Genomic DNA, 242,669 nt, shown 5'->3' with positions numbered 1-242,669 from the left:
ATCGACCAGATAGACACAGTGTATTGTGGGGGAAACAGATAATAAACAAATGATAGGCAAGACTGTTTGAGTTAGTATCAAACAAATGAAATAGATGGTAGAGGTGCTAATTTAATTTGAGTGGTCAAGGAGATCTCTATGACAAAAAGAGAGTATTCTAGGCAGAGGGAATAGCTAGCCAAAAGTCCTAAGGGAACAGTCTTGGTGAGCTCAGAAACAATGGTCCACGTGGCTGCAGCAGAGTGCGCTTTAGGAAGGATGACAAAAGATGACGTCAACAAGATTCAGATCTGTTAGGGCCAATGTAATAACCAAAGGAAAGGGTTTAAGTTTTACTCTATAGTGTGATGAGGACATTCAAAGAGTTTTATTTTAAAGATTTATTTATGCATACACGAAATGGGGTACAGGCCAGAGGTGTGGGGTGAGATGATTCACCAGAGACAGAGTAGGGAGCAGAACAGGTGAATCTACTGAAATACACTGCTGAGGGGAGCAGCAGGTGAAACAGGAGAGGTCTGCTGCACCATGTAGGTTAGCTCCCTGGCAGGGGATCAAACTCGTGCTGCAGTGGCTGCAGATAGCTTCAGAGTGCTGTGTCTTAACCCCTTGCACCCCCAGGGAGACCCCTTCCTCTCAGCTTTGTTTTCTGAGGGAAACCTGATTCATCTAGCTACTCATTGCTGAACCTTTTTTCTCACCCTTGCAAGATGAACCAGGATTCATCCTAGTGCTCAGTTTGGTGGTGTAACATAATGGGTGTTAGAGGGGTGACTGGACCAAGAGTCATGCCAGAAAGGGGCTGAGAACTAGCACTGCATGGCCTCCTCCACCAGAGAGGAATACACTTCTGCTCCCGCAGCCCAAGTTCAGGTGCCTTGGGCTGCTCTCTTCTGTATTTATCTCAATTCTCTTGGTTGCTCAATAACCATTAGCTGACTGGTTGAGACTCCTTGGTTGCCTCTATTTACCTGGGTTTAGAGGGTGACGTCTCTGTGGTTGGGTTGTGCAAATCTAGCAAGAGAATATGTAAACAGGATAAGACTGCATTTCCCCAAGGCCAGAGCCCGGAAATATTTCCTTGTGCTTCTGACCTGTTCTCCCCTCCCTTAATAGAAAGCTACTGTGCATATTAACAATAATAAGATATAAGTAGTTATAGCCAGATGTAGACAAATTTGCTGATGACAACAAAAGGCAAACTGCCACCTAGACAAAAGACAGGACCCACCTCCAGCTATAAGCAGAATGAACTGTACCTTCCATGGAACATTCTTTTTTCCAAGGTAAGTCAGTCCAGCCTTCCAGCACTGAATTGATGGGCTTTATAACATTTGGAAGGTGTACATGCAAAAATGCCCATTTTTTGAGTACCAGTAAATGAACTTTTTTAGGCATATAATCCCCTTTCCCTGCCATATTTTTTTTTTTTTATAATTTTTTTTTTTTAATAGAGGCATGTTTTTATTTTTATTTGTTTGTTTGTTTGTTTGTTTTGTTTATACAAGCACTGGGTACAGTCAGAAGCGCGGGAGGGTGAGAGAATTCACCAGAGCCAGAGCGGGGAGCAGAGCAGGCAGAAGGACCGAAGTACACTGCTGAGGGGAGCAGCGGGCGGCAGGAGAGGTCTGCGCGCCATGTGGGACCCTCCTCCGGTGGCCGGGGAGCAGCCGGGGATCGAACCGGCGCCACAGAGGCTGCGGGCAGCTTCGCAACCCAGCGCTCTACCACTGCGCCACCTGGGAGGCCCTTCCCTGCCATATTTTTTAATGGAAAAGGATGATCAGTGGTGTTGAATAGATCTGAGTTGTACTCCCTTTTCTATGGGCTAGCAATGGTCTTGGACAAGTTTCTTCATCAGTACAGTGAAGTTAGTAAACACATTCCTTGCAGGGCTGGCATGCTGGTGACAAGCAAAACCCTTGGCCCAGCATGCAAAGGAGTACCCATCAGTGCATGTTAGTTTCCCTTCTCCCTAACTTCCACCCTACAGTCATCCTCCTATGGTGCCATTAACATGTTCAAGAAAGGAATCCCCCCACTATCTGCCTGTAGGAATGTGTTTGCCTCTTAGAATGGAGAATAATTCCACAGTATGCAAGGAGCAGAAGAGGCCTCTTAGCTCATAATTAACAAGAGTTGAGGAGCCTCCCTGGTGGCACAAGGGGTTAAGCACAGCACCATGAAGCTGTCTGCAGCCTCTGCAGCAAGAGTTCAAGCCACAGCCAGGGAGGTGACCCACATGGCGCAGCAGGCCTGTCCTGTCTCGCCCGCTGCTCCCCCCGGCAGTGTATTTCAGTCATTCTGCCTGTCCTGTTCCCCGCTCTGTCTCTGGTGAATCTTCTCACCCGCCCCACCTCTGGCCTGTACCCCAGTTCTTGTATGCATAAATAAATAAATATCTACAAAAAAATAAAATAAAATAAACAAGACTTGAGAAATTTCAACAGAGCTACAAAGGAAGACGTCAGAAATCACCCTGACAATCAAGAAGCCGCTGATGACCAGCCTGTTAGCCCAGTTTCAGAGGGCAGTCCATTGGACTTTTTCTCCCCTTCCTCCCACTCCTTGACTTTCCCTGAAAAACAGATCTAATAATTGTCACAAACAAAACCTAGGTGGAAGAGCAGGGTAGCTAGTCTGTGTTGTTTTGCAAATCAATTCTCCCCTGCCAGACTGTTTTTATTAGCGAGTAGACTGAAGTAGATTATATGTCTGTTCTCTACTAATCCCATTCCTCCCTGAACTGTGGTACCAATCAGGTCCCCTTGGATTTTAATAACAAACTACAATAACCAGCACACATTGGGTACTTACTGTGTGCCAGGCTTCCTAGCAAACACTTTGCACAGATTAGCATCTTAAATTTGAACAAGTCTCTGAAGGACATACCATTATTATCATTCCTATTCTTCAGATGAGGAAACTGATAGGTCGCTGCATAGCTTGCTAGTAGTTAAGAGAGTGTGGAAGAGCACCAGAATTTGAGCCAGCCTGTCTGACCCACACCAAAGACACACCCCATTCCTGCTACCAGCCTTCTGTGCCTTCCTTTACCCCCTTCTGCCCTGCCCCCATCCAGCCTGTCCTCTGCAGCAAGATCTTAATTGGAGATCCCCACACTTTCTATGGCCCTGATCATTTCATCTGAACCTGTGTGACTCAAGAGTCTATGCTTTTAATAATCAGTTTGGGAACTTCACTGTAAAATGGGCCAAAAATCTTAACAATGATATATTAGGAGTTTACATAGTGCCTGGCACCATGCTAAATGTTACACAGGAACTTTTCAAATAGCTACTCTGATCATCTGCTCTGTGCTAGCCCTTCCTCACTACCCACAAAAACCTTGGACAGTCCTCATTCTTACCCAGGATCACAGATCCAAATCTAACACAATCTAAATCTAAATCTCATCCTAGAGATCTTGATTTTGTTCTGAGCTCTGTACTACTTTACACCTCTCTTGGGGCCCTTGTCTTTTTCTAATAATAATGCATGTGTGTATAGCACCAGTATTATAAAAGCACTTTCCAATCCACCGAATCCAGCCCTCTCTTCGTAGGCTTCCTGACCATCCTCAGTAACTGAGCTCAAATCCCAGGCTGTATGATTCACTCTGCCAGCATCCCAGTTCCACCACTTGCTAGTTGCATGATGCTGGACATCTGTTTTCTTGTCTGTAAAATGGGACAATAATAGTGCCTGTCTTATCTGGTTGTTGTGCAGGTTGAATGGGATAAACACACACACCCCAAGCATATTCAGGAGGTGTTGGCTTTTGTTATCATTAATTATCTCACTGGATCATCCCCCAAACCCTGTGGGAATAAACAAAGCAAGTCAGTTCTTGTCATCCATAAAAATAAGCTCAAACCAGATAAGTTCAAGCTCTCTTTCAGCTCCAGCAAACTATGACTCTACCATGAATCACAGTTATTAATGGATACATCTTAGCTCTTCTGTGTTGCTGCAACCTCCCAAATTTCCAGCCCTTAACAGAGAGCCTTGTGTACATTGGCTGTCTTGCCAGGTCAATGACAGCAAGTAACAACAGTGCCTGCATCATCAGGCTTTGGGAAGAACAAATGAGCAGTTCCTGTGCAGTATTTAGCACAGTGCCTGGCACTGGGTAATCACCTAATATATCATAGTTACTGTTGCTGATGGGCCTAACAGCAAAGTTCCCAAATTCAGCTGTTAAAAGCATAGACTCTTGTTGCACTGCCCAGATTCATCCTGGTGCTGACCCCTTGAGACCCTAAGTTAATTAACCACGCTGGCCTCCATTTCCTCATCTGTAAAATGGACACGATGATAGCAACACCTGGCTAATAAGGTTGTTATGTGCATCAAATGCGTTAATAATAATAATTAAAAAAAACACTAGGCACCTAAAGCTACATCTGTGCCTGGAATATGCTTGATGTATATGTTTTTGTCATCATTCAGATGAGCCCCAGGCTCAGAGACATCCAGTCTGATATTGACCAGTAGTTGAGTGGGACCCAAATCTAACTAAATCTGATTCCAGTGCCTCAGTCCTAATAATGGGATCTGTTGCTGCCCCAGATGATCCGTGAACGTTTTACCATTTGCCTTCTGTAATGGTGGGATCTCAGGAGTGGAGAAGAGCGAGTTAGCACCAGGGACCCCAGGGGTGAGGCGGAGCACAGGAAGCCCTCAGATCCTATCATATAAGGGGTCTTCCTCGACTACCTCTCCAGAGGGCTGTAGTATTCCTTAGGGCCGCGAACCAGAAGCCCATAAACATGACCTGCCCTCTAGCCTGGAATCTGCAAAGAAACCCTCATTATGCACTTTGCTGTCACACTCCAAGCTGGGCCCCGGACCGGCCCTGGCCTTGAGGCTTTTTCCATTTCTGGGGCATGATTCAGCCAGAGAGACAAGACCAGACAGACTCGTACCAGAGAAAGGAGGGCTGAGTGGAGGATGAAGGTGGAAAGAAACACAAACAGGGTCGGGGCTGGGCGGCAGCCGGCTGCGGGGGAGGGGCGCGGCCCCGCAGAGGCAGTGCGCCTGCTCCGGGATCTGCGCAAAGCTCGGCTGCCCACTGACCAATTTCTCTTCCTTGCAATCAAACATATTGATTTAAACCCGAATCCAACCGCGCTTCTAAAGCCCTAGAAAAATACTAACGGCGTGGCCCAAGTTGATTTTCAAAGCACTTTCACACAAATCACCTGAATTCTGAATTGGTTTTTTAAAAATACGCTTTTCTTATTACAAAGCAACATATGCTTATTGAGGAATACTGGGAATTTTTTAGATGGAAATTAAAATTATGTAAATAATTCCAAAAAGGTTATCATAAGCAATCACATTTTCTTTTTTTTTTTTTTTTAATTTATTTATTCACACAAGAGCTGGGGTACAGGCCAGAGGCGGAATGGGGGGTTGCGGCGAGAGGATCCACCAGCGACAGAGCGACAGAGTCGGGAACAGAACACGCAGACTGATAGAAATACTCTGCTGAGGGGAGCAGCGGCTGAGGCAGGAGAGGTCTGCTGCGGCATGTGGGTCAGCTCCCTGCCCTATCGAGGAATCGAACTTGTGCTGTAGTGGCTGTCCATAGCTTGATAGTGCTGTCTTCAACCCCTGTGCCACCAGGGAGGCCCCAGCAATCACATTTTCAATATATTGCCAACGAGTCACTTTTCTAAGCCTATGTACACATGTAATTAAGCAAAATTTAGAGGCATAGAGAGGTAGATTGGGGGGGGGGGTTCTTTTTTGTTTGTTTGTTTACTTGACATTAAATCATGGGAATTTTCCACTGGTTGCAAACATTCTGCTATGACAATTCATAATGACTGGCTGTCAGTATAATGTGCCATAATTTCTGTAGCTGTGCCCTAAATGTTGGATAGTAAAGATGTTTTTCAAAATGTTATAAGTAATGAACGTAACTTTACTTACATGTTTGTCTCTACATCCGATTTCATCCAAATAACACATTTCTAGATCTGGAGTTTTTAAGTAAGCCTGATTACCCTCCAGAAAATAGATTTAATTTATATATGTGTGAGATGCTCTGGTGACCCCTTTTGCTGCAACAAAGTCTTTTATCTCAATCTAGGAGCTTCATGTCTTCTGTTACTATCCACAAAACTGTGGCAAACTGATTTGTTATCTTCACAGTTCTGATCTTCCAATAATTTTAAAGAAGTGGTGAGCATAAATAGTGTTTTTAGGAGGTCTCCCTGGTAGCCTAGGGGGTTAAGTCTCAGCACTGTCATCCCTATGACCTGAGTTTGATTCCTGGTCAGGGAACTAACTCACATATGGCGCAGCAGACCTCTCCTGTTTCTCACACTGCTCCCCTCAGTAGTGCATTTCAGTAGATCTGCCTATTCTGCTCCCCACTCTGTCTCTGGTGAATCCTTTCATTCCCCCAAACCCCACACCTCTGGCCTACACCCCAGTTCTTCTATGCATAAATAAATAAATAAATAAATAAATAAATAAATAAATAAATAAACCTTTTAAAAAAGTGTTTTGAGAGACAGAAATTCGGCTGTATTTAACAAATTTTAAAATGCACATTTTCTCTGACCCACCAATTTTACTTTTCAGGCATTTATCCTACAGATACACTCACACATGTACAAATATAGAACAAGCTGATGCAGCACTGGCTCTTGGGGAGAGAAAATGAATGCTGGAAGATACAAGTGAGGGAGACTGACCTTCACTGTTTATTCTTGAATATCCTTTTTGGTCCTTTTTTAAAGATTTATTTATTTATGCATACAAGAGCTGGGGTATTAGGCCAAAGGTGTGTGTATGTTGGGGGGAAGGATTCACCAGAGACAGAGTCGGGAGCAGAACAGACAGGTCTACTGAAATATACTGCTGAGGGAAGCAGTGGGTGAGTCAGGAGAGGTCTGCTGTGCCATATGGGTCACCTCCCTGGCCAGGGATCAAACCCGTGCTGCAGTGGTTGCCGATAGTTTCATAGTGCTAAGACTTAAAAACCCTTGTGCCACCAGGGAGGTCCCCATTTTTGGTGCTATTTTGTGGTGAAATACAAATGGATATAACATGAAATTTACCAGTGTAACTATCTTGAAGGGTATAGTTCAGCAGCATTAATTTCATTCGCAATGTTGGACAACCTCATCACTATCAGAACTTTTTCCATAAAACTAAATGGAAACCTCTCACCCATGAAGCACACGCATTTGACTCCACTTGTCCCCTTAGCCACTGGAAAACACTAGCTGTTTTCTGTCTCCATGACTTTCACTACTCCTGGATGTTTCATATAAATGAAATCATATTATGTGTGGTATTTTGTGTTTGGGTTCTTTCATTTACCATAGTATTTCCAAGGTTCGTCCATGTTGCATGGACAGCATGTATCAGTACTTTGCTACTTTTAAAAAAAGATTTTATTTATCTTTATATAGAAGAAATAGGGTGTAAGCCAAAGGTGAGGGGGTGAGAGGATTCACCAGAGACAAGGTGGGGAGCAGAACAAGCAGATCCACTGAAATACACTGCTGAGGGGAGCAGCAGGTGAAACAGGAAAGGTCTGTTGCACCACATGGGGGCTATCTCCCTAGTTGGGGATCAAAGTCAGGCCACCATGGTGGCCATCGTGGGTGATAGCACTGAGACTTAACCCTTAGACCACCAGCAAAGTAGTACTTTGCTATTTTTAACAGCTGAATAATATTCCATTGTGTGGATACATCACCATTTGCATCTGTATTCATTTATTGTTGAGGAACATCTGGGTTGTCTTCATCTTTTTGCTATTGTGAACAAGGTTGGTGTGAACATTCATGTACAGTTTTTGTTTGAAAAGCTGTTTTTAATTACTGCAGGTGTAAACCTAGGAGTGGATTGGTGAGTCATACCATAATTGTGTTTAACTTGTGGAGGAAAACCACCAAGTTGTTTTCCATAGTCACATACCTTTTGAACTGTATGTGTGGACAGTCCTACCTATTCAAAAATAAATTTTAGAATTAATCTTCCTTTGAAATATTTAAAGTAAACTAAACAAATGGTATACAAACGTATGACCTTTTCAATTTAACTCAGCATTTAACATTTCAATGCTGTTTATGGCAGCATTTCTCTCTAGTTTAAAGGAGTTTAATATATAGTTAATCTCACAGTATTTTGTAAAAGAAGTTAAATTAGTGTGTAATCAATACACAATAAAGTTATAGAATGCAAATTTCTAGGGAAAAAAGTAGTTATCAGCCTACTAATATGTTGCCTAAAGTGTCTTCTTTATTTTGGAAAAATCACTCAACCTTGGAGACAGTAGAATATAGTGGTTCCATACTGGGGCTTTAGACAGACTTGAGTTTGAATCTGGATTCTGCCACTTTGTAGCTATGTAGCTATATGTAGATATTTTAACTATTTTGTGCCTCCATTTCCTCACCTATTAAATGGGTTTTATACTCCCTACCTCATTATTTGGTTATAAAAAGCTAGCAAGGCCTCCCTGGTGGCGCAAGGGGTTAAGCACCACACTATGAAGCAATCCACAGCCTCTGCAGCACGAGTTCCATCCCCAGCTGGCCAGGGAGCAACCCACAAGGCCCAGCAGACCTCTCCTGTCTCGCCCGCTGCTCCCTTCAGCAGTGTATTTTGGCCAGTCTGCCTGTTCTGCTCCCCACTCTGTCTCCGGTGAATCCTCTCACCACCACCCCCATCTCTGGCCTGTACCCCAGCTCTTGTATGCATAAATAAATAAATCTTTTTTTTAAAAAAAAGAAGCTAGCAATACATGTAACACATTGTTTAGTTTTGTTTTTGAGTAGTCCCATTCAGTTCTATATGGTCAGATAATCATCATTCTGGAGAATTTCATGATTGGTAAGTCGTCTCTCTTCCAATAAACCTAATAACCCAGGTTGCTAGGGAGAGAGTAGTCAGATTTGCAGAAACTACATTGCCTCCAGAAAAAAAAAAAAAAAAAGAGTAAGATGCACGTCTTATCCTTTTAAGGTTTGTGGTAAATTGGGGGAAATGGTTACAAATTATGGAAGCAGGAGGGTTACAGAATTTGTGGGCCCATTTCTCCCATCTCTGTATAGGAACCCCTTTACCTTGTGGCAATAGCTACTCTATCAGGAGGTAGAGTCTATTTCTCCACCCTTGAGGCTGTGCTTGGCCATGTGACTTGCTCTGGCCAATGGAATTTTAGCAAATAGGACTAAAGCAGAGTCAAGGCAAGTGCTGACACACAGGGGTCTTCCCTTTGTTGTTCTTTGGAGCCCAGAGACTGTCTAGTCAGGAGCCCACGACTGCCTAGCAAGGATTTCACTGGACTTTGCTTCTGTCAGATGAGATTTATGAAGGGAGACAAGGGAGTCAAGGGTGAATTCACAGAAGTGATTATAATAATGTACAATGACACCAATGCTGTGTGAAAAGAAAAGGCAGGACAAGGGCAGGTGAGTAGGACAGAGAAAAAGTCGTAAGATCAATCAACTGTAGGTCCCACTGGAATCAGACTTGTTGGACTTGGGGTGCTGGAGGGAATGAGCTGAACAAGTAGGAGTGGTCAGAGCCTGGGGTACATAACATTGAAATTAGGGACACAGGAGGGCTACATAATTTGTGGGCCCAGTGAACAATGAAGACGTGGATCCCTTATTTGAAAAGGAAGAAAAAGTTTTTCCCTTTCTTCTAGCGATCTCTTGGTTTGTGGCGCTTTCTATTTGCGAGTTAATGTCTAGGTAAAGAAAATTAAAATCTTTAAATATTAGTATGCATTTTACTACTCACCTTCCCAATGGCAGGGTCAGTTTTAAATGCAAATTAGCAGAGCATTTAACGCGCACGTGGAATCATTAAAAATTATAAAAGCAGTGTGTTAGAGCTGGTCTCGGAGGAGGTACCCAGAACGACACAGAAGGAGAGAAAATTCCCCATACCGTTCCTCCAAGCTCGGAGCCAGACTAGGGCGCGCTCTCTCGGGCACGCGGACACGCTCGGGGCGAGCGGGGCCTCCCCTGCGCGCCGGGAGCGCGGATCCCCCCGCGCGGGGCGCGCGCTAGCGTGAGAGCGAGCTCGGACCGCCGGCCGCGGGGTTCCGGCCCCCGCCCGCTGCTGAGCTCCAGGGCGGGGCGAGTCTGGACCCGTCCGGCCAGGTGGCTCTCCTGCCCGAGGCCCGCCGACCCAACCCGGGCAGACTTGCCACCGCCCCGGCTTCGCAGCCTCGGCGCGGCTCCTGGAGAGCGGTGGGCGCGGGGCACTGCTGCCAGCCGAGAGAAGGGATGGCCGCGGCCACACCCCACCCTGACTCTCCCGACCACCCGCCCAGGACCCTGCAGCAGTCGCCCGCTGGAGCAGGGAGGGAGAGGCCGGCCAGCGCCCTAACCAAAGCTTCAAGCCCCTGGCGCATGCTCTATTACCCTAGACTCTTGACTTCCCAAACCCAAAATCAAAGGTAAATGTAAGGATTTCAAGGCGATGACAGCAGAGCATTAAAAGTGCAAGGCCCTTCTGAAGGAGGGCGGGGGGGCTTCACGGAGCACACATCCATGATGCCAGCAGTAGGCAGGCGTCTCACAGATGACTGAGGACATGCAGAGCCGTGCTGGCCAATAGGAATGTGTGCGCCACACACGCGAGCCACGGCTGTCATTTTAAATGTCCCAGAAGCAACATTTAAAAATGTAAAAAGAAACAGGTGGAATTGCTTTAATATATTTAATCTATCTAAAATATTATTTAAACATGATCAATATTAACAATTATTAAAACATCTTTTCACCCCACAATAAGTCTTCAAAATCCAGTGTGCATTTCTCACTTACATCTCATTTTACGTTTTAAGTGTAATATGAATTTTACCCTTCCATCTCTTTCTTAGTACTCGGTTGCTTATGTGTGGCTAATGTAATGGACAGGCGGATTTAGCCAATGAAAAGGGAAGTTAGTGAGTGGCTGGGATACTGTTGGATGCTGTGTTGCCATTGGGGGCCATGCCATTGGCTGCTAACACAGAAAATACCTACCAACGTTTGTCAGTCACACAACATGAACAAGCTGTTTGCTACAGAATTTCAGTGAGTGATTTTGATGACTGTGGTGTCCTTATTTTAACATTGGTTGTTACTAAATTTTAAGTATTCCTTTATAGATTAGGTGTCATCCAGTCATGAAACAGGCCCTAATGGTAGTGCCGAAAGAAAACACAGCCCCAAACCAATAAACATTAGAAGGGGAAGTCAGATGCATTAATTGCTAGGAGGGAGGTCAAGTAGCCAAGCTCACAGCCCATGTTATTATATACTTCAGGAATGAATGCCTTGGGAAGTATTGGCAAATTCTAAGAAATAAAAATCAACATTCAAGCAATTGCACTTTTAAGTTAGCAAAAAATGGCTACATAACCACGAGAAAAGAAAGGAAAAGCCAAAAGCCTGGCCCATAACTACAAGATCCCCACCAGAGTATTAAATGTGCACCTGAGTTACAAACACCCAGAACACAAAGCCCTATTTTCTGTGTTCCTGTGGGGGAACAGAATGCTACATTCCCATTTTCACCAGCCCTTCCCTCTGGGGTTACCTTACTGATGTACTCGCCTGCCATATAGTGGTGAAAGGTGGAAACTACAGGCCACTTTGAAAAAGTTCACTGCTCGTATTTGATACATTAAAAGAATAAATGAAACATAAAATAAACACCTGGAAAACCACTATGGGCTTAAGAATTAGAATATTACCGACTGACACATAAGTAATAGAATATTACCTACTTATACAACCAGTAATAGTTCTTCCTATCTTATCAAGGTAGTACTACCTTGAATTTTATACTGACCATTTTCTCAAATTTTTAAAATATAGTTTTATCATGAGTATGCATCCCTAAACAAAATAATCATTTGAGCTTTATGAAAGTAGCGTCATGACTTTATGTAGTTTTCTACAACCTGCCTTTTTCATGCATTGTATTTGGCCAGTTATGTGTGCAGCTGTAGTTCATTCACTAAGTTTATTTCACTATTTATCCATTCTCCTATCAATGGGCAGGTAGCCCCCACTTTGTTTTATTGTAAACACTACTACAATGAGTGTCTTATGCACGTGCAAGAATTTCTCTGTAATCTACCTAGTTCAATTTTACAAAATATTTCCAAAGGGTCTTGCACAGGGTACTTCTCTTTCATTCTTTCAATTCTCTCCTTCTGAGAATTCTGATTGGATATTTTATTCCTTCTGATTCGAGCTCCTTTTTTTAAAAAAAAAGATTTATTCATTTATGCATACAGGAACTGGGGTACAGGCCAGAGGTGCAAGAGGAGGGGATGAGAGGATTCAACCAGAGACGGAGTGGGGAGCAGACAGGCAGATCCACTGAAAATACACTGCTGAGGGGAGCAGCAGGCGGCGAGACAGGAGCGGTCTGCTACACCATGTGGGTCACCTCCCTGGCCAGGGATCAAACTTGTGCTGCAGTGGCTGTGCCAGCTTGATAGCACTCTTTAACCCCTCCTTCACCAGGGAGGCCCCTGATTTGATCTCCTTTTAAAAATCCCTCATTCATAATTCTCATTTTTTGACTCCCTGTGCTGCATTCATGGTGAATATTTCAGATCTGTCTTGTAATTTCCTAATTAATAATTCAGTTGCATTTGATCTGTTGTTTAGCCTGTCCATTGAGTTTGTTTTTTTTTTAAAGATTTATTTATTTATTTATTTATTTATTTATTTATTTATTTATTTATTTATTTATTTATTTATACAAGCACTGGGTACAGTCAGAAGCGCCGGAGGGTGAGAGAATTCACCAGAGCCAGAGCGGGGAGCAGAGCAGGCAGAAGGACCGAAGTACACTGCTGAGGGGAGCAGCGGGCGGCAGGAGAGGTCTGCGCGCCATGCAGGACCCTCCTCCGGTGGCCAGGGAGCAGCTGGGGATCTAACTGGCGCTGCAGAGACTGCGGGCAGCTTCGCAACCCAGCGCTCAACCGCTGCGCCACCAGGGAGGCCCCCACTGAGTTTTTAATCTCAATGATGAAGTTATTTCTATTTACACATTTTTCAAATATTTAATGTTATCTGCAGTGGTGTCTTTTCCTTGCTTATTTTTAAAGCAGTTTTATTGTAATATGATTCCCATATAAAATTCACCCTATGAAAATGTACAATCCATGGCTTTTTAGTTTATCTACAGAAGTCATGAAACCATTACCACCATCTAATCTAATTCTTTCACCCCAGAAAGAAGCCCCGTGCTGTTAGCAGTCACTAAAAACTTCCTTCTACTCTTTTGCCCCAGAAACCACCAGTGTATTTTCTGACTCTATGGACTTGCCTATTCTGGACACTTCATAAGTGGAATCATACAGTATATGGCCTTTTGTAACTGACTTATTTCACACAGCATAACCTTTCCAAGGCACACCCATGTTGTAGCACGTCCCAGAATTTACAATCCCACTAGTAATGTATATGGGTTCCATTTTCTCCATGTTCTCCCTAATATTTATTATTGTTTGTCTTTTTATTTCTTGCTTATTTTTGTGATCCCCTCTTTTGTTTCTTTAAACATTTCCTTTCCAGTTATCGTATGTTTTCTGTTTGATAGTGGCAATAACTAAAATCCATAGGGTTCTAAATGTGTTAATTTTTTTTGTCTTCTGTTCATGGTGGCTTACTTCCTTTTGTGTCTGATGATACATTTCTGTGAAAATGTAAGGTAGGATTTTTGCTTTATTCAATTCCTTTATTCCCATCATGTAGGACAATGACTGATAGATAATAGATGCTCGACAAATCTTTGTTGGGTGAATACCTGAGTCCTGAGGGCCTAAACAGGAGAGGAGACCTCAGAGCATGTGTTCATTTGCTTGTGCTGGGTGCCAAAATGCCTACAGATAGAGCGCTACCATCCACTGGGTGGTAAAGAAGTTCACAAAATGGGCCAGATGGTTCTCAGTGTCTGAAAAGGCAAGAAGCAACCTTCTGGGGCACAGGTGGGCAGGCACACAGGTATACAGAGGCAGTCTGGGCAGCAGGCAGGGCAGGGACTGTGAGGTCATGGAGACTGTGTGTGGTGGTTGTGGGGATGGGACAGAACACTACCAAAAGGCCTCCACCACACCCCTTTCTAAAGGGGCAGTAAGAGAAGCCCCTCTTCACCCAATACCCTTATTGTCTCTCTACTAAAAAAGCTAACACGATGCGCATAGTAAAGAGATATATTTAAAAGGATGTTCCCCATTATCACAAAACAGGTACTGAAAAGTGAATGTGGAGCTCAGAGGCAATAAGCTGATCATTTGCACACAAACATCTAAGTTCTGGATCCAGGGGAATGGCGGTTTATTCAACCATTGGAACGCTTAGGGGAGTGAGGTAAGAGAGCTCAGCCTCAGTCTGTGGCACCCCTGTGGGTGGTTCTCAAAGCTCGCCTCGAGACCCAGACCTTATTTCAGAGCCTCTGGGAAGCTCCCACTCACCCTCTCAGGCTGCAGCACCGCTGCAGGATATTCTCAAGAAGCACATCCTTAAACTTCTGAGAACTCCCGTCTGCCCTCTGACGGCCTGCTACACCTCAGGAGAAACTTCTCTCCCTTTTGCCCGCCTGCCGCAACTCTAGCAGGGGTCTCCACTGGCGGCTTTGGGGCAGAGGATTCTGGGAAATGTAGTTTCAGCTTCTCCGTGCCACTTCGGGGACCTGGGGGGGATGGGAGGGACAGGGCAGTAAATCTACGTAACCCCTTAGAGTGATCATCTTGGGTCAGATCCCCGACTTTGCTACTGACCCAGGGGGAGTTTTCCAGGAACATTTGTCTTCAGCACAGCTCAACCTTTGCTTTGCAGGCGGGGTTCTTTACACCAGTCTCAGATCCATGATTTTCATTTGTTTTTGTTTTTGTTTTTTTTTAAGGTTTATTCTTTTCTTTTTTTTTTTTAAGATTTATTTACTTATTTATACAAGCACTGGGTACAGTCAGAAGCGTGGGAGGGTGAGAGGATTCACCTGAGACAGAGCGGGGAGCAGAACAGGCAGACTGACCAAGTACACTGCTGAGGGGAGCAGCGGGTGTGGGAGGAGAGGTCTGCGCGCCATGTGAGACCCTCGCTGGTGGCCGGGGATCAAACCGGTGCTGCAGAGGCAGCAGGCAGCTTTGCAGCCCAGTGCTCAACCGCTGTGCCACCAGGGGAGGCCCGCCATGATTTTCATTTGTTTGATTTTAGTGGTAAGAGACCTTGAAGAATCCCCCTAATTGCTGCATACCCAAAAATATATTAAAAGTACTTTTCAGCGGCCCCCCCCTCCCCCGGTAGCGGAGGGGTTAAAATCTCAGCGCTATCAAACTGTCACCAGCCACTGCCATTGCAAGCATAATTTCTATCCCCAGCCAACCAGCTAACCCACCTGACAAGGCAGACCTCTCCTACTTGACCACTGCTTGCCTCAGCAGTGTATTTCAGTAGATCCGCCTACTCTGCTACCCACTCTGTCTCTGGTGAATCCTCTCACCCCCTGCACCTCTGGCCTACACCCCAGTTCTTGTATGCATAAATAAATAAAAATAAATCTTTTTTAAAAAAGTACTTTCCAGGATACAAAAGCCCAAGGTCCAGACTACTCTTTAAAAGGATGATTCTAACTCTGAACACACCCCTACAATCAGTAGAATAATGATGATGCTACAGCTAACAGGAAAAAAAAAAAAAAAAAACTTAAGAAATTGGTGACTTCGGGGCCTCTCTGGTGGCGAAAGGGGTTAAGACCCAGCACTATGAAGCAATCTGCAGCCACTGCAGCACCCAGTTCCATCCCAGGCCAGGGAGTTGACCTACATGGTACAGCAGATCTCTCTTGACTCATCCACTGCTTCCCTCAGCAGAGTATTTCAGTCAGTCTGCCTGTTCTGTTCCCCACTGTCTCTGGTGAATCCTCCCATGCCCCCTACCTCTGGGCATACCCCAGTTCTTGTATGCATAAATAAACAATTTTTTTTTAAAAAAAGAGAAATTGGTGACTCAAACTTGTGACTATATACAGAAGACTTTGAGGATCTGATGAAAGCTAGGAATTCCACAAAATATATATGGCCTCAAAATATGTTGCATATAGGGCCTCCCCGGTGGCGCAGCGGTTGAGCGCTGGGTTGCGAAGCTGCCCGCGGCCTCTGCGGCGCCGGTTCGATCCCCAGCTGCTTCCCGGCCACCGGAGGAGGGTCCCGCATGGCGCGCAGACCTCTCCTGCCGCCCGCTGCTCCCCTCAGCAGTGTACCTCGGTCCTTCTGCCTGCTCTGCTCCCCGCTCTGGCTCTGGTGAATTCTCTCACCCTCCCGCGCTTCTGACTGTACCCAGTGCATGTATAAACAAACAAACAAACAAGCAAACAAATAAATAAATAAGCATGCCTCTATAAAAAAAAAAAAAAAAAATTAAAAAAAAAAAAAAATATGTTGCATATAGGCGTAGCAGACCTCTCCTGTCTTATCCGCTGCTCCCCTCAGCAGTGTTTTCAGTCCTCTGCCTGTTCTGCTCCTTGCTCTGTCTCTGGTGAATTATCTCACCCTCCTGCACCTCTGGCCTGTACCCCAGTTCTTGTATAAATAAATAATATCTTTAAAAAATATATATTATATATAATTTCAGGCTGTTCAAAGACTCCTGACACACATCCAGGGATTCTGTTCATGGACAGTAAGAATCTGATCAGAGAGAAATAAGGTGGCATACAAAATCTCAATCCAGCTTTTAGAAAGAAGCCAATACCACCAAAATTTTTCTTTCAAAGCTTTTCTGAACTTAGGAATGCATTTAAAAAGTTGCAGTGGAACAGGTACCCTGGTGTAATTAATGTCTACAGTATCTTCTTCATGCCTGTCTCATAAAGACTGAGCATAGTTTTACTAGTAAGTTATTGTAAGTGTTTCCATCTGTAGTAATTTTTTACATGAGATTTTCATATAACTAGCATTATATGAATGTCAGTTAATCGGGATAAACTCCCAACTCAAACAATGTTTTATGGGAAAAACACATTTCTTTGGGCCTCCCTGGTGGCGCAAGGGATTAAGCACCGCATTCTGAAGCAATCCGCAGCCTCTGTAGCACAAGTTCAATCCCCGGTTGGCCAGAGAAACCCACATGTCTCAGCAGACCTCTCCTATCTCGCCCGCTACTCTCCTCAGCAGTGTATTTCAGTCAGTCTGCCTGTTCTGCTCCCCACTCTGTCTCTGGTGTATTCTCTCACCACCCTCCCACCCCCTGCATCTCTGGCCTGTACCCCAGCTCTTGTATGCATAAATAAATAAATCTTTAAGAAAAAACACTTTTTTATGTGTTGATTGGTTTTCTCAACTGTTTTGACCAGCCTGACTATAGTGCATGTCCTCCAGAGGAGGGGGACATAGAAGAAAGATCTGGGAGTCCACTGTATGGCTTCTACTGGGGAGCCTTGGGCAGGTTCGTTCACATATCCAAGTTTCCATTCAAACATCTGTCAAGGAATAATGACAATACCCACAGAATGGTTGGGCATGCGCAGTTAAGGCTGCAAGAAACACTGGTTCCATGTGTGCTATCCAGGGGCAGCAGGACAAATGCTTAATGACTGATTAGGTAACTGAGACGTGCCTCTGGTTAATTGTCTTGCTAGGAAAAGGGATCCAGCTTTGTCTGCTGGGTTCATTTAGAATTATGACTTGTCCATTGTTCAGTGGGAGATCCTGGAGCCAAACAAATAAATAATTAATCTAAAGTCAGGCAAGTATTGCTTTTTGCTTTGGGTAGAAACTTAATTCCCAGATAATCCATATATTATGTATAGACTGCCTTGACCTGTTTCTGCACTTGGCACTCAGGCCAGGGTCAGCACAGGAGGATCATGGAAAGGCAAGGGAGAATGAGCAATAGGGTGGGGGTAAATAACAGGGCTGAGATATTCCCTCTCATGTTGCAGGGAGGAGGGAACGCAGGCCAGAGGAGTTAAATGCACAACTTGAATCGTCATCGGGGTGATAGTACTATGGTCATCTCTGCTACTGCCCAGAAAGTAATCTTTCTCAACTTCCTATGTCTAGGTGGAATACCTAAAATTTTTCAAATTAAAGGTCACTTGAGGGCCTCCCCAGTGGCTCAGCGGTTGAGCGCTGGGTTGCGAAGCTGCAGCGCTGGTTTGATCCCCAGCTGCTCCCCGGCCACCGGAGGAGGGTCCCACATGGCGCGCAGACCTCTCCTGCCGCCCGCTGCTCCCCTCAGCAGTGTACTTCGGTCCTTCTGCCTGCTCTGCTCCCCGCTCTGGCTCTGGTGAATTCTCTCGCCCTCCTGCGCTTCTGACTGTACCCAGTGCTTGTTTAAATAAATAAATAAATCTTAAAAAAAAAAAAAAAGATCACTTGAAATAGTACAGTTTCTTTAGAAAACAGTTTGTAGTTTCTGAGCATACATAGAAATGTATATTTATCATATGACCCAGCATTTCCCTTCCTAGGGAATGAGAAAATGAACCATCTGTCCACAGATGGACATGACTATCCCCAGTGCTTTATCATAATAACCCCAGACTGGAAACAACTCAATTGTCCTTCAACTGGTGCACAGATTAACAAATTATATTAATAATCAACAGAATTTTATTTAGTAATAAAAAGAATTGAATTCTTGAACATGAGTGACTCTCAAAAGCATCATAAGTGAAGGAATCCAGACAGAAAAAGCTAGATGACTTATATGAAATGAAGAGAAGATAAAGCTATAAATGCATAAAGAAGATCTGTGGTTGTCAGGAGTTGTGGGGCAGAAGGGAGTGTGTGTAAAGGGGGAAAGAGCTTTTTTTGAGGTGATGGGTTATTCTGTATCATGACTGTGACAGTGCTTACATGAGAATATATATTTGTCAAAACTCCCTGAATCATAGTTACTATTTAAAAAAATCATTATATGTACATTATATCTTAATAAAGATGATTTTTTCAAAAATAGTGTGACTTGAAGCCATCGTATTTATCTCTGCATAAAACCTGAGACTAGCCAAGTTTACTTAGGTTTGATGTTAGACTCACTTTTTCACGCAGTTCAGCAGTCTCAAAAGAATTTCTAAGGGCCTCCCCGGTGGCGCAGCGGTTGAGCGCTGGGTTGCGAAGCTGCCTGCAGCCTCTGCAGCCGGTTCGATCCCCGGCTGCTCCCCGGCCACCGGAGGAGGGTCCCACATGGCGGCAGACCTCTCCTGCCGCCCGCTGCTCCCCTCAGCAGTGTACTTCGGTCCTTCTGCCTGCTCTGCTCCCCGCTCTGGCTCTGGTGAATTCTCTCACCCTCCCACGCTTCTGACTGTACCCAGTGCATGTATAAACCAAACAAACAAACAAATAATAAATAAATAAATAAGACATGCCTCTAGAAAAAAAAAAAAAAATATATATATATAATAAAAAAAAAAAAAAAAAAGAATTTCTAAGGATCTTAGTGGTGAAAGGCAGATACAGGCTTCTAAAACCACAACTTGTGAGTTGTTTTGCTACTTCAGGAGTCCACAGGCGCAAAGCCCAGGAAGTCGTTCAGGGTCACTCCTATGATGTGGAGCAGGATGTCAAACCATCCAGGTAGGATTTGAGGGGACCCAAAATGGCGCCCCCTGCTGGTGATGTAGAGCTCCTCTTACTGCTTCCTCAGGATCAAGCGTTGCCTTCCCAGAACTTCCCACAGAAAACATGTTTCTTATCGCCTGGATAGTGATGGTGAGTTGTCAGGCTTCTGCCATCCTCTCTGAATCTCTCAGTAACCTGGGAAGGGGGCTGTTGCGATCATCCCAGCGTTATAGGTAAAGAAAGAGAGAGAGCTGGGTGACTTTTCAGGACCTCACAGCCCTGAATCTAAATAGAAGGGGCCAGATCCCACCTCAGGCTTCGCTCGCCAACGCCCTTGCTTTCAGCAGCACGGCCATCCCCAAAAGAGTTGTTTCCTGGAGGTTTAGGCCTATGAAGGACTGGGCCTATGAAGATGCTTCCAGGAAAAGCCCTGATTTTCTAAAGACTAACATTTCTGGGTCTCCTGTAACATTTGAATAGAGGACAAAATTTCAAATTCTAATAACAGAGCGTTCAGAATGGACAACTGTTCTGCAGTTTTTAAAAGCAGGTATTATTCATTCTCTTCAAACCTATATATCCCGTGCATTCAGGCCATTTGTGTGAAGAGTGCAGGCCACTGGGGCAGGCTGCAGGGTTCACCGGTGATGACACCACGGTGGGCAGTACAGTCTGGGCAGGTGACAGTCTGCCTGTGCAGGAGTTTCATCATAAGGGAAGTAAAGTTTCTTCTTACCTCTGAGGGCTGCTGTGAGGATTAAAAGAGATCATACACATAAAGCACTGAGACCAGGGCTCATAGCACAAGGACTTGAATTTCTTCCTGGGCTTTGAATCTACAGACTGCAGAAGCAGAGAACACCACAAACCATGTGTACACCCCCTTAAACAGAGGTTCCTAACTCAGGCCTCTCCCAACTGCCTTTTCTCTACATAATTGCCCCTCCCCTTCTCCTGTTCCTCTTTGTCTGCCCTCCTGGTTCCCAGCTTCTGAGTTCAGGGCTCAGTGTGCCATGCCTCCTAGGTGGTAGCTACAGTCTAAGGGGGACTTTTATTTATTTATTTTTAAAGATTTATTTATTTATGCATACAAGAGCTGGGGTACAGGTCAGAGATGCGGGGGGTGACAGGATTCACCAAAGACAGAGTGGGGAACCAACAGGGAGACTGACTGAAATATACTGTTGAGGGGAGCAGTGGGCGAGACAGGAGAGGTCTGCTGCGCCATGTGGGTAGGTCCCTGGCTGGCCAGGGATCGAACTCATGCTGCAGAGGCTGCGGACAGCTTCACAGTGCTGTGCTTAACCCCTTGAGCCACCAGGGAGGCCCTAAGGGGGACAATTAAAGCCAGCTGGGGCCAGCTAGTGCAGAAAGATTATTTTGAAGCAAAAAAAAATTTTTCTAAAGTTCTTACATTGACTTGATAAAAAGGAGCACTGGCTGAGGAGTGAGGAGACTGGATTCTGTACTGGCTTGGCTTTCAACTGGGGCTGTGATTTTCAGCTTCAGTTTCTTCTGCTGCAGGGTGACAGAATTGGATGAGACAAAGGTTTTCAGGGGCCCTGGGGTGATGCCTCCATGATCACCTTGGAAAATGTAGAGGGGAAGGGATGGCATCTGGAGCTCTGCTTCCTTCACTCAGAGGAGGTCCATTTGTATCTCTTTTGGACACTGGGAACACTTCAAGATGTTGTTGTAGCTCAGGCTCCCTAAAAAGCAGCGCATAAAGCAGAAGCAAATGTGCAAGAATTTGATGAGAGGGTGCAGTGCTAGGGCAGCTGGAATGGGGGAAGAGGGGAGACAGAGAAAGAGGAAGAGTATGAAAGATGACTGTGGCGAACTGGCTGCCATGAGCATCAACTGAAGCAGCTACATCATGTGGAAACTTCTTTACAGAGGTTGTGTGAAGCTTAGAACCAGAGTGAGAAAGAGAAAAGAATTTCTCTGCTAACCTCTATTTCTTGTTGGTCAAAGTTTCACCCCATGAAGTGCCTAACATTCTTGCACTTCTGAGGTCAGAAGTTTTGGATGGGACTTAAACAGTTGTGCTGGAGTGAGTGGCAAGGCCCTGAAGACAGGTGTGGCCAAGCAGATCTTGGGTGGTGCATCAAAAAGTATTTGAAACAGGGCCTCCCTGGTGGCACAAGGGGTTAGGATGCAACCTATGAAGCTGTCCGCGGCCACTGAAGCACGAGTTCAATCCTGGGCCAGGGAGCTGCCCACACAGAGCAGCAGTCCTCTCCCCTCAGCAGTGTATTTCAGTCAATCTGCCTGTTCTGCTCTCCACTCTCTCTGGTGAATCTTCTCACACATATACCCACCTCTGGCCTGTACTCCAGTTCTTGTATGCATAAATAAATCTTAAAAAAAAAAAAAGTATTTGAAACATTTGGGGCCAGAGAAGGACTGAGTCCCACCAGGCTGGGAGATTTTTCTTCATGTTCACTAAAGAAAGCCTGCCCCCTGCCAGTCTGGGCACCCTTCAACCCAGGGGGACACTGCTGGCCCCAGACAGTGTTTTATTGGTATTTAAGGTACTGAAAGATTAAATGGGCCAGAGAAGCTCCCTCCACACAGATGCATCCTCTAACAGCTGGCAGCCCATCCATGGATATATAATCAAATTGATGACCTCACAGGCACGTCATCCCCCTTCTGGAGAGCCCAGCAGGCTTGCAAGACCAGCCGAAGATGAGAGACTGGGGTCAGAATGGGCAGCCTCAATCCTTCTTCTCTGGTGTATACATAGATCAATCTGTCGATGGAAGAGTAGAATCACTAAAATTAAATCTGGGCTCCAGTCTGAGTGTTGTCATTGATGACCTTGGGCACCTTTCTTTAGTTCAGGTCATTAGTTTTCTCTGCTGCAAAATAAAGTAAACATGACCTTCGTGGAGGCTGGGTGGACATTGGGTGTGGCTTGTGGGCTCAGGAGCCCAGGACGGGACTGACAGAATTTTATATTGATGCAGGCACCAGTGACAGGCAGGAAAGGAGATATGGGCTCTGATCAAAAGGAGAAGGATAAACCCAATAACCATCTATGAAAAGATAAGGAAGAAAATAGAATGGAGCTAGGTATAACTCAAACCTTGTACATCTTTTGTTTGTTTTCTTTTTTTGAAGATTTATTTTTTATTTATTTATGCACAGAAGAACTGGGGTGAAGGCCAGAGGTGCCAGGGTAGGCTGAGAGGATCCACCAGAGGCAGAGTGGGGAGCAAAACAGGCAGATCCACTGCAATACTCTGCTGAGGGGAGCAGTGGGTGAGACAGGAGAGGTCTGTTGCACCATGTGGGTCAGCTCCCTGGCCAGGGATCGAACTCATGCTGCAGTGGCAGTGGCTGTTGACAGCTTGATAGTACTGAGACTTAACCCCTGAGCCACCAGGGAGGCCCACCTTTCATATCTTAGAGGGATACAGCAGGTCCAGGGACTGACTATTATAATAAACAAATCCACTGAGGCAGCTTCTGTGCAAAGAGCTCCATGTGCCCTACTCTTTTAATTATCACAACCCAAATGTAGCAGATGCAACAGGCTTCTCCTCCTTATTATAGCTGAGTTAACTGAGGGTGGGAGGGGTTAAGGAACTTACCTAAGCAACTTACCTAAGTGACCCAGCTAGTTAGGAATAGTACCAGGACAGACAGCCTGTCCTGCAGATTGTTCTGGAGCTTGCCATTTATTCTCCCGTCTCACAGAAATGCCGTCTCCCCAGGCAGCTTCTTAGGTTTTACTTGTCATCTATATTCCAGAGAGACACAAGTCTGTCTATCCAGCTCCCAGGCCTGGCCTAGACTTCAGATCTAGGTCTAACAGCCTTCTACTAGCTTAACGTGTCCAAGCGTGAACTCTCATTTACCCTAAACCTGCTCCAACCTGCTTCCTAGGGGGTGCCTCCACCTCCCAGCCAGCTGCAGAACTTGACTACTGCCCGGAACTCTTCCTCCTCACTCCACATCCAAGTCATAGTCATGGTCCCTCCCACACCTAGCGCCAACTCTCTCCAACCCCCATCACTGTGAGCAGTCCAGGCCCCTTACTAGAACAACTGCCCCATGCGCGCCCACCTCAGGGCCTCTGGTCCAATTATGGCTCATCCACCCCCATGTGTGGAAGGAGGATTTAAAATGCAAATATGATGGTGCCATCCTCTGCCCAGGCCCCAGACTTGCTTCCCACTTTGCTCAGGACAAAGGCCTTCCTGGTCTGCACTGGTGCCTTCCCGACTCTGCTGCTTTCTTTGAACTTCTTTCCCTTCTTGTGTCAGCCCCTCCTGTCTCTGTGGATGCCAGGCTCCTGGTTAGCTCTTCTTTCCACCTGGAACTCTCTTCCTTACACCCTGTTATTCCCCCAATTCCTGCTCAGACTTTATTGTCAGCTCAGAAGTCCGAAGTCATCCTGGAAGATGTCAGTTCTCCAGAACTGTTTGTCTTTGTCTCCGCCTCTCCTTGTCCTACCCACACAAACTCAGTCCCTTTGCACTTTCCAACGTCCCCTGCCCCCACGTCAGCCCTATCAGAGCAACCTTCAACCGTTTCTGCAGGCATAGGGCGCTGTTCACGAGCAGGGAATTAACCGAGTTAATCCAGTTTGAATGAAACCGGGAAGCGAATTTCACAAAGCCACCAAGTTCGCGAGTGACAAAGCTAGACCTGGAATTCATCACCCCACCTTGGAAAGAATTCGCTGCTCCTCAGCGCCTCCCCAGCTACCCCACCTGTGAATCCCTGGGTCAAGGCCACAGCGTGGACATTCTCAGCAGCGACCCCTTTCATCTGTGGGTTAAGGGGTGTCGCACAGAGGGGAAGAAAAGAACCGCCAAGCCTCCGGGTTCCCAAAGACCAGAGAAATCCTGGCCGCCCCCCAGGGGAGCATCTAGCCTGGCTGGTCTTGCTCCAGGTCTCTATCCCACCCTAGCTCCAAACTCGGGCCTCGCGTAGTCCCGGCCTCACTTCGCGCTGCAAACAGCGGCCGCAGGGCCAGAGCGCAGCGCGCGGGCTCCGCCCCGGCTCCGGGAGCGGCCGGTCTCGCCGCGCGACTCCGCCCCAGGAGCAGCGCGCCCCGCTCCCCGCCCCCCGCCACCCCCGCCCCGGGGGCCCCCGGGCGCGCGCTCCGCCCTTCCTCCCTGCCGGCCCCGCCCCGTCCCTTCCCCTCGGGAGTCGCGCGCTCGGGCCGCCGGCAGCCCCTGGCCCCGCGCTGGGCTTTGCAGCGGCGGCGATCGGACCCGCCGAGCCCCTCTCCCGCTCCGGGGCGCAGGGCGAGGCCCGGCCGGCCGGCGGCTGTCATGGAGGCAGCGGCGCGGAGGCGGCAGCACCCGGGAGCGGCGGGCGGCCCGGGCGCGCAGGCGGGCGCCTCCCTCTCGCAGGCCAGGTGGGTGCGCGGGGCCCGGGCGCAGCGGACCCGTGTTCCCGCCGCCGGGTCCGGCTCGGGGCTGGGGCGGTGCGTGCTGCCACCGTTCTGGGGCCGCGGAAGGGCGCAGCTGGGGCTGGGCAGGTGCAGTTTTCGCCGTCGGGTTCCAGCGCTTGCCCTGCGGCGGCTTCCTCGCAGGTCCCGAACCCCGCCTCTGCATTCCTTTCTCCGCCTTGGGGCGCCCCCCGGGACCCGGCCGGCCTTAGGGGAAACCTCTCCAGGGGCGCCGGCCACTTGGGTTCAGGGCAGCAGCCTCGGAGAACAGGTGCGCTCATGGGGGTTCCCAACTCACCCGCCAGCCCCGGGCGCCTCTTGCAAGTTTTCAGGATCCCTCCAACCCTGAGTTGGACTTGGTTCCGGGGCTGGTCTGGAGACTCGCTCCTTGCCCCGGGGTAGCCGAGGGAGCGAGCATGTAAAGCATGTAAATGGCAGAGACAGCGCAGGAGTGTGGAAGCTCGCCTCGGGGAAGGACTTGGAAGGGCGCGTCTCGGTCTGGCTCCCTTCTTTGCTCTGGCGGAGAAGTTACTGGTTTAAGGGAGGGGAACAGAGGAAGAGGCGCGGACGCTGCCTTCTAAGTTTTCCCTCCGTTCTGCTCCCATCCCGTTTTACCGACCTAAATCATTGCGTTTGGCAGGCATTCATGAAGGGCCTCTGCATGCCCAGCGCTGTGCCAGGCACTAAGGAGGTGGGCAGAGGGAGGCCAGAGGGGCCCACAGTCCAGTTGGGACAGAGCCCGAGTGGGACCGAGAGAGCATCTGGAGAAAGTGACCCTTGAGCTGAGTTTCAGAGGACCCGGCCAGGGACACAGGGAAGAAAAAGGCCGTACTGGCCTAGGGCAGAGTTTGGGGAAAGGCAAGGGATGCAGTTGGTGAGCAAGCTCTTGTGTGCAATGGCAGGAGGACATCCCCTGATTGTGAAGGGCCTCGGATGGCAGCAGAGCTGGGACTGAGTGAAAGCCTAGAGGGCCATATTTAAGGACATGCTCCCTCTCCGTCAGGCCGGGCCTGGAGAGTGAGTGCCTACTGAAATCTCAGATTCTATGTGCCGCACTCTAGGTCCTGCCCTATATGCCAGGTGAAGGATGCAGCTGTTGTTTCTGAGGCACAGCCACAGGAGGTTTTTATTTTATTTATTTAAAAGATTTATTTATGCATATAAGAACTGGGGTACAGGCCAGAGTTGCGGGAGGGGCCTGTGAGAGGACTCACCAGACAGAGTGGGGAGCAGAACAGGCAGATCTACTGAAATACACTCTGAGGGGAGCAGCAGGAAAGACAGGAAAAGTCTGCTGCGCCATGTGGGTCAGCTCCCTAGCCGGGGATCGAACTTGTGCCAGTGGCTGGCAACAGCTTGATAGCGCTGTCTTTAACCCCTGTGCCACCAGGGAGGTCCCCCTGGGAGGTTTTTAGCGCTAGTATGCTCAGAGTCAATTTTAGGAATTATGTGGTATGATTTGGGGTGAAGGGAGACATTGGAGAGACTAGGCTGAAAGTAGCTCTCCTACTACTGGGAGACATCTCTGTTCTGGAGCCCCTTCAAGTTGGGTCTCTGCCTTGAACTGTGGTAACCCAGTTAGAACAGTCTATAGCTGTCAGCGCGGTCATCACTTTATCTCATGTGTACAGCTTCCAGATGCAGCATCTTACTCAGCCTTTTTGAATTTTATATATGGAGAAACAGACCCAGAAAGGTTACATCATTTGCTGGGAAAAACCAGGGCTGAACTCAGTACTTTTGGTTTCTGATCTCTGCTCTTACAACTCCACTTTGGCTGTTGATGAATGATGTCTCTATCTACTCCTTCATGAGCTCCCTGCTAGCCAGGGTGCTCCCAGAGTGCTACCTCCCTCTGTGGTACCTCTAGGCACATTCTCAGTATCATTGTTGGTCAGGACAGTAGGCAGGGTCATCCTGTCCAATTCCTAAAGTACTCAGATGCATCAAGGTAATTCAGTCCAGTTCCATGTTCTGTTGCGGGTTTTTTTTTATATTGTAATCAAAGTAACATATACCGATGACTAAATAAAATAACACAGAAGGGCTTAGAGCTAAAAACAGTAGTCCTCTGTTTCATCTCTTCCTGCACCAGAGACAACCATGTTAGCTTTTTTAGCTGTTTCCTTTTTTAAAAAAATTATTTATGCATGCAAGAACTGGGGTACAGCCCAGAGATGCGGGGGAGAGGGGTGAGAGGGTTCACCAGAGACAGAGTGGGGAGCAGAACAGGCAGACTGACAAATACACCACTGAGGGGAGCAGCAGGCAAGACAGGAGAGGTCTGCTGCACCATGTGGGTAGCTCTCTGGCTGGGGATGGAACTGGTGCTGCAGTGGCTGCAGTCAGCTTCATAGGTTGTGTCTTAACCCCTTGCGCCACCAGGGAGGCCTCTTTCCCCCATTTTTATTTGCCTTCATTTCCTCATTTTTTGTTAAAACTTTCCAAAAGGTTAAGTGTTTCACCATTCTTTATATAAAGCCAAAGCCTATTCATGGGTCCTATTCATGGGTCCTTGCTTGATTCTACAATGGCTGAGATTCTTTCTTTTCAGATGCTGTTGACTGCTTTGCATATTTCAACTAGATGGTATGCGCTTCCCAAATGTCATGGTATCATTTTCCCTATATGGTAGGCTCCTCCTGTAGAGGAGAGAAAAAGCCAGCCTTGCTTCAGGTTACCTGCTGTTGTGCTTCCCCAGTTGTTCTTCGTAGTAGTTTCTGTGATGATTGAATCCTACAGCAGGTACAGGCTAGGGGCCCAGTGTGTGAAATATGTGGCATCAGGAACTTAGAAAAGGCTTGAGATTGCTCATCCCCAGGACAGGGGCTGTTGGAGATGTGCCTCCACCCTCCATGATCTGCCGCCTGTGGTCAGAGTTCCGACAGAAGGAAACCAGATGCTTATCAAGCTTGTTTCCAAGATTGTCCTGTACCTGCCCTGCTAACTGGACTAATGACGAGGTTGACTGAGGTGCCGCCTGAGGTGGGGAGGAAATTGTTACTGAGCTCCCAGTATTTGGTAGGCACCCAGAGACCCATACCTGAGCACTTCCTCAGGCTTTCCAGTTGCCTTTATTCCCTGTAACAAACATCCTACTCTGCCCAGTTCAGAGCTTTTCAGAACAAACCACTAAGGTCTCTTATCATTCTCCATCCAACGTTTTAGGGCCTGGAGATCCTCACCTGCTTTTTGAGGCCTTGCTGTGGTGGTCAGGGATCAGGGTGACCTCTGTTACAGTCACTCCTCTCAGACCCCTGAGCAGTCCTCAGTTTCTGAGCGTCTGCCCAGTCTGAAGACCCATCCAGCCCTCTCTACTGTTCTTCTCTGCCAGGAAGCCAGGCCTCGCAGCTCCAGCAGTGCCTTTCTTACTTCCACTTCTGGGCCTTAGATCCTCCTCTTGGGCTGCTTTTCTGCCTACTTAAAGCCAACCATCCATGCTTGAGGCTCCAATCCTTCCTGCAGGCTTTGCATACTGTTCCAGCTGTGCTGATCCCTTTCTAACCTGATTTAATATGCTTCAATGCTTATCATACTCTGAAATAGAATAGCAAGCTATCAAGAGCACAGGAATTCATACAGACCCAGATTTGAATTCTGTGCAGTTCAGAACTCCTGAGTTGCATATTACTGAAAGCCAGTGTGAACGGCAGCACCCTCAGCGGAAGGGAATGTAGTGGCTCATGTGGCCAAACCACTGACCTCAGGGGCACCTGCAGCTGGGAATGTGGGTACTCTGAGGGCTTTTCCTCCCTAATCCTAACTGCACTGCTGCTTTGTTCTCACCTGGCTGTCCCTTGCAGGCTGCAACTTTGACCATAGGCAGCAATGGACTTGCATCCTTAGTACCTCAGGACCATAAAAGAGGGCACTCTTTCCATCAACTCTATTCTCACTAGGCTGTCCTGGGTCAACATCCCTCCCTGTGGTTAAAGAATGATCTCTTACCAGAAGAGGCAGGAAGTGGGAAACAGACTAACAAAAGGAATTAGTCACTACAACTCCTCACTAGGTAACCTTGGCTAAGCACTCAGCCCCTGTGAGCCTCAGTATCCTTGTTTGTAATACAGGAGGGTAACAGCCCCTGCCTCCAGGGATTGCTGAGGATTAGATGAGATGGTACAGGGGAGGCTTTTAGCATAGCTCATCCCGCAGTACAGGAGACAGAGAGACCTTAGAAAGGTCTACTCTGTCTTATCTGTCACCAGCGGATGATGAGATTCCCCCAAGAGCTTGTCCTCCCAAAACTCTGGGTTACTCTACCAGCCCAGCGTGGAGCATTCTGACAGATGGCTGAATAGCAGCATTGACAGAGGAGAGCCTTCACAGTACCTCTAAACTTTCTGTTTGCCACCAGAAAGAATGAGTGAGTAGTAACTGAGATCGTTTATACCTGAGAATAAACTAGGTACTGAGCTGAGAACTCTGGAGAACACAGATCTGTGTCACACAGCTGTTCTTGATCTAGATGGGATGATAAAACTCTCACTTCTGTCATCTCCAGAAGTAGTGGGCTGCTTGCCACTGGAGGTGTGCAGGAAGTGGCAGGAACACTGAAAAGAGGGTTTGGACTCTGATGGGGGTTAGGTGAGTTGAAGAAACTTAACAGTCACTCCTCTCCTTGACTCTCTAGATAAGGGAGCAAAATCCAGCCTTGTAACATCATGGCCAGAATGGGAGTCAGGGATGACGCCCTCCCTGTAGTGGCACCAGTGGGGCTTTGGGAAAGTCTTCATCCGGGAAGCCTTCCCAGAGGAGGTGGCCTGTGCACTGGCTCTGGAACATCAACCCCTCTCATAGCAGTTAGCTACCTGCTTTGCAGGAGGGACAGTAATTCAAAGATGTGTTATCACATGGTGCTCCACTTCTGGCCATGTCCCTCACATCAGCTGTCCCGTTGGTGTTCCTCTTAGGCTTCACTATGAGTTGGTGAGAAGAAGCACACCAGACCCTACCATCTCATCTCTTCATGGTTCAGGAGATGAAGGAAAGGAAAGCCCTGTCCATCTCAGCCCATCCCAGTCCATCCCAGTCCATGGTCTGATATCAGGCACATCACAGCAGAGGGCTCTGATTGGTCCAGCTCAGGTCACATGTTCATGCCATGGACCAGTCACCATGGACACAGTGATGGGTTAGTACCTAGTCATAAAGCTCTGGCCCCTAATTGCTTAGGTTCAAATATTTAGCTAGGGGGCCTCCCTGGGGTGCAAGGGATTAAGCACCGTGAAGCTATCCACAGCCTCTGCAGCATGAATTTGATCCCCCGCTGGCCAGGGAGCTACCCACATGGCGCAGCAGACCTCTCCTGTCTCGCCTGCTGCTCCCCTCAGCAGTGTATTTTAGTCAGTCTGCCTGTTCTGCTCCCCACTCTGTCTCTGGTGAATCCTCTCACCCCCCCACCTCTGGCCTGTACCCCAGTTCTTGTATGCATAAATAAATAAATCTTAAAAAAAAAATATTTAGCTAGGTAACTTTGGGCTTCAGTTTGTTTCACTTGCAAAATGGGGGTAACATTCTACCTCAAAAAGTTTCTATGAGGATTAAAAGTTAAATGAGAGAATACCTATAAACAGTTACAATAGTGCTGGTATAAATGAGTTCCACAAAAGATTGGCTAACGTCTTCCATCATCACCTTTCGTATTTTCAGCCACACTTGCACCCTTTAGCTCCTTTTATTTCCCCATCATTATAGATGAGAAGGCCCAACAGTTATTGTGGCTGTTTGCCAGTTTCTCTCCTGAATCACAGAGAAGCTGGAGTCCACTCCAGAACATCTTCTCTTTGGCTGCAGGGTCAGACCCTCGTGTTCCCTGCAAGTCATTTTCCTAGAACTTAGTTATGTATATTTCCTCCTATCCCCCAAACCCCCAAGACTCTCTTTGGCTCACCTCAGCTTCCCACAGCAGGAAGGGAAAAGAGCTCACACCTCTCTTGTGCTTCCTTCCCAGGCACAGCTCTGTCAAGGCCGAGGAGGCTACAGGCACTGCTCCCTTCCACCTGGACCTCTGGTTCTACTTCACCCTGCAGAACTGGGTCCTGGACTTTGGCCGCCCCATTGCCATGGTGAGTGTGAAGCTGGGGGCAGAGCCCCACCCAGCGCTGAGGGGACTGACTGTGACTTAGATTAGCCGAGTGACCTTATGTAAGTCACTTCCCCTAAATTGCGAGGACAGACCTGGGTGCTTTCAATCCTTTGGCTCTGTGACTGTGGCCAGTGAGGCGACTGCCAGCAAGTAGAAGGTCTGAGGGACCTGTATAGTCATTGTGCCCCAACTCTTTTATAGGAAACTAGTGGCTTCAACAGTCACACTGTCCCCATATCACACATCCAGGTTTAACCATATCGAACAGAGGAGTGTGGAAAAGGAAGCAGCTCATTCCTGCTGCCTTCCCCACAACCTTCAGATAGTATTATTTTCCTGTAGGTGAAGAATATAGTCTGATTTGACATATTACATGTGACTCTGAATCTCTGGTGAAACCATCTCCTTCCTTCCAAGGCCACTTCAGATATCAGTGTACAGGGGTGGCCTCTCTGGAGGAGATTAATGTGGAAGAGCCCCAACGCCCCTCACTTAGGATAGATAGATGCGTAGGCTGATTGATCGACACATAGATGAATACATACATACATACGTCAGTTGCTGCACAGAGTATATTAATTCTGGAAGGGCAGCCCCTCACTTACAACAAATAGATACATAGGCAATAGAATGTGAAGAAAATTGATTGAGGAACCCCATATACTAGGTTTTTGTTTATGTGTGGCAAAAATAACACTATCCAATGCTGAAACTCATACCTTGTACAACTAGTGATAATGCAAATTAGCAAAGCTCTTTTGGAAAGCAGTTTATAAGTATTAACTAGTACCTGGAATAGTCCCTAGCATGATAACAATAATAACAACAAGGTAAAAATAGCTGTTTAATAATACACATTGAGTGCTTAGTCTGTTCTAAGCTCTTTATGTGTTTTAGTTATTAGTTCAGGTTTATAGATGAGAAGATAGAAGATCAGAGAGGGTAAGTAACTGGCCCAGAGTCAGCTAACTAGCAAGTAGGGGAGCAGCCACTGAACCCAGGCCCTCTCACCCCAGAGCCTACCCTCTTCCATCATCCACACATCCAGATCCCTAATATCTTCCTCCCTCCTGACCCAGTAAGATCCCTTCCAAGAATCTGCCCTGAAGATATAATCAGTAGGAAGACAACAGTTTCTGTACCTGAAGATGTTCATTGCAGTGTTGCTTACAGAAGCCTAAATGTGGGGGACTTCAGAGTCCAGCAGTAAGGACTGGATAAGTCAACTTTGCTGCACGCGGTCCTCTGTAGAGGATGTTGCCTGCGCATTACATGGGATTTATGGATACTACAGAGCACCCCAGAATATTTAGGGAGAAAAAGGTGCCTAAGTTGCAGGCACACTTACTGACGACAAGTCAGTAACAGTCTTAATAATCTTGTGTGAGTGGCATCAAAGACTTGAAGGAATGAAGAAAAGCTGTCCTGGCAATGGTGTCAGTGAGGAGTTAGGACAAGTGCTGGTATTTGCAAATTTTCTGTGAAGTTCACATGCTTTTTAAATGTGGGAGAATGGAAAGGGACAACTGAGCCAGGAGTCATGCACCTGGTCAGGGTTGTGGGTGACCTAGATTACTTGTCTGGCTTCATTTCTCTGAACTGTAAGAAGACTGGTTGGATGAACTATTCTGAGTCCCCTTGCAGCATAAAAGCCCCACATATTGGGGGCAAAGGAGCTGATTATCAAACGGGTGCTCAGGGAGGGGGGATGAGCCTAGAAGCAGGCTGTCCTCATGAGGACTCAGCCTCAACTGCCCAAGTGGGGGTCTCTTGTTGGACAGATTACTTTCCCCATCCTGCCCAGAGTTGCTGCCACTGTAACTGTAAAGTGAACTCTTATTAGACGCTTTTCAGTAGGCCTGCTAGTCCCAAGCTAGTAATGACTAAAAAATAAAAACTTTCACAAGTTAGAGAAGTAACATGTAGTAGGTGCAACAAGTCAGTTCACGCCGGGTATATAAGGAAGTATTAGACTCTCCCTTTTCATCCCACCCCTGCAGTTTGGGGCACATCCTTCCACTCCTTTCTTGCTCATACAAGCAAATATGCTTAATACACACACACACACACACACACATACATACACCCCTTTTCGTTTTAGCCAAAATGAGACTTCATTCCTTATTTATACCTTATTCTACAACTTGCCTATTTTACTATGTCATGGATGCTTCCCCATGTCAGTACATATAGGTGTCATTTCTATTAAATGAAAACTTAACTTTCTGGGCCTTCCTGGTGGCAGGGTTTAAAGACAGCACTTCCAAGCTCTTTGCAGCCACTGCTGCATGAGTTCGATCCCCAGCCAGGGAGCAACCCATATGGTACAGCAGACCTCTCCTGTCTTGCCCGCTGCTCCCCTCAGCAGTATATTTCAGTAGATCCGCCTGTTGGCTCCCTACTCTCTCTGCTGAATCCTCTCAACCCCCACACCTCTAGCCTGTACCCCAGTTCTTGTATGCATAAATAAATCTTTTTAAAAAATGACTACTTAACTTTCAATAGTATAGGTATATTATAATGTATTCAAACTAGTCCTCAGTTGGCCTTATTTCTGGGATTTGCTATCACAGAGTAGTTCAGCCATCATATGTATCTTGCTATGAAGATACAGAGATACACAAACATACTTGAGAAAGAGAGAATAAGAGTGAGAGAGAGATTGAGGTTCCTGTATCCTGGGATTATTATTTCTTCAGGTTAGTTTTATTTAACATGGCAGTTCTGATAAAAGAGGTAAACATTCAAATTTTTATTGAAAAATTGGGTCATTGCATTTGTCCCTAATCAACAGATATTGGAAGTATATATTCAAGTCTGCCCAATCTCCCAACTTGGGGAGATTGTGAAATGTTTTGGCCTCAAATCGGATTCTTCACGCTGATCCTGACAAGGCCAGGATGCGCAGGGGTAGATCAGTAAGCGTGTTCCAGATGGACACAGTGCCCCTGGCCTGCCTCTTCTCCTGAGTACCACAATGAGAAGGACTTGCCCTGGGTCACCTAGAAAGTTGGTGGTAGGACTGGGTTCCAAAGGAGCCTGGCACTCTCAGGCTGGCATCCAAGGACATTTATTTAGTACCCACTGGGTGAGGAGCACAGGATCAGGCTGTGGATTTACAGCTACTACGTGTCCAGGGACAAATCTGTTTACCTTCTCTGGGACTTAGTGTCCCAATCTGAAAACCCCTTCCCAGGACTACTGAGCCGATCCCAAGAGAACCCAGGAAGAATTAGGGTGTGTGAAATGTGAAAGAGGTGGGAGGCCGACTCCCCAGGGCCTCATGGTGGTCTGTGCTGGGCTGATCCCCATGCCTCTCCTTGCTCCCCAGCTGGTGTTCCCTCTTGAATGGTTTCCGCTCAACAAGCCCAGCGTGGGGGACTACTTCCACATGGCCTACAACATCATCACACCCTTTCTTCTGCTTAAGGTACAGTCATAGTCTCCCTGCCCTCCTTTTCGCCCTTGTTCCTTCCTCCACGCAGCAGGGAAGGTGGGGGTGAAGGCTGTGACAGAGGGAAATGTCAAGGGCCCAGGGAGCTGTCAAGGGCCCACCTCCAGCTCTGGCGGGAAGGGTGGCAGGGGCCTCTCTAAGGAGGGGCTTTAGACTGGGCCCTCAGCCCAGTGCACCAGGGGTATGGTGGGAATAGTGTTTGGGCAAAAGGACCTGAAGACAAGGCCATGCTTGGGAAGCCATAATACATTTGTGGAGGCTGAGATGGAAGGAGTGGTTGAGCTGCTCAGTGAGAGGTGAGAGACGAGTTGGAAGGCAGGTAGGGGCCAGGTGCCAGCAACAGAAGGTGAGCTCTATCCTCTGGCCTGGAGATCCCTGACTTTGAGATGTCGCTGGGAGCCCAGAGCTTTGTACTTTGCTAAATAAAAGACTTTTAAAACAACACTGTGCCTTCTGCTATCACCATTATTTTGTTTTCATTCCCAACAATTACTTTGTTTTTGTCATGGACCAGTCACTCAGAAATCAGAGGTTCCCTTCAGCAGGCTAGCCCAGCCCCCCAAGGGCACAACTGGGGGTGGTGGGAGGCCCCTGGGAGGTGGTAGGAGAGCCTGGATGCCCACACTGAAGGCCTGGCTGTCACCTCCAGCATGCGGCTCGTGTGTGTGACCTTGGCCAATGAGCTGGCTCCTTAGTTTCCTCGCTGGAGAAGGGAGTGCTGTTCCCCCCCAGTCCCTGCTGGGTTCACAGGGATCATGTGAGACTCTGGAGGCTTGGCTGACTCGCTAAAGGGGCCCACCAGTTTCTGAGTAACTTTCCATGCCGGTTGTGAGGGAGCGAATCAGGGTCTCGTGTTGTGATGCTGGACTTCCTTTGACCTCAGCTCATCGAGCGGTCCCCCCGCACCCTGCCGCGGTCCATGATCTATGTCAGCATCATCACCTTCATCATGGGTGCCAGCATCCACCTGGTGGGCGACTCCGTAAACCACCGCCTGCTCTTCAGCGGCTACCAGCACCACTTGTCTGTCCGCGAGAACCCCATCATCAAGAATCTCAAACCTGAGACCCTGGTGAGACTGCCTCCCCCCACTGCCCTGTGGATACTGTATGTCCTGGGGGCCAAAAGGATTGTCCCCCATCACTGTGCGTGACCTTCTGCTAAAGGCATCCTGCTAGGTGGGGGCGGCCCACCCTAGGATGCCCATGTTCACTAGGAGGTGTACAACTGGTCCTGCGTGGGCTGCTTGGGAAGAGGGCCAGACCCAGAGGGTAGGAGTGAGGGCAGTTAAGGGGAGGCCTGGGTGTGGGGGGAGATGGCCAGGGGGCTGCTTGGGGCCCCAGCACCTCCCTGAATCATGCCCTTTCTGACCCTGCCATGTCTCTGCCACCCACAGATCGACTCCTTTGAGCTGCTGTACTACTACGATGAGTACCTGGGCCACTCCATGTGGTGAGTGATGGGGCCCGTCCAGAAGGATCAACAGCCAGTCTGTCCACCCAGGGGCCCTGGCCCCCAGCCAAGGCTGTCAGCAGCTGTGAGGACTCTGGACAAGACTCTGGACCTCAAGTCTCCAGGTGTCTGACATGGCCTTCCCTTTCCCTGAGAGGGGAGCTGGCCTCTGTGAGGCTTCCTGACCACCAGGCCCGCCGCCCTCCCAGCCTGCAGTGCCCGAGGCAGCCACCAGAGGGCATGAGTGGCACAAGTGGCTGCCCTGGCACAACCTGGAGCCTGAGGAGTTGGCGGAGAAATCCAGGCTGATAAACAATCCTCCCCGCTCCGTGGTGACATGGGTGTGGGGACCAGAGTGAACCCCCATCGTGGAAGGCTGTGGAGTTGGGGATTGTAGGCAGGGAGGTAGGTGAAGAGGGCCAGCAGGAGCAGACTGGGTGGAGGGGATAGTGCTACATGTGCTCCCCCCTCAAGAATCCCAGGAGATCCCCCCTCGCCCCCCCCCCCGCCGTGCCACAAACGGAGGAATCGTCACAAATGTGGGCTCAATCACACGCGATGCAGGGCCACCACAGGAGCAGTCACCTGTTCCAGCCCCTGCTACAGTGGCTGGCCTCGCACAGTGTGCGAGGACAGTGGTGGACAGCGTGGCACAGTGGGGTCCATGGGAGGCAGAAGCAGGGGCCCCAAGAGGGAGAGGCTCATGGCGGGCAGCTAGTAAGTGACAGGGTAGCCCTGGACCTGGGAGGCCTCCCTCCTGAGTGAGGTGGACGCTCTCGAGTCACGTGTGCCCTACGCTTTGGTTTCTAGGGGCTGTTCGGGGACATTTGGGGTAGTGGATCCTCCTGGCTCAGGGGCACTCACAGGGTTCCTGGACAATCCTCCTGGCCCTTGCCAGAAGCCCCTTCCCATGAAAGGTGAGGGAAGGGAGGAAGAGAGAGGAAATGAAATGCAGGAGAGGAGTGGGAGGGGATGGCGGTGATATGACAGGGAGCGGAACAGGGGGTTGAGGAGACAAGATGGCACAGGAGAGACGAGAGAGAGAGAGAGAGAGAGAGAGAAGAGAGAGAGAGAGAGAGAGAGAGCCAGCACAGGTGTGAGGGAAAAGCAGTCTGTGTGAAGAGGAGAGAGAGTGGTATTTGGGGTGAGATGTGTGTATGAAGGGGTTGAGGGGCTCCACAGTGCTCCTAGGAGGCCCCTGGTAGCTGCTGTTCCCTCTTTTCTTCACCTGGGCCTCAGGCCCCTGACTCCTCAGCGCTGCCGGCACATGGTGGCTGGGGCATCATGGGGTTCGCCTCTCCCCCAGGCTGCTGGGGCTCTGATTGGCATGCTCCTGGCTGCAGCTCCACCTTCCTGCTTCCTGGGCCGCAGCAGCCCCTCGCACAGGGAAGTCTGAGGAGGGACAAGTGCCTCCCCCAAAGAAGGCGTTTTGTATGTCATGAAGTGACACCATGTGGGTTGGTGCACGGAACCATACAGTGGGGAGGAGGGTCTGGGCCGGGGAGGGGGCAGCTGGGTAGCTGGGCAGGCCTCTGAGGCACCACCTCCCTGTTGCAGGTACATCCCCTTCTTCCTCATCCTCTTCATGTACTTCAGTGGCTGTTTTACTCCCCCCAGAGGTGAGAGTGCAATGCCAGGGGTGGCCCTGTTCCTGGTGGTGCCCAGTGGCCTATACTACTGGTAAGTGGACATCGGCGTGAGGGGTGGGGAGGGGAGGGGGCACTTGGTGAGCCAGGCAGTAAAAATGTGCTCCTGACCACAGACATGCCGTGTGGCTCCAGGTGAGATTCTCCCTCTTGGGAACCCTGCTTCCTCCTCCATCTAGCAGGGACTGGGGCGTGCTGTGAGTGGCCTCTCTATTCCAGGAAGACAGCCCCGAGTGTGGCCTCGCCATCCTTTGCTCATCTCCTAGAACCCCTGGGCCTCCCTGGGGCTCACAGAATCCACTCTTGAACCAAACCCTTTAGAGCCCTATGGGCCTCAGTCTCCTCCTCTTGAAGAGGGAATGGTCCTGCCTCCTGCCTTCTCTCACAAGATGCTGAGGGATTATAAAACACCTTGGAGATGACAAGGACAGTTAAAGGGGGGTTTCCATGGTTCTCTGTTCCCCTCAGCTCCCTCTCCCTGTTACAGGGGACCAGGCACTTACACTCCTCTGTCACTGGCCCACAGACACAGGCTGTTCCCAGCAACTATGAGCAGAGAAACCCGAAATACATATTTTCAGGTCATCTGTTATTTAAATAATGCCAACAAATTCAACATTAAAAAAATAGGCGTGACCTTTTGCTCAAAGCCGGACCATATATGTGTGTGTGTGTGTGTGTGTGTGGTGTGTACGTCAGTAGTTTCTAGATACAGAATCTAGGTGTGGATAGACCCTCTAGAGTGGACTCTGAGCCCTGGGGGGGCACTGGAGGTCTAGGAAATAGGCAGAGGATGGAGAGGCCACACTCGGGCTGATGTCCCCACGAAGGTGAACTCTCCTGACAAGTGCTTCTCAGAATGCATCCCTGGCATTAAGCGGCACGTGACTGTAACTCTACAAACCAACCCAATACACTGCATGTGGGCAACCCTGCAAGTCTTGTGGTTCCCAAGCCCTCTCCCTCAGAACTGATCTCTGCCAGGGAGGGCAGTCTGGTGTCGGGGTAGAGGGTGGGGCGCAGGCAGGAGGGGGCTGGTTGTCACCCCCTCACCTCAGTACTGGTCTCTCCAGGTACCTGGTCACTGAGGGCCAGATCTTCATCCTCTTCATCTTCACCTTCTTCGCCATGCTGGCCCTCGTCCTGCACCAGAAGCGCAAGCGCCTCTTCCTGGACAGCAACGGGCGCTTCCTCTTCTACTCTTTTGGCCTCACCCTCCTACTTGTGGCGCTCTGGGTGGCCTGGCTGTGGAATGACCCTGTCCTCAGGAAGAAGTACCCAGGCGTCATCTACGTCCCCGAGCCCTGGGCCTTCTACACCCTCCACGTCAGCAGCGGACACTGAATCCCTGGCACCCACCACTGGTGCTTGGCGAGCAGGGGCTAGGCCACAGAGGGCGTGTGCACATGGAGTGTGCTTGTGTGTGCATGTGTGTGTGTGTGTGTGTGTGTGTGTACACATGGCCACATGTGCCTGCCCATGTCTAACTGAAAACATGGATGAGGATATACATGGACTGGGTTGTATGTGTGCGAGCAGATTGTATCATAATAAGACTCCATTGTTTGGCCAAGTTTCTTGTTGGCTCAGATGGTCTCAGGTGGGATTAGTGTTTGACAGCGTGTCTGGGCCGAGATCTGGGCCCTGCCTCCCCATGCACCTGACTGGAGTCAGGTCCCTCTCACTGTCTCTGCTCAGGGCCATTTTCGGTTCCTGGTGGCTGAGCAGAGGCGGCTTGTGTGGGCCGAAGCAAGGCTGGGATTCAGTAGATCCCTTCCCACACTCCTGTTACACCCCGCAGATCCACTCTGACCCTGCTGGCTAGATCGCATAAGTTACTTGAGCTTCTGAGTATTATTGAACAAAGCGTGTCCACTTCTGGGCCTTATCTGTACTCAGTGGCCCCAAAGTGGGTAAGTGTGCTGGTTGCAGATCCTTTTGGACAGCCCTGGAATGGACAGAAAGTTCTATCCTGCCTTGGATGGAGAGTATGCACTTCAGGCCTTACAGGGTGTTAAGCCTCCCTGACATAGGAGCCCGAGGCCAGCCCACTCTCTTCACCGCCAGCCTGATTTTGGAATCTGGCCATGCCAGCTCTCGACCTTCTCCCCACTGCCCCTGTGGGAGAACTGGGGCACGCCCTTCATGCCAGCCTGACTGAGTTTTTGAGCTGCAGCCAAAAGTTAAATTCTTAAATACTCATTCTATTTCCCGAGCCCCAGAAAAGGGAGGCCCCATCCTAACAACACCCCTACTTCTCCCAGGCATTGGGTGCAGGTCCCCTCACACAGCATCAGCCCCCAGCTTCATTCTCCAGCTGACTCTGGCCCACAGCTGCTTGTGGGGCCCAGGGACCTGTGTTGCCTTCCCTGGACCTGCCTCCTCTCCTATGGTCTCAGGGAGCCCCGGCACTTGGATTCTCCTTTCATGTTGAGGTCCCTCTAGGTTCCCCTAAGAGTCCCCTCTAGTCTGCCAGCAGCTTCAGGTGATGAGAGATGGGAATAAAAGTTGTATAGAGCTACATCTGGCTGGTGGCTGCTGCTTGTTTTGGGGGTGGACTGGGTAGGCAGGAGGGAATTCCCTGGAGCTGGGGAGAGAGTGGCAAGTCTCCCCGCAGCAGAAGCCCTGGGTGGACCCAAAGGGCCCACTCAGCTCCTGTCTGGCCAAGTCAGGTGCTGCCACTACCTACTAGCCTTCCATGCTACTTAAGATCCCAGGGTGTAGTTGCAGGGCAAGATGGGGCTCTCCCCTTTATGCCCAGCTCTCTTCAGAGGACTGACTCTGGAAGCTGGGGCGGGGGTGGGTTGGGCAGGAGGAGCCCAGGATACGGCTTCTCCACACCTGCCAATTTGTCACTTCGTCTCCCAGCTTTACTGCCAGCTCCTCCCGGAGGCTGAAGCAGAGAGGGTGCCCTTTGGGGGCGTGGGGAGGCTGGCTTGTTGGAGGTTGGCACTCAGCATTGGGCAAGTCACTTCATTCCCCCAGGGCCTTGGCTCTTGATCTTCCAAGGTCTCAACCTGACCATGCAGCCACTGGAGACTTCCTGGGACTGGTGACATCGAAAGGCGAGAGGGGGGCCGCCGTGGGCTATCTGCCCCACCTGCCCAGCAGCTCATTTTGTTGCTTCAACCCCTGCCCAGGCCCATTCCACAGATGCACCTAACAGACCTCCGAGGGCAGAGTCAGGCCTGCCTGTGTGGGGCCTGAAGTTTATACAGTTTGGGGGGCCCTTGGTAAGAAAACTACCAAGTAGTTGGTAAAATCACTTAGCAAAAAAGTCCTGCTTTTGGGCTAAGAAAGTGAAAAAAATTAGGCATGAGAGTGAATATGGAGAATGGGAAAACTAATCAGCAAATTATGGGTGCCTTGGGAATGCATGTGCCTCCTGACTCAGATCTCACTGGACAGTTTCCTGGAAACATTTCCCTAGAAATACCTGATGGTATTTCTAGAAATACCTGATGGCAACCTGGCTTTGCTGCACCTGGAAAATGGCCAGTGGCCCTGACCACTGGCGGCAGGCAGAATTAAAATTCTTGCCCCCTTTCACTCTCAGGGTAGAGCCCTGTGGGGTAGTAGAATCTCGGCCCTTCAAGTGACATGGGGGGCTGTTTCTGTTCCCATGTTGGTTTGAGGAATGGCAAACACACAACACAGTGAGGGCTACTAGATAGATTTTTGTAGAAAGAGCCCATTCAAGTGGTCACCACCCCACACGGGCTTTCAATCAACACCTTGGCGCCACCTAATGTAAGGGCTCAACAGCAGGGTGTGTGGGTTGGGATGCCCTTGGGGGCGCTTAGCCCCACACTGACCTAGATCCAAGGAGATACCTGTCTTCCTCAAGAGCCTGGCCCAAACACAGGGTAATTTGGAGTGAGCACCTTGGCCTGACCCCCCAGGCTTCTCTACTAAGCTCAACTCTGTGCCTCTACCCTTGCAAGGCCCCACCCCATTTTCCTCTCCTTCTCCCTCAGGGCTGTTATGGAGAAGCTCCCCTCCTCTCCCACCTCCTACAGCCTGGCAGGCTTCCTCTCAGCCTCAGGAGGAGGGTCACATCCTCCAGCTGAAATTCTCTGGCTTTAGAAACAGGTGTGAAGAGGTGGATCTGGAGACATGTTTTGGGAGCTAAGAGAACTTTCCACAAGAAAGGAGGGAGTGGGGGGGAATGGAGAAAAAGCAGACGCAGGCAGTCCTTAGGCCTTGCGCAAGAGGTCCCTTTTCCTCTGGGCCCTCACAGCTCCTCCCCTGGCCTTGTGTGCCGGTCCTGACAGCAGAGCCCCCAACTGGGGCAGCCAGCAGCTTCACAAAAGGAGAAGGGTGAGAACCCAGCTGTGCCCAGCGCTGCAGCTCCAGGGACACACCCCACCTGCCCTTACTTCTGGAGAGTGGGCAGCACAAACCACCGAGGAAATGGGCAGTGCCAGCAGCTTCTGCCGGAAGGGATGGGCTGCTGGTGAGAGAGGAAGGAAAGGAAGAAAAGGAGGAGGCTTCCTGGCTGGGAAAGGTCACCTCTAAGCCCTCCCTCTGAGCCTGGGCGGTCTGGTCTGCTGTGGGGCCAGAGAGGACCACCCAGTACCTCCTACCCCCCTTTTGGATACTCTCAACAGCTCTGTGATGCAGTCTGGAGAGGAAACAGGCTCAGGACAGCAACATGACCTGCCAAGCTCACTCAGCACTTGGGCATAGGGCCAGCCTGAGAGCCCCCCAGCCTCTGTGTCCGTCTCTACTGTGTCACAGGCTTTGGAGGAAGAGGCCTCTGTTACGGCCCAGCCACCCTGGCAGGTTCTCACTACACGATGGTAGGTGATGAGCTGTAAATAAGACAAATTGCAAAGTGCCCAATGTCTGGTAGGAACTTGGTAGCTCCCAGCTTGGTCCTGGGGGGAGAGAGAGAAGGCCCCCTGAGACAGGCCCAAGGCAGGACCCAGGGCTACACCCCTGTGTGTGTTTCACTGACCTTTTCTCAGTGTCCAGAGGGAGCTCAGGAAGCAACAAGGGTGTTTGTCCATTTGCTACAGAGCATCAGCTGCCCGACACAGGATTGAGTCCTGGGGGAGCCCCTTCTGCAGCCTCATCTTCTCAAGCCTTCCGTGGGGCATCAGCTGTGCACAGGAAGCTGGAATCTGACCCCTGGCATCAGGCCCGGTCTCCATGGCAGCTGAGGATTTATTACTGGAGCCTCCACCCAGCTTGGCGGACTTTCGACTTGAAGCTGAGAGGAAGAGGAACTGGGAAGTTGCTTCTGGGAGCAGGAACCCAGGGGTGGCAGCCAGAGGCCCCGTGATGGTAAGTGGGGGTCTGTGTCACCTAGCCAGGCTGGCCTGGGCTGCGAGGGGTGCTTTCATGAGTCCTTCCTAATGGTTTTCCTCTCTCTGCTGCAGGCCAAGTTTCTTTCCCAGGACCAAATTAATGGTAGGTTGGGTTTGCTCTTTAATTAGCAACTCACAGCAAAATATGGGTCTCATTAGGCAATTTGCTTCGCTCATTCTTGTTGGTGGGAAGGAAGGCGGCTGGTGGGAGAGCAGGCCCACCCACGGGCACGGGCAGGCTGCTGCCCAGGGAGGCCCCAGCCCAGTGGGGTAGGGGGTGAGGCTCAGAGGTAGAAACGTCAAAGATGTTACCTTTGTCGGTGTGATTTACAAGTGCGGGTAGGAGAGAGCTCACTAGGTTTTTCTGCAGGCCCTGAGAGTTGGATTTGGGGCAGTATATGGAAGGACAGATGCAGGGCTAAGTTGGAGGTAGAAAGAATCACCTTTCACTAGCTGTGGCTGAGGGCCGAACAGAAGAGGTGGGGTTTGAAATTGGCAATGATAGAGAGTAGAGCCCGTCGGACAGGATACTTCTATTTTCTGGGCCTCAGTGTCCCATCTGTAAGTGGGAGGTCAGCGTAGGTGGTATCTGAGGCCCTCGCCCTGGTAGCAAGCCTAGTTTTGGTGATGTGGGCACTGGAGTGCCTGCCCCTCCCCACCCCCCCAAGGAGGCTTCAGTTCTGCACAGCACACAGAGCTGTTTCCACAAGGCCAAGGGCAAGGGTCCAGTTACACTGAGCTTGGGGCCCAGATCCAGGCCAGCAGGAGCCCGGCAGAGCCCAGCTAGGGCTCCCGCAGGTGCTGGAGGTGGGCTTAGGGTTGCCTGGGCATGGATTCCAGAGTTCTTGATTCCCGGAGCTTGATCTAGAAGGACGAGTTTGTGGGTGAGTTCCAGATTCCAAGGGGCACTTCCGCATAGACCCTGGATCTCCTTACCCCAACAGGAGGGCCAGAGCAGGGACTTTTAAAACACTAGGCCCAGGGAAGGGCTCCTCTTGTCCAGGTGTAACAGCAAGACTGAGTGGGTCTCAGGGCCAGCAAGGACTGTCAGCCTCAGTGTCCCCTCACCCCTGCCCAACACCTGGCTCTGAGACTCACTGACCCTTCTCTTAGGGCCTCAGGAGGGAAACAGGGAAGCCTCCCTTTGTATTCTGGTGTCTGACACCAAGAAAGTGGCCACTTCATGAATGGATGAAAGTGGCCTGGGGGGTGGGCACAACAGGGCCTTGGAGGTAGCCGACCTGGGGTACAATCACCTCTGAGCCTTAATTTTTTCATCTGTGAAGTGGGGATAATGTCATCGCCTCCCCAGGCTGCTGTGAGTGAGGTGCAAAGGGGATCATGTTGGTCAGACGTCTGATACTAGGCCTGGCACAGCCCTAGTGGCACCAGACAGTCTGAGGAATTTTGCAAGCTGGTTGTTAAAATCAACCATTAGTAAAACATGGAGGATCAAACAACGATCCAGTGCAACAGAGTTGTGTTCATTGGCATAGAGCTTCATTTGCCAAATTGTGGTCAAATCAAAACTCTAGGTTGACAAAGGGTAAGAGAACTCACAGAACCCTTGTGATAATCAACTGGCTAGATGGAATTTATAATGATGAATATTGCACATTTCTAAATTATTTGTAAGATTTATAATGAACTGAGGTATATAGATCAGCAGAGCCACCTGGTACGTGTCCCCAGCACACCACTAGCATTTTCCTAGGAGCCAGGAGGTTCCTTTCCTGTCCTGGGGCCTTTGCATTTTCAAAGGGAAGAGCTCAAGGGGGTGTTTAATTCAATTCATTGAACCCAATTTAGTCTTTCATTCAACAAATATTTGTGAGCCCTGGCATTGGGACTGCCCCGTTCTGGACCTTAAAGATCCTGCAGTGAACACAGAATGCAAATCCTTGTGCTCCTGGTATTCACCTTCGCAGGAGGAGAGGACAGGAAAGGAGTAAACTGGATAGGATGCTGGAGGGCTGAGCCATCATCCCCTGCAGGAGGGAGAGCAAGGGGGTGTGGAAGTAGAGGTAGGGGTAAGAGAACAGCCCTGTTGTCTTGTTCTAACTCCGGAACCCCAAGAGCAGATCTGGCCTTCCAGAGCTTTAGAAGGTGTATTGGCCAAGGCAGAAGACAGACATAGTTTATGGAACAACTTATTAGACCAGCCTCTATTTGCCCCTGGTCCTGCTGAAGTCATGGGCCATGGGTCCCCAATTACTATGCCTGATATGAGGGGCAGGGCAATTTGCCCGTTGTTGAACAAGACTGATTCCAGGCCCCAGGTGTGTCCTGGCTGCCTTCAGGCACTGGTGAGGGCCGGGGGACAGGGAGATGGGGATGACAGTCATAGGATAAGGCCTCAGGAGGGCAGCAAACCCTGGCAGGAGACAAGGTGAGATGGTCCTGAGAGGACACCCACCAGCAGCAGGCTGGCCGCCCTCGGGTCCACTGGTACTGCAAGATGTAGAGTTGTTCCCACTGGCACTGGCCCTCTGGAGGTAATTAGTCCTGGCAGGAACCAAAGAGGTCTTAGGCTAGGCCCTGACCTGCTGCCCCTAGACCACGCTGTTCCCTGCTGCCTGGTCCTGTCTTTGTCTGCCCCTCTGGAAGCTGATGTCTGGGCTCTGGAAAGTTCTGAAAGTGTGTGTGGTGAGGAGGGGGCTTCCCTTTTAACCTCTCCACAAAGGCCATTAATTGTCTCTACCCCCACCCTGAAGGCCAGCTTTTTATTACCTGGCAGAAATTCTAAGCTGCCAAGGGGAGGCCTTCATTAGGGAGCACCAAAGGGCCTTAGGCCAGCCTGAGGGGTGGGGAAGAATTCCTCTGCCTCTCCTCCCCAACTCTGCTGTCCTCTGGTAGCTTCTATCTGGGAATCAAGATCCACGGGCGAGCTGTGTTTCAGGAGCTGTTCCCCAGCTGTCCCTCTGTGGCCCATCTCCACCCGGGAGCAAGGAAGGCCACACCTTGTGGGGTCGCTGCGGGATCACACAGGCCCGGGGATGAAGTGTCTGCCAGTGGGGGCAGTCGTCATTGTTTTTTCATTATTACCATCAGCTCAGGAGCAGTTGATCCCAGGGAGCACCTGGCGGTGAGAGAAGCAGGAGAGATGGGGCTGGAGGCTGGTACAGGGCTAGGCAAACTCCCCTGAGGGACTCCAGCAGTGGCCCCAGTCACCTGGGGAGCTTCTGACCAATTCTGAGGGCAGCCCCACCCCAGTCCCTGAATCAGGCTCTGAAGGGGGCCTAGAGATCTCCCCTGGGCTCACCTGTCCCCTCATGTCTCCTGGGCTGGGAGTCCCAGACAAAGTGCAGGTGGCAGTGCTGTGGGGCTGAGACTAGATCCAGAGGAGCCTGAGCTCAGGCAACCTTTTCATCTTCACCAAGTGCCAGGGGAGAAGGAGCTTGGGAGAGCAGCAGGCCCCAGCTAGACAGAGTGGGGAGCCTAGCAGCGCCCCTGAGGAATGGGGCAGCTTGAGAGTTAGGCCAGGGTTGGAGCAGCCGACACAGAAGTGCCCACAGTTGATATAATAACTGTCACCACATTTAAGGGCCCCTCTCTGCCTGGCCTTCCCAGAGGGAGTTTCTGGTCTTTTCATTAACCCGGTTTCCCAGAAAAGTTGTCTCAGCAAAGGTCTCCTGGGAGCATGGACGCCCTGCTGTGGACTCGTGTCTCACCAGGCTGGCCCTAGAGGATGAGAAGGCTCTCCTGTGACGTTAGTCAGCTGTGGAAGGGAGAATGGAAGGGGCTGGGGGTGAGGAGAAAGGAGGGAAAGGGAGGAAGAAGGAACAGAAAGGGAGAGAGAAGGAGAGACAAAGGGAAGTCAGGAGAGGGAAGGGCTAGGGTTGCGGGATGAAATACAGGACACCAGGTAAACGTGACGTCCAAGCAAATGCTTTTTTTAGTATAAGTACATCCCATGCATGGGTGGGAGGGGAGGGATTGGGGTCAGAATGGGGGGGCTGCAATTGTATGGGGAATATAACAATAAAATTTATTTAAAAAAAAAGAAAAAAAAAAAAAAAAAAAAAAAAAAAAGAAAAAAAAAAAAGAAAAAAAAAAAGTACATCCCATGCACAATTTGGGACATACTTATACTAAAATGGCATTGTTTATCTGAAATTCTGTTTCACATGATGGTGGTGTGGTTTTGTTCGTATATCTGGCAACCCTAGGAGGGGTGGCTGGGAGGGGGAGATAAGGGAGGGGGTGGGGGTGGGGTGAAGAATGGGTGGACGGACTGACTCTCCCTCTGGGCTGTGTGCAGAGTACAAGGAGTGCTTCTCCCTGTATGACAAGCAGCAGCGGGGGAAGATAAAAGCCACCGACCTCTTGGTGGTGATGAGGTCCCTGGGGGCCAGTCCGACACCGGGGGAGGCACAGCGGCACCTGCAGACTCAAGGAATAGGTGAGTGGGCCGGCCAGGCTGGGGCCGCAGCAGAAGCAGCCTGGGCTGGTGGATGGGGCCTGCACTCTGTAGCTGTGGGCCTAGAGGGTGGTGCACTGGGTGGTGCAAAAGGTAGAGTGGCAGCTCAGAAGTTTGAGGGCAGGTGGTCAGAGTTTACAGACAGGGGATGGGAGGGTGTGCGGGTGCCACCAGGCAGTTGGGCTTCCTTGAATCCCTTGACTCTTGAATCCCCAGCACAAGCTGTAACACTCCCATTTCACAGAACCCCAGGATCCACGCATCCCAACGAGGATCACAAACCTCCAGGGATGGCAGTGCCAACCACGATCCTGACGTTGCTTTCATAGGACAATTTCTCTTTATTGAGAATTAGTCCGGTGCTTGGCTCTGGCAACCCTATGAAAAATTTGGGACCTTTTCTCATTGCTCAGGTTCTAAGGCCAATGGTGGAACCCAATTCGGAGTTCAAAGACTGACCTAAAAACTAGGCAACCCGGTGAGAAAGAACCCACCTTAAGTGTTTCCAAGTGGCTTTCTCTGGTGATGGGGTTATGGGTGATTTCCACTCCCATCCTGTATTGTTGCTTCCTGTATTTTTGATATATATATATCCTATATATTTTGTATGGGAATTTGTAACCGCAGACAAACGAATTTTTTTTAAAGATAAAAAAGGGAGGGTGTCAGAGGCTGATGTGGCTGTTTCTGTCAGTAGCTGGACACTCAGGAAGGGAGGGGGTGGCCGGTGAAGAGCACTTGACCCCAGCTGAGAGGTGATTTTTAGTGTCTGGACTTGTTCCTTCACCTTTCTGGTGAGTTCCACTACCTGCCAGGGCTCCGCTGAGGTCCCATCAGCGCTACCCTGCTGTGCTGTAGTGCAGGGCCATCCAAGGGCAGGCCAGGCTGGACAGGGGACTGGGCCTCTGAAGGCCTGGAGCCCAGTGCTGGAGACCCCTTTTTCCAGCTCCAAAGGGGAGGTGGTTTCCTTCGGTTTCTGACTCCTCCAAACAGGAAATTGTGATCAGGGGAAGTTCCAATTTCCTGCAGTGCTAGGCTGGTCAGGGCCTGGACAGAGCTCCCCGGCGTGCTGGGAGGAGTGGCGCGGGCTCGGGAGGCCAGGTGGAGGGCGCATGAGGGGAAGTCAGGGGAACTGCCCCGCGGGGCTGGGGCTTAGACATCCCCCCATCCTTGTGGAGGTGGCCGCCAAGGGGAAAGGGACCTGCAGACATGGCTCTGGTGGTCAGGGCAGGCAGGAAGCATCTGGAAGGGACCAGACGAGGTGATGCTTCTTACTTATCCTGCCACTCCTCTGAGAGGTGACTCCACACTCAGAGTTTTTGTCTCCTTAGTGGGCAAGATGGGATGATGACAGCCATAAAACCTGAGGACAGTGGGAGGAGTGAACAAGGCGTGTCCATGGGGGACCTCAGTGGGAAGGACTGCATCCTCGCGGTGACCACTGTCACCAGCTGCCTGAATTTTGTGGCCCTTGACTTGGCTGTGAAGACTTGGGTTAGTTAGTTGGCTACCCGTCAAAGAGCCTTTTCTTCCCTGCTCACTCTGCTGTGTTGGGGGTTTTCCCAGACAGAAATGGAGAGCTAGACTTCTCCACTTTCCTGAATATTATGCACATACAAATAAAACAAGAAGACCCAAAGAAAGAAATTCTTTTGGCCATGCTGATGACAGACAAGGAGAAGAAAGGCTACATCATGGCTTCTGAACTGCGGTCAAAACTCACAAAACTGGGGGAGAAACTCACCCACAAAGAAGGTAACAGCTGGGTCCCTTTTTTCTTTTTAAGATTTATTTATTTATGCATACAAGAACTGGGGTGCAGACCAGAGGTGAGGGTGGTGAGAGGATTCATCAGAGACCGAGCAGGGAACAGAACAGGTGGATTCACTGAGATACACTGCTGAGGGGAGCAGCGGGTGAGCATGAGAGGTCTGCTGTGCCATGTGGGTTGCTCCTGACCGGCTGGGGATGAAACTCATGCTGCAGTGGCTGGCAACAGCTTGATCGCACTGTCCTAACCCCCGTGCCACCAGGCAGGCCCCTTTCTCAGCAGTGGAAGATTAGGGAGTTGGTGGGAGCCCAATCCATGCCACCAGGACTGTGCAGGCCCTACCTTCAATGCATGTGCGGGAAGACTGCAACTAGGTGTCAAGCCAAGTGAACTCTGGAACTCAGAGGGAACTAGAGGCCTGGGGGTGAAAGGGGATAAGCCTGCCAGGAGGAAAGGATGGTCCAGGGAAATCCAGGTATGCTCCACTCGGGCCTCTCCCTGCCTTTAAGGTTTCACTTTGTGCTTGGACACCTCTGGGAACACCGGTGCCCCCTTTATACTGCCGAAGAGACAGGTGAAGTAAGTGGCTTTTGGGTGGATGAGCTGGGAGTGGGTCTAGTAGACACTCATCACTGCCCTCGCCCAGCTCATCTCAGGCTCTCACTACCGCTGTCCTCAGCGCAGGTGCCGAGTTTCCAAACTGAGATGCCATTTTGCTCCCTTTCCTCATGACTCACAGGCTCTAAGCCCTTCCAGAAAGGGTGTTGGTGGTGGCCTCAGTTGGAACTGCTGGTCACAGAACCCCACGGGGCGGCCTCTGCCTCTACCTCCCAGCAACCAGCACACTCCCTGTCTCAGAGCAGGATGAGGAGGCTGGGTCTTCTAGAAAAGGGCAACCCCAGTCCTGGGTTGTTGCTGGTGTTCTGCCAGCCTGCTGGGCTAGCCCCTCGCTCCTGCCGCAGCAGCCTCCCCTGGTCTGCCGCCAGAGTTTGCATCCACCCACCCCAGGGCCTGGGACTTCTACTTAGACTGCAGGGCTTGCCTGTGGTTGGGACCGGAGGGCCAGGTTTAGGAACAGGCTCCAGTAATGATGGCCCTTCAGCCTTCAGTTAAATCACAACCAGTCCATGGCAGGCTTTGCAGGGTTGTGATTTGAATTACGTCTGAATCCTGGCTCCCCCTCATTCTGGTGAGGCCCAGCCAAGTTTCTTAACCTCTCCCCCCACCACCCCGTCCTCGGTTTCCTCATTGGGAAATGCGGTTACAATAGACAGTCCCTCAGGTCCCCGCGGTAGCTAACATTCTGTAAGCCAGTCTGCTTAGATCTGATCTGCAGTCACAAAGGCACAGTGCAAAGCATTTAAAAATAGCCCCACAGAAGGCAGATGCAGCTTCCCCCGCTTTTTCAGGCTGGCAGCTAACACCATCTCCTCTTTCATTGCGGCTGCTTGGATGGGAACACGGGAAACGTGGGCTCTCCTTCCCTCTCAGGCTCTGAGGACACCGCTCGACCTTTTATGTACCAGGTGGAGTGTTCGCAGCGAGGGGCAGCTGCGGCCTTCTTTCTCGTAGTTGACGATCTCTGTCTAAAGTGATACCACAGGCCCCAGGCCCGCACACCTCCTCATTTGTTTAACCAGTAAGGAAACTGATTCACAGAAACTGTTTATGTGTTCCAGAAGAGCAGGGACATTAATTTTTTCTCCTCTTGCTGTGGGAGGCAGAAAGAGGACACTAGAAGTAGAAATCTTTTGCCCAAGGTGATGGAAAGAAAATCTTCAGTTTTAGCCTCAGAGAAGCCTCAGAGGGCTGCAGGGAGGCCGTGGCCAGCTGATTTCAGCATTCTGGTTTTTTATGGCTTCAACAGAGTGACCCTCCTCCTGTCAGGTACCTCCTGCAGGTGCTGGCACCGGCTCTGAAGCGCTGCTCCTCTCGTGGGCAGGAGGCTGTGGTGGCTGGCTTGGAGCTGGTGTTGGGAAGTCTGTTGAGATGTTTGTGTTTTCTGAAGATTTATTTATGCATACAAGAACTGGGGCACAGGCCAGAGGTACGGGGGGTGAGAGGATTCACCAGAGACAGAGTGGGGAACAAAACAGGCAGAGTGACTGAAATACACTGCTGAGAGGAGCAGCGGGCAAGTCAGGAGAGGTCTGCTGGGCCATGTGAGCAGCTCTCTGGCCGGGGATCGAACTCATGCTGCAGTGGCTGTGGATAGCTTCATAGGTTGCATCTTAACCTCTTGCGCCACCAGGGAGGCCCTCTTGAGATGGTTTCAACCCAGCAGTTCAGGGGTAGAAGCTTCTCCATGAAATGAGATAAATTAGTCTCAACTTTCTAAAAATACTCAACTACTATCTAGAGCACACTAATTACATTTTAGAGAAGGATGGGTAAGCAGAGAATCACTGGCTATTCTCTAACTGCCCAGAATTGGGTCGTGGGGTTGTGTAGGGCAGGGGAGTCGACAGGGCAGTTAGACAATTTTTGCAAGAGGATGAGGATGGAGCCATGAGCCAAACACAGGGTGGCACCCAGAGGTCACTGCAGAGAAGCTGGAATGGCTCTTCTTGCCAGTGCTTGGGACAAGCTAGTATTTTGTCCCAGGAAATCAGAACCAGAAGAAACAAGTAAATGAAATGACTTTTTTTGAGCAACATCTGAGAACAATGACAGTTTTGTATGTTTTAAGCTTTAGACACAGTCGAATTCATTTTCTCTCATGCTACCCCCACCCCTGAAACATACACTTTTTAAAAAAGAGGTGTCGGTGGCAGACACCACTTGTCACTAAGTCCTGTCTTGTAGTGGGGCAGGGCTGGTGGGAAATGCTGACTTGGAAGGAAAGGCAGGCAGGACAGGGGCAGGCCAAAGCCTGGGCTGGAGTGGCCAGGGTGGAGCTGCATAGGGTATCTGCTGTGCTGGGGAAGTCGGGGAGAGAGGGTGGGCCATGGGTGTTGAAGGTAAAATCCTTGGCAAAGGTTCCTCGAACTACGGCACAGGGTCACAAATTTTTCTATTAAAAAGATAAAAATTGGGCCTCCCTGGTGGCTTAAATTGGGCCCAGGTGGCCTCCCTGGTGGTTTAAAACACAACCTATGAAGCTGTCCGCAGTCTCTGCAGCACCAGTTTGAGCCCCTGGCCGGCCAGAGAGAGACCCACATGGCACAGCAGACCTCTCCTGACTTGCCCGCTGCTCCCCTCAGCAGTGTACTTTGGTCAGTCTGCCTGTTTTGCTCCCCACTTTGTCTCTGGTGAATCCTCTCACCCCCCCCCCACACTTTTGGCCTGTACCCCAGCTCTTGTATGCATAAATAAATCTTAAAAAAATAAAAAGACAACAATTAAAAAAAGCAGAAGGTGGCTCCAGCAACTAAATCCTCACCAGAACACCTCTGTCCCTACCCCAGCCCCTGCAGAAAGTCCAATTAACTCAAAATTAATTCCAAGTGGTCTCCAAGGCGTAGGAGGTGGATTCTGTCCTGTTCACTGGTTTACTTCCTGGACTATGGGAATCATCTATTGGACACTCAGGGAAGACCTCTGGGGAGCCCCAGCCTCCAAGAATTCAATGTCCTACAACCTAACACTAAAGCCAAACTGAAAAATTAATGTGATTTATTGCAGTGGATGATCTTTTCAGGGAAGCGAATATCGAACCAAATGGCAAAGTGAAGTATGATGAATTCATCCACAAGATCACCATTCCGGCGCAGGACTACTGAATGGAGAATGTAACACAGCCTCCCCTGGGCCTGAAGACTCAGACTGATTAATTTTTAAAAAGAAAAGTATTCTTTTCACTCTAGGGAGTTGGCAAACAGCAGCAAGATGACATTATCCAATGGTAGAAGATAGCTTAGCAATGAAATGATTTCAGTCATGTTAATAGTATGTCTCTAATAAAAGATTTTTATTGATTTTAATAACACCCATTAGTCTGGTCCTTTACAGCATGGAACAAGCCAATGGTTTGGAGTTGGGCCTGGATTCCAGTCCTGACTCTTGTTTCCCAGCTATGTGACTTCGGGCAAATCATTTTACCCCTCAAAGCCACAGGGTCCTCACTCAAGTTGATTCCCACTTCTTACCTCATGGAGCCTATTGGGAATGGTCTGTGATAATCAGTTAAAAATGCCTTTTGCAAACTGCAGCGCACGATGCAGTCCTGAGTTACCATGGGAGAGCTTCTCCTAAAAAGCACAATCAACCAAAAGACTGTTCTGTATTCTGGCGCTGGAACCACCTCCCAAGTTTCCAAGGTAAAGCCAGTGCTAGTTGAGAAATAGTAACAAAGAACTCAAACGAACGAAAACTATGGCAACGTTTCTGGCAGTGCCACAGGGTCACTTAGAAATTCTTCCCATCTCAACACAAAATGACATGGCTCGGGATATCCACTCACACACAGAGGCTAGGGTGAAAACAATAAAACAAGCAGCTTTGGTTAAAGTGGGCACAGTGATCTGACTTTACAGCCCACATCAAAGGAGACCAGATGTGACCCATGCTCACTGAAGCAGAGCAGTGCTGGGGAGAGGGGGGAGCCCTTTCTGTTGTTTCTGCCAGAACGCTGAGCCCCCTCTCCCATTTTCAGAGATTGGGGAGCCTAGGATGGTCCAGTCAACTGGGCTGAATTGATCAAGCCATTTCCTCAGGACTAATGGAAAGTAGGGATGTAGCAGGCCATGGCCCTGGTAGAGAGCCCTGGCACGATCGTGGGTGTACTGGTCCTGCTGAGTAGCTTTTCTAGCTCAACAGGGTTTTTAAAAGTTAGAGAACCAGGAGGTGCCAGGCTGGTGCTGCCCGTACACTCATGGCCTTTGTGGATCCATCCATGGTAGTGCAGCCCTAAAAAGGGGTGGGATCACACAGCAGTGTATGTGGAGGGGGTGGGGTGGGGAGGCACAGGGCACTAAATACAGAGTTTTATCCTTGTATCAAAATTGGCCCTTGCAGCTTTGTCTGATGGTGCCCGAGTGGCTAAAGCAAAATAAAACCAAATTAAGAGGAAGGTGTACCTTGGAGGTTATACAAAACACAAATCTAAGGGCTGGGCACAGGGGAAACTGCAGGGGACAGTACAGTCTGGGTGCAATGTGTGCCGCATGATGCTGTGTTGCTTCCACCAACCCACAAAGGAGAGGTTGATTTTCCCAAGTTTAACTGTCAGCCGAGTGAGTAGGAAATCCTGAGTTGCAGAGAAGTAATAGGAGGTGTGGGGGTGTTGGTGGTAAATGATCCCAACACCAAGTAAGTGAAGAAGTGAAGTTATAATCATCTAGCTGGGGAGCTTCTCAACATACTGTGGGGGCCGGGTAGGGGGGAAGAGAGGCACACCCAGGTTTTGTTGGGTCTGAGGCTTATGGGACCTGGTGGTCTTCTTTAGGAATACAAAAATAGAAACAATTGCTAGGGCTGCTCCTAGGATCCAGGTAAAGGTTGGAGCTAATGAGGGGCCCTTGTGCCCCAACTTCATTACCTTCATGGAAAATGACCAGCCCCCACCCAAGAGCTAGTTCGACTTTGGTGCCCCAGAGAGAACTGCTCTAGTTCACTTTCAGGCAAGGTTAGAGAGCACGAGAAGTAACTCTTTGTGGATGTTAGGAAGTGCTCCAGCCAATTTGACAGGAGATATTTAGGATTTAGATGGGACAAAAGTTCTGGGTTATGATAATGAAGGTAAACCCCTCGAAGTGATTTTTGTCTCTATATGTCACTGAACGGTCTTAGTTTTAAAGTTTAAAAGTCAGTTTTACTAATCTCATTTGCCTAACAGGAATCTTCAGTATAGCTTGCCAGAAACACAGTGTGGCGTGGACATTAGAACCTTGGCCCACTCCCCTGCCTCAGGGCTCCTAATTAGGCTGCTCCTTGCCGAGGAGTCTAAGCTCCAGTGTGGCATTCGGATTTAAACCTCTACCCCAGGAAAGGCTTTTACACTACCCCATGTCCCAGTTTCATGCTCATTCCTGAAATTCCAGCTGGCTTACCTAGTACCTAGTGTTGTTTACAAAAAAGGCCACAGTACTCTTAGAGCACTCACACGGCAGATAAGCAAACAGATTTAAAACTAAACAGATGCTGTGGTTCATTACAAAGCTAGCCATATTTCAATAAGAAAGGGGAATGATGGTGTATATTCATTACTTACCTCAAAGCATGGTGCAAGAGAATGAGTTACTTAGTCATGCTTTGAAATCTCTGGATGAAAGGTGCTTTGGAAGCACAAAGCATTATCACTTTTCACAGGGACTGTCCCCTTGTATACCCAGCAGTATATTTTACAGAAGACAAATTAACTGAAGGCTTTTCTTTTATTACATCTAAAGAGCTCTACATAAACAGGTAACATTCAATAGGTAAACAATTTTTTTTCAATGCATGTAATAAATATTTTCACTTGGTACTTTTATACAAACTGACATTGGTCTACTATACATTTTTAAAAGCCATTTTACTGGTTTGGCATGCGGTATGGAAATCCTAAGAGAAAGTTTTAAGGCAATGAATCACAGATTTAAGTTCATGGAATTTATGGTAACTTTTATATCTGTTTATATACATTTTCCCCTTTGTTAATTAAACAATTAACAGCAGCGCACTCTGGGACCACCAGCTATTCTCCCTCCCTCGTTCCGAAATCTAAGCTTTGTGTTTTTTAAATAAAAAAGAAAACAAAAACAGAATTCAACATGTATAGATAAAGCAATATTCTTACTGAAATAATTCCAAATGTGCTTAAAGTCTTGAAGATCTTAAAAGTGTTTTATGTATTTAAAGTTGGAGTTGTTTAGAAAACAATGTTCTTCCCAAAATTATTAAAGTTGGGATATAGGATCCAATTCGGACACCTGACTCAAAAGGACCATCTGCCAAGAAATCACATTTTAGTAGCCAAAGCGAATCTTTCCTAAGTCAGTAATGATATTGAACTGTGATGTCTATGTTAAAAGCAGCAGAAAATTTTAATGTTCAAAACATATTAGTCAACCAAGTGTGGCCTGGTTAAGGTTCAGATCATTTTAAAAAGATGTGTCTAATGCCCACAAAGTAACCAGCAGCCACTTCAACTCTGCTAGTCCAAGTTACTTATCAAAGGCGTGTGCATGTATGTTTCTACACACACGCTCACACACAGTTCTGTATAGAAGCACAAACACATGCCACACTATTATGAAAGATCAGGCAAGATGGGCGGTGGCAACTTGCTGAAAGACTCTGAGAATTGCTCTTTGTCCATAGACAGCACGTCAATGTCGGCATGGGAGGGTGACTGAGGGTAGGCTAAAGAAAAAAAAGAGATGAAATGACTATGTGCTTTATTTTTTTTTTTAATATATAAGATAAAGATGCAGTGCTTGACTCTACTAGCATTATTACAGATCATGAAAGTCTGACTGACTGAGATCGATCCCGAGACCAACAGAATGACAGCCGCTACTAACGTAACATTTTGGAAGGTCAACAACTGCAGGTAACAAACACCTTAGTGGAATGAGCTAAAATAAAAAGACAACTGAATGGTTATTTTCTCTTGGAGACATGACCAAAACCACTAGACAGACATTTATTTCTTCCTATTACGTGTTCTTCCCTTAGGTTGGTATAATGCAGGATGCTGAGGGAAATGAACCCTCACTTAAAACTGGGCTGAAGAAAGTAGAGGGATGGGTTTTCAACTGGATCACTCAAAGAGTTTGGAATTAGGTATCAAACATAAAGTGATTGATCAGAATTTTCAGACCACTAACCATGACAGAAAAAAAAAAACAAAACAAACAAGAAATAAAGAAAACTATTCATATTTTATCTTAGGTAGCTGAATTACTAGAAATGTTTCCTATTACAATGTGAAATAAGGAGAAACTCCCCACAATTTATGTAATTTCTATCCCAATCTGAATTTAGACACAAATTATAACACTATTAGTATTAGCCTAAGTTAATATGGCAATAACAGTTCTTAAAGTATTTACCATAACACAAATTCCTTTTAAAACTTAACTATCTCCTGTTTTAACCAACAATGAAGATTTTTATTGCAAATTGTTTAGTGACTATAACTCAGCCATGTATGTGTGGAATACACATGCGTAGGGGAAGACTATAATAACTCACTGTCACTCACACACATTTGTCTATAAATACATATATACACACACACATATACATATCAACACCAACTTGTTTTTCAAAATTCAAGTCAACAATTTAGTGGCAGAGATGCTGTAAAAACAGGTATTATTTTTCGACGCCACATAGTCATGAGAACTGTTAATTTTATCATACAACTGAAGATACAGCCATCTTGAATTCTACCTGGATTAAAGTAGGTCATTTTGTTACCACTGCAAGGTTAAAATGATAATTTTATACACAAAGGTGGTCCTTCATCAACTCTGAGAATAATAACAGCTGTGAAATAAAAATCCAGTCTGGAAAACTGGTAATCATTATGCTCCTTCTTTATCTTTTCTGTTAATTAAACCTGCTAAACCTTTCATTTAACTAAAAAATATCTTCCACACCTTCAAGTATTACCTGAAGAATGGAATAGCTTCTCTGATGAGGATTTTGGAACACAACTAGAACCACTTTTCCTTCTCTTCAATCTTTATTCATGTCCTGAAAAACAGTTTTCAATATATTTACATGTTCCATTATTAGTAAGAATAGATCAGACTGATCCATAAACTCTAAAAACAAAGAACTTTCCTATGTCATGCTTGTCTTTAAAAAGTAAAGAAAAACTAAAACAAGCTATAGCTAGGCTAAGAAAATAAGTATACTCAGAACTAGTGAGTAAAAAAGACTAAGGATCAAGCCCATTTTGAATTTCAACTGTTTATCAGATAGATTTCTACAGATTGATATTTGTGGTGCACTGTATTTTCTAAACAATTTACTTTTAGGACAACTGTCTTTCTTTTTTGAGGTGATGTAACTGTACCTCTGTCAGCTGTACAAGACATCCAACAGGGCTCTCTAAGCTGTTTTTACTGCCTACTTTGGTATGAAGATCTTACAGGAAAACTTGTTACCCTATGGCCAAAAAAGCAGGTCTTCACAGACTTGGTTTAAATACATAATACTGGCAATCCAAATTTAGAATAAGGAACTAAAGTGTATTATTCACAGGCCTGTTAAACCTACTTCTTACCCAGACAGCTTTACTCCAATCTCTAAAACATATTCTCAGGGGGTATCTAGCAAATAAGAGAATATGTGATGGAGAACATGCAATTGGGATAGTCAATAAAGATGCTCATATGTGAATTCAAGACCTTCAAAGCACTTTGAAAGAAGCAAGCAACTGATTTATCAACTGAATGCAAACTTGAGAGAAGAAACAGTAATGACAGAAAAATACACAGACACACACACCGAACACACACACCCACAAGCTATGTTCTGAAAATACATAGGGAATGCAGTTGGACAGATGAGATTTATAACTTAAGGCTGGATAAAATATGCACACACACAAACAGATTCCAAGTCTGTCATTTTTAGAAAATGGAAATTAAAACTATCCCCCCCGAACCCCCTCCCCACAACAAAGAAAAGCCCACAATTTAAAACGTCATACATGCAATTCCTTTCCTGTTATTGCAAATAAAATAATGCCATTGAAGTAAAATTAAACCAAAACCATAGGACAAATGATGAAAAAAAAAAGTCTTCAGAATCCAGAAAAAATGAACTGAAGGTTGTTTGTGGGTACTTGTTTTTTTTTTCTTTTTTTCTTTTCTTTTCTTTTTTTTTGTTTTTTTTTAAACAAGTGTTTTTTCAGACAGGCAGTCTTAGATTTATATACAAAAGTAAAACTGAAAATATAGTTTTGTTCTCTGTACATTTCTTTTAATTTTTTCCCTAAAAAAAGGAAAAAAACACGCTTGTGTACGTTTCTAAACAGTATAAGGTAAAACAGCACAAAGTTCTCTTCTTTCTGCCAAGTTCATTTAATCTGGGGTGGGGTGGGAGCAGCAGGGGCAGGGATCAGTCTAACGAAATAATGTCTGGTATGATGCCGAAGATGGACGCCGTGTCCGTGCTGCTCCTATTTGCGACGGTGTGGCTATGGCTCTCCCTTAGGCTGTTGGAGGACACGAGGCTGCTGTTACTGCCACTACTGCTTCCATTGGTGGTTGGCAGAGAAGTGCTGCCTCCCGCACTTAACTGATCGAGAAACATCTGCGAGGAGGAGGTATATGGGAAAAACCGAGACGGGTGCAAGAGTTCTTGATCATCTGAAACAGCTGCTGCTGCAGCAGCCAGGAGGGAGGTGTTATAATGCTGGGAAGGAGACAAAAGACAAAAAAATGCTAAGTACTACTTATAAATTAATAAATTTTCTTTTCAGCAGAATAAAGTCCTAAATTTAACCAACTCCAAGTAGCTGATGTTTCTGAAATAGTGAATAAGACATTTTTCAAAAGGTCTTGTGTAACTATTGCAATATTGACTTTGAGGGACATTTCTGCATCTGTGAAATTTGGAGGGAAAAAAACCAAACTTACTGCTTTTTAATTTGTATTGGAAGCAATTCTCAAAAGGCAACAGACATTGTGCTAACTATACGCTCAGGCACTGCTGAAACAAAGGGATTTTTATTTGAATTTTAAAAACCTTAACAGTAATGGGTATGACTACTCTGAATTTTCTAAGGGAATTTCTTGGCTTTCCTTGGGTACATATTATACTTTTAACGTACAATTAAAACAGCAGCAATTTTTCAAAAAAAAAAAAAAAAAAAAAAAAGCAGTAATTTTTTCATATAACATACCTGATTGTCTCCTGATAAGAAAGGAAAGAAATCTAATCCTGTGGGAGAAAAATTATTTTAGTTTGGAATAACAAACAAGAAACAAAGAAAACCCCCTCCCAAATGCTCCAGTATTGCAAAAACAAATATAAATCTTAAACGCCAATTCTAAATTCATTTAGAATTTTATTTAAACATGAAGAGTTGAGTTTGGACTTTGCAACCATTTGCCTTCCCCGTGAGCCCTTGTGTGGCAAGTGGACCCTCACTGCCCTGCTTACATCATTCTAACACCCATCCCTTAAATAGGGTCATAGCACTTTTCACAAAAATCTCTCACTGACTTCTCTGAAGTTACCGTTCAGTATATCTAATTTACTCCTCACAGGCACTCATGAAATATATAATTATTTTTGGCCTCATTTTGAAGATGACAGTTTGAAGTTGAAAGAAACAAAGTTGTTAACACAGACTCTCTTTCTCCAATTTGTCCACTTGCTAACAATATCTCTACCAGGTTCTAACTCAGAGATTCTCTGGTATTATTAAAGAGGAGGACAGATCTGAGGGGTGTCAGATTGTTGGGATGGCAGCTATTCTAGAAAATGATTCACAGCAGCCTGGGAGTCACTGCAAACATGCCCCTCCCAATTCACTTTCTTGGCCATATTGCCCAATGTGTAATGTAACCAAGAGCAAGTTAACCAATGTGATTGAATGACTCATTATGACAGCTAACCTTGAGGCAAAGTACAACAAGCAGATGTAGATAAAAATACGATACCAACACAAATATACTGGGATCCACTCACTATCTACATGAGTAAAGATCCTAACGTGAGGATCTGCAAAATGCAGTTCCTGACTGTGACAACTGGCAGTGGCTGAAAAGCAGGACCATAATGTCTAATAGAGCAGTTATTAGTTTCATGATGTGTCTATCTAAATTTACTAAGATTGAGTAAAATGAAAAATTCACTTCTTTGGTCACATTACCCCCCTCTTTCAAATGCTCCACATCTGTATTTGGCTAATGGCTACTGTGTTGGCCAATCTAGATTAGAACACTGTCCTCATTGCAGGAAGTTCTATCAGAGTTGAAATAGGGTTTTCTTAACAATCAATAAGAAGCCACTCAACTATCCCAGTTATATTTTTGTATTAAATTTTCTACAACAAGCACACACACGCACACACACACATATACACACACACATACACACACACACACATCTCTCTTCATAATATAAAAAAGTCCTTAAATCATATGGGTAATATACAAATTAATAAATTATAAATTTATTTAAGTAATAAATTCTTTTTTATAATGTAAATGATTAATACGAACTCAAAATACATTGTACAAATGAGTACACTGACATTTCATACTACTTTTGAAAAGAAGGATCAGGTTCACTAGAACAAAAATTAAGATTTTCCCACATCTTTTTTTAGCATTATCTAAGAGATAGGTAATTATAGTATAATTACCCACAACACCTGCTGTATTATAACTTGGATCAGGTAATAAAAAACTTTTCATAAATATCAAAATTCAAAAAAACATATTGGAAGTTATCCAAAAACAACTTGCAGACTACTTTAAGCTCACGAAACTTTTGTGAGTGTCGCACTAATTTTACCATCAGTGGTAAAATACTGGCTCTTGAAGGTAGAATCAAGGAATTGGATCAATATTATTTATGACCACAGTACATATTTACATAATATAAATATAATATTTGTATATATTATAAATTATATATTTTATATATTATGAGTTAAACATATTTTATATATTATATGTATATAAATATATGTTTATACAGATAGAAATATACTATGTATTTCTCCCAGATCCTGGTTCCAAGCACCTGTTTTCCCAGTCTTTCAATTCTTTTTTAGGTCCACCCAGAAGACTATGTGGATCAAAGGCATTCATAATGCTATGATAGTAAAGAACCAGTGACTCACCTTGTAAGTCATAAGGCATGGGTGTCATGTGGAAAGGATGCCTGTAGTCTTGGATGAGGGAGGTATTAATGTAGCTTGTGTCTACAGCAGGGAGGCTTGGGGTGCGGGACACTGGAGATGCTTGATGTGGAAGACTTAATATGCTAGAAGGAGGAAAGGTGTGCATAATTTTCATACGTCAGTTGAACTTTTATGCTTAACAAAGGGGTTGTATCTCACAATAAGCCCTAGTTCTTGAGCAGGAAATGAAAACAAAGACAAGCAAAGCAATATATAATTTGGACTATCCACAATCATCAGCAAGATAAGAAATGCTCCAAAATGAACAGGTGGTGGAGAGTTTCTAAAGGTAGAATAGTACTACTGAAGAAGAAAAAAGAACAAAAAAAGAGGAACTCTGAAAGAAAAGAGTGAAATGTTTAGCTAAGTAGTCCTATCTTTTTTACCAAAAATTAAGGAAAAAAACAAATAAAAAGAAGAAAGGAAGGAAAAAGAAAAGGAAGAACTGAACTGAAATGATGGAAGAATTCTATACTCCTAAGTGTAAATAAGAGGGTCCTATGTTCCCCTAACCATACAAGAGGTTAATAGGCAAGGAGGTTACAGAAAATAGAGAAAAGAGGCCATATTTTGCTTTTAAAAGTTCTTGCAAACTAGCTGGGGTGTGGAGATGTAATTTCAAAGGTACTGAATATTTTAAAAGATGCCATGGTTGGTTTCCAGGAATAGAGTTCCAGTTAGGACCACCTACCACATTTTTATAAATGGGATATGAAGCATGAAATACACTCTTCCATCTACCTCATAAAAATGTTTCATCTAATGGAAACTTAATTAAACCTCTTACATCTATAAAAAGTACTGTTTTCCATTAGCTATCTCCTCTGACAATGCCTAAGGGATTACAAGAGAGGAAAAAAGCAGTTGGAATGCTTATCTTTGAAAACATCTTGGTATAGAGCAAACAGCAAAGGAAATTTCTGGATGAATACTAAACAGTACTCACTTCAGTGGCTAAAGAGAGCAAAATGTTTTACATTCACTTATGTTTGCCTCCTTCTAATTCCTGGCTGGCTCCTTTTCTTTCAATTTTATAATATTCTGAAATTCATTCCCCCCTTTATACTACACAATTAACACAGACAATCTGTTAGGTTTAGGTTTCTATTTATTTGCTAGTCATCATTACATAAAGGCCCTCAGTACTGAATATGGCATTATCCTTCTTCTAAAAAAGCCATAAACTTTGAGGATACTTGTTTTTATCTGAAAATAGAGAAAGGTTTGGTATTTGCAAATACTGTATCTCGGCTCAATTAGTCACTGGGAAGCTCAGGAAGTAGTTAGTGCATCTAATGTAATTTCCCAAACATAATAAACACAGCTATTTTTGGAGAAACAGCAGAGTAAATATCCAAAGAATTATTAGATTTCTAAACAAAAGTTACTTTTAAGGAAAAATGTACAGTCAGGTAGTAAAATTATTACATAGTTTATATATATGAGGCTATTTTTAATATCCTAAAGAGTAGAGGTAAAAAATATCTTAGAATCAAAATTCTTTTTTTTTTTTTTTTAAAGATTTATTTATTTATTTATACAAGCACCGGGTGGAGTCAGAAGCGCGGGAGGGTGAGAGAATTCACCAGAGCCAGAGCGGGGAGCAGAGCAGGCAGAAGGACTGAGGTACACTGCTGAGGGGAGCAGCGGGCGGCAGGAGAGGTCTGCGCACCATGCGGGACCCTCCTCCGGGGCCGGGGAGTAGCCGGGGATCGAACCGGCACCGCAGAGGCTGCGGGCAGCTTCACAACCCAGCGCTCAACCGCTGCGCCACCGGGGAGGCCCTAGAATCAAAATTCTAATGCCAACTTTTCTCTCACGCAGATTTGTAAAATAATTTGACTTTATGACAAGGTGAGACTTGTTGGGTAACAGCCATCAAGGTGGGCTTTCAACAGAGGTACATGTTCATACAACAGAAATAAAAATAGAATTAGTATTTAAAGGTTCATTTTGTTTACTGCTTTTAACGTCTTTATTTCTGTCTATATGCTGATAAGCTACTCTAGATCGAAAATACCAACCTGTATAACATGTTTAGATTCCTAAAAGAGCTGAAGTGCTCAAACGAGGAGTTACATTTACCATGAGTGTGCTCATTTACTGTTGCAGTTTTATTTTTCAAATAATGACAAATACATTCAAACAGAAGATTTTTTAATCTCCACACTATCAAACTTGAAAATGCTTTGACTCTAAGTAGGGAAAAACCTGTCCCTGGCCTATTGTTAAACTTTTCTCACGAACTTTGGAATCTATTAATAGTGCCTTCTGAGGATTTTACTTCTCTCACTTCAAGTTCTGCTTTTTGGAAGGTGATTTTGTTTGTTTTTTTAAAGATTTATTTTTATTTATGCATATAAGAACTGGGGTATAGGCCAGAGGTGTGGGGGTTCGGGGGGAGTGGGAGAGGATTCACCAGAGACAGAATGGGAAGCCGAACAGGCAAATCTACTGAGATACACTGCTGAAGGAAGCAGAGAGCGAGACAGGGCAGGTCTGCCATGCCATGTGGGTTAGCTCCTGGCTGGGGATCGAATTCATGCTGCAGTGGTTGGTGACAGCTTGCTACTGCTGAGATTTTAAACCCTGTGCCACCAGGGAGGCCCTGGAAGAAGGTCCTGGAAGGAGATTTTTTGAATAACTCCTATTCAATTGTAATAGGCCATGTAATTCTTCTGAAATGTACCCTAAAATGGGTACCTTTAGTGTGCCACAATTATGCTCAGCAAAACATGAAATCTTGCTGAGAATCCTCAATGTGTCCATAAGACTAACAGTCTGTTTAAGGATCCAGCTAGAAATGCAGCAGTTTAAACTTTGGTGGGATCTATCTGAAGCCTATATTTCTTTTGGCTTAAAAGAAAAATGAATGGGAAATCCCAAATGTACCTAGGTGCACCTTTGATTAGTACTACATAAACATAGCTACCGTCAGCTAACCATCTCTATAGTTTTGAACATCCTTTTCTTTCCCTGATAGGCATGAAAGAAAGGAATAATGCAATGGAAAAACTGATATTGACAAACGTAAAAATAAAAATCCAGTGCTCTTTGGTAAAAATAATATAACTTGTAAGTTGTAACAGTTGTGCTTATTTTATAATATTTTTGTTGGTTACTGGATAAATTTCTGCAAACAAACAAAAAGAATCCAGCTAGAGTTAGCTACATGCTACCATCCCCTACAATATATCAAACTCTTTAAGATTAGGACTGTACTCACTCATTTTATTGGCACCATGTTTGCACACTTTTATATCCAGTAGATGACAGTGCTTCATGAACTGAACTGAAGCATAATCAAGGTACATTACTGTTGAGACTAATGTGGAACTTGGGAAACAATTGTGCAAAAATAGAAAGCATTGTGTACAGCAAGTCACAATGACTTAGAAGTCTAAGTCATCTTGAATTCTTTCTTTGCCAGATGCACACATTCTGAGGCAGGTTTAAGCATTCAATTGGTCTTCCTCTGCTTTTCATGTGGAACACTCAATTTAGGGTTAAATTATGGCATACATTTTCCAGTTTGAAAAAATATTCTAAGTCCTATGAATAGCATCAGGATCACCTGTGTATTTATTAGAAATACAAATTCTCTCAGTCTCTACTCCTGAACCAGACATCGGGGGGATAGTGCACAATGTGCACTTCAATAAGCCCTCCACATAATTCTGATGTACATGAAAATTTGAGAACTGTACTAGAATTACCTTTTGGAAAGATGAATACCATACCGAAATGACTCCCTTAAGGCATTATATGAACCCCTCAAGAACAGCACAAACTTGGGGAAAAAGTCAATCTGTTCTTTGACAGTTAAGTTTTATTGTTTTTTTCTGTTTCTTTTTTTAATCTAAGTTTTAAAATCATGCATATTCACTGTATTTGACAGATCTAATCCCATGTAAAGTTAACTTCCACAATTACTTTTTTGTAAGGTCTCAGCGCTTACCCTTTATTATTTAGTGGTGATGTGGGAGACAGAGAAGGACAGGTCCTCTTGGCAGATGGCTCTTCCTCCTCTTCATCAGATGAAGTGTCTATGGTTAGGTCAATCACCTCTACTTTCTTATTTTTATTTGAAGACTGGTGGTGAGAAGTCACCTGATGCTCCAATGTGGAGGTCAAACATCCTGTGAGGGAACGATTAAAAGATAAGACCAAAAAAACCAATGATACCTTTTTGCTTTTCTCAGTGTGCCTATAGATTAATTTATCAGTTTAAGAGTTTAGATTACAATATTGCTGGGCTATAGAGTAGAAGAACAACAGTAGTTTTGTCTCCCTAAGCTTAAAACTATTATTGGTTGCTGAAGGATATTTTGGAAAACAAAAACAAAACTGAGTTAAGTTAACAAAAACAACTGAGTTAAGGCATATGATCAAAATGTATGTCCACTACAGAATAAAAGCAGCCTGAGGGCAGAGACTGTATATATGTTTACGTGCATGGTATCTGATACACTTAGGAAATGTTTTGGTAACATTTAAAAATAGTCAACATCTCCTTCTGGTAAAAACATACCAAAAGCCAAGGAAGAAACATAAATGGAAAAAAATGTTTATAAATAGGTACCAAATTTGTTCAATATCTCAAAGGCTACTATTTCAAATGGATGACTTTACAAATGACTTATTAGGTTATGTTACTTTGAAATCTTATACCACAAAAATTTCAAAATTTTGGCAAAAAAGTGGATTTAAAAGGAGTTTCATTACTTCTGAACATTTAATCAATAATAAATTCTTGAGCTGAGGTTTTTTAAAAAAATTTATGCATCTTAGTATTAAAAAATCAAGGCTTTGAAACATCAAGATTGCCCCACTCTCCAGGAAAACTAACACTCACCATCAACTCCATTGTAAGAGGCAGAAACTTCCTGTACTTCCTTTTTTGATCTCATAGGTGCCCAAGAGCCATCCTCCTTAAACTGTATTTCATCACAGTCTGTACAGTATTTTAGGATTTCCATAAACAAGCTAAAAAAAAAAAATTTGTCCTTTGAGTATCACATTAATGAAGACAGATTATAATTATTAATGTTCAAGAAATATCCAGGCCTTTTGTTTTATACAAGCATAAATGAGAAAGAAGAAAGTAGGACAGGCAAGTTATATTTGTTCTTGAAATATAGTATTCAATAGGAATATAATTACTTAAATTATGATACTTTCTGCAAGGACATATTATGTAACCATAAAAAATGAGGTTTTCAATAACATTTATAAAACATGGGAAGAAACCAAGAAAACCCTACATTTTAAAAATAAAAGTCTGAGTGGAGATATTATGGATATTTACTATTTTTACTCTTTATACTTTATATGCTCCAAATTGATAATAAGCATATCTTATTTTATAAACTAAAGCAATACATACAAAAATATGTACTGAATATTAAGTCTCTGATAAATAAGATGTAGATAAGAAAAATGATATTTGTAAAAAATGTATAAAATTAATGGTTATATCCTTAGTTATAATGCTAAATGAAACCAAAGAATAAAAAGTAGTAATATAGTACAATCACAATTATATGAAAACAAAAATCGGACACACAACAGAGCTTTTTATTTTCCTACATTTTCCAGTTTTCTTTAAGTGTGTATGTATATGGCTTTTATAGTAAGAAAAAGTCACAATTGGCAAAGGTATCTAAAACTATATAATATAAAGTGGTAAAATACTCAATCAACATTTTAGTGATCATTGTCATCTCTGAAATATTAAACATAAAACATGTTTACTTTTCCCTACCATGACTGGATGTGACATCTTTTAAGATGTAGGTTACACTTGTATTCCTTATATTACATTCCCTATGTTAGACCTTTAGACTCCTATATTTTCTCAAATGCACAGCTACATTGCCTTAAATGTTTTGCCAGGGAGTCCAGGAAATATCCTTCTTGTCATAGTTTATCTTTGTTCACTGGCAAAAAGGAAAAACAAGGAGGTGAGAATATAGGAGAAATTTAGAGGGACATTCTAAGATTTCTGCAAGGACAGAAAAGCATGGGAGTGTTAAAAAATAACTTATTGCTATGATGTTGAAGGTGAACAAGAAAGACAAAGACAAGTATCTCAGAGTGAACAGAAAAATAAATTTGCTATTTGTGCGCCGATTAGTTTTAGGACCCTTAGAGTGGAGAACAGATATGAAGGAATGTAGAGTGAGAAAATCTTGAAAAAAAAAAAAAAAAAAAAAAAAAAAAAAAAAAAAACCAGGCTAACTTCTACTAAAAATCCTAACTTAAACCAGAGTTTCACAATTCTTTCCTTCTTTCTCTATCTGGTCTGCATGTCTGGGGATACAGGGACTCATGTTAGGAACATGTGTAAGCATACCTCACTTAGAATCACTAGTTATTTAAAGAGGAGCTGACAATATTTCTAAAATGACATCAAATTAGAATGGAAAATGTTCACAATCTTAATAATAATTTACTTTGAAAAATACAGGTTTCTAGAATCACAAAAATCCTAAAATTAAGTAACTCAGAATTCCAAATCTGATAACAAATACAGATAATAAGTGTTCATTTCAAGGAACAAGGAAAACCTTTAAATTACATACCCGTCAATAATAAGGTGCTCGTATGGGGCCTTCTTATCACAGACAGGACAAACCCATGTTGGTTTTTTCTCATTCATCTGAATATAAAGAGTTGCATCAAAACACTGCAGATGAGAACATGTAAGGGCCCGACATGGAATTGTCAGCCGCATTTTCCCAAGCTTTAAGAGAGGAAGATAAAGTCAATATTAGAAAATGTTAATCAAAATTAAGGTTTTGATAAAAATTTCCTTGAAATACAATGTGTAAGTGTTCTGTATCAAAGCATATTGTGTTTATTTTTCATAAATATGAAATAACATTAAACACATTTTCTGTGAAACAACTACAGGTAAAAAATTATAGCTTTTCTTTGGATATTAGTGACTGCAGAAAATCTATAACAAGTATTATTTACCCCTAATCCACTAGGGTTATGAAAGAATATGCCAAATTTTTAAGTGTGTGCATTTTCCTGGAGTGCTTTTACCAAATTCTTATAGTCCCTGATACAGGAAAGTTATTAAACCACTTTACTAGGGATTTGGGAAAAGAAAAAAAGAGTATTATAGTATAGTATATAGTACATAATATTTATTTTCAACCTGGCCTCTGAATGACAGAAATTCACAGGCCAAATGGAATGAAATGAAAACCAACATCCCCTACAATGTTTAGTATGATTATCAAATGGCACTTCTGAGGAAGAAGCTAGGTGTGAGCACCCTGTATTTCTTCCTCTTTGGGTACCATCCCAGGCAATTCAGCAAACACCCCAGGACCTCTAACATCTCAGCATGTTATGAGAATTTCTTTTTTGCCACACACATGTGGCTGAAGGTGACAAAGGCTCACTGTGCCCAATGAATATCGAAAACTGCTTCACCTGATCCCTGAACTGCTAGCTTTGGCTCAAAGTAGAGAAACTTCCATATAATCCCTAGAGGACACCCTGAATGGTGCAGTGTGATTACCACTCTGCAGTCCCCAGAGGCCACAAGAGTCAAAGTATAGAAGTTATCTACTTTCAACAACATTATTTGCTAAATCCAAGAAAAGACTTTCTACATATTTGTGAGCTTGAAAAATATAAAGGTTTGCAAAGGATATGAGTTAAAGAAAAGAGGAAAAAGATTCTTGGCTTAGATGAATTTCAAGGAAATGTGCAATTTCCTAGTCTCCCAAGGAAATTAACTGTCATTTGATTTGAGGCCCTAAATTATTGTTCTGGTACCAATGATTTACCATGCTTCTAGGAAAGGCACTTAACCTTTTTGGGCTTCTTTTTATATCTGTAAAATAATACCATTTCCTCCTAACTTCAACAGGATGTGGTGATGAAGAATAAAAAAAACAACCCAGAATGTGCTATCAACTGATGAGGAGGGACTCCATCAAAAGTGTGGACAGGAGAGACAGTAAAAACTGATAGGTCCCTTCCCAGTGCTCCCAACTCTGACCTGCACACAAACACATATTTATACGTGTCTTTTCCTACTAGAAATATATCAGACTCCTTTCCTTACCCTCTGCACTTGGCAATGAACCTGCAGGAAGATCTCCTGTATAATGAGCAGGCCTACACGTGATCCTAGAGAGCACTTTAGAAGGCAGCCTGGACTATGAGCTTGAGTTAGATCTTAGCCCCACTATTAACTGTGAATCCTACAAGTTAGTCTTCCTAAGTCCCAGTTTTGAAAAATGGGAATAAAAATAGTGTCTATATCTTAGGATTGTGGGGATTCAATTATACTATGTTTATTGCAAATTGCCTGACACAGAGTAAGTGCTTAATGTCTTCCAATATTAAAGTACAGACACATATTTGCATGAAGTTGCTTTGTAAGCCAGTAGACCTCCCAAACCTTAGCTCAATCATTCTTCTATTCCATGCTCACAGAGTATTAAATAAATTTATTATTCCCTTTTTACAATTCTATTCAATTGCTATGATTTGATTTACATAGCACCTGATGAAAAGACAAAGAACAAACTAGCACTTATACCAGAAAAATGACTATTTACCATTATCCAAAACACGCGGCATTAGTTCAGAAACATTTTCCAAATAGTGATCTGGTGGTGCTAAATTAAATTTTTTTTTTCTATAGTAAATGGGATTATTTTCTTGATTTTTTTTTCTTCTTTTTCTTTTTTTAAAGATTTATTTATTTATTTATACAAGCACTGGGTACAGTCAGAAGTGCGGAAGGACGAGAGAATTCACCAGAGCCAGAGCCAGAGCAGGGAGCAGAGCAGGCAGAAGGACCAAAGCACACTGCTGAGAGGAGCAGCGGGCGGCAGGAGAGGTCTGCACGCCATGTGGGACCCTCACCCGGTGGCCCGGGATCGAACCGGCGCTGCAGAGGCTGCGGGCAGCTTCGCAACCCAGCGCTCAACCACTGCACCACCAGGGATGCCCCGCTAAATTAAATTTTTATATTTTAAGTCAGACCTTAACTTACCTGTGAAGTGCAAATTTCTACTGAGTAGGAAATTTTTTACCACTACCGTAATACTAATTAGAGAAATCATAGACTACAAATCCTAGAGAAATACAGTAAAAGTAGAAAAGGTTCATGTATGAGCACTAGTAGGCTATTTCTGATAGTTGAAAACAATGAATAAGAAGATTAAAAAAATAAAGACTATTTTAGAATCCAAGCCACAGGCCACAGAATTTATACTCTGAATAGAAATTTTTGGCCAAAGGTCTTCATCTCATATACCTTTATCTCTATAATGCCCAGCTGTCAATTCCTCTTTGGTGAAAGAGCAATTCTCAAGTCCTAATGATTAGCCACAAAGACAAGTCTTACAGAGTTTTTAGAAAACTACATAAAACATATAGGAAGGGGGCCTCCCCGGTGGCGCAGCGGTTGAGCGCTGGGTTGTGAAGCTTCCCGCAGCCTCTGCAGCGCCAGTTCAATCCCTGGCTGCTCCCCGGCCACCGGAGGAGGGTCCCACATGGCGCGCAGACCTCTCCTGCCGCCCGCTGCTCCCCTCAGCAGTGTACTTCGGTCCTTCTGCCTGCTCTGCTCCCTGCTCTGCTCCCCGCTCTGGCTCTGGTGAATTCTCTCACCCTCCCGTGCTTCTGACTGTACCCAGTGCTTGTATAAATAAATAAATAAATCTTTGGGAAAAAAATTAAAAAATAAATGAAAGATTATACCTTTAAAAAAACATATAGGAAGGACACTCATAAATGGGAGTAAATAGAGCAGGAGTCTGCTTTCAAATGCACTGTTTATTAGCTGTTACACAAATACCTTGCTTCAAAGAATCACAAGTAGCTTTTACATGATAATTTCTTCATATTGCAAAATTTTAAAAACAATCACTAAATTCTAAATATTTGACAACTGGATACTGATTTCTCTAATTTGGTGTCAGGAGAAAAGCTGTGCTTTGCACATTTTCCTCTTGTGATAACTAATTCCACTTTTCACTTTATAAGACATGGTGAATATGTGCATCATTTGCAAAAAAACATTTTGAAAACAACTCCCACATGAGACTTCTACTGTCACTAACCTTACTATAACATAATACTGCTATTTAGTAACTGATGATACTGCAAGGGAAAATACCTTAGATAGAAGTTTAAACGTATCTAAGCTTATATCAGCAAGATCCAAAATATAGCAATAAAATATGTATATTGTACATATTAAAAAAGAATATTAATAATCTCACTTTTTCATCATCATAAAAAATATTTCACAAATAAACTTCCAAGAAGTATTTTTTTTTTCTTTTATCAATTTCAAGTCATTTGAACTTGAGCTTATAGATCTGAGGAGTATCTAACAAAGCAGGTTCTCAAAAATCCTTCCTGCTCTATTTTTAATAAATCAGAACCTAAAAATTCCCAAAGAGCAAAAAAAAAAAAAAAAAAAAAAAAAAATTTTTTTCCATTGTCTTTAGCTAAAAGGCACACAAACAGAAACTCATTTATTTTGAGCTTTGTATATCACAAGGGCAATTCATATGCACAGTCAGAGATCATATTTACATATTTCAAAGGAAATAAATCTCTTTTACTATTCTATAAATTTGATAGACAAATTTTCATTACTAAGTTTTATTTTTTAGAGTCAAAACATACCTAAATATATGGTCTTACTGTTCCACAATAATTATAAAGGGATTGTTCCTTCTAGAAATTCTTAGAAATTACTGATTATAGTTGTTTTCTGTATAATCCAAATTTTGAAAGCAGATGTCAATTTAAAATGAACTGCTAAAACCACTGACACTAAAAAAGGGGGGAGTATCAGGGCTATACAGAAAGATTACATTTAGAGGTGCAAAGAACAAAATGTGATTAACATTTTCTAGTAAGACATAGAAGAGCCCATGAATTATAAAATTCACAACTAATTCTACAAATAAAAACAACATCATTTGTACTGTAGTGTTTATAGAAATAAAGGGTCTACCTAAATATTAAATGGCATAAATACCTTATTTATTAGCACAACTGCAAATACTTTTAAAATGAAATTGTAGAGAAACCACTTTTCCAGCAATTTAAATGGAAAATGAGGCTTTACAGACTTTTCTGAATTTCTCATATTCTCTGAAGTGATGTTTTACAATGGAATGAGATGACAAGGAACCACATGGAGGGAGAGTATGGGTAAATTGGGATTTGGGGGGAAAAGAATATAAATAAGAATGCTTTTTTATTTTGGTCTTCCTGCCACTCTCTATTTCCCTGGTTTGTGAACCATTTTTCTAAATGTTAAAAAATACCAACTTCCTTTACACCTTAGGCTGTCATAACATTTACCTGGTTACTTAAGAATCCAACCCACGCTGTATAGGTGTGAACCTATACCCCTAAAACATATACAGTGCTATAAACCATTACCTCAACAGACATAATTAGAAAAAAAAAAGAAAGCATGAATGAATCTACCTATGCCTCACCAGTCAACATTGGTGGTAAAAAAAAACCCAAAAAATTTAATTTACTACCTTTACCATTTTTCAGTGTACAATTCAGTATTATTAAGTATATACACACTGTACAACGGATCTCAAAGCATTTTCATCTTGCAAAACTGAAACTCTATACACATTAAACACCAATTCTGTATACCTCCCCAACACCCAGTCCTTTGTGGTCACATTTCTGCTTTCTACTTCTATGATTTTGACTTCCTTATATTTTATGCGAGTAAAACCATACAGTATTTATGTTTTTGTAACTCGCTTATTTTGCTTGTAATCCTAAATTCCTTGAGGTTCAACCATGTTGTAGCATATGACAGGATTTCCTTTTGTAATGTGGCATAATCCATCAGGTGTGTGCACACACAATTTCTTTAACCATTCATGTTGCTGCACATCTCTTAGCTATTATTTATTTGAGGTTCTCCTTTCAATTTTTTTTTTTGCTTTCAATTCTTTTGGATATACACCCAGAAGATCATATGGTAATTCTACTTTCTTTTTTTTTCTTTTTTTTGAGGGAACTTGATATTTTTTTCCATAATCTGCATGTTTTGGAATAGTTTACATCCCCCCACCAACAGTGCACAGGATTCCAAGTTTTCCACATATTTGCAAACACTTGATATTTTCTGTTTTTTTTTTTTTTTTTTTAATAGTGGCCATCCTAATGGGTACAAAGTGATAGCTCATGTGACTTGATGTGCATTTCCTTATGTTAGTGATGCTGAACAATTCTTTTGTGCTTATTGGCCATTTCTATTGTGTCTATACACTTTTTTTGAGAAGTAGCTATTCAAATCCTTTGCCCATTTTTAATCAGGCTGTTTGCTGTTGCTGAGTTGTAGAAGTTCTTTATATTTGGGATATTGACACCTTATCAGATATGATTTTCAATTATGTTCCCTCATTCCATACGTCTTTTCACTGTTGATTATTTCCTTTGACACACAGAAGCTTTTAATTCTGGTATACTAGCATTTTTTTTCTTTTTTTGCTCTTGTTGCCTGCATTGTTGGTGTCATATTCAGGAAATCATTTCCAAATTCGATGTCCAGAAAAGTTTCTCTAACAGTCTAAAGTCTCATGTCAATCCATTTTGAGTTAATTTTTTTTGCATATAGCATAAAGGTCTAATGCCATTATTTTGCATGTGAGCATCAGCTTTCTCATGCCCTTTGAAGAGTTTGTCTCTTCCCCATCATGTAGTGTTGGCACCCATGTCGAAAGTAATTTTGGTCATATATGCAATGCTCTAGCCTGTTCTATGGCTTTATATGATGTTTTTATACTAGTATCACACTATCTTAATCACTATTATTTTGCTTGGGGGACATTTTTGATAACTGATTCAATTTCTTTAGTTATAAGTTTGTTCAGATTTCCTATTTTTTTTTTTTTATGAGTCAGTCATGGTAAGCTGTATATGTTTCTAGGAATTTATCCATTTCTTCTAAGTTATCTAGTTGGTTGGCATGTAATTATTCACAGCAGTGTTTTGAATGCTTTTTCCCCCCTGTTACATCAGTTATAATGTCTCCTCTTACATCTCTAATTTTAGCTATTTGAGTCTCCTCTTTCTTTTTAAATAGTCTAGCTATGGGTTTGTCAATTTTGCTGATCTTCTCAAAAACCAACTCTTGTTATCGCTGAAATTTTTCCTATGATTTTCCATTTATCTCTAATTTTTATTATTTCCTTTCTTTAGCTGCCTTTGGGTTTAGTTTGCTCTTTTTCTAGCTTCTTAAGGTAATGTTGGGTTGTTTATTTAAAATCTTTATCCTTTTTAAATAAAAGCATTTGCTGCTATAAATTCCTCTTTTGCTACTATTTTTGAAACATTTCTTAAGTTTTAGTATACTTTGCTTTCCTTTTCATTTATTTCCATATCTTTTCTAAATTCCCTTGTGATTTCAACGTTGACTCATTGGTTAAGAGTCTGTTGTTTAATTTCTACATTATCTGTTTATTATTTTGTCTTCCTCCTGCTTTTTATTTCTAGTTTCAGCCTGCGGTCAGAGAAAATACTTTGTATTATTTAAATTTCCTTAAAATTTTTAAGACTTATTTTGTGGCCTAATTGTCTGTCTTTGGGGAATGTTCCAAGTGCATTTAAGAAGAATGAGTTATCTGCTGGTGCTAGTATAGTCTGCATGTCCTTTAGGTCCAATCTGTCTATAAGTGTTTAAGTCCTCTGATTTCTTACTTATCTTTTACCTGATTACTATATCCATAACTGAAAATATGCCATTAAAGTATCCTATTATTGTGCTGCTGTCTAGTTCTCCTTTCAGCTCTGTCAAGATTTGTACCATATATTTGGCAAATAACTTTTAGTAATAATGTAAAAAACTTAAAGTCAAAATATTCTCCCTAAGAAAAAGATTAGCTATAGTAAGAATAAGAAGGCAGAAGGAAATATACAAAATGATAGAATTTCATGCTGTTTATGAACTTTATTGTATTTTTCTGAAATTTATAAAACTTTAATAATGAACCGAAATTACCTTAGCAATTACTGTTAAAAAGAAAAAATTTCTTTCTAAAGAGCAATTAGTTTACAAAGTATTATAAATTAATTTGTTAGCTAATGACTTTCTCATGTTGTATTTAAGGTTTTATAAACTATAAGACTAAGATGTAGAACAAGTAACATTTGATTTCTATTTAAATTGCTTAAGAATACAATAATCTCCTTTTAGATTAGTAGGATTTCAGTATTAAAAACTTTCAGCATTAGGCCTGCGTGAGCAATCCAGACAAATCAGGAAACAGCTGTGTCCTCTCATTCTTCATACTTTCTTTCCAGTTTAGATAAGATGAATTTTATTAATTATAGACCAAAAGGGCAATCAAAATGTCGACATAATTTACCCAGTTTTTCACGTTTCTGTATGAAAGCCATATTCAACTACCATTACTGGGGGACTTAACATCAAATTAGTTAGAAATAAACCTCAACAACACATTTTACTGAAACTTTTTGCACTTCAAGTTTAATCATTTGGTATATCTTGGGGTCTTATTTATTTTGTATAGCTTATTGATTCTGACCTCATTGTCTGGTTTAAAAATATTTCAGGTTATTTCTGTGTATACAACCAGATCAATTATTCAAACTAAAGAGGATAGCCCATACTTGCTTGATTTGTTATAATATAGTTGTTGTTGGCTAAATGGTTATTCAGAGGAACCTTTTAAAAAAAAAAATTTTGATAAATACACTATAATAACAAGCATTCCCAATTTTCAGATTTTAAATAACTGAGTCTGAGAGATAGTCATAAGTTACAAGCAATATTTAAATATCTACTACTCAGAGTAGAATAATTTAAAAAACTTCAAGTTTCCAAATCCTATGGCTACTAGGATTTTCCATTTTTCATGAACTATAACAAAGAGGGCATATTTCAAAAAGAAACAGAATTTCTCAAATATTGAAAATACATAATAAAGGCAGAAAATGAATGCTAAATCTTTTGGAAAGCAAGGATTAGTTTATACTTACTGGACAAAGCAGAGAAACCCTTAGGCTGGTTGTAGCTATTTCACTGTCTGGATCGGCAGTCAATTTCTCTTTAACTGATATTCATAGAAGAGAAAACAAACAAATGAATAAGTTCATTACAAACAGATCACCGATGTAACATAAGGAAATTAGCAAAGACTTAAAATGAGGAACCTTAAAATAAAAGGAATTAAAAAATTAATCTCAATGATCTTCCAATCAATTGAATGAAAATATAAAAACAATCACATTTTTTAATTTTTACAATAAGCAAAGGAAGGAAAACAATTGTGTATCTACGGACTAACTATATTTAAGTTTCCTATTTCTCAAACATGGAACAAAAATTGCATTGCAACAACATAAAGGAAATTTCTATAGCAGGCTGACATATTCACCTGATGACAGGCTTGCTTTTATAGATCTAATAATAAACTGGACAGATTTTTTTTTAGACAATAATGACTAGTAATATTTTTTTAATTAATTAATTTATTTATTTATACAAGCACTGGGTACAGTCAGAAGCGCGGGAGGGTGAGAGAATTCACCAGAGCCAGAGCGGGGAGCAGAGCAGGCAGAAAGACCGAGGTACACTGCTGAGGGGAGCAGTGGGCGGCAGGAGAGGTCTGCGCGCCATGTGGGACCCTCCTCTGGTGGCCAGGGAGCAGCCGGGGATCAAACCGGCGCTACAGAGGCCGCGGGCAGCTTCGCAACCCAGCGCTCAACCGCTGCGCCACCGGGGAGTCCCCATGACTAGTAATATTTTAACAAAAGTTAATTAATAGAAATTACAAAGCTAACATTGGGCCTCCCCTGGTGGCGCAGCAGCTGAGTGCTGGGCTGTGGAACTGCCCACAGCCTCTGCAGCGCTGGTTTGATGCCCGGCCACTGGAGAGGGTCCCACATGGCACGATAGACCTCTCTCCTGCGCCGCCCACTGTTCTCCTCAGCAGTGTATTTCATCGGTCTGCCTGTTCTGTTCCCCACGCTGGCTCTGGGGAATTCTCTCACCCTCCCATGCTTCTGACTGTACCCAGTGTGTATAAATAAATGAATAAATCTTAAAAAAAAAAAAACTATTAAAAAAAAGCTAACATTTAAAATTTTTCTAAAGCTCAGTTAAACAAAGTATTTATTGTAAAACACATTAACTCTAATTTCAAATTATGAAAAAAGTTCAAATGTTTTACCCTGTAATTATTTGGGTATTATATTTACTTATCCATAAACTAATTACATCTGTGTATACATATGTACGTACATACACACATACACATATATACATACATGTGTGTACATACACAACTATAAACTAAACTATGCTACCTTGGGCAAGTCAATCTCTGAGCTTTATATTATTTACAGCCAAACAAGAATTCACATTAGATAATCTCTAAGCCTTTTTAATTCAAATTTCCTATGCTTCTTAAGAGAGGAGGCACTAGTAATTTTACTTTTAGTGGCTATTTTGTTATTCTGTCAGTGTAATGTAACAAGGTCCTTTATGTGTCTCATCTGGAAACCTAAGGTATCTGTTATTCCAAAACCCCTCAGTTTAGAACATTAATATTAGTAGACTAGAAATATCTAAATGTAACATTCTAGTAATTTAGAGACTGTTACATAAAAACTTTAAAGTCTATATGCTTAAGGGGGCCCAAAATGGAGTGGTTGTGTACATAATTACAGAATTCCAGTGGGTAGTTTTTTAAAAGCTCCAGATATGATTCTGATGTCAGACTAAATGTTATTTCATGGCCTGGAATTTCCAAAATGTTTAAATCTATGGAATTCACAGTCTGTCTCTCATACTTGAATGCCTTTGCCATTTTGGATCCAATCTTAGTCAAGTATCTTTTCTGCCATACAAAATAAACATGCAAATAGAATTCTTATGGAATTATTGACCATTCTATGTTTTTAACAACCCTGTCGGCACCCACCATACATACAGCAATGGGAAGAATAAATGACTTTGCGTTTTGTCTATCTAAACTTCCATTTAAATCAAGCAAATATCACAGATCATAATATTCACCTTATACAAAACAAAGTTCAATGTTTAGTTTTTTAAAAGGAAAATGAAACACAAATGGCAACCTGAGACTGGTTAAGAACAAAGATGTAGGGGCCTCCCTGGTGGAGCAGGTGGTTGAGCGCAGCGCTGTGAAGCTGTGAATCCGCTGACTGCGAAGCAACCCACATGGTGCGGAGGACCTCTCCTGTCTTGCCTACTGCTCCCCTCTCAGCAGTGGATTTCAGTCAGTAGGCCTGTTCTGTTCCCTGCTCTGTCTCTGGTGAATCCTCTCACCCTCCCACACATCTGGCCTGTACCCTGGTTCTTGTATAAATAAATAAATCTTTGGGGGGAAAAAAAAAGAACAAAGATCTAGAACCAGCTTAGGCTAGAATTTAGCCTTAGGTCATTTCACATCCCTGTGTCTCAGCTGCAAGATCTCATAAATGGAAATAATAAGAGTACCTCATAGCATTGTTTTAAGGATTAAATGTGCTAATATACATAAAATGTTTTAAAATAATATAACATATTCAATATTAGCTATTGTTACTTAAATTAAATATGATTTGTATGTTCACTTTCTCACAGAGGACAATTTTCCAAATTATTTTAGAATCAGCTCATCAATTTCTTTGTTTTTTTTTTTTTTTTAAGACTTTGCCTTACTATTGCCACTAGGGACTCAATCTTACCCAATTTTTCTCGTAAAGGTACTTTAAAAGAATCTACCTTGTATCTTGATTGGATTAAATTGAATCTGTAGATCAACTTAGAATAGCATATTAAAAAAAAAAAGAATAGCATATAAATTTTACACAGACTTTGTCCAATATATCCTGAAGCATTTTACAGTTTTGGATATTACAATAAATAATATTCTTTGAATTTCAATTTCTAATTGTTTATTGCTAATGGGAATACAATTAGCATGTAACTTGCTATACTTACATACTCTAGTAAGTTTTTTGTAGATTATGATTTTTTCCTACGTATACAACAAGGTTACCTTCAAATAAAAGTAAAAATTTTTTCATTTATAATATGTATTATTTTATTTTTCTTGTCTGTGTTGGCTAGCATTTTGAGGTCAATACTGAATAGAAGTGTGAAGAGCAGGTATCCTTGCCCTGTTTTCAATCTTAGGGGTGAAGCATTCAATTTTTCCAACATTAGCTATACCATTTACTAATGGCTTTTTTTTTTTCTTTTTAATTAATTAATTAATTTATTTATACAAGCACCGGGTACAGTCAGAAGCGCGGGAGGGTGAGAGAATTCACCAGAGCCAGAGCGAGGAACAGAACAGGCCGAATGACGAAGTACACTGCTGAGGGAAGCAGCGGGCAGCAGGAGAGGTCTACGCGCCATGTGGGACCCTTGCCCAGTGGCCCGGGATTGAACAAGCACTGCAGAGGCTGCGGGCAGCTTCACAGCCCAGCGCTCAACTGCTGCGCTACCAGGGGAAGCCCATACTAATGGCTTTTTTTAAAAATACCCTTTATTATACTGAGGCAGTTCCTGTCTCTTCCTATTTTTTAAAAGTTTATCAGGAATGCATATTTAATTTGGCCACTTTTTCTGTGTCTATGAAGATGATCATATTATTCTTTTTCTTTTTCAGTTTGTTGAGAAAGTGAGTTGATTTTCAAATACTGTATCAACCAAATAATCATCATGTATTTATGTAGAAGAAAATGAACCTTTAACCTAACCTTCCATCGTAAACAAAATTAATTCAAAATGAACTGCAGACCGAAGTCTAGGGCTGAAACATTGAAAAAATAGTTTGTCACCTTGGGTCAGGCAAAGACTGCATAGTATACAAAAAGCATGAACTATAAAAAGAAATGGGGGAAAAATTAAATATATAGAAAGTAAAAAAAAAGGGGGGGGGAAAAGATTTGACTTGACATTTCATCAAAGGAGTTGTAAGGACACCTATTTTTTTTTTTTTTATAGAGGCATGTTATTTATTTATTTATTTATTTATTTGTTTGTTTTGTTTATACATGCACTGGGTACAGTCAGAAGCGCGGGAGGGTGAGAGAATTCACCAGAGCCAGAGCGGGGAGCAGAGCAGGCAGAAGGACCGAAGTACACTGCTGAGGGGAGCAGCGGGCGGCAGGAGAGGTCTGCGCGCCATGTGGGACCCTCCTCTGGTGGCCGGGGAGCAGCCGGGGATCAAACCGGCGCCTCAGAGGCCGCGGGCAGCTTCGCAACCCAGCGCTCAACCACTGCGCCACCGGGGAGGCCCGTAAGGACACCTATTTAGCACATGAAAAAGATGCTTAACACGTTATTAGGATACTATAACTTAAATTCACAATAAGACTACAACAAAATGACCAGAATAGCTGGAATCAAAGCAGCATGACAGCACCAAGTGCTGGTGAGGATGGGGAACAACTTCAAATCTCATTGTAGTTGGAAATGCAAAAATGGTATGTTCACCTTACAAGAAACTCTCACACTGTTTTCCATTCATTTATGATGTGACTTAAAAATGCTCAGTCCCCGGTGCCTCCCTGGTGGTGCAAGGGTTAAAATAAAAATCTTAGCATTATCAAACTATAGCCAGCCACTGTGGCCAGGGTGCTGACCCACACAGCACAGCAGACCTCTTCTGTCTCGCCTGCTGCTTCCCTCAGCAGTATATTTTTTTTTTAAAGATTTATTTGTGCATACAAGAACTGGGGTATAGGCCAGAGGTGTGGGGGATGAGAGAGGATTCACAGAGAGAGTGGGGAACAGAACAGGCGGATTGACTGAAATACACTGCTGAGGGGTGCAGGGGGTGAGTCAGGAAAGGTCTGCTGCGCTATGTGAGTAGCTCCCAGGCCAGCAGGGGATTGAACTCGTGCTGCACAGGCTGCGGATAGCTTCCTAGGTTGCATCTTAACCCGTTGTATCACCAGGGAGGCGCTCAGCAGTGTATTTTAGTAGGTCCGTCTGTTCTGCTCCCCACTATCTCTGGTGAATCCTCTCACCCCCTGCACCTCTGGCCTACACCCCAGTTCTTGTAGGCATAAATAAAAATAAATCTTAAAAAAAAGTACCCAGTACTAAATACCCAAGCGAAATGAAAACATACGTACACAAAACTGAGATATGCATATGCAAAATAGTGTACATTACTGCTTACTGCAAAACTGGAAACAATTTAAATGTCCATCAATGATAAGTGAATAAACAAACTGTGGTGCAGATAAATGGAATACTTTTCAGTAAAAAAAGATGAACAAACTGGGGCCTCCCGGGTGGCACAGCGGTTAAGCGCTGGGTTGCGAAGGTGCCCGCAGCCTCTGCAGCGCTGGTTTGATCCCTGGCCACCAGGCGAGGGTCCCACGTGGCGTGCAGACCTCTCCTGCCACCTGCTGCTCCCCTCAGCACTGTACTTCGTCACTCTGCCTGTTCTGTTCCCCGCTCTGGCTCTGGTGAATTTTCTCACCCTCCCGCGCCTCTGACTGTGCCCAGTGCTTGTATAAATAAGTGAATAAATCTTTTAAAAGAACAAATTATATGGATGAACCTCAAAAGCACTATACTAAGTGAAAGAAGCCAAACACAAAAGACTACATGTTACGAGGTTTCACTCAGGTGACATTCTGGAAAATACAAAACTAGAGAAACAGAAATCATACCAATAATTATAGAACTGGGAATGAAGAGATGAGATGGAATGCAAAGGGCCACTAGGGAACTTTCTGGGGTGAAGGATTCTCTAGATTTTCACTGCAAAGGTTTATGATTGCATGACTGTCAAAGTCATGAAATTATACCCCTTAAAAGGTGTATTTTTACTACTTGTAACTCCAATAAACATAACCAAAAGAAAGAAAAAAGCGGAGGGGAAAAACTCACTATGCTAATTTTAATCACAAACGCAGGACAAAAACTAAAGTACTTCCTTTGTGGGTAAGAGAGTAAAAAATAAAAATGAGACATAATATTCATTCTGTTGTAATCAGCCAACATGTTGTAATCATTTGAAAATTTAAGATTTCTTTTGTCATTGTGATTTGCAGTGGTAAGAGTATTTTATTAAATGACCAATAATAACATTACAATTAGCCATGTTTATAATTAATCTTGTTTTAAACCCCTGTTGTCGTGAGCTATGAGAGTAAGCCACTAGTCACATGTGGCTATATTTAAATTTAATACCATTTAAAATTCAGTTCCTTGGTTGTACCAGCCACATTTCAAGTGCTCAACAATCATCTATTGCTAATGGCTACCAGATGGGACAAATGCAGATGCAGAACATGACCATCATCACAGTGTCCTCTTACACAGTGCTGTTCTAGGGTGGTTGTTCTTGAAAATAACTTCTATACTTCCTTAGCATCAGATTATTTTATATTCAGCCTTTAAAATTTTAAGGCTGGAAACAACTGAACATGTTAAATCCAATTATTTTATAGGTAAGGAAACAGGCCTGGAAACCTGATTTTTTTTTTAAGATTTATTTATTTATTTATACAAGAACAGGGGTACAGGCCAGATTCACAGGAGGGTGAGAGGATTCACCAGAGATAGAGCAGGGAACAGAACAGGCAGACTGATAAAATACACTGCTGAGGGGAGCAGCAGGTGAGACAGGAGAGGTCTGCCGCACCATGTGGGACCCTTGCCCCGGATAGAGCCGGCGCTGCAGATGATGTGGACAGCTTCACAGCGCTATGCTCAACCGCCTGCGCCACCAGGGGAGGCCCTGGAAACCTGATTTTTACTCTAAATATGTTTTCTTTAGTTTACTTCAACATGTGTCAGGCATAACGCTAAGCAGTAGAAATTCAAAGAAAAGACTAAATTTCTGCCCAAAGGAACACATAGTTCAATAGAGGGTAAAGACACTCAACTCAGTGAGGTCATCTCCACATGGTCTGGTGGAAGTTATGTTCAGAAAGCTAGCTAAAGTTAACTCATCTGTTCTGAGATGTCTCTTAGAAAAAGTGAAATATGCAGGATAACTGGTTAGGTGAAAGGGGCAACAGAGAAATTCTGAGACATAAAGAACTGGCAAAGCAGTGAGGAAAATATATATATATATATATTTTTTTTTTTGGAAAATAAAGTATGAGAAGAGTGAATACAAATGACAATGGGAAATAATAAGCAGGTGCATATAATGGAAAACTATATGCCATGCTAACCAAGTTGGGGTTTTAACTCTAATAGTGTTAAGAAGTCATGGATTACAAGGAAATGTTAAGATGAAATCTGTAAAAATCACTTAGGGTGCTACCAGAAGTGAGATACGAATAGGGGACAAGGAAAAAAGAAGGATGTATTTATTAAAGAGTTTTTAAAAATAAAGGCAGGATATGAGACTTTAAGTGATGGTAGGGCGAGAAGACAGATTTGATAAAGTTTGATAGGATTTGGTGAATTCTGTTTTTTTTTTTAGAATTTGAAGAACCAGTGGAATATTTTGGTGAAGGCAGTTAGCTATACAAATCTATATTTGAAATTCAGGGGCAGGTCAAAGATGAAGATATGTATTCGAGAGTTGTTGTTAGTTTAAACCACATGAATGAATGTGCTCTATTGGGAAAGTATGTAAGAAAGAAACAAGATGAAACCACATGGAACACAAACATTTAGCATGCCTTCTGTAAGAGAATCCATTGAAGTCAAGTAATTGTACTAAGCCAGTCATAGTAACATCAACAAGAGCAGTTGCAGAAAAATGATGGGAGTTGTAGGACTGCAATGGGTTGCAGTGAGGAGATAGAAAGAGAAAGTCCACTCTTTGAAGAGAGTTCAGAACTACCCAGAATAGCTTGTTTTTGTATTTTCTAAAGGACAGAAGATACTTGATAGGTTCACAAGAAAAGTGTAGAGAGGGTGGAAGTGAAAATACAGGACAGAGACCAGATAAACAAGGGAGCCATGTTTCAGAACACTGGTTCTGAGCTTTTCCACTTAGATGCTTCATAAACATCTCCAATACCCAAAAGTCTAAGAGTGCGCTCTGATCTTCCCCTGGAAACAAGTCTTTTCAACACTCTTTTCAGTTCAATAAATGGCACTACCATATAACCTGAGGCTTAAGTAACAAGTCTAGAGCTCCTCCATAACCTCTCCAATTTGTTCACCCCTTTCACGTAATCCATTGCCATTTCTAGCCTTCAACGCTTCTCAAAACATCAACTTCTATCTCCATCATTTAAAACACTGCCACCTTATCTGATCAAACAGATTCCTAACCAGTCTCACTGCATCAGCCTAACCTCTGTTCAATCCAGTCTTCAAAATCATCTTACTGTCCAAATCTGATCAAGTCACTCTGCTTAAAAATCCTTCAATGATTTTCTATCATCCATCTTTATAACACCTATATGAGCTCATCCCACGGCTAGCTCTCTGGTCACTCTCCTTTATTTCTCCACTCCAGCCAGTGCTGCTGGGGTTGTCTCTTAGCATATTTCCATTCCACCTTAGGGCTGTTAATTCCTCCTTATCCTTATAATCTAGTTTTACATATCATGACATGAGAGGTCTATGTTGTACTGTTATCTCCAGAATTACCTGTCTTTCTTTTTTAAGGCACTTTTCACAACTGTTAACACATTAATGCCATGTGCAATCACTTAATTCTGTCTTTCCACCAGACTAGTCTTCTGGGGGCTGCACAGAAGACATGTGTCTTGTTTTATGCTATATTCATGGCTGTGCTTGGACCACAGTAGACTCAATTTAATTTCTTGAATGAGAGGAATAAATGAAAACTAACTTTAACATTTCCTACTGAAACTAAGGAGAATAAAGTAAAGATGAGTAAAAACATAGCTAAGTTGAAAAGTTGTTATAGTGGCACTAAGATTAAGGAAGAAATGGACAGTTTAAAGAAATTCACATTTGTAGCCCCAATTTTTTTGCCATTTGGCAGTGTGCTAAGAAAAGGGTAATAGTATTTGAGTAAAGTATTTCCAAGGTTTAAACACACTACTTAAAGGAGTAGGGAGAGGAGAGAAAAACTTGACTAAAATTAGTAAAGGGCTATTTTGTGATAGCTGTGAGGGGACAACTTTACACAAAGGAGCAAAACACAATATAAAAATCTACTAATTCAAATGAATCAGAGAATGGATTTCTCTGTGCAAAGTTTAAATCCCACTGACTTTATTCTTTTAAGAATATAATAATGCCTGATTTAACTAACAAAACTTTGTCAACAGAATTTATTGAAGGGCCTCCCCAGTGGTGCAGCGGGTTGAGCTCAGCGCTGTGAAGCTGTCTTCAGCCTCTGCAGCACGGGTTCAATTCCCGGCCAGTCAGGGAAGTCCCACATGGCGTGGCAGCCCTCTCCTGTCGCATCCACTGCTCCCATCAGCAGTGTATTTCAGTCATCTGCCTATTCTGCTCCCCACTCTGTCTTTGGTGAATCCTCTCACCCTCCTACACATCTGGCCTGTATCCCAGCTCTTGTATAAAAATAAATCAATCTTAAAAAAAAAAATCTCAGCCAATATGCAATTATTCTCCAACCCCAGCATTGTATCAGAGCTGAAACAAATAGCTTTAAAAGTAAGCAGTATTGCTACTTAAAAGTGGTTAACAGTGGTTCCTTCCAGAAAATAATTCCAGGTTCATCTTCTCACTCCCCCTCCAGATGGTGCTACAGCTACAAGTGGAGAAGAGTTAATAGCCTGCACAAAGACAGCAGGCATCATCATCATCATCAAATGTAATAGTTTTATCTGCCTTATTTTTTGGTACTATGTTTCCCACACAGGCTCACATAATTCTATAATGCTTCCTGACTAGATAAGATTCTAGCACTATGTGGTAAATATGAAGATTCTTTGTAGGATGAGTAGGAATGGATTTAGAAAGAACTGAATAGAGAAAAGTTCTTCTCTTACACTTTCCTTTAAAGTGGATATCCATCCCCTTTCTTCTTTTAGGAAGTTGTACTGCCTCCTTGTACTGCCAAATGATACTTACACCCCCTAGGGCCCAGATCAACACTACCATTCTAGTTTTCCATTGCCTGTCAAGGAATGTCTATAGAGGCATTTGCCAAAAGTATGTTCCACTTGACTCAAGATTATCTGCATTTTTAAAAGGGCCCGTTTAATACAGAAAAATCCTACAATAAACTATTGAGTGTATACTGATCCTCAAAGGAAGGAGGATTTAATTTTCTTAATTTATTTTATTTTTTTAAAGATTTATTTATTTATTTATTTATTTATTTATTTATTTATTTATTTATTTATTTATAGAAGCACTGGGTACAGTCAGAAGCGCGGGAGGGTGAGAGAATTCACCAGAGCCAGAGCAGGGAACAGAACAGGCAGAATGACGAAATACACTGCTGAGGGGAGCAGCAGGCGTGGCAGGAGAGGTCTGCACGCCATGTGGGACACTCTCTGGTGGCTGGGGATCAAACTGGCGCTGTAGAGGCTGCGGACAGCTTTGCAGCCTGGCACTCAACCGCTGCGCCACCAGGGGAGGCCCGGAAGGAGGATATTTTTTTTTTTTTTTAAACTCTGGCATAGAAACAGACAAAAAGTTATGCTATAACTCCAAATTTATTTCACCTTTTGGAATGGCTGCCAACCTCCGGCTCTAACCCTCAAAACTGAGACCTGAATAGTCAATTTGCAGACCTTACTATATCTCAAATTCAACAGGACAAAAAGAGTCATCTAGCTATTCTCATCTCTGAATCCAGACTTTGAAGGGGCTTTAGAAATCATGTGGTGCAAACCTCTGTCACTGATGAGGAATATGGCTCAGATGTAGAATGACTTGTCCAAGGTCACATAACTGATTAATGGCAGAAATACTTCATTGTTATTTCTACCACCTCACTGACTCTTTTTACTTAGTTAATGTAGGGATCTATTTACCAGATAACCTTGCATATTTTTCCTTTTCCCTAAATAAAACATAATTCTCAGGAAATATTAGAAGCCAAATTTCCCTTCCCATTACCTAGAATTTCTTAAACATTTATTTACTTTATGAAGTTCTAGTAAAGTATTTGTTTTATGCACTGATTTTACAAAGATAATTCTGAGATCTAATAAATTATAGATTATAAAGTACAGGTATGGCAGAGATATTAAAACTACTCAAGTCATGATTTATTCTCACTCACAAAACAAGATTCATTTATTAGTGTTTTTAATCCTCTATGACAAGCTATAGTAATAAAACAAACCTTGAATTCCTTGAGTTAAGAAAATACTAGTCTAAGCTTTACAAAATAGTAAAGTTGCATAAATGAAGTAAGTTTATCATACGTACTTAAAGCTCTAGAATGGTCCGGATTCCTTATTCCCTTTGCTCGTAACCTCTGAAGAAGAACCGTTGAAGACAACTGTTTTACAAGATATACTGCCATGGAATAGTTCTGGGGGGGGGAAAGTAGAAAATAAACAACAGAATTTAATCCCACAGTAACAGGGAAAGAAAATTAATACTTGTTAAAACACCTATTGTGTGTCAAAACACCTACTATGTGTACTTTATGAGTTTTTGTAAACAGCACTTCCCTTAATCCTAACCAAAAAGCTGCTGAAGGTGATGATAAATCTACTTTTACAGATGAGGAAAGTAATTGTAGAGAAGTAAAAGAATGTGCCCTAATTTTGCAACTTTCAAGCAACAAAGCCAGATATATTGTGCTCCTATATGCCTGACTAACTATGCTTGAAGTCAATCAACTTAAGGCACTTATAATAAAGAAAACTGTTAAGATTAAATATAAACCAAAGTCAATAAGAGGTCATTCATCATAAATCACATTAGCAGGTAACAGATATATCTGCAACAGTAACTATTTAAAAAAATTACAAATGAGACTGGCTTCCTAATGCATAACATTTAATATCTGTTTATGCTTTTAACTAGTTCTTAAAAAGATCTTACATGGCCCACTGTCACAAGCAGCAACAGGAATATTAAGAGACTTTGAAAGACAAATTACTGGCTTGGCAAATAAACAGGTTAATATCTATTATCAGCAATGGGACTACCCAGAGATCAGAGTAGAAAGGAACAAAGAAAACAGTAGATAAGACAAGGCTGAGCATGAAGAGTACACAAGTGGCAAAGAGGAAGACAAGAGGGCTGAGGCCTATGAGAAGGAAGAAAGAAATCTGAAGGAGAAATTCACTTTCCTTTTGGTATTAGGTTAAAGAAGACTAGCAAGAGATTTGCCAAACAAACAAACAAACAAGAAAACAAGCAAACAAACAAAAAAAAACAAAAGAAATGTAATCACTACTACCTTCTCTCTTGTAACTAAGTTTTCAAAGTACTCTTACATATACTACCTACTTCGTTTAAACATCACAAGGCTTACAATGGATCTGTAGGATAACTGAGGCACAAACAAGAGATAATTTGCTCATAACCGTTTACTTGCTTAGTGACAGAACAGAAAAGAGCAGGACAATGGATTTGATGGCCAATGCCAGGATAGGTCTCTAAAGCTCTTGCTTTTACACATGGTTGCTTTGGATCTCTGTAGACCAATGTGCATTCCAACTTTCAGTTATTTTCACACTTTTGAAAATGCATTCCTCTCTTTGGCAACAAGATAAAATATCCTGTAATACCCTTCGGAAGGTCAAATTTTTACTTAAGAGGGCAGAAACCTATCCATGTTCAAAAAAAAATGAAGTGTCAAAAAAAGCACACTTAGATTCATTAATAATTTTCACAATTTATTAATAAGTAACCCTAAAAGTTTCTTATATGCTAACTCATACAACACACCAATTTAATATAAATATAAAAAGCTTCTTTTATGGAGGGAAAAAACCTTATTCACCTTTATTTACTTATTTGATTGCTTATAAACTCAAAAATGCTAATTAACAATGTTAAATTATGTACTGACAGCTTGAATCTTTAGAACTAGGAATTACCCTAAGGCTTCATATAAATTTTTAAGGAGAGATTAAGTAGAAACCACAATGGCAAATTCAGTGAAAAGGTATGTTCACTCTAGTTGAAACATGTAACCAAATAAGAAAAGACAAAACAAAACAGAAGCAGCAGCAAAAAGAATGTAAGATATTAACAAATACCACTTGCATGGGTAATATGGAATTACATTTTATAACACATGAAATTCAAGAACAAAATCCCTAAAACCTAACAGTGGCAAAGCAGCTCTTCCCACTTTCAAGTATTCCTTAATTCCAACTATATACACACACACACACAGACACAAATGGAGATATATATATACATATATTTATGTATTATTACACTGATGTATTTGTTAAGTGCTGTTTTGAAGGTCTTCAAAATTGTCTATAGAACATTCTTTTCATAATTAAAATATAACTACTCACTAAATGCCAGTATCTAAACAACTTCTTTACAAGGAGTGCATAATAAATGCTAAATGCAGTATTGAACCTGAGATAGGTTATAAGAAGCTACAATAAAGTTCCCTTTACTTATTCCCTTCAAGCACTGACTTAACACTTATTTTGGTATTATTTTTCTTTTAAAATTGAGCTATAATTGACATATAATAATGTGCAAGTTTAAGGTTGTACAAAGTGCTGATATGATACACATATACACTGCAGTATGATTAACCACACAGCTTTAGAATAGTTCTATTTATTTCTAAAGACATTTTTTTCCTATAGCTTCATCATATAGTTTTTATTTTTTATTTTTTTTAGTTACTAGCTTTATTTTTTTTAATTTAAATTTTATTTTTATATTCCCCATACAATTACAACCCCCTTATTTTGACCCCAAGCCCTTCTTTCCCCACCCCCTAGCCCCCATTGAGTGTCTCTGGTTCATAGTTGTTTGTTGATTTTGATATTTTCTTTCTTATAGTTATTCTTTTTCCTGGTCCCTTATTTAAGTTTTCTAGATTCCTGCTATGAGTGAGACTATCTGATATTTTTCTTTTTCTTTCTGGCTTATTTCGCTGAGCATGATCCCTTCCAGCTCCATCCATGTTGCTGCAAATTGCATGTGTTCATCTTTTTTGAATGCTGAGTAATATTCCATGGTGTATATGTACCACATCTTCATGATCCAGTCATCTATTTTTGGGCATTTGGGTTGTTTCCATAGCTTAGCTATTGTAAATAGTGCTGCTATAAACATAGGGGTGCAGGTGCTCTTTGGAATTGATGTTTCTGTGTCCTTTGGGTAAATACCTAGGAGTGGAATTGCTGGATCATATGGAAACTCTATGTTTAGTAGGTCAAGAAATCTCCATAACAGCTCTCCATAGTGGTTGGACCAGTTTGCACTTCCATCAACAGTGCAGGAGAGTTCCTTTTTCTCGACAACCTCGCCAACATTTGTTGTTGCTAGTTTTTTTAATATGTGCCATTCTCACTGGTGTAAGGTGGTGTCTCATTGTAGTTTTGATTTGCATTTCCCTGATTATAAGTGATGCTGAACATTTTTTTCATGTGCCTGTTGGCCATTTGCATTTCCTCTTTGGAGATGTTTCTTTTTAGCTCTTCTGCCCATTTTTTGACTGGGTTATTTACTTTGTTTTTGTTGAGTCTCATCAGCCCTTTGTAGATTTTTGTGACCATTCCTTTATCATCAGTGTTGTGTGCAAAAATTTTCTCCCTATCAGTGGGATGTCTCTTTGTTTTGGTTACTGTCTCCATAGTGGTTGTACAGAAGCTCTTTAATTTGATGTAGTCCCAGTTGTTTATCTTTGCCTTCACTATCACTGCTTTGGGTGATATGTCTGTAAAGATGTCTTTGAGGTGCATATTATGTAGTGTTTCGCCTGTATTTCCTTCTATGTATTTTATGGTTTCAGGTCTTATGTCTAGAGTGCTTTAATCCAGTTTGAGTTGGTTTCTGTGCATAGTGTTAGGTAGTAGTCAAGCTTCATTCTTTTGCATGTAGCGACCCAGTTTTCCCAGCACCATTTACTTAACAAACTTTCTTTGCTCCAATACATATTCTTTGCTCTTTTGTCAAAGATTAGTTGACCATAAATCTGTGGGTTTATTTCTGGATTTTCTTTCGATTCCATTGGTCTGCGTGTCCATTCTTGTTCCAATACCATGCAGTTTTGATGATTATGGCTTTGTAGTATAGTTTGAAGTCTGGGAGTGTGATGCCTCCATTCCCTTCTTTTTTTTTTCAGGAGAGCTTTGGATATTCAGTGTTTTTGGTGATTCCTTATGAATTTCATCAATAATTGTTCTATATCTTTGAAGAATGACATTGAAATTTTTATTGGAATAGCATTGAATCTGTATATTGCTTTTGGTAGGATGGCCATTTTAATAATGTTTATTCTTCCAATCCATGAGCAGGGGATGTCTTTCCATTTCTTTGTGTTTCTAAAGACATATTTTGAGTATTTCTCAATGGCACCTAATAATATAAATTAATCCCCCAAACATTAAGAGATACTACACAAACTATTCAACTTCTACTGAATTAAAAGCAGAGATCTAAAAACAATATAGTTGTTATCCTCTGGAATTTAGAAAATAATTTCCCTTCTCAAAACAAAGGTCACCAATTTATAGATTAGGGTCTACATAGAGATTTTATCTTGTATACCTTAAATCACTGAAGACACTGTCTTCTTTCTGGGGTTTAGCAGGCTTCCCATGGAACCTTCATATTTAGCCCCCACCCCAGGCTCCAGGCTATATATCAATTACATTTCACTTTTCTCCCGCAGTCTCGGAATTCTTTCATAATTCACTATTAACACCCCAGGTTTTAACCACACTTCTTGGGAGAGCTATACTTTACAAACACACACACACACGCACACACACAGCTATACTTCACACATACACACCCCCTAAAACATTTCAATATTCTCTCCAAAAAGGGAGACAAAAAAGGGAGACCCCAAGTTACATTAGAAGTGAAAACATTTAGGGCCTCCCTGGTGGCCTAGGGATTAAGTCTCAGTGCTACTACAATGGCCTGAGTTTGATCCCCAGCCAGGGAGCTAACTCACATGAAGCAGCAGACCTCTTCTGTCTCGCCTGCTGCTCCCCTCAGCATTGTGTTTCAGTAGATCCACCTGTTCTGCTCCCCACTCTGTTTCTGGTGAATCCTCTCACCCCTTGCCCCTTCCCAGGCACCTCTGGCCTAGACTCCAGTTCTTGTATGCATAAATAAATCAAATAAATCTTTAAAAAAAGTAAAACATTTTAAAAGATTTGAAAAAAACCATGGTGACATACTAATTAGGTAATATACTAAGTAGGTGACATATCAATTAGGTAATTGATAGATGTCAAAAAGCAATTCTGATAAAATTCAAAACTCATTTCAACAAAGATATCTAGTAAAAGGCGAATGTAGGAATAAGTTCTTGATGTAATTCCATAAAAAATTAGTGGCCATTACAAGACTTAATGTTGTGACCCTAGTGATATACTCATTAACATAAGAAGTCAAGCACATCCACTAGTACTGATATTATTTAACATTGTTCTGAAAAACACTGTTCTGAAGAGTCTAGCCAGCACAACAGAACAAAACAAAAAATTATAGCATAAGGATTAGGATTATCATTACTGTATAATGATACATCTTAAACTCAAAAGTGTCTACCCGAAAAACCAACTAAAAAGCTATTGGACTCAATATATGAATTTAGATATTAAATAAATATTAAAAATAATAAGCTTTTAAGTAAACCAATAATAAAGCTTTTAGAAAATGTAATAGAAAAAAGATCTATTTATAATAACAGTAATAACAAACACAAGAATTAAAAAATATCAAGAATTTATAAGAAAAATCTGTTAAAGATTTCAGGACAAAAGATTTGAATAGATGGAAAAATACACAGTTCCTGGAATAGGTATGTCAAATATTGTACTTCCTCACTTAATGTATTCATTTCACTCAGAGAAACATGTCTCACCCTCTGTAATTACTTTTCCAACATTTGTATTCTCTTCAATGTCTTTTTCTTACTCTCAGCAAACTTACCTCACATCTCGCTGCCTATATCACAGACCATAAGAGAAGTCATCAGATCAGAACAGTCACCTCTCTAGTAGCAAGCATACACTCACCCAATCCTTTTATTCTCCCATTAAAGAAGCTGTTCTAGCACCAAGAGTTAGTATGCAATCCACTATGATTATCCTTTCTTGTGTATTTAATCTCTTCCTCCCAAGAGTTCCCCAACTTCATCTTTTATACCTGTTAAAGACTCCCCCATTAAAACAAATAACTATCATTTCCCTCCAGTTCACCCTTACCTCTTTCTAAAGCCACATTTCTCTAATTCACTCTACTGCCTCACTTCCAAATGCTCACAATCTGGCTTCTCCTACCATGAAAACAGCTCTTGCTAAAGTCATCTTAATAATCCTAAAATCAACAGGATTTTTTTTTTTTTTTACTTTGTCATATTGTCAACATCTGTTCACTACTGCTTACCATCTCCTTTTTTCTTTTTTTGAAACTCTTTTCTTGGCTTTCTCACACCTACCTTCCATTCTGAAGTTGCCACCCTCTCTGGCACTACTTCCCCATGTCCTCTGCAGGCTCATTCTCTTCTACCCAGTACTAAATTTTGAGAGTTCCTCAAGAATAAGTATTAGGTACTTTCCTCTTCCTACGTGATACATCCCCTTTAAGCAAGATTGGTCTTGTTTGTGTGGCTTCAAAGACTATGTTATACAAGTAACTCAGATGTTTTTCTCTAGACCAAATTTACCTCAGAGCCTATATACCTCAATTGTGTATTCAGAATATCTCAAAGGTATCTGAAATCAAAAGCTTCAAATTGAACTCATGGTTTTCTCTATGAAACACACCTACATTCATTCCTTTCTTAGAGTTTCCTCTATCTCAGCAATATTATCATGTACCTTGTCACTCAAGCCAGAAACCAAGGGGTCATTCTTGACATCTCCCTCTCTCTTGACCTCTACTTCTAATCTCAGACCCACAGATCCACCTGCTAATCCTCACCAGATCATCCACCACTCTAGGCTAATGTACTATGTCTTTTCCACTAATATTTCTGTAGCAGTCTGCTCCTAAGAGGGAATCTCTCTACATAATCCTGCTCTCCATTCAAGCTATTTACCATTTGACTAGTAAACTTTCTGCTTAAAAAGAGAATACCCATAATATTAACATTGCCTCAAAGACCCTTTCTTACCTCTGTAGCCTCAGCCTGATCTTACAGATTGCTTTTCTGTTCTCTGTACTTCGACCACAGTGGCTCCCTGGAAAATTTTCATGAAAATAACCAGGCTCATCCCTGCCACTTGGCAGTTGTGTGTGTTGTTTCTTCTGAACCTTTCGCCTAACAGATTCCTTTTTCCCTTCTCTCAGCTCTTGCCTTGGCTACTATTTCCTCAGGGAAGACCTATTTGGCTTCTCTCTAGTTCAAAGTACTCCTTAATAAACTCTAAAATCACCATCTGTCTTTTATAATAGTTATTACAAGTTCACATTTTTTGTGTGTGAGCATCTGGCCCCTGGATCTCAGGATCCAAAACTGCAAGGACTCTCCTACTCCCATCACTGTTACTGCCAGTTTTCAGTATAATGCATGGCATAGAGTAATGAATTAGTGAAAAGATATGAACTCATATAATTAAAACTGCAATAATAAAAAACATAGAAAAGGAATGTTAGAGTAAGAAACAATATAAGAAAAGTTTAGAAACATAACCAGGATAAATAAAAATCAAACACATAGTAATGGTGCCTTCTGAATCAGCATTTATTTAGTTTAGTTAATGGTGACAGAACCACTAGCTGACTATTTTAAATGTGGAAGTTGGGGCCTCCCTGATGGCCAAGGGGTTAAGTCTCAGTACAATCACAACAGCATGAGTTCTAATCCCAACCAGGAAGCTAACCCACAAGGAGCAGCTGACCTCTCCTGCCTCACCTACTGCTCCCCTTAGCAGTGTATTTCAGTAGATCTGCCTGTTCTGATCCCCACTCTGTCTCTGGTGAATACTTTCACTGCCTGCCCCGCCCCCGACCTCTGGCCTGCACCCTAGTTCTACACAAAAATAAATAAGATCTTTAAAATTATTATAAGGGCCTCCCAGGTGGCACAAGGGGTTAAGCACAGCACTATGAAGCTATCCGAAGCCTTTGTCGCTAGTGAATCCTCTCAAGCCACTGCACCTCTGCCCTGTTATTGTATTCATAAATAAATCTTAAAAAAAAATAAAATAAAAGTGGAAGTACATTTTTACTTCACATATACAAATTTATGATAGGTTTATTTAAAGGTAAAATAAGAAATCTCAAAAGTCTAGTATAAAATATAAACAAATATTTATATAAGCATGGAAAGGGCAGAAAGATTTAGTGTGATAGTGACTGATGGGGAAATAACTGGTTAATATTTGGCTCCATTTTAATTTAAATCTACACATTAAATAATCACTTAAATAAAAGTAGAAGGCAAACAAATATTTGCAACACATGAAAGAGGGTTGTCTTACTAATGAACTCATAAATCAATAAAAATAAGAAAAACAGCAACAGAAGTGGATATGGATACAATTTGAAATGTAAATAACCACAAAATATATCAATGTCACTAATAAAAGGAGTGTTAATTAAAGCAGTGCAGTGCTGTTATTTACCTATTAGAATAAAGATATTAAAGAAGATAAAATTCAATGTTGACAGGTTATGGGCTAAACAGGTACATGAATAAACACTGAAAGTAGAGAAAAATAAATCTGTATATCTTTTGGAAATGTGCATAATCTGTTAATGGGCACAAAATTTTCTAAAATCTTGCATGCTCTTGACTCACAATTCTACTTCCAGGAATTTACCCTAAGAAAATTATCATGGGCATATGCAAAACTATAGCTACAAGGATGCTCTTCAAAAAGTAAAAATAAAAAAAAAAAAATACATAAGCCAAAAAAAACCAAAAAACAACTTAACTACTAATAGCTTGCTGTTGACTGGAAGCTTTACTGAGACCATAAATAGTTGATTAACCAAAAAAAAAAGTTCTTTGAAATAGTACTGAATCAACCAATCAGTAAATCAACTAAGTGCTCAACTATGAGCAATAGGCTAAACTATGGCATAGTTATACTGGGATGTAATGCAGTCATTTAAAACAAAGCAGACAAACATGTAATGATATAGGAAGATGCTTACAATAAATTGCTAAGTGAGAGGATCAGATTATAAAACATTGGATACCGCATGGTCCATTTTTTTTTTAATGGGAACATGTTGAAAATTTACTGAGATAAAAATAAATCGTTTTGCAACTCATTATACAATATCATTTACATAAAAATTCAGGTAGCCATGAAGATTTAACTTTTCTTTATAATACAAAAATCTCACAGAAACAAAACTTTACTTACTCTTCCAATTTCTGCAGTCCATGAAACAACAATGGTGTTTGGTACTGTGGTGGACAATCGGACAAGTGAGGTGATATTAATTGGTCGGCTAGGTCGCTTTGGTTCCACCCCATTTTTAGTAGGTGGAAGATAACCCTAAAAATGAAATACAATTCATTTCTACTTATTATTTCCATAATCATTTTAATTTCCATTCCTAAAAAAACCGCTATAAACTATGTACAAAAAAAAAAAGAATATTTTCATTAAAAAATAGAAGCACATATTTTTAAGAGTTTTTTGTATGTTCCACAGAAACACCCCTATATTTTCATTACAGTTAGCCTGAGAAAAATGCTGGTGACAGAACTTAAAAATCTCTAAAATTTAAGGATCAGAATGAGTTTATAAAACGCTTAAGAAGCAGATAAAGAATATTTTAAAAGTGACCTATAAAAGTTTCCACACTCACCCTCAGTTTAAGAGATAGCACTGTTCAAATCTCTATTTTGTAAGTTTTCAGATTCACATGAATAAAGTTGAGGTTTTGATGAAACAATTTCTTTCTTCTTCCCAAAATCCAGTATAACATAAAAACTACCACACCCAGGTTCAAGCCCTAAGACTTTGTCTCTATAGCTAATGTCACAGCTGTTAACTGCATGTAGTTGGTACAAGTGTTTCGCTCAGTCACACAAATATATATCCAAAATAAAAATGTTTTCTTAGTGAACAACTATGATTAACAACAGCTGTGGTGACTTATTTAATAGTTACGCTAGCAATGCATTTAAAAAAAATAGCTTTTAAGACTTACTGGAAGGCTGCAAGGTTTTGTATTCACTTTCACACAAAGATTGGGTGGGAAGTGGTCTTCTTGTGGACAACTGGTTTCTGATAAACAAAACCTAAACAACAAAGGACAAATTTAATTTCCTTTATTGAAGTAGGACCTCATTAATATTTTTGTTCAGCTATTCTAAAAGATGGTCAAATTTGAAAAAAAAAAAACTATTGAAAAAAAATACTATTCACTACACACAAGAGTTAACATTTACACAGGTTTAAAATAATTTTGTCAATATAGAATTTCAGTGATCATGTCTATCAATAAGTAGTTAGCTAACAAGTCCAATCATTTGTTTAGGCATGTTCTTTTTTTGGAGGGAGAGTTTAAGAAACTCTATATCAAAAAATTGAAGTAAGTTTCCTTTAAAATTTCTTATAAAAATTTTCAAAACTGTTAGTAAATTAACATCTATTTTAACGTTTTAGGAGGAAGCTATACTGTTCAGTATTTATGAAACTTGCTTGCTTATGAAACTTTTTTTTTTTGGATTCTCAGCAGAACATACGGAATATGTGTTCTAAGTCCAGTCCCAGTGCCAGACTCTGTCGATTAAGTTAAGGTACTCCATTATTTCCTAGGAGCTGAAGATGATGAATAATGATATTACTTCTATTATGTACTTAGAAATCTATTTTAAAAACTAATGAAAGCATTTATTTTTAAATGAAGTGCATAATCTTTGGGAAAACCAAGGATATCTATATAATTTGTAAATATTCATTCTATTTATTCTCATATTAGAAAAAGAAATTGTTTTTGGTATTTAAGACATCAATTTTTTTTTTTTTTTTAATAGAGGCATGTTTTATTTATTTATTTGTTTGTTTGTTTTTGTTTATACATGCACTGGGTACAGTCAGAAGCGCGGGAGGGTAAGAGAATTCACCAGAGCCAGAGCGGGGAGCAGAGCAGGCAGAAGGACCGAAGTACACTGCTGAGGGGAGCAGCGGGCGGCAGGAGAGGTCTGCGCGCCATGTGGGACCCTCCTCTGGTGGCCGGGGAGCAGCCGGGGATCGAACCGGCGCCGCAGAGGCCGCGGGCAGCCTCGCAACCCAGCGCTCAACCGCTGCGCCACTGGGGAGGCCCAAGACATCAATTTTTAATGACTCTTTTATTCACATTATATATCTGAAGCTTATGCCACTTTTACAAATGTTCAAAGACCTCTGAATTACATGGTAAGAAGAACCCTATTGCTGAATTCTGCGAAACATTCATCATGTACACATATCTTCCCTCAACACCTGTAGTATAGGGTTTTGCCTTGAGAGTTTTGAAATCTGCGTGCAGTGGGTCAACAATATGAAGTTTTCTATATAAAATATTCACCTTTATCAGAAGACAATCTATAGCTCCCATCAGATTCTCAAAGGAAAATACACTTAGCAAACAGATGTCTGAGCTCACAGGATCATCTCTAACCCCAGCAGTACTTTTTAGTACAGACCAGTCTTTTACAGTGAAACAGTAAGAGGATGCCATAAAGTTTTTAATGAATGATTGCAAAGCAGTGATAAATTTAAGACATGGACTCAGGCTGCCTGAAGCTAGGGGAAAAGAATAATTGACATGCCAAGTTGAAATTCCAAACCACCCTAACAAACCAAAGGGAAAAAAGGGAAGAAGAACAGAAAAGTTTCTGCGAAGGAGTTCATGAGGCAAAAAGGGGAAACAGGTACATAAATGAAACAGTCTAGGAATCACAGAAAACACTGACTAATTCTGATCAAATTATCTCCATGCTTTAGATGAGGATTTATCTCTCCTTGTCCCAAAAACCGAAAAGGAGGAACCTCTTCCAAATTTATTTTATGAAGCTAGCATTACAGAGACACCAAAACCAGACAAGATTTATAATTAGGATGGTAGACAGGTATACAACCCCACCTCACATAATGCACTGAAACTGTGGCTCTAGCTTTGTATTAAAAAACAGAGGGCTATCCAACAATTATCAAGTTTAATTCAAAATTGTTTTTTTAAAAATCAAGTACTAAAGAAATTTTAATTAAAAGTGGAGAAATCATTTTTAACCATCAAGATTCCTTGGAATTGCTGAATAACTTTCGTTGGAATGTAAACTATACTCATTGCTGCTTTAAAGACTGCATGCTCAAAAGGATAGTGGCTAGAGTTTTTGTTCTAGAGCTATGCTTTACAAATGTTATTTTAGTCCTGCGACACTTTTTTTAAAGATTTATTTGTTTGTTTATTTTTTTACAAGCACTGGGTACAGTCAGAAGCGTGGGAGGGTAAGAGAATTCACCAGAGCCAGAGCGGGGAGCAAAGCAGGCAGAAGGACCGAAGTACACTGCTGACAGGAGCAGCGGGTGGCAGGAGAGGTCTGCATGCCATGTGGGACCCTCCTCTGGTGGCCGGGGAGCAGCCAGGGATCGAACCGGCGCTGCAGAGGCTGTGGGCAGCTTCGCAACCCAGCGCTCAACCACTGCACCACTCCTGGGACTCTTTTCAAGTGAAAACTAACCCAGAAGTCAAACATGCAAAATAGGTCAAAGCAGCACTACTTTGGTTCAGAGTGTGTTTACTGTGGGAGGAGGGGAGTAGGGAATGAATGGTACTCTAGTGGGCCTCCTAAGTGTGACTCTGAACAACAGTTTAAAAATCAAGGTTTTAAAGTAAATGTCACATCAGTATGTACAAAATGTGAATTGTTAAAGCAAGAAATAAAATACATTACAACAATATGCAATTATGAAGGTATCATTTTCATTCTTTAATTAATTCAGTCATCATAGTCTGCCCCTGGCAGAGCTGATAAAGTACCTTTTACACAAGAACATTTTTGTCAGTGACTTCCAAAATCAAGACCTTAACCTTGCCTATGCTTTCTCACTGTTCTCATCGTGCTGTTTTAAAGCCTAGATCAGAGGTTTTCACATTGTTCTGTGAAGAACTGAGCAGGTACTTTAATCTCTTTTCTGACCTCCTAACTTGTACATAAAACCTAGAATCTGCTGAGGCTGGGATCTCTGTTGACTTACCCTTCCCACAATATAGGAAAACAGCTCATTATGGAAAATAACTACCTTGTATTTCCCTTTCTATCCCTATTGTAACAAGAAGAGTGTGGGGCACATAAGTTCACATATGGATAGTCACTAAGTAAAATGCAACATAAGATGGTTTATATGAGCAAGACAGAGAGACATTAACATAAAAGACTTTTTAGGTGATTTTAAAGTTAAATAAGGTGCAGTTGTGAAACTATTTTGGAAAATTTTCCATTCATCTTTGCAAAGAGATGTCTCAACTGGAATCTAAATTTGGGAGTATTGGGCCTCCCCGGTGGCGCAGCGGTTGAGCGCTGGGTTGCGAAGCTGCCCACGGCCTCTGCGGCGCCGGTTCGATCCCCAGTTGCTCCCCGGCCACCGGAGGAGGGTCCCACATGGCGCGCAGACCTCTCCTGCCGCCCGCTGCTCCCCTCAGCAGTGTACTTCGGTCCTTCTGCCTGCTCTGCATCCCGCTCTGGCTCTGGTGAATTCTCTCACCCTCCCGCGCTTCTGACTGTACCCAGTGCATGTATAAACACACACACACAAAAAAAACAAACAAACAAGCAAACAAATAAATAAATATATGCCACTTTAAAAAAAAAATAAAAAAAATAAATTTGGGAGTATTTACATAAATGATTTAAAATATAGGACAAAACAAAATGTTTTGATTCTTGTTAGTTCATTTGGTACTATAGGCTTAACCTAAATGTTAGTTCCTTTTCTATAGTAGTTTGTCACTCATGCAGATAATGCCTTTGCTTTCATGAAACTTGGTATTTCTAAAAGCCTAACCACTATGATATTTAAAACATGTCATTAGCTGGCGTTACTCAACCAACTGAGGAGAATCAAAATGGAGAAATATGGTTAGGTATATGGCACACAACTTACTATATTAAAATCTAAACTCGATAAAGTTTGAATATTTCATAAAAGAAGGTTTCCCTCACCCAATATTTTCTATACACTTACTGAACATTATTTTTTTTAATTTTTAAGGAACATCAGCTTTAAAAATTTGAATATATGCTGTGTCAACACTGTACCTTAACTGGACCTGAACTGTGAAGTCACATTTGGTCCCAGATATATCCCTAGAAAAGACAAGAGTAAAAAATATATTTTAAAAATATGCACATGAAATTTGATTCAAAGACACTGTTACTCCAGAAAGCTTTTCACACTACAGAGATACAACTGTTTTTAGGGTAACTTAACTCACTATAATATTACTTTCAATACTAATACTTCTATGACACTAAAACCCAATTACATTGTTTTTAAAAATCACTTACTACAGAGACCAAACAGCAAGTTACACTTGAAGACAACTTACATGGAACTACTGATTTGCTGTACTTGTTGTGGGGTCAATGCAAATGCAAAACAGGTTTCTCGAAAGCGCTGACTGTTGTCTGATGCTAGGGAAGAGAAGGATTATAGGTTTAATTATCTTCAAATTCATCAATAAAGTACATGATAGTCAAAAAGAAGAACAGGTCACTTATGTGCCTTTAAGATATATTTTAGAGTTTAGATAGCAAGGCAACTAAAGCATTGAAAAATAAGAAATAAGCACAGAACGGCTAACTACAAATGATAAAATCAGGGTTCAAATTCTGAAAAAATATAATCAAAGAAATACTAAAAAATTCCATCATACAAATATTTGCATCTGAAAACTTGTATAAAACTATGCTATTAATTTTACTTAAGATAGAATAATATAAATCAACAAACAACTATAAACCAGAGACACACTATGGGGGGGGGCGGGGAAAGGAGGGATTGGGGAAAAAACAAGGGGGAATACAATTGTATGGGGAATATAAAAATTTTAAAAATTTTAAAAAAGAATAATATGAACCCATTTAAAGATATACCATTTCTGAGCTAAGTAACAAACATAACACACCTTGAGCTCTATATGGTTGAAATGAAATGTGGTGTTTAAGGCAAATTAAGACTTTTATCAACTCCCCTCTAACCATTCCACGTAAGTTTTATACAATAAAAATAATTTTTATACAATAAGTTTTCCTATACTTAGATGATTTTTAATCTTTGCCTGTGTCACAACCTCAAAGGAAAAGATTTGAAAGAAGGCAGGGAAGGAAGGGAGGGAAGAAAGAGAAAAAGAGTAAGAAAGTAAGCAAGCAAAGGTCAATATAAACAGGAATTACTAAGGCAAGCTGTTGTAAGCAACAACAGTTCTATTAGGGGCTCCCTGGTGGTACAAGGGGGTTAAACACCACTCTATGAAACAATCCACAGCCTCTGCAGCACGAGTTTGATCCCCGGCCAGGGAAGAACCCACATGGCGAAGCAGACTTCTCCTGTCTCACCCGCTGCTCCCCTCAGCAGTGTATTTCAGTCAGTCTGCCTATTCTGTTCCCCACTCTGTCTCCAGTGAATCCTCTCACCTCCCCTCATCTCTGGCCTGCACCCTAGCTCTTGTATGCATAAATAAATAAATATTTAAAAAAAAAATAGTTCTATTAGCTATAATATATGTTATATATATTTAAAGAAATCAGTGGTCAATATTCCTTCCTCTTGTTCACTAATGTTTCCTCAGTCCTCAGTAAAAACAAACACTGAATGAACAGAAGAACCTAAACTAAGAAATACCAGATTAAACTACTTAAACTGTACATTTCCAGGGAAATTTTCTAGAATAGGATCACTAAAAGTTAGGACCAAGGAACTCCTGGTCTGTGGGCCATGAATCCTGTGCAAAAAAAGTAACTAAACTTGGCCAGCTCTTGCTTAAACTGGGTGTGTACCTCCTTGCAAGTAACACTTCCTCTACAACTATCACCAAGCTCCAGGATGTCATGATGAAAAAAATCTGTACAAATATACCACTCTGAGGAAAAAAAATGGAAAAGAGCATAGTTGATCTATAATTTCATCCCAATTCAGGAGAGTCTTTTAAAGGTTAGGTTTGTGTTTCTGTTTTCCATGATGGGGGAGGATTTTTTTCTTAAAGAATCTATCCCCAGGCCTCCCCTGGTGGCGTAGCAGTTAAGCGCTGGGCTGCAAAGCTGCCCGCAGCCTCTGCAGCACAGGTTCGATCCCCGGCCACTGATGAGGGTCCCACATGGCGCAACAGACCTCTCCTGCCATACCCACTGCTCCTCTCAGCAGTGTATTTCGTCACTCTGCCTGTTCTGTTCCCTGCTCTGGCTCTGGTGAATTCTCTCACCCTCCCATGCTTCTGACTGTACCCAGTGCTTGTATGAATAAATAAATAAATCTTAAAAAAAAAAAAAAAAAAAGGAAGAAGAAATCCCCAGGAAATAATTACTTGCCAGAAAAAGTTATCTTAATTCAAAGTATCAACCTGGCAAATGGCTGATAACCAAGGGCCAGAATATAGGGAACCAGAGCACTTCCTCTATCAGGCAACACAAGTAACTACTTTGCTTCTTAGAGAATATACCTCTATAAAGATTTTAAGTCCATTTGGCTTACTCTAATTTAGATTTCTGATTCTGTTCTAAAATAGTGCTAACATAATTTCCCAAGAACAAAAATGCTATTACTCTCTAGGCAAAATTTCAGATTTATTTTAGAATATATGAGTACAGTATGTTTTGGGAACACACACACACAGATTTAGATAGAGAAGATATTACTAAAATAATGAGGCTGTTTCTTGTACCACACAAGAAACAATATTTAACAATAACTCTATTTCTATCGTCTTTTAGGTATAGATTGCAATGTGCATGGGTTATTACCATTTATCTAAAAAAATGCATTTCATATTTGTGGTTTTTAGGGTTAATTTCTACTATGAATGCCAAAGAAGAATTTATAGTTTTGGTCTTAGATCTAACATGCTATCTAAAACTTTTCTGAAAGTGAATCAGGCTATTAACACTTTCAGAAAAATTCAGGTTAAAGAGAATCTCAGAATCTTCATACTGAAAATGGAGCCTTAAACCACAAAAAAAAAAACCCCTCCTATGTTGAGGGTATGTGTGTGAGTGGGCACACAAGATAATCCACTGGAATACAGGGAAAAATATCCACCTACTTGTAAAAGTGAAGTTTTTTTTTAAAAGTTGAGACTTAAGGTCTCCCCAGTGGCTCAGCGGTTGAGCGCTGGGTTGTGAAGTTGCTGCAGCCTCTGCAGCACCGGTTCAATCCCCAGCTGCTCCCCGGTCACTGGAGGAGGGTCCCACATGGCGCGCAGACCTCTCCTGCCACACCCGCTGCTCCCCTCAGCAGTGTACTTCGGTCCTTCTGCCTGCTCTGCTCCTCGCTCTGGCTCTGGTGAATTCTCTCACCCTCCCGCGCTTCTGACTGTACCCAGTGCTTGTAAAAATAAATAAACAAATAAATAAATCTTAGAAAAAAAAAAAAATAAAAGTTGAGACTTTATACAAATACTAAAATCTAATTTAGAAAACAAAATCTATACTTTATATAAAATCTTAGCTTTTTAACTTCTATTTTTGTATTTTATACCATATACACTATTTGGTTTATTAAATACAAGAGATGTAAACACAGTAATTCAATTATTATGCATGTGATCGCATAAGCTTGTAGACCATTAATACAGAGTCCAATCTTTAATTCTTCCATTCATTTTTTGCTTGAATCCTTTTAGAGATGAGGGATGAGTTTATCAGGTAGAAGATGACCAGGCATCATTTAATTCTAAGGAAGTTCGAAGCCCTATAGAGAGTAGGAAAGCTTGGTGGAAAAGATGAGATCACATAGATCTGGATTCCACACTGGTTTTGCCACTTGCCATGTGACCTGAGGTACTCATCTGCTCTGAGTCTCCATTCCTCCAATACTGAAACATAAACACACACAGACACAAAAATGCTCATAGGTTTATTTCAAAGAATACAAATGAGGTAAGGTATTTAAAACAACCACAATTTTCTTTTCTGTCCCCTGTCCTCTTTATGACCTTATATTGGATCAAAATATTTGTTGCTGTAACCTCCACTCATTGATGTCATACAGCCACATCCAGTGACTGTCATTCTTCAAGTATTTTAGGCAGCACTGATATATACCTTTGCCATCAAATCTCTTCTAACTGTATTTTGGATGAGATTTCAGAATTAACAGTAGTCTCCCCTTTCCTGCAGTTTAGATTTCTAAGTGCTCAGTTACCCTTGAACTCTTGATCAACCACAGTCCAAAAATATTGTGTATGATAAGATATTGACCGACAGAACAAGTGCACATCCACATTAACAGTAAATTGTTACTGTTCTAGTACTAGTTATTATTGCTAATGTGATATTGTGCCTATTTGGCTGCACATCTGTAGTGGCCCAACCCTAAGGGAGGAGGATTGATTGTATCTCCAATGCCACTGACATCAGCCTTGACCAATGAAATCTGAGTGGAAGTATACCACATTCAAGAATTATCCTCTGGTTTCACAACCTTCTTTCCAATCGACCTTGATTCTAGAGTGAAGAGAAATAGTAGAGCCAATCTGCAGGTAATAAACCACACAAGCAAGAAATAAATCTCAGCTGTTGGTCACTAAGATTGATGGTCATTGTAAAAGCTGATGGATATATTTTCCTAGATGTGATGTGATTAGAATAGTAATTTTATCAAAAACTACCACCATGGGCCTCCCCGGTGGCGCAGCGGTTGAGCGCTGGGTTGCGAAGCTGCCCGCAGCCTCTGCGGCGCCGGTTCGATCCCCGGCTGCTCCCCGGCCCCGGAGGAGGATCCCACATGGTGCGCAGACCTCTCCTGCCACCCGCTGCTCCCCTCAGCAGTGTGCTTCGGTCCTTCTGCCTGTTCTGCTCCCCGCTCTGGCTCTGGTGAATTCTCTCACCCTCCCGCGCTTCTGACTGTGCCCAGTGCATGTATAAACAAAACAAACAAACAAATATAATAAATAAATAAATAAAAACATGCCTCTATATAAAAAAAAAAAAAAAAAACTACCACCATCTACTATTGCTATTCCATACAACAATCACAAAGAAAAGTCAACTCCTTTTTCAGATTTAGGAATTGAGGTTGAAACTATCAATGGTTCACATAAGTGAGTAGAACCAGAACTGGAACCTCAGACCTACAAGCCTGCAAAATCCCTGTTCTTCTCAAGATCTAGGGCTATTAGATTCCCTGAGCTAGGTGCCATACTTCTATTATTGTAGCCCAGCATTATAATGGATCACAGAAAATAGGAATATTATCCTCTCATAACATACAACGGAATACAATGAGAACCCAGAAATAAACACTCACATCTATGTATGGTCATTGATTTTCAACAAGCATGCTAATAAGACCATTCAATGGGAAATAAGAGCCTCTTCAATAAAGGTGCTAAGATAAGTAGGTATATATAGGTAAAGAATAAAATTAGACCCCTATACAAAAATTAACTCAGACTAAAATTTTTTTTAAAGATTTATTTATTTTTATTTATACAAGCACTGGGTACAGTCAGAAGCGCGGGAGGGTGAGAGAATTCACCAGAGCTAGAGCAGGGAGCAGAGCAGGCAGAAGGACCAAAGTACACTGCTGAGGGGAGCAGCGGGCGGCAGGAGAGATCTGCGCGCCATGTGGGACCCTCCTCGGTGGCCGGGGAGCAGCCAGGGATTGAACCGGTGCTGCAGAGGCCACGGGCAGCTTCGCAACCCAGCACTCAACTGCTGCGCCACCAGGGAGGCCCAACTCAGACTAAATTTAAGAAATAAAATATAAATTCTTAGGAAAAACCAATCTGCATGACCTTAAATTTGGCAGTGGTTTCTTAAATATGACACACAAGCAGGGACCTAAGAAAAAATAAATTGGACTTCATTAAATTTATTAACGTTTGTGCATCAAAGGACACTAAAAAGAGAATGAAAAGACAACCCACAGAATGGGAAAAAATATTTGCAATTGTATCTAATTGTTTAATATGTAGACTATATAAAGAAAACAATAACAAAAAGACAAACGACCCATTAAAAATAGCCAAAGTACTTGAATAAATTTCTCTCTAAAGAATTTATATAAAAGGTCAATAAGCAGATGAAAAAGTACTCATAGTCATTTGTGATTATGGAAATGCAAATCAAAATCACATAACACATGCACAAAATCAGATACCATTTACTTCACAAAACTAGGATGGCTATAATTTTAAAACAAACAAGAAAACAGAAAATAGTAAGAGCTATGAGAAGATATTGTGAAAGTGAAACCCCTTGTATTTGCTGGTGGGAATATTTAAATAGTGCAGGTGTTATAGAAACCAGGTTTGTGACTCTCCAAGAAAGGTTAATCATAGAATTATAAGACCTAGTAATTTTACACCTAGATTTAAAGGAAATTGAAAGCAGAGATTCAGATACCTGTATGTCAATGTTCATAGCAGTTTTACTCACAATAACTAAAAGGTGAAAGAAATCCAATGTCTATCAACTGATGACTAGATAAACAAAATGGGGTATATCCACTCAATGGAATGTATTATTCAGTCATAAGAAGGAATGACATTCTTATATGTGCCACACAATGGATGAGCCCTGAAAACGTTACTTACGTGAAATAAGACACACAAATGGGCAAATACATGATTCCATTTACTTGAAATATCTAGAAAAAGTAAATTCACAGAGACACAGGGTACGAGGAGCTGGGGGAAGGAAGAATGGGGAGTTATTGCTCAAGGGATACAAAGTTACTGTCTGGATAAGGTAAAAATTTTTGGAAATATTGGTTGGTAATGGTTGCACAACACTGTAGTCAGGTAAAGATTTCTTAAACGACAATACCAAAAGCACAATCCATGTTTTAAAATGATGAACTTATACTTTTAGAAAGACAATGTTAAAAGAATGAAAAGAGAAGCCACAAACTGGTAGAAAAAAACTTATAAATCATACACCAATTAAAGGACCTGTCATCAAAATATAGAAAGAACCTTTACAAGTCACTGTCAAGGAAGCAACAACCTAACAAAATTTAAAATGAACAAAAAATCAGAAAGATACCTTACAAAGGATGATATATGAATGGCCAAAGAACCACATTTAAAGAGGCTCAACACCTTTAGTCGGTGGGAAATGGATTCTAAGGTCACAATGAGACATAGACATATTAGAATGTCTAAAATATTTTAAATGACAATACCAAGTGCTGACAAGGATGCAGAGTAACTGGAAAGCTCACACACTGCTGATGGGATGGTAAAATGGCCCAACATTTTCCAAAACAGTATGGCAATTGCTTAAAAAGCTAAATCTGTAATGATCTCATGAACAATCTTGAGTAAAAGAAGTCAAATCACCCTTCCCCCCAGAATATTATATATTCTATGAGTCCATATGTCAACTTTTAGAAAATGTAAACTAATCCACAGTAATAGACAAGTACATTCAATCTATAGGGACTGCATAAGAATGGGAGGAATTACTAGTAAGATGAAACTTTAGGGAGCGACTGCTATGTTCTTATTTTGATTATAATGATGATTTCACATATTATGAAATTGTACACTTTAAATATGTACAGTTTATGGTATGTCAAGGACATTTTGATAGTGTTGCTTTAAAAAATACTGACTAAAGCAAAATAGCAAGAACATTTAGGAAAAGATGGAGGGGAGAGGGGATGAACAACAGAATTCTAGGGAATTGATACCAACATTTATGACTCAAGAAGAATGAGCCAGAAATTCAGAAGGGAAAACAGGGGGATATGGTGTCCTTGATAGCAAGGGGAGAAAGGATTTCAAAGCAAGAAGTGTTAAATATAAGTTTAACATTGTTATGACAATGCTATATGCTTGTTAAATATTTTTTTTTTTAAGATTTATTTATTTATTTATGTATACAAGCACTGGGTATAGTCAAAAGCGCGGGAGGGTGAGAGAATTCACCAGAGCCAGAGCAGGGAGCAAAGCAGGCAGAAGGACCGAAGTACACTGCTAAGGGTAGCAGCGGGTGGCAGGAGAGGTCTGCGCGCCATGGGGGACCCTCCTCTGGTGGCCGGGGAGCAGCTGGGGATCAAACTGGCGCTGCAGAGGCTGCGGGCAGCTTTGCAACCCAGCACTCAACCGCTGTGCCACCGGGGCGGCCCATATGCTTGTTAAATATTATAGACAATGCTAAATGCTTGGAGGTCAGTTAAGATTAGAAATGGGAACAGAATTTAACAACTAGCAAATCATAGGTGATCCTGACTGTTTCAGAGAAATGGTATGAACAAAAGCCAGGCTGCAACAGGTGTTTGTTTAATCATTGATTTTAACACTTAAATATGAAATCTCTTTTTACCTAGGACAGAAAAACTAATGTCTCAGATTTGTGAATCAGTTACCATACTGTTTTTAATCATTGTAAACAATCCAGAAGGTCTCCAAAGTTCTATAAGGTACAATAATTTGAAATTTTGTTACAATAGGAGTTTGATTGTTTTGGAGCTATGAGATGACTGTTGCTCAGGCAGTGTGACCCTAATTGTTGTATACCTGACAGTAACTCTCACAGAAGGTAAAAGCAAAAGAAACTCAGAATTTCACCTACCCTCCACTTTAGGGAAAAAAGTGCAACATTTTAGTGGTGTTCATAACTAAGGATGCTTACAAAGCTCATGAGATACCACTTGTGATTATTTAGGGTTTATTGTATTAATGGGAGAAGATTTTTAGCAATCATTCCCCATAAGTTTTAATTACTAATGTCTCATCTGTAAGAAATGACCACAATAACCGATATAATTCAAAATACCAAAAATGTATACAAAGTAAGGTATTAGGAATTTCATCTTTTTTAAAAATCATACTTTTTCAGAAATGTGAAGGAGACCAAAAAAACAAGGAATCATGTTGCAATTTACATAAATTCAAGTCACTGGAAGGTAAAACCTGGACATAAAATAAACAAGGTTATTGAGATTCTGATGATAGAAACACTGAGCTAATCTAAGTGGCTGTACTTTCAAGTGCTCTAAAAATATTCACAATTCTACCTAACCAGCAGAAAGAAAAGCTAAAAATAGTCATCTTTCTGTTACAGAATATTTTTTGCTATCTGGGGAAAATGAAACTAAAGTACCTATGTCAGTTTTAAAATCTTTAATGAACTCTCTGGTTTACTCAAACAAACAAAAACCTGGACAAGTACATAATTTTTAAAAACACAAATGATACAGTTTTATCATTAGGGTGCTGACAACCATTATAAGAAAGCTGCAGAAAATTTGCTTCCTCCAATAAGTTATCTACTGAATCATGAACAAATTCACACCGATTTTTTTTTAAAAGATTTATTTTTATTTATTTATGCATACAAGAGCTAGGGTGTAAGCCAGAGAGGTGTGTGTGGGAGCGGGGTGGGAGAGGATTCACCAGAGACAGAGTAGGGACCAGAACAGGTGGAATGACTGAAATATACTGCTGCGGAGAGCAGCAGGCGAGACAGGAGCGGTCTGCCATGAGGGTCAGCTCACTGGCCAGGGATCGAACTCCGCAGTAGCTGCCCATAACTTCAAAGTGCTGAGACTCAACCCCTTGCGCCACCAGGGAGGTCCCTCACACTGCTTTGATGAGCTATTTTATCTTTAAAATGGGAAGTTTTTCCCTAAGCAAACAGTATTTATGACATGAGAACAGTCATAAAATCTAAGTGAAAAGGCAATATATAAACTTGCATAATGTTTAATGTGCAGTATAAGTAAAATTATATAAATGCACTGAAGATCAAAAGAGGCAGAAAAAATTGATCTTTGTTACAACTTTCTAAATTGTTCACATTGATTATATATTGCTTTTACAATATTTTGTTTTACATATCCTACACAAAAATGTACTACCACACACTTATTCACTTAACAAGAAAATTTTGCCTTAACAAGATAATTGGTGCAAAGGTCATGGAGTGTACTTACACTGGATAGTGTAGCCTACCATACACCCAGGCTGCAGAGACCACCGTCGTAAGTGACCAAAAAGCTGTTATGTAGCACATGACTGAATATATACAATATAATATTACTCAGCCATGAAAATGAATGAAATCCTGCCATTGGCAAGAACAAGAACATCAACCCTGAGGGTATTATGCTAAATGAAATAAGTCAAACAAAGGGAGAAATAACTCCGTTAGGTATAGAATCTAAAAAACAAACAAAACTCTAAACTAAAATCATAGACACAGAAAACAGATTGGTGGCAACCAGAAGGGTAGATTGAGTGGTGGGTGTTAAGGGTAAAGGAGAGCATCAAGAAGTCAAGGAGATCTAGAATATGAGAATAAAAATCAATAAAATGGTATTTAAAATTTGAGGATTAAGATGGCAGGCTTATTGTGATTAGTTTGTAATATATGCAAATGTTGAATCATTTTGTTATACTTCTGAAACTAAAATAATGGTGTATGTCAATTATATTTCAACTAAAAAAAGAATTTTTATGGTGGTAAGTATTTCACAATAAAATCTGGATAAAGTTCTTTATGGTACAACAAAAGTTACATGTGAGTTTTCACACTCATACAGAAGAAAAATTACCAATATTAAGAAACGAAACAATTTTAACATGCACTACTGCTATAAATAATATTACTATCGGGCCTCCCCGGTGGCGCAGCGGTTGAGCGCTGGGTTGCAAAGCTGCCCACAGCCTCTGCAGCGCCGGTTCGATCCCCAGCTGCTCGCTGGCCAACAGAGGCGGGTCCCGCATGGCGCGCAGACCTCTCCTGCCGCCCGCTGCTGCCCGCTGCTCCCCTCCTCATCAGTGTACTTCGGTCCTTCTGCCTGCTCTGCTCCCCGCTCTGGTGAATTCTCTCACCCTCCGCGCTTCTGACTGTACCCAGTGCTTGTATAAATAAATAAATAAATCTTTAAAAAATAATATTACTATAAATTTCATTACATTTCATTTTATCATACCATAATTGTAAGTTCCTAATGAATTCATTTTCAGTAAGTTTTCCTATGGTTTTAATTATTTTTCTACCCTGGAATTTAACTCTATCTGTCCTATCTTTCTTTGTTCTCAGATAATTTACTTACTGAGTTAGTAGCTTTGATAATTACTAGATTTGATAGATTTAATCTAATCTAAATAGATGTAATCAAGTGCCTCTATGGACACTGGGGCAACTTTAAAGTCAAAAATAAGGTAAATACTACATCTGACACATCTATTCTCTCACAGGTGGCAGGCTGTAAGGCTGCTTTATTTTAAGTCCAGTGGAGTTAATAAACAGACAAAGCCAGTCAACTATGAACCAATCTAGCTTTGATGATCAATGTTTGCATGCAAAAGTAGAAAAAGGAAGAAGACTACAATTGGGAAGTTAGCTTTCTCTTTCTTTTGCAAAAATTTCTGTTTTTTGCTGTTGGTAATCTAACCATTCCAAGTTAGAAGGAAAAATCTGAAATTCTGCTACTTTCACCTAAAAAACATGTATATTCTTCCATGTATTTTCCTATACATACATATATAAGTGCATTATGTACATCTACAAGTGTAATATACAGTTTCCCACAAAATGGCACTGAGTATTGTTCTCAATTAAAAATGTAATAAAAATATGTAATAAACATCTGTCATCATTTTAAATGGCTACACAGTATTCTATTATATAAACATGATATAACAACTAATCTCCTATTGCTGAATACTTAGAATATTTTCAATCTTCTTCCAGAATCTCTCTCTGGTGTGGGTGTGTGCATTTGTAGGATCTTTATTTCCTTAGGACATCCTCTTAGAAAAGTAATGAGTGAGTCAAAAGACATACGTTTTAAAAGCTTTTGTACAGTTGCCAAATTGCTTCCAGAAGGGTTGTTTACTTGCATAAGCAAGTGGTGTATGAAAGTTCTAGATTTCCTTGCCAACACTGGGCAGTAGAAGAAAAGCATCTTATTGTCTTAAATTTGCATTTCTGACTACTCTATAAATTAACCACTTTCATACCCTTTTTGGCTTTTGTTGTGTTGTGAATCACTCTATTCTGTTATGTCAGTCATCTTTTAATTTTGGCTTTGATGCTTCAAAACAGAAATGACCATTGCCTTTAGTGGCATAATGGTCACTGATGACCTAGGTAACAGCAGTTTCTTTGGCACAGACTAGATGAAAACCTACTTGGAAAAGAGTTTACAAAGAGAAAGGGAGGAAAGAAATTGAAGACAGTGAATCTAGAAACCCCTGGAAAGGAATTTTATGGTAAAGGAAAAGAAAATGGAGGTATAAATTGAGGAAAATGAGGAAAAAGTAGTTTGTTTTCTTTAAGATGGAGAAGTTAGCATAAAGTGGTGTATTAATGGGAATGATCTAGTAAAAAGGCAAAAAAATGATAATGTGGGAAAGAAAGGGAAGAAACACTAGGCAATATTCTGGAATAAGTTAGTGAAGAATGGGAGCTAACACACAAGTATAAGGACTGGCCTCAGGTCAGAGACTATAGAGTTTGTCCATGGTCAAGAAGAAAAAGGAGTTTATGGCAGAGATGTAGGTAGGGGGGAATAAATTAAATGATGAGAACTTTTAGAAAATAACTTTTGAATTTTTCATATTCTTAGTAAAAAAGAAATAAAATGCAAAGTCATGACCAAGGAGAGTGGAAGAAGAGGTATCTTTGAGAGTAGTGTGTCATGAAAAAATATACATGAATTAGTCACCCAGAAAAGTTGGAATGTATGGACAAGGGTAAGACTGTCTGATGGTTGCACAGGATTAAGCACTCATGTTTTTTACACACAAATTATTTTAAGTCTTTCCTCTAGTAAGGTTATGTAATATGCTCATATCTAGTTAGTGTTTTCCCTTAGTTTATTTTGCTGTTTAATGTAATATAGTTATTATCTTTCAGTCCTCACCTTGAAGTCTTGTTTTTGTTCCTTAGAGACTATTCCTTCTCCAACTCAACATTATTTATTTATTTTTGCAAGTTAACCCTCTTTTTTTGAATGGATGTGCATTTTTTTCCTTAATTGTATTATTGAGATGAAGTTGGTTTACGACACAGTATATGATTTAGAGGTGTATGTTCATATCTCTTTAGATATATGCTACCACACCACACCCACCGCCAAAGTAGCCATAATCCTCCACCATAGTCTACTGGGTCACCTCCCCCACCCCTTTTACTCCTCACCCCTCCCCTCTCTGGTAGCCCCAATTCTTACAGTCAGATTTCTAGGGTTTGTTTTGGTTTAGCTTTATCTGTCCCTTTGTTTTGTTTCTCTATATTTCACATGAATGAAATCATCTTGTATTTGTCTTTCTCCTTCCGACTTATAATCCCCTGCAGCTCTATTTATGTCCCAAATGGAAGATTTCATCTTTTCTTCTTTTTGTAACTGAGTAGTATTCCAACATGTATATATACCACATCTTCTTAAATCACTCACCTGTATTGGACATTTAGGTATTTTCCACAACTTGGCTACTGTAAATAGTGCTACCACGAACATAGGAATATATATACTCCTTTGAATTAGTGTGCTCTTCGAGTAGATACTTAAAAGAGGAACTGCTGGATCACATGGCAGATCTATCTGCACAATTTTGAGAAACCTCCATACTGATTTCTATAGCAGCTGGACATCTCCCTGATAATGCTTTACTTCTGTTTTTTGTTTTTTAAAGATTTATTGATTTATTTATTGATTTATTGATTTATTTATTTATTTATTTATTTATTTATACAAGCATTGGGTACAGTCAGAAGTCGGGAGGGTGAGAGAATTCACCAGAGCCAAAGTGGGGAACAGAACAGGCAGACTGACTGAAACACACTGCTGAGGGGAGCAGAGGGCGCAGGGGGAGAGGTCTGCGCACCATGTGGGACCTTTGCCGGCGGCCAGGGATCGAACTGGCGCTGCAGAGGCTGCGGGCAGCTTTGCAGCCCAGCGCTCAACCCTGCTTTACTTTTGTTTGTAAGCATTTAATCCTTTAAACTATTTGATATTATTCTGGTACATTCAGGGTAGAAATCTTACTTTCTAGTGGCTAATTAGGTAGTTTTAAACAATTTAACATCCAATTCATGCCAATTAGAAATTTCACTTTTTGTGTTATTTTTAAATTGTATTTCTACTTCATTAACTGCTTATTCAAGCACTAGCTCCAGTTTCAATTACTATGCCTTTGCCATATATATTGACATTGTATTTTCTATATGATACGATACATCCCTTTTTCAGAATGCCTCTATTTAGTTTATTTAATTAAAAAAATAAGATAACATTAGTTACAACACTGTATGATTCAGAAATACATTATCCCACCTCTTCAGGTGTATGTTACTATACCAAGGCACCCACAGACCTCCACCATAGTCCACTGAGCCCCCTCCCTCCTTTCTTCTCTACTCTCCTGCCTTTCTGGTGGCCTTAGTTTTACAGTCAGATTCCTAGGGTCTGTTTTCCTCTCTAATTTGTTCTAACTGTACCTTTTAGTCACTGTACCTACCACATCCAACTTCCCTTTCAAGCTGAACCTTTCTAGTGCACCCTTACACCAAAGAAGCAGGTCTAGGCTGTTTTCTATAGTGAACAGTTATTGATAAGACAGGATGGCCTATCCACTGACTTCTAAGCAACTCATCAAATGATTAGGAGGGAAGAAAGCCATGCATTAGCAACATATTAACTAAAATCAATTCAAACTAGCTTTTTCCAGGATTTGGGAGTGTGGAACATGGAGGGTTTCCAAGAGCTCTTTGTAGCCAGAGGCAAACAAAATAGATGCCTAGAAAGATAAGAGATGCCTTGGAGGAGGAGAATGCAAAAAAATCAGACAGCATGAGAACATAATTACAACATTCTTTTCCTGGTTTTAATTCCTATGTATTCTTACAATAAACTTCTTCTAGGTGACCGGAAGCATCTTCCTTCCTTGCAATCAAAAAAGCCTACAAGACAACTGAATTTTAGAATCATTTGATAAAACTCTCTTCCCTCTTCATCTCCATTACACTAGATTTTCTTTTTACAACTACACTTAATTTACTGAGAATAGGAAACTTTTGAAGGATTGTGTTGTTCTATATATTAAAGTTTTTTGGGTCTGGATACACTTTTTTCTTCAAATAAGTCCTGTACATTTGACAAGTAATCCTTTTTTAAACACTTATTACTGATGAGATTTTTCTTCTATTTTCTTTTTTGCATAGAAGAACTGGGGAATAGACAAGAGGGGCAGGGGGGTGAAAGGATTCACCAGAGACAGAGTGGGGAGCAGAACAGGCAAGTTTACTGCCCACTGCCAAGGGAAACAGTGGGCGAGACAAGAGAGGTCTGCACCATATGTGGGTTAGCTCCCTGGTGGGGGACTGAACTTTGGCCAGAGCTGTGATACTTCTGAGACTTAACCCCTAGGACACCAGAGAGGCTCTTTCTTCAATTTTCTAACTACTTCTTAGCACACATTATACCTTGAGATGTTCTGAAGGGTAAAGGACTCCATGTTTAAAGAATTTTGGGAGGCTGTTACATAAAACAACTCCCACACAAATTCATGGAACACATTATCATATTTTCAACCACGAGAAATTAACAAAATAGTAACATACTATTTATTAACAGTAACAAACCTTACTTAAATTTAAGGTTCTAAACTTAATGGGACATGGTCAAAATATGTTTATTGATGTTCATGGGTCCAGTCTCCAAAATCACATTTTGCAGAAAGAAAGATATATGGTATATAAACTATGAGACATTTCTTCTATACTTACTCAGCAGCTTCTATTCCCCCTGCAAATACTTTTTTGAAGCTTTACTTCCAGTCTCCGAATGGAGCACATGACTAAAGTCTACCCAAAAAGTGCATTGTATTTCCCCTGCCAGGGCTGACTGGTCAAGGACTGGACATAGCATTTAAGGTAGCTCAGTCACAGTGAACCTCAAGCCTTTTCCTGGAAATGTTGGGACAAAGACTTTTCTTCTTTTTGGATAGATTTGTATATGGAAAAATTCCAGGAAATGCTGAAAACCACACCGGTCTTAAAAAAAAAAAAAAAATGAGATGAACATCAAGGAAGCAAAGCCACAAAATGAAGAACACTGTTTTTTCAAAGAGTATTTACTGAGCACCTTATATATGTAAGATATTAGTCTAAGTGGATGAAAAGGAGATCAAAACCTGTCCTAAAAAGCAAACAACAAAACAAAAACCTCTACCCTATGGCACTTACATTCTAATAGGAAAAGATAATAAACATTATCATAATAAAGCATGTTAGAAAGTGATGTTATGAAAAAATAGGGTGGGGTATTGAGAATAGGAAAGAAATAATATGGAATTTTAAATAGGGTAATCTGGGCTAGGTCTCATCAAAATTATTAAAGTCTTGACTGGTAGGAAGTGCAGTAGATAATCATGTGACATTCTAGGTAAAGGAAACATGCATGGCAAGATCCTAAAACTAGAGTATTTGAGAAACTGCCAGTGTGGTTAGAACCAAGTCAAAAAAGAATACTAGTAGATAATAAAATCAGATAGATAATGAAGGGCTAGATTTTAAGGATATTGGATTTTACTCCAAGTTACCTGGAGGGCCAATGGAGAGTTTTAAATAGAAAGGTAACATGACTAGCTTACATTTAAAAGAATCACTTTGGGGCCTCCCCAGTGGCGCAGCGGTTGAGCGCTGGGCTGCAAAGCTGCCCACAGCCTCTGCAGCGCTGGTTCAATCCCCGGCCACCAGGCGAGGGTCCCACATGGCGAGCAGAACTCTCCTGCCACGCCCGCTGCTCTCCTCAGCAGTGTACTTTGTCAGGCTGCCTGTTCTGCTCCCCACTCTGGCTTTGGTGAATTATCTCACCCTCCCGTGCTTCTGACTGTACCCAGTGTTTGTATATAAATAAATAAAAATAAAAGAAACACTTTGTTTAACAGAGATGAGCTCCTTAGTACATTTTATGCACATGTAAGTGATCTGGAACATATTCTGGGTTTACAAAACTTCAGATGCTCAAGCTTGTTTTATTATGCCTAACCATGCTGTTTGTTCTCCGAATTTTATAAGGATTCAATTAAATCACTAATATAAGTCAGATAATTCTGAAAAAATAAATAAAGAATGACTCTGCTGCTAAGTTGAGAATATTGTAAAGGAGGCAAAGATAGTAGCAGAGGCCTATATGTGATGATCCAGGTGAGAGATGAGGCTCAGATCAAGGCAACAGCAGCAAAGGTTAAGACAAGTGGTCGGCTTGTGGGTACATTTTAAAGGTAGCATCAACAGGATTCCTTAATTTATTAAATTTTGATATAATATGTAGAGAAGAATCCAGAACAACTCTAAAGTAGTTAGATGCCTGAAGATACCCTTAATCAGAAAGAAGACAACTATGCAGACTTTGTTTTGGAAGAAAAAACAAAACTTTACTTTGAGATATTAAGTTTGAGAGGGACCCATGAATGGTGATTTTTTTTTATATAGGGAGTTGGATAAGACTCTAGAATTCATGAGAGTAGTCTTGGCTAAAGATATAAACTTAGGATCTTTGACATTTTGTTACTATTTAAAGTCTTAAGACTAGATAAAACCAAGAAGGAAGTATGTGTAGACAGAAAAGAGGTCTGGAAGAATAAGCAAAGACCAGTAAGAGTAGTGTCCTGGAAGTCAAGTGACAAAGTGCTGCAAGTAAGGATAACCTGTGTAACTGCTAACAGATCAAGCAAGCAGGGTCTTCAGCATCACTGATCTTTGCAGTGAAGTCTCAATGGAATAACTGGAGCAAAAGCCTGATTAGAGGCTTCTATGTAAGGAATAGGAGATAGCAATTTACAGTCTTGTTATGTAGTTTTGCCACACTGAGGAGCAAAGCTATGGGATCAAAGTTTGCAGGGTAACTGGAGAGTCAAGAAAAGGATCCTGGTGATGTTCACTTAGCATACCACACTTACTCATGATTATATATAAACTAATGGATTAGCTTTTATGTCTATGACAGTTTTAGGTAGATTTTCTATCATTTACAATAAAAAGAAAACTAATTTTTTTTTCACATTTACTTTTAATTAGCTTTCATACTGAATTCTTAATTAGTTCTAACTGTTCCTCCCAAGTGACTTTATAGTAGCTTTCTTGTAGAGAAATAGCTAGAATTTTCTGGCTATACTATAACTCTAGGCTAGAAAGAGAAATTATTTTAAATAATATTTCACTACCTACTTGGTAACACAGACTGGAAAAAAATGGTTGGGCACTTAGCTTTTTTCTTCGTTTTTTTCTAATTAAGTATAAGCATGTTTACTATCAACTCTTTTCCTATTTATAAATGTTGGCCACCTTCTCTTCCAACACACATTACTCTTTGTAGAGTAAGCGTTGTATTTCTAGATACAGTTTAATAGCCATTTTCAAATCCATTCTACACTATCCTTAAATGAATAGAATAAAATATTAAAATCAGTCTAGATTCATGAACCCAGAAAAGGCTCCCAAAACTATAATTATCCAGTGTAAATATTAGACATTTCATAACATTTACCCATAACTGATTTTTTGCATTTACAATAGATGGACTAGAAATTCCAGGCATTTGGGTAAATATGGATTTATACTTGTGAAATACACTAAGAGAACTCCATCTTACAAATCATTATGCTTACTTGGAAGAAATGGAATTTCCTTTTGATAAGGATTAAGAGGACTTGTTAATTAAAGGTGGTAGCAGGTGAGCTATACCTAAACATACTTGGTATGAATGCTGATCAGACAGAATAGCTATAAATTAACATGTAATTCCTGAAAAATTCCCTAAACACTTAAGCTACAAATAGCAAACATGTACAAATAGCTCCTGCTATCCTCAACTCCCACCCCCAAGCTGAAAATCTGTTGGCTCAAAAGTAGAAATATTACGAATATCAAGATTAACTTAATGGTGCTGACCCAGAATGCTTACTAAGCAAAGTAGATTTCTTAGATTTACCCTCTGTTTCAAAACCATCTTTTCCATATAGTGCCAAGTAATCACAAATAATGCCAGAGACTCTCTTTGACCAGTCCCCAGGTAAGAAGAGTATGCTTCCCTCAATTTCTTCGTACTTCTCCTAACAAGAGCATCTCTCCATGCTGAATTATAATGGTAGTCTTGTAAAGATTCAGTAATGATTTTTCACACAAGGTGCCCCTAAACTTAAGTCAACTTTATCTGTGTTCAGCCAAAGAAAAAGCAATCTGACCCAAGGCTAGAGGAAAGCTTACTGTGCCATATATCTATAATATGCCACACTATTGTAACTGATGAACAATTTCAGCAAATTTTTTGCAGTCAGGTTAATGAACATACTGGCTTTTAAAACCAACCTCCTTCACTCTATAGGATCACATTGTTTTTCTCTATTTTACAGATATTAGAAGGAAAACTGTACAGGTTTAATAAAAGATACCTCTGCAGACCTGGGGAAAATGGCGCAGTAAGGAGCGAAAGACACTAGACATCTAAGTAGGCACATGAAGAAAAACAACTAGGAAGATGGCAAAGACAATTTTTCCATTGAAACATGACCTGGGCCAGAAGTGCACAAAAGTAAGAGTATTTTCTTCCTGTTCTTAAAGTTTACTTTCCTATAGCAAAAAAATCCTCCATTCAGGAAATATGAAAAGGTCTATCTAGAAGCAAAGGATACTTCTTTCAGGGACACAGAGATGGGTATTTACCATCATATCTTTAATATGTATGTTCACATTTGTTTTTCTTCCTGACTCCAACTGTGTGTGCAAATGAATGCACTGTCTCACACACATATTCATATATGCAAATGCATGTATATACAAACTATAGTATGAAAAAAAATCAACTGGAAAAGTAAATGTTGCCTTTAACTGAACTGATATCTAAAATGTCAGTATCACCGTACAATAGAGGAAATATGTTTTGCGATGACCCTCAGTAGAACTAAAATTATATACTTTTTTTTTTTTAAAGATTTATTTATTTATACAAGAACTGGGGTACTGGCCAGATGAGTGAGAGGGTAAGAGGAATCACCAGAGACAGAGTGGGGAACAGAACAGGCAAAATGACTGAAAAACACTGCTGAGGGGAGCAGCAAGCAAGACAGGAGAGGTCTGCCGTGCCATATGGGTATCTCCCCAGCTGGCTGGGATAGAACCTGTGCTGCAGAGGCTGTGGACTGCTTCACAGCGCTGTGCTCAACCGCCTGCACCATCAGGGAGGCCCTATATACATAATTTTAAAATAGTAAAAAGTTTAATTGTGAATTAATTTTTCTTAAGTATAAAAAATGAATTTGTGCCTATAGTCTAACTTTTATAGAAAATGTAATAATACATGAAAGGCAGTAAGAAGTAGAACAAAACTGTCATTAAAAACTGTAATTCATTTTAGGGCCTCCCTGGTGGCACAGGGGTTAAAGTCTCAGCACTTCTCAAGCTATTGCCAGCCACTGCAGCATGAGTTCAATCCCTAACCAGGAAGCTAACCCACATGGCACAGCAGACTCCTCCTGTCTCAACTGCTGCTCCCCGCAGCAGTATATCTAGGTAGATCCACCTGTTCTGCTCCCTACTCTGTCCCTGGTGAATTCTCTCACACCCAGCACCTCTGGCCTATACCCCAGTTCTTGTATGCATAAATAAATAAACAAACAAACAAATATCTTTTTTTAAAAACTGTAATTCATTTTATATCAATGTAAAACACTACTCAAAGGTTCCATCGAAAGACTAACATGGGTAAAAACAGAGGTGAAAAGCTGGATTGTGGAGCAAAATAAATGGAAGCCCCAAATTTAGAATGGTTAATGATGATTATTCATTAGGTAGTAAAACCATTTTTATTCTATTCACTGTGTCACTCTCCTCCGAATGGTCTTTTGAGTCTGTGAATCTGGATCTTGTGGTGAGAAGATAAAATTCATATGAAAAAAATCATCACATACAAAAATATAATCTTGATTTAAAATTGACTTAGAAAGCTCTTCATTATCTATACAAGCATAAACAAATTAGATGAAAAACAGACATGGACTGATTTACTTTATCTAAAGGTAACCACAGGATAAATTCTAGAGAAACTTCAATCTTAAGTAAAAAATATCAGTTATAGTGCCAAGACTATCTGCTAAACAATAATGAAGTATCTCTACTAATGAGAAAGTTAGCAATGTACACCCTGATTGAAACTGAATTTCCTAATCTGCTAGATGGACAATTACAATTTGACATGTTAACTATTGCTATAGTGCCACTCTCTTGGTTGAACTTTAATTCAAACCTCAATGTATTCATGAGTCTTTCTTCTCCTGATCTGTTTCTTAGTTTTTGGATTCTATAGAGTGCTCTCAAAATAATTTGAAGTAAAATGCTAGAAATAAACACATATTTCTCAATATGACAGCAATTCTTTTAAAATCCTTATAGTATATTAAGATTTTGACTATTTTCATGATATAAGGAAACTGTTTCTTCTGTCAATGACTCCTATGTAAGTTTTCTTAATATAAATGTTTTAATATAAACATTTTTTATAAAATGTATTAATGAATAAAATAATGAAGGGGAAAGAGATTCATTACATTGATTACACTGCAAAATTATTCATGTTGGTAGGAAAAATTTAGGCTTAACTGTATTTTGTAAATTTTAAATAACTATGTAAGAACAGAAACAGAAGGGAGAATTTCCAAACCAACAGAAAATGAAAAGGGAAGAAGGCATATTTCATCTCACAGAGGACAGGAAAGAAAAATAAATGACAAAATGAAACAAAGATAGCAGAATAAACCAAACATAACAGTAATAACATAAAAATGAAAATGTATTATATTTTTAAATTCAGTTTTTTAAAAGCCAGCGACTTGCTTGTTACTGCTGTCACAAGGATAATACCACTCATACCCACTAGGTTACTTACACCCATAAGCTGACAATAAAAAAAAAAAAAAGTATTGGCAAGGATGTGGGGAAAAAGGACCCTCATACATTACTGTTGAGCATGTAAAAATGATGCATTTGTTTTGGAAAACAGCCTAATAGCTCTCAAAGGTTAATCACAGAGTTACCCTATGTCCAGTAAAATTATATATGCACACAAAAACTTGGACCTAAGTACAATATTCATAGCAGCATTATTCATAATAGTGAAAAAGTAGAAACAACCCAAATATGTGAATTGATGAAAAAAAAATGTGGTATATCCATAGAGTGGAAAATTAATTTTCCATAAAAATGAATGTGATAAAATTACAGAGAAATTTATGTACAAAAACCAGTAAAATTTGAATAAACTGTGAATTGTACTAATTTCTGCTTCTGATATGATAATATAATTAGGAAAGATGTTAACAATGGGGGAGGCTGAGTGAAGATTATACAGTACACTTCTGTATACTTCTTTAAGCTTCTTATGACTCTGTAATTATTTCAAAATCAAAAGTTCTGAAAAAAGATACATAGCTAGGGGCCTCCCTGGTGGCCCAAGGGGTTAAGACACAGCCTATGAAGCTATCTGCAGCCACTGCAGCATGAGTTCGATCCCTGGCGAGGGAGCAACCCACATGGCACAGCAGACCTCTCCTGACTCCCCATACTCCCCTCAGCGTGTATATCAGTCAATCTGCCTGTTCTGCTCCCCACTCTGTCTCTGGTGAATCCTCTCACCCCTCACACCTCTGGCCTGTGCCCCAGATCTTGTATGCATAAATAAATAAATCTTTTTAAAAAAAAGATACATAGCTACAGACAGGAAGAAAATATTGACAAAACAGTCTCTAGAAAATATAAAGCAACTCTGAAAATCAACAGTATGAAAGTAATCTAACAAAAAAATGTGAAAGATAAAGAAAACCAAAAAAAAGGTAAAAGGTGAAAGGCACACAGACATTTCACCAAGGAGGATACAGAAAACAAGCACATGGAAAGATGTTCATCATCATTAGTCATTAGGGAAATCAAATTAAGAACACATTAAGGTAGTACCATATACCTATTTAGATACCTAAAATTAGAAAGTGACAATTACAAATACACTGACCAGGAAGCAGAAAAACTGCCAGTGGAAATGTGAAATGGCACATACATTTTAGAAAATAATTAGGTGTTTAAAACTAAACATACACACACACTTATGACCCAGCAACCTCGCTCCTGGGCATATATCCAGAAAAAATGAAACATGTTTATACAAAACCCTGTACATGAATGCTTATAATAACAATATTTAGAATAGACAAACATTGGAAACAACCAAAATGCCCTTCAATTGGTGAAAAGGCAGAGAAACTGTGATTGTTCTATCATGAAATACTAATTTGCAATAAAAAGAATGGGTGGCAAATTTGCAACACCAACCCCAAAGTAAAAAGACATCACACTGGAAGAGTTGGAATTTCTATCAAAGTGCTAAGTTTCTTAGTTCTACAAATTAATGGGGGAAAAAACAATTTTCAAATGAACAAAGTATATGAACAGATCAAAGAAAAATACCATCCCAAATATATATAGTCATGCACCACATAACATTTTGATCAACGATGGACAACACATACAATAATGGTCCCTACTTACAGCCGGGGTGTACAGTAAGACTGAGTTAATGTAAGTAAAAATTATGAGTTACAAATTGGCATCTATTAATTTGATATAATCAAAAGGTTTTATTAACACTGATAATGTTGAAGATACAGGGGAAAAAACACTGGCTATATAATTATGAATCAGCACAAACCTATTATGGAGAATGCATCAATATTTCATTCTTTTTGTATATGTGTGTGAGGAGCATATAATTATTTTTAGTGGGATGTATCTTTTTTATAATTTTTAATTGTAGAAAAAAGTTATCCTAACCAGTTTTAATTGGACAGTTGAGTAGTGTTATATATATATCCACATTGTTGTACAACAGACCTCTAGAACTATTTTCCTCTTGCAAAATTGAAGCACTTCAATCATTGAACAACTCCCCATTTCAGTTCTGCATTTTTGAGTGCGATGTTAGCTGTGCGTTTTTCATATATATGTCTTTACTATATTGAGAAAGCGTCCTTCTACTCCCACTTTATGGAGTGTTTTTATCATAAAAGTGTAACTTTTGCCAAATGCTCTTTCTGCATCAGTTGGGATGATTATGTGTTTATTTTTCTTTAAATCTGTTAATATGGTATATTGATTTTTATATTTTGAATCATCCTTGCATTCTACAAATAAACCCCACTTTTTCATTAACTGTTGAATTAGAAAAATGAATCTTCTTTCCTTGTTCTTTAGACTAAAAACATGTAGTTATTCACCATGGTATTAGTTATGTAGTTTTTCATAGTTGCACTTCCTGTTGAATTTTTTAAAATCATAACTGTTGAAATTTGCTTAGATGCTTTTTCTCCATTTCTGATGATCCTTTGGTTTTTGTTCTTTGTTCTATTAATCTATTACACTGATCCATTAATAGTACATTGATTGCTTTTCAGATGTTGAGCAGTCACTTTTGGATTTTGATTTTTAATGATGTGTATCTTCAAGATGAGTACATTAAAAATCCCCTCCAAGGAAGGAGGTTCAAGAGAGGGGAGGGAAAAACACAAGGGAATATGGTGATGGTTCATGGGTGATAATGGTGGCAGAAGAACTATGGGCACTACAGTGATGTAAGGAAAAAAAAAAAAAAGACAATAAAATAAATAAATAAAAAGTACCGGACATTTTCCATTTCTGGCACTTGTGAGTAAAAAAATTAATTTTGGATTTTATTTTTATAAAACTAAGGTTCTTCCTTTTTCTAAAATTTTTTTAATGAATATTTTTATGGGCTTTGTTCTGTTTCACTGATCTGTTTATATATCTCTTCACTAACATGAGATTATTATATTTAATGTTTTGATCATTAAAGCATTTTAAGTAGGCAATACATTAAGTTGATATAAAAATCAGAAGTTACAAAAGGGATTATAATGAGAAAAAGTCCCTCTTGTACTTTATCTCAAGTACAGGTGTTGCTTTCAGTTCCTTTTATGTCTTCCCATAAGAGTTCTCTCTCTCTCTCTCTCTACCCCCACCCCCAGTAAATATAATTCCTTGAATTTTTATCCCTACTATGTGCCTTTTACTTGCATTCCATTTTCTACAAAATCATGAACTCCTTGAAACCATGTCTTCTTTCTGAGCAATCGCTCAGAATGTTACTTAGCACAAGAAAGCATTTAATACATATTAGTTTAAATAATTAATTTTCTAAAAATCAAAAATAAGTATTTTTATCTTTATGTTGTTTTTGAAAGTCAGAGATCTCTTGGGAAGAAGGGATGGAGATTACATAACCATGGACTATTTACATAAAATGAAAACATGCCTTATTAATAGCCTTTTGTTCTTTTGTGATGCTTTAAAGTGACTTGACAAATATGGAAAAGATAAACATCAATAAAAAGTAAGGATTAAAGAAAATAATAAAATTTATCATGAATCCTCTATAACTCTATATTTCTTTCATTCAAGTAATTTTAAAACTTCAAAGCTTATAATATAAAATTTTTTCCTTCTGTTTTGAGGACCTTTACAATAGCCACCTTGAATTTAAGGTCTATCTACACCCAGACAATATTGTAAATTATTTTCATAAACTTAGGTTATAGGCTTGATATCCCCAAGGCTGTTTGGAGGCTTAAATGGGGTAACAGCTTCTAATTTAGTGCCTGGCAGAGCAGATGCTCAAAAAATTTTAGTTGTATAATTCCATTTCTCTCCCAAGTCTTTTATTAAAGATTTCACGACAATCATTTTAACTGAGCCTCAATTATTCCACATTAATAGGTATGTCACAAATTAATATACTATTAGTAGATATTTAGATATCTAATTTTTACATTAGAAATATTGCAATGAATATCCATACTTTCTCAGGCTATTCTCAGGGTTCCCAAAGATGGAATCAATAGTTCAAAAATTGTATTGTAATTTACATAGATAACAGCAGTGAAAATACATTTTAACAAACCTCATCAATACTTAATAGAAATGCCTTAAGTCTAACACTATAGATAAGATTTGAAACTTTACAGACATTTTAAATTTTAAGAAATAGTGAAACTGTGTATCTTTAAGTTTCCTATTACATTTCCCCTTTAATAATTTACCTATTCATACATTTTGTCTAACAGAGTTTTTGTTCCCTCCCTCATACTAATTTTTGAGTTATTTCCTTTAGTTTTAGGTTTGACTCAAATATTTTTCCTCTTTGGCATTTACTTTTACACTCGGGCTTTTTAAAAACACTGGTGCATAGAGGTTTGATATTTTTATGTAATCAATTCTATCATTTCCTTTGTGATTTCTTAAATTGTATATAAACATAAATTGCTAACTTTACTTTTAAACTTTACATGAGGGTAACGGTAAAAAGAACAAAATGCTATGAGTATACTATAGATAAGTGGTTTTTCTTTTTAGTTCCTATCTTTTGTAATAAAATCAAACTAATTTTTAAAGTAATAACATTTAAAGGTAGAAATAAAATAGTGAAAATATAGCTCTGAAATAATGAAACAAAACTTTACGAACTGCAGAGAACATAGAGCGTTAAATGTATGTGATAAATTCTAAGTGATAAATTGAAATTGTTTTTAAAATATAATTCAGCCTTTTCATTTTTAACCTACTTTAAAGTGATTTAATTCTAATACTACACTCGACAACTAGATTCTTTAGCACTGCAGAATCTCCAAAATCTAAAGGTTATTATCTTGGTCAATAAATTTTATCAGAGGTAGTGTCAAAGAATTAGAATGGTTAATCTTTGCTCAAAACTATTGGGATCAGAAAAAGCAAGGAAAAAAAAAGAAACTATTGGGATCATCTGCAAGCACTGTCAATACTGAAATATCATGGCTCAAGAAAAGGAATGAATTCAAATTGTCTTCCAATCACCCAGTTATCTATCAATAAAGTTTCTTTAAAAGGGGGGAGGGGTGTGGTTAGTCAAAAACAAGTTCTCCCTAAGTGCTCCATGATTACCACAACCAAGTCCTCAAGCTGGCTGGTCTGCAGCTCCCAAGGTAACTCAATTTGTGCTGGAGAGATTGGGCAGAAGTGGTACAGAATGAACTGGTAAATTCTTAAGCACTGCCTTTCAAACAATATATACATACTACATGTTTTATCTTAAATTCCATCCCAGTAAAATCTTGTATGTTGGATTTCTATGTTAAACTATACTTACTTCTGAACCCAAGTGGCTTACTTACCAATCTCACCACCTAAAATTTTTATTTTTACATTTACAATTATACAGAGGGATTCTTTACTGATTCTATTTAAGATTCCTTTCCAACCAAAAGAAAAAAAAAAGTATATCATTCTTAGTCCCCAAGATTAACCCTCAAGAATACAGACATCTGGGCCTCCCCTGGAGGCGCAGTGGTTGAGTGCTGGGCTGCAAAGCTGTGCGCAGCCTCAGCAGTGCCGGTTCGATCCCCGGCCACCGGGCAAGGGTCCCACATGGCACTGTCCCACATGTGCAAGGGTCCCATATGGCGCGCAGACCTCTCCTGCCGCCCGCTGCTCCCCTCAGCAGTGTACTTGGTCACTTTGCCTGTTCTGCTCTCTGCTCTGGCTCTGGTGAATGCTCTCACCCTCCCGCGCTTCTGACTGTACCCAGTACGTGTATGAATAAATAAATAAATCTTAAAAAAAAAAAAAGATTAACATGTAAGAAAATAAAAGTTTAAAAAAAAAAAGAATACAGACACTATTTATTAAAGTTCCTACAAGCTTCCAGGCCACTATAAAGAGAGTAATTAAAACATTAAATTCACTAGATAAAAAGAATATTATCTACAGGGGAATGTTAGATTTAAAAGGTAAAGCCTAGATCTTGTTTTAAAATTCAGAAACCAGTGCTGCCAAATTAGGAAGAAAAGTTTCTAGGGAAGAAACCCGCCTACAGAAAAAAATTAGTGCTTTTGATTTCCCAAAATTCAAGTACAGAAGAGCACAGCTTGTGTTGAATTGTTAGAAGGCAAATTTCTAAAAGCAGAGTAGAGTGAATCATAAAACCTTTGAATGCCCTTTCTAATGACTTATCAGAGCCTGCGTCCTTGAATTTGCATCACCTGATCTCCAGGCTCTGGCTATTAGGCATGTGGAGGAAGGCAAACTCAATTATAAAAAATGAGAGGAGAAGGAAACTGAAATCTAATCCAATGCCAGCAGAGCTCTTGGCAGAAAACACTGGTAACCAATGTTATTAAGATGTAGCAGAAACCTTACCCACACTGCACAAAACAAGATGGATCATTTTAACTATTTAGAAGTGCTGAAGCATCTGCTGCCTTTTTTCATAAGGCAAAACCCAAGCTTATAAATATATTTTTTAAAATTCAGACCTTTTCTATAAATTATACATGTCTTCCCAAGCCTAAAATAATTCTAAGTTTCTACATAACATGCTGAACTTTAAAAAGGAAAGAGATCGACCTAGCTATCTAAAATACTGACATGTCAACCCAGTACACCTAAGGTTGTTGGTCTTCCCAGGAAGTATTGGTATGCTGATCCCACATCAAGTTAGAACAATATGTAACAGAGCTCAGGAAAATCCAAATATATATAATCTGGACAACCAATATTCATGGTGTCTAATGGAAAAGTGGGTTCGATAAACATTAAGATTTAATAAGAAGCCACCTTCCAGAATTAAAAAAGACAAACAAGTGACTCCTTTAATCACAAATTGAAAAACAACATCCATGTGCTCAATTAAAATGTGTCTCAGATTCTTCAGTGTGTAGTAGCCAAATACTTTCCAAACAACACTGAATACTTTCGGAATTTAGGAGGACCAAGAATAGGAGATAGTCTTCCAGACAATTTCCAATATTTTGACAACTTTTAGTAAAAAAAAAAATTTTCAGAGAAAATGACTGCGTATTTTTATCCTATCCTCATTAGTTACTGTAGCTGGGGGGTGGGGGGGGTGTTAGAAAAAAGGATTGAAATGAATTTAAAAAGAAAGACTACAAACAAAATTAAAAGATAAAGAAACAATTTGCTTATTTCATACTTCTCTCCCCACTCCCCACCCACCATTATAATCCACCCAAAAAAGAGGGAGATAAAAGTAAATTTCTAAAATAAAACAAAAACACTCAACCATAATCATGATCCACATAGCTCTTCTACAGAAGAAACCACTTAAAATTATTTTTAAACAAGAGAGCAATTAATCTTCTAATTTCACTGTCTTCAGAGAGTTAAACAAGAATGGTGTAAAAGAAATCAGTAAAAGCTTTAACTCATCTGCTCTCAGTTAGATCAACCTATGTTCTCCATTGTTTCTAGAAAACATCCTGACAAATGCTCTAGTAGCAAGCTGACTGCTTGCGCCTATAGACCACTCTCCAGTGCTTCTGCATACTTCTTTCTGCTCACGAGTACTTCTTTTTGCTCATGCTACTTGGAGCTCTTACCAAGAACCAGAGTTGTTTATGCTCAAATTGCTTATGCCAGTTGCACTTGTAATTATAAAACTTAAATATTAACAAAAAAAGATGAAATATAAAAAAGAAAGAGTTGCTGTTGTTATGAAAACTAAGTTGAATGTTCTGCGAAGACAGGATAAAAGCAAGTTACTTTAAAAAATGCTATGGGATTAGGCAAGTTACATAACTATAAAAGAATTTTTTTTCAGTTATAACAAATTCTGTACTCAAAATGCTTAGTAAAAATCTTTAAATACCCTCACTGCCTTAAAGAATTTAAAACTGGGAAATCAGCAGTCTCAAATAAAACACTTGACTTTTATCAAAAGATTGGCAGGCGAATAATCATTAATATTTTACACTAAAGTTAAGATGCTTAAGTTATGATCAGATCATTTTCATCATCCATTTTATCAATTATCTACAGGCTGAAATTCAATTGGATAAAAGGGGATATTCTTCAGTAATCAACTACAGTACAATGGTTTAGAAATAATGCTCAATCTCTTTAACAAATAGTACTAGTACTAGGAAAACTGGACAGCCACTTGTAATAAAAGAATGACACTGGAACACTCTAACTCCATGCACAAAAATTAACTGAAAATGGATTAAAGATATAGACATGAGGCCTGCAACAATAAATATGAACAAGAAAACATTGGCGATTTCATGGTATCAATGATAAAGATATTTTTGGAGAGTCTATCAACAAGGCTAGGGAAATAAAAGCAAAAAGAAAAAAATTAGGATTATCTCAAATTAAAAAGTGTTTTCACAGCAAATGAAAATATAAGTAGATTAAAAATACGTTTTTTTCAACTTTAATGTATTTTATTTAGCCCTCTATATTCAAAATATGTCAGTATATAATGAATATGTTACTAATGAGCTATCATATACTATTTTTTGTACTTTTTGAGACCCTATATGTAGGGTCTTACTCTTAGAGCACAACTTAGTTTGGACTTGTGTTCCCTGTGCTCAGTGTCAGGGCCACCACAGAGCAGTGCAGACCCAAGGTCAAACTGTGGGCTTGGAGGAACTCAGCCTTCCAATGGGGTATTAAGTTCTGCTCCTCCAGAATCTCTCCCAGAGTGTTTATTAGGATAAAAGTTTAAAACATTAAAACAATGACATATAAGATTCTATGCAGGTATTATAGATACCGCTCTGTGAAGAGGAGGAGTCATTTTCCTCACCCCTACTTACATGTAGTGACCTTACATGTAGTGACCTACAAGTCCCAGTATACTATGACTGGACTTCCTGAGGGGGTTGAAAAGTTATTGGCAACTAGGAAATGAGTGGCCAGTTGAACCTATGTACAAGGCAGGAAGGCCAGCAGGTCACTCACTCTCTTGCTTTTCTAGTTTCAACTTGGACCTAGGGACTTGGAGGACACACGTTGAGGAAAGACATGTAGAGAGACTTGGAAGAGATACTTATAAGAAACATGTGGGTGAGAGATATACAGGGAGGCTGTCCTTGGCAGAGACAATGGCAGCCATTGTCTCGATTGTACTTTGATTTTGATTTGTGCTTTTCTCCTGCCTCAGCTCTCTGGGATCTGGCTAATCCCTTTCCTGTGGTTCCCTGCCAGAAGGTACCTTAGATGTGTGGCAAGCTTTTAGGTCTCAGCAGCCCTGCTTTGGGCCAAATATGTTTGACTGGGCATTCTCCTACAAGGGGATAGGTATTTTTGGAGTTTTATTTGGAACAATCTTTCTTTTCTCTCTATGCACACTAATTCTATTAAAAATCTTTCATACTAAGAGTCTGCTTCCTTTGTCTTTGTATGTACAGATGGCCTTCCAAAGCATGTACCCCTTAACAGTCTGGGGGGTCCCTGGGTGCCCCTCAGTCACATGCTAATGTAGGTATAAAAAGACAGTGCAGACAATTAGAAAGAACATACAGCATATGTGTCCCAACAAAGTTATCTCAGTAAAAGTAATTTAAAATTCTCCTTTTTTTAAAGATTTATTTATTTATGCATACAAGAGCTGAGGTACCGGCCAGAGATGCAAGGCGGGGGTGGGGAGTTTGAGAGGATTAACCAGAGACAGAGTAGGGAACAGAACAGGCAGAATGAAATACACTGAAATACACTGCTGAGGGGAGCAGTGGGCAAGACAGGAGAGGTCTGCTTCGCCCTGTGGGTTTCTCTCTGGCTGGCTGGGGATGGAACTTGTGCTGCAGAGGCTGCAGATCACTTCACAGCATGGTGCTTAACCCCTTGTGCCACCAGGGAGGCTTGAAAATTCTCTTAAGTCTAATTAAATTATCCAATATAACCAAGATGATGTTCAGTTTGAATTTCTACTCTCCATAACAAGATTTAGATACATATGGAAGTATCATCTATTCATACTGTTATTTGGAAGTTATATCAGTGGAAATTAAAACAGCAAAATACATTAATTATTAAGAACAGATGAATATCTGAGAACTGGAAATCAATAAAAGCCACCATTTTTTCCTTTTAAGTTTTAGCTGAAAATTTTGTCTTTTAACAGAGAACATTTACATTGTGGATTGGTATGTAGTCTTTTTTTTTTTTTTCTAAGATTTATTTATTCATGCATACAAGAACTGCGGTATAGGCCAGATGTGCAGGAGGGTGAGAGGATTCACCAGAGACAGAGCGGGGAACAGAACAGGCAGACTGACTGAAGCACACTGCTGACGGGAGCAGCAGGCGAGACAGGAGTCGTCTGCCATGCCATGTGGAATTCTCGGCTGGCCGGTATGTAGTCTTTAATAAGAAATGAGCTAGAAAATATATATATATATATATATATATATATATGTATGGACATATATGTGTACACATACACACCCAACAAACCAAATGTGTGTGTACATATGCATGTGTGTATGTATATATGTAGCTTTTTATTAAATATGGATTTGTATCAACCCCTGTGTGCCTGTACACACACATACCACATAGACACTGAGGTGTCTATAATATAGCAATATGTCGAAAAAGGGAAAGTCATAGAATAGTATATATAATATGATTTCTTGTTAAAAAAACAAGAAACCTAGCTTGCTTGTACACGTAGTGTGCAGATATACTAAGCTGGAAAGGTCTTTAATGCTTTCATTTTTTATAAATATGTATGCTTTATAAGTATGTAGTAGGTTCTCAATAAAAGTTTTCTTACTATGGCTATTTTAAAATGTTATATAAAATCCATGTTGCTTGAAAATAACTTCTATGATCTTCATTTATTCAGGTAAATTTTGCTAAATATAACTAAAAACACTTTCCAATCCAAAAAATTTCAGTAAATGCTCTCAAAATTCACCGTTCACCAATCCCCAAGCTGAAATATTTAATATTTTGTAATAAGGATCAGCAAAATTTTCCTGTAAGACTCAGACAGTAAATATTTCAGTTTTTTCAGACATACATGGTCTCTATTATATATTCTTTTTTATTTATTTAGTTGCAACCCTTTAGGAATATAAAAAAAATTCTTAGTTCAGATCCACACAAAAACAGGTCATAGGCTGCACTGGCTTTGCCAGCCACAGTTTGGCAAACACTGATTTAATAAGAATGAACCAACATCTGGAAGTATGATATTTTAAATACATCATACCAAAGGCATTAGAGATAGGGTCAGTTTTATTCTACGTTAAATAAAGCATCAGTATAGCAACTAAAGTGACAAGCTAATACATTGAATTCTATTAATATGCTAGATGGTAATTAGATGGGAAAACACAACAAATAAAATTTCAAGTGATTTGTTTTACAGACCATGATCATGTGTGTACCTGCAAAGCAGATATATCCACTTGAAAGTCAGTTCAAACTGAAATAATACACATTGAACCTCAAATCTTCTTTTGTAATAATTAAAACTATTTACCCATTTAAATAATCTCAACTTGTTAGTCATTTGTTTTCGATATCATCAACCCCTGAAAATTAAGAACTGAATTCAGAGGTTTAGACTTTTCAATTTAGAAGAGTATTGTAAAATATTGATGAACAATCTAAAATTACTGTACTTTTCTGAAACATTTTAGTATTTACTATGTAAGCAACCAGTACTGGGAACTTGACTAAGTCTTATTTTCCTTTGTCTAAAGATAGCTTTTCTGTATTTGTTTTCATCTAAAATTGAAAGATCCTTTTTGTCATCTAGATGTTACTACCAAAAGCAAATTTCATTACAAACAGCTGTCAAATTCAAAGGCTTAAGTGAAAATTTATTCCCCCCAAATAACCATTATAAAATAATCTTACCTAGACTGGTGGGTTTTATCAGTTCATCCAATAAATCATAAAAAGGTAATTTTTGAAGTTTTATATCCGGATGGACTGGATGAAGAGCTGATGTAAGATGTGGGAGTTCCAGTTCATGTTTAGGTCCCAGAAGAGAAACAGGGAGTAACGGTGATGATGCAGGGTGACCATCGTAAGTGAGTTGTGGAATGGTAGATGGAGACAAAGTTGCTGGCATAGGACTTGTATGTACGTTGGGGATGGACAAGTCCGCGGGTGTCATGATTTTCTGGGGGAACCGCCGCCTATAGAGTTCTTTAATTTTCATTTGTACAGCAGGACTGCAGCCAGCCTTTAGCAAATGCAGGGCTTTTGTGAGAAGTTCGTGTTTGCGTCCGTGCTTGTTTCTCCCAGCGTAGCCCAACAGTACTTGGAGTTCAGAAACTCTAAGGCTCATAACCATTTGCTTAGAGACAAAACAAAATGTAATACATTAGTATTCCAGTAATATAATTTGCAATATTAAGCAATACTTTATTACAACCTTTTCTCCTTGTGGGTTGCTTAAAGATCGCTCATTTACAGTCAATCCTAGTTACTTCAAACTTAAAAGTTAATCATTTAACATAAGTAACTAAAGAAATTAAAAATTAATACCCATAAATTCACTAACTTCTACCCACGGTTATGAAAAATGTAAAACAAAATATGCACCAAGTGGGACCATATCTCATCTCATTCCACTGTTTTGGAAAAAACTGTCAGGTATTTATCAAGCACACTTACTAAGACTCCAGGAGAGTGCTATGTGGATGGTAAAATATAATGAGCTAACTTTGTTTTCTTGGGGAAATTCTATAAGTATATATGAAACACACAAACAGCCCACCTCAAACACCAGATGTGGGCAAAATATAAATAATATATCATGAAGTATTATATTTGATATTTTCATATGAAGCATTGCTTAATCTTAACAGATCCATAAGGCATTAGTCTTCCTCTTTACACATAAATAAACCAGTTCAGAAAGGTTAAATAACATACCTAAGGTCACAGAGTTACTAAATAGCAGTCAGGATTCAAATCCAGATATATGTATTTCTAAAGCCCATGCTTTTTCCACTAACCCATTAGGAAAAGGACAGAGCTATAAATATTATTGACCCCACTCATTCCACACACAAGTTTTGACTTTAAAAAGCCCAGGAATTGGGCCTCCCCGGTGGCGCAGCGGTTGAGCGCTGGGTTGAGAAGCTGCCCGCGGCTTCTGTGGCGCCGGTTCGATCCCCGGCTGCTCCCCGGCCACCGGAGGAGGGTCCCACATGGCGCACAGACCTCTCCTGCCGCCCGCTGCTCCCCTCAGCAGTGTACTTCGGTCCTTCTGCCTGCTCTGCTCCCCGCTCTGGCTCTGGTGAATTCTCTCACCCTCCCGCGCTTCTGACTGTACCCAGTGCATGTATAAACAAAACAAACAAACAAACCAGCAAACAAATAAATAAAGCATGCCTCTATAAAAAAAAAAAAAAAAAAAAAAAAATGTTAAAAAAAAAAAAAAAAAAAAAGCCCAGGAATTTCATCTACTTGCCACTAATATATAAGGCTACAGTAAAGAAATCTACTTAATTGTGTTTAACTCCATGTTCCCAAATTTTTGTCACAGTTTCTCCCTCCCTCCACCCCAACTACCAATAGGAAATGCCCATGGATGGATACCAATCTTCTCTTTTAAAGCAGAGGAAAACGGAATCCAAAAAGAAGAAATGGCTTACCCAGGATCACACAGCTATTAATAGCAGAATTCTGACCTTGCTGTGACTGACACCAGTGTTAGGATGTGAAGACACATGTAAGCCTACCATATACTCTCTATTTCCACAACTGTAAGCTACCTCCCCAAATTCACCACCATGTCCTGTGACAACATGCTCCCAAGCCAATCCACCAAAAGTTATTTGCAAGTTGCAAAAATAATAAATAAAATGACAAAAAAGTATATAAAATGCTTTACATGTAATACAGCTGGCTAAGCAAGGATATATGAACCCTTCCCCTAATTCTCTATCCTGGGAAATGCTTGTTGTAAGCCCAAAGTCCAGCTTTTTGTCAGTCTTGTTCATTACACCTAGCAGAACTAATGACTTCTCCTCAATTACTCTCACTGGACATTTTTCATATTTTTTATTTTAGTACTTAGCCTGTTGTATTGTAATTTTCTGTTTATACAAGTGATTCCATGACCAGATTGAGGTCCTCGAGGGCACAAGACCATGCAACCCTCAGCATCTAATATTAGGGTCTGACAACAGTAATGCCTGGGCCAGTAACCCTGGGTGAATGAAAAAGAAGAAAGTCACACCTAAAAAAGAATGTTGAGCGTGGAATCTCCAGTGATAAGTTAAATATATAGCTATAATATAAATCCACATGAACTCCTAAACTCTGAAGTTCCATAGAAGGTATGCAAAGATATATATAAAATAGACCTTAAAAATAAATTCTACCCCAAATCCTATAAATGTTTTTCTTTTTAAATAAGAGATAAAATAATTACTAACTACAAAGTCTGCAGAATATCAATTTCTCCCTACTCTCCAAAATGCCCTGAGTACAAAATAGTTTTAAATATTTTCATTACTTATTTTAAAAAGAACAGAGAAAATTAGAAAATTTTAAAAAATAAAAAGAACGGGGACTTCAACAGAAAAGCACTATGAATAAGTAAGCTTCTACTTTTAAAGAAAGAGCACAAATTATACTTTAAAGATTAGAAGTTAAAAAACTTAAGTTGGATGTGCCTCCCCTGGTGGCGCAGCAGTTGAGTGCTGGGCTGCGAAGCTGCCCGCAGCCTCTGCAGCGCAGGTTCGATTCCTGGCCGCCAGGGAGGGTCCCACATGGCACGACAGACTTCTCCTGCCACGCCCGCTGCTCCCCTCAGCAATGTATTTTGTCACTCTGCCTGCTCTGTTTCCCGCTCTGGTGAATTCTCTCACCCTCCCGTGCTCCTGACTGTACCCAGTGCTTGTATAAATAAATAAACAAATCTTTAAAAAAAAAATAGAAAGAAAACTTGGCTAACGCAATGAAAGGGGGAGGATAATAAATACAAAAAAAAAAAAAACAAGTTGGATTTGGTCACATGTTCTTTGTTTTACAGAGAAAACAGTACAAATTTCAGAAAGAGAAAATTGTCTTTCCATTTCATTTCAACCCCATTCTCCTTAGTCAAAAACAAACAAAACCAAAAATTCAATGATTACCATAAATTCTTCACTGAAGGAATCTTTTGTCTTTACTTTATGGGCATACAGATTTAAATGCAGAACACATGTATTCTTGTCCTAGTTTTGTGGAAAATACACTGATAATTCACATAAAATAAAATTTCTTGCTTGATCAAAAGAAAAAAGTTAACGTAACAGAATTTTGTTTTTACAGGATGCATAATTAACCATCACAATTAGGAAGTAGGTATTCTCATAACAAGGTGGTCCCCAGGAAAGGGGGAGGTTCCCTGTCCCACCCAAGGGAGGGTGGAGCTGAGCAGGGAGAGGAGAAGCTGCAGAAGAGACTGAGGAAGGAAGCAGGATGGAGCCAGGAGACCTGGAGGAGGCGCATGGAGCCTAGAGACACGTGAAGAAACTGCGCTTGTCTTTTGGTCGTGGACTGGGTGACACAGATGTCGGTGAGACCCATAGGGAGGTGACAATGGCAGCTTTTATCTTAATGTTGATTTTGCTCTTTTCCTTCCGGGCTTGTCTGGTTGTTTCTGACCCTTTTCTGTGGGTCCCCACTGGAAGATGCTTTAGACTTGTGGCAGGCTTTGGGGCCTTGTTCCGGGCCAATCCCATATGGATGGACTTTTACCCACGAGGGGATGGGTAACTTTGGGTGCTTCATTTAGAAACTAGACTCTTTGCCTTTCCTGTATGGTTTCCTAGTTTTATTAAAGTTCCTTCCCATTAAAGTCTCATATGTTTTGTGTTGATGCGGCGGATGGCAGAACCCATTTAGAATAGGCAGGTTTGCGGGGTTTGGGCTGCCCCTCTCCCTGCCCTATAACATTCTCACTTTACAGATGGGAAAAGGAGGCCTAGCATGATTAATTCTTTTGCCTATATGAGGGCAATGTGGCTGCGACATGTCACCCACTGATCATTAGGGCTGACTGTCTGATATGGCTGGCTGAGCAGATGACCCCTCCCTCACCGCTCCTTGAGCCATCCTCCTGAAGCTGCACACAATGAATAGTGAAGAAAGAGGCCCGCCCTTCCTGAGAAGAGACAGCCCATTCAGAGAAGGATATGCGTAGCTGCTCTCCCCTGCTAGGAGCACCAAACAAGCTCTCAAGAAACTTGTTCAATGCTCTGCTTTTAGATTGACACTGTCTTTTACAGAAACAATCCAAGTGCCTTTTAATTAGGAAACAGAAAAACTCTTTCAAAGATTAACTTATTTAATAGTCAATCTCTGTACCAAGTTACAAAATTTGGGCTCTGAAAAAATTCTGCATTTTATATCAGGTATCGTGAAAGACAAGGTGTTATCTATTGCTTTTGGAGCAACTATTGCATACACACTCTTAAGGACTGTAATAAGCATGCTGTATTTTTAAACACTAAATAAGGAGGGACGGGAAACACTAACATCTGAAACATCACTCAACAAAAAGCTTCAGAGAAGCATAGAGCAGTCAATTCACAATATAAAGTGTTGACAACAAAGAGGGAAACTAAACACTTAAATCTGAGATGTTGAAATGCAATATATTTTAATCTGCCATGTGGTTTAAAATCTCCATTTGTTAGCACTACAACAAAATGAATATTTATAACGAAGAATAACAAACCACCACTACTACTAGAAATCATTACCTCCTCAGAGAACATTCTGCTGACTTTACATCCCCAAATTATACAGTTCTCAGAATCCTAGGGAATTTAGAATGCTTGAGAAATAAATATATATATTCTACAAAAGTGCTCTGTGAAGGCTATCTTTTTAAAATTGATTTTTTAACTCTGAAAGACATGTACCTGTTTTTACAAGAAAAAGAGATGACCCTCATCAGACCCCCATTTTGCATATCGCTGAAGCAACTCTTTTCAAGTCTTTTTAGTTATTTCTTCTGGCAGTTTATACTACATTCTCTATAGTAGGTCTATATAACTAAATTTTTTCTTTTTAGAAAAATGGTTTAACTCTGCTACATCTCCTCTCTTGCCCATTTTCCCATAATGATTTTGATTTCATTAATCACTGGTGTTTACATTATTACTACGTCTGTAAATAACTGTCACAGCTGGGCCAAAGTGCATCATGTTTATTCTTCTGTTTTTTGCTCAACATTACTTTCCTTATACTTAGTAATTGCATCATTTTGTGTTTGCTTACTTTTCACCTCAAAAATCTGCTTAAACATGTAACATTCCTCTCAACATAGTCAATCAAACATACTAAACATATCTCTGCTATAATTTCTTTATATATATTTATTTTTTTAAGATTTATTTATTTATTTATGCAAGCACTGGGTACAGTCAGAAGCGCAGGAGGGTGAGAGGATTCACCAGAGCCAGAGCGGGGAACAGAACAGGCAGAGTGACTAAATACACTGCTGAGGGGAGCAGCAGGCTGCAGGAGAGGTCTGCGCCCCATGTGGACCCTTGCTGGTGGCCAGGGATCGAACCGGCACTGCAGAGGCTGCGGGCAGCTTCACAGCCCAGCGCTCAACTGCTGCACCACCAGGGGAGGCCCTGTTGTAATTTCTTTTAAAAAATATACCACCTATAGCCCTTCATCAGGTTCCAGTTTGAACTGCTTGCTTTCTAGGCTTGGTACCAGCTATGATCACAGAATTTCCCTTTAGCTTATACTGTGAATTCCCTTATCTCTCCTTCCCTATTGAACCTCCTGCTTGTTTGCTCCCACTTCATCTTTCTTGCTTCTCTCTTTCCAGTATGGCATTTCTTTTTTTTTTAATTTAAATATTTTATTTTATATAATTCTTACATATTTTTTCATCTTTGCACAATGTATGCATTTTCATTTTGGTTATATTCCCCATACAATTGCAAACCTCCCCCCCTTATTTTAACTCTAGTCCTTCCTTTCCCGGCCCCTCCCTCCCCTCCTCCCCTCCACCTCACCCCCCTAGTGTGTCTCTGGTTTATAGTTGCTTGTTGATTTTGATTTTTACTTTGTATTGATTAGTCTTTTTCCTGGTCTCTTATCTAGGTTTTCTAAATTCCTGCTATGAGTGAGGCCATCCGGTATTTTTCTTTTTCCAGTATGGCATTTCTTTCACTAGCTTCCTGAAAGGGGACATGGCAATTACATTTTTAAATTCCTTGTACTGTCTAAAAATATCTTCATTTACCTGTACTTAATAACTGAGCTAGTCAGGGAGCATGTTCTGTCCAAATTTTGAAGTCTTTTTCTTCTGGCTTGCAGTGTTGCTGTTAAAAAGCCTAGCACCTCTCTGATCCCCAATCTTTCATATGCCCCTTAAGTTTTTTTTCTTCTTTTTTAACTTTACTATATATTTTAAATTTTATATATATTTTTACATCATTTTTCATTTTTGCACAATGTATGCATTTTCATCTTGGTTATAGTCCCCATACAATTTCCAACCCCCTTGTTTTGATCCTACTCCATTCTTTTTTTTTCCCTTTTTTTAATAATTTATTTATTTATATATGACATTATATATATATATTTTATATTATATATATTTTATATATGCTATATATTTTACTTTGTTCATTTTTTAATAATAAATTTTATTTTTATATTCCCCATACAATTGCAACTCCCTTATTTTGACCCCAAGCCCTCCCCTCCCGCCCCCTAACCCCCATAGATTGTCTCTGGTTCATAGTTTTTTGTTGATTTTGATTTTCACTTTCTTATAGTTATTCATTTTCCTGGTCCCTTATTTAAGTTTTCTAGATTCCTGCTATGAGTGAGACCATCTGGTATTTTTCTTTTTCTTTCTGGCTTATTTCGCTGAGCATGATCCCTTCCAGCGCCATCCATGTTGCTGCAAATTGCATGTGTTTATCTTTTTTGAATGCTGAGTAATATTCCAATGGTGTATATGTACCACATCTTCTTGATCCAGTCATCTATTTTTGGGCATTTGGGTTGTTTCCAATGCTTAGCTATTGTAAATAGTGCTGCTATAAACATTGGGGTGCAGGTGCTCTTTGGAATTGATGTTTCTGTGTCCTTTGGAGGCATGCTTTATTTATTTGTTTGCTGGTTTGTTTTGTTTGTTTTGTTTATACATGCACTGGGTACAGTCAGAAGCGCGGGAGGGTGAGAGAATTCACCAGAGCCAGAGCGGGGAGCAGAGCAGGCAGAAGGACCGAAGTACACTGCTGAGGGGAGCAGCGGGCGGCAGGAGAGGTCTGCACGCCATGTGGGACCCTCCTCCGGTGGCCGGGGAGCAGCCAGGGATCGAACCGGCGCCACAGAGGCCGCGGGCAGCTTTGCAACCCAGTGCTCAACCGCTGCGCCACCGGGGAGGCCCGTTTCTGTGTCCTTTGGGTAAATACCTAGGAGTGGAATTGCTGGATCATATGGAAGCTCTATATTTAGTAGGTCCAGAAATCTCCACACAGCTCTCCATAGTGGTTGGACCAGTTTGCACTCCCACCAACAGTGCAGAAGAGTTCCTTTTTCTCCACACCCTCGCCAGGGTGTGTTGTTGCTAGTTTTTTTTAATATGTGCCATTCTCACTGGTGTAACATGGTATCTCATGGTAGTTTTGATTTGCATTTCCCTGATTACAAGTGATGTTGAACATTTTTTCATATGCCTGTTGGCCATTTGCATTTCCTCTTCAGAGAAGTTTCTTTTTAGCTCTTCTGCCCATTTTTTGACTGGATTATTTTCTTTGTTGTTGTTGAGTCTCATCAGCTCTTTGCAGATTTTTGTGATCAGTCCTTTATCATTAGTGTTGTGTGCAAAAATGTTCTCCCAGTTGGTGGGGTTTCTCTTTGTTTTTGTTATTGTCTCTTTGCTGTGCAGAAGCTCTTTAATTTGATGTAGTCCCAGCTGTTTATCTCTGCCTTCACCATCACTGCTTTGGGTGATGTGTCTATAAAGATGTCTTTGATGTGAATATCACGTAGTGTTTCACCTATATTTCCTTCTATGCCCCTTAAGTTTATAGAAGCCTCTCATAAAATGTTGTGAAGGTTCACAATGTCATGTCTTAGGATTGGGTTGGTTTATTTAAATGTATGAATGATAACTGTAGAGACTTCAAATTTTAGAGCTGCATGTTCTTCAGTTACTACTGAAGTTTTCTTACAGTAATCTTTCTTCTACTTTTTCTATCCTCTTTCTTGCATACCTATTATTTAGATACTGATCTTACTATCTGATGCTGATTCTTAAACTGATCTAATTTTCCTTTGCCCCATTTTCTTTTTTGCATTTTACATCCCTTGTCTTTCAGCTTTATTTTCTGGGAAATTTCCTCCAATTTATCTTCTAACCCTTCTAATAAAAATTTTAATTTCCTTGAGATCTTCTTTTTATTGCTTTCCTTTTCTTTTCTCTTTTTCCTAAATCTTGTTCTCATTTTGCATGAATGTAATATCTTCTTTATTCTCTGGGAATATAAATATATTGTGTATTTGGCAGTGTTGTTTTCTTCTGCTCCCTGCACTATCTCTATAACCTGAGTTCTTTTTTGCTATTTGTGTTGGTCTGTCATTCATACTTGATGTTTTTCTTAAATAAGAGGCTGTATATTTATACCTAAGAGTAACACACTAAAAAGATGGTTGGAAGATATGTGAGTGAACAGAGTAGGGTATTTCATTCTAGAATGACCAGAGAAGAACCCGGCTATTTTGAGAACTCCTTTTTTCTGATCACTTTTAATAGAAAGGAATTCTCCAATCTTCAGCTTTGGCAGTGTAAGGTTGCCTTCTAGTGTTCTCAGGGCAGAGTAAGGGAATGGTGAGAGTGGAAGCAGAGGCCCTCACCATTCAATAAAACATTTCCCTTAAAATCCTTTTCATGAATGTAAAACTTTACAAACACATATGTAAACATATATATCTATCTAAATGTGTGTATGCATATATATAAAACATTATTCCAACTACAGAGACAGACAATATTCTGAGAATGATAAACACTCAAACATTATCAACAAGTATTATAGACAGAGTGCTTTTGCAATTAAATTGAAAGTGCCAGTTTTATTGTTTCATTAGCTATGACCTCACATTATTAAAGGTCATATCTAAATCGTGAATAAGAATTAGGCACTTCCTGTTTAACAACATAATTATTCTCATTCACACATCCTACTGCAGTGGTTTGAAGGATTAGTCATACAGCAGACTCCATATTATGAATCTTTATCTGGATTCAATTTATAATCAGCTGTAAATCAGAATGAATTCTGAAGACAGACAAAATAGGGATTTAACAATGTCATAATATTTCATTTATACTTTTTGTTTTCCCTCCACAAAAGCAAAGAAAAAATTTTACAATTGCATACATTAAAGTCTGTACAGTAGGACAAAAAATATTTTTATTTTCAAAGTCAGGTTCTTCATTCAATGGACTGACTTCTGGATCATTCCTAATCCTCTCCATTTGAAATAGTTAATAAGCAGTTGTTAGATTAGCAACTTGTCAACAATGTCCAGTTCAACCAGAAAACCTAGTTAGACAGTTTCTACTACTAAAGCAACACACCAGGCTGGGTACATACTTCTCCATAATCTTGTTCGACCCAATTTCTCATCTTTATTTCTCAATACAAGATAACTGAAAAATGATCAACAGTGCCTCTACTCCTTACACGATCATCTTGCTCCTCTCCGGGTCTCTATTCCACTACATGGATTGCACTGAGCTCCCACAGCATGACGATACAGAGCTCTCGTTTTCTTTTAAGCAAAATATAAAGTTAAACCCTGTTGAAATGGTATGCCATGACTGTTTTTTGATGGGTAATTTAAACATCACCCCCATTTATGTATTACCACATTTCATGAAACATGGGCAATGTTCTTAAAAACACTTTCCAGATGATAACCTGGAGACTAAAAATAGCAATCCCAACTCAGAACATTTTAAAATCTGGATAAAGTACTTAAAATAAAAAAGACAAAGTAACTGAAAAGCTTAGTTTAAAATTCTCACACATAGCCAAGCTTTTTATGCAGACAGGAAAATATGACTAAGTAAAGAGCTGCTATGCACACAAATGTTCAACAAATGCCTTTTGGGTCAATGCACTGCACCTAACCATGCATGTACATAGTGGGAATCTAGGAACAATGAGCACATAGAGAAGGCTGTCTTCAGAGAGAGACACACACATAAACATCCTATTAGTTCACTTCTCAAGTTACTGAAAACCTACTTTGTGCCAGGTAGTGTATTAAAAAATACAGTGGAGTATATATAGAATTTGTGTTCTACTACTGACTTTACTACTAACTTATAGAATCAGAATCTTCTCAGAGTCTGATTCCTCACTTCAAAAAAATGAGAGATTAACTAAAAGTTCCCAAAGAATTCTTTAAAATGTCAAAATTTGATAATGGTCTTGTTATAGGGCAGCCCCGATACAAAACGGGGTGCCTGACTGTGGGCCCTCACCCGCGCAAGGAATGTTACTTTGGGCTGGTCAACCGCAGGTGTAACTTGGAAACCACATTGGGCGCCAAACTGTTATAGGGCAGCCCCAATACAAAACAGGGTGCCTGACTGTGGGTCCTCACCCGCGCGCTTAAAAGGACTTATCAATGCTCTATTGCAGGCACATGCGAAAGGTTAATAAAAGGTTTATTTACAAGGGAAGGGGAAATGAGGAAATGTACAGCTCAGGGAGAAAAGTGGGAGACAAAGTTTGAAATGAGTCCTACCCAATCCGCCGATCTGGAATCCCAAATGGCACTCTGAGAGCTGGCTGCAAGGCAGGAGCCATGAAGCCAGGAGGCAAGCGACAGCGAGCCCACCCAAGGCCTACGTGTTTGGTTTTTATATCCAACCTGGCTGCTTAACTCCACCCTCAGGTTCCAGCCACCTTCCTTTTGGTGGTGATGGGATTTGTCTTTCCCAATGTCTTGATGGCTTTAGTCTGGAGTGGGAGTGGAGTCCACAAAGCCTGTATGGGATTAGCTCAGGACATCATTTCCCGCTAACAGTCTAACTCTAGTAAATGAAATTATTCTTTTTATTCTTCTACTTTTCTATAATCTGTACAGTCAATGAAATCTGTGTTTCTATATTAGCAATGTTTTCAATTAAAATTTTAAGTGGGTTCACAGAATAAAAATGATAAACATAATATATGTTAAGTATTTATAATATTCCAATTACACTAGTTATAGTAAACAAGATTATCTTATTTAACCTTCACATGAACCCAAGAAAAAGACCATTATTATTTCCACTATATGGGAAAGAAAACTGATGCTACACCTGATGCTAATCAGTAAATAAGTAATGGAGACAGGGTTCAAACCTGTCCTCAAACCCCAGTGGCTAAGCTCATAACCTCAAACAATGTATGTGTCTTGTCACAGATCTCAGGGCAGGGTATGTTATTATACTGGGACAGGGGCACTAAATGACAGTTAAAGAATTTAAACTGTACATAGTGATCAAGTCATAGAGTAAACACATAATTGGAAGCAGTAAAATTAGACTAAAATAGTGTTTAAAATTATTCAAGTAGCCACCTATAGGATAGATGAAACAAGAAAAGCCCAAGAGGGGCCTCCCCGGTGGCACAGGGGTTAAAGTTTCAGCACTATCAAGATATCGCCAGCCACTTCAGCTTGAGTGCTATCACCAAGAAGGACTTGTGACAGAGGAAATAAAAATAGGACTAAAGAAAAACTGCAGGTTGCATTCATATTCTAGCTATAGGTGCATCTTTTAAAAGTTAGTATCTATTATGACCATGAAAACAAGCATTATTCACTTTTCAAATAAAATATGGAATGTAAAAAGTTAAGAAGGGCTTTAAGAAACTTAAGAGTCCGTCATATTCCAAAAAGATTTGAATATTCTTTCCCAACTCATCTACCACCCAAAAACAAAGAGAATTATTGCACCTGCACTTGCAGATACCATTTCACCTAATTTAAGTTTCAAACAAGGTAAGAAGTAGGAAAGAAACAGTGTACTCTGAGGGGAAATTAAAAAACCTAAAAGGAGGAAGAAAACAAGTATCAACCCAAAAAAAATGGGGCGGGAAATGTATTCTAAAACTAAACAAAGTCTTTCAATCATAGCCTTCAATCTTGGTCCCAGAAAAGATTAAGGAAAGTAACAGAACTCCTTCAGAGTAACATGTGTAACATACTCAAGGTTACAGAGTGGTGGAGCTCAGACTCAAAAGTCAGATGCCAAAGTTGACAATTAAAGATACTTGAGATAATGTGAAAATGTTTTTGGAAACAGTGAAATCACAGGATATATAACATAAAACTTCAGAGCTCTTCTTGTCCAATTCTCCATCTAATACACATGAAGCTTTACTGTAACTTCTATGCATAATGGTGCCCCAGCCTCTGCTGAAATTGCTAATAGAATTCACAAGCTAACCTTAAAACAGCCTATAATATCTAAAAGCTCTATAAATCAAAATTTTCTTTTCACTCGATCTAAAATTTTGTCCTGTTGGTATACCATAGTTTATTCTTACAATATGTCAAGAGTTCTTGTTCTACATCTGGCTTGGTTCCTAGACCCTTCCCACCATGATCACTCTTCTCTGGGAATTCTGCAGTCTATGGTACTAATTTTGAAAACAGAAGCATTAATAACCTCTCTTATTATGAGCACTATATTCTACTAATGTAGCCTAATAAGGCATTCACATTTTGGGTGATTAGTTTGTTTTCTTTGGGCAAGGGGAAGGATGTGGTATGTGATATAAGCTTTTGTTTCAGCAAGGAGGGGGAGTTGTAAGTTACTGGTATTAAATCTGCAGTTAACTAAAACCTTTACTGATTTTTTTTTTTTTAGGTGGCTGTTTTTTTTTTTTTTTTTGAATGGCTGTTAAGTTAAACCTTACGCTCTAATACAATTATTTTAATTTAAAAGTACAACTTTAGTGCTGTTTTTTTTTTTTCCAGTTTATCATTCCACTCTTTCAAAATCCTTTGAAGAACTGTACCTTACATCCTCTATTGTAGCACTTAGCACAGTGTGGATCAGAGATTTTCTAGTCTGTGTCTTTCCCTGGACTTTGAGCTTTTCAAGGACAAGCACTTATCTCCATATCACCTGTGCTAAGTATAGTACATGACACATAGTAAGTAAGTGCCCAAGAGATGGTGGCGATGAACTAACTTCCTTTGTTTCTGTCATCTAACTTCTCCCCAGTTTTGTGGCATATGCAAAATCTGAGAGTTCTACCTCTTAAATATTCATAGATGACCCTTAAAACTTGGGATATAACATGGGCAAAACTACAGCACCCCAGGGGCACATCATAAGAGACTGCCTCCCAGTAATGATAAGTTTAAGGTTACAAATGAGAATGATTCTTCAATTACTTAGGAGTCAGATGACTGTTTTCCCCCAATTTTAACATAATTACTCAATAAACACTGCCAGGGTATATAGGAAAATAATTAAGGTTATTGTCCAGAATTGATTTATAGACTTCATAAGAAAACAAGCTTAGAAAGAGATATACACAAATGCTCTAAAAGCCCTAGGAATGATCACTCTCAAAATACAGAGAAATATTAAATAGGAAAAAAAAAAAGATAGCAGGAAAAAGCTATACAAGTCTTAAAATGACACCTTGCTTAAGCACTTTTAAATTCCATCAGAAATCTATTAATAATATCCCCACCCTTTTCTATACAGGATACTTTCACCTAGCTATTTTATTTGTTACAGATAAGACAAGTTTACAACAAAAACACGCTTCATTCTGAAAACTGCTAACCTACTACAAAATCTACACAGATCATTATCTTCAAAAGAGATCATTATGACATTTGCATGCATAATTATAATGAAGGCATGTATAAGAAAATATTCATATTCTCTCCTGAGAAATTCTATTAATATACATAAAAATACATTTGAAGATGAGGCCCATGAAAGCAGAAGATCAAAAATGTGGAGACAAGCTCTGTAACAAAGGAGAAAGAAGTCCTATCACTACATCTTAAGTCTAAAATGATAAATAAAGGAAGAAACAAACACAGGCAATTTGTCCTTTGGCAGAAATAACATGGAAAGCCTTAAAAATTCAATATTAATGTTCAATCCTCAAGGTTTCCCTAATAACAAAACTGCAGTATTTTTCAGGAAAATGTAATTGAGGTTCTATCATTTTAAAACTGCAAATTGGGGCCTCCCTGGTGGCGCAGAGGTTGAGCGCAGGGTTGCGAAGCTGCCCGCAGCCATGCAGCACCGGTTCGATCCCCGGCTGCTCCCCGGCCACTGGAGGAGGGTCCCGCATGGCGCGCAGACCTCTCCTGCCGCCCGCTGCTCCCCTCAGCAGTGTACTTCGGTCCTTCTGCCTGCTCTGCTCCCTGCTCTGGCAAACTCTCTCACCCTCCCGCGCGTCTGACTGTACCCAGTGCTTGTATAAATAAATAAATAAATCTTTTAAAAAAAAAAAAACTGCAAATTGTAGTTATTTTAATAATTAGCTGCCTAGACATCATCAATCAAAATCTTAAAATAAAACATTTAACAAAGCAGTCTGACTGGACTTCATGTGTAAAGAGCACAATTTAAAAGACAGTATACGCTAAACCAGTGTTTCCCAAACTAGATTCATAATATTAATAAATATTCAGAGAAATGGGGTTCTGTGGCAAGACAGGTCACAAAATTAAAATTCTGTAATTCCTCACCATGCCCTCCCTTCTCAAATCAGATGAACACATTAAAGGTCCCAAGACCAGGAGAAAGAAATATATTAACTTTGTACCTAACATTTTGCAAATTTACTTGTCCACAAAATCCTTCATTATTATCACGGTTTAATGTTACCATCTCATTTCTTAGTACTTTGCAAAAGAATTTTGGAAAAAATTACAAGATCTTCAAGTTTTCCAGGAGTTCCAATTTATGCCTGTTCTAGCAACGTTATTAAAAGCTCCCTTCTACTCTTAAGTGTGCAGTTTGATTATTAAATTATACATGCTCACCCTAGAATTAATACTCTAAAACTAAACACATTATGAAATATGTCAACTGTTTTTATCAAATGTCAAATTAACATGGACAGCATGTTATTGCATTCAATCAAAATGTTAAATAAATGATTCTTAGTACCCCTTTTCTCAAATTTCTGAAAGAGTTCTTTGCTAACAATCAAATCTATATTTTCAAAATACTCTGGACTACTGAATTCTTACTAACTGAACTCACAAACCAGATTCAGACAGTAAAAGATATCTCTGCATAATTCAAAAAAGAATCTACTATAGAATTTAGTTGTAAGAAAAGGAAGCTCTTTTTTTTTTTTAAAGATTTATTTATTTATACAAGCACTGGGTACAGTCAGAAGTCGGGAGGGTGAGAGAATTCACCGGAGCCAGAGCAGAGAGCAGAACAGGCAGACAGACGAAGTACACTGCTGAGGGGAGCAGCAGGCGGCAGGAGAGGTCTGCGTGCCATGTGGGACCCTCGAACCGGCGCTGCAGAAGCTGCGGGCAGCTTTGCAACCCAGCGCTCAACCGCTGTGCCACCAGGGAGGCCCAGAAAAGGGAGCTCTTAAAAGCACTAAAGCAGTCCATAAACACAAATGTTTTAAGGTTTAAAAAAGATTTTAAGAAATTATTTCTTAAAATTTGGCCTTAATTGTGAGAGTTCCTCAGAATGCGTGTTTCTACCATCACTAGGCAAAGTCTTTCTGGGGGACCTCCTCTAGACTTACAAAATGCCACCTCTAAGTTAATAATTTCTAAATATTTTCAGCCTAGCCTTTATCTTTTGAATTACAAACTCACTTCTGCTAAATATCACTAAGTAATCAACATGTCCAAACCTAACACAATGAATTTCTCTGAAAATTTCCAGCCACCTAACCAATTATCTAAGCGAGAAACTTCTATACCAACTTCCCCTTCACTCGTATTATTTACCAAGTCATGTCAAGTCAGCCACCTTAAAATATTACCACTTTAAAACAGACTACCATTAACTCTTCCCTAGATAATCTGAAGGGACTCAACTGTTCGGTCTCCAATATTATCTCTTCCAAATCATTTGACAAACAAGTGATCTTCCTAAAATCCAAGTCTGATCATATCATTCTCATGCTTAAATCTTTCAATGAGTCCTACAGCACTCAGGATAAAGGCCAAATTTCTCAGCATGGCCTAAGATATACTTCATGATCCAGTGTATCAGTCATTGCCATTAACCCCCCGGAACAGCAAGCTGTTTTTTCAATGAGAAATCCCTTTCCTCTCCCATCCCAAGCTTTTTCTTAGCTACCTCCAACTCATTCAAATCTCAACTTACATGTCATCACCTTTGGGATGCTTTCCTTAGGACATCCTCAATTTCAGTAAATTTGTACTTTCATATGCTCCCTGGTTTAACCCACTTATGCTATACGTAGGAAGGCCCTATTTATTTCTCTATTCTCTACCAAAATGTAATTCTTACTCTACAAACTGTGTCTTGTTCATTTTCAGTATGTAAGTAATGATAGTCTGATATCTGTCAATTATTATGAACCATATTGGTAGTACAAACCTACTAGAAATTACATATTCTCTCCCACAAATAAGGATATTATAGAACTCTTCCCAGTACCTACTTACACATTATTGATATCCAAACAACAATTTACATATTTTGAATGGCTAAGCTAAAGAAATTTGTTCTTAATCCTACAAAGAATGGAAGGTTATAAAATTTTTCAGATTGAAGGAATTGTAGGAGTAGGGAAGCAGCTGATATATAATCAAAAAGTTAACATGACTGAAGAGTAAATACATTTTAAAAAGAAAATTAGATATGAGACCACTTTAGAGGTTGTTAATTAATACCGATATGAAACTATTAAAGTCTAAAATAATGAGTATTTTGGTTGGGAAGGAAAGGAAGATACAGCATTAAGACAGCTATAACAAGACTTGGATGTGGAGAGTATTTATAATCGAAAACAGGGGAGCCTTCCTTGAGCACCCAACCGAGGTCAGGTTTCCTTGTTACAAGTTCTTATAGAATTACCTCCTTTTCCTTTATAGAATTTAGTACCATTTCAATGTGGTACTTTCAATGTGGTAATTTCAATGTGAAAAATTCTGGTAACATCTGTTCCCAACTCCCCAGAATTCACATTACTTCCTTGCATAGATCTCCACACATAGATCTAGGTGTTCCATAAACATATCTCAATGTTTTTTCTCCTCATTACTTTATTTATGCTGTTTCCTCTGCTTGAAATAAACCCCCTGTAATCACAAACTATCAAAAGTATTCTCTTTTAAGGTCTAAGTTTGGCAAGAAATGACCTCTTCCTCTTATGAATACATTGTTAACTATTTACATGGTTACACTTTTATACTGTATTCTTTCTATTATATTTGTTCTGGATATTTCTCTCCTCCACAAAAAATAAGGCAAACTCCTTGAGGTCAGCTATGGGGCAAATGAAGTAGAGGTAGAAGAACTAAACAATAAGAACATTTGAAGAGAAAGCGTCAGAGAACTCACTGAAAATAAGTCTAAGAAACATCCACTCCCTCTCCCAGAGGATTCTTATACTGGGTTCTATAGACCCCTATAGTGTCTTTCCTCCAAATCTCCATACTACTTATTGATGACAATATTTCTGGAATAGCATTGCCCAAAAGAAATATAACATAGGCTGCAAATGTAAGCCACACATGTAATTAAAAATTTTCCACTAGCCATGCTTTAAAAAGGTATAAAAAAATTACAGGTAAAATTAACTTCAGGGATGTATTTTATTTAACCCATATAACGAAAAAATTATCATTCCATGTAATATGTAAACAATATAAAAAACTATTGAGATATTTTCCACTTTTATTTTTTACACAATGTCTTTGAAATTCAGCATTTGTTTTATACTTATAGCACATCTCAATTTGTAGTATCCACATTTCAAATGCTCAAAAGCAATGTATGACTAGTGGCTATGGTATTGAGCTCTAGAACATCCTAGTTCTAGGATCCTAGCATGCTGATCCTAGTCTGGTTCAATTAATCAGGTTCCAACCTAATACCCAACTCATTATTATTCTCCACCCTCAGCCACTCACTCCAGTAGCCACACCTAGAACCTATTCACCACAATCTGCACCAGCTCCAAAATCACTAATTCAAACACTCATTCTCCAATTACCACCTTCTATTCTTACTTGCCTAATAATCTCCACTGTAAAAATTCAACTTCATAAGTAACTATAATTCATTCTCTACTGATCCGTCCCCTTCAGGTTCAGCTTAGTAAGATTCCATGGTCCATCATTAAGCATTGCTTTGCAAAATTCCCTTGCCCTTCTATGCCTGGACATTCAACTGGTTCCAACTTTACACCTTAGGCAAACAAAAGAATGCATGCAAACAGGCAAACAGAAGTCACTATACACATTCATAATCACCACTCTCAAAGTGTACAGACATCCCCATTCAATTTTCCAGTAAGACAGCAATCAAACTTCCCACAATTATTTCAAATCTTTTCCATGTTCCTCCCACATCTCCTTCCTCCTAAAACTACCTTTAAGAAACACATGTAAAACAAATGATTAACTTTAACAATGCCTTCAGCGCTGCTATTTGATATTCAGAATAAAAAGTTAAAATTTAAAACATAGCACTTTTTGTTGTCCTCCACTCTTTGTAGGATTAAAATTATAAAAACACAGTATAAAAAATGTGTTCTTTATAACAACTCATCTTCAAAAAAGTACAAGAAAACCAAATTATTTTTCATATAATTATTGGAATCCCAGAATACAAGTTTTTACAAGGACAAAAATGATTTAATCACTTCATTACCAAATGATTACTGAGCATTTAACACAGCAGAATAACAGAATATCTGTTCTATTATTAATGATATGAATAAGAGGAACTTTTTTTTTTTTTAAAGATTTATTTATTTATCTATACAAGCACTGGGTACAGTCAGAAGTGCAGGAGGGTGAGGGAATTCACCAGAGCCAGAGGGGGAGCAGAACAGGCAGAGTGACCAAGTACACTGCTGAGAGGAGCAGCGGGCGGCAAGAGAGGTCTGCGCACCATACGGGACCCTCACCCGGTGGCCGGGGATCAAACCGGCACTGCAGAAGCCGCGGGCAGCCTCGAAACCCAGCGCTCAACCGCTGCGCCACCGGGGAGGCCCAAGAGGAACTTTCTTTAAACAAATATAAAATGAAAGTCCAAACTTGAAATAGGCAAAACAAGTAAAACGGGAGAGAACTTACTTGCTTCCAAGATTTAGCACAGAATATCTACAGCTCAGCAGAAGAATAATTATTTTTACTATACATAAAACTTTTTTTAACATAGCAAACAAAATAGGCAAAATATATAAAGGGTGATAAAGACTTTAATGGTTTGTGCTTCAATTAAAAAGCTAGCCTTTTCTCATAACTGATTCAACTTTTTCATGGATTACACCAAGGACATATAAATCTAACCATGTTTCAAGACTAACCAAGTGCAAATTGTTATGGCAATTAAGTCTCTTCTTATTCCCCAAACATCATCAGATAATTGCTAGATCTTATGGACATGTACATTCCTCACAGTTATGCATATTTTCAAAAAGAGTTCTATAAAACATTCCTGTCCATTTTTTTCTATGGAATCCTCTTCAAAGAATGTTACATCAAATTTCAAAATATACAAGATTATGATAAAATGAAATGGTTTAATTAGAAGCAATGGTTTAAAACCAACCATACAAGTAAATAATATACAAAGCCATTATTTCATTACCCGTTTAGATTTTTAAAGTAACCTATTAATACAAGTTGCCTGGGAGACAGTGGGTAGGCTCAAAGTTTTGGAATAGTCTATTCAAAGTATTCCATTTAGGGCCTCCCCAGTGGCGCAGCGGTTGAGCGCTGGGTTGCGAAGCTGCCCGCAGCCTCTGCAGCATCGGTTCGATCCCCGGCTGCTCCCCGGCCACCGGAGGAGGGTCCCGCATGGCGCGCAGACCTCTCCTGCCGCCCGCTGCTCCCCTCAGCAGTGTACTTCGGTCCTTCTGCCTGCTCTGCTCCCCGCTCTGGCTCTGGTGAATTCTCTCACCCTCCCGCGCTTCTGACTGTGCCCAGTGCTTGTATAAATAAATAAAATAAAATAAAATAAATCTTTAAAAAAAAAAAAAACAAAGTATTCCATTTATTTTATCAGTTTTGTGTAAATTATGCACTCTTCTACAAAGTTATACATATTATTTTATACATACATTTACTTTTTAAAGCAACTTAACTTCTATAAAACAACACAATTTCTATTATCACTCACTATAAATCTTAATTCAACACTGGCAACTATTTATTTAAGAATGGCTATCAAAATTAGTAGTTTGTATTACAAGCTTCACAGAACATTTACAATGTCCACCAGTTAAATACAAACTGACCATATATAAACATCCACCATTACTGCCTCTCTAAAAGGAAAAAAAAATGACAAAGGGGGAAAAAAAAGGGGGGGGAAAAGAAAAATTAACTCAAAACCACAAAGAGCAGGGCCTCCCCTGGTGGCGCAGGCGGTTGAGCACTGTGCTGTGAAGCTGTCTGCAGCCTCTGCAGCACAGGTTCGATCCCAGCTGGCCAGCCAGAGAGGGTCCCACATGGCGCGGCAGACCTCCCCTGTCTTGCAGGCTGCTCCCCTCAGCACTGTATTTCTGTCAGTCTGCCTGTTCTGCTCCCCACTCTGATTCTGGTGAATCCTCTCACCCTCCTGTGCATCTGGCCTGTACCTTGGTTCTTGTATTAAAAAAAAAAAAAAAAAACCACCAAGAGCAAAAGATAATGACTGATTTAATAAAAAAAAGAAAGAAAGAAAAAGTAAAGGCAGAAGTCCTGGCCTCTGAAAAGATAAAACAGAGAAACTGAAAGGGAGAAAATCTCTAAAGGATCAATATAACAAAATTTCCTAGAAATAAACCTAATGTGTAGCCAGACTGGGTCCTCAAGTATCTTAGAACAGTAACTGAAAAACACCCACACTGAGGCCTATCATCATGAAGCTTAATAAGCACATCCAGAATAAAGATCCTAAAACCTTCCAGACTTGTCACATGTTTAAGTTCAATAACTGAAATGATACTCTGTAAGATATAGAAATCATCTTTAGTTTATCTTACAAAAGGCAAGAATAGGAAACAGAAAAATTATCTCTTCAGTATAAAATTATACTATACTTCAAATTGTCCAGAGTTTCATTCAAGAGATAAAACTAGCCTTCAGAGAAAATTTTCTGAAAAGCTAAGATTTGTTTTTTGGGGTTTTTTGTATTTCATATTTCTTATTTATGTATTTTTTACATCATTGTTCATTTTTAAACATTGTTTGCTTTTCCCACCCCCGTCAGTGTAGTCCCCATAGAATTTCCTTCACCGGTGCACCCAAGCACCATCACCACAGTCCCCTATTCTCTTTCCTTCCTCCCTCTGATCCCTCTCCCTCCTCCTCCCCTGCAGGATGTCTCTGGTTTATAACTGTCTGTCTGTTTTTGTTTTGTTTTGTAGTTATTATTTTTTTCCCTGATGTCTTATTTGGTTCCTCTATATTCCTCCTATAAGTGAAACTGATATTTTCTTTTTCCTTCTGACTTATTTCACTGAGCATAATTCCTTGTAGCTCCAACTATGTTGCTGCAAATGGCATGAGTTTATCTTTTTTGATTGCTGAATAGTATTCCATTGTGCATATATACCACATCTTCTTGAGCCAGTCATCTATTTTTGGGCATTTGAGTTGTTTCCAGGTTTTACCTATTGTAAATAGTGCTGTAATAAACATAGGGGTACAGGTATTCTTTTTAATCGATGTTTTTGTGCCCTTTGGGTAGATCCCTAGGAGTATAATTGTTGGGTCATATGGTAGCTCCGTTTTTAATAGACTAAGAAACCTCCACACAGCTTTCCATAGTGATTGGACCAGTTTGCACTCCCACCAGCAGTACAGGAGAGTTCCTTTTTCACTACATCCTCGCCAACATTTGTCGTTGCTATTATTTTTTATATGTGCCTTTCTCACTGGTGTAAGGTGGTATCTCATTGTGGTTTTGATTTGCATGTCCCTGATTATAAGAGATGCTGAACATTTTTTCATATGCCTGTTGGCTATTTGCATTTCCTCTTTGGAGAAGTGTCTTTTAAGCTCTTCTGCCCATTTCTTGACTGGATTGTTAACTTTGTTCTTGTTGAGTCTTGTGAGTTCTTTGTATATCTTTGTGATCAGTCCCTTATCAGTTGTATGGAGTGCAAAGATTTTTTCCCAATCAGTCGGGTATCTCTTTGTTTCGGTTAATTTTTCTTTTGCTGTACAGATGCTTGAAAAGCTAAGATTTGTCAAAGATTTAACAGTAAGGTAACTTTGAGTAAGGTCATTATTAAAGCTCAATAACTTTGTTTAAACTATTTGCTCCTAATAAATTTTGGTACTTAACTTGTCAAAACAGCCAAAAGAAAAAAAGGAACTGATACTTTTTTAAAACCATGGGACAGGAAGGAGGGTGGGTGAGGGATGTGGAACTGGAGGGGAAACAGGAATCTCAGAAGACTTTATGTAACTTTTTCAAAAGAATAAATTATACTTTTTTAAATCAATCTAAAGCATTCATATATGAAAGCTGAGGAGAAACTGTTAATTCTTTAAATGTAATAATAATACAGAATTCAAAGTTAAGTAAAAAGTACAGCTCAATGACATGTGGCTGTTACTGGTCTTAAATAATCATGACCAAGATAATGTGTTCCTCTCTCCACCAGACTGAATTCCTTTCCATCAGAAATTATGTTTTAATTATCTTTGTATAATGACAACTGGCACAGTAACAGCACATACTATGCTGTCAAGTACTTACTGAATAAGTAAATGAAAAGTCTTAACTGTTAGGAAGCAAAGCAAGCTAAATTCAACACCATGTTTTTAATTAGTTATCTGAGGCTGTAAAGGTGAAAATATTAAAAGATCAAGTAATTTAAATCTAAATAATTTTTTGTTTTCAAATGATGCTATTTACCTCTTCAGGTACCCTAAATCCATAGTTAATTATTAATAAAGTCTGTCTTAGCTAATTGCTCTAGCTTTAAGTTTTGCTACTTGTACTTCACTTGTGCTACTTGTACTTTCCTTGACTAACAATATTTATAAAATTATCTTCAATGGAGTGCAAATCCTTCAAATTCCAACAGCATTCAAAGCATCCTCATCCTCACCACCACCACCATCCTAAACACATATCACCCTCAGCCCCCATTCTTTCAAATAAACAGTTAGAATGCCAAAAGTATGAACAACAAAAAATGAGCCACTTTTACTAAAACTACAAATAAAACTGAAATTTGTTTCCAAAACAAAATGTTCAGTATCATCTTCCATGCTCAATAGAATCACCTATTAAGACCAGCAGATTCCAGAAAACAAACTCAAATATGAAATGTTTATCTAAAAGAAAGTATGTTCTAAGTAATATTCAACCAATCTAAAAATAGCAAAATTTAATCTACTCAACAGAACAACTATTCAAAAGTTACAGCATTTTGTGTATGTACAAATGCCACCACTAATTATGAGTATTATCTAATATCTTTTCTATAGCCCACAGCAGAGTGGCCACTTGGAAAAACTTAAAATAGTCACTACAGAAACCAGTAAGTAACTTTTAAAAATTTACCTGGAAGGGCCTTCCTGGTGGTCTAGGGGGTTAACACTCAGCGCTGTATCAACGCTGGAGCCCAAGCTGGATCCCTGTCAACGCTAGAGCCCAAGCTGGATCCCTGCCACGGAGTTAATCCACAGATGGCACAGTAGACCTCTCCTGTCTCACCCCAGCTCCCCTAAGCGGTGTATTTCAGTAGATCTGCCTGTTCTGCTCCCCACTCTGTCTCTAGTAAATCTTCACACCCCTCTACCCTGGCCCCCACCCCTTTGGCCTACTCCTTAGTTTTTGCATGCATAAATAAATTTAAAAAATGTTTAATAAAAATTAGCCTGGAATTAAAGATTATTAATTTCAAGTTTCTCTTTCCCATTAGTTTGAATTATTTCTGGGATTAATATCTAAACTCAGGATTGAAAACTAATGGGAAGTCGAAAATTCATGTTTATTTCCCCAATTATGATTCAATTTGACACAAAATACCATGAAATTTTCAATAAGATCTTTCACCTTTAAGATGCTATTTTATTTTGAAATCACACACTAGAATAATTTTTTGTGACAAAAATCTTCCTTTTCCAGTCTTACTTTGACACCTGACACTCATTTTGACACACTTAAAGAATAGGTTTTTAAATACAACTCTAAAGAAAGGAAGAAATTGAAAACACTCAAGAGTTTTATAATCTCTAGTTTCTATAAACTCTAGGTCCCACTTTAATACCACAAGAGGGAAAGGAATAAAACAAAATAGGTTGAACATAAATCAATCATCTTAGATATTTGGTAAAAGCTAATAGGTTCTGCTAAAAGAAGACTGACTAAGTTTAGGTTAGAGGACATCTGTGTGGATCTTCATTAACCTACTACAGAAAAAAGAAGCCAAGAGTTGAGAAAATATACAATTCCCTCACAATAACTGATTTGAGGTACTTAGACCATGTTCAGATCAGCACAATGGAAGTCATTGACATTTTAGCATTTTTACAACTGATAAGCAAGACACAAGCAGTTTCTGCTTAGCAAACTTGTATATAGATCACTATTATCTCTATGCAAACTATTTTTTCTTTTAAATTATAAAAAAATGTGGGTGAGAAAGTGAAAGGGGATGTTCCTATTTTTAAGTATAGACTTCTGGACTGTGACTTACAGAAAAGAGTGCCGAGGCTCTCAAAGTTTTGGCTCTCTGGAATCTTTTATACTCTTAAAAATGGCGGACATCCCCACCAATCCCCCCCCCCCAAGAAAAAAATTATTGATTTAGTCTCTCTCTATTTACTGTATTAGAGAACAAACTATGAGGTTTAAGGAAGACTTTCATATGAATTCAGAACATAAATCACATATTAAAAAACTATATTCCAAATCAAGAAACATTAGAAAGACTGTATTATCTAACATTTCTGCAAATCTCTGCAATGTCTGGCTTAATTAAGGACAACCTGATTTCTCATATCACTTCCACTTTGAATCTGCTGAATTTGGATGTTTCCACTGAAATATATGAAGAAAATCCAGCCTCACAAAGATAAATAGTTGAAAAAAGATGAAGTATTTCAATAGCTTTTTCAGATACTCTTTGATTCTTCACCAAAACTCAACAAGTGGCAGTTTACTGATATGTGTGTGTGTTTACTGATACTGACTTACAACACTATTGTTTTAAGGGTACAGGTTCACACCTTTACAGAGATGTTAACACACCATGCCCACCACCAAAGGATCAACAATCATTTTCATGGACAACCACAGTCCATGAAGTCCTCAACACACTTTGTTCCCAACCCCAAGCCTCAGTTCTACAGTCAGATTTCTAGGGTTTGTTTTGAGTTAGTTTTGTCTGCTCCTTAGCTTTGTTTTTTATATCCCACATGAGTGAACTCATCTAGTATTTGTCTTTCTGACTTATTTCACTTAGTATAATCCCCTTCAGTTCCACCCATTTCACAAATGGCAAGATTTCATCTTTTTTTTTCCCTTTAATAGCTGAGTAATATTCCTTCTCCTTTATCCACTCATTTGTTTTTATCCACTCATTTGTTTTTTTTTTTAAAGATTTATTTATTTATGCATACAAGAACTAGCGTACAGGCCAGAGCTGCGGAGGGTGAGAGGATTCACCAGAGCCAAGCCAGAGTGGGGAGAAGAACGGGCAGACTGACTGAAATACACTGCTGAGGGGAACAGCAGGCAAGACAGGAGAGGTCTGCTGTGCCATGGGGGTTAGCTCCCTGGCCTGGGATAGAACTCATGCTGCAGAGGCTGCGGATAGCTTCATAGTGCTATGCTTAACCCCTTGCGCATTGTTGTTGGGCACTTAAGTTGTTTCCATAGCTTGGCTACTGTAAAGAGTGATGCTATGAAGACTGAGATGCAGAGCTCCTTTCAAATTAGTGTTTTTGTTACTTTGGGGTAGATACATAGGAGAAAGATTGCTGGATCATACTGTAGGTCTATTTTTAATGTTTTGAGAAACTGCTATAGAAGCAGAACCAGTCTACATTCTCACAACAACATATGAAGGTTCCTTTTTCTCCACATTTGTTGTTTCTGGTGTTATTGATATAGGCCATTCTCACAGGTGTGAGGTGGTATCTCATTGTGGTTTTGATTTGCATTTCCTGAGATGTGGTGATGAGTACTTTTTATGTGCCTATTGGCCATCTGTATGTCTTCTCTGGAGAAGTATCTATCTCTTCTATTTATCTCTTGATTGGGTTTTTTTTTTTTCTTATTGTTGAGTTGTATGAGTTCTTTGTAGGTTTTGGATACTAGGCCAACAAGCAGCAGTTTCTTAAAGGCTGCTGCAATATGTCTGAAGCCTTATCAATGAACACTTCTTATTCTGATATACGGAACTCCAGTGGTCTTTCATTTCCAATGATTTTTTACCCATGCATGATGTTTTTAAATCTATACATTGGTTAGAAAATATTGGCTCACTGGTTTACACAGCTCTTTCAAATGTGGACACTTATCACTATGTAATGTTCAACATATCATATTCATTAATACCACCACTGATGTTATATATAAAAAAAGAAGTCAAAATTGGGAAGCTGTCAAGTTCTCAGTGGCATTCCAAAATTCTATTTTCACTTGAAAGCTTGAATTTTATCTTTGGCAACAAATACAGTGAGTTGGTTTTCTTGCAGTGATAGGTTTACTTTGTTCTGAGAAAATGTCTGCTGAATATCAAACACTATATAACCATACCATGTAAGTCATTCCTTCAAGTAAAAATGGTATTTCATTAAAAAGCTAGTTCAGCATGAAACTCAGACACCTACACAAGTTCTTTTCCTTAACTATTGGTATTCAGTAAAAGTGCTTTATGGGTACTTTCCATTTCATCACATAAAGTATATTTTAATATGTACTCAAGGACTGAGACACAATAAACTAATAGTTTTTATTGCTTCATCAAAGACATTAAGTGTAACTGGCATTTATTTTTAAATTCCAAGTGTATAGTAATATCCTAGTACACTTTAGTGCCACCGCCCTAATTTGTGCTATGGTATCAGCAATTTTACCCACCATTGATTTTGAATTCTTAATACACAAATAATGTCTCACTATTATTAGAAAAATAGCTTTGACCTGAGGAAAAAGTTTTGACCCTAGGCAGAGTCTGGAGAAACACCAGACCATTATAACAGGAGTCTTTAAAATAAATAGACATATACATGGTGATATACTCAAACCACTCATAGCCTAGTATCTCACAAACAGAACTCAAACATATAGTGAATGACAGAATGTGATAAGATACTTCATGAATCAATAACGAATAATTACCAAGTATCTACCAGAAGCTCTGCTCTGAGGCTGTGAAATTAGAGCCTCTACAGTCTCTTTCTTGGATAATTTATAGATGCCCATTGACCAGAATGATGGTTTTAACAGAGAAAAAAGATTTATCCTGCAATCTTTCAGATCTTTTTTTAAGATAAGACCTACATGACTATACGAAAAAGCCTTAAAATTCACCATAAAGTACAAGATAGCAAGTTAAATTCTATTTTAAGCACTATGCCATGAAGCTAAAAACAGGCTTGCTCACATTCAGAAACCCAAATACAAAATGAATTGCTTTGGCTGCTCACTGCCAGAACCCCATAAAGAGCCCACATTTTATTTTTCCCCAAGCAAACAACCCTTACCTGTTACAATTTTCACTCCTACTTTTTTTTTTTTTAAAGATTTATTTTATTTATTTATTTATTTGTTTATTTATACAAGCACTGGGTACAGTCAGAAGCGCCGGAGGGTGAGAGAATTCACCAGAGCCAGAGCGGGGAGCAGAACAGGCAGAAGGACCGAAGTACACTGCTGAGGGGAGCAGCGGGCGGCAGGAGAGGTCTGCGCGCCATGTGGGACCCTCCTCCAGTGGCCGGGGAGCAGCCGGGGATTGAACCGGCGCTGCAGAGGCTGTGCGCAGCTTCGCAGCCCAGCGCTCAACCGCTGCGCCACCGGGGAGGCCCTTCACTCCTACTTTTAAGTGAAAGTCCAATATTAATAATACAGAGGTTACATTATATGTGGCAACTTGTAAAAAGCAACAGTATAACAAAACCATCAGGACAAGTTAAGAGCGTATAGAAATACAAATTAATAAGTTCAAGAAGTAAATCTTTATAACCAAATATATATTTTGACTACTAAAAAGAATGAAGCCATCTCAATTGTGGAGATGTCATGGAAAGAGCTTCCATATATATTATTACATGAAAAAAGCAGGTCAAAGGATATTTTGTATAGTATGATACCATAAATGCTTTTAGAAAATATATTTATATACATGTACATTTATTTAATAAATACTTAGGTGTCCAGTTTGTTGTAGATCTAGCTATGTGTCCAGCTTGTTGTGGATCTAGACATTTACACATAAAATAATTTAGAAATATTATACAGACATAGGTATTTATAGGCCCCTGCAAAGAAAAAGGAATAGTTCAAACAAACAAAAGGCTACATATTATATGATTCCTATGAAATGTTGAAAATAGGCAAATTTGAGGGTGAGATGAGTTATGGAGAATGAGGGTGATAACTGAAGGTACAGAATTTCTTTTTGACCTAAGAAAAATATTGAGTGGTGATAGCTGTACACCTTTGCGAATACATTAAAAACACTTTAATTGAACACTTAAAGCGAATGAACTGTATGATACATGAATTATAGTTCAATAAGGATGTTATGCTCATATCCCCAAAAAAGAGGTTTGCAGGAATGGGGGGATGGTGAGACGATAAGGGCCTTTAAATTTTCGCTCTATTTACTGCTATTTCAATGAGAAATATACTGACCTATAATCTGTACAACTTAAAGAAATGTAAATGGTAAACCTAAAAGATTTTTCTAAATTATTCTGGATTTAATGTTATTCAAGTTCATCTAAGGCAGAGCCATGAAAAACAGTATGAAGATCTGACCTTAACTGAGAACATCTACAATGTGGACTGTCACACAGGCTTAAGCGTCAGGTTCCTCACTAAAAGAGGAACATAACTTGCGTATAACTTGTTCATTCCACAAACATCTTAAACGCCGACTTTGTCAGCAGGGTAGGGATGAGAGAGAGTAGAACAGTGAACAAAGCAGAACATAAGTCAACAAAAAGAGGCAAACTTACAACTCTGGCAGTGAGTTAAGTTGCCCTATAGATGAAGAGACACACACACACAAAGTGGACGGGGATCAGACTACAGAAAATCTTGAGCATCAAACTGAGAGCTAAGACTATCCTGTTTTGGATGGAAAGCGACTGGAGCAAAATGATGAAGAGAGTGTTTTGGGGAAATTAACCTGGAAAACACATGAGGGGAAATGAGAAGAGTAGCAGGAGAGGTAAGAAAGAGACGAAGTTTTAAAAAAAGAGTATACTTGCAACAGTCCTATGAGAGTTACTGATATTTCAGTTACTAGTTAATGTTCAAAGGATTTGTGTTTGCTGTGTTAGATCTCATGGGGCAGAAAAGGAAAAAAGGTAGTTTTTACATTTTGATAAATTTTGGAAGTTCATGGCAAAGAATAAAGACTTAAACAGAAAATTCTGAGGGGAGGAGGGGCCTGGAGAGTTATCTTTTCATGAGATACCATTGAAACCAAGAATAGAAGGAATCAAAAAGTTCCATAATTTTTAACATAGATGGGAAAGTATAGTCCCAAACCTCTGATTAGTAAGAACAGCAAAACTTGGCAATTAGCACTACTTCTAAAATTGATAGCAAAGGACAACTAAGTACTTTAACTTTCTGTATCACCTATTAAAAAAAATACTAATGATACGATTTGATATATAAAGGCAAGTTTAGGTGAAGACCAAATTTAATACATCAAATTTTGATTATAAACAATTTCACATCCTTAATTTCATCAAGTTATTCCTTCTACAGGACATTACTTTTCAGGTATTCACAAACTATATTCTTAATTCACATATACATTTATTAATTGATTTAACTCATAAGGATTCTTTCTTAAAATATTTCCAAAGCCGAAATATTTCTATATTTCTATAACTGCCTCCTTGAAACAAAGTTACCTACCATCTAATACTAAAGCAATACTTTGCTTTGAGATTGAAAAATATGAGAATGGCAAATTCTCATTCCCACTTTCTCTGTATTAATAATCAGCATTAACTTGTTTTAAATGCCAGTTAAAAACAGATGAGCATCTAAATAAGGCACATAAACTTGCTGTGATATAATATCCAAAATCAAATATACTCAAAATAAGTTATACACAAATGTTCTGATTCTGTAATGTTTGCTTACATTATATAAAACCTATCTCTGTCATCATTTAATAATCTTATGTGAGGTTTATAGAAGCAAACAATAAAGGGACAATGATCAAGAATTACTTAATCTGCTCACAACACTCCATCTATCAAAATACCCTTTGCCTTGCTCCCTAAAGCACACATAAAGGTCTGTCATATCAACAAATTTAGTTAAAATAAACAATATGGGCCTCCCTGGTGGCGCGAGGGGATAAGTCTCAGCACTATGAAGCTATCCGCAGCCACTGCAACATGAGTTCGATCCCCAGCCAGAGAGTTACCCACATGGTGCAGCAGACCACCCACTGCTACCCTGAGCATCCCAATACGCCTGTTCTGCTCCCTCCTCTGTCTCTGGTGAATCCTCTCTCCACAACCCCCCCTCCGCCTACCCACACCTCTGGCCTACACCCCAGCTCTTGTATGCATGCATATGTAAATAAATAAAATAAACTATTTGAAAACTTGTATATATGTTGTCAGAACACTGCTTAAAATGGCAAAAAAAAAGGGGGGGCATTATTTAATTGTGCAATATACAATGCTACCTTTTAAGTGATCACAGACACCCACACTTATATTTACTAACACGGGAAGTTGGTCTGAAAGTAGCAGATGACACATGAAGAACAGGGAGATTTTGTGTGATGAACAAATATACATACATGCTTATGGAGATAAAGTCTAAATGGATAGTTGACCCGATATTAACCATGCTTCTGAACGCTAGGATTAATACACATTTATTTTTCTATTTCTTTTCAGTATTATCTGAAATTTTCCCAAGCAAAAGGAATCCTCAAGGATTCCTATCTATCATACCAACTAACAAATTCCAAAACCTTCCTTACAAAAAGCACAAGGAACATCCAAAAATACCCTGGCATAGAGTAAAAGAGAAAGTATTAGCAACAACATAATTAGAATTCTTTGTAAGGCACCCTAGAGGGCTCCAGGACTGACAGGGCACCTTTAAGGCAGCCTATTGTACAGGGTTTTGAAATCACAAGACCTAGGTTTAAGTCCCTGCCACTTTTATTTGTATGACCTTGGGCTAGTCACTTAGGCTTTTTGGGCTCACTTTACCTATTAAAGGGAGATAGATATTTACCTGTCTTTCCGACCTTAAAAGAATTGTTAGGGAAATAAAATGAGATAATGTGATGCTTACTAACTACAAAGTACTATGTATTATTCAAATATAAAAAGCAATCAAACAAAACCGAAGTGTGAGAGCAGAACACTTCAGAAAGCAGGACAATCAATTCTATGATGTGATGAATGAACCAGGGGTTTTGTTTTTTTAAGGCTACATCTCATTGTAAGTAACCAGTTTTTCAGAAACGTCAATACTTCTTCCCAGTTCCCAGTACAGCCATGAGCCATTTTATTTTCTTATCCTTAGTTACCAGCAAGAAAAGGGACAAATTACACTGAACTCAAAAGCCTCAGCCAGACCCTGGAGCAGCAGCATGTTGATGGAGTTCACCAGGAGAAACCCAAGGTTAATCAGCCATGGACTCACCACTAAGCACTACTGCAATCAACAGGGATTACAAGAGACTCTTTGAAGAAAGATAAAGACAGTACAATCACCCATAAGAAAATGGTCAGGAAAAAGCAGTATTTCAAAGCAATTGAAAACTAAAGTGTTTTCTAAAATGTTTTTAAATACTGTTCATAAATGTGGTGACTTAAAACAAAAGCCAACTAAATGTGGCACTTGACAAAAGCAAGTTAGAGATTCAAATCAAATCCATGAATAAACTGTCGGACTTACTTGCTTCTATCAGAAATAAAAGCAGACAGGTTAAACCACAACTATCAAAATTAACTGTCTAATTCTTGAAAATAAAGAGGCAAAATGACAACAGAATTTACTGACACTCTTAAGGACATTTTTAAAAGAATGTTTTTACAAGTATGGCTTCTCTTCCCACTTAATTTCATTTATTTACTCCACTAAAATGGTGGTGAACTTCTTCCTTCCACTGTTCTTCCCGTGAATTAAAATGGCAATATAGCTTGATTTGTGCTTTAATGTCAAAAACATTTGTAATTTATTTTCAAAAATACTTTAAAAGGAATTACATTAAGCTGTCAGATATTAACTAAGATCACCTGACCATCACACCTTCCTGCTTTTAAGTTCCTAAAGGTAATAAAATGTTCACCCTCTATATTCTTAGAAATGTCATTTATGGGCATTCCTCTAAAGAAAAATTAAATCTTTCATAGACAAATATGCACAGGGAACTCACTTTGATATGCATGACTCAGAATCTAATTTTTATTGGCAATATCTTTAAGTCTTGCAGACTGCACTATTCTGACAGGATACAGATCTATCCATTTTTTCCCAACTGATCTTTGCAAATTTGTTATAGATGTAAAAGGACTCACTAAAATGGGCCTCGAAGAAAATAATTATGAATCCAATTCACAGCAATATGAAATGTGGGTCATCAATTAAAGTAACAAAAAAGCCACTCTGTCTACTTAAAGTTGGAAATCCACTGGGAAGTACTGTATTTTCACCTAAAACTCCCTAAACCTGGGCTTTTCTTAATTTTTACTCTGACTTTTCCTACTTTATTAGGAACAAATGCTATTTACCTAAAGAAACAAAAGCTCTAAAAAATATAATTTCCAAAAGCTTATTGCACAGATTATATATATAAACATTCTCAAATGACTATGGGAGGTGTTCCTGAGATCATCATCCCCCCCTCCAAAAAAAGAAAAAAAAGAGGAACAGCAATTCTAACCACAACCAAGTATTAACAAAATTTTACATAGCTATCACCAGCTAAGCAATTTATCACAGTTCCTCCAAGTACTGGGTGCACACAATGACAGACCAGTATGTCAAAACAGTTATTATAATTGAAAAAAATGGTACAATAGGAACATACAAGTAGAAAACAACTCCTCTGAAAAAACTCAAGTATTTGAGGAGCGGGAGGGAAAGGATCAATTTTAGAAAATTAATGTTTCCCCCAAGTGTTTAGCATTTATCTGATACGGGCTCATTTTTGTAAAGAGAAACTTTACCTAACAAGATTCACACCAGGGATCTGATCTATCCCCAAAGGCACTTTCTTAAAATGAGAAAGAACAAAGGAGGAAATCTCTCAGCATGTGCTTTCCATACCAGTTTCTTTGGACAGGATCAAGAGTGACAATATAACCAGCACAAGCTTTTCAGCTTTACTCTGTGGTCCACGTATAACAGAACTGAATAGCTATCATTCAAAGGGATTCCTAACAAATATTAGAAGGCGAAGATCACAGCAACATAGTGACTACATTTTAAGAGTGAAACTACAGAAAACATGTATGCTCAAGTTAGGTGCTTTTTTATTTCAAGTTAATTATCTCCAAATATTCAAATTCCTAAGGCTTTTCATGTCAGTCAATAGTTTGAAACTAGGGAAGAACGAAACCAACCGTTCTAAATAAATCTGCTCTCCCTTAAATAAATTAGTGATTAGAAGTAAATTCAAAAAGAATGACAATCAAAGCCAGCGGTTTAATACACAAATTTGGGGATGTTAACATGCAAAATTATTGAAAAAAAATCTTTCAGCGAAGGTTTCCACAGAAAAACTCAACAGAAGCAAATCTCTGGTTTGGTTATCCTAGAAGTTGTCGTTTCATTATAACGGAGAGATTTTTTTTTTTAATAATTTTATAAAAAAAAAAAAAAAAAGGATTCTCCCCCCAAAGATCTACAACTGTATATCCCCATCTCCACTCTGACAGAGATGTCAGTTCTCTGGGTCAGGATATAACCAGCTGCTCGGTTCACACACAGGAAGCCTCAGAGAAGGGAATATCGCGTTCAGAGCCTCCAAATAATACGCGTTAGTTAAAAACTGCCTGCTACTAAACCAAAATTATTCAAGCGGAGCCCCATTTGTCACAATCCAATCATAAGGGTTCCACCCCCCTCCCCCAACGGCTTGTGTAGTGGTATATCTGCTTCGGTAAAGAAGCCATCATCAGGTAAAGAAGACTGGGGTGGAGAAAAAGCGGGGGAAAAGGGGGCACCCTTTTATCCAATTTCGCGAGGCGTGAGTAATTGGTACAGTTGAGAGGAGCGGAGGAACGTTCTATTTATTGGGGGTTGAAGTAGGAAGAGGGGAGAATCTCGTTCAAATCAACATGGCCAGCAAGATGTCCCTACAAACAAAAGGCAACCGGGGGATATAAACACGAACCATTCACCTCCATCAGCTATAGCATCGCCATCATGGTGTGTACGGAGACCCCCAAAGGCTCCTCTCACCCTCCACACCACCCACAGAAGCGAAGGCAAAGAAGGGAGAGGTCGCTGCTTCCCAATACCCACCGCTGCTTCCCAACACACACCCTTCGAGGGGGTTTCTCCCCACCGGTTGCCCGGAATCAGGGAGAAAGAGTAACGTCCCGCCCAGACAGACTCCCCCGCTACCCCTCAGTTGAACCCCAACGCCGACCGGGGGGCTCACTAAACTTTACCGGAGCTTCTCCCCCACGTCCCCAGCCCATCGCCCCAGGACTGCGCTGCCACGAGCGGGGCACCCCGGGCGCCTGCTGACAGGAGGGCAGCGGGGAGCACCGAGTCCGGGGCGGGGGCAGCAGGGAGCCGCGGAGGGGCGGGGCGGCCGGAGCCAAGTTCCCGGGGGTCTGGGGCGAAGCGCCTGACAGGAGCCCGGGACTGCAGAGGAGGAAGAGGAAGCAGCAGCGGGGAGCTTTCCAATCCCCCCTACACGAACACCCTGCCCCAGCCCCCGCTCCTCATGGGGGGCGGGGGAGGCTGCTGGAAGGTGAGGAAGCCGAGCCCCAGCGGCAGCCGCGGCCCCCACCTCCCGACTCCCGAGCTCGTCCCCCGCCACCCCCGCCAGAGGCGCCCACAACAATAACACGCCGGGGACGACCCGTCAGCGCCCCCGAGGCACCCGGGGCCCGCGGCCCGCCGCTGCCGGCCCCCTCAGTTGGGGCCCGGCGCTCCGCTCCTCCCTACAACTCCAGGCCCGGCTGGAGTCAAGCCCGAGCGGCCCCCCAGGGTCGGACCCATCCCCCCCCTAGGCACCAGCGGCGCCGTCTCCGCGGCCGAATATTAGAAGTGAATTCGAGCTGCGCTTTACCTTTAGTTCCGCACTGTCCGCCATCTTGCGTCTGTCAGCGCAAGCGCAGTGAACCTCGCCGGGGGCCGCCGCTAGACCCGCCCCTCTAACCAGCCTGGCCCCGCCCTGACCCGTCCCCTCTCGCCCCTCCACCTCCCGGGCCCGCCCCCGGCCTCCGCCCCGCTCCCGGCGCTCGCAGCCCCGCCCCGGGCACGTACAGCTGCGAGACGGGCACGTACCATTTAAATAATGGCGCCAAGCGGGAAGATTTGACAGTTACTCCCCCCTCCGCCTCCCCGCCCCCCAACCTCTTCTGGCGAGCGCCTCCAGGCCAGGGCCGGAGCGGGAGGGCTGCTGGCCTGAGCCCCGCCCCTCCACGTCCCGCGGAACCCCTCTGCAAAGCTTCCATGCCTACGGTGACTGGAAACTATCATGCCCCCTCCCCCAATCAACAGGTCCTCTTCAGCACCTGCTACCTGTGAGACTGTGGGCTAAAAATCATCATTACATTGAAGGATCACTTGATTAGGCGTTTCCAGATGTATTAGCCCAGATGCTCCTCATTGACCACTCGGGGAGGTAGGCAGGGAAGAGAAGATGGTAATTCCCTTGGTATATATTTAGACGTGAGCGCTCAGAGAGGAAAAGTGACTTGTCCAAACAAGCACTAAACGGGTGGCCTAAAACATAATTCTGGAGAAGTTCATTCATTAACTTCTTTGTTTGAACAAGTAATTTTTTAGTGACTGTTCCTAACACACATCAGAAAATTAAATACAACAAAGCCCCTGCCCTCCTGTAGTTCTCTGATGGGGGAACAGAGAAGTGGACCGATTGATATAATTACAAATGGTGATAAAAACCAGAAAAGAATTAACAGATTCAGTAAGAAGAAAGGGTACTGGGAGAGGTACTTAATCCTGGGAGGGCTTCCTTGCTAAATTGACTTTTTAGTAGACTGAAAGGATTATTTCACACATTTTCCTCTCTACTAAAAGCCTCTGATACATCCTCCCAACCCTCCACTTTTTGCCACTCTATTGTTCCTCATAATGCATGGAAAAACATTAAAAGATAAAAGACAAACTCCCTTATCCTTTCACAATCGAAACTACAGCATATTGACATTTGGGTTACTGTGAGTGAGGTGTCACCATGCCTATCAAGACCAATCCCTCCACCAGTGACCTGGATTCCCTTCCCTCCCACATTCCTGAGGATTCCACTCCTACAATTACCTCACCTGCCAGCATTATTACTTTTTTTCTATTGGATAACACCTATGTGCATATAAACGTACTGAAATTCCTCCCCATCTAAAATAAACTTTTGCCTCCAAAATCACTTCCATAACTGCCCTATTTCTCTACTCTTAATTGCTTGAACTCTCAGGTTTTTCAAGATATTAATAGTGCTGGTTCCCACATCCTCACTTCGTATTTACTCAAATTAAGCTTCACTCCTATCATTAGATCACTTATCAAGATTACTTTTGAACTCCATGTTTCCAAAGCCAATTGCCAATTCTCTATTCTTATCTAAATTGATTGCTCACCATAATTACAAACAGTTAATACACTTACTCTTCCTTGAAATATTTTTGCTCTGAAAATCCTCAACATGTCACTGTACAGATTTCCCTGTCCTCTCACTGGGCCTTCTTTTAAAAATCCTTAGCTGATTTCTCCTTTTGACTCAATCTTTAAATATTGCAGAGCTCCAGGACTTAGTCCTCGCCTTCTTCTCTATAGTGGTGACTCAAATTTCTCTCCAATCCAAACCTCTCTCCCAAAATCTAGATTCACAAATCCAACTAGTTACTTATTATATTACTTTCTCACTCATAGTCATATCAAACTTATCTTGCCAAAAACAGCCTGACCTAGCTCAGTCAGTAGAGCATGGGACTCTTTTTTTTTTTAAAAAAAGATTTATTTATTTATACATACAAAAGCTGGGGTGTAGGCCGGGGGTGGGGGTGGAGTGAGAGGATTCAGAGACAGAGTGGGGACAGAACAGGCAGATGTACTGAAATACACTACTAAGGGGAGCAGTGGGTGAGGCAGGAGAGGTTTGCTGTACCATGTGGGTCACCAATCTGGCTAGGGATCAAACTTATGCTGTAGTGGCTGTAGATAGCTTCATTGTGCTGCATGTTAACCCCTTGTGCCACCAGGGAGGCCTGAGCATAGGACTCTTAATCCCAGGATCATGGAGCCCCATGTTGGGTGCCAAACTGCTATTGGGATGACGTGGTCTGTGACTCCTTACCCTTGCACTTAAAAATACAAGACAAGACCCAAAAGCAGATTTTCATGGGGAACAAGAAGAGAGAGAGCTAAGAAAGAGGAGAAGAAAATGCATTGGCCAACACATACTGAAAGACATCTGTTGTACCAGCAGGTAGTATCAACTGAGCAGAGATGAGATATGAGCAGAAGCCAAAATAAAAGTGACCCACCTGTGTTCAGTCTTCTTAAGGCCCACCTAGTGGCTCTGCTCCAACCCTAATTCCTAGTAGACCCCATTTAGGGAATTAGGGGGCAGAATTCAGAAAGCTCTAACTTTTACCATTAAGATGGCTATGTGTAATGAGCATATGAAAAAATAACATGTGCAAAGTAAACTAACTGACCAAAAATGAAACTATTAAAATTAAGGTGCCTGTAAGCACTCTGTGGAGTGTGATAAGAGTGACTTGCAAACAGACTGTGGGTAAGTCACGAACCCTGAGTGTTGTGCCAAGATATAGCAGATGTTAAGTGACCTTGCCAAGAAGCAACAGATGTTACCTACTTATGCCAGAGATACACATAAGAGGATATAAGCTGGTGCCCACAACAGCCTAACCGGAGCAGTTTAGAGACTGGCTTGAATATAACCATGCACTAGGGCTAGCTCACTGCTTCCCTTGGATTTTGCCTGCTCTCCATCCTGCCCACCTCTCCAGAACATCCTGTGTTGACAATCCATTTGATGGGTCCTCCAGCCTAGAGACTTCCACTGCCTGGTAAGCTGCTCTGGCAGAACATTGGACTAAGACAAGTCGTGCTATGGCTTTGGTTGAAGGTACATTGGGTATACTGGGTTGGCTTTTCCCATTTGATTTAAGTATTAGAGTGACAGCATAAATAAATTCTCTTTTGAGAGCCATCCTCCGACTGAGCCTGCTTCTTGCTCACGACACTATGAATATCACTCACTGGCTCAGAGGTTGCTCCGCACTGTCCCTCTTACAATTTTACTCCTGTTCTTGCTTCACTCTCTGGAGGATTACACCAGTGGTGACCCACATGGTACACCAGATTATTCTCAGTGGATTACACCATCATCCGCCCAATTGTTCAATCTGAAAAGTATCCTTGGTTTCTCTCTTTCATTTGCCTTTTATATCTAATCCATCAGTCAGTTCAATTGACTCTGCCTATAAAACATATCCAAGCCTGTCCATTTTACTGGATCTCTACTATTATCAATCTAATTCAAGTTGCAATAATTTCATAAGGGGACTGTTAGGAAGGCTACTTAACTGGTAGGATCAAATTGTGACTTTTATGACCCTATATGCTTTTATCCTCTAGGGACTGTGACATATTAAAAATATATAATTGATCTTTTTTCCCTATTTCCTACACACACATCCTAAAATCCTTGAATTTTCTTGAGGGACGGGATTGTCTTCTGTTATTGACAATGAACCTCTTTCCAACACATCTGAATAAATGCTAATGAGCTGATTCAGGGCAGAGTTCCTAGATAGCTTCAGGATGACCAACCAAGAGATTAGAGGGAGATTAGTGAGCCCTAGAAGTACTGAGAGACAAGGGAGGGCTTAGAAGCTCTGTATTCCCACTCCCTGAAACTTTGCTACAACATCTCTTCCATTTGGTTGTTCCTGAACTGTTTCCTCCAAGCAGTTTAGGGGTTTTCCTGAGTTCTGAGTGCTGTTCCAATGAATTATCAAACTTGAGAAGGGGATAGAATTATCAAACCTCACACCTTAGCAGGTCATTCAGAAATACAAGTAGCCCATAGGGCTGGCAGTTAGTTAACTGAAATAAAGGCAGTATTGTGGAATTGAACCTTTAGCCTGTAAAGTCTGAGCTAATTACTCATGAGATAGTGTCAAGATTGAATGTTTGGATACCTTCTTGGTGATGAAGAATTGGTGTGGAAGATACCATGTTTTTTGGTGTTAGAACCTCAGAGGCCCCTGGAAGAGTAAGCAGTTCAAAACTTGCGTACTTCCACAAAAAACATTTTAAAAAATCCTCAGAAACTGTCAAATCTACGTTGTCAAAATTCTGAAAAAACAGTCAAAGATTTATAGTAACCAGATAAATGATGACTCAAAAAAAAAAAGGGGGCCTCCCTGATGCCTGGTTGCGCAGCAGGTTGAGCACCGCGCTGGGAAGCTGTCCGCAGCCTCTGCAGGGTGGTGATTCCCCGCCAGCCAGGGCGATACCCACATGGCGCAGCAGACCTCTCCTGCCTCAGCAGTGTCTTGGGTCGTCTGCCTGTTCTGCTCCCCACTCTGTCTCTGGTGAATTCTCTCACCCTCACGCCCTCCCTCGCCTCTGGCCTGTACCCCAGTTCTTGTATAAATAAATAAATCTTAAAAAAAAAAAAAAGGCAACTTAGTAATGCCAAGAAACTTTACAACACTTTTTACTTGCCCCCGAACTTCCTCCTTCCTGTTTAAAAAGCCAATTTGAAGACAGCAGCCCACCTTCCAACGGAGGAAACCTGGTCCCCAGCAATGATTGTGTTTGACAGTTCTGATCTGACTGGGAACAGGCTGAAGGCACTCATCTCTGTTTCACCTAACTGGAACCCTCAAACAGAAAAGTAAATAACAGCCATTGATTGAAAACATTAGGTAAATAAACAACCTGCAACTGCCTGGGGTTGAAGATTACAGTTGGTGCATACAACAGACCAACCTAAATCATGAAAGTAACAAATTCACTGGGAAGAGAAATTCACTGGGAAATTTGTGTTTTCAAATCGAAAGTGTTCATGGTGAACACAGGCATTTAGGAAGCCACACATGTGCCTTGGACAAGATAGTTGCTCAGGAAAGAACTGCGAAGATCCAAAGATTCCACCAGTGAATAATCTATATACTCAGTGCAACCAGGAAGTAAAAGTTGAGGAAGAACTTCAAATGCCTGGTTAAGTGTTAAAGGACTACCCTCACACAGGGCCAAACCAGAAGATCGGAAGAGGTGCTTTCTTAAGTTCTGAGCATGTAAAGAAATCTCAGTAAAAACACAGAACACAAGGAAAGACTCCAACAATCAAGAATAGCAAACCCTGGGGAAGGGAAGATAATATTCAGATAATATTCATTATAATACTCAACTGTCCAGTTTTCAACAATAAAAAAATGATAAAACAAAGAAACATGAAAATATGGCTCATTCAATAAAAAAATAAATTGATAGACACTACTCCAGAGGAAGTTTAGACATTAAACTGACTAGACAAAGCCATCAAAGCCAACGTCTTAAATATTCTCAAGGAGATAAAGGAAACCATGAAAATGTTATGTGATCAAAATAAGAACATCAATAAAGAGATTAAAATTATTAAAATGATAAACTAAAAATTCTGGTGCTGCAAAGTACAATAGCTAAAATGAAAAATTTATTAGAGATGTTCAAGAGCAAATCTGAGCAGGTAGAAGACAGAATCAATGAATTTGAAGATAGGATAAATGAAATTATCCAATCCAAAGAGCAGAAAGAAAAAGAAAAGTATGAACAAAAGTGAATAGCTCCTAGGGAACTGGTGCAAAACTACCAAATGGACCAAAACAGACATTATGGGAGTTCCAGAGGAAAAGAGAAAAGAAAAAGAGAATATTTGAAGAAATACTGACTATAAACTTCACAAGTTTTATGAGAAATGTGAATTTATATACCCAAGGAGTTCAGCAAACTCCAAGTGGATAAACTCAAATTGATTCATGAGACATGTTGAAGTCACATTGTCAAAAGTCAAAGACAAAAAAAAAGGTATCTTAAAAGCAGCAAAATAAAAAAATTAACACATATGAGTATCCTCAGTCAGACTAACAGCTGATTTCTCATCAGAAGGAATAGAGGCCAAAAAGCAATTGACTGATGTATTTAAAGTTCTAAAAGGAAATTGTTAAATAAAAATTCTATATCCAGTAAAACTATCTTTAAAGAATGAACAAGAAGGGCCTCCCCGGTGGCGCAGCGGTTGAGCGCTGGGTTGCGAAGCTGCCCGCGGCCTCTGCGGCGCCGGTTCGATCCCCGGCTGCTCCCCGGCCACCGGAGGAGGGTCCCACATGGTGCGCAGACCTCTCCTGCCGCCCGCTGCTCCCCTCAGCAGTGTCCTTCGGTCCTTCTGCCTGCTCTGCTCCCCGCTCTGGCTCTGGTGAATTCTCTCACCCTCCCACGCTTCTGACTGTACCCAGTGCTTGTATAAATAAATAAATAAATCTTAAAAAAAAAAAAAAAATCACTGAAGCAAAACATAGGTTTAAAAAGAAAAAAAAGAATGAACAAGAATACAGACATGCATTGCTTAATGACCACATTACAACGGTGGTTCAAATAGGCTATGCCATTGAGCCTAGATGTGCACTAGGCTATACCATCTAGGTACATGTGATCACATTCTATGACATTCATACAATACATCCTTGTTGTTAAGTAATTCATGACCATGTAAGATATTTTGAGATAAGTAAAAGTTACTAATAAAACTACCCTAAATAAATGTGAAGGGGAATCCTTTAGGTATAAATGAAAGGATGCTAGGTAGAATCTTGAGGCCATCTGAATAAATAAAGAACTGGTAAAGGTAATTACATAAGTAAATATAAAAGTCAGTATAATTGTACATTAGGTTTGTAACTCTTCTTTTTTTCAATCTGATTTAAAAAGACAAATGCACAAAATAATAATTATATATCTTTGTTAATTGGCACACAATATTTAAAGATGGGAAAATAATATAAAGGGAAGGAATAGAAATGTATGAAATTAGAGTTGTATATTATGGAAATTGAGTTGGAATTATTCAAATTAGGTTGGAAAATGACTAAAATATGTGCAGAAAAAGAGAGCAAAATAAACACTACCAAAAATAATCAATTAGAAATACACAAAGGCTGGGCCTCTCCAGTGACCCAGTGGGTTGAGCACCAGGCTGTGAAGCTGTCCCCAACCTCTGCGGCCCTGGTTTGATTCCGAGCTAGCTAGGGAGATTCCCACATGGCGTGGCAGACCTCTCCTGTCTCGCTCGCTCGCTGCTCCTCTCAGCAGTATTTTCAGTCTTGCCTGTTCTGCTCCCTGTTCTGTCTCTAGTGGATTTTCTCACCTTCCCACTGCTCTGGCCTGTACCCCAGTTCTTACATAAATAAATTAAATAATTAATTAATTAATTTAAAAAATCTTAAAAAAGAAATACACAAAGGCAGTAAAGAAGTACTTGAGAAATGAAAAGCATATTAATCAGACAAAAACATATACTTAAATGGCAAAAGAAAGTCCTTTCTTATCAGTCATTGCTTTAAATGTAAATGGAGTAAACTCTCCAATTAAAAGACAGATGTTGGCAGAACGGATTTTTCAAAAACATGATCTATTTGTATGTTGACTATGGAGATACTCATTGGATACAAAACATAAAGAGGCTGAAAATAAAAGAATGGGGAAAATATTTCATACAAGTAGTATCCAAAAGAGAACTAGAGTGATTACATTACTCTTATGCAAAATAGATGTTATATTTTAAAAGCTTATAAAAGATAAAGAAATACATTATTGATAAAATGTTTCTTCTTAAATCCAAATAATAAAGAAATAGAAAATCTGAATAGATTTATAACAAGGAAGGAGAGTGAATTTGTTATTTAAAAATTCTTTCAAAAAGAAATTCCAGAACCAGATGGCTTCACTGGTGACTTCTACCAAATCTTTAAAGAAAATTTAACAGCAATCCTTCTCAAAGTCTTCCAAAAAATTGAAAAGAGGGTAATACTCATTCTATGAGACCCGCAATAGCCTAATACTGAAACTAGATAAAGACACTACAAGAAAAGAAAACTACAGATTAATATGCCTTATAAATCCCTTGGTTAAATTTATTCCTAAGAATTTTATTCTTTTTGATATATAAAGGATGAAAATAATTTTGTTAATTAAGTGAAATTATTTTCTTCATTTCCTTTTCAAATTGCTTATTGATAGTTTATAGAAATACAATGTGTTTTTATCTTTTGATTTTGTATTTCACATCTTTGCTAAATTTGTTTAATGGATCAAATAGTCTAGAGACCTGAATTGGCACTTCACTAAAAAGCATATTCCAAATGGTCAATAAATATATAAAAAGATGCTCAACAGTCATCAGGGAAAGACTCATTAAAACCATATTGTGGGGCCTCCCCAGTGGCGCAGTGGTTGAGTGCTGGGTTGCGAAGCTGCCCGCAGCCTCTGCAGCGCCAGTTGGATCCCCGGACGCCGGGTGAGGGTCGCACATGGCCCGCAGACCTCTCCTGCTGCCCACTGCTCCCCTCAGCAGTGTACTTTGGTCCTTCTGCCTGTCCTGCTCTCCGCTCTGGCTCTGGTGAATTCTCTCACCCTCCCGCACCTCTGACTGTACCCAGTACTTGTATAAACAAACAAATAAATAAATCTTTAAAAAAAAAAAAATATTGTGGCAAATTTGAGAGGGTGGAAGGAACAAACTTGGTTCAGTTTAATGTGACTTTCTCTGAGATGCATTTCTATTTAAAGACAGTAACTGGTAGAGTTTATTTCACCTATAATTAATATTTATTTTACTGTGGACCCGCATCTACGTCATCTTCCTTATAATAGACCTCACAGAGGGACTTCTCCATTGTGGCAGTTTTGGTGACAGAGGAGTGCCCAGAGAGAGTGACCCAACATGAAGGCCAGAAGCTGAAGGAAAGCAACTTCGCGATTCAGCTTGGGCAACAAGTATGTGAACCAAGCCCGTGATGCAAAACGACATTGCTGCCCCCTTGATTCTCTGTTGAGACATGGAGGGGCACAACAGCTAGGCCTAAAGTATAGCTTTCTGTATGACTTTCTTAGTGGTTACTGCAACTCAGTCTTTGGAGTGATCATGGTTCTAGTTCACATTCCAAGTCCACTTCTTTTTTTTTTTTTTAAAGATTTATTTATTTATGCATACAAGAACTGGGGTACAGGCCAGAGGTGTGGGGGGTGAGAGGATTTACCAGAGAGAGAGTAGGGAGCAGAACAGGCAGACTGACTGAAATACACTGCTGAGGGGAGCAGTGGGCGAGACAGGAGAGGTCTGCTGTGCCATGTGGGTAGCTCCCTGGACGGCTAGGGATCGAACTCATGCTGCAGAGGCTTCAAATAGCTTCACAGTGCTGTGCTAAACCCCTTGCGCCACCAGGGAGGCCCTCAAGTTCACTTCTCTAGGCTCCCTTTGATCCTAAAAGCTCCCAATGATCTTCCAATAAATTTCCTTTTTAAAAAATACTCAAGTGGATTTCCTTGCTTGCAATCAAGAATCCTGATGGTTATATCTGTATTTCAAAAAATGTTCTCTTGTTCATTTTCATTCCTTGCATTTATGTTATTATTTTATTCATTTGTCTGTCTGTTTGGTACAAACCCACACCTAAGAATAATGGTCCAGGAGGTCAGGGTTCATATCTATCTTGTTTTTCAGTATCTCCTCCACTTAGAGATGGCTTGAGTTATATCAGGAACTCAATAAATGTAATTAAATGAATGAATAAATGAATGAATACATTCTTTGTTTACTACCCTGCTGTCTTATAGTTTATTCACAAACAATGAGTTTTCAGCAGTCATCTTCACTTTAATGTTTAACTGGACATATATTTTTGTCAGGGCATTTTAAACCAATGATTTCAGAAATCCACATTTAGTGAGCATAGCTTCAAGACAGGCCTGAGATATAATCTCAGGATGAAAGATTAGAAAGCTCCCTCATGTTGTTATTTCTCAAATAGGTCCAGATATTTATATGGTTGCCAAAAAAAAGTTTAATTTTCTCTCTTACTGACATTCTTTCATACAACAAAATAGATAACCATTACTTTAAGAACATCCATTATTTTAGGACCTAAATTACACTGTTTCTTATTCTGAATAAAAACAAAGACAGAAGAAAACTTTTATTTGAATACAAACATTTTAAGTTTTTCTGATTTGAATCTTTGCAAAATACATTAGATTTTTAATAAATTCAGATTTTTAATAAATTGCATAATGAAATATTAGGTAAGACAGGGAGGACAGAATAAAGAAATATTCCAATTATACATATTTTGAGCAAGTATGATTTAGTGGAAGAAAAGTAATTTCAAGGATTAAGTAATTTTATTCAGTGGTGAAGCAAAGTTAAATTTTATTTGAAGGTAGGCTCAGAACATGGTGGCCTACTCTTAGAACTATAAAAATAGAACAGCAGGGTCTCCCTGGTGGGCTAGGGGTTAAGTTTCAGCGCTGTCATCTTATCACCTCTATGACTTGAGTTCCATCCCTGGCCAGGGAGCTAACTTGCATATGGCCCAGCCAGCTTCTCCTGTTTGCCCACTGCTCCCCTTAGCAGTATATCTCAGTAGATCCTCCTGTTTTGCTCCCTACTCTGTCTCTGGTGAATCTTCTACCCCCCTCCCCCTGTACCTCTGGCCTACACCCCAGTTCTATGCAAAAATAAATATCATTTTAAAAAAATGAAACAGCAGAAGCCCTACTTGGGGTTAACAAATGAAGCACAAGGATATGGAGAGTGAAAGGTTATTGTTTCCTACATTCTGTCTCAATGCTAACAAGCCCTCAAAATAAAAAAATAGCTGTAGTGGTCATTAAACTTGCTCACCAATACCCAGCAGTCCTCTTTTCTGTGAATCTGATAGGTGGACACTTCCCACACTTCCCACACTTTTCATGTGATCTACTTTGGATAAGAAAGTGTTAAGAGAAGGAAGATATGTCACTTCTAGGCAGAGCCATGGCCCTGTGCCATGTTCCCCTCTCCTGCTGTGATGATGGTAGAAGTGTATGTTGAAGCAGAGCTTCTAACAGTCAAGGCTCTTGAGTGACTACAATGAATACATGTCCCTGCCAACTCACACCGGACACGTAACAGAGACAGCAAACAAAAGATTTTTATTTAATGTGATTGAGATTCCCAAGGCTGTTACTACAGCAGAAACTTCCCTTATCTTGACAGATCCCTAATATGAAATATTGCCAGAACAAAGCCTGAACCAGTATCTTTGGCTTAGTGGTTAGGTAGCAGTGACAAGGATGGTGAGCCACATTACACAGGGGTGAAGCATTAGGTGAAGCTGTAGCCTGAAATCACTTGGAAGGTAGAATTAGCTCTAGAAGAAACACAATGTTAATGGTGTTCTTTGGCTGTATTTAACAAGGCATTTGAGGGCCTCCCTTGGTGGCGCAGCGGTTGAGCGCTCACCGGTTCAATCCCCAGCCAGCGAGGGTCCCACATGGCGCACAAACCTCTACACAAATCTCTCTTGCCAAGCCCACTGTTCCCCCCAGCAGTGTATTTCTTCGTCAGTCTGCCCGTTCTGTTCCCCGCTCTGGCTCTGGTGAATTCTCTCACCCTCCCGCGCTTCTGACTGTACCCAGTTCTTGTATAAAATAAATAAATAAATAAATAAACCGTTAAAAAAATGGAAAGAGTTTATTTAAAAAAACAAAACAAAACAAAAAACAAGGCATTTGAGATAACAGAGATAGAAATGAATGATTGCCTCTGTGTGTCTGTGTGTGAAAGAGGGGGTGGGGGAACTCATTGGTTTGCAAGTAGGAATGAAAAGCAAAAGACAAAAGAAGTTCAGAAAGTCAATTGCATTAAAAGCAAGACAAACCTAGTGCTTAAAACAACAAAAGCTTTTTATCTTATGGTTCTGGAATTCAGAAGTCCAAAGTGGAATTCATTGGGTTAAAATTTAAGGTGTTAGCAAGATTCCATTCCTTCTGGAGACTCTGGTGAGAGTCTATCTTTTATCTTTTCTAATTCCTATTGTATAGAAGCTGTCTGCATTTTTTGGTTCATGACCCCATCCTGCACCCTCAAAGACCACGGCATAAAATCTTCAAAGCTATGTCTGACTCCCCTGGCTCCCACTGTCCCTTATGAGAACCCTTATGCTTACATTGGACCCATATAGGTAATCTCCTCATTTCAAGATCCTTAACATAGTCATATCTGCAAAGTCTTTAGCCACCATGTAAGGAAACACAGTAAGAAGAGTGTACATATCATTAAGGGGATGCTAGTGGCCCCCACCTTGCCAGATATGCCTGAAATGCATACTGGCACCAACCTCAGAAAAAGTGTTCAAATGCAAAACACTTAGAAGTTACGGATGCTTGGCTCTAAAATAAAATCATTATAAAATCTCCAGGCATTGGAAAAAGAACTGTCTCTGTAATCACCATGACTGAACTTTGTTTAAATAAGAGTGTTAGAGGAATGTGTTCAGGACTATTTAAACTCAGACTATCTAAACTCTAAATAATTCAAAAATAAGGGTAAACAATTTAACAATTTTAAAGATTACCAAGTCAGGAGACTATATAGCTTTTATAGCCTCCACCCTAGTTTTGAGGATCAAGTCATTTTATGTGGCATGTCTAGGGGAGACTAAGGTATGGGTGGAGGCAATGGAGTCCATCTGCAGGTGAACAATGGAGCGTATATCCTGGATTTTCTGGAGGCACACTCATCAAATATTCTGCTACCGGTAGATAGTGTATCTTGAATTTTTGTTTTGGAAAATATGGCTATTGTTTTAATCCATTGAGGTCATCTATTCTAACATTCCTATTTCACAAAGAACATAAAGGATACACCAAACCTAAGTATTGTTCCTACTGTTATAGAGCAACCCCGATACTACCAAGGAACTAAATATGCAACTGAGTAAATGGATTATTTAAAATTAGCAAACTGATGAGTTAGAATTTCATTATGTCCTCTCAGTCAGAGAGCATTCAGCCCACTGTGTGAATCCTCAACTCTACATAGTTTCTAGGCCAATACTGGCCACCCTAGAGAGACTTTTACCAACCATAGATTCTTCAAGCAGGTGGGTTTGGGATTAACTGAATTTTTCCAACTTTTGGGGTGCCCCTCAGCTCTGGTTACACATTTCTCCAGTGCCTGCCACACTGGTAACACGTGGAACTACTCTTATCAGCCTTTCTGAGAAAGCTGTCTTGTTCTGAGTCAAGGTTCTCAATCTCAACTCATCCCCCAACTGATTAGACAGACACCAGGTCCAAGTCAATAGTGGCTATCATCATAGACTGAAAGTGATAGGTGCCAGGTATGACAATGTTGACAAACTTCTCTCCTCCTGTAACTGGACCAGAACTCTTTAAGGGATAGTGAAACAGAAGATGTAGAGGATGCTGTGATAGGCCACCATGTCCCCCTTTGGAACTGCTCACTCCCCCCTGCTGCTGGCATTGTTGGCTGCTGACAACCCACAGCTGATCCTTCTCCTAGAATTACCTTTTGCCAAGTTATACCCCTTTCCTAGGAGCAGCCAGAATCAAATGCCTAGTGAGAATACAAAATCAGCCTGTTCCTTCAATTTGGGACCACACTTGCATGTCATCCCAGCCTCAGAATCCCTTCTGGAGCTGCTGAGTCTGTTGTATTGACTGCACTGAGGTTCAACTTCTACCTCATCCCTCAATCCTCACAGGCATCGATCCTGGGAACTCTCCTTAGTAAACTGCCTGCATACAAATCTCCATCTCAGAGTCTTCTTCCTAAGACAGAGGTGAAGCAGACAATGGAGTAGAAACCTAGAGGCCATCAGGGAAGAGTGAGCAAAAGCCAAGAGGAAGCAGACACAGTGACCTCACAGAAATCATTCCAATGTCAGGGGCAATAGCTAAACATAGAAGAAAAGTGGGGAGAGGTCAAATCACTTTCTCAATGCACCCTTAAAATCAATTAAAGTAACCTGTGTTGTCTCTCTTCCAACCAGAAGGAGACTTGGGGCTGCACTCAGCTGGCCATCTGCTTCGTGTCCTTATGGTCTTTCAACTGCTTGCCTCTACCCTCGGACCACATGGCTGGGACACTGCCACATTTATCAGCCTTTCCCTTTGAGGAACTGGCCAATGTTCCCTAAACCCCCAACTTTTGGCTGCTGTCTTGTTCTGCATCAACTGATGACCCAGAACAAAGGTGCTTCCGCCTGTCTGACTCTGAGTACTGCATGTCCCTTGGATGCTGTCTTGGGCTGCTGCCAGCTCTCCTGGGGACTAGTCTGATGGCAAGGCCATTTTTGAGCTCCATCCCCTCAGGCTCTGGCTCCCCTGCTCCCTCATTAACCCATGATGCCCAGGGTGCACCAAGTACACTTGTGCTGGAATAATTTCCTTGTGCCTTTTTTTTTCTTTTTATAGAGGCATGTTTTATTTATTTATTTATTTATTTGTTTGTTTGTTTTGTTTATACATGCACTGGGTACAGTCAGAAGTGCAGGAGGGTGAAAGAATTCACCATAGCCAGAGCGGGGAGCAGAGAGGCAGAAGGACCGAAGTACACTGCTGAGGGGAGCAGCGGGCGGCAGGAGAGGTCTGCGCACCATGTGGGACCCTCCTCCGGTGGCTGAGGAGCAGCCGGGGATCGAACTGGTGCTGCAGAGACTGCAGGCAGTTTCGAAACCCAGCGCTCAACCGCTGCGCCACCGGGGAGGTCCTCCTTGTGCCTTTTTGACTCTAGGTTCACCGCTAAGCAAAACCAGACAAAGCTCCTTACAATTTTAGGGTATTTCCCTTGATTTCTTGCCCTCTTAGTCCTCATGTTTCATTCTTTAGCAAGAGACTTTCTTAAGTTTCAAAAATTCATTAGATCAGAATTCAGGTTGTGGAGAACATCTAACTAGTAGAATGCTGTGTTCACAGTGAGTCTGAATACGAATTCAAATATTTCTTGTCATAATATAAAAGTTGATGGGTCATAAAAGTTGTTTTAAAAAAAAGATTTATTTGGGGCCTCCCCGGTGGCGCAGCGGTTGAGCGCTGGGTTGCGAAGCTGCCTGAAGCCTCTGCAGCCGGTTCGATCCCCGGCTGCTCCCCGGCCACCGGTGGAGGGTCCCACATGGCGCGCAGACCTCTCCTGCCGCCCGCTGCTCCCCTCAGCGGTGTACGTCAGTCCTTCTGCCTGCTCGGCTCCCCGCTCTGGCTCTGGTGAACTCTCTCACCCTCCCGCGCTTCTGACTGTACCCAGTGCATGTATAAACAAAAACAAACAAATAAATAAATAAATAAAACATGCCTCTTAAAAAAAAAAAAAAAAAAAGATTTATTTAAGAAGCTGAGAAGGGAGACAAAATTTTAAACATGCCCGAAAGAAATCATGTGATGAACGCTCATGTACCTATGGTGCAGGCTAATCTATCTAAAATATACATATTTACTTCTACTGTGTTCAGCTGAGTGAGCACAGTCAATAGCTGATGAATTGACTAACTGACCTGCAGGTAAGTGACAGTCAAGTTAAAATGACAACTACATCCTTTGATTGACCTGAGCCGCGGTGCTACTTCAGAAATGTATGCCATTTTTCTCACTCTGAATTGGTTGGCAAAAATTGATTCCTTCTATAAAATTCTTGAATCCATTCCCTTCTTCCCCCACCCAATTTCTATGGTTCAGGGTCCCAGTTGTATCCTCTTTTACTGTTTTATGTTTTATATTCTGATATTTTAATATGTCTCCCCCTCTCAAACCTCGTATTTGTTCTTCTCTTTTCCTCCCTCCATCTAAACAGAGGGTCAGCTCTGAACTATGAAAACTTGAGAACAGCGTGGGGCAGAGCAGAAGACAGAAGTGGGCAAAGCTTTCTAGTTGATTTTCCTCAAAACCCAAGGAGCTCAAGGGAAAAATGTAGGATTTATAAAGAGAAGAAGGCTATTTGCAGGTCTAGATCATATTTAGGAGCAGAAATAGAATTCCTTGGTGTGGGAAATGAACAAAAGAGGTCTGAGGGTCTCTGATCCATAGGGAACCTGGTTCTACTTCCTGGGAGGCATTCGGTCCCCAGGCTGCTAACTGTATCTAGGCTGGGTGACTATAGGCAGCCTCACAAAACATGCCCAGATCTCCAGTGTGGCACAAAGGGCCTACAGGGACCATGTGGTCAAGACCAGTTGTCTCACTACCACATGTCTGATGAGGAACTCATTGCTGCCTACCCCCGATCTTGGCATTGGGTGTGACTCTGTTGCTGTGTGGCAGCATCCCTACTGGTGAATCAGGAAAGAACTCAGGTCAGGTCCCAGCAGGATGGCCTCTGTGTCCATTAAGTAACTTGCCCAAGTTCATACAGCCGTTAACATGCAGCAAAGCTGGAATTTTAAGACCAGGTCCATGGGCTTTAGCACTTAGGCTTTAGCACAACTGCTCAGCAAGATTGCAGAAATCCTGTATCTTAAAATTCCAGCAGCTCCCTGAGCAATGACTGATACCTGTTTGCCCCAGAGGGTAGAGCAGATGCCCTTTCAGGTGACCCCTCTCCCAAGGCAGCTGCGGCAGATACTGCCCCAAAGGCTCATGGGCCGCAGCCTCCTCATCAGTGAAAGCAAGATATAATGCCTACCTTGAAGGGTTCCTGGCGAGCTTGAGATAAGATAATGGAGATGAAATAAACTGAACCCTAGCCATATCGGGTTTAGGACACTATCAGGAAGAACAATAACAGTTAGTACTCCCATAAGTGATAGCCACGGTCTAAGGCCCCCTGGACCTTCAAGAGCAGCTCTGTCCTTGGAGGCTGAGCTACCCAGTTTTCCAGCCTGCACACAGCCTGCTCCCCCTTCTTGGGACACCTTGCCCTGACTTTGCCTCCCCACGCTCTCCTTGCAAATTCCTATAGATATATTCATCTACAAGTAAAGCATCACCTTTTCTGGAGGACCAGCTTGGACCCTGGCTGGATCCAAAGATCTGGGTAATACACCCCTTCCCTGCGCAGTCCCAACATTGCTGAACTTTTAGCACTGAAATTCCCCTGTTCTCCAGCCCATCAGCTTACTTCTTTGTCCCTCAGTCCTCCCCAATTAAACAAACAAGATCCAGGAGACTGGGGGCTGTCTCTTGTTTATGGTGTATTTCTAAGATCTAGCACTGGGCCTCACCCATAAGAGACACTCAATATTTTAATATCTGTTAAATGAAGGAAGGTACAAATATACCCTCTAAGTCATTAAAGACAGATTCATTTGTGGCTCAAATAGTTTCAGTGCCTAGTATGCTTTATTCTAATTTAATTTCCTGAAAATTGGTAATCCAAGTACAGTTTAAATATAACATAAATATAACTAGTCACCAACCACCCACAAGCAGATCATAAATTCCTTCTTGAAGGACTTGATAATTGTTTGGCTTGCCTCGTTGTGACTAAGAACGTTCTTAAGAAGCATTTGCTGAGTAACTGGTAAACACAATACATCTTTCCATGAGCCAAGTGGGGATTGAATCAACAGTATAAATTCTTATTGTTTGCTACAACTCAGGACTGAGGGGTATTCTATGTTTTATAAATTATAGGAATTGGGAGCAGGTCCTTTTCTCCTAAGAAAATATTCAGGTCTAGGGTTTGTGAGGCCTGATGCCAGAACTATGTGATGGCTGAGATCATCTAGATTCTAGATTTTAGGCAGCCCTGCCCTTCAAATTGCTTACTGTCTAATACTGGAAGATAATAAACAATGCACCATGCCAACCTTAACCTTGGCTTCTGCTCAAATCTACAAATCTGTGTTTTGCTCTCAAGCTGGTCAATGAGAAGTTAATGAACTAAGAAGTCAGCCAAGCCCTAAACCAACAACTGCCCTAAACATTGACTCGACTGATCAGCCACAGCCATTTCATAATGAATGATGGGGGGGAAGTTGGGGGGTGGAGCTTGGTGTTATAGCAAGCAGTGCTAGATTAAAATGTCTCCCACACCACCATGACAAGTGGTTGGCCCATTAACATTACAAATTGCCACATAGGCTAATGTATTTTGTTTGCTTGATACCCTCAGGAGCCATTCATCTCTCTGCCAGAGATGACACAGATATGTGATATCTCGGTTTTGTCTTGGGCAGGAGGAAGAACAATGAAGTTTCCTGTAAAGTTTTGGATGACTGGTCTCAGGCACAGCTGTCATCTTTTAGAGCACCCAGGGGACTCTGGGCACAAATGATGCATTTTGTCCTTAGGTAAAAATGCACACAGATATTTTTCCGTCTGGCTTTTATCGCTCTCTCAACCTTATTTTATAGAAGAAACTCTGATTCTGATGGACCCAGAGGTAGGCATCTGGAACAAGCTGAACCAATAAGCTCTTTCCATGAGACTCTAGAATCAAGATTAAGATTCTTTCTTTGATGTGACTGGTTTATGAAGAGGACCAATAAAGCCAGATTCTGGTCATTTCCACCCCATGGGATGTCCCACAAAGAAAACCAGTGCACTCTCTGAAGAGAATGGAAAATAAGAAAGTTCTGATGGCATTTTCCAGTTTCTATTCTGAGAATTGGTTACCTATTGGGGTTCCATGAGACACCCCTATTCTCATAAGTCCTCCTTTTTCAATGAAGTTAGCAGAAATTGGTTTCTATTATCAACTAGTAATTATCAATCACATTTATTTTACTACCAATGGTTTAACCTATTAGCTAAAAGATTCCCTACTATTATACAGGCCATATTGTGGTAAATATAAATTGTGAAAGAAATCTGAAGACAGGCAACATTGTTGGCACTTTTGATTGTCACTGGTGCAGAGGTAGATCTGGGTCTACAGGTTTGCAGTTCTATGACTTCCCCATATCATTGTGCTCTTTGATTTTGTCCAGAGGATACCACAGTACTAAGATGTTATCTAGAAATACTGAAATGAATTAAGATTAATGATATACTGGTAAATGTGTCATTGTTTGGTCCACTGGCTTTGTGTGTGCGTAAGTAGGTATGCACATGGGGTGGAGGAGTGGCAATCCCTAGTCTGAAGCATTTGCCAATTTCCAAGGCGTAAATACTCTATCCATGGCCAATTTCAAGCTATCAATAGGAAGTCAGCAATGCAGAGTTAGGAAAATATGTAGAGTAGCACACTGAATTATTATTTTGATCATACACATAATATAGATATAAATTACCTCAAGAGCACAATGATAGTAACGTGTTGTAAAATAATTAGGAAGTGATAAGTAGTGAATGAATATTTAGTGCTTTTGTTTTTAATATAATGTATTTAATATATTCACATTTAAGTAATTAATTTTAATAATGGCTGTGTTTAATAACCGGCAAAATTCCTGTAAATTGACCATCTGCTTTTGCAAACTGGTATAAGTTGACTGCCACACACCGCAGATGGGGATGAGTGTTGGGTGATCAAATTCAAATGCAGGTTTAAGGCCAGGTTAATATTACAACTGATACAGAGTAATCTCACCTACCCCCTCACTGCCAGTGCTTGACTCATACATTCTTTTGTTGTTCTTCCTAATTCAGAATCTTCTCATTCCCCACGGAAGCGGTTCTAAATCTTTACCCATGCTTCTTTCAGAAGAAATGATGCCCCACCCTTTCCAAGTGCCCCCCTCCTTCCAAGCCACCTCCTCCGGGACATCAGGCCATTAATTTTGTGCGCTGATTGCAGGCAGCACATCCTAAACCCAACTCATTATTTTTTGCCTGAACTTGCTTGTCCTCCTCCTTCTCCACCTATATTACACCCTAACCACAAAGAACTATTTGTTCCCTATCTCATTTAATATCAACCAGTCCACTTTGTTTACCAAGTTGGAACTCTTAGAGCAATGTTTCTTGGTCTAAGTCTGTAGTCTCACTACATTAAAAAAAAATATCCCTGCACCTGGGTACCACAGTATCGATTCAGACTTAATTGCCCTGCGGTGTGACCTGAGCATGAGGGTGGGGGGAGGGAGGCTTCAGATAGTCCCAGGAGGTACTGAGATTCTGATGTACAGCCAAGTTGCAAACCACCTCTTTAGTGTCATCTTTACCCGCTCCCTCTTAGCGTTTATTATTTTTAATTGGCTGCCAAAGACCAGTCAATTCTGCCTCCAAAGTGTCTCCCAAATCCACTTTGAATCTCCTTTTCTCCTGTCCTTGATCCATCACCCTCTCACCTGGGCAACCAGCTTCTGACTGGTCTCCCCATAGTCAATCTCTCCTCTAATGCATCCTTTTGCAATTACCAGAGTGATCTTTCCAAAATACAGGTCTAGTCATGTCTTAACACCCGCTGAAAAGCCATTATAGTGGCAAGTGTTTGCACCACAGTGTTTGGATGCAAGAGACATTACATCTCATTACTTTTCTAAATCAAAGGAAATTGACTTTGAGCATCCATTTTTTAGAAGCATGGCTTATTATTGAGGTTTTTCTTCCCTAGAATTGTACAAGAATCCCAGGAGGCTAACAAGGTCAGAGAGTATAAGGAAAGCCCCTTGAGTGATCATGTGATCCCTGCTGAGATGCTCTTCATCCGACTTGTGAGGCGGTTCATTCCATTCTCTCTGATTCAAGCAGGTCACAAAGATCTTTAACCCAGACTTCCATGCCACAGTGTCTGCGGTTCAGCTTCTCTGGGCTGAACGCACGATCACCCCCAATCTGTGGCACTGGGTCTCAATGGGTGCTGGCCCTAGCCTGGTCCGAACAGGTCACATGCTGGGCTGTGGGCTCCTCTTCCAGAACAGCGTCCGGGGCAAGCAATGGTGGTACAGGTAGCTATGACTCTCTCTTTCCTAGGCTTTTCCCTGGACTCACCCACCATCTTATCAACACATTCCTCTTTTACTTAATCCTGTGGGGTTGCAAAATCACAGAAGGAAGGAGTGGTGCAGTCAATGATTAAACAAGCTTATTGTTAGTTGGTCACATAGTTGTAGACTCCAGGATCAACCCAAAAAGAGCTTGCAGGGGCTGGGAGTTTGGGAGGAGCATATCTGTGCTATTCCGCTGGTCTTTCCACATCGCTATTGGTCCCTTTTAGCCACTCTCTCTGGGTATGCAAGGAACTTAGGGGTTATGTTTCCCAATTACAAACCCTCCTGTACTATCCATAAATTTGCTCATGCTGATCTCTCTGCCTCTAATACTTCCCCTCTCCTTTTCCAATTTGTTAAGTTCTGCTTTTCGCTTAAAACTCATTTAAATGTATTCTCCTCTAAACAATTTCCAAAATCATATCCCAAATATTTGATTCATACCTCCATTTTAGGCCTTATCATAATAATATATCATTATGTATATTATAATAATATACATGTCATTTCATCCCCAACATAGTCACATGTATACCTTATACTAGTGAACTTCTTATGAACAGGACTTGTGTGTGTGTGTGTTTTTTAAAAATCTTTGTATCTCTGCAACAGGGTGGTCCCCAGGAAAGGGGGAGGTTCCCTGCAAGGAAGGGTGGAGCTGAGCAGGAAGAGGAGAAGCTGGAGAAGAGACTAAGGAAGGAAGCAGGATGGAGCCAGGAGACCTGGAGGAGGTGCATGGAGCCTAGAGACACGTGAAGAAACTGTGCTTGTCTTTTGGTCGTGGACGGGGTGACACAGATATGGGTGAGACCCGTGGGGAGGTGACCATGGCAGCTTTTATCTGGATGTTGATTTTGCTCTTTTCCTTCCGGGCTTGTTCAGTTGTTTGTGACCCTTTTCTGTGGGTCCCCACTGGAAGATGTTTTAGACTTGTGGCAGGCTTTGGGGCCTTGCTCTGGGCCGACCCCATATGGATGGAGTTTTACCCACGAGGGGATGGGTAACTTTGGGTGCTTCATTTAGAAACTAGACTCTTTGCCTTACCTGTATTGTTTCCTAGTTTTTATTAAAGTTCCTTCCCATTAAAGCGTCATATGTTTTGTGTTGATGCGGCGGATGGCAGAACCCATGTAGAATAGGCAGGTTTGTGGGGGTCTGGGGTGCCCCTCTCCCTGTCCTATAACATCTCTAGCACCTTTTACACAACAGGCATATTTTAGATGGGAGTCTGGAATTGTAGAGCTATAAATGAGCTTGAGCTCATCTAATTCAGCAGTTTTCTAACTTTATTTTAGACTTCTGAAAACCTTTTTTAAAACAATATCTGACATTGAAACTAAATATTTAAGCAGATGAGGGCAGAGAAGCTGTAGTTAAAGGAAAGTAGATATGGTGTGGAGCAAGTTCCACGAATACACCTCCCTAGGTCAAAACCAAGCCTCACAGCTCTCATCCAATACCTTCATTTCACTGATTAGACCACCACAGCAAGGGGACATCTCTATTTCACATAACTCTACTCCATCTTACATCTTTAGAAAGCTGTCACATTATTCTTTATAATCTTCTAGAATCATCACAGCTTCACAAGAAGAATCAATGGTCCATTTTTAAAGCCTTTGTGGGATAAACGATTTCCTTTGCCATGTATTATACATCCTATTAACCAATTCTTCAAGGAAGGTGTTTATGGGCAAGTTATTACTGTGTCAGAATTGTAGAAACATGTATAGCAATTATCTGTTTTTTTTTTTATTGCTTTAAAAAAATTTTCCCCTATAATATTGTGTGGGTGTTTGTGAAATTAAACAGCTTGAGTCAGTGCCACGTAGCTCTGCCAGTGTGCCTCAGTGAGCAGTTCCAACCTGCAAAAAGGTTTTACCAGGCTGGAGATCCTCAGGAATCTACAGGATCCTATAGGATCCTCTGTAGTCCCTTATTACAACGTCCACTTTGGTTTTTATTGTTATTTTTAAGTAATCCAGGAAGCCAACCAAAGCACCCCCTTCTTTAAAAAGTCACAGTGCATTCAGATGCAACTCCCTTTGAGGGTGGAGGCATTTATTTATAGATATCAGGTTTTGAATACTTTTACATTATAAGGGAAGCCATGGAAATTCTCAGAGTCAGATCACAACAGCCTGGAGGAGTAAATGCCAGATGTGAATTTCTAAAGAGGAAGTATTGGGTTTTTTTTGTTGTTGTTTGTTTGTTTGTTTAGTATTGTGAATTCTATCACACTCACAACCTGACCAATCTGGTCTTTTCTTCCCTTTTCTGCCACCTCCAAACAGGCCTCACTATCTGAGATCTGGCCTCGCCATCTCTTGCATGGATCATTGCCCTTCCTTCCTTCCTTCCTTCCTTCCTTCCTTCCTTCCTTCCTTCCTTCCTTCCTTCCTTCCTTCCTTCCTTCCTTCCTTCCTTCCTTCCTTCCTTCCTTCCTTCCTTCCTTCCTTCCTTCCTTCCTTCCTTCCTTCCTTCCTTCCTTCCTTCCTTCCTTCCTTCCTTCCTTCCTTCCTTCCTTCCTTCCTTCCTTCCTTCCTTCCTTCCTTCCTTCTTTCTTTCATTTATTTATTTATACAAGCACTGGGTACAGTCAGAAGCGCAGGAGGGTGAAAGAATTCACCAGAACCAGAGCGGGGAGCAGAGCAGGCAGAAGGACCGAGGTACACTGCTGAGGGGAGCAGCGGGCGGCAGGAGAGGTCTGCGCACCATGTGGGACCCTCCTCTGGTGGCCGGGGAGCAGCCGGGGATTGAACCTGCCGCGGACCAGCACAGCAGTGAACAATGAGGCCGTCTCAGGGTTGAGAGACTGCGCAGGGTGGTCAGGGATTCGGCTGAAGAAATGACAAACAGACACACTTCAAGAGAGAGTGTAAATCTGAGTGCGATTTTATTTGAGTTAGTTGCCAGTATATATACAGGAGCAGTGAATGGATTTAGCTTATTGCTGAGTGGTTTACATCTGGACCTAGCCTCTTTCTTAAGTAGATAATCCCTTAGTTTTGTTTTTAAGCTATATGATTGCATTTTTTGTTTTACTAGCTACTTTTTCACTTAAACTATATTTTAATTATTACAGGGTTTAGTAACGTTTCATTTGAGTCAGCCTTGTGTTAAGGATTTCATATGATTTTTTAATTAACAACAAATGACCTTTATAGCTCCTGGTGGTCGTAATCCTTTGATAGGCTTCTGTCTTATCCATGTCTTCAGGGAACTTTGATGTACTCCCCTGCTTTAGGGAGTTTTGCTGTTCTCCTCCTGTGCGCTGGTTCCTTGCCCAGCCGGACCTAGGGACCTTGGCGAAAGCCATTAGCCCTAAAGGTCACTGCAGGGGGAGGTGCAGCATGAACCGGCGCTGCAGAGGCTGTGGGCAGCTTCGCAACCCAGGGCTCAACCGCTGCGCCAACAGGGAGGCCCTGTTGCTGCTTTCTAACACATTTCTCTGTCTTTAGTTTCAACCTCTCTGACCTGTCCTTTGAGATGCTACTGAAGATGGCTTTTGCAAATACATCTGTGTTCTTGGAAAAGGGTGGTGATTAAGAGGGACTTCTCGAAAGCTGATCTTGTTCTGTTTCTGGGTTACATGAATGTGTTGACTTTGTGAGAATTGGTCATGCTGTGCATTTGTGATTTGTGCACTTTTCTCCCTTCATGCATGATTCTGTCATCACTGGTTTATTTGTCCAGTTGACTGTGATCCAGCAGGGCTTCTTTCATCACATTTGTATCCCAGCACCCAGCACATAGTGGTTATTCTACAAATGCTTGTTGAATGTTATTGGAATAAATGATTAATTTATTATTAAAAGCTTAGGCTGCAAGGGCTAGAGCCTTGAGCTGGATGGTTAGATATATAAGAATAGAATTATGAAAATTTGGAGGAGGGGGATTAAAAAGCATGCCTTGTGCTGGAGGTAAGAAGGTTGTTTGGACCTCCTGCATTGTTCAGAGTGAAATAAGGAACTACTGGGGCAACTGCCAGCCTGAGCTGCACTGAAATATCATGACCTGTCCCCCTTCCAGACCAGATTCTTCTCTTAACTTCCCTATTCTGGTTTCCCCAAGTCACAAGGCACCAAAGTTCTTCCTCTTTTCTCTCTTTTTTTGCCTCCTCAACATCTAATTTGCTGCTGCATGGAATGTTTCTGAACTCAAACCTCTTTCCCTTCCCGTTACTGTCCCTATGTTAAGACTCATGGCTTCCTTGTCTAAGGCTTCTAGTTGGTCTCCCAATTAAGACGTTTTGGGAAATGGCGCTGATAATGGAAGCAGACTGATTTTTTAAAAAAGAAAATAAAAGGCAGAAATAGAAAATTCATTGAAAGATTTACAGGACAACCTATAAAACTTCAAAAATGAAAACGCTCGAGTCAGGAACTAGAAGAGTAGCCAGGGGTTTTTTGGTGCCTTTTCTGTGAACTTGTCAGTGATTTTTTTTTTTTTTTCTGCACAGCTTTCTCCTGTTCTTCAGACTCTGTGGTGGAAATCGTGATCATTCACCCACAGATGAAGTCTTACATTTGCATTTAAGAGACAAGACTGGACAGGACTAGAAGCTCCCTAGCTCAATTCCAAATTCCCATGTAAGTGACTCTGGTTAGCCCACCAGGTCAGACCCCTACCCTCAGGCCATTCAGCTATGTTCCAAGGACAGATTCCTATTGTGCCAAAGACTGTCCATGATCAGGCACCACTGCCATGTGAAGGTGCAGAACCATTCCCAACAAGAGTAGCTAGACAAACAACCCAGGGGTGAACTTATACCCTTGACTTTGCATCTGCCTTACAAGCCACCACAGAGCTCTCCTTTCCAAAGGGAAAGTCTGATCAGGTCACTTTCACTCAGCAACTCAGGCTCTGCAGCAGTCACCATCCCAGGTCATGCCCCAGGAAGCCCAGAGCTCACCTACATTGAGAAGTGGCTGGAAAGGTCTACCCACTGCAACCTGACCCAGGCAGCTCTGTCAGCTCTACTGGCAGTTCTGAAATGCAGTACTACTTGTTCCTCTGTCCAGTTCTGCTTTCTCTCCCTTCCTTTCTAGACCTTGATCTCTAATAAACTCTGGGTCAGTATCTGCTTCCAGAGAAGCCAACTTTAGGCAGTTGCACATATCCTTTGGCCCAGGAGCTAAGATTTCTTGTCACCTCTCATCTCTTCCACCTCTAAGAAGTTGTTCCTGGTTGCCCTAATCAGTTGTCTCTTTCTATGTAGTAATTTGTCACCACCTTAGATGCTGAGCCTCTTTTATTGAACTAACCTGATTCTCTCCAGTATTTGTACAACTCTTTATGAGCCTTTCTATGCTTACCCTCCAATACACCCAATATGCACCTCTCCAATGCTCTGGTTAGCCTATGGTCAGTCCTCAACAAAAGATTATTAATGTTCCTAAACTCTTGAAAGAATCGGGCAGAATATGAACACAAAACAGGAACACTGTTCTAATTTTTTTTCTTTTGAAAAAGTCAGAATAGAAATAAAATTTAAAATACCAATATTTGCAAAATTATTTAATCTCTACTAGTCAGTAAACTCCCAAATAACAGAGAAAATATTTTATCAGTGCATTCAGATCTCTCCTGTCTCAGCACAGCTGCAGATGAGCACAAGATAGGGGCTAAACCCACCAGGTCTGTAGCCCACAAAGCCCTTAAGTGCTGAGGTGACATCTTGACTCCACCACTTAACTTCTGTCATGACCTTGAGCAAGTAGCTTCACTCATTTTTCTGCTATAAAATGAGCATGATACCTGCCTCATCAACTTGTTGTGACATTAAATGATATAACATTTAAAGTGCAGTGTCTCGGTTAGGTAAGTGTTTGATAAGAATTAGCCCATTTTATCTATTATTAAAGGATATTGTATAATGGTTATGAAATGAGTAAATCCAAAGAAAAGAGAAGGAAGAAAATAACTTGGAGGAAATCTGCTTAGACATTTGCTGAAGGCAGAGGCCAGGAGACAGAGGCTGAGATACCAAGTCATGTGAACTTCATAGTTACTTCATCTGACTTACAATTGAGATGGAATCAAATGTTTGTCCATAGTATATACTCAATAAAAAAAACTCTTCTAGAGACTAAAATGAGAGAGGCAATAAAGGAAATAGAACTGTCTAAGAAGAAGGCAACTATTCTCAAACTTTATGGTCTTAGATCTCTTTACACTTTAAAAATTTGAGACTACTGGGTGGGGGGCGGGAGGGGAAGGATTGGGGTCAGAATGGGGCGTTTGCAATTGTATGGGGGAATATAAAAATAAAATTTATTATTTAAAAAAAAAAAATTTGAGACTACTAAAAACTTTTGTTTATGTGGACAATATCTGTTGATATTTACAATATTAAAAATTAAGCCTGAGAACATTTAAAACTATTTTTTATTCACTTAAAAATTATAATAGCAAACTTATTACATGCTAACATAAATGATATGTTTTATTAAAAGTAACTATATTTTTCAAAAGTATAATTAGCTTTAGATTTTTTTTTTTTTAATAGAGGCATGCTTTATTTATTTGTTTGCTGGTTTGTTTGTTTTTTGTTTATACATGCACTGGGTAGAGTCAGAAGCGCGGGAGGGTGAGAGAATTCACCAGAGCCAGAGCGGGGAGCAGAGCAGGCAGAAGGACCGAAGTACACTGCTGAGGGGAGCAGCGGGCTGCAGGAGAGGTCTGCGCGCCTAGCTTTAGATTTTTACAAATATCTTAGATGTCTGGTTAATAGAGCTGAATTCTCATATTTACTTCCATGTTCAATCTTTTGCAATCTTTTCTTTTAGTTGATATATATGAAAAAAAATTCAGGTACACGGATGAACAAGGGAAGAATGTTTTAATAGGCTTTTTAGAAAATTGTGGCTATTCCTCTTTGCTACCTCTCTAAAACTCATTGTGTTTCTTAAAGATTACCTGCAGTGTGGATTCTGAAACCATATCCATGAACTTTTCTGACTTCGTGACAATAAAATCCATTGGTCTTATTACAGGGCAGGGAGAGGGGCAGCCCAGACCCTGCAAACCTTCCTGCTCTGAATAGGTTCTGCCATCCCCCGCATTAACACAAAACAAATGAGACTTTAGTGGGAAGGAAATTTAATACAATTAGTAAACAATACAGAAAAGACAAAGAATATAGTTTCTAAATCAAACACCCACAGTTACCCATCCCTTCGTGGGTAAAAGTCCACCCAAATGGGATTGGTCCAGGGCCAGGCCCCAAAGCCTGCCACAAGTCTAAAGCACCTTCCAGTGGAGACCCACGGAAAAGGGTCAGGAACAACCAGACAAGTCTCGGAGGAAAAGAGCAAAATCAAAACTAAGATAAAAGCTGCCTTGTCACCTCCCCACGAGTCTCTCACCACATCTGTTTCAACCAGTCCCTAACCAAAATGCAAGCACAGTTTCTTGACATGTCTCTCTGCTCCATGTGCCTCTTTCAGGTCTCATTCTGCCTCTCTATCCTGCTTCCTTCTCCAGCTTCTTCTCTTCTCTTTAACTCAGCTCCACCCTCCCTTGGGTGGGGCAGGGAACCAGGAACTTCCCCTTTTCCTGGGGAAGACCCTGTTATAGTCTGTTTTGTACTTTGAGAGGATCATTTACTTAATGCATGACTTTGTAACAATATCCTTTTGTTATTTGGAAAATACAGGTTCCCTGAGTTATATGGGTCTCCCAAAGGTTGACATTGTTCATTATAAAATGTCAAAAAGCCACGTTTGTTAAAATCATTACCAATCTCATCAGAGAAGTCTGAAAGTATTGGAAAGCTGTCAAGTTCTAATGGCAAATACAGGTTTTCCAAATTCTAATTTTCAACTAAAAATTTAAATTTTATCATTGGCAACAAATACTATCAGTTGTTTTCCTTGAAGTGACTGGCTCACTTGTTTATATTTAAGAGAATGTTAGCCAAATACTCAAATCAAATAATTATACTTTGTTAGTCTTAAGTTCTTTCATGTAAAAATGTTGTTTCAGGGGAAAAAAGAGGGAATTCAGTCAGCAACTCAAAAAAATTGCCCAAATTCTTCCCCTTGAGACAAACACTCTTCAGTACTTAGCAGAAGTGCTTTATTCATTACTTTGAATTTCATCATACAGGGTAGTATTTAAAAGACATGAACTGAAAGTTCAAAATTTAATAAAATTAATACTTTTACTGTGCTGTTAAGGACATTTTTATTTTCATTTTATTTATTTTTTTAAGATTTATTTATTTATGCATATGAGAACTAGGGTACTGGCCAGAGGTTGGGGGGGGAGGTGGTGAGAGGATTCACCAGAGACAGAATGGGGAACAGAACAGGAAGATTGACTGAAATACACTGATGAGGGGGAGCAGCGGGCAAGTCAGGAGAAGTCTGCTATGCCATGTGGGTAGCTCCCTGGCCAGGGATTGAACTCGTGCTGCAGTGGCTGCGAATAGCTTCATAGGTTGCATCTTAAGCCCTTGTGTCACCAGGGAGACCCTTAAGGACATTTTTAAAGGAAATTTGGCTTTTTTTTTTTTTTAGATTTATTTATTTATTTATACAAGCACTGGGTACAGTCAGAAGCATGAGAGGGTGAGAGAATTCACCAGAGCCAGAGCAGGGAGCAGAGCAGGCAGAAGGACCGAAGTACACTGCTGAGGGGAGCAGCAGGCGGCAGGCGCCATGTGGGACCCTCCTCCGGTGCCGGGGAGCAGCCGGGGATCAAACTAGCGCTGCAGAGGCTGTGGGCAGCTTTGCAACCCAGCGCTCAACCGCTGCGCCACCAGGGAGGCCCAATTTGGCTTTTTTTTTTTAACTGAACATGCATGATAAAAAATAGAAGGTCTACTCGTACAGTTTGGTGCTACTGGCTTAATTTGTGCTAAAGGGTCAGCAGTTTTACCCACCGTCACTTTTGCACTATCAGTACAAATGTCTGCCTAGAGGAAAAACAAAGTCTTGATATTGTTAGGAAAATAGTGTTGAGAGACACACCCGCCCCCTCCCCCACACACAAAGGTTTTGGTGAGCCAGCAGGGGGTTCATGAGCCAAATTAACATATGGGCTGGACCAGAGGAAGAAATTGAGCTATCAGATGTCATAACTGAAAGGAGAAATTTGAAGGACATGAAGACAGAGTCCCTGGAAGGGACTGGACAAGACCCGATGGGTTGGCAGGTTTCGAAAGTGAGTTGTTTATCTTTAAGCAATGATGTACCCAACATATTTGCTGCTGGAGCTGATCTTTTTATTTCTTTAACAAACTTTAAATTTACAACTGTTTTAGATTTACAGATAAATCAAGAGTTTTCACATAGGCCATACCCATTTTCCTCTATTAGTATAGTGTATTTGTTGCAAAGGATAAGCCAATATTGATAAATTATTATCAAAGGTCCTACTTTCCCTAATAGTAGTGCTAGTTATTTTGATTGCTTGGTTTTTATCTAATGTTCTTTTTTCTCTTCAGATCCCATCGAGGATACCAGGTTGCATTTAGTTTTCATGTTGCCATATGACAAGTCTTTTCAATAATAATAATGATATAAAACAATTAATATTGATGGCCATAAAAATACAGTCAGAGGAAACTTCTTAAAATTGAACTTCATATATACATTTGTGTCAGGGAAAAAGAAATAGATGTTATAAAACAAGTAAAAAATCTAATGAGCAATACTTCTTAATTACATTCATGTCTTTTTTATTTATTTTTATTTTATTTTATTTTTTTAAAGATTTATTTATTTATTTATACAAGCACTGGGTACAGTCAGAAGTGCGGGAGGTTGAGAGAATTCACCAGAGCCAAAGCGGAGAAGAGAACAGGCAGACTGAGGAAGTACACTGCTGAGGGGAGCAGCGGGCGGCAGGAGAGGTCTGCTGGCCATGTGGGACCCTCACTGGTGGTCTGGGATCGAACCAGTGCTGCAGAGGCGGCAGGCAGCTTCTCAACCTAGTGTTCAATCACTGCGCCACTGGAGAGGCCCTCATGTCTTTTTTAAAGAGGGAAAAACATCTACTTATTAATTTGTTGTTGTAATGAATAATTTCATTGTAGTTTCTATTTTCTTAACTGGCTCTTTAGTTTCTAAACAATTCACACTTTTTAAAGGGGACAACATTTAAAATATAAGATACTCAAAATCCTTAAAATATTAAGACAAATCAAAATATTAAAATATTTCACAGTGAACTAAAATTTCTCCTAAATAAAAATATTTCAACCTGAAGTTCTTACTTTTTTTTCAATGTTTTAAATCTTAAACACAAAGACTCCACATGGTCATCTAGAGTGACAGAACTGAAGTAATCAAGTTCTTACAAATATTGTATTGTTGTTATTATTGCAAATGCACTGCTTGTTGCTTGAAAAGCTCTGCTGACACCTCCCGGTAAATGAGCTTGTAGAATGGGAGGTAGGAGCTTGGAAGAAAATCATGGAGACAATCACGGAGCCTCACTCACACACGTGTGGAAAGACATCTATTACTCTCACTTGAAAAGTGAGCTAGAAAAGTTGGCTTTGGAATGTGAAGAAATCTTAGGACTAGCTTAGCCAGTTTCTTTGTCTTTTTTTTCCTTTTTATGTATGAGTGATATGTAATAAAAATAAATGTCTAAAGGAGTCTGAAAGGGCTGATTCAATAATCATTAAATAAAAAGGCCAAGTGATAAAGCAGTGTGTTAATTTGGCAGCATTTTTATTCTTTATTAGTGATATAGAAAACATACATATTTATATCTAATATTTTATATTATATAATGGATGGCAATCAATGAGTTATGGCAGTAGGGTTTGGATTTAGGTATATTCAAGGTTTAAAAACATGTCCCTTATGGATAAAAGGACTTTAATATATTATTTGTCCCTGTTTCTTTCCTTAGAAATTTCTTTCCAGTATATAAAAATATTTCTTTCCAGTATAAAATGTGTGTATGCATTATGAAAGTGTCTTAAGAATTAGAAATGAAAAAGAAAGTCTCCCATAAACTCAGTCCCCAGACAAACCACTGTAAACAGGGGTGTATATTCTTTTAAAAATATATTAATATATATTCAAATGCATTTTATGTGTATTGTTATTAAATGAATATTAATATATTAATATTTGAGTGCATTTGAATATATATTAATATAATTATGAAGTATTTTATATTTACAAAAATGTATCTGTAAGACATAATGCACAAAATCAGCACCCAGGAATCCATCTCCCAATCTAAGAAGTCCAGCATTCCTGGGCATTGCATCTTCTGGTGTGCACCTTCCAAAGCCTATCTCCCAGTCTTGCCACCAGGGAAACCACTGTTTGGATTTTTTGTGTGTCTTGCTTTCAGAATAATTTAATTATCTATGTGTGACTCCTGAAACAATGCATTCTTTGTTTTGCTTGCCCTAGAACTTTTAAAAAATAATTTATGTTATTTGTATTCTTTTGCAACTTGCTTTCTGCACTCAACATCTCCCGGATGCATCCATATTAATGCCTATAAATCAGGGTTTCTCAACCTTGACACTATTGACATATTGGACTGGGTAATTGCTATAGAGGGCTCCCTGGTGTGTTATAGGTTGGTGACAGCATCCCTGGCCTCCACTATCTGAGATGCCAGGAACCGCCCTCCAGTTGTGACAAAGGAAAATGTCTCTAGACATTGCCAAATGTCCCCTGAACCACTCAATTCCATTTTCTCATTTGCCAAGTGAAAATCTTCATACCTATCTAATAGGATTATACAAGCTCATGAAATAGTCAACACACAGAAGCTTCTCAATAAATGTTCTTCCCCTTTGTAACCAACACAGCGACTTAAACATCAAGGCACTCAGTAATATTTGTTGAGTGAATGAAGGGCAGACATGACAAAGATGTTCAGAGAGGTCTCCCCAAGGTGTTCAGAACAGGCTTTCCAAAGACATGTGACACTGGCTTGTGGGTTCTCTCTAGCTGAGGCCAATCAAGGCCTTGCAGGCTCACAAGAAACTTTTACCACTCCCTTAACTACCAAGAAGAATGAAAATTGAGAGTATTACTGGGGATTAGGGTTTTTACCAGAAATAAATCTTCCATCAGAGAAAGTTATCTATATGGCAGAAAACACCTAATTACAGAGCATCTGGTCTTCATCATGAGTCACTGTCTCATCTCATGAGACCTCCTCCTTTCTTTTTGAAGCCCGAGGCCCCTTCCCCATCCTCAGTTCAGGATGTATATCCCCATTTCTCCTCTCTGACCTTAGAACCCTCATTTCTATGTAGATTTCCCATAGATGTATAATTAAATTTGCTTCCCCATCCACTAATGTTTCCCTACTGATGTTAATTTGAACTGAAAGAGGGTCCTCTCCTTCCCACCAAATGAATGAATCACCTAGGTCTTTTACTCTTCTGGAAAAGACTCTCTCAGGCCTGAGCCCCAGTTCATCTCTCTTGGCTTGGTTCTTCTACTAGATCATAAGTAAATGATGCTCTTTTTTTTTTTTTTTTTTTTTTTAACCATAGCTTATATCCTCATGGGAAGTCACAAGTACAAAAGTAGTTAACCCATCCAAAGAAGATAGATTCTGGTCAGCTCCATCTGAGTGTCATAGGTCAGAACCTTCTGATTTATAAAAAGTATGCCCAAATTCCAGGTTTTATGGGTATCTTCTGTTAGTTAAATATTGGCATCAGATTTTATTTTTTTTAAAAATCATGTGAGACAAACTGGAAGTGTCTAAGGTTGGCTTTGGCCTGCTGGCAGCAACGTTGCAGCCTCTGCTTGCAGCCAGTCACCATGGACTTGCTTTTATGTCACCGTGGGGGTAATGACCTTTGGCCTTAAGAATAAGCATTCTCGGGCCTCCCCAGTAGTGCAGAGGTTGAGCGCTGGGCTGCGAAGCTGCCCGCCAACCTCTGCAGCACCGATTTGATCCCCGGCCACTGGAGGAGGGTCCCACATGGCGCGCAGGCCTCTCCTGCCGCCTGCTGCTCCCCTCAGCAGTGTGCTTCGGTCCTTCTGCCTGCTCTGCTCCCTGCTCTGGCTCTGGTGAATTCTCTCACCCTCCCGCGTTTCTGACTGTACCCAGTGCTTGTATAAATAAATAAATAAATCTTTAAAAAAAAAAAAAAGAATAAGCATTTTCATAGGGCAGCTAGCACTACACTCTCCACTGGGGCTTTTCCAGGTGAAAAAACTAAAGGGAGGGGAAGAAAGCTTAACATTTGTAGATGAAAATGCATGCACTATCGCCTTCAATTTCTACAGCAGCTCTATGGGGTTGATATCATCATCATGCCCATTTTAACAGAAATAGTTTAGAGCTATTCTTCACTTGTGAAAGTCCCACTTTGCTATTAAGGTACAGGATTAGGATTTGAACCCAGAACTATCTGACTAGAGTACAAACTCAAGAGAAGGGACAAAAATTGCCTTAATCCTCTGCATCATGCCAAATGCAGGCCTGGGCATGTCGTCAGCGCAAAGTAAGCCCTGCTGATTGATGATCAATTGATCGCTTGAGCAAAACCAAGCTTATGGCTGCATCTGCTCAACTCTTAAACAGAATTTGAAATTCAGTTTGTGCCAGATGGACAAACAACTCCTCCAAATAAGAAAAACCCCAAACACATACAAATACATTGAGTGATCCAAACTGAGACATTATCTGAATTGGCATCTAAGAGATATAGAGTAAGGCTTTAAAAGAACAGAGTTGTGATTACATACCAGCTTTTCATAAGCTCTTCCCATTGTCTCTGTTCTTCTACTCTCCCACCCCCAAAGAACATTATTTTTTTGCAGTGACAAAAAAAGTCTCCAATTATTCTTTCACAAGCATATCCTGCTGAGATTCTGTATACCAAAAAGCTTCAGGTAGCGTGCATGGCTGGTGATGACAATGATACCTTAGCTATGCACAGTGATGAATATCTCTGTGTCCATATTTCACAATATGGAGCTCAGGTTACAGACTTAATCCAGTGAAAAAACATGAGAGGTATTTATAGTCAAAATACTTGTTGAAAGACTCCCCACCTATAGAAACACACAGGATAGCTCCAGGGGAGTATATCATCGTTTTCCTAAAATTTTGGCAAGAAACTGATAAGGTTGGCAATGTGGAAGAACATTTCCTCCCCTTGGTGGCACCCAGCCAGCTTCTGACTGTCCCGTGCCAGCTTCCAAGAGCTGCAAATGACTTGGGGTGATTTTATCTTGACTTTATTATCCTAACTCACAACCTATAGAAGTAATAAAAGAGGAAACACGACAGATGAAATGTGAAGCAATAGCAGTGAGCCATGACCAATTTAAGATGAAGTTCAAAATGCATAATCAAGTAGCAGACTTAATCCAATTCAAATTGTATTGCTACTAAGGTGAGTAAGGTGGACAAGTTCCATGAAAGTAGTGACGCTGAAAAATACAAGGAAAAGAACTAAAATAGTCTTTAGATTCCATTTGGGACAAGATGGACAGAGATTCTTTTCCTCCTCCTTTGAGAGAATTAAATGGAAGTCATGGATATGAAAATGAATTTCTATGTAATTCATTGGCATAAACTATCATTTGTAGTATTATAAGAGACTGACTATAATTTATTCATGCATTTGTTTATAAAATATGTTTTGACACCCACTCTGCCATATTTCTGCCCTTAAGTTACTCACAGTCCAAGGACAAGCTCAGTCATGAAGACCAATAGTTACAAGATAAAAACGATGTTACAGAGCAAACTAGTGGGGAACACAGAGGGTGGAGAAGCTTGACTCCTTCATTGAGGATTATATTTAGGTGAGGACCTTAGAATCTGGGGCTGGGATAGGAATTCCTCACTGCAGATAGTAGGGCTACCAAAAACTGACACACGACCAGGATCCACATAGCAAGTCAAACTCCAGAGCCAGAAGGAAAGGAATGGGTGGACAAAACAAAGGATCAGAGGCAGCTCTCACAGCTGGAGCACAGAGCCCCAGACCTGGGGATGCAAACAGGCAAGACTGACACAGCTGCCTGAGTAGCCCTGGGCCCTGTCTCTCAGCAACCCCAGGGTCCAGCCAACAGCAGCCCATGGGGCCTCTGGGATGGAGCTGCACGCTAGACCTGCTTCTGTTGTGATTACGTTTACATGCTTGTCAAGAGTGTTAAGTGTGGGTGGATCAGCCAAGTTTGAGGGTTAAGGATGCAATGAAGGAAGTGCCTTGCTCTTTTTGGGGAGAAGGGGTGAGTTTCTTCAGAAACTTTGACAGATAGGTAACCTGGGAAAATAGGGAGTGAGGGAGCCATGTACAAAGGCAGGAGGTGTGTGTGGGACTGGGCATAGGCAAGAGGACTGTGGCTCCCAATGGGGCTAAGTCACTGGGTTTGAGCCATTTGAGGGTCCTGGGTTACAGGCTCTAGGGCTCTGCGTTTAGCCTACAGATAAAGAGAACTTCTTATCTATTGAGAAGAGGTGGGTCTGAACCCTCAGGTTACTTGGTGTTCTCAGTGCCATTCTTACTAGATGATCCTGAATGCTTGTGATCACCTTGCTCTATTCTGTATCCCAGAGAACAGGCCACTAGGAAATTGATGCCAGTTATTGCCACCATGTCACGGCCTCTGTGCTCAGTAGGGCCGTAGATGTTCTGCTCACTGGAAAGCTTTGTTTGGGAGGCGTGCAGATATCAGCAGAAGCTGATAAGGGGGCTTCAGGAGGGCAAGCAGTCCCACTGCCCAACTCCTAAAATATAGCCATTTCTCTGGGCCTTGACCTTTGACCTCCCAGGCTCTCAAGGGCCACACACGTAGTTTTCACAGCCCCTGGTGGCAAATAACACATTCTCATCCAGGGACACAGCTCAATTATCCCTGGTCTATTCTTTGGGGAGATAACTAAATTATATCCAAAATACAAACAATGTCTGAGAATCCCGCTAAGCTTCCTGTCCATCTATATGTTCCTCTGTGACAACACTTTGTGTTCAGGGCCTCTGAGGGGCTACCTCACCCAGCCTCCCGGCAGCTCAGTGAAATAGGGATCATCACCCAATTCTACAGGCAATAAAAACTGAGGCTCAGAGAGGTGTCCCACCCTCTGTGAAGCTGAGACTCAAACCCAGACTTGCCAGAAGCCCCAGCCCATGCACTTCCACAGTCTCTCTCCTCCCAGAGAAGAGAGGCCAGGCCACGACCAGCTGTCTCAATGGCCTGGGGTTCCTCTGAATTTTGCTTGTTGGGTCAGGCAGATTTCATAATCTTCTAATTTGAATTGTTGCTGTTAGAGAGCAGCCCTGATATTAAACGGGTTCCTGGCTGTGGGTCCTCACCCGCACGCTTAAAAGGGACTTATGAATACACCACTAAAGGCACACACACAAGATTAATAAAAGGTTTATTTACAAGGGAAAAGGAAATAAGGAAAATGTACAACTCAGGGAGAAAATAGGGAAATAAAGTCTTTAATGCGTCCTACCCAATCCGACAACCTGGAAACCCAAAGTCACTCTCAGAGCTGGCCGGACGCTGCGAGCTGGCGGAGAGCCAAAAATGGAGAGCCCCCCAAAGCCCACGTGTCTGCCTTTTGTATCCACCTGGCTGCTTAACCCCACCCTCCGGTCCCAGCCACCTTCCCTTTGGTGGTGATGGGATTTGGAGTTCCCAGTGTCTTTGGCTTTGGCCTGGGGTGGGGGTGGAGTCCACAAAGCCTGTATGGAATTAGCTTTGGGACATCCTTTTCCCCCTAACATTCTGACTGGACCTTAAGGACAACAGCTTATGAGGGTAAAGTGTGTGAGGAGGGAAGGTCCATAGTAACACTTTGCATCCATTGGACTCTATTTTCCCAGGTGTTATACAGCCCCTGCTACGCTGAGCCACTAACTCTCCTGTGAGGACTTGAGCATTTTTTACCAACCACTCCTGAGGATTAGGGTGGATTTAAGCAGGCAGTGTCAATTTAGCTTCCTCAAGTTTCAGTAGCTCCCCCTTTGGGGGTTATAGTCCTCCACTGTGTGTTAAAGAGGAGGGGCCTGAATGTCTGGGTCCTCCATCACTTAGAATGCTGGAATCTGGCTCATGGCCTCCTGGGGAGCAAGCTGCTTTCTTCAAACAGGAGGGACACACTCACACCCTCTGTCCCTACCTCCCCTCCCTATTCTCCACACCATCATCTCTTGATGCTCAACTAAGAATTAATACGAGGGAGTCTCATTGTAGCAGTGGAAACAATTTTAAGTATGTATGCTAAATGTTTTCCCCCATAATTGAGGGAAAATGTCAAGAAGTTAAACCCTTCATCCCAGTACATCTGTGGGTTCCGTAAGCCACCAGGGCTGCCACATGCACTGCTTAACCTACCCGGGGCCTTGCCAGTCCCTTAGCCTGTGCCCAGCCTCCTACTTTTCTGAGAAAGCTTCCTCTTTTTTAATCCTGCCTTTGTAGATCTGACTTGCAAATCTTTCTATTCTGTCTTGCAAATCTGCTCTCACTTTTAAGCAAACTCCACCTTTAAACCCTAGGAGTTGCCTCACCCCAAAGCATTCCAGACCCCAGCCATCCAACTCCTAAAGTCTACAGGATCCCCAGGGCTAGTGGCACTACAAAAGTTAGGAACCACCACCACCACCCTGTGTCAGGTGTGCTGCTTTATTTTCTGATGAATCCGTGAGTAACTGTTAGATCAGATACAGACACATCTCTTATGAACAGTTTCCAACCTAAGGCCCTAAGGTAAAATGAAATCTACAAACATTTATTGGTGCCACAGCTATGTTTTTTAGAATGTTTGAGAATTTGAACTTCTTTATGTAGGGCATGCCCTCTCAATTAGCCCCTGTCCCCACTGTTCCCTGGCTCCCTACACCTAGACTGATTCATTCACTTACACTGTCTGTGTTGCCCCTACAGGCATTGTGTTTGCACCACTCTTCCAAACCCACAAGGAAGAAGAGAAACATTTTCCTAATTGAGCCCTAATTTGCAAACCTACCTCTCTCTCAGTGGAGTTGGTCCTGCACATTATTACTGGCAGTGTGCTTGATCTTTCTCTTAAACCTCCTTGGTCCATTCAAATAGGCTTCCTTAGCCCTGTTGGAATTTTAAAATTCCATTACTGTGCTGCTTGCCTTTAAAAGGTTGCTCTTCTAATTGTACAAACACACGGTTTGTACAACTGTCTCTGGGGTTGGGGCAGGATGATGGGAAGGGTAGGCCACACCACATCCCTGCCACAAGCTGAGCAGGAGCGTCCTGACCTGGCCCTGGGGCTGACCTTCAGACCGAGGTGCTCTTTCCAATGTGAATTAAAGGGAGTTGTCCTGGATCAATTCACCACGACTTGGGAGAGCAAACGGGCCCCTACATCAGTTTCAGTAGAAGATTCTGGTCAGGTTAACCGGAGGTCCTAAATGCTTTGAGGGGAGCCATTCTGCACCCGACACCCTCACTTCCACAACCGGGCAGACATGATTAAACGACTGAGCTCTCTTTCCCACCAGCCTCAGCTGCTTCCTCACAAACATGCTCAGCTCACGGCTCTGGGCAGCCACCGCAGTGTGGTCAATTATCCCTTGGGAGGAGACCTATTTCTCCCTCTTGGTGTGATGAAAGCACACGGGGCTGCTAATCAAGATCTGGATTCTGGTTTAACTCTGCCATTGACTTACTAGGCTCTGTGGGATTTGGGCAAAGCCATTTACCTCTTTAGACCTGTTTCTTCATCTGTTAAATTGGTGGCTGAGCAGGTGGTGAATTGCTTGCTAACTTCATGACAAGACTGAGTAGGGCCTCCCTGGTGGCTCAGAGGTTGAGCACTGGGTTGTGAAGCTGCCCGCAGCCTCTGCAGCGCCGGTTCAATCCCCGGCGTGCAGACCTCTCCTGTCGCCCGCTGCTCCCCTCAGCAGAGTACTTTGGTCCTTCTGCCTGCTCTGCTCCCCGCTCTGGCTCTGGTGAATTCTCTCACCTTCCCGCGCTTCTGACTGTACCCAGTGCTTGTATAAATAAATAAATAAATCTTTAAGGGAAAAAAAAAAAACTAAGTGAGTAGAGTGATGATTGGGGCAGAAGGGCTGGGCTTGAGAAAAGGATGGGATCCCTGAGGCCAGTGGCCCGGAGAAGAGCCCAGACTTAGAATACATGCCCAAGTTGATGGACACATTTAGATAAACAGGAGGATGTCCTGAAATAGCAGAATCATCAAAGACATGAAGACAAGAACGTACTGATCAGGGAGAGAACCCTTAAATGAACAATTGTCTCAAAGTTTCTGTGCTCTATGCCTGTACTCACTCTCAAACACATTTCCTGCATCCTACTATGCATCAGGCCTGAGAGTGGCTGAGAGCTCCTATGAATAAATGACAAGCATAGCAGTACTAGTGCCGGAAGTTGGCTCTTTACCCATATTGAAGCATCTATAGGACCGAAAGCCATTTGCCCCAAAGCCCTTATGCATGGGGAAGGAGATGCATTTTATTTTTAAATTTTTTTAAAGATTTATTTATTTATATAAGCACTGGGGTACAAGCCAGAGGTGCGGGAGGGTGAGAGGATTCACCAGAGACAGAGCAGGGAGCAGAACAGGCAGAAGGACCGAAGTACACTGCTGAGGGGGGCAGCGGGCGAGACAGGAGAGGTCTGCCTCACCATGTGAGACTCTCCCTGGCTGACCGGGAATCGAACTGGCGCTGCAGAGGCTGCGGACAGCTTCACAGTGGTGCGTTTAACCCGCTATGCCACCGGAGAGACCCAGGAGATGCATTTTTAAAGGCTGTGCCAGTATGACCAGGTCACCCAGTTGTGAAGAAGGTAAGTGAAGCACTTCATGTCAAGGCACTTTGTAAACTGTAAAGTCCTCGGCACATGTTGTCTATCAGTCTTAATTGTAAGAAGAATAACACCAGCAAGAGGTGCTGGTGGTGGAATTTCAGGTAAGGGCTTTCAAGTGGCAGGAAGTACTAAAGACCGTGGAAACCAGCTCATCAGAATAAAGCCAACATTGACCCCTGCTCCTTGACCTTTCACCTTCAATGTTCTGACCCAGTTCAAGCTTCCCTGTTAAAAGCTCATAGAAATATTTCCTCACTATAATTACAGGCCAGGCTCAGGATCACTCTGTCGTAAGAAGAGCTGGTAGAAAAGGGACAATTAACTAAGGCACATAATTGAAGGGTAGATAAATATATCCGGTGGCAGATGAGGCCCCTTCCTATTGGATACTATTCCCAGTATCCAAGGGCAAAGATAGGAATGTGCTCCATTTAGACTGGAAGTTGCAGAGCACTTTATTATTAAAGGCTCCTGTCAAGAAGTGAGGTGCATGTGAATGTGGGCGATGGAGACTTCCGAGTGCCTCCTGCGTGGACTGAGTCAACATGTCCCTTTCCTACCCCGGAGGTTTTCCACGCTGCCAGCAGTGGCTCCATTTAAAGAGTCTGCTAATCATGAGATTGGAGGGAACACTTGGAGGAGAGACAGTGTGACTCCTGTCACTGAGCAGAACAATGAAAAGTTCAAAAATAGTAGTATCCGCTAGTGGAAAACCAATAAACATATAATCTCCAGGTAATTGCTATCATATAATGAGCTCTCTGCTTTTATATGCCCCAGTGGAAACTGGGTCGGGGAGTGACTGTAGCACAGCTTAATAATCACGGTACATTCCAAAGCAAAATGAAGATTTTTTTTTTTTCCAATGAAAATTGAGGACCAGAGAGTTCTAGAGAATCCAGGCCCAGCTCATATTGACTGGTGAGGTAGGTTCTTGGGAGGTAAAAAGAAATGGGCTCTAGATTAGGAATCTGAAGAGCTGGTTTTCATTCCAGTTCTGTACAGTCCTACTGTGTGGTGCATCCTCTAGTGCTCGGTGCCCTTCTAATCCATAATATGACGGTGCTGGACTTAATCAGACATTCTTATCACCCCCCAGGGGATGAAGATTGGTTCTTGGGGAGGCAAAAAATGTATTAGATATTACAGTGGTGTGTGGCCCTTCAAAGCTCAGCCCTGTCAGCCAAAATCTTGTTCCTTAGTGTTTATTTCTCTCCTGGGATTTCTTCAGTATCAAATGAACTGCAATGACATTAAGTCATGGATGGTACACAGAATGCCTGTGAGCTCAGTGCTGCAAAACTAAGGTGGCTGTGACTCAATGGTTGTGATGGGAGGACTTTCTATTTATCACTTGTTCCATCAACAAGTCAAATCACAAGAGGTGGCTGGTATGTACCTATCGGCTGTGTTAGCTCCCTCCTGGGTATTGCTTATGTTTGAAACTCAGTGCTTTTGTGTGTGACTTGGGCTTTGAGATTGAAATTTTATAAGATTACATTTTATGATTTCATTCTATTAAGTTATTTAATCCATTAATAATTATGTCAAGTACTGAAAAGAAAAAGATGCCAACAATATCTGAAAGAATACCCAGCCAGGCATGATTGTGCATGCGTGCACACACACACACACACACATACAGTGCATGAATGGATATACAATATACCCGTGATATTAAAATTTCATAAGGACAGTGATTAGGAAAAAAAAGGTCTTGGAAGGTAATCAGAAGTTGAGAACACGGCCTTCGATGATTCTAAGAGTCCTCCAGCTACGAGATTCTGTACGTCCTTGATTTAGACACCCTACACAGCACTGTCACTTACTGTCTGGTGAATTTGGAAAGATCCCTTGAATCTCTCATCTGGAAAGAAGGTATGCACACAAACATGAATAAATAGCAGTATCTTTCTCACAGAGGAAGAAAAGTAAGGCAGTTTGACCGATGTCTTCTTTTGTGTCTTCCTAAAAGCAAAGCCTGAGAGCAGGTTTTTGTTTTTGTTTTTTTGTTTTTGTTTTTTTGTTTTTGTTTTTTTGTTTTTGTTTTTTATTTGGAGATGATCACAGGGATCAGGAATGATGGAATGGGGAAAGTGAGCAAGAGAAAGGGGAAAAAACAGTGGAATCAGTTATTGCTGCGGGCAGGTAGGCTCAATCCTGCTGGCAAGACTCTGGGGTACTAATATAGAATACATCTCAGAACTGTTCCTTTGACGGATGGGAGGCTGGGGCATCTAAGCATTGAGTTTCATTCTCTGTGGCAGAGGGTCAACATTTCCCAGGAAGGCCTGACTCCTTTGTATTTTGAGGTTGCTCCACACTTAGGCTGAGTGAACTGAAGCTTTGGAGAAAGAATTAAGGTAGAAAAGGGGTGAGATGCTGAAGTGGAGTGTTGTCAGTAGGTGTGAAAAATGTCCCTCATGACTGCACAGGGCACCCAGAGTCTCTACTGCAGCCAGACAGAGTGTCTATTGAGAATTAGTCCGCCATAGCACCATCCACATAACAATTCATGCATCATTTATCCTTCCATCCATGTGCACATCTATCCATCCATCCATCCACCCATCCATCCACTTTAATATGGATGGAGTCCATGTATTATACTCCATCCTATTACAGAAAAGGATCTGAGGTGAGCCACCAACATGAGCTGAGAACTTGGCTAGCCATTCCCTCTTAGTGGTATCACTTTCTTCTCTAACAATAAATAAATAAATAAATAAATAAATAAATAAGGGAATGGAGTGGCTGGCCTTGGGTGCCAGGGTTCCAGGCAGCCTTGGGTTCTAAAGTCTAATAAGAACAAGGTTTGAAAAGGTGGAGTATGGATTATGAACAGCTCTCCATATCCAGAGAGCTGTGTTCCTGTGAGCTTGGCTGGTTGTCCAGAGATGGGTTCCTCACTTCAGAACTTTGTCCTCTGCACCAGAGCTTCTAACACTTGGGCACTGAATCTGGGTGTAACTGGATCCTGGAGATGGAGATGAGGGTGATTGGGAAGCTAGGGAGGGGGACCTGATTCGGAATCCCCACATATATCAGATACACCTGATGGAAATTTATTAATTTACATGAGCTATAACTATCCTGAGAATTTGAACCCTCGATGGGCTGATCAGTACACTCTCTCTACATGAGACCTATGTGGGAGTCAAATGCTAAACACAAGGCTGTTTGGGGAGACTGGATTCAGTGGCATGGGAGGGTTGTACCTGATCTGGGAGTTGTAAGAGGCCCAGATCAGGGACAATGCAGTTTTCAGTCAAGTTCTAGAAGTGAAATCACATTCCAGTCTGCTTCCCAGAAATGACACCCAAAGCACTGTGACTGGAATGCTGGGTTCACCCTAGTCCTTCAGTCACCTACTGAGGGGTGTTATAGAGTGGCTGATGGTATCCATCCTGTGTAGGTTTTTCTAGTTTGGCTCTCAGACAGCATGCCATGTCTGGCATAACTAGCCACCTCTTGCCTTTTGGAACACACACACACCCTATCCAGATCTGTGTACTGCTTTATTCTGTGCCCCAAAGTCTGGTGTGTATGGATGCACCTCCCAGCCTTCTTTGCCAGTTTACTGGCGGTAGATGGGGGACAGGAAGAGTTGTGAGCTGGGTCTTTTTCTTTCCCTGCCGGGATGGCCTGTCTTTGGCAGTGGCTCACTCTCTGTATGGCAATGGCACCCGATGAGCAGCCTCTTTTTCCAGGTCAAGTTCATACTGGGCTCCAATGAATATTAGTAACACTATTTATTCCTCTAAACTTTCAAGCAAAAAGGGTAGTGACAGCTTCCCTCTCTCCCTCAGATATAAGTCTCTGAATGCTCTCCAATACCCCTTGTTGGTTCTCTGAACTCCACTCATATGTCTATAGACACATTCTATCAAGTGTCTTCATTTGAACCACCTGTGGTGAATTCTACTTCTTGTATGAGCCTGACCATTACAGAGGGCATCCTTATTCTCAAAGTCTTGGCAGGCTCCCATCATAGTTCCCCACGTCTTCCCAGGAAAGATTTTATGTTTTCACATGACATGTGTTAGGGGAAGAGCAAAAGCAATTGCCTGACAGGTTAAGAAACCCTGGACAACTACAAAGTGCTATGGACAGTTATGGCCATCAGTGACCTTCTCAATGACAAACCAAGGAGGTTTCGCCTGTCCTGAGAGCAATGCCATCATATTTCACCTTATGAGAAAATAGAGGTATCGGGTTTAGAAATTAAATAGCTTATCAAACTTTAACTCTCAATCATAGATATTAAATATTAATTATTAAAATTCCAATCACGCATGAAGGTACTTTAAACATTTAAAAATACACTAAGCTTCTAACAAATTAAATTTCACAATTGATTTAAATGGACAAAAGTTAATTTCCCTTGGCCTCCCTTTCCTCTTTTGTTTGGCAGAACAATTTCAATTATTCTTACTTGTCTAAAAGGGCTAAAATTCCATGATCCCATGGAGAGTCATTCTGCTATCAATTTATCAAAGACTCAGTTTTTGTGCATTTTCTCCAACCACTAAATGCTGTTGTGTAAGCATCGTGACCCTGGTAAGGACAGAGCTTTATCTTGCCCTCAGATCTGTTTCAAGTCCGTAAAGTTTCCTCTGGCACTCCTGGCCACACACATTTCACCCAGCTTTTGTTCCTCAACATTTAGAACTTAAACCTCGAAGTTGGGCAACCATCTGCATAGGTTTTGTTGTATAATTGCCTCATGGGTGTTGTTTCTTATATTTTCAATGAAATTATAAATTACTCCAGGCAAACTGTGGTGTGTCATCATATCCCCTCTGCCATCTAGAGTAAGGGCAGAGCTATCCACATTACACATCCATGTGACACATTGACTGTGTGCCAGGCTTAGTGTGTGGCTCTGGGAAAAAAAAGATGATTAAGACAAAATCCAGACTCTTCTGGAACTTGCAATCTGGAGAGGATGATAGATTCTTTAAATGTAAAATTATAGTATGTCCTGATAATCTTGAAATGAAGTTCTGATCATGAATACCAGGGAGAGCTAAAAAAGTAAAATTTCTTAAATCTGATCATTTTTTTAATTGAAAAACATATGATATATAACACTGTGTAAATTTAAGGTATATAGCATGTTAATTTGATACATTCATACACTGTAATATCACTGCCATTGTAGTGATAATTAGCACTTTTATCACATTACATCATTATAATTTCTCATTAGTATTTAGAATAATTTCTAGTCTCTTAGCAAGTTTGATGATTATAATGCAATAAGATGAAATCTGATATAGATGTTGAAGAATAACACTTTTCCAAGCAGGGCAGCAGTACATTCAGTAATGGCAAATTACAGGTGAAAAGAGTCACGTGTCTACAGATAACAAGCAGTGTGGTATTTGGGCACAGGGCTTGGAAGGACAGGGGAGGGGGTGTTGCATGGTGTGGGAATTGAGGTGCTGCAGAATCTGTTCATGGCCTCCAGAAGCTGGAGTCTAAGATATGGGTCTGAATCCTAGTCTTGTCATTTTTTTTTCTGTGCCTGTGGGTACATTAACCTTTGTGAGCTGCCATCTTCTTATCTCTAAAATGAAGACAATAACACCTTTATCTTATTGACCTGGCAAGGATTAAACAAGATAATGATTGGGAAGTTACCTGTTTAATTTCTTGTCATGGGGTATTAGGCAAGTTATTAAATTTTTCTGAGTCTCAATTTCCTCATGGGACAGTAATAACAATAATTAGATAAAGTTACTTGTTGAATTTCATGTAAACCTTGTTCCTCTGCATGTTGGTATGCATCCATCTTTCTGATTGGTAGCATTATGGAAACTATGGTGCTTTCCTCTCCTCTCCCTGGCTGCCAGGAAGCTCAGAAGCAAGTTTGAAGCCCAGTACCAGCAAACATATGACCTCTTGTGTGTGTATGCCCACTGTCTCATCCTCCTGGATTCCATGTCATGGGTTTTTGTCTGTCCTTTGTTGTAAGTTTTTATTCTTTTTTTTTTTCTACTTGAAAATCTTTTTTTTATATAAAGTTTTTATTCTTGATTCACTTTTTCACCTACCCTGCTTCTTTTCCTTGAAAATATGTAAACTTAGGAGGTAGGAATGCTAATGCTTACAGAATATTCTTATGAACTAAAGCTGCTTTATTTAATCAATCTCTTATTATTTTAGCAATTTAGTGATTTCCCATTCTTATATTTAAACAGAAGATAGATAGACAGAAATATGGGGAAATGAAAATAAACAGGTTTACTCACAAAGGCATCAAGATCCAAAACTAGGGCAATATAGCTCTAAATATCATCTGGACCTTTCAAGTTATTATTGATTATTTAATTTTTAATTACACAAATAATACACAGATACATTCTCCTTGTAAAGAACTGAACATTGCTGATAAGGCTAAAAAGACACTAGGGGCTCCTGATCTGAGGAACTTCCTACCTCCGCAGAGGAAACCATCGTTAACATTTTGGTATGTAAACTTCCCTATCCCTCCTATGTGTTTGTATATATTCCCCGAGAAAATGGACTCATCTTTATATTTTGACAGTTAATCTTCTGGGCTCTGCCTAGGGTTGCCCTTCATATTCATGATTACTTTTTAAGACAGGTCACATGAATATAAGTGAAATAATTTATGAAGCAAAAGCGAGAAAAGGTATCACATGGGAAATATCTTTTGAAACCCCACGGCCTTCAAGGAAATAGAGAGCTCATATTAACCCAATAAGTTGTGGCTACTTTCCCTTCCCTGAGTTATTCTCTGAATACTGGTGTCTCCAGGAGCTGCCAGGGCAGTTGACGCACATTGTGCCACAGAGTGAATGTGTAAGATCACCCCCAACTTTCATTCTCCAGATGGGTATATCAAGGTCCAGGGAGGACAAAATGAATTTACACAGCTCCATAGAGGCAGGCCTAGGGTAGAAACCAGGTTTTCCAATTTCTGATCTAATGCCCTTCCACATTCATATGCCCAGTTCCCACTTCCCCCTTGGAAACTTGCTCACAGAACCACCCGCATGCAGGCACTCAGAGCACACTTGGTCCAATCTCATGCATATGCTGTGCACAGTACAAATGATGTAGGACAACTGTGAAATTTTGGGTATTATAGGAATGTGTTCATTCATTCCATTATCCTAATGTTTACAGAGTTCTTTCTCTATGCCAGGAGGTGTGATAAGTGACAAGGCTCCAGAGATGTGTCTCTCTGCCGGGGGAGAGGCGGAGAGTGCATAGAGAGCCTGATACCATTGCACCAGAGTGGCGAGTCAGAGAAGACGTCATGGAAGAGGTGTCATCTGAGTGGGCCTTGAATGATTAGGTTAGATGAGGGCCAGTAAGGGAAGAGAAGTCCAAGCACATCAAGGTGCTAAGAAAGGAAAGCAAGGAGGGCTTCAGAGGAAAAAATGCAGCTCAGCTTGGTGGGCAATCCAGGGTGCTTAAAATGGGTGCTGGGATCAGGCTTAGCCTAGTGCCCTGGAATCATGAGGTACACATTTTCTTGTTTTCACTACAGTTTATGCCTCCCTGAGGAAAGAGATCTGGCCTCATATTTCTTAATCGTCTTTTTTTATTTTATACAAGAACTGGGGTACAGGCCAGAGGTGCAGGAGGGTGAGAGGATTCACCAGAGACAGAGTGGGGAGCAGAACAGGTAGACGGAACAAAGACATTGCTGAGGGGAGCAGCAGGAGAAACAGGAGAGGTCTGCCGCACCATGTGGGTATCTCCCTGGCTGGCCAGAAATTGAACCTGCGCTGCAGAGGCTGCGGACAGCTTCACAGCACTGTGCTCAACCTGCTGTGCCACCAGGGAGGCCCTCTTAATCCTCTTGTTGTCTGACAAAGTCATGCACATATTATATTGCCATGGATAATGTTATATATTAATAATGAGAGCATGCAACATATTACATTAGAAAGCATATTTTTTGTATATATGCAAAATAACATGTTTGTATATATACACACACAATGCATTAGATATGCTACATACATTCAGAAGGGTGTAGAGGGGTGTGAAGAGGGAGAGAGGGGTTAAGGAAACAGGCAATAAAATTACCTCCTCCTGTCCCCCACTCTTCATTCTTCCCTGGAGAGATTGTGCTTCCTCATTCTAGGAATCTAAATAAATTGTCAAGTCAATCTTGTAGTAATATGGTTGTGTCACTGGGTGATTTGACTATATGCTATAATATGGTAATTGCTACTTATTACTTCTTAGAAGTTACAAACAGCTTTGCTAGTCTCACCCTCAAGAGGAATACTTGACTGTCAGGATCCCCTCAGCAACCAAGAATGAGCACTTATAAAATCCACCGTTTTTAGGGAAAAATCCATTCTCTCTGACGATTAAGGAAATGTCAATGTAAATGATATGAAATATAATTTCCTTTTTCCCCCTCAAAGTAACAAAACTTTTAAATGAATGAGAATATGGAGGAACATGATTGGATTATTCCAGTTCATACGAATCAAGCATGTATTAAGAAAATAAAGATGTTCATATTCCTAAGAATAGTAATGAATAGTTCTATGGATTGAACCAAAAAAAGAAATCTGATATGAGGACAGAATATTAAATATAAAGGTGTTCATTTCGGTAGTACTTAGCATATGAAAAAATTAGAAATAATAGAACTGTCCTACAAGGAAGGTTATGATTAAGTAAATTACAACGTACCCAGCCAACGTATGCAAGCCCTACAACGTATGCAAGCCCTACAACGTATGCAAGCCCTACAAAGGACATTTGTAGCATAAAAATGTGCGTGTGTGTGTGTTTGCTTTCACTAAATACTTCAGTGTATTTTTTCTAAAAACAAAGACGTTTTTACATAGCAATAATCAAAATCAAGAAACTGTTACTTAGTCCACAGATATAAAAACCTTATCCTTGTCCCAGTAAAGCATAAGGAAAATTTTTTCTTTTTTCTTCTGATTCAGCATACAATCTGGGAGCACACGTTGCACTTAGTTGTCATATCTCTTTAGTCTTCTCTAATCTGGAAGGTCAGATATTTTGTAGAATGTCCCTCAATTTGGATTTGTCTGATGTTCCCTCATGATTAAATTATGGATATGCATTTTTATCAGAAACACAGCAGAGGTGACAGATTTTTGCTCATCAAACCAGGAAGCACATGGTGTCTTCTTGTCACATTATTTGCCATGTTAACTTTGACTACTTGGTTAAGGTGACGACTGTCAGGTCTCTGCACTGTAAATTTACTACTTTTCCCTTTATTATTAATCAGCATCTCATGGGGAGATGCTTACTGGCTGTGCAAATACCCTGTTTCTTATTAAATTTTTACCCAGTATTTTTAGCATCTATTTAGAATAATTGTTTGCATAAATTAACTATGATGATTGCCAAGTGGCAATTTTTTTCCTATTCCATCAATCCTCCCTCATCTACTACCTGTAATTCTACTCTAAGGAAGAACCTTCCTTTCTCCTTCATTTATTTTCTCTACGTTTGTATATATGTATATCAGCATAGATTCCTATTCTACTTACATTTACTCTATTAGTTTTCTTTTTATTCTGTGAGTTTTTATTTATTATGTCATCATTCATTTTGATGTTCAAATTGTCCCAGATTTCAGCAGTGGGAACCCTTTATCTTACTCCTGTGTTCTTTCAATATACCTCATCATTTCTTCTGGCACTTCCATATTATCTGACTCAATGAGATGTTCCAGGCTTATATTGTACTGTCCATGCCACAGTCCTAGAATCAGTTATTTTTCCAAAGATGCATTGATCATTTTCAGTGAATAATAGCACTTAGAAACCTAGATTTTGGTAATTGGTATGTCTCTTCTACTAAAATCTCATTGCCTTACTGACCTATCAGCAGATACAACTAGGGAACACATACACATTCATGTTCACATCTGAAAATATACTTTCAATACAATATTAAGTGGAAAGTTCCCTATGTTAGACTGAGCCTGCTCCCAACCTCAGAAAACACAGAAGATATATGTTCAAAATCAAGTAGCAACTTCTTCTGTGGCCCAAAAGTATGAGGACATAGCAGGAATGATTGGATTAGAGAAGAAAGCAACAACAGCAATAGCTGAAGTGAACCATCTCAAAGGAGGGAACACCACCAAGATGTTCCATCCAGTGGTGATGGAAGAAATTCAGAAATAAGAGAGTGCCTGGGAGGGGGGGATTATATGGAAATTTATTAGGGAGCTGTAATAGGAACAGCCAAGCCTATTGCCCTTGCATTTCAACTTGTACCCTCCATGTAAGAGCTTTGAGGGTAAGTATTAATGAGAAAGAAACATGTACTGTGTGCTGTCAAATTCTGAAAGGAATGAAAAACATCCAAGCCCAGAAGACCAGTTGCTGAGATTCCCACCTAGCAGCAGGTCCTGCCCATCAAAATCATTTGGAGTACCAGTTTAGCAGCTGTTTCAATCCTCTCTAGAGGCCAAACTGCTCAACCAAAGACAGCCATCAGTCTTAGAAGATGTTACAACTGCAAAATTGCACACACAGTCCAGAATCATCAAATGCTGGAGGCTTGCAATGTTATAAAAAAGAGGTCACAAATCCAACAAACATAAATGCTCATCTGAGGAAAGAGTTAACAACGTAACCAGAATGAGAAAAAAAAATAAATGTAATTCTAAATTCTCAGAGAGACAAGGAAGAGCATTTCATTCGTGAAATGGGAATGGCTGGCTGTAAAAAGGAAACAAAGATCTTGCAATCAAAGATATAATTGAAATTTAAAAGTAGATGAGCTAATGGAAGAATGAAAATAGTTGAAAAGTGAATAAAAAAACTGGAAGATGAGGTCTAGAAATTGTTTTAGAATGCAGACAAAATAATAGAGATGGATGCTAAACAAAAAATTCAAAGTTATGGGGAATAAATTCAGAAGCAATGTCTGTTTAATAAGAGATTCAGAAACATGAGGCAGAGATAATACAAAGGATACAATATTTAAAGAAATAATGACTAGAGAGTTCCCAGAATTTACACTAGTCCTCAGACTGAAAGGTTCACTGGGTGCCAATAAGATAATTTTTAAATCCAAAGGTGGGGCCTCCCTGGTGGCGCAAGGGGTTAAGCACCGCACTATGAAGCAATTCGCAGCCTCTGCAGCAGGAGTTAGATCCCCAGCAGGCCAGGGAGCAACCCACATGACACATCAGACCTCTCCAGACTCGCCCACTGCTCCCCTCAGCAGTGTACTTCAGTCAATCTGCCTGTTCTGTTCCCCACTCTGTCTCTGGTGAATCCTCTCACCCCCCATCCCGCATCTCTGGCCTGTACCCCAGCTCTTGTATGCATAAATAAATTTAAAAAAAAAATCCAAAAGTGGACTCACATAGTACAATTTCATAATATCAAAGATAAAAAAAAGAAATTATAAGTTAAAATGCTCATTGAAAAAGTTAGCTTTATGTATTACAAAAGAACACTAATTCAATGTCTTCAAATGCTAGCATAAGAGACATCTAAATTTATTATTTAACAAATTCCTATTAAAATATGGGAATGAGATAAAGGCATTTTCAGACATAAAAGTACTTTAAAAGTTTACTCACCTCTTCCTCTTCACATTCCTTCTGAAAACAAAACAAAACAAAAACAATTAGATGTTGGAGTCCAGTTAAGGGAAGGGGAGGGGAATCCAATAAGATAGTGTCCTGCAAAAACCAAAGTGAACAAGGAATTTAAGAAATCTTAAATATTTCCTGGAAAAGTCACAAAATAACAATCTGGAACAAAAATTTCACGTTAGCAAAGTAATGTGCTTAGGACTATCTGATAAAAAATGGAGGGAAATTTAAGAAAGCTTCTGTTTAACATTTTTGCCTTGTTTGAGTGAGTACATGGATGCCAATGAATCCTTTAAAAATATATTTCCATATGTGCATTTAAAAATGAATGTTTTATTCATTTGAAGACATGCAAACACATGCAAAGATGTTTAATATCATTCGTCCTTAGGGAAATGCAAGTCCAAATCACAATGAGATGCCACTTCACATCCACAAGGATGCTTATAATAACAAGTATTGATAAGAATGTATAGAAATTCAGACTTTTTCTAATCTAACAAATAAGTAAGACGAAAAAAAAAGGTATGGAGTGACTGAGATAAAAAAGTGTAAGTTTAGGTCATATAGCATCTGTAACAAATAAATCCTTTTATTTCAGGAGCTTAACCCTTAAACAACAATAAAGGTTTATTTCTCTTTCATATAAAGCCCAATATTTGCTCATGGAGTAGTGAGGATGGATCTCTGTCATCTGGGGATTCAAGCTGATACTCTGCTGGCTTCAACATGTGGCTTTCAAGGTCACCTGGGTGTTGAGAGTCAGTTGCAGCCACAGCAAGATAATCACATATGAGCTGGTCTGGAAAGGAAGCAAATGTAGCTTCTGCTCACATTCCATTGGACAAAACTCCATCATTGTCCACATCTAATTGCTGGAAAGGCCTGAAATGACAGCCTAGTTGTGTGTCCAGGAGGAAATGGAATGGGTTCAGCAATTAGCTAGTCTTTAACATAGGAACTAGCAACCTGCGAATTTAAATGAGCCTAAAAGGGAATGTACATTATTTTCAAATACAAATGGAAAATTTACAAAATTTGACTATTCAGCTGTATAGTAAGTCTCCAAAGTTTTTTTTAAAAAACTGATGATAATAATAATACAAATCATTTATTGATGACACAGTAATGAAAATTAGAGGTCAGCAACATTATAAAGACCGCTAGAAGCTTGTATACAAATGGAAATTTTAAAACATGGTTCTGAAAAATTAATGGGCTGGGAAAGGCCACATCCTTGGTGGCCTAGAGGTTAAGTTTGATCTCCTGCCAGGGAGCTAACCCACATATGGTGCAGCAGACCTCTCCTGTCTCACCCACTGCTCCCCTTAGCAGTGTATTTCAGTAACTCTGCCTGCTCTGTACCCACAGTGTCTCTGGTGAATCCTCTCACACACCCCCTGACACCCCACATCTTCTACACACACAAAAAAGAATAATATAAAAAGAAAGGAGAGGAATTAGAATCATTTAAGATGTTCAATTAAAACCACAAAAGGCAGGGCCTCCCTGGTGGCACAGCAGTTGAGTGCTGGGTTGGGAAGCTGCCCACAGCCTCTGCAGTGCCAGTTGGATCCCCCGCCACCTGGTGAGGGTCCCACATGGCGCACAGACCTCTCCTGCCGCCCGCTGCTCCCCTCAGCAGTGTACTTCGGTCCTTCTGCCTGCTCTGCTCCCCGCTCTGGCTCTGGTGAATTCTCTTACCCTCCTGCGCTTCTGACTGTACCCAATGCTTGTATGTATAAATAAATAAATAAATAAATCTTTAAAAAAAAAAAAAATTAAAAAAGAAAAGAAAAACCCTATTAAAAAAAAAACACAAAAGGCAGATTTTTTTAAATCTTCATTCTCTTCAGTTTTGGGGCTTTGCAGATTCTATTAACCCTTTGCACTCCGTTGTCCCCTCTCAGGGGACATCGGAATTCTAGCATATCACTCAGATGTCCCCTCTCAGGGGACATTGCAATTTATTAGTGATTACGGGGAATTGAGGTTATTTCAACGCAACTTTTTGAGACATGCATGTTTCCCTGAAGTTTTATCTTGAAATGGCACAAGAAATTAAATCAAAATATCGTAAAATGGGGCCTCCCCGGTGGCGCAGCGGTTGAGCGCTGGGTTGCGAAGCTGCGCGCGGCCTCTGCGGAGCCGGTTCGATCCCCGGCTGCTCCCCGGCCACCGGAGGAGGGTCCCACATGGCGCGCAGACCTCTCCTGCCGCCCGCTGCTCCCCTCAGCAGTGTACTTCGGTCCTTCTGCCTGCTCTGCTCCCCGCTCTGGCTCTGGTGAATTCTCTCGCCCTCCCGCGCTTCTGACTGTACCCAGTGCATGTATAAACAAAACAAACAAAGAAACCAGCAAACAAATAAATAAAAAAGCATGCCTCTATAAAAAAAAAAAAAAAAAAAAAATATCGTAAAATGGTTCGGAGTGCAAAGGGTTAATAATTCCTGAAGCTCAGAGATTCTTTCCTCAGTGATGTCCAGTCTACTAATAAGCCATCAAAGGCATTCTTCATTTCTAACATAGTGGCTTTTTAGTTTCTAGAATTTCTTTTTGGTCCTTTCTTAGGATTTCCATCTCTATGCTTACATAGCCCATATGTTCCCGCATGCCATCTATTTCATCCATTAAAACCCTTAATATATTAATCATAGTTGTTTTAAATTCCCAGTCTGATAATTCCAATAGCCCTGCTATGTCTGGTTCTTCTGATGCTCGCTTTGTCTCTTCAACCTGTTTTTTGCCTTTTGGTATAATTTGTAGCTTTTCTTAACAGCCCTGCATGACATACTGGGCAAAAGGAACTGCTTTATTAATGATTAAATATTTTTTTAAATTATGATACAATATATACTGTACAAGGAAGAAAGTATAGAAAAAAGACTGAAAGGAAATGTACAACAATATTGAATATGGTTGCAGTGGATGCCCTGTTTACAGGTGATTTTATTTTCTGCTTTTCCCATATTTTCTGTTACTGTACACATCTTCTGGAATGGCCATGTGTTATTTTGTAATTAGAGATGAAAATAGAAAAGAAAAATTAAGAGCCTTTTAAAAACCCATTGTCAAATTCAATCTTTAAAGAACAATGTGCTTACTCCCCTACCCACTCAAAGGAGGCCCTGACATTTAGAAATAATAAGAAACACTCTGTTGTACCATTTAATCCTATTACTCTTCTGGACCACTTACAAACTGGGGGATGATCCTTTTGGCTCTTTAAAGTAAATCTCCCAAGGTCATGGGGTTTGTCTGTAACAGAGGGGGATGAAACACCCAGCCAGTGCTCCTTCCCCTGTGCCATCTGGCACCTCAGACTTTCATCAAAGTTGCGTGAGCTAGCCAAAGAGCCAAATGCTCAAATTCATATCCTTTCTAAGGGAACATTACTCTCTCTTAAGTATGCCCCACTAACTGACTGCTGTGCCTCTCTGAGCCTCAGTTTCCTCCTCTATAAAATGAGGGAATTGTGCTGTACCCTTTTTTTCCCTGCTCCCTCAAGGCTCTGCTTCCTCTGCTGGCTCTGTTTCCGTCCAGGCCAGGCCCTTTCCTCCTGGTTCTGCCAGACCCATTTGCTGGTTCTCCTTGAGCAAGGCAGTGACTGTCTGGGGACCTGTTTTCCCATGAGTATAAAAAGGGTTTGGGTCCAGATCAAAGATTTTCACTTTCTGGGTGTTGCAACCCTGGAGTCCTGGGGAGGAATGGGTGTGGGGAGCAAATCTCCCTGTGTCTGCTTTGCCTATTGGGATTCTGGGTAACATGTCCTTTGCAGCAGGATTTATTGCTAAAAACCTGTCAGCTACAGGGCAGGAGACTTTGCAAGCCTTTTTCCAGGCCTGTCATGTTTCTCCTTGAGCCGCAGAACACTGGGTACCAACGTAAAGGAATGAAGAAGACACTCCTGGACTCTGGGGTCCCCCACCCTTTCCTCAGCAGGGGCCAAGCTGTGGCAGCAGAAACAGCAGAGATTGGTACTAGCTGTATTAAGATCTGAGATGCAGGGATCCACTCAGCCTACTCAGCCACTTCGCCCTCATCCCCTCCCCCTCCCCTGTCTCCTAGGCAACCGGGTGGGGCCCAGGGTTTTCAGTCCCTCCTCCCCCTCCCTCCCCACCCACTCTAACTCCAGGATGCTTTTCTACCCCTCTCTCTGCCCACAGCTTCTCTGGGTCTGGAGTGAGTTCCACCATTAGCACTGCCTTTTGTGAACATGGAAACCAGATTCCAAGCAGGGGTCCCAAACCCCCAAAGTAAGCCAGGTTTGCATGCTGAATTTGCCTGTTTTCCTGATGGGCGTGCTGCAGGCACAGGGTCTTACCTTGCTGGGCTTGCTGGGGTATGGGCAGAGCTCTGGAAAAGTAGGGGAAAGGAGGTGACTGGGGAGGGCGCAGCCCCAGGCAATTCTCTGTTCCTGGTGGGAGGTCAGGGGCAAAGGATCCTGGAGTTTAATTCTCAGTTATCTCCTCCACCTGCCAGTGAAAGCAGGGGCCTGGGTGGGCGTGGGAGTCCAGCTGGGCTCCAGATAATGGGCAAATGGGGGTGGGGGGAGGGCGGTGGGGAGTTGCAGGAGTTGGAAGGGATGAACAGGGAGCTTTGCATAGGGAAGTCGCTGCAAATTACACTGAGAACTGCCTGGCTCAAATAATAGAGTGAGCTAGGCCTTTAAATATGGAAGGGAAAGCACTCAGTCATCCTGGGCAGCAGTACTTTAGGCAAGTCTCAGCTATGTGGGGCTGAGAACTAGAGCAAGGGTCAAATATTAATAGCAATTAGAGCGAATAAACAATTTCAGCACTGATACAGGCTGCAAGATCAATATGAAAAGTCAGTTATATTGCTATACACTAGCAGTGAACAACTGGGGAAAAATTAAAACAATTCTGATTTTATAGTAGCATCAAAAAGTAAAAGAAGAGAGTATATCAGAACTCTGTACTTTGTGCTGTTTTTCTGTAAACTTAAAACTGCTCCCCCAGAGCCCATTGTTTAAAAAAAAAAAGATATTTAGGAATAAATTTAACCAAGGACATTCATCAATGCCCATCAACAGATGAATGGATAAAGAAAATGTGGTATAATATACACAATGGAATACTATGCAACTATGAAAAAGACAAAACCTTGCCATTTGTGACAACATGGATGGATCTAACAGGTATTACGCTAAGTGAAATAATCAGATGGAAAAACACTAGCACACATATATGAAAGATAAAAGAACAAGCAAAACAAAATTCTTAGGTTATGAGAACAAAGTGGTTACTGGAGGGAAGGGGGATGGGAGTGGGTAAAATAGGTAAAGGGGATTAAATGATGGTGAATGGAAACTAGACTTTAGATGGTGAGCATAATGTCCTACTTGCAGATGTTGAAATATTTTCTGTACACTTGAAACTTATATAATGTTATAAACCAATGTTACTTCAATAAAGATTTTAAAAACGAAAAAATGTTTGTAGGTCATGATTTGGTAATATCTAGGGACATTCCAAAAGCCCCTGTGCTGAGTCAAGTTAGGCTGTTTGAAGATCTAACTTGGTGGGCAGGTTGAAAGATCTCAGGCAATTTGCCCATCCCCCAGCAAACTGGGCAGCGGCCTAAGCTCTGGAGTCAGGGAGTGTGGAAGATTCTTGCCATAATACTCCCTCACTCCCTCGCCCTCTTGATGCTTCAGTTCTATAGTCAACTTTCAGAGACAATTTGTCTGTCTCTGATCCTTAGAATGTTTTTTCTATAGTTCACATATTAGTGACACCACCCAGTATTTATCTTTTTCCTTCTGACTTATTTCACTTAGCATTATTCCTTCCAACTCCATCCTTATTGCTGCAAATGGCATGAGTTTATCTTTTTTGATAGCTGAATAGTATTCCACTACTTGATTTTACTCTACTGATCTACTCACCTGTTTCGGGGCACTTAGGTTGTTTCCTTATCTTGGCTATTGTAAACAGCGCTGCTGTCAACATAGGGATGTAGGTTTCCTTTTGAAGTGGTGCATTTGTATTTTTTGGGTAGCATAATCTTTGCTAATGCCCAGCACACCCTTATCTCACAGTGCATGGCATACAGAGATATCAATGTTGTTAACAGGGTCCACTATGGATCGTCGGACCATCCACAAACTTTATGGGTCTGGCTTTCTGTCCTCGGAGCTTCCTGTGCACCGCGACCTCTGTTTTTTGCCATGATGACTCGCAGCACACCACAGCTGTCCCTGCCACAGCAAGGCCTCCTGGGAGTTTGTGACGCATGTATTCTGCTGGACAATGGCATACAGAGCTTGGGGCTGCCTTTCAGCCTAAGGCTCTACACCACCCCCGGGGAGGCCAAGCCTCTGAGCCACAGCGGTCAACTCCCCAACCAGCCAGCCCTTCTCACCAAGAACACAATGTGTTCCCATGGCCAATTTCTGTCCTGGTGGACTAACCATCTTTAGCTAGCTCCAGAGTGAGAAATTCGTTCAATTCCGCTTTGAAGATGCCATCCTGGAAAAACTTGCTCTTCTTGGAAATCTGCACTGCCCTTTTGCCTTTTTTTTTTTTTTTTTTTTTTAATAGAGGCATGTTTTTTTTTTTATTTATTTATTTATTTATTTATTCATTTGTTTGTTTTGTTTATACATGCACTGGGTACAGTCAGAAGCGCGGGAGGGTGAGAGAATTCACCAGAGCCAGAGCGGGGAGCAGAGCAGGCAGAAGGACCGAAGTACACTGCTGAGGGGAGCAGCGGGCGGCAGGAGAGGTCTGCGCGCCATGTGGGACCCTCCTCTGGTGGCTGGGGAGCAGCCGGGGATCGAACCGGCGCTGCAGAGGCTGCTGGCAGCTTCGCAACCCAGCGCTCAACCGCTGCGCCACCGGGGAGGCCCCCTTTTGCCTTTCTTTTAAGGTTTAAATAAGTTACTTTATTTCCCAGGATTGTTTGTGGCTCCAAAAGATCCCTCTCCTTTTTTATTGACCCATAGCAACTGTTCAGAATGACTGGCTTTCCTGCTCCCCATACTCTCTCTCTTCTCAGATGTCACCTGCTCCCAGCTCCTCCCTGGGTCCTCCACAGACCCACTGTCACCCTCCCCAGCATGGAATACTAGCACCACCTGCCCTATATACAAACATAGGAGACAAGGTTTAGATTCTCCAGAGGTCTGGAGTGATTGCCACAGCCCCGGGCAAGGGCCATCAGTTTTGTAGATGTGGGGTTCTGGGGACTTCCCAGTTGGGGACATGAGAAAGAGGTAGAAAAAGCAAGGGAAGTGTTGTTGAGAATGGTCAGCTGACATGCCTGGACTGCATCTGGTATTGCTTAATCTAGGGGTAAGTAGGTGGGAGGTAAAGTTGCCTTCTAGTGCTTAGAACTTCTTCCTCCTCCTCTCACACCACCCTTTTTTGGGGCCCCTACTGGAGTATGGCAATTCTTTGAAGCCAGGACACCAAAAGCCAAAAGGAGAGGGACTTGACTTCAGTTGGGGAAAGCTACATTGACACCCAATTTTTAAGGACTATCCATGTACTTCAAATGGGAGGTTTCATGAGACTGGAGTGCTTTAAGTTTAGTCCTTACAGCATCCCAGGTGTCACCTCTGCTTGGAATTGCCTAGAAGCCATGACCACAGCCAGAGTCTGGAGACAAGTCACTTCAGCTCTTTAAGTTCCATCCTCATCTGCAAAATGGTTTTAGTGATAGCATACAGGCTCTCCACTGGGGGCTGTGAGTATAACATCAACACGCATCAGTACTCTAGTACAGTGTGTTAGGCACGTCTAACTGTTAGACAGGTCTGTTATCACAAACATCCTTTCGATGATATCACATTTTATAATGGATACCACATTGTATTATTTGGTTGAAATTAGTGAAAATACATACAGTAAAACCACCTATAACCCAGCTATGCTTAAAAAGAAAGTACTATACAAAGACTCTCAGAGCTCACTTTCCCAGATTAGCAAATTTTTGGGCATCCTTTTATATTTTTTTCTTCACATTTAAATGGACCTACAATTGATCAGTCTATTCCTCATGCTCTTTCAAGTTACAGAAATTGATCATGCTGTCTATCAGTGTACTTTTTTAGCTCGTTTTCTTGTCCACTCATAGCAAGAATGATATATGGACGTAGCCATTTCCTTACTGCCTATTATCTTTTTCTTGGTTTAAGTTTTTCTCCTTTCTGACTAAAGTAAGGTCAAGCATCATTTTATGTCTTTGGAGGTTTGCATTTTCTCCTCTGTGATTTGCCAGTTCAAACCTTAACCCATCTTCCTATTAGGTTTTTCATATTTATTAAATTGTAGGGTGTTTTTTGTATAGGAAGGACATTTATCTTCTGTCTGTTACACTTGTTGCAAATATTTTTCTCCATTCTGTCATTTGCTGTCTTACTATATGTATGGAATCTTTTGCCATTTAGATGTTAGAAATATTTTATGTAATCAGATGTGTTCTTTTTTTAAAAACATTTATTTATTCATGCATACAAGAACTGGGGTGTAGGCTAGAGGTAAGGGGGTGAGAGGACTCACCAGAGATAGAGTAGGGAATAGAACAGGCAGACTGACTGAAATACACTGCTGAGGAAAGCCCTGGGCAAGACAGGAGAGGTCTGCTGTGCCATGTGGGTCAGCTCCCTGGCCAGGGATGGAACTCATGCAGCATTGGCTGGGGATAGCTTGATACAGCTGAGACTTTAACCCCTACGCCACCAGGGAGGCCCCAGATGGATTCGTTTTCCCTTGTGACTTTTGGGTTTCTTTTCAGGTGTTTAGGAGGTGTTTCTTCTCTGTCTTTCCTGGGCCCATTACCCTATTCTCCATCCACTCCCCAATGACAACAGCTGCCACTGACTAGCAATGACTGTCCTTTTGAGTCCTGCTTTGTTTCTCCTGCCAGCACCTTGGGTTCCTTACCTATCAACACAGTGTAATAATGTCTCGTGCTTGGCAGTATTACATTGTGTCAGAAGAACACAGAGAAAGCAAAGAGTGAAGATGCAAAGACAGTCTGAAAAGGCAGCGAAAGCAGGGAGGTGGGAGCTGAGGGAACTGAAGGGTTGAGAAAGCAGAAATGAAGAGGAGAGGAACTTTGTGACCTCGAATTGAATGTCTGAAAGTCATGCATGCTGATATTCTGAGTAGGAATTTTAAAGCCAGCAGCATCTTGGAAAGGAATTATGTTTAACTTTTTTCAAAATCCATTTCATTCTTTACAAGCACTATAGAGTGGCTGCCGGTCCCCACACCTGGGAAGTAATATAAAAATCTCCTGCCAGATGCACAATGAAAGGAAAATTGGAAAATAGGATCTCAGCTCAAAAGTATGTCTCTTATTGAGTAAATTTTAATATATATTCCAGGCTCCATAGATCAAATGCTTAAATTAAAAAAAAAAAAAAAAAAACACCAAGAAGTTAAGGTTACTCTAGTCAGAGGGAATCTGAGTTCCTTTCCTCTCCACAATTCACCTTCCTAAACAAACAAATAAACAAAACCAGCCCAGGCTGTCACATATATGGGAGCACCTACCCTGTGCCAAGTCTCTCTTCTTAAAAATGACTCTGGAGGTCATCAGGACATGGTTTAGGGGTCACACAGCGCTCAGTCTGGAGCATTGCCTCACGGCGCAGCTGTTGCCCCATGCTGGGCCTCCACCATCAAGTGACAATGCTGTTCTCTGCCCCTGTAGTCACCACTCCTGTAGCCTTGTCCTGCAGCCTGGTCACCTTGGGGATACTGCTCACTCCTCTCTGCACCTCTGTAGGCTTTTGCATCCTCTCCAGCCTCCTCAGCACGGATGCCCTCATGAGAATCACATTTAAACTATCCAAAAGAGAAGATCTGGTTGGTTCAGCAGGTTACTAGTATCCTTTGGGGACTGTCTCATTTGCTGCTGGTCAGCCACAGTCACCCACTCCTGCTCCCTGGTGGCAGGGTCCAGTTTCCAGTTTTCCACCAAGGAGCTTCACATGGGCATTAAGGTGCCACAGATAAAGCAAGCAGCTTTCTAACACTGATTCCTCCAGCAACATACAATGAGATCTGGTATCTGGCCCCCACTTTATAGTTTAATAGAAGCAGCTAATGATAAAGTGGGGAAGTGCAAGATGAGAAAGTCTTTGCTACCATTGCTAAACTTTGTTTTTCAGCTTGTCTTCATTGCAGGGAAGCTAAGGAAGAGTATGGTAGGTGAGGTCTCATCAAGAACTCCCAGTGCTGAGCAGTCCCAGTCTGTCTAGAAGACAGGAGAGGATTGGCATCTTCTCCCCACTGTCTATCCTGTGGGCTGAGGGGTCCAGGCTCTCACTACTTGAAGCTGAGGTAGGAAATGGCCTATTTAGGGGTTTGGCCTATTTTCCCCAGCGTGCCCCTGCTGTGCTCAGAGTAGATACAAACTTTCCTGTGGGCGGGACAACGTCAATGTCAAACTGAACTCCCAGCTTGTTGAGGACCAGAGTGACCACTTTAGAGCTGCCCTCACAGGTCATGTCCATAGAGAACATTCTTCAAAATCTTGATTCAAGAGCTATGGGGTTATCTTATCAGCACCAATTGCTTTGACGTGGGTGGGCCCCCACAGTCCAGCCAAACATTAGTAACCCACCAATCTTTATTAACATTTCAATAATACTTGTCACTTTCTAAGCAATGAGATATGATTGCTAAAGGCCTACACTGAGGAAATAGGCCAAGCATTACAATGCAAAAAAGTATCACTGAGCTATGAGCTCCCAAGATGCTATCAACTGGGACTATTTAGGGACAGGGCAAAGCTTGCACCCTTCCTAACGTCAGTTGACCTATATCTTACAGCCCCAAGTAATACCTGAGATTCAGAGCAAAGCTGAACCATGGAAATACTAAGCTGGGTTCTAAAGATTCTACTACTTGGGCCTCCCCTGGTGGCGCAGCGGTTGAGCACTGGGCTGCAAAGCTGCCCGCAGCCTCTGTAGCGCCGGTTCTATCCCCAGCCACCGGCGAGGGTCCCACTGCTCTCCTCAGCAGTGTATTTCGTCAGTCTGCCTGTTCTGTTCTCCACTCTGGCTCTGGTGAATTCTCTCACCCTCCCGCGCTTCTGACTGTACCCAGTGCTTGTATAAATAAATAAATTAAAAAAAAAAAGATTCTACCCCTTGCTTAAGAACAACTTGGGTTTTTGATTATTAATCTGTCATCACCCCATCATTCCATTGACAGACGTCATCTGCAGGCTAGTTTATATCATCTCTGTGCCAACATCAGGTTTCTAATGCTTTTTCATGTCTTGCCCACTCTTGGGATTGTGCATTTAGTTAAAGGCTCTTGACATGAACTTCAGCCCTAAGAGTGAAAACACACATTCACCATCTACACCTATCATCTTCATTATGAACCATAGCTGCCGCTGTTATTAAAAACAGTACCGACTGAGTGTCTGCACTGTCCCAGTTACTTTACATAGATGAATACTTTCAACAGTCTCGCAACAGAATTATGCCTGCCCTAAAGTTGAGGGGCTCAGGCTAGGTGCCCATGAAGGTGCTGGTTTGGGGTGGGATGGACACTCAGTCTTAAGAGGCTTGGCCATGCTAGGACATGATGCTTCTTAACCCTTTGGGCTGGTCTGGGAGCAACTTAAATGGAAGGTTCTTGCTCAGACTCTCTCATCTGTGTTCTCCTTAAATACTTACAAAATTGTCTTTCTTGCTATTGTTGAAATTCCAGGGAAAAGCACTAAAGGGAAGTAGCAGTATCCTGTGGGCAGGAGGGGTTGGGACTGTGAGTAAGAAATGTCCACACAGGGACAAAGTCAAGGCTGAGCTGGCCTTTCCTTACTCTCCCTCTTTCTGCTCTCCTAATCCAGCAGGCTCCTTCCAGAACTCACCTTTTGGCCCTGAGATGTGCTTTCATGTGGGAATCAAAGTCCCCTCCAAAGGGCCTCCAAAGGCCCTCAGGCCTACAATACACACATTTGTATTATGTATTGATTTGGGGATATTCTAAACAACCGTTTCTTGAGGTTTTTCTAAACTCAATCTTGTATCTATTTGGGTTCTTTTTTTTTTTAATTAATTAATTTATTTATACAAGCACTGGGTACAGTCAGAAGCGCGGGAGGGTGAGAGAATTCACCAGAGCCAGAGCAGGGAGCAGAACAGGCAGAAGGACCGAAGTACACTGCTAAGGGGAGCAGCGGGCGGGGCAGGAGAGGTCTGCGCGCCATGTGGGACCCTCCTCCGTCAGCCAGGGATCAAACTGGCGCTGCAGAGGCCATTGGCAGCTTTGCAGCCCAGCGCTCAACTGCTACACCACCAGGGGAGGCCCTTTATTTGGGTTCTTAACAATCTTTTTTAACTATACCACGTTTTTAAAATCTGGGATCATTATTAAAAACAGCCATAGCTAAAAATTCAACATTCAGCTAGGTGTGTCATTCAGGAGCCCAGTGAGGGAACTTTGTAATTTGAGGAGAATTGAATAAAAGGACTGTTTACAAAAGTATGAGCACAGAGTTTCAGGAGATAACCAAGGGACAGTTAGCAGCCTTGGGGAGCAGTTGTGCCCTCAGACCCAAGAGGAAAGAGGGGAGGAAGAGGTGGAGAGAGGGGGAGTATCTGGAGAGTGTCCCCTGACAGAGATTGGGACCTTAGAAGAGGCAGAAAGCCAAACAATGATAATCTGGCAGAGAGGTAACCAAGAAGACACAGCATTCTCCTCCCTCTCCTCTGGCCCTCACAGGTGATACTGACCGGTATTTCCTATTTCCCAAGTCTTGCCAGGACCCTGAGAGCAAGAGAGACTGTGTTCTAGGCACAGAACAGAGCAGAAAGAGAGAAGGGGTGGATAGAGAGAGGCAAATTGAAGATCTCCAGTGTTTCCATTATTAATAGCAACAGTGATAATATTATATTAATAATGCAATGACAGTAATATTAATAATAGCATCCATTTCAGCCCCTGCTTTGCTCTTCCCATTAATCTTGCCTTTTATAGATAAGGAGATGATGGTTCACAGGCTACTGTGCTCTTCAGTGTACCTTTAGCATAGAAGTTAATATTATCCTCTGAGAAGGAAATTGATAAGAATTAAAACCAAAAAGGATGACCTCAGCCATCTGTCACTGCTAACTACTCCCGAACCTAGCAGTATAAAATAATAAACATCATTTTACCTAGTCTGTGGGTCAGGAGCAGCTTGGCTGGGTGGTTCCAGCTCAGGGTCTATGATGAGAATGTCAAGGAGCTGGCCAGGGCTGCATCATCTGAAGGTCTGATTGGGGCTGGAGAATCCACTTCCTGTGTAGTTCATTTACCTGCCTTGCAAGTTAGAACTGGAGTGTTCCAGTTTCTCCCTGAACCACGGGGTTCTCTGGGTGTGCTGTTCCTCTGCTTACCTCTTAGGTGGTCTTCTCAGGAATAAAGTAAGGAACCTTCTGTATTGCCATTTTGGTGATCTCTCTCCTCTTACCATAAGGACCTCTCGTTAGGACTGGCAGCATCTCCTTATGAGCCAGCAGATGATTTCTTGCAGTGAGTGATACCAGGGAGCGAGGCAGAGAGGAACTACAGTGCCTTTCATGACCTAGTGTCACAAGTTACATACCATCACTTCTGCCATATGCTATTCATTAGTAGCAAGTCACAAAGCCCAGCCTGCTCTTCAGGGGGAGGGGCAGGAATTAAACTTCATTTCTTAAATAGAGGATTAGGAAAGAATTTGTGGACGTATTTTAAAACCACCATATAGAGCAACAACAATATCAAAGATAATGTGATTATGATTGAAGGATTTGGGGAAGACTGGAAACAACACTGAAATTTGAGAGTATCACCAAGCAAGGTGAACTCCCCTGAGCCGACTGTACTCTGAAGAAAGAGCATGCTCACAGAGGGGCCTGGTTTCCAAAGCATCTGTGAAGAGATGGCTTAGAGGGATAATACTGTGCAGAGAATGGAGAACCCAGTGGATATAAGTCATCTGCTAAAAGGAGAGGCATATTTGGTTTTGGAACAGGAATCTTTCTTGTCTGGAGGAAATACCTGTCAGGATTACCCATATCCCCTGGGGGGGAGATGCCTTCTAGGAAGGCAATACATGAGATTTCAGTAAATTCAGTCGCTTCCACTTAATATCAACTAATTGTTAATTTTGTGGGTTTTTTTTTTAAGATTTATATATTTATGCATATCAGAACTGGGGTATAGGCCAGAGGTATGGGGGTGGGGGGCATGAGAGCATTCACCAGAAAAAGAGTGGGGAGTAGAACAGGCAGACCCACTGAAATACACTGCTGAGGCGAGACAGGAGAGATCTGCTGTGCCATGTGGGATTGAACTCATGCTGCAGTGGCTGGAGATAGCTTGATAGCGCTGATAGTGCTGTGTCTTTAATCCCTGTGCCACCAGGGAGGCCCCTAATTGTTAATTTTGGATGCTCATAAGTATCTTGTGAGTATGACCAGTGTGACTTGGGTCTGAGTATCTCCCAGACCTGTAAAGCTGAGGACTGGATAAATCCATGAAGCAGAGCTCTCACCCTGCAGAACAGCACTGTCCTTTTCTCGCCACACTTTTTGTTATTGCAGAGACCCTTCTATAAAAATGCCTCCTTGTACTCCTGAAAACAAGATGGGTCTCCAGCAGCAATACTGGAGCCACTTGCAAAAATTCAGCCACAATTCTCGCTTGTCTGTTCCACTAGCCTGGTCTGATCTGGAAATATGGCCTCAACATGTGTCACTTGTGTTTCTGTCAGTACATGAAGAATATAGATTCATCAGGTGGGAATAAGTGATCTTTCTTGAATGGAACATCCCAGATCTACCTAATTAAAAAAATATTACTTGACTGAAAAAATTAAAAACAAAAAGCAACACTGGCTCTTTGCATACTTTTTTTTAATTCATGTGATAACTGGGTACTTCTCATGACAACAAAATAAGGCAAACAACAGTAAGGAACAGCAGTAAGGAAGTGGTAGCATAAGCTATGTCACAACCACACCATGGAATATTCCTTAATTATAAAAAGAAATGAGAAAGATCTTTTTTTTTTTTTTTTTCAGATTTATTTATTCATACAAGTGCTGGGGTACAGGCCAGAGGCATGGGAAGGTGAGAGGATTCACCAGAGACAGAGCAGGGAGTAGAACAGGCAGATGGACCAAAGGCACTGCTGAGGGGAGCAGTGGGCGAGACAGGAGAGGTCTGCCACATCATATGGATATCTCCCTGGCCAGCCAGGAATCGAACCCACATGGCAGAGGCTGTGGACAGCTTCACTATGCTGCGCTCAACCTGCTGCGCCACCAGGGAGGCTATACTTTCAGGGATCATTTCTATAGTTCGTTACTAGAGAAAGACCTTTATAACCAGAGACTTCCAAGAGAACTTTCAGGGTTTTAGAAATATTTGACTCTGTGCAACTTTGTGGCCCCTAGCCACAGGTGGCTACTGAGCACTTAAAATGTAACTTATTTAGCCAGGGAATGAAAATTTAATGTTATTCATTTTAGCTTAAATGACCTAGGGCTAGTGGCTAAAAATCACCATGTTTCTTTTCTGCCTCAGTTGCTTGAAAGGACAAAGTATAATTTAGTACTTAGCACCAATATTTCCCATTTATCTAGAGTCATAGTAGAAAACCCAACCCAGCCCCACCGCTAACCTGGCTGTTGTTACCTTATCCTTTTTTCTGACTTTGATTGAAGCCCACTCTAATCCTTTCTGAGGCAAAACAGTCAAGAAAGAAGGAAAAGAATAAACAAAAATTACTTGATTTAAGAAGACAGGATATCAAGTACTCTTGTGCATTTTGGTTAGAAGTTTAAGATGATACAATCTTTTTAGAATGTAATTTGGAAGCCTCTTAACTTCTTTTTAAAGTACACAGTCTTTGATTCAACAGTTCTAGGAATTTGTCTTATGAAAACACTTGCAAAGTGTGTTAAATATAATGTGTTATTTGCACATTACAAATAACAAGAAAAAAACAACAACCAATGTTTATATCCATGAGGAGGGGCATGATTAAGGAAATTCTGAGAAAACAAGCAATAGCTACAAAGAATGAGCTAGACCTGTGTTTACAGACATGTAACAATGATCAAGAAGGAACAATATGTAGAGCAGCAGTTCTCAAGCACTTTGGTCTCAGCACTCCTTCACACTCAAAAATTATTGAGCCCAAAGAACTGTTGTTATATAGGTTATGTCTCTTGGTACTTCCTTATTAGAGATGAAAACTAAGACTTTTTAAAATGTACATATTAATTGAAAGTAACAGTAATAATCACATTAAATGTTCATGTAAGTCACATCCTTTTTATGAAAATCAACTGTATCAAAACAATGTAGGGAGAAGGCTGGCATTGGCTTGTCCTCTGCAAATGTGTTTACTATTCAGCTTAATAGAAGACAGCTGGATTCATCTGTGCTTCTGTATTCAATCTGTTGTGATATATTGTTTTGGTTGAAGTACATGAAGAAAATCTGGCTTTGTACACATATGTAGTTGGGAAAGGGAAGATTATTTTAGTAGCCTTTTCAGATAATTGTGGCTATTCTTCTTAGATAGCTCACCAAAATTCAATAAGGCGTGGTTTCTCAAAGGTTAGCTGCAATGTGGATTCTGAAACCTTAGTAATGGACTTACCCTACTCTGCCACATTAAAATCCATTGGTCTATCTTCCATTTTGAATGATTCTTTCACCCATGCATGATTTTGTAACAACACTGGTTATTTGAAAAAAAAAAAAAAAATGGTTCACTGAGTGACAGAGGTCTTCCTAATATTGACATTTTCTTATAATTGTATAAAAAAACCCACATCCATTAATGTCACCATCAACCTCATCACTAAAGTCTTTAAGTGTGTGGGGAAGTGTCCAGTTCACATACAAGTCACAGGTCATCCTTTGAGAATTGGTGGTGTAGCATGTAACCCCTATTTTATTTTTAAAAAATGTTAATTTTTGCTAGAAAGTTTGGATTCATTAGCGACAAATACTGTCAGTCCTCTTTGAAGTGAGCGATAGGCTCATTTCATTCATTTCTGAGGAAATGTCTGAAAATGCCTAAATCTGAAACATCATAGTTTGTCTATTAGTCATTATTTCAAATAAAAATGGTGCTCCTGGCCTCCCCAGCGGTGCAGCGGTTGAGCGCTGAGTTGCAAGGCTGCCTGCAGCCTCTGCAGTGCTGGTTCGATCCCCGGCTGCTCCCCGGCCACCAGAGGAGGGTCCCACATGGCACGCAGACCTCTCCTGTCTTGCCCGCTGCTCCCCTCAGCAGTGTACTTCGGTCCTTCTGCCTGTTCTGCTCCCTGCTCTGGCTCTGGTGAATTCTCTCACCCTCCCGCGCTTCTGACTGTACCCAGTGCTTGTATAAATAAATAAATAAATCTTTAAAAAGTTAAAAAAAAAATGGTGTTCCGTGAAAAACAAAAACCTAGGTGAATTCAGTTTGCAAGTCAAATAATTGCACAAGTGCCACTCCTGCAGATGGTCTCTGTACTTTGGAATGCAGCTCAAGTGCTGTATGTATACTTCTCATATCATTGTACAGACTCTTGAAAAAAAAAAACAGGTTCTCTGGGGTGAAATTTAATAAAATGAATCATCTTCTCCTCTTCATCAACAACATTCTTAAGGGAGGCCTCCCTGGTGGTGCGGGGTAAAAGACACAGCACTATCAAGCAATGGCCAGACACTGCAGCATCAGTTTGATCCCAGCCAGGGAGCTACCCACATGGCACAGCAGACCTCTCCTGTCTTGCCCACTGCTCCCCTCAGCAGTGTACTTCAGTAGATGGCCTGTTCTACTCCCCACTCTGTCTGTGGTGAATCCTTTCACCCCTCCCCACCTCTGGCCTACACCCCTAATTCTTGTATCCATAAATAAATAAATCTTAAAAAGAGAGAACATTCTTAAGGAAACTGGCATTTCTGTCATTCTGAGTGTGTGGTGGTAAAACATACAATGACCACAAGGACAGTCTGGTGCCACCACCGTGACCTAAGACATCTGCAATATTACCCACTTTTGCTTTTTGCAACATGGGTGCAAATGTCAACACTGAAAAGAACAAATAATGTTTTGGGATTACTATAACACCGCTTTGATCATGTGGACCCTCTGAAATGGTCTCCAGGACCATCCGGAGTTCATAAGACCACCCTTTGAGACCGATGTAGAATATAATGCCCCCCTTTTTGTTGTTAAAAAAACAAGCCAAGGGCCTCCCTGGTGGCACAGGGGTTAAAGACACAGCACTATCAGCTATGGCTTCCACTGCAGCACCGAGTTTGTTCCCCGGCCAGCCAGGGAGCTAACCCACATGGCGCAGCAGAGCTCTCCTGTCTCGCCCACTGCTCCCCTCAGCAGTGTACTTCAGAAGATCTCCTGTTACACTCCCCACTCTCTCTGGTGAATCCTCTTACTCCCTGCACCTCTGGCTTACACCCCAGTTCTTGTATGCATAAATAAATACATCTTTTATAAAAAATAAGCCAGAAACAAGATTCATACCAAAGTGCTGACCGTGGCTACCTCCAGCAGTAGAAAATGATCAAGTGATGTTTACTTTTTACTTCATATACTTTTCTATTTTTTGAATCCTTTACAGTGAGTATGTATTTCTTAAGTAATTAAAAACATTAAAGAAAAAGATTAAATTAAATTAAAATGATAAACAACAATTACAACACATTCAGAGAATGTAAATTGCCCCTTAGAACTATTTTCATATTGAAAATATGAAGAGATTAGATACATAAAGCAGGGAGCTTAAATTATTAAAATACAAAACAAGACAAAACAGAAACCTCACCCTGAGATAAACCTCATTTCCCACAGGGGTGGAGGAAGGAAGTGTTGCTGAGCATGAAAGCCGAGGCATCC

General features: G+C 41.0%; 3 protein-coding genes across 6 annotated transcripts; 2 read left to right on the top strand and 1 right to left on the bottom strand.

Annotated features, from left to right (window-relative positions):
- Positions 1 to 24,820: 24,820 nt before the first annotated feature.
- On the top strand, positions 24,821 to 40,358 carry CLN6 (CLN6 transmembrane ER protein). Its single transcript, XM_037502792.2, has 7 exons — positions 24,821 to 24,932; positions 30,919 to 31,033; positions 34,385 to 34,483; positions 35,391 to 35,579; positions 35,904 to 35,959; positions 37,517 to 37,639; positions 38,679 to 40,358. The coding sequence occupies exons 1-7, from the start codon at positions 24,847 to 24,849 to the stop codon at positions 38,947 to 38,949; spliced, it is 939 nt and encodes a 312-aa protein (XP_037358689.1). The 5' UTR covers positions 24,821 to 24,846; the 3' UTR covers positions 38,950 to 40,358.
- Positions 40,359 to 40,436: 78 nt separating this feature from the next.
- CALML4 (calmodulin like 4) lies at positions 40,437 to 53,056 on the top strand. Of its 2 annotated transcripts, XM_037502791.2 has the most exons (6): positions 40,437 to 42,407; positions 42,627 to 42,894; positions 42,990 to 43,020; positions 47,179 to 47,319; positions 48,904 to 49,092; positions 52,733 to 53,056. In XM_037502791.2, exons 2-6 carry the CDS (start codon positions 42,760 to 42,762, stop codon positions 52,828 to 52,830), a joined length of 594 nt encoding a protein of 197 aa, XP_037358688.1. In that variant the 5' UTR covers positions 40,437 to 42,407; positions 42,627 to 42,759; the 3' UTR covers positions 52,831 to 53,056. The 2 variants fall into 2 exon arrangements, with proteins under 2 accessions (XP_037358688.1, XP_054544305.1); XM_054688330.1 differs by lacking the exon at positions 40,437 to 42,407 and having other exon boundaries at positions 42,460 to 42,894.
- A 5,896-nt stretch (positions 53,057 to 58,952) lies between these two features.
- Positions 58,953 to 171,821, bottom strand: PIAS1 (protein inhibitor of activated STAT 1). 3 transcript variants are annotated; one of them, XM_054688323.1, is made up of 15 exons: positions 171,798 to 171,821; positions 135,809 to 136,253; positions 105,904 to 105,951; positions 102,472 to 102,556; positions 102,182 to 102,229; positions 98,086 to 98,176; positions 97,290 to 97,424; positions 88,225 to 88,330; positions 76,938 to 77,011; positions 68,492 to 68,652; positions 66,763 to 66,893; positions 65,866 to 66,046; positions 61,848 to 61,990; positions 59,895 to 59,932; positions 58,953 to 59,404 (listed from the first exon to the last, which is right to left on the bottom strand). In XM_054688323.1, exons 1-15 carry the CDS (start codon positions 171,798 to 171,800, stop codon positions 59,108 to 59,110), a joined length of 1,986 nt encoding a protein of 661 aa, XP_054544298.1. In that variant the 5' UTR covers positions 171,801 to 171,821; the 3' UTR covers positions 58,953 to 59,107. The 3 variants fall into 3 exon arrangements, with proteins under 3 accessions (XP_054544298.1, XP_054544292.1, XP_037358687.1); XM_054688317.1 differs by lacking the exon at positions 171,798 to 171,821 and adding an exon at positions 171,580 to 171,646; XM_037502790.2 differs by lacking the exons at positions 105,904 to 105,951; positions 171,798 to 171,821 and adding an exon at positions 171,580 to 171,691.
- Between the last annotated feature and the right edge of the window lie 70,848 nt (positions 171,822 to 242,669).

Source organism: Talpa occidentalis, unplaced genomic scaffold (genome assembly GCF_014898055.3).
Source record: "Talpa occidentalis isolate TD23 unplaced genomic scaffold, MPIMG_talOcc4v2.1 talOcc4.11, whole genome shotgun sequence".
NCBI classification, from domain to species: Eukaryota; Metazoa; Chordata; class Mammalia; order Eulipotyphla; family Talpidae; genus Talpa; species Talpa occidentalis.
Note: the sequence above shows the minus strand (reverse complement) of the source record. Positions and strands in the feature narration are given on the sequence as shown.

Bases quoted from the DNA above. Each gene is read 5' to 3' on its own strand.
- CLN6 (XM_037502792.2), top strand. From the start codon at position 24,847: ATGGAGGCAGCGGCGCGGAGGCGGCAGCACCCGGGAGCGGCGGGCGGC. The intron at 35,580-35,903 runs GTGAGACTGCCT...TGCCACCCACAG, and splicing joins ATCTCAAACCTGAGACCCTG to ATCGACTCCTTTGAGCTGCT. The intron at 35,960-37,516 runs GTGAGTGATGGG...TCCCTGTTGCAG, and splicing joins TACCTGGGCCACTCCATGTG to GTACATCCCCTTCTTCCTCA.
- CALML4 (XM_037502791.2), top strand. From the start codon at position 42,760: ATGGCAGCTGAGGATTTATTACTGGAGCCTCCACCCAGCTTGGCGGAC. The intron at 43,021-47,178 runs GTAGGTTGGGTT...GGCTGTGTGCAG, and splicing joins TTCCCAGGACCAAATTAATG to AGTACAAGGAGTGCTTCTCC. The intron at 49,093-52,732 runs GTAACAGCTGGG...GATTTATTGCAG, and splicing joins GAAACTCACCCACAAAGAAG to TGGATGATCTTTTCAGGGAA.
- PIAS1 (XM_054688317.1), bottom strand. From the start codon at position 171,603: ATGGCGGACAGTGCGGAACTAAAG. The intron at 61,991-65,865 runs GTAAGCGCTGAG...TCCTCCTTCTAG, and splicing joins TCACCACTAAATAATAAAGG to CATATTAAGTCTTCCACATC. The intron at 59,933-61,847 runs GTGAGTCACTGG...TTTCTCCCACAG, and splicing joins CATGCCTTATGACTTACAAG to GATTAGATTTCTTTCCTTTC.